At 39.6% G+C, this 234,663-nt stretch overlaps 6 protein-coding genes and 1 long non-coding RNA gene across 18 annotated transcripts; 5 read left to right on the top strand and 2 right to left on the bottom strand.

The window, feature by feature from the left end:
- Window positions 1-26,070: 26,070 nt before the first annotated feature.
- XRCC5 (X-ray repair cross complementing 5) lies at window positions 26,071-77,017 on the bottom strand. The gene is made up of 21 exons (XM_065070660.1): window positions 76,747-77,017; window positions 73,711-73,824; window positions 72,937-73,120; window positions 71,697-71,745; window positions 70,095-70,217; window positions 67,044-67,232; window positions 64,009-64,123; window positions 62,228-62,366; window positions 60,128-60,240; window positions 57,176-57,238; window positions 56,624-56,761; window positions 55,142-55,232; window positions 53,800-53,933; window positions 49,090-49,286; window positions 44,933-45,026; window positions 43,432-43,501; window positions 35,938-36,047; window positions 35,321-35,417; window positions 33,251-33,318; window positions 28,432-28,503; window positions 26,071-27,642 (listed from the first exon to the last, which is right to left on the bottom strand). The coding sequence occupies exons 1-21, from the start codon at window positions 76,951-76,953 to the stop codon at window positions 27,628-27,630; spliced, it is 2,382 nt and encodes a 793-aa protein (XP_064926732.1). The 5' UTR covers window positions 76,954-77,017; the 3' UTR covers window positions 26,071-27,627.
- LOC110360099 (uncharacterized) lies at window positions 76,909-91,542 on the top strand. The gene is made up of 2 exons (XR_002415750.2): window positions 76,909-77,066; window positions 90,849-91,542. It is a non-coding gene; the product is annotated as an uncharacterized LOC110360099 (long non-coding RNA).
- TMEM169 (transmembrane protein 169) lies at window positions 87,886-104,389 on the bottom strand. Of its 3 annotated transcripts, none has more exons than XM_065070669.1 (4): window positions 104,251-104,389; window positions 103,594-103,724; window positions 93,013-93,447; window positions 90,563-91,515 (listed from the first exon to the last, which is right to left on the bottom strand). In XM_065070669.1, exons 3-4 carry the CDS (start codon window positions 93,314-93,316, stop codon window positions 90,896-90,898), a joined length of 924 nt encoding a protein of 307 aa, XP_064926741.1. In that variant the 5' UTR covers window positions 93,317-93,447; window positions 103,594-103,724; window positions 104,251-104,389; the 3' UTR covers window positions 90,563-90,895. The 3 variants fall into 3 exon arrangements, with proteins under 3 accessions (XP_005498629.2, XP_064926741.1, XP_064926742.1); XM_065070670.1 differs by having other exon boundaries at window positions 103,594-103,693; window positions 104,251-104,375; XM_005498572.4 differs by lacking the exon at window positions 103,594-103,724 and having other exon boundaries at window positions 87,886-91,515.
- A 7-nt stretch (window positions 104,390-104,396) lies between these two features.
- PECR (peroxisomal trans-2-enoyl-CoA reductase) lies at window positions 104,397-122,020 on the top strand. The gene is made up of 8 exons (XM_065070672.1): window positions 104,397-104,554; window positions 107,535-107,668; window positions 115,358-115,523; window positions 116,181-116,262; window positions 118,518-118,614; window positions 119,746-119,856; window positions 120,455-120,566; window positions 120,689-122,020. Exons 1-8 carry the CDS (start codon window positions 104,443-104,445, stop codon window positions 120,775-120,777), a joined length of 903 nt encoding a protein of 300 aa, XP_064926744.1. The 5' UTR covers window positions 104,397-104,442; the 3' UTR covers window positions 120,778-122,020.
- A 6,483-nt stretch (window positions 122,021-128,503) lies between these two features.
- On the top strand, window positions 128,504-178,096 carry MAP3K2 (mitogen-activated protein kinase kinase kinase 2). Of its 3 annotated transcripts, none has more exons than XM_065070666.1 (17): window positions 128,504-128,721; window positions 148,469-148,538; window positions 150,959-151,077; window positions 152,508-152,548; window positions 154,953-155,052; window positions 157,167-157,280; window positions 157,864-157,963; window positions 158,912-159,042; window positions 161,820-161,899; window positions 163,584-163,651; window positions 166,466-166,558; window positions 169,329-169,535; window positions 170,273-170,421; window positions 171,854-171,985; window positions 173,142-173,271; window positions 174,339-174,516; window positions 176,272-178,096. In XM_065070666.1, the coding sequence occupies exons 2-17, from the start codon at window positions 148,535-148,537 to the stop codon at window positions 176,495-176,497; spliced, it is 1,872 nt and encodes a 623-aa protein (XP_064926738.1). In that variant the 5' UTR covers window positions 128,504-128,721; window positions 148,469-148,534; the 3' UTR covers window positions 176,498-178,096. The 3 variants fall into 3 exon arrangements, with proteins under 3 accessions (XP_064926738.1, XP_064926736.1, XP_064926737.1); XM_065070664.1 differs by having other exon boundaries at window positions 166,463-166,558; XM_065070665.1 differs by lacking the exon at window positions 128,504-128,721 and adding an exon at window positions 142,066-142,083 and having other exon boundaries at window positions 166,463-166,558.
- A 5,360-nt stretch (window positions 178,097-183,456) lies between these two features.
- ERCC3 (ERCC excision repair 3, TFIIH core complex helicase subunit) lies at window positions 183,457-204,806 on the top strand. 2 transcript variants are annotated; one of them, XM_065070661.1, is made up of 15 exons: window positions 183,457-183,613; window positions 183,813-184,018; window positions 185,096-185,332; window positions 185,982-186,031; window positions 187,389-187,524; window positions 187,728-187,892; window positions 188,826-189,030; window positions 189,970-190,284; window positions 191,459-191,643; window positions 194,725-194,927; window positions 197,449-197,545; window positions 197,728-197,845; window positions 198,990-199,108; window positions 203,066-203,218; window positions 204,042-204,806. In XM_065070661.1, the coding sequence occupies exons 1-15, from the start codon at window positions 183,595-183,597 to the stop codon at window positions 204,174-204,176; spliced, it is 2,343 nt and encodes a 780-aa protein (XP_064926733.1). In that variant the 5' UTR covers window positions 183,457-183,594; the 3' UTR covers window positions 204,177-204,806. The 2 variants fall into 2 exon arrangements, with proteins under 2 accessions (XP_064926733.1, XP_064926735.1); XM_065070663.1 differs by having other exon boundaries at window positions 183,562-183,613; window positions 185,838-186,031.
- A 7,489-nt stretch (window positions 204,807-212,295) lies between these two features.
- On the top strand, window positions 212,296-234,431 carry LOC102092786 (cytochrome P450 27C1). 7 transcript variants are annotated; one of them, XM_005511005.4, is made up of 9 exons: window positions 212,296-212,782; window positions 217,396-217,586; window positions 219,232-219,431; window positions 221,932-222,141; window positions 223,880-224,043; window positions 227,320-227,486; window positions 228,211-228,289; window positions 229,288-229,491; window positions 232,155-234,431. In XM_005511005.4, exons 1-9 carry the CDS (start codon window positions 212,462-212,464, stop codon window positions 232,269-232,271), a joined length of 1,653 nt encoding a protein of 550 aa, XP_005511062.2. In that variant the 5' UTR covers window positions 212,296-212,461; the 3' UTR covers window positions 232,272-234,431. The 7 variants fall into 7 exon arrangements, with proteins under 7 accessions (XP_005511062.2, XP_021154805.1, XP_021154807.1 ...); XM_021299130.2 differs by having other exon boundaries at window positions 212,308-212,782; window positions 217,450-217,586; XM_021299132.2 differs by having other exon boundaries at window positions 212,320-212,782; window positions 217,469-217,586; window positions 219,294-219,431; window positions 232,155-232,550.
- The last annotated feature ends 232 nt before the right edge of the window (window positions 234,432-234,663 follow it).

Below are 234,663 nucleotides of genomic sequence, written 5' to 3'. Positions count from 1 at the left end.
ATCTATCATGTTGGATACAAGGAGAACAGAATCTGACACTTCTGTGCTGTTTACACAAACATCAAAAACTATCTTAGTTCATTATTCAAATTACCTCCGGGTCAGTGGGTGAGTTTCTCCTTTGATGACAGAATCATGTTTTCTCTTCCAGAACTGGAATTGCAAGATAAAATATATGTACACATATACATATATATTTATAAATGTTATCCTGAAAACATACAGAAAAGAAAAACAAAAATAAATAAAGAATATGTAACTGTATTGAATAAGTTTTGACAGGAGCTAGAAAGTTGCTGTATGGAAAATATGGCATATGATTTTACTTCGGGCAAAGAGAAGACAGGAGAGGGAAATGCTTTTATATGACCTCTGGCCTGTCTCTGGTTCTTGCTCGTGATTGTATAGCATTTAATTAATGCAGAAGTATGTGAAAAACAGATGCTCAGTTCCAGCAGTGGGAAACAGACTGAAGACCCCTCAAACTTACCTGAGCCATACTCAGACAAGCACAATGATGCCAAAGCACAAACACCTACTATCACAACTGTTTGAGAAGAGACAGATTTCTGAACAGGGGCAAGGACTCAGAGAGAAATTCTTTTCCAAACCACATTGACAGTATTTTTAGCAGATTCTTTACTTCCTATTATTAACCCCATTTTTTTCCAAGCATCTTTGGGAAAATAAAAATTAAAAAAAAAAAAAAAATTAAAAAGGTGTCTGATATCCAGGACTTAAAGAATTAAATAACAGTAGGGAAGAGGTACTAGAGGAAGATGCTTCTTCGTATGTTTTGCATCAAGATGTGCTTTACCAAACAGAATTAGGACACCATATTCAGTTCCTTGCTTGCTCAAAGTCTCAGTGATTGAGTCTGCACATTACCAGGGACTACTCCTAGAGTGTAGCTTTCTGCAGGGGACCACAGCTTCCCTCTGATGGGATAGCCAGCACCAGGCAGAGATGTTTTGCCTCCAGTTCTGCCCCCGTGGCAGGGTGACAACCTATTGTTAGAAGGTTGTTAACAAGTCACTGTTGGGCAGTGAGAGCATCTATCAGCTTATATAAGTTTTTATACCAATAATCACAGGAATTGCATATGCCCAGTGTGTACCCGCAAGTGACCTATGTCATCCTTTCACACTTCAAGTTGGTGACAGAGCTACTCTGCCCTTTGCTCTTCATTACGAGACCACTTTCCTTTAAAATCCAGCCTGCCACACTTTGGAAGTTTTTCCACACCACATTACAGAAGTTCAGTTTAGCCGTTTTCCTGAAAGGATGAACAGACCTCTAACTAACCCATCTGATCTTCTTTCTCAGCTGGAGAGAAAAAATTTGATGTTCTCTGACATTATATTTCCTCTCCCCTTTTGCTCACTACTCCATAATCTTTGTTTTCCTTTGGAAAAGGGTGATTTGTTGCTACTAAATGGTAGAGCATCTCTCTGTGATAGGAGTTTAAACAGCCCTTCTACTCCTTGCTAACAGGCACACAAACCTTCCTTCCATCCCTCCAGACTAGTGTGGCCAGCAAATCCCTCTTTCATGGAGTTTAGTCTCTTGATCCAGAAGAGCAAATGCTGTCAAGCATCTCCTTCACTGCTGTAGAGCTGTGGGATAATGGCTTGGGGAATCTTTTGTTTCTTAGCCTCAGGGTAACTAGGGTGCATGATGTACCTGAGCCAAAAACACAGTGAGGACAAAGCACTTGCATTTTAGATGGCGGTAAAACTGGGTGAGGTCTGCCCTGATCACAGGGGACCAAGAATCTTTGTCAGATTTATGCAGTAGCAAAGCAAAATGGCCTTGTCCCTCTTGTTTTTAACTCATACACATCATCTCTCCATTATAAACAAACCCTCTATAGGCAACGCAGGCCAGGCTTGGGGAGGAAAACTTCCTCATTCCAGAAGCACAACCAGCCCATACCTATGCATCAACCCCTTCAGAATTTTTGCCCCTGAGAGGCTGACAGCAAGAAGGAAGGCAGCTAGTGGGAATGGCAAGAACACTTCCCTAGATCTTCATCCCCAGCTGGCAGAGTCCCCAGTAGGCTAATTCAGCAAAATCCCTTTGAAATCACTCCCAAGGACTATGGTCTGATCCTTCACTACTACAGGGTCTGCCCAGGAGAGGAAGCAGTGTCTCTGCATGGATCTCCAAGGTCTGTTGGTGGGGTCCTGAGTTGGGTCTGGAAGAAATCACTATGTTCACTGAGGGATGAGATGAATCAATGGTGTGCCCATGCAGAAATACTCTCTTTGAGACTTCTACAGAGATGTCTGTGGGGTTGGGAAGGGGGGGGTTGGTTTTGTTCAGGGCAGGAAGCACGGGGAAGGGAGGGCTGCAATGTCAAAAACAATCAGCCACAAGGGAGAGGTTGACCAAGAGGAATGACCATGTCAACTGTGTTACTGTCCCGTCATTCTCCTGAACCCAGAATGGAAACTTCCAAGTGCTCTTCATGAGCTTACGTTTATTAGAAAACTATTCCTGGGTGTTCAAGGTTGTTTTCTAATGAAAATATACATAATAAAAAAACAAATGAATGACTCTTGTTAATCTTTTCCTCTCCTCTGTTAACCTGTATCACACACTGTGAAACTTACCTCCTTCCTTGTTTGTTTACTGCCATTCCTGGTCAATAAAATCTCTTTCTTTCTGGTCACGATCCACACAGGGCCTTATACAGTAAGCTTTCAACTTCTGCCTACACGTCGGAAGTCAAAACTTCATGTAAAGGATTTGAACAATATGCCGTGGCTCAGCACACATAGCACAATGTGTTAGCACTTTGACTTATCATGTGTTTAGGACATTAAACTGCAAAAAGCTGTTTTTCAAACATCACTATAACGTTCACATGTAACACCTTCCCTATGAGCAAGGGAGAAGCTTCAGGCAACCGTGGTAAGTACAGGCAAGCACTGAAATACGCTGCCATTCTCAGAGTTCCACTCTGGTGTGCTACGGCCTTCGCAGGGACAACGCAAAGCTGCACTTGCCAATTAACATCTCCCATCTAAGCAGTTACTGGAGTCAGTCCTTACTCCAGGGCTTTATCTTCAACAAATAGCTGTGTAAACTTCAAGACACAGGGAATGCTTAGAGCAAGCACGCACAGGGAAGGTGAAGACGATGGAAGCAATCACCAGTTCCACAGTAGGTGGCAAAGACCTAAGCTAGATCCACAGCTCCTCTCTTGAACACTGGGCACATGACAGCAAGCTGTACCCCAGGACATCTTTTGAGGCTGCCCCTTGTTTCTGTAGTAACCACTGAATACCCAGAGCATCACTTCTCAAGGTCATGTGCCTTGAAACCCAGCGCAACCAGACACACAGTCATCCTGCTCAGGAAGAAAGCAGGGGCAGTGTTTTACCCATCAAACACAGAGTTCACAAAAGATGGTAACAAGTATCCCTGAAAACTCTTCTTCTGCCAAAGGGTCCCAGAACTTACCCACACTTGCACATGTGAGGATCCTGCCCTGGAGAGATAGGCAGAGTCTGTTCCTCATCCTTCCCCTGGAAACCAGATAAGTAATTTTCTTCTCTCTCTCTCTTTTTTTATTTTCTTTAATATAGATCTATTCCAATGTCTATTGAAATACACAGAGATACAGAGAGGGAGAAGCGAACACATGGAGAAAAGGAAAAGGGCAGGACAAGAAGCTGCTTGGAAAGAAACAGCTGTGCTAATGAGAAATGGAGAACAAAATCAGGAGGAAGGGATACAACAGTGGGAGCAGGAGCTGGGCGCAGCAGATAGAAAAGAGGGATGGGACTGCCAGAGAGAAGGGAGGCATGTGGTGCAAAGAGGCTGGTAGCAGCTACTGATTACTGCAGCCATAATGCTGGTGTTTTGGAGAAAAAAAGGCAAGAAAGGGCCTAGAAGATCCTCAGGGAAAGGAAGAAGGAGCCATGAAACATTGGCAGACCAGATTTCACAGGCTCCTCTCCGACCAGCCTTTCTGTGAGTCCAGAACCAAAACTGGATCTTTCACAGACTGCGGCCTGACAAACCACTCTCTTGTTAGATTATAACCCCCGAATGACAAAAAGCTGCATCACCCATGCTAGGCAAACACAAATGATTGCACACACCATCTTACCTGTAACTCAATTATTCTTCCCAAAACAGATTATTCTAATTCAAGGAGGCCTCCCAGGGCTTGTTTTATTCTCTACACACAGTTACATTGCTAAAAATCATAATATGCCCTGCACCTGCTCAGACCAGAAGTAACTTCCTACAGCAGCCAGCCAGGGCTCTGCTGAATTGTATCAGCTACAACACACTGAGGTTCTTCGCCAGCTCAGTGGATTTCAGTAGAACAAGGATGCTGAAACGCTGGGTTGCTCTGGAGAGATAGAAGGTTGTCTGTAAAATAAGGAGATTTGAGTGATATTGCAGCCTGGATTCCCTCGCACACAGAAGGGAGTGTTGCCAAAACATTGGGATCTGAGCTCAAGCTGCAAAATTCACAGCAGAATTGCAAAAAACCACAGGCTTGAGAGTAAAAAGAATTTCAAGCAAGGTGGTGGCACGAACAAGTTTTAACGACTGGGAACATGAAATTATTTTGGTTTAGAAATGGGTGAAAATTTCAAAACCTCACCTACAGTCGATCTAAGAGTATCTGCCTGGATAATATATTTACCTGAATCTTCAAGAGAAAATAATCTGGTTTGAAAATTTCAAACAGCAAACAAGTGTCCTCCATCCAGAAGTTGCTGTCTGCTTCCAGAAGTGACACAACAGCCATCTGCTCAATGGCCAGAGAATGCCAGTCCCCAAGAACATGGCCAACATCTGTCTGCAATTACAGTGATAAAATTCCCAAGGTAATATAGGTCTATCAGACAACCAGTTTATTAATTTTGAATGAGATCATCTAAGGGCCTGACATAAACCTGACTGAAATAAGCAGGATTCTTCCTCAAGCTGGAGTGGGCACATAGGATCAGGACTGTGCCCTTGGGGCGTTGGTGCTGCCATCACCTCAGCACTCACATCTTCTGATTTTACAATCCAGAAGCAAAAGGAGAGGACAGCAGTAAGTAGATCATCTCTGTGAGGCCAACTGAGTTGGTCTTACTGCAAGATTTGCAAAAGTCATTATTTTTGCAATCCACCACAAAAAGCCAGTGAGTTAATAGCCATTAATCTTAAAGCATCATCTTTGCAACAAAGTTTGCATAAATCTGCACACCTACATTGTGCCATGCTTGCGGGGGCAAGCGTGTGAGATGGCACTCACACTGATACAGGCACATACAGGGATGAGAAACAGCTACGCTGTGAGGACTCCTGACATGCATGGTCTTACTGCTTGATAAACTGGCATCAGCCAAAGTGGAAATGTCGTTAGTTACCTTGCATTTGCATTTGAAAAGAGCCTGTTTGCAGGCTGTTACAGTAGACTAGCTGAAACACTGTTAGTTCATTACCAAGATCAGTTACTTATACATCTGTAAACAAGGCCAAATATCCCTCAAACCAGACAACAGTAGCTCCATGAATACAGGCAAGACAAAGTCACAGACTTGCACATCTTACAAAGAATAATTAAAGTATTTCCCTCCTTCTCATTTTTAATTTAGCTGGGAGCAACAAGCACTGATTACTTAATGTAAACAATTACTTGGTTATTTAATGCAGTAAATAACAACTGACATCCATAAACTCACTTATTTTATACACTCTTTAAATACCCACAGCCTCCTCTAGTTCATGTACGCTGTAAAGTTGATTGCATCACTAAAGCCTTACTGAACTTTGGAGCAGTCTCAGGTCAGAGCTTAGTGGATCATTTTCAAGGCTACAAGCAGAGTAAAGGCAGGCTAAATCATTTCACTAGATTCTCACTTTCACATACACTCCATGTGTTTGTCCTTTCCATTCAGATGAGGTTTTGTGGTGGTCAAGGATGCCAGATCTGGAGTAATTTCTGTTCACACCACATAGAGTGACCCTGGAAGCTGTGTCTTGTCCTCAGTCTCCAGTAACCACCTCTATGAGTTGAGCAATGCTTAAGGCCATGTATTTCAACCTGCCTTTGTACATGTTTAATGTAGGCATCTACAGCTCACCCAACACCCAACTTTATACATCTAAAGGCCACTTGTCAAATTCTAAGCTGCCTTAGTAATCAACAGAAAAGAACAGTTACCTCCTAGGAATTATTCATCCCAATTGTATTCAGCACCAAACTGCCTACACAGCTGTCTAGTATGATTTGAGATGCTTGACTGGCCTCCAGTGTCTCAATTTTAAATTGACGCCCATCTCTAAAGTTAGAAAAAAATCACCCACCCCTCTTTTGCATGTGTAGGGTAGCCAGCAGTTGAATCAGTCATATTGCCCCTGACTTTATTAACAGAGGAAGTAAATTAGGCTGCCCAGGCTGAATACAAGATGTCACCCCCAAAACAGTAGTTTCCTCACTCATCTTACTGAAAAAGGGAGAAGGGTCCTAAGGGATTTGTGAAGTTCTCCTACCATCCACAGTATGAGACTCCAACCACCAAACATCTTAGCCCTGCAGTTAATTTTGCTAATGGTCCACAGCTCGTTATATCTGTTGCTTGCAACCTGTCTCCTCAGCTTTTGTTCTTTTTGCGAATAGGATTAAGTAATTCAGGTGATTTTTTTTTTAAGGTGGAATCCCAAAAGAATACTGTTCAGCTTTTCCTAGAATTAAGAAAAACACTTTCTAGGCAAATTTAGGGCCATGGAATTCCTGCTACCTCCTGAAAATTCAGGCCTGAATTTTTAAACTCTAAGGGAAAAAAGCAGCATTTTAAACAGCAAAGTGCAAGGGTGTGAAGGAAGCCTGGCAATACGCTGCTCTCTAAACAGGAAGGCAACTAGTCCTGCGACTGTCACCATTTGTGACTCAGGGTACTGCAGAGACCTCTCATCATTACAGCGCATCTTGTATCAGAAGCATCTTTTGAAGCTTTGGGGAATTGTTTGTTTTCTTGTTTAAAGACTGCAGTGGGGGAGGCGGAATCCTGAGAAAACAGAAAAAGGAAGGCAGAGAGAGGCCGAGTACCCAGGCAGAATGGGGCAAGTACAGCCACAACCCTCAACAAGCTGGCCTGATGGAAATATAGCCTTGAGCTAAAGGACAGTCCCTCGATTAGAAATCACCCCTGAAAACAGTTAAAGCATTTTCTTGGCAGTCAAAGCAAACAAGAAACAAGATACTGGGAAGCGTTCAGGCTTTAAAATGCCATTTGCAAGGCTGAAGGAGGTCAGGGGCTCAACAAACCAAAGCTGTTGGTGCCCATTATCTTTTCCAAAGTAGCAGATATATGAAAGGGAATCACTCATAACCCTACACAACAAGCAACTGATGGTTTACAGGGAGAGTTCCACACCCAGGAGACATTCCTTGGATTGCCTTTCTCAGCTACCCAAACAGCAGTGCTCCTCTCCCACCACTTGACCTGCAGCCTGTCTCAGTCTCCTCTTACAAAAAGCCAAGACTTGCTATTCTTCCACAGAGTAGAGGAAAATGTCTCTGGCTTCCCATCAGCACTCCATCCCCACCAGCAAGTGGGCCACTGGGCCTGAACTCACAAGCACCAGTAACTATGGTGAGATCACTCCTACACTTCATATGGACATCATCAAAGGCAACCAGCAACCTGTTCCTTGTCCTGGGCTTCATTTGAACCCATAATGTTACACTAAAACTACAGCCCAGGAGGCATTTGAAACATTCACAGTACATTTCAAAGCACACTGTTTCTGAACATGTGTAAAAAAATTCCATTACTTCACTTCTTCAGAAAAAATCCACTGTTGCCTTTGGCATCTGTCTCCACACTTCTATACTTTTCTCTGGGCTTATGATGGTATTTGCTGCTGTTACTGAGATGCACGAGATTATGCAACTGTCTAGCATTTTGATTTAATGAGTTAAGGGAAAAAAACCTGTTCCAAATTCTATTAATAACTTGCAGCCAGCTCCTTCCTTCCCTCCCTCCCCAAATTCCCACAGAAGGAGGATCACAGGCAGATCCCTGCAAGCAGACTAGCAGCCTGACTGGATCAATAACATCCATGGAGCCAGAGATTCACAATGAATTCTGGGTAATTAATCTGCCAGGGAAAGACAGTCTTAATTAAGAAAAGCCAATCTGTTCTTTTCCCAAACCTTTTGAGTAATAAAGCCACGGTATTGGTTTGGCTGAGGATTTTGGCATATATTTTAATGGATTTTGTGTTCTTACCAAATGTTTTGAAAGCAGCCATGCAGGCAGCAGCAGAGTCTTCAAGCAGCAGTCAGAAATGTAAACTCTTGACTTTGCCCTTTGACACTGCATTAAAGGTGAAAGATCTCATTATTTAGGATGCCCTCAGTGCTGTGGAGAAGCAGTGGTTTCACAGCTTGGATGGACAGTGCCATGGCGAGGTTGCTCCCATCCTCGCGTGAAGGAGCTACAGTTGACATAAGACTAAGACCCTCCTTCTGCTTCTTCTCAGGAAGATGATCCAGGACAAAAGGTTTCTTCAGAAAGCTAAAGCTCCTGCTTTCAAATCCCTTTCAGGCAATCCTGGAAATATAATTTGGAAGCAAAGGCAGCTTGCCAGCACCCATAGGAGGTTGTAAGCAGCCATTTGGATATGAACAGTTGTATAGGTCACTCCAAAGTTCCTGAAGCAGCTGTTGTCATGAGGCAATCATGAGTCTTCCCAGGCACCATGTCAGGATTTAGGAAGAGACATGGGATTTAAGTTATTTGTTCTTTTGCTTCTGGTTCTACTTCAAACTCCTAATTTCATGCATGATAAGTATCTATGGCAACGGTTACCCTAGTATGCTCAGTGTGCTCAGGACCTTTCTCTGGTGCTGATGCCAACTGGTATAGACTCAGCCAAGTCTCAACTCTTATTCCTCAGGGCAAAAAAGGCCAAAGGGTGGCAGCATCCAGACTGTCCATTGCTCCTGAACCATACTGGGTACTCTCATGGAGACAGCCTGGGCCAAAAGCTCATCAAAAGCTATGCTAACAACTTAGCAAGACAACTCCAGTCCCTGGGAGTGTTTCCTGGGCATTCATTCATGATGGAGGACATGTCTCAAGCTACGTGGGTAGGGCATATTCAGAAAGACCCAAGAAACCACCCCTAAAAGTGGCACTATTTTCCAGCAAGGACTTGGTCAGCTGTGAGTAAAGCCATCCTGCAGCAATTTGCAAGTCCAGTTTTAAGGGCCTATGAAGGTGTGTTCTTGTTACTTCCCCAAGGTAAGAAGGCTGTTTTGGTCTGTGACACATGTGACAGCTGATCACATTTCTGTCTTGATACAGCATGAAGAGCCAGGAGACCAGATGGGTCAGGACAGGATGTTCTTCAGTCACTGGGTGAGTTTCAAATAAATTCCAGAGACTTTCAAAGGCAGCTTCCATCTCACCAGCCCTGCTCGTCTTTGTAGGTCAAACTCCACTCATCTGTCTGAAGCCAACGAGGGCCTACATATTTACTGGCAAAAATTAGCGTTTTCTGTAATGGTATCCTGGATACTGGGTAATTATTGTAAAGACTGATGAAAATAATTTAACTCCTGCTATTGGGACAGCATGATGGCAGCTAGATTAAAAATGTCCTTTATAAACCATTGCAGAGCAAGAGAACATGATAATGAATGAGTTAATTACAGCAGTATTTGAGGTTGATACTACCCATCTGCCACTTTGATTAATTAAAACTCTGACAGACAACAATGAGGCCCTTCTCAGGTCTAAAAGTGATTAATTGCCAAAGTCCTCAATAAATCTAACAGCATCGCTGACTGAAGAGGCAGAAAAAACCTACTTCAAACAGCCCCAGAACAGAGGCAACAAAGCAAATTATGGAGTCTGAAGCATCCCAAATATGACGGATTAATCTTTGATGTAACACTGAGACCTGGGGTCTGGCTATTTTAACTTCTCACTTAATTTCCTTCCTCCCTACTCCCTCCCTTCCTCCCACCTCAAAATCAGAGGAAGGGGCAGCCTCAGTAAAGGACATGAACTGCTGAGGAAATTGTGGAGGAGACATTGTCCATTTTTGCTCTTTGTCCAGATTCTCCGACCTGTAATGAATGGGATATATTTTTGATCTTGCACGTGGGCTCTCCTCAGACCAGTTGTAACCAGTCCTGACAAGGTGGTATTTTGTAAATGCAAAGGGGAGCCAAGCTCTTCCAACGCCTTCCCTATTCATCACTGAAAGAATGACAAAAAGCAACAGCAGTTGCCCAAAAAGTGGTGGCAAATCAAATGCCCCTATGGGCAGGTCAAGGAAAGACTGAGAAACCAGACACAGACCATGGGGGTCAGGAGCAATGGGAGGGCATGAGGAACAGAAGATGAAGCTGATCAAAGGACTTTCTACTGTGAGAAATCCAGGTGTCCAGAACTGCTTTCCAAGGCAGGAGAAAGGGGAAATTGCAACCTAAGTCCAGATGTGGTGCAAAGGGATTTTGAGGAAGCACCACAAAACACCACTTCCTTTTTCAGCAAACAGGGCTAGAGGACACCAGACCATCTTCAAAGTCAGTGCAGCTCAGACATGTAGTTTGGAGACCTTGCACTACAAGGTGTTCCTATTTCAGACAGGTGGCAAAAAAAACCCACCACCTTTCCTTTCATTTTTATCCTACTTCTGCGTTGTTAAGCAGCTCTTGCATTTCACCTCGAACAGTTACAATTGAGGAACTAAAGCTTCTTCATACTACAGATCAAAGACAATGAATAATAACAATTATCAGCAGTGATTAGTTAATACGACCATAATACAACAATCCCACTGCCTGCCAGTCAACTGGAGGCATCAGCGCGTTGAAGCATGACAGCTGCTCCCATTAAACACTGCCTGCTCCTGGGGACAAGGGGAGAATCCTCTTTGAAGTGGCAGCTTCAGCGAGGGTGATGCAGGCTGTAACTTCCCATGCTGGAATGGGGCAGAAAACAATGAGTTTAGACATGTTGAAGTCAATACAGAGAACATTGCTCTGTAATCACATTAGAGTGAGGGTAGTTATGTCCTGAGTGCATGGCTCTTGCTTATTGCTAGATCTTTAGTTCAGTAATTGAAAAGGAACCACGTATGAAAGGGTAAAACAGAAGTAAGCAGAGGATAACAAAAAGGGTTTACTTACAGGGCTCCTGTTTCAAATTACAGAAGCTGGTTCTTCAAGTATTGCAAAAGAGTTCACTATGGAAAGGAACTTTTAATGTACAAGTATAGTAAACAACAGACCCTTTTCCAGTTACAGAAAAAGAAACTAGTCTAGCAAAGAAATGGACCTGAGAGGGGGGGTGGTAGGTCCAACAGATGAAGTGGCCATTTGCAAATGCTAATAACTCTTTGTCTCCATCTGAACAAAGGAGGGTGAGAGACAGATGCCACATACATACCTAGATTTCCCAGGAGAAGAAAGGATGAGAAATTAGGACAGACCAGATGTTCAAGAATTGAAATTTTTGAAGAGTAACCAAAACACACAAGAAGCTGTTATTGCTCAGGTAAGGGCCAGCTGCCTCAAGGTGTGCCTATATCGTGCAGTATGGAGGCACGCAGATATGCCCATGGCATCCCAAAAAAGCCAGCTCAGCCAGAGTCATGCAAGTATCTCTTCAGAGCATGGCGCTCCCCTGAGCCCAAAGGGCGAGAGGAGACTAATGTTCCGCCACTGCATTTTAAGCTGTCTTCAGGAAGCAGATAATGTGGTGCGTCTCTGCAGATCAGTTGACCTGACAGATACGTACAGACATGTGCATCCACTGTGGAGTGAATCCATCATGCAACCTCAGATTTGGGTCAGATATTCTGACTTCACCTGCAACTCAGTCTAAGACCACTCAAAAAAACCAGAGGAATAAGAACCGGGTGGAGGGTGTGTGTATTTTTTCACATGCTTTTGCTTTCTGTCACTTCCAAGTATCACACATTTAACTCGTCTTACTCTCCAGAAGTCCTTTCCCTGTTGCCCAGCATCAAAAGACTGCACATTCAGGAAGAGAACTGAGAAACCACTCTCCAAGGGTAGTCATTTTTTTTGGTCCCATTTCACATACTGACTTTTAATGTCAAAGCCATAGCTCCCTCCAAAAAATCAAGTTAGAAGAAACAACTTTTCTAAACAACATTAAAACCTTACAGGATACTGCAAGAAAAACCCCTGTTCCAAGTTCCCAGCAGTAACTGGCCATTGCAAGGTAAGAGGGGGATGTGGATATAACATTAGCTTTGAATTTCTTTCTTACCAGTATCAGTCAAGGCAAGCCCCAATGTTATTTTTATCCACCACACAGACCAGGTGCTACAGAAGTACTTGGTGTAACCTGTCACACTGCGAAACAAGTGTCATATTGAATTAGCAATTCTCAACTACACTTCTGCCCTGTTCCTCCACAGACACGTAATAGAAGTATCATCCAAAAAAACATAATCACTTTCTAACTCCTGTTTTATAAGCCAACTAATACCTCCACTTACATAGCATTATTGTCATGGACAGTCAAGAGAAGCACTAATTAGACTGGCACATTAGACACTTGTTAATTACTTTCTCAGTTCTCAGTGTCAGGAGAGTCTCCCGTTTGTACCTTCAGAAGCTGTGAGAGGAGGAAGAGTGGAAAACAAACAACTCTTCTCTGATGCTATGTAGTTCTTGAGTTGGTTAACCAGCTACTGCAGTGTAGCTGCCATATTTTTGTCACAGACTAATGTATGCATCTGGATATGGCAATGGACTGATTTTGTCTACAAGAATATACAAAACAAGCATCTGTCTGCTGAAGTCAATGAAACTGTATAGGTATGTAAACCAGCAAAAATAAAATCAAAATGCAATACATCATTTCCTAGCATTTTGATCAAGGTCTGAGATCTGCATTCACGGATGATGTTTAAAAGTATTCACACGTCTGGATTTTTGCATTCAGTTTGGCCCAGTTCAGCTGATAAGAATTCAGTTCAAGAGATGAAAACACAATTTAGGTTTGAGGAAACTAGATCTAATACTTTTGATACAGGCTCAACTCTGACTTGAACTGATTTTCCCTTCACCCATATATGTGGTGCATCTTTTAATATGTTTCTCTCCGATAAAATTATTACACTTTTCTCATGCCTCTCCATCTCGTGTACTTAACACTGCATTTTCACAGCTCTTTCTCAGGTGGCCCATGAGCCAAATATCTCTTCTGAAGCACAGAAAGGGGAAGGATGGCTGTCCAAGAAAGTGTCAAAGATGTGTTGTATGTACCAAAGGACTCAAGAACTGACCAGTAAGTTGCTCTCAAACAAAGGAGCACTGAAAGGAGGAAAAACAGGAAAAATCTAGGACTAGAGTCAACATCCCTCTTGCACAAAAACTGGACAAAGCAAAAGGTGTATCAGCAACAGCAGACAAGCTCATCTGCAGTTCAGTGCTGCTCCAAGTTCTGCTCACACAATTGACCTGAACCACTTGCCCCTGAGAGTAGAAAGAACTCGCAGCAAAACTAAAATTAGACCCCACAAGCCCTAATCACAAATATCACCAATTAACTACCAGCGCATAAAATATGGCTGCCAGCACATAAGATCTTCACTCTGATTTCACAGGCTTTGACTCACCAAGCAGGGAGCAACACCAACCCCAATGACAGATTCCTGCACTGCCTTCTCCATCAGCCAAGCTGCAGCAGACAGCGCAGGGCACACAAACAACTTCTTGCACCAAAATACTTGTGTCTGGAGGCCTCTTGTAGGCTGCCACAGAATTAAGTGTGAACGAGTTATTAGATTCCTTTAATAGTTTTGGAAATATTATTTTAGACGTTTAAGAAAGCATTGAAGGGAGCACGGGACTAGTTGAAGGGATTATATTTGTTCCCTTTGGAGCGAGAATCCTGGGCAGTTGCATGAGGCAGCAAACCCCAACATGCTGGGCTACAGCAGGGACCAGGGCACAGCCGCATAGTGAGATGTCCTGAATAGAGAGTGATACAGGCTTTCTGTGCCTCTTGCTTTTTAACTGCTGCATCTTTCCTAAGAGCAAAGGGCCACACACGCCTTGGATTCTGCTAACACAGCAATCTGCTTAAGATCAGTGAACCTACCTTGAACAAAAGTGAGATGCTTTTTCTTTCTCCATTGACAGTGTGCAGGAAAAGTTGCCCTTTCCCAAAGTTTGAGAGTTTGCACTAGCCTCAGCCAGTCCATGCCAGCAAAGGGGATGAAAGTTATGCCCTATCCTAAACAAGAGATCTGGGGCAAAAGAAATCACTTAACACCTCACATCCTGCGCCTTCCATGTTCTAGCATTCAAGCTGAAATTTGTGCAGAGTCATAGATTTCTAACCTCAGTAGCAACAGCTGGATCATTTGGCCTGACTTCTCCCACATCCCTTAGCTCCTTTGGCTAATCATGAAATTCCCAGAAAGCTATCCATAGCACTGATTGGAAGGCATCAGGACATGCGAAAATCCATCCATTTCCTCAGCATTTTGATCTAAACTGTCAGAGCAGGGAACTGGGTCTCTCCAGATCTGCTGCCATTGCTGCTTTTAATTATGAGACCTGGAGCACAACACTTAACTACACATTACAAACCTCAAAACCAGGGCAAAGAGGTGCACCAAAGTGTAGTGAGATCATCACAAGAAACACAGTGCTGATTAAAAGCAGATTGTCTGGAACTCAAGCACTGTCTACAAAGTGAATCAAAACTTAAAGGTGTTACTACAGACAAAATCAAGATTTCTCTGGCTGTGTCAACTGTCTCCCACAGTTACAGCCTATATTTAACAAGGGAGGCAGGAAGACATGCTTACTTTCAAAGTGCATTTCATGAGAATGTGCTGTGCCATCCCCATTATAGGTGCTCAGACAGCCACAACAGGATGAGTTGGTAGAAAAGTTTGGCTTATAGGCTCAATAAGATTAGATTGGAGAGTTATTGAAGGCTGGATTTTGACAGGAGATGACAGGACAGTGCTAATCTCAACCACGCACAGTTTGAACCCACAGAGACACGTTGTGCTACCAGGAACAGCAGGGGTATTTTTGGAGTAATTCAGAACTTGCCTTATAGCATGTCTTGTCATGCTTGTCTTCAGACTCCCACACTTTCTCCTCCTTTTCTCCAACCCTTGCTCATTGCTTGATCAACCAAGTGCAGGTGCTCTCTTAGTTGCACTACACAAATCCAGACACAGCTCCTTCCAGGTAACACAGTGACCCCAAAGCCCCAGTGGCATGGGCTCAGCTCAATGCCACCTCTTTTGCAGCGTAGGTGAGGCCAGCATCAGATCAGCCGGCTGGAACTTTTCCTTTAGGATCAAGATCCTAAGCTGACTTCTCTGCAGCCTGCACTAGCTCTGAGTAGCTGGTGGTCCAAGGGGGATGTTGTCTGCAAAGGAGGCTGAGAATGTCCCAGCAAAGGCAGGTCTAGATTGGTACTCAATTGTCGCCTGATAGATGTAGCTTCCAGCAGGTCACCCAGTGGACATTACACTTACACAAAAAGGCACATCTTCAGCAGTAAAGACTAAGAGTCAAGATTAACAACCAGGAGGAATCAGGCAGAGGAAGGATTTGAATTTGAGATTCCAATATTGCTAGAAAATGCTTTAACCTCTTGACTACAAGAAAAAATAAAGGGCTAAGGGAACAGCACAGTCAGCCTTCCTCCACTAGATCTTTTTCAGACCTAAGCTATTTTTGCAGACATCATTTGAGGCCACCCACCCTTAGGCCTGTGAGTGAAGAACACTTTCTTTGTTAATTCTGCAAGGAAAGCAATGCAGCCTTGAGACGCTGGAGCGTGCACACAGAATATACAGGCAGAGCACAGCCTCTGACACTGTGCCCCAGTCCAAAAGAGACATCCTCAAAATCCTCCACACAAATTATCTTGCCCTACTAAAATCTATATTTCTACCAATGCTGACCCACCCGTAGAAGCAATGTTCAATGTTCTTTTGACAACCTCAGGATGAAAGAAAGCTATTACAGCTCCCTGTGTGCCACCAAGTTACTCATAAACACACCAAGTCCTGAAATCTTTTTAGCAGATTCTCACTGGAAAAACAAACCAACCAACCAACCACAAAAAAAAAATCCAACCTGTACATGCTAGAAATTCAGCAGCACAGTAAAACTTGAATTGTTGGTTCATCAATCACAGAAATTTCTGGACATGAATTAAATACATATGCTTAACACCGGCAGTGCTCACATAGCAGCACCATGATGCAAGTACTTCTCACCTTATCAGCCAGAATGATTTTCAGGAACAAGTAGTCACAAGAAAATTCAGGAAGAGACAATTATAGATCACCAGGTTGATGCTGGCCCCAGAAAGCAGAGAGAGTTGTACAGCAGGAATAAGATGAAAACTATAAAGGAGCGTCCTAGCATAAACTGGCAAAACGTCTACCATACATCTCTGAGAAAAAGATATGCCCACAAGGAATGGTGGCTTGAAGCCTCCTTGGTGCTCTTCTGTAGAGGTAAATTTTGAAACGCAATTAAGTTAGAAGGGTTTGAGGGGTCTCATTCCAGCCCCAGGACTCAGAATCTGATGGCAATTTCCTGCAACCAGTGGTTTTGCCTCCCAACTCCAGAAGCACAGCAGACAGTGCTGATCTCAGCTGAAGGTAAGAGCTCAGAGTGATGAAGCACAGCAGCAAACCAGGCTGGAGGGAGCAGTCATATGGCCAGAGCTGGAAACTGCCAAAAGGCAAAAGTAAGATTGAGTGAGCAAAGCTGGATGGACACCCAAAAACCTGTAGCCAAGTTCAGGAGTGCTTTGTACATAGTGCATACAGCATGTGAAGGAGGCAGGGAAACACATGGAGAAGGTGAAGTGCATGGAAAGAGATGGAAAAAGAAAACTTACAGTACTCCTACGTGAGGTCACCTCCCCAGAAATCATCGTGTTTCTGTTTCCTGCTGCCCAGCAAGGTGGCGATGGTTACAGTGCCAGTCTCCCTGTACCCAGCCCATGGCAGCTATGAGCACTCATTGCTTCCTATCCCCAGTTACAGTTGTGGGTGTCTGCATTCTCAAACACATTTGCAAAAGCCATGTGACAGCAGCTGTACAAGGGGCCAGATGTGCTGACCGTAACAGACACATGGGAGACCCCTGGCAGTGGGAAGGGAGGAATTGCCAGAGAATCAGCAGATGGAGCCAGGCCAGCTCGCTCCCAACCCACCTCTGCTAGTTTGGAGTGAGGACATTTCCCCATTAAAGTCTGGAGCTGTTCAAACACCAACTAGTAAAGCCATTGTCACTCAACACATTGCCCTTCCTTTAGAATCTCACAGAAGTACCACCCAGGTGAAGGGGTTGCTTTGTGGCCTGTTCCGTGCACAAGAGGCAAAGTACATGAGCTCATTTTGTGCCCAAAGGCCTGATGAGCTTGAGATAAGTGAGACTGTATCTCTGAGTTCTGCTAGTAAATATAAAATATGCATTTCCTTCCAGGGTGTTAAGAGTAAGCTGGTCAACAAATGAGGCTGTTAATGATCTCAGGGCACCAGTAAAAGAATAAAAATCATACACTCCACCTATGGGACCTCATAAAGCACTCATTGCTTCTTACCCCATATAACAGCAGCATGGAAAGACAAAGAAAGGGTATAACCCATCTATTACATATTTTTAAAAATTAAATTTGGGGATTTCAGTGTTTCTGCTATGTGCTATGGAGCTCTGTGCTTGTATGGGAACATCTGTCCTGTATGCACGTGCACGCACATGTCCATAGACATCACCACCACAGAGGCAACCCTTCCCAAAGGAAATGAAGGAGAAACTGAGAACCTGATCCTGGGTCACCAAAAAGTTCCCACCCTATTCAACTCAGAAAAACAATTGCACAGGGAGCAAAGGCTGTTTACATCATCATTCTGATAAACCTTTTTCTATATGTTAGTCTTGTTGTGTTGTAGGTGCAGCTTCCCAAGGATGGCTGCACAGACAGGCAGAAGGACAGCCATGGCAGTGGCAGCGGGCCATCAGCTGTGACACAAAGCACAGGACTCCTCAGCTCTGATACTCCACCCAGAGAGGTCAGATGCACCTTTTAAGGCCTCTACAGCAATGCCAGCAGAAGTAACAAACTTGCCTTAAATTAGCCAGCTGAATAAATCCAAGAGAACAAAGCTGTCTGATCCAGAAAGCACAGCTGCTTTTGAAAAGTCCAATGTATTAAAGAAATTGTATAGCTCTATGTTGTGACTTCTCTTTTTTGGAAAATGCCCTCACTAAACAATGCAAACCTGGATGATCATTGTTAAAAGCATCCCACTAAAGGACTGCAGCTCTAGGACACATGGGTGTTATCTACAAACAGCTAATGTGCATTAATACAGATTAGTTTCAATATTACAAATATTGACAAGCTCCATGCATAGCAGCTACAAGAACTCTCTATCACCAAGTAGTATTTTGAGCTGATGACACACAGCTAAATCCCGAAAGCCATGCAAAGTCCAAGAAATAACAATTTTTTTCTGCAGTACTGCACTCCTTAGGGCCTGTGTGTGTCCATTTAAGTGAATCCTAAGGGAATTGGCTTGTTGATACGATTCGCTTACTTCTCATATTAAATGTTATGCTCTAATCTATTCAATTTCCTCCCGCCTTGTCTTGAAGCATTATTTTTTCAGCTAATTTCTAATCCTGAACTACATATACATGGCTTTGAGCTACTTTTCCCTTCTCCTCCTCTCTCAGTTCCCTTGCTGCCTTTAATTCATGCAATTCATTCAATTTGGGCTCCACAGACATGGCTGGCTTGCTGGGAACACAACAAAGCCCCAAATAAGTGTAGGGGAACAGTGTTCACAGCAAATTCACAAGTTTCCACGCACCTGAGCATCCTGAACCTGAGCAACTGGGCTGCCAGTTCTAGGCCTACCTGGTGATTTTGCCTTATCCTCTGTGCAGACATCACTATCTGGAGGAAAAACGATGGTAATTGCGTGGTAATGGAGGAAAACCAAGGTAATTGCAGTGCAATGAAGTCATCAACATCTGCTCCATCAGCTGGTTTCATGCTGGCTCTGAGGGCACACAGGAAATCTTCAGAAACTTAAGGAAATCTTTGTGTAACAACAGCTATAGAACTTCACTCGCTCTTCTAAGACTTGGGAAGTGCGGTTGATTGCCTCTCTAAAGCCAAACAAAACACAGAATTGCACCCCAACAATTCTGCTCATTCTGCAGCTATTGAGAGAATCACAATAGGTTATCTTCTTCTGTTCCACTCACCCTATGTTTTTCGTACCTGTCTCAAACCATTCACTGTCTGGCCTAGAGTAATTTTGAGGAACAGATACTGGCAACCTAAGGGCCTGATCCCATCACACAGAAATTTCTGCACAAAAATTCAGAGGTTAAACTTAAGAGAAAGAAACAATTTGCTTTCCATACCTAATGCATGCTTCTCCATGCACCTGGGATCTGCCTTTCAGTTCTCTTTACCTCAGGTTAAATCTCTGAAACTGCCCACAACTCAGAACTAGACTCTGCAGAGCAACCATCCCTCGAAGAACGTTCAGCTGTGCAGAAGGTGACGCTGGTCCTGCCTTCCAGCACACACTCTCTCTGTAACACATAGGTGAGGATTTGGTTCCCTTGATTTCCAGTGGTCCCCTGGGGTAAGTATCGCTCTTGTGTTTCAAGTTACAGTGACCTGCTGTAGGAAAAGGTCATTCCTGCATGTTTTTCTCCCTTCATATTTGTTCTTTTTCACACGTCCTCTGTCTCACTGAAGTTCTTACATCTGAGTCATCATCAGCTTTGGGTTAATGGGGATTATACACAATCTCATGCGTAAACCTTGAGATGTGAGTCATTTGAACGCTAAAGCCTCTATTGCTCCCATCTCCTGAGGATTGCAGAGAAATCTCTGCCAGACAAGCTACAAGCCCATTACGTATTGTCTTGCTGGACTAACCCTATTCCTTCTACATTGATTTTGTCGCTGCTGCCTGAAGGGAACTTTGTGACCATTTGCATTTTTAAATAGGTCAGTGTGCGTGTGTCTGGGAGGAGTAAGTAGATGTTCATTATGTAAAACAACTCAATTCTTTCTGATTGTGAAAGAGATACAGAAAGGCTGTTCTTTCCAATAATAGGCTTTGAAACCTCATCTGTTTCCCCTCCTTGCTTTTCAAAGTCATTAAGTGGAATAACTGATTGTCCGTTTCTCCAGAATGCCTCTGTCTTTGTCTGTTTAATGTCTGCTTCTCACATATTCCTGCTGCCTGTGAGACACTTAATGGAATTCCCACTGCTCCACTTCTCCTCAAGACTAATGATCATGTTCTTCTCATGTCCCAGGGAGCATCACAATAACTTGCTTTTTGTCTTCACTTATTTCTCCCCTCCCCCCAAATCTTTTGCCATAAAACTTTTGCACTTACATACGCTCTCTATATGAAGTCTCATCCAACAAAAGGCCCTCATAAGTCTTTCAGATGCCTTCTCTGCGAGACACCATGAGTAAACAACTTTCCCCAGTTGCAAAGGGAGGATAATCAAGAGGCAAAGAGATTGAATGAGTGGCCTCAAATGAATCTTGCTAGGAATAAAACACTACTGTTGCTGTCCTCCACCTCTCTTATTTTCTTATGAAATAAGACAATGAAAAAATTTTAATGAAGCTACAGAGGACACAGCCTGTTTCTCTGATCCTTTAACTTGCAGGTTGATTTAACATGAGTACATCACCAAGAGGTTCCACCTGTTATACAACATACTTCATCTAGGGTACCTTCTTCATCTCCCAAGAAGTCTGCCTACCAGATCTCACAGTTTTGAATCATCCCTTTTGACGAGCCACAAGCTCTTTACAAACAACTCACAACAAACCAAATCTGCTTAATAATACATATGGTCCTAGTAAGTGAAGATCTCCTCCAGTTTTGCTTGTTTGCTATCAAATGGTAAAGACTTAAGACAGAAACCCTCTTAGCTCTGTCCTTTCGAGGCCTTTCTGCAGTATGTGCATGCCTCTTAAAGTAACATTACTGCCTAAAAAGCACAAGCCATACCAGAGGAACAATGGCTTAATAAGCTATAGAACACACGGATAGTTCTCACACTTCAAGTGGTAGATCATAAGCCAGAAGTAAGTTCATCAATCACGTGCAGTTTCTAACTCACCATAAATTATTTCCTTCCCCAAACCCTTTGTCTCCTTTACTCCTTTTCCTCAGGGAGAATAATATACCTGCTGGCTGATGTTATCTTTGATAAATTCCTCCACAAGAAAATGAAGTGAATCAGCAAGTTTAGCTCTAGAATATAATCAGAATGTTAGTCAAAGGTGGGATATACAAATTTGTACACTACTCAGTTTTGTGAAAAGTGGATCAATATTGCTTATGCTGAGTTCTTGCTGGAGACCATACAGCTTTCTAAACCTTGGGGCCAAACTGAAACATCCTACCCATCCTATGGTGGGTAACTGCTGAAAGGTCACAAGGAGTACCAGAAGACTAGATCCCAAGTCACTAGACAAAGAGGGTGACATTGTTTCTCATCTCACCTTTGCTGCACCAGTAGTGACACTCCCTGAACATTCGGGAAGGTTGTCGACTAGAAGATGAAATTCCCACAGGATTCAAGCACAGGGTTAAGGGACCACAGGGAAAAGCTGTTGGGCGACTCTCTTACCTATTCAGATCAGGGCTTTCTATGCTGGCCTGCTGGGGATCAAATTAAAAAAACCTCTTTCCTCCCCTCCTTTCTAGTAAGTAAAGGGTCCCTACACATTCTGATACAGCTGCTATAACCCTTGTGAAAAGCAACACAGTGCAGGGAGCTATAATGCTCTTCCTTCACATTGTGGATGTACCTCACCCCATGGGGAGAGAATATTTGTCATCTGACCACTCACATTAGCAGGCTGGAGAAGGAATTCTCATACATCCAAGCCACAAAAAACTCTAACAATCAGGTACTACAGCAATTTTACCTTACTTTACCCAGCATTAGGTCTGATCGCGTGCTTCAGGCAAAAATATCTGCACCACAGTGGGTCTCCGCAGGGGCTTGTGCTCCCTTTATGTGCTGTCTCAGACAGCAGAAAATGTTTCTAGTTCTACCCTACATTGGAGATATTTATGTTTTCTGTTAATATCTTGAAAGCTGCAAGATTCGCTCCCTTCCAGAGGAAAAAGAAATGACAGCTATTACTGCCCATTATTGTACATCAAAATAGGAAGAAAGGCTGAGGCGGGGTTGGAATTCAGTAAAAATAAGAAAGAAAAACAATCCTTTGGTTTGATACATTGAAAGTAACATTAAATGCATTTCTGTGGTCAACCCACCAATTCCATCACAGGCTTCCCTAACTCTCACAGGAGTCCATACAGCTGGCTTGGTGAATACAGACAGGTTTTAAGAATTAGTATACCAGTAAATATACGTAAGACCAAATTTAAGCACTTCTAAGTGCTGTGAAATAATCCATGGTTTGGTAACAGCAAAAAGTACTGTGAATACTTCAGACTGCTGGTAGAAGACAAGCTTTTGAGGGTCAATAGCTGAGAACTGTACTGGTGAGGCACCCAAAGGAAGAAGATTCATTGCACTGTGTCTTAGTCACGCTGGCTTCGCAAAGTTATTGGGAAGAGGCAGCAGATTCATTTCTGTCCAACTTAAATCACTTAAGTACAATAAGCATGTGCAGGGAGAAAGGCAGATGAGTGAAGGGCCTATTTTAAAGCACTCTTAGCTCACAGATACACTAAAATTATGTCTGGTCTGTAAAAACTAGAGAAAGGGACAGGTTTGTAGTTCTTGTTTAGTTCTTTTATTTTCATAAATGCAAGTACTATTCCAAAACAGTAAAGGGCAGGGGGCACACTAATCTTTCCACTTATCAAAACTTGCTGCATAGAAAAATATGGTCAAATTTTAACATAAATTAAGTAAAGGTGTGTTCGAATGTTTTCCAAGTGATTTTCTTGTACAGTAAAGATTTTCTCTGCCTCTGTGCCAGATTTTTATGCAGAGTTCAATGTTGTTTTTCATCCTTTGGGAGAGGTAAGAGAAGTTAAAATCCACAGCCTTCTTTAATATATCTACTTTTCGTTCTTTGCATCAGATTATGAAAGCATTACAAAAGAAAACTTCACCTATTCTGGTTTCCTTTATTTTCCTTAGAATGTGGTAATCTATTCCTCTGAAGTTTTCAGGTTCAATAATTACAAGAAAAGAAAAGTCTGAACTGATGCAGAGCTTCTCTCAAAGGTGCCTTCAAAACAGTGCACAGAAACACTACCTAGAAGGACAAATAACCTCTTGCAGAAGTCAATGCTGCCTTCATTTGCCAGCACCTTTCCAGTGGTGGGGCTTACAAAGAAAACCGTTCATTTCTATGCAATAGTTCTTCAAAGAATTTACCAACACAGGCCTGGGTGAGCCTCCAGTTCCCTGCTAGTACTGGGAACATTTTTTTAAAAATAATCTTTGTAACTTGCATCTCAAAAGAGGGAGGAGAAAACTTGGAAGTTTCCTACATCCGCTACTTATTCTTGTTAATGCTGCCGCACTGTGCTCCACTATGTGCTTCATACTGTACTAGTACCAAGAGAAGAATGAAGACAGAAGGGAAAACGAAGCAAAGCTGAAAGTTTGGTGGAAATGAGTTTTGTCACAAAGGAACAGCTAAAATTAGCTGCTTATTTCACTGTGGGCAGGGGTGGAATAAAACCAAAACAATCCTATTGCTTATAAGCACAACAGGAATATCCACCAGTATATTTGCCAGCTTACAAAATACAAAACTCTTCTCCCTTCCAGATTGCCCCCAACCCAACGGGGTCACAAGGGAACTCACCCCTTACAGCATCTGACTTGTGGTAGCAGCCAACAAACATCCTAAGAGCAGGATCTGCTGTGCTAAGCAATGTGCAAATGCAGAATATAAAGATGGGTCTGTTTGTAGAATTCGTAGCCTAAATAACTTCTCCAGTCTTCCACAGATGACTAAGAATTTCCTTCCTCATTTTCTCATTCCAAAGACCCTGCCCCAACACCGCACAGACAATCCTCCCAAACCCAAAATATCAGGAAAGTTAGCAAGAAGAAAATCTACCCTGACAACTAAGAGAGCACGGTGCAGCAGAACAGATCTCCTTGCATTAGAAGTGCTTTGATAGTATGTGTCGTACTTCCACGTCACATTGTGAGGACAGAATTGGAGCCTTGCTTCCAGAACTTTCCAAACATATTGACTCCATACTGTTGACCTGATAACTCATTTCAAGCCAATCCGGTATCACGCAAATCACAAGCCTTCAAACATGTAACATTTTGGAAGTTATCTTCCACCACTTCTGCGACATTTTCACAACTGTCCAAGAGCACAAATTGGGTTTCTGAGTACAAAAATGAATGAGACAAGACTTGAGAACTGTGTTGGAGTCAGCAGATCCTACTACTCTGTGATGGAGCAACTCGCTTCATTAGCAGAATATACCCTGGTTGCCTAGGGATTCCCAGTACATCGTTACTGGAAGAGCCTCATTCTTCCTCTATGCCTCCCCAAAATAGTATTTTGTCCTTTCTGTGGAATATTTAGTTTCATGCTATGGCCCCAAATCCCGTATTAGTTAGACTTCCTGGTATAATAACTCTGGACACTTTCCACCTCCCGAAGTCCACGGTGCAAAGTATCTTTTCTAGTCCTCGATCCTTTTCTAATTGAAGAAGAGAAGAAGTAAGAGGACCTGTGGACTAGGCAACACATGATATTGCTGATGTGACATTATGATCAGCCTGCTGGCTTGTACTCTCAGCTGCCAGGCCAGCTGAAGAGGGAAAGAAGGCTGAACTCCTCCTTCCTTTCCCTTTCACCTCTTCCCAGTGTCAACTTTCATAAAAACCTTTTAAAACATAATGCTGAAATCACTGTCCCTCCACCAAAGCTGACTGATACTGCCCCATGAGATATGAGAGCAGCAGATTAATAGGAAAGACACAGACAACCACCATAAGCTTTGATCTCTCCACAAACAAGGCTAACCAAGGTTACTGTCCCATACTATTAGCACCCAAAGAGCTTTCCAGGGAGGCATTCCTTCCAGGGGAAAAAGAATTAAATCAGTAACATATAACAAAATCAGAGCCATTACCTTTTCTTAAGACACTTTGATAATTTCTCTGGCTATGAAGTATGGGACAGGGGATGTTCTGCTACTTGCAAGAAAACAAATTTGCATGGTGTTCCCTGCATGCCTGCTTTGATGTGAAAGACTAACTGCCCTAGTGCTTCTGAAGACTGGCCGGTATTGCAATTCAGAACAAGTACCTTCAATGGAATTAGTGAGTAACTAGATCAAACTTTAGAACTGGAAATGTGAGCTTCAACCAAGTGAAAGATCTCTTCAAGTCATTTAATAAGAACCTGAAAGCTGGCCCTTTGCCAAAGAACAAGTGTAAAGTCAGGCTGCTATCTGATAGACTCTCAGTAAGACATATCACAAGCTTCTGATAATGGATGGATAGCCAGAAGACTGGGCAGAATTAAAGGCACTTTGCTTGCCTTCTAAAAATTTGCTTTCACTTGTTTTAACTGTGAGTCACAAATTACCATTCCCCTTTTCAGTACTAGCAACTCAGTTACGATGCCGAGCCTAAATGTGCTGTACAGGTAACAAGATCTATGTAATAACACTCCACGAACTAAATGTGAATTGCTTGACAGAAGCTACACTCTCTTTAGACTGTGGTCAACTGGTTCAAAAGAAACAGAAAGCCCTAATCCTTATTTTGACTTGTGAAGGGATTCTGTATCCTGTCTGGTCTTGACCAAGACTTCTCATCATCTCTTCAAAATGTTAAAAACTATTTTATTAAGGTGTTGTGAATTTAGAGTTTGTAAAGAACAGAACAAGTCATTACACACGGCTTCCATACAGGGCTTTTGATATTCAGTGTCCGCATTTTATGTCCAGAAAAGGGGCTTTTGATAGTCCCTGTTAGGTATTGCATAGATAGTTAATAATTTGATTTTAGCAAACATGGTTCTGAAGAAGACAAAAGCATTTTAGAAATATTTTATTAATCAAACAAATTAATAAAATGTAAAAAAACCTCCAGTCACTGTTATACTCTATAGATTTGCCATAAAAGACATTTGAAAGAATGGACTGACCAAATATTTCTTATTTCCAGTTCAGAAAAATATCTTCTGGTGACACAAATGCTCTAAAGGTCTGGAAAGATCACTTACTCCCTGCCATCTGCATTTGAAAAGCCCTTTCACAGTCTGCACGATCTCAATCAAAACGGGATGTTAGACAGGACAGAGCAGGTCACTGCAGGGAGGAAGGGGCAAAAAGCAATTGCTGCTTCCCACACAGGAACTGTTGTCCAGTATAAAGTGCGGATGTTCCAAAACATTTTTTAACTACAGCTCATGATTTTTATCTTTTTTCTGAACTTAGTACCATTTTGCACAGTGCGTTTATACACTTGCACTAATGAAATGAACTTTTAAAAGGAATGAATCTGGTTGTACCAAACACATATCTGTGAAGGTGTCATTATCATCTCTCCAGATCTGTAATTTGAGTATCTTTTTCTAAGCAGTATTTGACTAGTTTGGATTGCTCTGTGTAGACAGTACTCCATCTTGGTTACTAATGTTAATTACTGTCAGTTATCTGTCACAGGTGTCAGTGCACAGCTTTCACGGATTCTTCTGCTCTGTGTTAGCAGTTATTCACAGCATATGGAATGAGGATATAACCGACTGATTCACCCTTTCGGCATCAGGAGTATCTACAGTAGTTAAAAGTCTAAGAATGAAGCAGGAAAGTCTATAAAAGAAGGAGACAGAGACTTTTGAGCTGCTGCTGAGCTGACAGGACAGAGAACCTGTAGTACAGAGATGCCCACAACTACTCATCCGGGTGCACTGTGGCAAAATCAGCACACACGGCTTTGCTGTGCACTTGAGATTCTGTTGTGTATTTCAAACTACTTTGTGACTCTCTGGCCTAGAATTTTTTCCCAGAAGCCTTTGTTGTTTGTATGGTTTTGGTTGTGGTTTTCTTTTTTTTTTTTTTTTTTCCTCTCTGTGGTGTTATTTTATTATTATTATTTTAATAGAAAAAAGGCATGAAAATAGATTTTTTTTTTTCCCCTTGTGTAACAATGCCATGTAGTTACCTCCACTAAAGATTCAACATTATCTGGTAACCTCACTGTGACATTTCTATCTTCCTTCCCAGGCAATGTACTATAACAAGAATTTCAGGTGCCAGCACAGATTCTCATTAAATTTAGTACTGTTTAGCTGAAAGCATTGCCAAGGATAAGCTAGATTCAGTGTGCTAAATGAAAAGGAAAAAAAAAGATATGCCCTAAAAGTATCATTACTTCACAAAACACTTCAGATTATTTCAATCTTCTGTTCTAGTTTTAAGAAGTCAGGTGACATTTATAACAACAGAAATGTCTCTGGGAGTTCTGCTCGCATTCGAGAAAATAAAGATGGATATACTGTCTTCTCATTAACATCCTGGTTTTGTGCTCCATCTCACAGAGGGTTCTCTTCCAAACCTTTGCTTGCACAGTCACCACATATCGCCCAGTCACATCATGTCCAGCTGCAAACAGAAGAAACAGAATTGGAAGAAGTAGCATTGAATTCAAGTTATTTTGTACGTGTGTTTAGCATTTAGAAAACAAAGCAAATTCGGAAATCCTTATCATAAAACACAAATGGACTGCATAGAACTTAACAGTTCAAAACCACACAGAAAAAAATCTCATCTTCACATAATCGTATGTTCAATTTATAGATTTTAAAAAGCACAGTCTAAAAGTAGAAATCTGCCTGCTATTGAAACTTCTTTAAAGCTGTCTATGTTATCAGCCTAAGCCTTGGAGAAATATTTGTAACAACTCGCCAGTAAAAGTGGCTAAAATATTTATTAAAAATGCATCTTGAAATCTTTGAATTTCAGCAAGCCTATATAAAGAGGGTTAATTGAGAAGATTAAAACATCTTTTAAAAATGATTTTCAGTTTTCAATGCACATAAATAGCTGTTCTAGATTGACAAGCTTTGTTCAATGCTATTATAGTAAATTATAACAATCTGCTATCAAATGAGCAGCCTCATGGGCTCTTTTGAAACACACTAGAGGACATGTTTAACCTATGTAAACACCTGTGTAACTACATAACAGTGTTTGCCATCATGAAATTACACATCTGGTTACATTTACAATAGCAAATAAGTAATTTCACATGGCTCTTTCTGACTCAATTCCTTAGGTGTTTGCTAAGCCATGCACTCCAATTTACTGCTTTAAGAAGCACTCGCTGTCTCTCACTGCTCCTTGCAGTTACAGTTAAATTCGAAAGCCACACCATGTCTTTATAGTACTCACCAAATCATCAACATCACCACCTTCATCTGTGGGAGGCAGGGTTTCATTTTTCTTTTCTTTTGGAGCCAAGAACTGAAAACACAAACGTATTTATATGATACCAACAAAACACAGACCTTACATGTTAAATTAACAGATTGTCTCCTTTGTATATCTAAACAAATCCACCTGTTATTAAAAATTATGAATGAAGTTTGTTTTGTTTTCCACCATCCAAAATCATCATGAAGTACAGGAAATTTCTTAAGAATTGCTTTTAAGGGATTTCACAGTGAAGTGTTTTGAATCACAGACAAAAGGATATGGTTCTTCACACAACACATGGTTAAGCTGTAGAACGCACTGTAATAAGGATGCTGCAAATATTAGTCCCTAATCTCAGGAGGAGATGGGGAAAGTTCACAGAGGAAAAAATCCTTTGAAGCCAAAGTCCAGAGAAGCAACCTCAAGCACAGGGAGCACCGGAGACACCAGTGCCTGGAGCCTCCACCTGTGCACTTCTCCCTACCCGTCTGTTATTGCCCACTGTCAAACATGGGATTCTGGGCTAGACGGAAATTTTTTCCATTACAACATGGGCACATACATGTTCTTAAAAAAGACAATTTAAAAAGTAGTATTGTGTGTAACTACAAAATGCTAAAGGACAGCAAAGCGTGCCCCCATTGATATGAATACATATGTGAGCTGACCAACGGCTTGTTTAGCCAATTTCTTCAGTGTGACATTCTAGTTCTGTGTGGAACTTTCCCATTTAATTCAATTAACATTTAACAAATGAACAAAGACGCGATTTTTTTTTTTTTAGAAAAAACAACCCTCAAACACACAAGATGGTTAGAATGCCAGCCTTTAAAAATAGAAAATTCATTATGTAAAATTCTATTGCCGTAGATGCTGATACAACTCCCCATATGCCCTTCACTTAAAGCATGGCATCCACAAACACAAGATAAAGGTAAGTTGCTCAGATACTATAACAACTGAAATCAAACATACAGACAATAGCTGGAGTACAGCCACCTCTGAATTATTTGTCTCTTAGTGAAAAAAATAATTTAGCTAGAACGGCAGAAAAAAAATACAAGTACTTGACTCTTACTTAAAAAGGGTCTAGTTGCTTACAAGTGTTAGTTATGGTCTCTTTACCAGTATCCTTTCTATCAAATAATACATTTTCTTTTTCATACTAAAATGCACCAGAACAAGTATACAGAGCTGGGAACCACCCTGCCCCAGATAAAAAGATGTCTGTGAAGCTGGGGAGGAAGAAAAGCCACATTCCATGACTTTGAGTTCCATTATCACTAAATCAGAAATAGCTTATTTATAACTCTAGATGATGAAAGAGAACAACTAGCTAGAAAATAACCACATTAAACAGGCTATAAATACCTGGTAACTCCCGTGCAAACAGCTGGCTCCTGAAAGCAAGCTACTGTTTACCCGAGGACTCAAACTATAACAGACATAAGGTTGTGTAAAAGGTCATGGGATCCCTACCCAAGCACCATGAGTCTCTGAGACAACACACTTGTACTGTAAAAAGCTTACACACTATTTTACATAAATAAAATATTCTGCTTCTCTAGAGCAATAGTAACAGCTCTAGACAAGGTGTAAAACATGGAGAACTTACCTGCTGCATCCCGTTTGTGGGGAAAGTACCAGGTACCATACCCACCAGGATGAAAAACAAATACGTTGCTTTTGGTTAACACCAAAGACAGAGGATGTAGAAAACCTCTGCCTGGTTGTCTCACCACCCAAAGGTCAGACCTTTCCTACAGCCTAAGCAGGAACATCCAAGAGGAATGTAGAAAGCTTACTCCACAGACCACACTCATGTTTTAATGTGCTGACTTCAACTTATCATATAGATTTTGCAGCTGCAAAAAAAATGAGAAGGTGCTGGGGCCAGAAGGAATTAGAATTTCAAGGTGCTGTATGTCTGTGTATCTTTTTTTGGAACTTTTTCAGCAAATCTAGTAGTAATGTAAAGCACATACCATGAAACTAAAAGCTAATTACATTGTCAGCTCTGAAAGGCTTTTTGTGCCAGATCAAATGTCTTTTTAAACAGTTAATTAAGAGTCAAACGGTATTTCTGAAAGTAGCACATTTTTCAAAGTTTTCCAAATTAGCTTTTCCACACTAAATTAGGTAAAGAAAGCTAAATAAATGTATAATGAAGATTTGCAATAAATTGAAACTTGAAGTTTCCAGCAAATGCTGAACATCCAAAGCTGTTTTTTCTTCCAAAACCTGTTTTAAATTTATGCAAAAGAAACTACATATAATAGTTGTGCTGAAATCCACTATCTTTCCCAAGGCAACCAGAAAAAGCACTTGACATTTCTGTTCTTTTACCCTATCATACTCATGCTCTATAAAGAGTATTTCCACTATCAGAGGGGAAAAACAACAACCACCACCACCAAACCACACAACACTTAAAGTCCTTTTTCTCAGTGACAGGAAAATACACATGGATAACGTAGCTCAACCAAAAAGAAAATAAAATTGTTATGTGTTACCTGTCTAACAAGCAAACCTTGTATGTCTTTCTTTCTCCTTCAAAGAGCAACACTATAAACATGAAAACTTATACCAAAGCAGTCCTGAAACAGCTGTCAGCTAGCGATCCGCACACAAGAGAAAAGGCTTTTGTGTCACATCGGTCCGCACTAACAGCCAGTGCCTTGACCTACACATTTGCATGTGACCTGTTGTAGGGGTAAAGAAAACTTGCACCTTGCTCTGTTGTGTGACATTTTAAAAGATCCAATATAACCCTTTTGTGAAGGGTAACACCTTCAGTATAGAAAACAAACCATTTTTGCAGTCTAGTCTAGACATAAGAAAACGCTGGCTTTGTATGACACAGGAAACCTGTGGCAGGGTTTAACTGGACCAAGGAGGGTGAGATTTTAGACCAGCCCCATAACCTCAAGATAACATTTCCTGTCTCAGATCCAACTCCAAGAATATGCAGTCTTCCAGTTTCTTAAGTAAAAAGTCATATAAACCCTCAACAGCCAATGACAAATCAAGGCTCTGGGTTTGGATCTGAAGAGTGTGTGGGGAGGTGGTTATCTAGTGAATTACTGGGATTGCCGACTGCTTTGTTAGCAAAAGGTTTTATTCTGAAAGCCAAGGTAACTGCCATGTTAGAGAACTCTGTTGCACAGCTGATTTCATGCAATCTCTTTTATTCCCCTATTTTAAAGGGAAGTTATGGCTGTTGTAGGACCTCCAATCAATCACAAAAGAAGTTCCTGTATTACAACACCTGGCTGACTGCAAGATGACATTAAAATGGAAATGTTATTTTGAAGTTGGTCTACCAATCCTTAGCTCCAGCTTAGCCTGGCAGCTGTAAATCTAGTTCTTGGTACTCTATAATTTGTGCTATGTTCCTATAAAGGTACAGTATTTTTTAGCCACCACACGCTCACAGTTAAGACAACAAGTAAGGTCTTCAGAGCTAGTAAAGATTTCCTTAAGGAATAGTGGCTATTTCACACAGCATTAGCACATTTTGAGCATCAATGGTAGTTCCAGACTAGGAAGTGAAGTGCTCAAGAAACATCCTGTCTTTGGAAGTTTCCAAGTAAATTCACAGCATTTGGAATATATAACAAAAACTGATATTCTTTAAAACCACCACCGGGGAAAAAACACTGTTCTATACAATTATGTGTGATGAGAAAAAGCCAGTAGGGCCTTCATGTCTAGAAAAAAACATCATATTCTGCCATTTCTACTCTGCACACCTGCTTAGCTTTCTTAGTTTGTTAGCTTTTCATTTTCATGACATTTCTGTGCCTTCTTCACCTTGAGGTAAATCCTTACAGATGAAAAAAGCAGTTTCTAAATGACAAACTTTTAACCGCTCATTAATTCACTCATGGAGGACCTACTTCTACCCCCTTCTGGTTATTGCTAATGTAAAGCCTGGAAGTTGCAAAAATCAATGTGGCATCTTAGAAAAGCTGCTTCTCTGCAAAGTACTTAGTTATTTTAGCCACAGGTTTACCTTGAAGGGTCTGTAATACAAGGACAATCTTCCTCCCAAACTATTTAAAATCATGGCTAGCAGTCTGATACTAGAATGCTCATCTTAGACTCTCCACACAAATACCATTTTGGACAGCAACTCTGCTTTCCTTCAAACAGAAGGCACCACTCTGCCTGTTAGAATTCACTCCTTTGTAAGTGTGACATCCTTCGTTCATCACTGCAGTTACTCAAGTGTTATATTTCTGCAGAAAGAATACCTGCAAATACTCCCAAACTTTTGTTTCCAAAAGGATCTAATATGATCACCAATAATAATACCAGCAACAGCTATGATGCCCACCAATCCACAAGAGCTGCGCAAAGTGGAAAATACCGATATTGTTGCATACGTGGTGAAAACTATCCATAACAATTTTACATTGCTAGAGTTCAACCGCCTTTAGACAAAAAAGAATCCTGACTTTCAAACTTGTATGCTGACAATATCAGAATTCTATCTATGAAGTTCAAATACTGATCTTGCATATATAAATAATTGATTATTTCTGTTCCACTACACTGAGTTCCTAAAGTTCTTTTTCTTTGTAGAGGATAATTTCAGCTAATGATGCCAATACATGCTACTTTCTAAAGACCAATTAAAGCAAAATGTTTTAGGGAATTATTTTTGCTCTGAATTGAGGCAATTTCATACGGATCCTATTTCATTCACCTAAAGATTTATCCACATAAGAAGGCATCTTCTGTTCTACAGCACAGGCTCTATACAAATAGATGCTCATTAAAAAAACGATACCTTTTCAGCCTCTTCACTAGTCACTGAACTTCCTTCTGCTTCATCTTTAGTGATCAAAGAAATTCTGTCTAAAAAAAAAAAGACAAGATATAAAAACATCACTAGAAGGCTTCCCAAAACCACACTTAATGTTAGAAATGAAAAATTCCAGCTTCTGAATGTGTCATCATCACCAGTAAAAATTAAAAAAAATATTGCTCAAAGGAAAACGTGACTTGCATAAATGAGTCAACTATGATATAAAAATAAATTAATGAGCATATTCATAAGCTTGTGGAAGTATCCATTTAGGAAACTGCTAATATTATGACAATCAAACTAATGAGACACCAAAATCACAGATCACAGATTAAATGCTGAAAATCTGCCAGAAATTACATTTTTAGTCACTCACAGCATGCTCTCAGGTCCTTAATAGCCTTCAAAAATTAACTCCTAACCTACAAGCACTTATGCTGGGATTACCTACTGTCTGACTACCAAAGTGCTCTTTGGTTTTGCCAGCACCACCATTCAGTGACCTCCCTAAAAAAAAACCCAACAACTCAAACCTCAATTACTTTTTACCCCAATAGTTTTTCCAGTCTGGCCTATCACCTGGCTACATGAATGGCTGTGCCTGTGGGTGTGAGAGTGAAAAACAGGAGATTTGTAAAGGCTTCAGCAGAGGCACAGGTGTGAAACCATCTTAACGTGCCCACAGAACTGCATGGCAGGGTTTCATGAGACAAATGAACTTGTCAAACAGACCTGTCTTGCTCCTGGGCCACTAACTCATTACCTCAGGCCTGTCCTCTTTTGGGGACTGCAGTCGCTCCTGACAAAGCCCAATGCCACATTTGGTAGAAAAGAAGGGATGGATCATGTGGCAAAAAGCAGGGAAAACAAGATTTCTGCTTTTGATAGCAGCAAGCAAAAACAATTTCAGCTAACTAGTGAGAGCAGATCGATTATGCATAAAGCACCATGATTTTTTCATCTTCTCACAAGAATATAATCTATTTTGTATGAAAATACCATCTGTTTGTATTTGTAATTTTTTTTCTAAGAAAATATACTCCAGTTTGTTAAAAACCCTGGTTTGTACCAACTAAACAATACTAAAACAGTATTCTAGTATGGCTTTGGAAGATCCTAGTTTCCTGGCTGCAAAATTTGTTGGGTTTTTTGTGGTTGTTGGTTTTGTGGCTTTTTTCCAAATTTCTTCAGAGAAGGCCCCCCCAATACTACTGAATATCATATTCTTTCAGTGTTGCCTTGTGCTGTTGTTTTGGGTTCCTAAACAAATTCCTACCTTATATTTTGAAAATGCTGGACAAAGTAGGCATTTGAGACTGTCTGGAGTTTGTCACTTTGAAAGCGCTGTACAAAAGCATATCATTGCATTTTACAGCATGCACCCTTAAGAGATACAGCTGGGCATTGAACAGATTTTCTTAGCGCTGGCTCCAATTAAAAATGAGAGTATGACGTAAAAGACTTTTTTAGTCCACCAGGTTTCATATTTGTGAAAATGTTCCTTCATTTATCACTTGCGTAGTCTCTGAATGTCTTTCGGAATCACACTGCCTCGTATCTCCCAGTTTAATCATAGGTAGGTGTCATATTACCGCATACTCTGTCCTTCACGTTGCTTAAACACAAAATGATCAGTGACATATTTCAATGCTATCTATGCTTTTTTGAAGTTTAATTTGGAAGATTCTTTTTATATCCCTGCTGCATGAGTTTTTTCAACTTATTTTGAAATTCAGCTGAAATCATATCTTCTGCTCCTTACCCTGTAACATTTAATTTGTCTCTCTTCTTCCACAATTAATTTACCATTTCAACAAGACTTGGCAAGGCATTATGAATATTGCTGATACAAAACTAATAGTGCAGAAAAGGAAAGTGCAACATGAAAGTCTTTTTTTATGTTTTCAAACAGGCTGCAGGAACGAACCATACCAAATACTGCTCTGAGCTTAGTTTAAGTGTCCCGTTGCTAACAAGGTTTGCTCTTACATAACATTACATAATGGATAATAGAACAAGAAATACTTTTTTATTTTTTAAACACCATTCTACCTTGTATTATGATCTCCCAGAAATCAGCTAAGGCTTTATCTTCCATCTTTGATTTCAGGGCCTGCAGAAAATCATTAAAGCACTGCACCTTGGAGAGCTGAAAAAAATAACAGCAATGATAACAGAGAAATATTAAAGGAGCTTAATACAGAGCACTGCAAACTTAATTCTTCATTAAGTCATCCAACACAGTGAACACAAAGGTCAGTACAGATTTTGGGGTTTATCCCTACTAAAACCAAGAGTTCCAAGGAAAGGTGAGGCACAAAAACTGCCTTTCAGAAGGCTAGAAAGACTTGCTTGCAACTAGATTTACTTAAGAAGAAATTGGTAGGATCATTTATTTTTCTTTTACAAGTATCAGGTTGAAGACCTTGTGGTTTTATGTTTAAAAGCAAACAAACAGCAACAAATAATACCAGAGATGATAATCCACATTCCAGTAATAAAGAAACATAAAATGTAAATATCTTTCTAAACTTTAATCTGTGTAGACTTTAAACTACAAATCCATTTTTTTTTGCTCTAGCAATAAATTACCAAGTTTCTAATATAGCAAATAGGTCTATCATGTCTTTAATTTGAAAGAGATGAGAGTTTTCACATATTAACATTACCTTAATGGCTTCCTCTCTGAAAACTCTGATACAATTGATCCCTTTCATGTAATACTGTGAACCTTTATTTTCCAGGAACTGATGAATGCGGTTTATCAACTGCTGACTCACTGAAAGACAAGGAGAAATAAATAAATCCAAGAATGTACATGTCTCTTTTTCTATTCCACAGGCATCAAAAGAGTTAATCATACCCATAACACCTCAAGCTACTCAAGCTGATAATTGTTATTTAAGCTACTGACAATTACTTCAGCCTCTCTGGAAAAGCTAGATATAGAGCAAGAAACCCAAGCACTGCCAAGGCAAAAGTCTTTCCCTTCCCTCAAGGCCAAGAAAAAACAGCACTGGCCTAGCTTGTTTGATACAAAGTAAAACCAGAGCACTGGGGATCCTAAAACTGAGGAGGTCATGTTTCACAACACAAACAGATGCCCTAAATGTCCTTTGAAATACACGCGTATTTCAATAAAAGCATTAAATTTACGATGAAGGTCTAATAATGTCAAAACAACAGCTGTAGGGTGATTGCAGTTAAAAGACTACCTTGTTGTTACTGACATTAGAATATTATCTTGTCTCTCTACAGGTAGTTTGATGATTTTTTTCATCAGGGCAATGCTGATTATGCAGATAAGCGTTATAAACTGTGCATGCTTGACAGAGAGAAGCAGAGGCAAACAATGAGACTTGTACCAACCAGAAGGGAAACACCAGTTTCACCCTCACTGTTGAGCTCCTAAAAGGTAGGCAGCCATAAACCCCTGCAAATGCAACAAGTGAAAACATCCCCAAAAGCTCTGCAAGGCCAATTCACACCTGCTGGATTTTAGTCCTTTATTTTCATAGAATAATAGAACACCAGGTTGGAAAGGACCACAATGATCATCTGGTTCAACCCTTCTTGGCAGAAGCACAGTGTAGACAAGATGGCCCAGCACCCTGTCCAGCTAGAAGTGTCCAATGCTGGGGAATCTACCCTTTCCCTGGGGAGATCATTCCGATTTTATTCACATTTACTTACAGGAGAGGAACTCTCCAATTTTACTTTCTGGCAGGCACCTCAGCCTGAGCAAAGAAAAGTGTGAGGAGTGTACGTACAACACTGATCCACAAACTCAGAAGCACTGTGAGAAGGTTGAGTAGGAACTGAGAGTCCACTGCCTCTCTCAAAAAAAAGATGATGTGGGTTAAGAACAAACAAACAAAAAAGTACATCTTCAAACAGAACCAGTTAACCCCTTTGCCACGGGCTGCTGTGGAATACTTGAAGTTTTAACAGCTTAAAAAAATGCTTGAACAAATTCTTGGAATTCTTAGAAAAGGAACCCTATCCAGGGAGATTGAAGATGATGTTGTCATTGAGGAAGAAAATGCAGGAAAGCATTCTGGACAAGTCACAGCATCTGCTTGTCCTGTTCTTGTACTGTTAAAGGAAGGTTACTGGATCGGTAGAACCTTTAGCCTGACCTATAGCCCTTATGTTCAGATGTTATGGGCATATATGTCACTGCAACTTGGAAACAACATGGAAAATAATCTGCTGGAGTGGTGGACGAAACCAGGATAAGTAAACACAGCAGGAAGCAAACATTGTTTAAATACTGTATTCCCCTCTGTCCACTCTAAGCATTCACAGCTCTAGCTGTTATATTTATGTTCTACAAAATGTCTAATTGAACTGAATCTGAAGGACAGAACCCTGAAAAGCGTGAAACAAGGGAAGTCTGATAATTCTCCCGCTAGCTTTTGACCCTACAGAGTGTCTAGAAAAGGAGGTGGCTGATGGTTCTGTGCAACAGTGAGCTCGAATGCCTGCTGCTTCAGGGGCCAGCAGCTCACTCTGCCTATTTATTTACCAGTAGCTGACAAACTATATTGAAGTCTCACTACTTAAGCTCCCCAAGTTAAGTCAGCCTATTTTTTTCATGGTTAACGATTTTGTCATTAAATGTTCTAATTTCTTATGAATTGCGCTAATAAAACCAAGTCCTGCTGGTATTTTCAGTGGTGGTGTTGTGGGTTTTTTTTCTTTTAGTGCTGCCTTTTCATTGATGTTTTAAATTAAAACCCCAGGCGCTATGAGGGTGCAATAAAAGTCTTTATTGTCAGAATGATTCCAGCATACTCTTTGAAATTATCAGACACTTTACTTCTTTTGCATTTATTTTTTTTTAAGTCTTTTTTCCATTTGATTGCACTGTCAGGCGTAAGAAGAAAAGACTTTTTCTTGCTACTGACTGTGAGCCGCCTCCTTTTGAAATCTGTTGTAAGGAACTAAAAAAGCTCTACAATGCTTTAGTAGGCACCAAAAGACCACAATATAGGCACGAAAGAGGTTACATGGCAACAATATTTTAAGTCAGATTCTTCAAACATCTTGAAACGGCTCAGCTAAAATTGTATCTGTCCATTTGGTCTCACTTAAGTGACAGGCCAATGATTGATGAATCTAACATAGATAAAATCCCCGTGTTATGATTAGACCACCAAATTACTTCAGGAGGGCAAAGACAACACCAGAGGTGGTAGGCAATGATTATAACTGGGAGTTCTCTGAAGTGAACTCTGTTCCTTTACACTTCTTGTCTGAGAACTTTATAGATGTCCTGATACCAGTCATCTGCCTTTCCATTAGTCCAAATCTTTGGGTTTGGGTGCTGCAAAAAGTAAATGTCCCTGTTTTTGGAGAAAGGCATAAAGATGTCTGTCTAACTAAGCTGTGCATTAACTCTGATGCGTCCCAGACAAATCTCAAGCATTGGGTTTTTGAAGAGCAGATCCCAGAGTTATAAACTGACAGTCTATTCAGGCTAACACTGTAGAATAATAACTTTTTTCCTTCTCTCCCAGCTTCCCCAATCCCCCACACAATGGTAAGGAAGTAAAAGAACAAACTGCTACATTTTGCATTAGCTGGAATTCCAGCACTCCTAATAACCATCACATTCAGCTGATCTCACAAGAAATCTTTATCTCCTGCTTCCTCCTTCTACTGTACCTGATTGGTAGGATAACAAATACAGTGATTTAAGACTGGATAACTACAGGTTAAAAAAATAAATAAATAAATCTTTGAATACAATATATTTTTTTTCTAACAGGATTTAATCCCTTCCCCACTGGCATCCAGACACATTCTCTACCCTAAAATACACTCACCAATGCTGTCACTTCTTGTGAAGCATGTCATGAACAATCATATTCACTTGTTATCTCTGAATAGTTACAGTACAAAAGTGTACTTGTATTTTCGTGTTTGTTCAGTCCGGTCCTTGGTCTTGATTACTATGCCAACCAGATTACAGAATAATAATAGATAAAACTGTATTATAGTCCCATTTCTATTCCTTGGGGATTTTTTTCCCCCCTAAAAAAAAAAATCACATTAAAGAACACAGTTCTTTCTGTAGATCAAAGACTCCTATTTTTACCAATCTTTTGATTTATCCACTGGTGGTGGTAATGATTTGTATTCATGGACGATACTTAAAGTAAGAGTCACTGACAAAGCAGCTAAATCACTTGATAATTAATTTTAACCTATTGCTCTCTAAGTATAATCTTTTTGTAACTGAAAAGAAGGAAGAGATTCAAAATTGAAAACTGTCCTAATTTTTAAGTACTTCCTTCATCTTTAAATCAAGAAACAACAACTTCAAGGTCAAGAGCTGTTGATACCTCCAGTATCCTATGAGGTGCTGTTCAGTTTTGAAATGGTCTCTCTAAGTAGCCTGTGGGTATCAAAATGAACGATTTAGGCTGGCATATTTGAAGGACGTGGCCCAAATCCCTACTCAAACCAGGGTCGCTGTGGATCAGGTGTTGACGTAGCTCCAGAGATGAAGAGTATTCAGGTTCTCTGGGCCCCTCTCTCGATGTTTAACTACCATCATTGTGATTTTTTTATTATTTTTTTCCTCATAACATCTAATTCAAATTCTGTTCGTTGCAAATCAGAGCTCACCCAATGACTATGCCCTTCAAAGACGAATCTGGCTTCATCTTCTCTGTGAAGCAGACATCCAGAAAACTTCAAAGTGATTTTATATACTCAAGTATTTGGTTTGCAAATACTTTTCTAATGACTGAATCATTTTCATCAAACCAGTCACTGCATTTGGCCTACCTAGCAGTAGAGCATGAATAGTCTCCGAAATACAGAAAAACATCCAGGAAGATAAAAATGCAGATGAACTGCAAAGACATACACCAACAAAAAGTGAAGTAAATACTATTTTTTTTTCTAAAATTATCTTAGGTCTAGAAAGGTAGTTAACTATACACATTTCTACAGAAAATCTCAGAATAAAATGTCATCCTTCTTGCAACTAATAAATCCCCATTGCAAATCTCTTATACCCAATGCTTTTATGCATACAAAGCATTCAGTGCAAAGCCAGTGTTTTACATTTTACTAAAGAAGCTATCTACAGCAAACGTGTGGCACCTTAGGCACAACAGAGTATTTGCTGAAATCTTCACATGCAATTACTGACTCTTAACTTTTTTTTCTAGGAATGCCTATGAATAAAAATATTAACAAACTTTCTATAAATATAAAAATGAGCATTTGGTACAATTTGTCTCTGGACATTTTTTCTGATGTCTGCAGTTGTCATTGCAGATTTCCCTCTTCACTGACAATCAGTAAAATAAAATAAGCTCTTTCAACTACAGGACTTCAGACATCAAGTTCTCAGATAGGAGTCCTGTAAAATGCAATGAAATCTGGCCTATAAACTTGCACAGAAAATTTACAAATCATAGAAAAAACTATGCATGTGTCAGTATCCTTTTTTTACCCTCCATTAAGCCATTCTATCTTCTACATAAGTGTATGAAAAGACAATAGCCTATAACAGGCACTTTCTGCTCTCCAGAAACACAGTCATGGATGGAAACCTGTAAACAGTCCAAGAGAATAAACTGGTTGCCATGTGGCTACTCCTTTGGCATTACAAAGATGGCACTCACTGCATTTGAGAATCTTTGTAGTGACAGCAATGAAGAAACTCATTGTCCACTATTGGGAGTAATGATTGGATCCTACTCACGGAAACTAATCTATTTTATTTGCACTCAGTGACAAAAATACCAGGAGATGTTACCAGAAGACTGTTCTTTGGAATGACTGTGTGCTTGTAACCTGCTCAAAATAAGACCTGCATTGAATGACATCTCTCTGGCCACAAATGCAAATAAGAAAATAAAGATGTCTGGAGGGGAAACACAACGCTAGCTACACGAGCAATCAACATAAACCAGTAAGTTGACACCATCACACACAACTCATCATCGAAGCTGTAAGTGGATCCCTACTGTAATAAACTGCACAGATGTGATTCTGTGAGATGTCAATTCAAAACAAAGTTGATTACTGTTTAGGAAATGAGTGGCCAGTCTCAGAAAACCTATCCCTAAGACCACTACCAATTTGAAACTCTCAGATTTTCTGAAAATATATATTTACACATGGATGACCCAGGTTCCACTAACAGCAGACATGTCGTTTCTCCTGGTCTGGTCTGCTCTGCTGCGGGACACGGCATCAGACACGGGCTGTCCAACCCGCACTGAGGCTTCTCCTGTGAGCAGCACAAACCCTGTAGGCTCTGTTCAGTTTGGAAGACTGCACTGGCTGCCCTTTTTACACAATAAAGAAGCAAACCAGGATGTAACCCAGTAGTTCTCCTGTCTGCATCCTTAAACATACAATGTGATTTTTTTTCCCCAACAAACTATTTTAACACCACAGACCATCCTTTTCTGTAAAGATATTTTACATTTCACATGTTCTAGCAGAGGAATAAATGCTTCCTCATTAAATACAATAGAAAATTATACTAAAAAAACCCCTTAGAACTACTGAATACTTTTAAGGCAGAATTTACTATTTACATAACCAGAATGCAATACAGCAAGACACTAAAAACATGCCTGGAATGTTTTATGTATTAAGCTACCTAAAAGGCTCCAAAGCAGAAAAAGGATTATACAGAAGAAAACAAATAGTATGCAGACCATGTTTTTATTTATAGTGGCTTCTACTTCTCCTTTAAATGGGTGACTGCACTACATTCTAACTAACTACACCTCATAATTACAGAGCAGATCACACATAAAATAGAAGCCAATTGCTCAAAATTTCAGAAGCCATCCAAACATGTACTGCAGTTATCTGCAGCACAGCTACCAAATGGATATACTTAAGCACTCTTTAGTTAAATCATTTTCAAGGGTAATCACCGTACTTATTTCTGCCTTAGAGCTTCCTGCCTGATAAAATTAATTACTGTAACAAACTAGTCAACTTTCAGCTTCTGTGTTCCAACACATTGCGCAGTGTTGTTTTACTGTATCTTAATATCTGAAATTTGAGAACACAATTCCAAATATTTTTTCAATAAACCATTTCTTTGAGAGCTAATGCAAAATCCATGTAAAACTAGCTGGCTTATAGGTCTGGAAATTCTGGAGAGAAATAGCTATGTAGGATTTAACAGACTGTATCACAAATCAATCTACTACTTAACACCCTCCTCAAACTATGTCCAAAAGGACCAAAGGCCTTGTTGAAATAACTAGCACCTCACGCCAGTTCCTCTGCAAATCTTTTTGGTTGAAAAGAAGCGCTATGTCAGTGGCTATTTGGCAGATGAGGTTTATCTTGCCACAACTTTCAAACACACTTTAAAAGAAAAAATGACCCCATCCATCTTGTGCATTCTAGCTTTGGATTGCCTATATCTCTATATAGCTATTCCAGCAGGGAAATACCATACAAGTGAATGATAATTCCATTGCATTTTCAGACTTAGGGAATGCAAGACAGGGGCTGACCTGTGCTTTGTATTCTTCCTCGCCTCTGTATCAAAACCCAGTTTTGCTGTACACTGAGAATGGGCTCAGTGCACACAGAGCCTCCTCTCAGCTTTAAGTCACATACTACCTGCTCATTACACTCTAAATACACCTGTGCTTTCTTCAGCTCACAACAAACACTAATAAACTATCTCTGCATGTAAAAATGTAAAACCCAGGCATCAGATTCCTATTTCTTCATAGAACAGAATAAGTAGGCAGCAGCAAACAGGTTTCTCACACCGCACACAGCCAACAGCCCTCCACTCTGAGCCAGAAAGATCCCTTGAAGCCAAATGAGAAGCTGGTGCCCAGTCTGAACGAGGCAGTCAGTCCGTAGCAAGGGATCTTCAGCTGGAAACACCTGAGGAGTCGCTCAGATGCCTCCATGCAGCTCTCTAGTGCCCCCTTACACAAACACGGGTATCTGAGACTTCCAAATGGGGAAGGCAAATACTGACATGGGAATTACAAGTGACACCTTTCTTTGCTGAGTGGCACTAGAAGCTAAGCAGTAAACTCCAGAGCATCTCGCGTAGCACTAGAAACTCATGTTTAGACAAATGGATTGCATTTACTGAACCCTGAAGATGCTACTAAATATAATTAATATAGATAAAAGTCATTTACCATCTTTGAAGTCGGTATTTTTCTGCCTCACCAGAATTCGGAAATCTTCTGCTGGATTAACACTGCCAACCTACAAAAGGTCCAAAAATGATACAATGATATGCCAATACCCATCTCTTCTTTCTTGCAAGGCAATAAGAGTCTTTAAATTTCTGTTTACTTTAATATGGAAACAGAAGCTCCACAATTCTCTGCATGCAGACTGATAAAACAAAAGAATGTCTTACAATGTGTGTTAATGCGCAGGACCCTTTGCAAAGGTTAGTTATGTCATGAGCAAGATGAATTTACACTTACTATGCTGCACTCTTATAAGGCAACCACATTCTCTGGGGTTTAGAGGTCAGAAGCGCAATCATTCAGGCTATCTGCTAGTTCAGCTTTGAGACTCTCTGCAGCACAGGCTTCTTACTAATCTTGACAGATGCTTAATGAGGAATGGGAGCTCCCAGGCACGTGGGTACAGAATCATTGGTTTGACACTCTGGTGCACTCAATTCATCTATCCTTTCTGGCCCAGTCTGACATCTTAAAGCTGAAGCTCTAAATGGGCCTACAAGTACAGAAACCTTACAAAGGAACTAAAACCAGGTCAAATATAAATAAATTTCTACTGAAAAATAGATGCAATAACTTTGGAAAAAAAAATACATTGCTTAATATTTCCTTTCAGGAATCAAAATTCTCCTAAGTTTATTTGAAAATGTTATGCTTTGCTGTCAAAATAATTCTTTGATCATTCGATAAGCTTTAAGCTTCCTTGGTGTCTTTCTGCTTCTTTTAAATCTGGCAATGCCACTTTTCAGGAAAAATCAGAAGTGTATATTAGGAGTACAAAACATTTAAATCCTTTCAGATTTAAAATATGTTTTAAAAATCTCAATCATTCATTTTAAAAAACAAACTTAAAGAATAGTTTGAAAATCAAGTTATCACCTTTTTCCTTGTAATTCGAAAAAAATCAAATAAACGTGCATAGTTATGACACTGGCTTCATCTACCCATGTACACAATATCTGGAATGAAGTTACACATTTAACCTACCAGCAAGATGAAGCCAGATTTGCGATTTAGAACCCCAACCAATGCAGAGAACAGTCTCTAAAACCACAGTAATACCTTTGATTAATTATACAGAGGGAACTTCTCTGTTGCAGATGATATGAAAGAGAACAAGAACAAAATTCAACCACTGAACCCCAAATCTGATATTCTGTTTTCCTCAGATCCTCAGACTTGCCCTTTAGATCTCTAGACAATGGGGGAGAATTCTGTCCTAAAATATCCCAGACTGATGGAAACTTGTACTAACAGACACCTAAGGGCAGAAAAATTTGTCTTTACAATCTCCAGCAGACTCTCAGATCCACAAGTAGACAATATTTCAGTCATGTTTCAGCTAGAAACTGTCCTTCTATCAGGAATACTGTATATTCACTATAATACGCTTAGAGAAATTAATCTTCCCATTTAATAATCAGATTTGTAAAAATATGCTTACAGAGGTGACGCTGCCTTCAGCAAGCTTCATGATGCTAAAGCTACCTTCCTCATCTTCAATTTTGGGTTTCTTAGGGTTGGGTCCATCTTCACTGCTGCAAATGAGGACAAAAATCAATATAAACACTTAAACTGAACTGTCCTGCCTACTAAGTAAGGAGTCAGTAAATTAATGAAATATAAGCTGAACACTGGACAAAATTTCATTTACAGCTATTCCCAAATGAACAGTACTCCATGCCTCATTTTCCCCCACTGGCTGCACAAAGCAGATAGCAGAAACAGAGATCAAACTTAATCTTAGTGTAAAGCAAAAGCACCACTGTTGAAGGTACGAGATTATTCACGCTTATTTCAAGAGTGAATTTACACATACACATCATCTCCACCTTTCTAAATACATAACATTTCCAGGTACTTTATTTGGAACCTGTATATTGAGTTAACCTTAATAATTTCAAGTGTATGATTTACAGTAGATTACATGACATTTGGCCTTCTCACCGGATCTTCTTAACATGAAATGGCAATGAAACTTAACATTTAAGTAAGAAATTCATTTACTCTTCAAAAATTACCTGCTAGTTCCTGCCTTGGAATTGATGATAGCTACTACAAATGAGTCTAATGACCTATATTCTCCATCAGCACACAAGAGCTTTATAAACTTCCACTTACAGCAGTCAAAACCTGGTAGGCAAGCCCCAATTAAGCATGTAAGAACACTCTTAGGACATTTTAAGCTACATCTCAAAATGCTTTCAAACTAGTCTTTGTAATTTCTAAAAAGCTAATTGTGATTTTAGGCTACTCTCTAGCTTTGCCTTCACAGGTAACATACACCAATGTGCGCATTCAAACCAGGAACTTAATTGTACCATCTAATGTGCCAAACTTGAGAGCATATCTTGGCACAAGAAGAAAAGCCAGCTAATCACAAAAGGGGAAAAAAGTCAGATGCTGTCTTTTGTGTCACTCAATGTGACAGGCTACTGACACAGAAGAATCAATTTCAATTGCAGAATGACTGAAAGCTACTCAATGATCTAAATCGCAGTATTTGTGTTCAACGAATCCCTAAACAAAGTAAGAAGCTTTCCTTAAAAATTCTGCTACTGCAGTGAAAAGAATAAAGTGCTTGACAATGCAGGGACAAAGCCAGAGATCCTAGGCTAGGTGTCATTTTGCATTTTACAATATTAAAACTGATTTTAAAAATCACATTGCATGTTACAGAAGCAATCAACACTAGAATTCTCTTGTACAGTCTTCCTTTTTACTTTCTATAGCACACTCCTCCCCTACTTTACAACCAGTGTCAATCTCACTTTGTTTCAGTAGTCTTCTCTGTCCTTTACTTAATTTTGTCACTACTGAAATGAAATTGCTTCTCCTCAGCAACTCCGGTCATCCAACATAACCTTACTTATCATTTTAGGAGAAGTTTGGTTATGCGACAGGACACCTTGCTTCTTTCTCAACTCTGCTGAGTTTCTGGCTGAGCTTGAACACGTTGCTTGATGGGTTTGCACAGTCGATATGTCTGTTTGTAAAATGCAGAAACTGATACTTATCTAACACCAGTGAGTTTGGAACTTCTACTTGAACCAAAACTCTTGTACATCAATGTGGTTTGATGAAAGGTGCAGAGAACAATGAAAAGCCTATTTTAGAATCCTTTTCTCCAAAGGTGTTTTCTACTCAATTGCAACATCTTTAAATCTTTTTCTTCCTGCCTTATTTTTACTGATTCATAATACTTTGGGATTGGAGGAAAGAGAAAAACATAAGTGATGCTGCTGCATTTAACTGCTTGGGACAAATTCTATAGCTGTCATTAATCAGTGCAGTACAGCAGAAACTAATGAATCCACATCCATTTATACCAGCCAAGGATCTGACATTTAGGATCTGTAATGCACTGATTAGCAGTATTTTTAAACCGTAAAACGTGCAACAACTGTTCAAGAAAAATTAATAAAATACACCCACTTCTACATTTATATAGAAGCCTCTCACATACTGCAGAGCTGGATGAAGTAACAGCCTCTCCAAAGCAAACCTAAGAAGGAAAAAGCAAACTGCTTTCTGTTTTATTGGATTTTTCAAACTACACAGAGCTTAGCAAAAGTGAAACAAAAAAATGTTGTACATTAAAATCAGTAATAAGACATCACGCCTACAGTTATGCTTCCTTAATCCCATTAGACCTTAAAAATTAAGCAGACATGAATCAGATCATTATGATGACAGGAGACACAAATCAGTTTCAGAAAACAAAAATAATGGTCAAGAGAGCTCCTAACCTACTTTTGAATAACTTTAGTGCAAATTACTAGATCTGATAGTGCTAATAAGTTGAATGTTATCTGGTGTTTAACATTTTCCTTAGTCATTGTTGCAATGAGCTACTTTTCTTTATCAAGTGATTTAATTTTATCACTCAGCTTTTCCTCAAACACAGACCAAAACCATAAAATTAACGCTTCTATTGTAGTACTGACAAGACTACTGTTCCCATTCATTACTACAGCAATACCACCTTTTTCATATTTTTTAATCCTATTACCATTCATTCTCCTTTGCATAGCTGAGCCTGTATCCTTTTGTCTTCCTTATGGATTTTTTAAAAATCATTTTAGTGCCCTACACTGACTTCTGTCGCAATTATTTTTATAGCTGCTTTCATCACCCCACTAAAGGAAACCAGTTTTTAAATGAAATAGCTTTATTTCTTGCTTGTCAAACTGATGCCTTTGGGGCTATATGTTTTTAAGCAACTACCAGTAATCAGTGACTGTTTTTTGTTTAAATTTTCTCCCTAGGTTGTTTGTACCCAAGTTTTGATTTTGTTTGTTTGTCTGGTTCTATGACTTTTTAAAATACACATATAAGTGTATGTATGTATACACACACAGAGAGAAACGGGGGCACAGAGCAAGGACAAGAGAATTATTTACGGTATGAATCCACAGACGCACCAAGGCAAGACAGGCACACGCAGCAATGAACTATTAATAAAGAAAAAGGTGCTTCCCAGTCTTTCTACAGCTAAGTGGTCGTTATTGCAGCTCAGTGATCTAAGAAGTCCTGTGTCGTGTCTTCCCAAAGACCACACGCTGAGGGGGCTCCAGCCAGCCCAAGGTCTACGACAGCTCAGCGAGGCCTCAAACTGGCTAAGAGATGCTGTTCCTACCACTGAAAACACTGAGCTAAAAATGACAAAAGGGAGAGAGAAGGAGCTAACTGAGAACTTCCCAACATCCCAGTGGACCCACTAGTTATATTATATGCATCCAATACATTAAGCTCTTAGAAGCAGATTTTGCTTGAGCAAATTGACTTGTGGCTGAGGTGACAGTAGCAATGCAGTAGCAATTAAGCATTTCTTCTTCATATTTGCGGTACAAACAAAGTAAACAGACTATATGTAATAACAAAAAAGACCAAACCAAACCAAAACTATTCAGACAATAGATGTTCCAGGAAGAGTCCATAAGTTTGATTTTTCAAGACATCCACATTTATTGCACAGCAGATAATAATTAAGCTGCTTTTCTTTTGACTTGGAATTAAAAATGAAAGCTACAGAACAAGATAAATCAAACATGCTGAAAAGGAAAACTCATCTCTACAGCTAATTTAAAGCTCCACAGAATTTATTCCAAACTAAATCAGACCCTCTGTTATTTTTATTTGAACTACAAACTGTTTGACCAGGAAATAGTAAGCAATACAACAGGTTGCCCAGAGAGGATGTGCAGCCTCCACTCCTGGATGTTTTCAAGACCAGACTGGATGAAGCTCTGAGTTACCTGTTCAGATTTCATAGGTGACCCTGCTTTGGAGCAGCAGGTTGAACAAGAAACCTCCTGAGGTCCCTTCCAACCTGACGGATTCTGTGACAACAAATACAGACCTGAGGAAGCTACAGACTGGCTCCTGGTCTGTCTTGCTCCATAACAGTATGACCACCAGTATTTACAAAATAGCCTACACATACTGTGGTAGCACAATATTCCCCCACTCATCACTATTTTTTCAGCATGTAACTCATTGATCTTATGTTCAAAAGATTCTGAGCCTGCTTCATCCAGCAAAAACAATTCGAAGTGTAAAAAAAAGTTTCAAAAAATACATAATACATCTCCAACTTACTTGTCTTTGAAGATGTCTTGAGCAGTCTTCTCTTCTTTTTTCTTGCTAACTTCCTTTAGGGGGAAAAGGGCTTTTACTTTTCCAAGAGGAGCCTGACACCTTTCTTTCACCACATGGGGCATCTCCAGCATCTCTAGAAGGTGCTGTTCAATTGGTGGCAACGGTTCATTGGGGTGAAATGCTTTATGCTGCAAACACTGCAAGAAACAATTTGAGTACAGAAAAGCTTTTAGTTGATATGCATTTAATGTAATGCTTGTATGCCTGACATCCTACAGTACATGCAAAATATTTTCCACATTAAAGAAACTACTTTCATATTGCAAACTAATATTCCAGTTCACAAGTGGGTTGGAAGTCATATCAACAGCTGTTTAAGAAGACTAATAATTATATGAAACAAGAATACTGATGCAGATGAGCATTCCCACACTCACTGGAATTAGTTCTATGAAAATTATTAGGAAAATCCCAGGAATGAAAGAGTCATCTGCATCTACTCAACTTTTTAACTTCGCTTTAGATTTAAAATACAATTCTATTAATAAAACAGTAATGTTGGAAAGATTTCTGTACATTCCAAAATTAGGCAACCAGATATATACCACAACCATGTATTCCAGTTATTGCCACATTTTCTTGTCCTTCAAAGAAAGTATTTCTTCTTGGTCAATAGAACTCAGTATGCATACAGGATAAATTTTCACCAGTTTAAAAACAAATGGAAAGAAAGAGGTTAAATGTGCACAGGTGATACACAATATAGGTATGTTTGCAAATTAGCTCTGGAAAGAGTGAGGGAACAGAGGGGCCTGACAGATGTATGTCAAGGTTCAAACAGATGGTAGGAACTACAGAGGACAAGGCTTTTTCACCAGAGTGTAAAGGCAGCACGCACAGCCAGGGAGCTGAGCAGAGAGAGAGAGATGAGGTTAATGAGGCAGGCTACAGAAATTCCACTGAAAATTTTAAAAACAAAGTAGGTATCTCCTAAATGTTTTGAAATGTAGGACAGCAGTAGAGATGTATGTGCAGATATACGTGGATACCAGTGCATAAACGCACATACATGAAAACACATGATGTACATGCAAGAATAACTTTTCCAAGCCCATTGTACCGGGTTAACTAGACCCAAGGGTAAAGGTAGCTACTCAGTAAACTATGAATAGAGCAGAGGTTTGCTCCCCTCTTGGCTGTCACACATGACATCAATTTCAAAAAACAAAATCAAAGCACACAACCCCCCCATTCATGCTGAAAAGCTGCCAGTAAAGAAAATCCAGACCATATGCTACACGTCAATACTGATGTGCTTTCATGCTGCCATTAAGATTCCAATCCATATTAGCGCATACTTTCAAAAGGAGGCAGTCATACAGGCAACTGATTTGGAAACATTTATAATGATTTAAGGCATAATTATTTTGAAAGAGAATAAAAATGTTGCTGGAAGCTGCAGTAACAGCTCTTGTGATACAAAAAAAAATATTAAAACATTAGGGGACTGAATTAAACTCACAAAGCGAAAAAGAAAAAAGCTCTCTGTTGTGAATGTGTTTTCGGGCTTTCACATCTGAAATCTCTATGTGTGCAGCTGCAAGAGCTGAGCAGATTGAGCAGCCACAGCCTCCACTTGTTCCTTTTTTGTTTTTTTACAGTAGATGATGGCCTCTGAATCCTGAGATTGCAGGTACCATCAAAACTCAGGTGCAAAATGGAAATGAAGTTGAACAGACTTAATCTGAAGTTTCTAATCCCAAACAATCCCTTTTAACCTCGCTTCCTCGCCCTTCTGTGCCCAGCAACAACCCCTTCAGTGGCTAGAAGGCAACCTACAACCACGACTATCATGTACTTAGGATCTCCAGAACAAGAAGGATCAATTAACTTCCCAGGGTTCTTTTTTCATGGATTATGGCATAGACTTGAACAACCCATTTTATGCTAGGTAGTTAGCTTTAGGGTGGTTAAAACTGTGTGAACTGAGTCCAACACACGTATCTTAGAGTTCAGTTTACACCTAGTTTGTGAGAATTTCAAACTGACCTTCCAACAGACCCATTACATTCAACCAAAGGTAAGATTATTTGTTGCCGAAAGCCCTTACAAACTTCTGTGAGCTACCTCCTGTCCCCCTGCTGCTCTGCTTTTTGAAAGAACATCACGGTACAGTCCAACCACTTACAAACGAGCTCAGCCCTCTACAGTTGCTTATATGTGGTCTAACAAGAGCCATTACAGCAGCGGTGTCAAACTCATTTTCACCCAATGTAATTTTAGGACCGAATAAATGTAGGAGTAGTTACATTCATACAGTCCTAAAATTACACTCAGCCCTTGAAGGCAACCACAAGACTGATGTGGCTCCCACTGAAAATGAGTTTGACACCCCTGCATTACAGCACATTTAGGTGCAGACTCTGCAGCTGGATCCCATGACCTACGCAATGCCACAGGCCACCGTGCCCACAAACCATCCCCTCAGGTCTGTCTCAGTACAGAACAATCACTGTTGAGCAATTTGTTTATTTGGCTACCAAATAAAATGCACTGCATTCCCCAAATGTCTTTTGGGCTTCAAATCCCTGTATTTCAGAGGAACAACTTAATGACATTGGAAGTATGCCACCACAAAAGCTCTGCAAGTTTGCTTAGGCTTTTCTGGAAGCAACAAATTAAAGTTGAAACTCTGGATATAGGATATTCCTCATCTTCCACTCCAGCAAGCATTAGCAATTCCTTTCCACCCACGCTGTCATTTCCTGATGCCTACCACTACTTCCAGAGATACAATTTAGTTTGATGTTTCTGTTTAAATTCTGGCTCATGTCACTTATAATTCCAAACATCTTCATGAAGCAACAAAGCAAGGAAATGAAGGGGGAGTTCATCCTTTCTTCAGAGTTATTCTTTCAAACCATCCACAGGTACAGGTCCTGTTTAGCCCAATCAATTTACTGACTACATTCAAAATATGTACAATTTTTCTTCATAGTTCTTAAGGAACCAGCAGTGTCACTTGGTCTAAGAACAAAATATTAAGCATCTGAAACACATTTGAAGCAAAGGAGAGAACAATATTTCTGTGATTTATACAGATTAATAGTAGTTTTGTAACCAAGACAAAAAAATGGTGCTGCGTGCAAGCAAAAGAAAGCACTAAAAGGACAGGTAATTTAGGGGTTTATGAACAGCAAGCACCATGGACAAGAACTGTATGCCACCCGGTACACTGAAACAGTCAATAACTACTTTTTCCACAGGTAGCATTCACCTTTATAAAATCCTATTATCCCCTAGGGAAACTGGAGAGTTACGCAGTTACTCTCTCCTAGCAGCACTTGACTCAGCTGCTGGGACACCACAATCATCCTGCTTCAGAAGACAACAGCGCACCTAAAGAAACATCTTTCATTGATAAGTGATACCCATTGAACCAAAAGAATGCAAAATTGTATCTAGTGATGCAATAGAGGAAACCCTATCCCATTTGTGTTTCATTTACAAGGAAAACCATGTTTTTTTGTTTTACCTGAGCTTTACAACCTTTCCCAAAAAAAGTCATGCAGAGGTCAATCCATCTTAAGCTCTTGCCCAGAAATAACCTTCTACTGACTAACTCTTGCATTCAGTTACACACTGTCTTGTCAATATGACTGGCAGAATTTGAAGGGAACACTGAGTTCTTCAGATGTCAATCAGAATAGGATTTGAAGACAGTGGGCTTACATGTGTTCCTGAAACATGCATACGACCTTCAGATCCTTTGCTGCTTCTGACAATACTGAAAAGCAGCATGGTTTCTGGAAGCTAGGGTTAGTTTTCTTAATTTAAAAAAGCATCTTCTTCCTACTTGTAAACTGAAAAAAAATCATTTGGAGTTGTTGAGATATGATGAACATGGTTGCTGTAATACCATTTCTGGTCAATTTTCAGAGTGGAGTCATGCACTCAATATATCTCCATGGCTCTGCATACAACACAATTCTGCAGCTGCATAAATTGCATTGCAATTTTCCTTATTTTTGAATTTGCTATGTCATTTGCTTGAACACTTGAATTCCAAATGTATAATTAAGTCTCTCATCCTCACAGCTGCAATGAAAATCTTCATGATATGAAAGGAATGTAAATCAAAACGTAGACAGCTTGATACAATAACTGCAAGAAGTGTGAACTGCTCTACTCACCCATAAAATGCATCAGCTCAGACACCCAAATGGAATATTTTAAATGTCAAGAATGTTAACCTCAGGCTGGTTTGGAACCACTGTGAGATGTAACAATGCACAAAGTGACTCTGCTCAAGATTTGATGGGACGCGGAACGAGGAGCTACAGAGATCCCAGATTTTCACTCAATTTCTCTCTTTGCACAGAAGCTTAAGACTGAGTGGCAATACCCTGTTGAGATACTCCAGCAAGTTTTAACTTGTCTAGTCTAGGTGCCTGTGAACACCACTGACGTTGCTGCAGACACATGAGCACAGGTATAATTTCCCTTGCTTCCTGGAAAATGAAAAGTTTAAGAGTAAAATCTGTGTCAGGGACAACATAGAGATCACTGGCTACCCCACACTTCAATGCGAAAGGATTTATATTCCCATCTTTACAATGCAGAACTTTCCAAGGTAAATCAGAGAAAGACAGAAGAGTGAAGAGTCTTAAGAAAAGACTTTTTCAAAAAACGCCATATAGATCATCTCACCTGATATAACCTCTGAAAATGAGGGTTTGGTATTTTGCTGGGCTTAAACAGGTCCTCAAAAGTTTCTCCATCATCATCTTCAGAAACCAAATTCATAGAATCAATCAACGAGTCAACAGCAGATAACTGATCCACTAAGGCAACAATTACATACAAAGAAAAATTAAATACACTTGCAGATGGATGAACTTCTTGAACAATTTACAAATGAAAATTCACTTCACAATGTGAGATTTTGACCAAGTCATTACATGCCACAGAATACACTGCAGATATAGATGTGCCAATAAAGAATATGGATAATGGACACAGTAATAAAACCCCTGCTTTTTTTAAGGACTACAATGTAAAGTCATAAAACCTTCCCCCTCACCCAAGACCTCAATTATTGCTGCCTTTCGGCTTCCATTTTTCAAGATGTTTTTATTTGCAACAGAAGGTGTATAGGCCACTTAGAAAATAAGGAGAACAGTTGGTTTGAAAAACCGAATGGCTTAATACAAATTTTTGAAGTTACGATTGCAAATTAACACCGTTCACAAGAATCCACTATTCCTTTGGTAAGACAGGTTTCGGATTTGTTCTCAAACTGCTGGTTACAGACAAGAACATAGAAAATGTTTCAGAAACAACACTGCATGCTTTAAACACTTTGATGTGCAGATGCCCATTCAACGGATCTCATAACAACTTAAAGAAGCAGAAGTGGATTTTAAATACATCCATTTACATTCATTGCTGTACAAAATCCTCGGAAGAGTGAGTCAAGCTTTGTATGGCTGCATGTGCTATGGCTCTCCAAAGACAACCTCCATCTGAATCTGTACACCAGTAAGTGCATGTTTTACGTGCCACAGAAAATGCAGGCTTTGCCTTTGTACAGGCCAAATTGCAGCTGGCTACAGGACCAGCTTTGTACAAACAGAGCTGATGCCTCTAATTCAGTTCTAGCTAATCACATATTGTAGCTCCCACAAGGTCTGGCCGTTTAGTCTAACAAGTGAGTTGAAATATCTGGAGGACTAAATCTCAGATGCCTATCACAAAGATCCTGTGAGACTGATAATCCAAACACCCAAGCCAGAAGACATTTTACAGGATAGTTAAAAGACTGTCTGCAAACCTCGAGTCTGCTCAGCTGGCAACTAAGCAGGCAAAGTTTTGCTACAGGCTTTACACTTCAGGATGACACCACCATAATGTATTCCCAATGGGCTTAAGCCAAAATAATGACAAAGCTTATGTTTTCATTGTGAAGCCAAATATTTTAGCTCTTTTAGAGTGTCTTAAAGGAAGACAAGTAGATTACTTTGTCCAGCTGCCCAGTGAAGGACTATCTTACCTGTTGGAGTGCATTTTTTATTGTTTTTCAAGGATGAAAATATGTATGGTCTTAAGTCTTCCATGTAGGGTAGCTGCACATAGATGAGACACTAAGCATGACAAAAGAAGAAAGAAAAAACTGAACCTGAAGTAAAACAAACAAACAAAAAGAAGTATCCCCAAGTGCCCTATCAGGGCAATCTAAACAATTGGAAAATCCAAAGACCTAGTATCTGTGTATATCAAAATACCTAAATTTTACAGAACAACATAGTTCTAAGCAGAATAAAACACAGCGTTATTTTATAATATAGCGATGGCCACATGCCTCATTTTTCTACAGGTAGAATAAAGACCTCCCAGATCATTCAATCCCTTTTTCTTGTGCAGAGTTCCAACCAGCCAAGCTTTAAATGCCCCATGCCTTGGCATTCTGCGAGGTTTTATCACAGCTTACTGTGTCTCAAAGTCTAAAGCTGGTTTTGTTTCTTTTTTAAAATTCTCAGTATCATTTTTTCATTATTCAAATACCTCCTCCAGTTCATACTACCCTAAATAATTCCTTTCCATCCTTTATGTTTATACTCTTCAAAAGTCTGAAGATTGTTATGTCCGCCCCCACCTTCGTCACTGCTTCGCCATGTTATACATATTTAGATCTTTCAATAGTCTCTCGTAAGTAAGATTGGTGGAAACATATGCTGCAAAAATTCTGACATACTGTGTTGCTTCTGGGTCTCTCAGAATTAAAAAAAAAATATTTCAAATATGATTCTGCTGTGTACAGAACTTTCTTTTTTATTTCCTAAGAAATAGACTGCATTTTTTCTCCTGTTTTTTAAAATAACCTTTTCAAGTAAATAAATATACTACTGTCTTCCTAATTCTCCATATACATTTAAACAACAGCTTTAAATGCTGTGAACTCCTCCCCACTGTTCCAGTTGACTTGGAAACCTAATGACAACAGCATAGTTGGACATGCTTGAAATACAATGCCAACTATCAAATTCAGATTTTGCACTACCAAGCAATCTGGAGATAAATCCAGTTTTAAACAATGAAAGAAACTAGTGCAGCTTTGGATTGTATGCTAAGAGGTAGGTAGTAACGCAGCAAGAAAGCAGTGGCAACTGATTACATAAGTATGTGATTACACCGTTTATAGATTAAAAAATAAAAGAGTTATTTCCAGGATAACAAAATGTTATCACTATGTTATTGACATAAAAGTCAGTATTATTTAAATCTGTAATATAGAGGATACTAATAGAAACATATGGCATTATTTTTCCATGTATTTTTCCTACAGAATGTTCTTAATACTATTTATTACTTCCTTGTCTTAAGACTTGGTACTATTTCCTAAAATCAGTCTGAAAAGTCACATTGGTTTCTTCTGGTATTATGTAACACTGCAAATTTATACAGTTCAAATATGACCATTTATTAATTGGTATTCATAAACCATCAATACAGAGAGTCTCTACAGAAAAATTACCTCGTATGCATCCTTAATATACGGAAAAGCTACCCCAATTTGCGGGTTACATCTCCTATCATAGGCATAACGCACTATAGCTACCACTTTCAGTTCATCCAGCGCATGAACAAGGGCAGAAAAAGCAACTGCTGCGTTCTGGAAAAAAAAAAAGAAAAAAAGTCAGACCGTAAAAGGAGCACAGGTCAGCACTACAGTGAAGTTTTTACCTCTAATATTCAAAATAATTTGGAGGTCTGTTCTAAATAACACAGTGACAGGGCACACTGTTGCTCTGCATGAGAATGTACTTAAGCACTAATTCCAGGTTCCCCACGCCCTTGCACAAACGTAACATTTACCACTTTCTCATTATTAATAAGAGATGGTACGCATTTGATGTTTAATCCAATTTCTTTTCAACCTAATGGGCAATGGAACAAGACTTCTGTAAGCTGCATTAAGAATATTTGTCTTATTAATACAGAAAGAAGGCACAATTCCAATTGCCACTACCATTCTTTTCTGTTCCACGGCAAAACACATTCAGCATTAAACTTCAGTCCACCCTACCTCATCATCTTTCGCTGCAAAGACCTTCAGAACCTGGTTGCCCATGTAGTATTGCCTCTGGATCTGGAGACACAAATGGTCAGGGGTTAGCCCGATCTAAACCAAATGTCATTAATGTGACCAGACTCATTAAATTATGAAACAACTAATATATTAACTCAAGTGAGAAACCACATAATTTAATTACTGTGCATAGAGATTAAAGGCCTGTAGATGTTTCATAGCTCCATTTATCACTCGACATGGATATTCAGTTGTATTTGGCAGGATATTCTCGTACCTTCCTATTGATGGGCAGGAATAGAAAACTATGGTATCTGCAGCTGTTACCAGTCTCAATAATACCGCAGTAATCCAAAAGTCAGTGTGGAAAACCACAGTAGTTAGCAAAAGAGCTAAACCTAACTGACACCACATCTATGCTATTAAATTTTCCTAGCAAAGACATGTCAAAAATGAGCTGGAAAAAGGCACATCTTTAATTAAGAAAGCTGCTTCAAGAGCAACCTGGAGTACATACGGCTGTGCTGGCAAAGACACTTCTGTTAGCAGAGCTGATGCTGTTCATGAATATGGCTGACCCCCCCCAAAAAAGCAACAAATGGTTTCATTAAGGGCCATTTCTGGAATAGCGAGAGCTACAGAGGCTGAGACACACCTAGAGACAACCATGGCAGAAAAAACGTCGTGAAAACTGCACACCACTATGAACACTGGTTAAAATGACCTTTCCCTGTTAAAGAAAAACATCATCAAATTACACTGTCTCCAAACTGACGTGGAGTTTCATTATTTAGCAAATTACCATAATGCTGTTGAAGTTGGTGACAACTTGCACCAGAGCAGATCTGTTTAATGTATTACAGCACAATTCTTCAACTCAGACTATTCTACCTGAAATTATTCTTTGCTGTTCTGTCTTTCAAAGCTCAGGAAATTTTATACTCACTATAGTATAAATATCTAGACATGAGTATCACTACACCTATTTTTTGTTTGAAAAAAAAAAAAGGTCCCTTTGTAATATTTTCAAGTATTATTTCTTGACTTACACAGCATTGCTTATAAATTAAAAATCAAAGTTTAAGCGGCCTCTGATCTTCTTTCCTGAGGGATGTGAATAAGTCAGAAAAATACTGTGAGGTAGCTCTATTCCTTCTTTAATTATGTATTTGGAGCTGTTCCAGTTTCTCTAGTTAATAATAAATTACCTTTTCTCCAAAATTTTTAAAATAAACAATTTAATATAAAACATACATTTGAATAGTGTCAGTATTATGATTCCAAACAATAAAATTGTTCAATTGTTCAAAATTGTTCAAGAGCTAAAACATAAGGAAAGTATCAGTCTTGAAAATTCCAGCCGTAGTTGAAAACTTCCTGATATCATTATCTATACAGTGTAATTTTAATCCTGCCACCACACCTGAATAATTTTGTTCTACTGAGGTCTATGCAACTACTATTGGGCATAATTACTCATGCTCCTAGTTAGAGGACCAGAATACACTTTATTTAAGGTGTAATTCTTATCCGTTATGAAATCCACAGACAAGAGAAGCACGTAACAAAAATTATCAAAAGCAATAAATATTTTTGCATTAAAAATATAAAGCATTTTTTTTTCTTTGGGGCATATTTATGTGAATCAAAAGTATTCCTAAAATTAATTATTAACTATGTATTTGAAGATATTATCACACTATCTGATTAATGGTGGCAAAAAAAATAAAAATCCATGTGAAATAACAGTTCACTTCCAGAAACACGATATTTCTCATCTGCTTTCCTCTTAATTTCCGTTTTCAGTAAGTCAGAAAAGAGGAGGCCAGCCTCCAGCATAAGAAAACACACGTGGTGAAATACATCTTACAGAACTAAACAAAGACAGTAACACTCAGCTGTAGGTTACTAACGTGTGAAAAGATGCAAGAAATTGTCTCATTGAAACACTGGGTTTAGACACAGCATTTCACTTGTTAGACTTGTTAGGTTTCGGGTACCGGATTTATTAGTCCCTACCACGTCTCTTCCCTGGCCAATTGAGGGCATATAAGCTCAAGCATGATAAGTTTCCTCAATCGATCACTTCCAGCACACAAGCTGCCATGTTACTTAACAACTTTAAGTTCTGAATGTCCTCAAGGAGCAATCAGGTTGCAGTGCCTATTGAGGCTGGCTTCTCATTTCAATAAATCACTGTAACTCCCTGGTTCCTCAGTTAATAATATGCTTTGACCCACCGCGCTGCAGTAGTCTAAGGGCACCTCTAGAAACATGCAAGGGTCTTTGTGCCACCTGTACGGTAAAGTAAAAATATGTTTAGCTACATCCATTTGGAAGTAAGCTTCCTACAGACACTTCCTATTTCATTAGCATCTTTCCTTCCTGGTATAGGGAATGATTCCTCAGCCTTTGCCAAGGATTCTGTTTTGTTCAGGCACCAAGACATGTCAAAGAAGAACGGGAGGGCTGGGAGCTTTCAGAACAGAAGGCACAGAGCTGCCCCACGATTTCTTTCAGTTTTGAGTGGTGAAGGGGACTGGGTGCAGGGAACTCCAAGAAGAGTAAAGTTTCCATCGCAATGGCAAAGTTAATACCACATGTACACACAAATACCAAGCATCTCATTGAAATATAGGAAATTTTTGAATTATGTTATCTTCATCTAAGTTCTATGAAGTCCTTGCTACACTCAGGTTTTGTTATAGTAGAAACAAGAGATCTGAGTTTAGTGGCTCCTGTTTCACTTGAGGGCCCAAGGGCCACATTTATGAGCTTCTCTCCCTCACAAGATTGCATAATGTTTGCTGATTCTAGTACGTGTAAATAAGTCAACCCTGTATACCTGACTGCAAATGCCCCATTTCCAGTACAACACCACAACTTTTGTGAATTCAAACTGAAATCGGTTGCCTCAAACAACACTTGAACAACAGTTTAGTACTGTACCTGAGAGGATCTGCTGAATCCCAAAACAGAAAAACATTTTGCTTCTGTTTTGTATTTCATTTGCTCTTCATCTTCCTTGGAAAAAGGAACTATATCACTCCCATAGCGAAACCCTGGAGAACAAGAGGAGAGCATCTGGTAAGCATATGGGCCTACAGTTACAACACCAAAATTAGGTCTCTGAATATTTTAACAATGCATGCATGCCTCACAGCTACACTCCACACACGCTCATCAAATTACTTTCTCTGTTAACAAAAAAACCACACACCCCATAGACACGTTTTGTACTTCACAAACAGCAGTTGCACTCCTTGTATGTTGTTTTCTATAGCAGCTAACCTCATAGAGAGCAAGAGAGAAAATAAGGGAATTGAACATCTTGCCCAGAGTTACACTCACAGAATAGATTTAAGCAAATCAGAACAGATTTCAGTAAATAGATTGCAGCACTCCCTGCAAATGTAATACAAAAAAAATCCAAACATACAGGAAATACAGGTAATGACACCAGCAAACAAAATGTGTTAACAGTGGAAATGAGGTTCATCCTCCCACGCAATGGAAAACCAAAACACTCCTGTATGCAGAAGTGACCTTTCTATATATCTGTGTTCTAATTCCTGTGCCTTACATTGCACAGGTATCTCCACAAAACATTAAGCTGTTTGTGTCTCAGGGGCATCATCTGTTCCAACTGCTTATTCCCTCACCTCAAGCCACAATATCCTCCCTGTAACATCATCACTTTCTTACACTGTCACAGACTAAGGAATATATCCTCAGGTGTGAAGAAAGCAGAAGGAACAGAGGTAAATCCCTGGATTAAAATAACAAACCTACATGTGGACACATTTTCCTGGAAACAAAAAAACAAACACATAGGGAGAATGAAAGAAATTTCAGTATCAAACGCAAAATATTGTCTAATTATGACATTTCTCAAAATGTCCACAGAAGTCCACAAGGCATCAGCAGCTCTTTAACTGTGAGAAATATGACACCACTAACAGAGAAGTGTTTGGTCACAGTTGTTCACATTGAACTGTTCATCACTTTTTACCAGCATCCTGCAACGACTCACCAACTCAGGCAGCCAGGACATCGGCAAAGAATGGTCACAAATGTTTCAAAATCTACTTACTATAAAAGTGAATTTTTAAAAATTGATTTTACTAAAAGTTTTGAAGTTATGAAACACAAACAGACCATTAGCTTAACTATCATTTCTGCTTAAAGAAAATCACTCTGTTGTTGGGACATTTTTATCTGCTACTGCTACAAAACACCTATGATTGCTACAACTGAAAGAAGTTAAATAAAAAAAATACAGTATTTATCTTCATTTTTCAATGTACTTTATTCGTTTGACGCACTTTCTATACTGTTACCTCTCTTTAGAGTTAATACACTTGCCCTACTTCTGTAGGATTGAAACGGCAAAGAAAAAATTGGTAACACAATATATAATAGTAAAAAATTAAACATCTTTGCTTAATTTTTAAAAAGTAGACTATTTAATTCTGTTTCTGGGGCATTTAGTCTTCTAAGGAATTTAATCCACTCGGAAAGAAGCTGAGGGTTATAAAAAGTATTCTGCATACCTCTACTTCAAACTGAACCTGCTATGGAATTTACATAGCAAAGTTAATAGACTCTTGAACATTAAACCTTCCTTTAATGGTTTCATCTTCCCAGCTGCAGAATATCTAGAGCAGTTGCTTATCTAGGAAAAAAAAAGCAGTTGTATGAAAGTATTCATGTTGTAAGTACAACCGAAGATTTAAAAACAGAATAGAGGTAGCAACTACTCGCTCCAGAACTGAGGTATGGTCCTCCACGGTGTACAGTTTAGGAAGCTGTAGTGCCTTCCACATTCTACCTGGTGGTATTATTATTATTCCTATTAGTGGCAAAAGTAAGGATTTTTAAAATATATGAAGACAAAGAGTCTCAACAGCCTCTATGTTCCATCAGCTCACAGGGCTTACATTCTAAGATCACATCTAGGCTTCAAAGGCACTTAGGTGATTCAGGAGTACAAGCATTCAGTTTGTCAATCTTCAGTTTGTCTTCAGGGTGCACATAAAGAAGTCATACCCTGAATAGTATCATCCTTCTGAACTTCTGTCTCGTCATCATCATTCAAGCAGTAAACAGTTTCTTTTTGAATATCTTCTTTTCTGAGGGTTTTAGCATCCACAACTGTCCAAAGTTTTTTCACTTTCTCTTCTATGACCTATGTATCAGAATTTGAATAAAAGGAATATTTAACATTTCAGTGGGATCCAAAGCGCCTACCAGAACATGCAAAAATTTCTTAGACGAAGTACTGCATTATTTTGCCAATAAGGGACTAATACTGACATCCCCAAATACGCATCTCTGACTGCTACCACAGTACCTTCAGCACAGTTTTCATCTGTATGAGACCTGGCACCTGAACCATGCTGACTGGGTACGTACTTGTCTTGGTTATTCATTTGTGGAAGTCTTTTAGTGCCAGGATAACATGTAACTTTCTTGCTGTGTACTTTACTTCCTCCACCTACATAAAGCCTTCAATAAAGCATTAAGATACCCGTTAAAGATACAAGAAGACTCAATGCTCATTCAGCTTGTTTGCCCAAGTTTGGCATCAGGGTTACTACACCACAGGATAAAAATACCCCAGCTCACTGCAACCTCCCCAAAAGGCAGAAAAAGATCCCAGCTGCATTATGGGACTAGGAAGGGAAAGGAGGAGAAAATATCTGTAATGAGTGAATGTTTCCCAACTACAGGGAAAGAAAAATGCTTCCTCTTCTTCCTACTTCAGTGAAATTTCTGGTATATTTAGTGAATGAGAAGCAAAATGAAGAACTGGGCAGAAAACAGAAGAGATAGAATAGATTATGTCAGTAGCTATCACAAGTTTACTCCTAGCTCTGATTCAACGGCTGTATGACCTCGGGCTGGTCACTCAGTTCATGTTGCTTACTCTTCCAAGCTCCATTTATTTTGCATGTAAATACCTTTGGGAGGGGACTCACTGCATATTTGTACAGGTCTGGAGCAATATCCTCATTAAAAAAAAAATATGCAAAAGTATAAACAGAAAGTTGGCAGCAGAGATCTCTTTCAAGGCTAGTATGCCTGGAACCTTGCAATACTGACCAGACTCTTAGTCTTGGGTTTAAACAACAAACCAATTAATCTCCACCTCACCAGATCCATCAGTGCTGCCACACTATATATTAATTATTCAATATCTGGAATTTTGCACACATTGTGTGCTGAAATACACTGACTTCTTCCCAGCACTGTGTGAAGGACCAATATAAACTGTAAGGGAAACACTGTGCACAAGCTCTGCCAAACAGTATAGAGCAAACAAGCAGAAAAAATATACCTTTTTTTCCAAGTCTGAAATAACAATAGATGTGATCCAAACCAATAGCTGGTAAAACATTTACACCCACCATTTTACACGCACATGTGCACAATTCCTCTCATGCCTAGGGCTTAAGAAATATATACTAAGGCTCATTGAGCTGCAGACACATCACTGATGCCGAATGGAAAACTTCACATAATCACAGAATTCTTAATCAGGTTCATTAACTTCAATACCATTAAGTGTCATGGCGTAGATGGCAATTACTTCTATTTCCGTACATCATGAATTTTAGTTATTTAACATATGTGTGCAATATGGTGAAGTTAAGAGTTGCTGTGGGAACCACAGTTTGAGATGTACTGCCTTCTACGCACGTAAAATCTCTACCGTAATTATTTTGGATGTTGTTTCCTTTTATTTTCTTAGCTTTAAGGGAAAAAACATGCAGCTGCATCTAACTTGCTGCCAAAATACACTAAAACATACAATTTTATGAACTTACTGATTTGTAGGCAACAATCCTTATAGACAAATTAGAACCAATAGTGAGCTGGCAGGGCCAAGGCAAAGATTTTCTTTCTATTTTCTTAAACATTGAAAGACGTTCCAGGCTCTCTCTAAATGAAAGAATCAGGAAAACAGAAATGAACTCTGGTGAACTGTAATAAAATATTACAGACAATACACTCTCTTCAAGGAGACGCAGGAGTCCAATTGTTTCAGCTTTGACTGCACGAAGCATTAGAAAATAAACTGTGTGAATAATGTGGTCATTAACTATTGTCAGAAAAGAGAATTGAAAGAAGAGGTGGTACAGTAGATTATTCCCATCTCAAACCTTTGTGATGATGTGACATTAGGGCTTGAAGACACTCAGTTAGGTCTTGTGATGAAACTACACAATTGCTTATTAAGCATTTCACATTTATCTGTGCTCACCCAGTTAGGGCATGTAGTTAGCTGAACATCCCAAATTAGAAAAGGCATCTTTAAGTGGCTGAATGTTTTCTGCAGCAGAGGTGAAGCAGTAAAGAACCCAGTTTCAATTAACAGGATTTTGTTTGTGTGGTAATTAACATTTGACACTTTTTCTCAATGCAGTACTAATGAACTCATTATTTTCAGGGCATTCAGGTAGAATGAAGTAAGTTACTTTGATTATTTCTAGCCTTAACATATACCAGTATGTTATGCCAGTTCACACAACACACACAAAAAATAACTGTAATGATTCGATACTATAGTGTTAATTCAACTGTACAACTTTAAGCAATGGAGTCCAAAAAATAGACAGCCAAACCAATTCAGAATATATTATTGTGAAATCAAATAGGCTTGCGCCCCAGAGCAGCTTTCAGCTAATACAAACTGAATCAGCTACAATATTTTGCTACAAAATTCCAGCATATAGAAAGCGCTCATTTTTTTTTTTTTAATTGCATGATGAAGCAAAGATAAAAGAGTGTTGACCTCACATTTATAACATGATGATGAAACCAGAGATCTATGTCTCTGACTAAAACACTTGCCTGGCAGAAATCAAGATCAACTCCTAAAAACATCAGTACAGAATTCAACTTTGTATTCTACTTTTCAACTCTCTTAGAATGAGCAGGGTTATTCTGAAAATTCTAACAGAAGCACAATGAAAGGACAAAATGCACTGGCATTTTTGTCATGAGATAAACATTGTATTTCTCTATTTTTTTTTAATTCCTTGCAGAAAGGAACAGAGGAAAAATTGCTTCCTCTGGCAAGAGAGATCAATACAGGATTTTTAAAAAGAAACTATTACTACATCATTAAAACTACTGCACCACATACATTCAAGAATGAATATGAAAATCAAATACCTAAATGTGAAATGCCTAAAAATGTCATCTAAACTCAGTTTATTAGCTCTATCTTTTAATTTCTTATATTTATTGAAGAAAAATGCTCCCTGATATCAAAGACAGCTCAGTCAATAAAACTCTAGTAAAAGCATGTTTCAACTTGTATTTTAAATACGTCTCTTCTCCTCTGCTCTCCAATCCCTTCCCCCAAAGCCAGAGGCAGCAGAAGTCCCTCCTATTCAATAATCAGAATATCAAAACCTAAAACAATACAACAAAATTTTCTGCACTTACTTTCCTGGCATGACTGATTTATTTTCACAAGAGATGAAATATCTTTACCAGCAGGAATAATTAATATAAGAAAGCAGAGAGTGTATCTAAGTTGGTAAATTATCATGACAGATTTGTAAGGCTAACTTCTTAAAGCTTGATAAGCAACTTAACTGCATCTAAAACCTCACACAATCTCTAAACAACTAAAGCTTTGATCTATTAGCCAAATGCCTATTTAACCAGATTTTGGATTTCCCTGAAAGCAAGGCATGAAGACAGCTTAGACAGTAGCAAAACCCTGCAATAAAAAAATATAAAGAAAGGACCAAGCCACATAGCAGCTTTATGCATATGGATCATCCTAAAGGATAAACGGGCTCAGAAAGATGTTGCTTTTCTGTGCAGTCTCTTGATGCAATGACAAAGCCTGCTTTTTGCTAGAGACTTAGACTGCTCTGTTGACTACTATGAAATACATACGCAGTGATACATGTTTCTTCACTAATCCACAGTAACGCTCAAGTAACAGTTTGGCTGCTGAGGTGCGAAGCAGATGGGCTGGGCAGGGGGAGGGAAGGAAATCCCACAAATAAAATTTAAAATTACGAATAACACGCAAATAGCATGCAAACCTACAGGTACGTACTAAGGTTCCTGAAAAACACATTGTCTAAAAGATCACATTTCATAATTGTAGAATAACACTACTAAGACAAAAAAAAATTTAAAAAAAAAAAAATCAGACTTTTATAAGGCACATAGATGTGTTTTGCTTGTTTCCCAACTCAGACAACACCTATGTGAAAAAGTCTTGGATATATCATGAGCTACAGTTTTTCAGAGACACACATAGATTTTTTTACTCTTTCATTAGGGAAACTATCTTTCAATTCTTGCACCAATAATGCTGCTAAAAAGGTATATTGTTTGGCACAATGGCATAGTCTTCTATGATTAAACAGCAGGATTAAACAAAACATTGCTCAAAACATTTGCAGGAGTTTGATAAACTAGTGAGCTAAAAGAAGTCTGAGACCAAGGAACCAAGGCTACTATTAAATGCAAATGTTTTAACTGCACCATGTTACAAATTCCAACTCTTTACAAAACATGCCTTTGAAATCTCCTTTAAAGAAACATTCCTCCAAAATCCACCAACACTAAAGATGGAAGAAAAATGATTATTTTTTTTCTTTAAATACAGATATAGAAAACTCATTTTCCCCTGAAATCTGTAAGCTTTTTTACCTATTCTACAGCAACAGAAGAAGCTATTTGAAAGGGACTGAGTGTACAGTAAGTTACAAAATTCACTGACTTCAGTGAAACTGGAGCCAAGTGACTGATTACTTAATTTATTTCATGTTTTGGGGAAGAAATCAGAAAGTAAATTTACAGTGTGATAAAGAGGATTAGCCAAGTTTACCTGAAAGTATAAATTTCTTCCAGCCCTCCTTCTTCATCCAAAGTATGCATCAGTTTCCTCACCACATCAATGCCTTCCTTCTGTTGCTCCGTTAAACCCTTTCTTGGAAAAGAGTTTCTGTGCATCTGAGAACAGACACTGGCACTTTTATCTCCACCTCCATCATCATCATCCACTGGAAACGGCAGACTAAGAACAAAAGCAGAAGTGGTTAGTTTGACTTTCTTAATAACCAACCAAAACAAAAATTGTATCAGGATCAACAATTTCTATCTAGCTGCAGTCAGATAAAGAGCTGCAGGACTTGTGAAACACATGAATTTCAGGTCTACCTGGCATTGGTAACATCTTGATCAGAGCACTGCACCAGTTCTGGGCATCACACATCAATATAGATGTCCACGTACAGGAAGGGATTAGGAAGTGAAGATAACAATGATTAGAAAACAAGATATATGAAAAAAGACTGAACAAAATAAAGCTTGTAGAGAAGGGAGTCAGAGGACAAGACAGTCTTAAATATAAAAGGCTGTTGCGGAGAGGAAGGGAACAATCAGTTCTTCATATTCAGCCTCTGCTCAAATTACATCATGGAGTCAGGTCAGATATTCAAAAACCTGATAAAGGCATTTCAAAGCATAATCTCTAAAACCAAGTGCCCAAGGAGACAGAAGTCTCCATCACCAGAAATCTTTACAAAAAGATTAGACAAACACTGCTCAGCAATGACACACATACAACTGAGCCAGTCTGAAGTAGAGGGTTGCTCTAGATGATTTGTTAAAGGCCATTCCAGGCCTGCGATTCTGTATCGGCTCTAAATGCCAGCAAATGGGACTTTCACTGCAGTGGGGCTATTGGGTATCTCTGGAATAAACGTTAGTCTTTGAGATTTTAATAGGCTACAACAATAGGTCAATTTCTGAGTGAAGATGAAACATTTTCCTGCACTTCAGGAATCAGATTTTAAAATTTAGCCAGGGGTTATAGACAAAATTATTTTGCCACTCTTCAAAATACAACAGAGTTAACTAAGTGTAATAACCACAGAAAAGAGAGATGTGTAAGATCCTTTTCTCTTGTGCCCTTGACAATGCCTGCAGATTTTTCAGATCTTTTGTCTGATCCAATTTTGAATGAACCGCATGATACCTTTTACCACATTTCCACAAAGTATTTTAGCATTGCATTATGTTTTCAAAAAAGCAGCCTACAGATCTCTACTTTACTTTCACCTCATTAGCCCTCACTAAACTTACATGTGGAGCAAAATACAATAAGTGCAGTTAACAATATGCACAATAATGTCACATACAGCAGAGTTAAAGATCAAACTTCAGCAAAGTGTTTGGTACTTTTTTAGTAAGCAGCATCTACTGTCAAAGAGAAACTGTGTTTTAAAGCTGTTATGAGAGCACAAAGCTTTAAACTTCCAAAAGTTACATAACTTTCACTATACAGTGCTTAGAGACTCCTGTGATGAGAACTGTGTCATACCCAAGGCTACACTGTGCTCAGCATGGGCTCGGTGCTTGGTAACAGGGAGGAAAACCAACTACCTGCCACAAGTTACAACCTAATCAATAAACAGGGCGTAAGAGATGGAAGCATGGGTTATAACAAAAGGACAAGGTTTAGCAAGAAATCACTTTTAAACCAGTATTTCGAATATTTTACATTTGTACATGTATTTCTCAATGCATCATTTGCTCACGTGGCTGGGAAACAGGGTGTAAATCTGAACTTGATGCTTTGTGAGCAACATCTCCCTAGCTATTCTACCAGCTCTGGGGCTTTTCCTTTGCTACATTATAAACAAAGAAAATGTAAAGATTTATCAGAAATCTCACAGAACAAAACCGCAATGTTAACCTGTGGTGGTAGCACCTGTCTGCACAGCCAAGTACAGGTATGGAGACAAGGTGGCAGGGGCTAAATACCAGGTCTCTGAAGGATGCACTCTGGCTGGCTGCACCTACTCAGGTTCCTGGTGTTGTGTCTCCAAAGTCTCCAGTGCCAACAATAGCTCACATAACCTAGACAGGGCATGTCAACGCATGTTGCAAGCATACAGGACCCGAGAACAGTCTGACATTTTTACATTCAGCCTGTCCAGAGCACAGGCAAACAAATGATTTTTCCATGGAGGATCAGCCCACGTTTTTCAGTCATGCTTTCCTACCTAACACCTCTGCTATCTTGCAGCAGGGTCCACAAATGCTTTAATAAATTTATCAAGTTCACAGCATTGTTCCTTACAGAACGCTGGATCCAGATGAAAGTAAGTATTAAAATGGTCAAAAGTAAAAATGCAGCTTTAACTTTCTCCTGTTAAATTGATTGTTACAAACAGCAAACATTAACATTCATGCCAAGATTTGCTTTTACATAAACTCCTACTAAACGGCCTATAGCTTCCTATGTTAACACCATGTGCAACAACTATTAATAACACAGATCTCAGCAGCACCACTGATTTTGCAGACCAATGCCTATACCTGTAGCAAAACAACCAAGAGATTCCTGTTATAACACTGAAGACATTCCTTCCATTTTCCAAGCCCATCACTGTGAATATACAACCCTTCTCCTCAGACTTCTTCTATAGACACCAGAATCAGGCTCTAAACATCTGCAACACTACCTCATTATTTCTTACCAGTAACTCCCTTACCTAAAAGGATCTGGGCTGTTGCTGTGAGAAAACCGCTGCTTCCGAGGCTATTTCTGTCTCACTGTTTCTGAATTCTCTGCTTACATAGATCTTTTATCTTTCATTTTAGGTTCTGGCTCTAAGCTACAAGAAGAATTGAAGAAGCAGCCATCATCTTAACATATATTTGCACATCACTTAGCCAAGGGGATTTTGTTCATAACCGGAATTCATGACGTGTAATTAAGTACTTAAAACAATCAGATTACACACTGGTACACCTCTATAGAAATCATATACCAACAGATTACCAGCTCTTTCAAGATTGTTATTGAGAAAGAATCATAATTCCCCTTTAAAAAAATGGCATGGTGCCTAACAGCTACTTCCATACTCACAAAAACTGAAGTGAAATTCCAGTTTTCTTCAAGTTAGCAATGATAATATCCAGCTGATCCTCACTGACAGGACTACTAAGGTCTGTAAACAGTTCAATGTGTCTCTTCTCGTACTTCTTTCCTCTTAAAATAGAAAAAAAAAGAAACATTATCTAAAGGCCTTTTCTAACACCTTCCTTACAAAATCCATTTTTTACCAAAGCAAATTGAAAAAGACCAACCAAACAAACCTACTTGGTAGAACTTGCTCTGTCATTACTCATATTATTTATGGTAAGTTTTTATCTTTATATGATTCCACCTACTCACTCCTACTCCCTAAAACTGAGGATTCTAGCCTTTTGACTATATAAATCACTAACCACATCCAAATGAATGGAATTCTGCCAATTTTTAACGATGTAGACTAAATGTTAATAAAACGTGAGGTTGTTTATTGATTTATACTTGATATTTCCTTTGCAGGTGTAAGTCTGTTCTTGTGAAAATTGAAAGTGTATTTTAAATTAGTGTTGCTGGCAGGGGTGCCATTTTAGTAAACTAATTCAGCAGATTCAGTGCATAAGATGGACTTCAAAGCCTACTTAACGCACTAAGAAGTAGCAACAATAAACATCAGAAAGTTTTGTCAGCCACGAAACAAACTTCAGTTAAACTGATAATAGTTTTTATCTGGATAGTCAAGCATAAGGCTGATTTTCTTGAATATTTACCTGATCGTATTTTATCAACTGAAGGGGAATTCCATAACAAAGAGTTTGTTGCATACAAGCAACTTACCCACAATACAATAAAAGCAGTTGCTCCATAGGCATTCAAGGTTATACTGCCACAAATACAGTGATTTTAATTCACAGCTCAGTTTTAAGCGTTTAATTGATACAGCTTTCCACACTGATTAGATCATACGATCATTCTAACAACACGTTCAATCTGTTTTGAGAGGAAGTAAGGCTATCTTCCTTTCCCTGGACCATCAGTCCACTGAGTCTGAGAAACACATCTCCGGTCTAAGTACATTCATCAACAACTGTCTAACACACACAACATTTTCTTTCAGCTTAAACAGGTTGCTTTTTCTTTCCTGTGTGTTTATCTTCCACAACCTGCATATTTACAAACAGCCACCTTATCTCAAACAGCCTTTGATTTCCTAGGCTGAACAAACTCACCTTTCTAGTTTTTTTTTCTTTAGAACATATGCCATCACCCTTATAAATTGGGTAGCTCTTTTCTATGCATTTTAACATCTGAATTAATGTTTTTTGAAAACAAATCATAAGAAACGTGATGCTAAGTGAAGCCTCTGTGCCTCGAATAATGGCATTAATATTCTCATGAATCTACCGCGAAGTTTCCAGTTGCATCAGAAAGCTCTTTGATTGCCTGGAGAAGCAAGATGTCTCCTGAGGATTCTTCAAGGACAGACTCCTGAAGTGTGTTTTTTGTTTGTTTGGTTTGGCTTGTTTGTTGGTTTGTTTTTTTCCAAATAAGCATTTTCCATATTTACACAATGCTGGAAATGTAACACTGACAAGAAATCAGATCAGCTTCAAAACACAAGGGCAGAACTCTATAAAAGGCTTTGGGTTACATACTCACATTGTTTCCTTCTGAAGCAAGTCCATACACACAATAATTGCATCGAGAACTAAGCAAATTTAAGAAAAATCTCATTTAGAACATGAATCATGACACACATTTGTTTTTTCTATGAATCTTCTGGTTTTGCCCCCTCCCAAACACTGACAAACAAGCATTTTAATTAACAAGCAAACAATTTTTTGAGACAAGTACTCTTCAAATATCGATGCTGCAAGAGGTTCCTATGTAACTTGTCTGTGTTGTGATCTTCTCTCTTATCCATTTATCTGATGGAACAGTAAAAAGACTGATTCAGGGCCCAATCTTTTAACTGTCAATGAGAAGGCTCAAGTCCAATGAAAGGGCAATCTAATCTTCATAACGACTCTTTGAATCCACAAACAAAATTTACTTGTACTTTCAAAACATGACACCATTTTCTCATGCAAGTTTTCCTTCAAAATATCTGCATCTAGCAACCTCTTGATAATTTCTTCCTCACCACAGTTTTCATTAGGAACACATTCTTACCACCACACACAAACCTGCCGACCGATAGAAGACAGAGGGTGACTCTGCTTCTGCTAAGATCCAGCTGACTGGCTGCACATTTCTGCAAAACAGCTCTGCCAGTCTGAGCAGAGTTCACTACTATCATTTTATGGCCAGAAAGAGAGAAGACAACGGGGAGGCTGAACAACATGTAAATGAAACACACAAAGGGACACTATATAGATTGCCTTCGTTTAGAACTCTTCACCTTACGCAACTAACAACAGAATACATTCAAACACGAACAACATTCAAACCAGCAAGAGACATCTGGCAATGTTAGAAATATTTTATATAGATACCAAGCTGATAAACCTCTATTCTGCTTTGTCTGGCTTCTGGTACTTCTGCTGACTTATTTCATGAACAGTATTTTTATTTGACGAAAAAGTTCTGCACTAACATTTTTTTTTTAAAAAAAGAACCTTATTTGACACCTAAAAATATATTATTGCTATATTTCTTCTCTCTAATTAATGAAATACTTCATAAAAACTATTCCCTATGGCCAAGGCTCCATCTGCTAACCTAAAAGAATGTCAAAAAGCAGCTAAACTGCTTTTGAACAAACTTACAACCACAAATAAGCTGAACTCTGATAGTAGCTAAAATTTCAGAAGAAAAACGGAGCCCATTTCACAACACTAATGTCCTGTCTCCTGTGTAACTGCCTCGGTTCAAGAAGAGCTCTACAACAGAAGGATACAGTCTGCTTGTTCCGAGCCTGGTTTAATCACATCTTGAATGTCTTCCAGCAGATCAAAATCTGGTAGCATAAGTGACCTATGCACAGTAATGTTTTGGTATTGATCCCTACTGGCAAGGGCATTCCTAGTACCATCTGTGCCAAACAAAACTACAGCCACTTCATCTTTTGTCTCAGCAAAAACCTGGAAACAGAGAAAATACAAAACCAGTATAAAACCACAGGTATGTTCATACACAACTATGTTAGGCAGACTCCAGCAAGCTGAACTAATTTTGAAACAATGTCAAGTACAGTGGATTTACTTTTTCTTTTGCAGTGCTATCCTACCAAAACATAGTCTCACATAGAGTTCACTAATTTAGATATAATTAGCAGACTGACATCAGGATATATGGGATAAAACAAGTAAAATTGGCTGACTCAGTCCTTGAAATGAGTCTTCAGCATGGTAATCTTACAAAGGTTGACACATTTTAGAGAAAGAGTACCTTTTTCCCCCTCATAATTTATACTGCCCTAAAGAAAAACAGTGACCAATCCAACCGCCACTTCTCCACAGAAGTAGAGCTGAAAAAAAGCAGTTACTCCCACATAAAAACAGATTCTTACGAATTTCTCATTTATATAAAATATTAGTAAATGAAAAAAATATTTCACAGATGTTGTTGCTTCCTCTCCCTTTTTAATGTCTTTTTATTAAATGTAAAGTGACACATACCTGTCGTCTCTCCCTTTTTAATGTCTTTTTATTACATGTAAAGTGACACATACCTGTCGCTGCACAAACTTTGTCATAACCTTCTTGGCTTGTTCAAGCGAAGACTCCTCACCAGAGGCTGAACTGCTCATTGCATACCCTACATCCAGGCACAGCACTATGGCTGCCTACAAAGGAAAGACAATACCAAATAAGAATGTAAATGGGCTAATATAAGCATAATTACTTAAAACGGTTAGTTCAGATCCTTGCACATACAAAACTGAGTAACCAAACTATGTTGCTATTGGTTTCTCTTACAGCAACTGCTAATATGAGACAATGGTGGAGGACAGAACCAGTCCAATTGCACTGAACTGAGAATTATTTAATCCTGTACCATGTTTCAGTGGGGAAAAAAAAAAAAAAAAAAATAAAAAAAATCCCCTGTTATACAATAATCTATCAGGAGAGAAAATTTCTGTTCAACCCTGTGAACATATTAGGGACCTAAAGGCTTTTCTACACTAGAAAACAAACTAGAAACATTTTAGCTGACAGTTACCAGCACAACACAGTTCAGTATAACTGCACAACACAAGGTGGATATACAAGCTTGTTCCCTAAATTCTGTAGCTACATCCACCCCCTGCAGCAACTTGTAATAGCTTCAGAGCCATGCTTGGTGTAGTTCATGAACATCAGGATGACTGCGCTCCTACGGCTTCCAGCCAGGGCCAGAGCAGTTGTTGCTGCTGGAGGTGTCTCTGCAGCGCACAGCGATGCTCTTAGCGCCTCAGAAGGAGAAACTCCAATTTCAACTTAAGGGCTTAAATCCCACAAGCTAGTATATGTGTTTGCATTGCTGATCGTTGCTTTAACTGATCTGTATATAACAGTGTCCAAGCCTTTCCCTTTTTGATTTATAAGCTGTCATAAGAATAAAGTAAAATTGCTTCTTGTGAGTTCTTTTGTTCAACATTTATTAATAATGAATACTACCCGCAATGTATTGCCCATTCAACCGGTTTTGATAAATTCATCTAAAGTTCTTCCACAGACTAATTACTTTGACTAACCTGAGTAATTTTACGATTCAGCTGAACAAAGCTACAAGGGGAATTCAGCAAAATTATGTCCTGCACCTCCAAGGACACTGACAAAAGGCCAAGTCAAATTTATTGTCACTGATTAAATCAAGGTTCTTGAAATATACATCAAAACCTTGCCTGGTGAATAGCCAGTAGCGGAAATTAAACTGTGTACAAAAAAATATTGTTTGCCAGAACACAAGAAAGTTAGGTATCATGTAGTTTGTAGCTGGTCACCTTGTTTTAAAATACAAAATATATCAATTCTCCAATAAGTGAAAGTGCCACAGTTATGTGGGACATAGATCAGAAGACTGAGAATCAAGCAACACAAAAGGCATAATCTGCTTTTGTAAAACAAATGGGATGAACAGTAAGGAAAGGTGTTGGTCTAAACTCTTTTGCATATGACCATGAAAACAACTCCAAGTACCTTTTTAAACATCAATCGAAAGAACCTTATTCTTTTTGTCACCCAAATAGATATGTCTTAATATCAAGCTTATAGCAATAATTTTCCCAAATTAGTTGTCTAATGTTCTGCATTAGCAGCTCTCACACCATTTTCTTACTCTCCTCCTTTCCCAAAACATATTGTACACCACCCCTGTCATTTTAACATGTACTAGTTTAACACCCTGCACCCTCCCAGGGCAGGACAAGAAGAAGAACAAACAAAAGAAGGCTGAGCAGCAGGACTCCACAAGACATCCAGTCTCAGTGCTCTGTCCCTCACTCTGCCTTTATTGGTGGCCTATCTGGGAGCCAGGAACTATCATCTTTGAGGCAGCAAGGTCTGCAGACTCTTAGAATAGAACAGAAGCAGTAACTGAGGCTGCACTAGGTTCTCACAAGAGGCGTGTTACTGCTCACCTGCCAGCCTGAGGAACTACTCTATCAGCAGCTACAGACCCTTGGCTTGTTGCTGTCCCTCCTCAAGACACACAGTTGCTGGCAGCTGAATTAATCCTGTTGTCCAAAACAGGTGACATGCTCTTCACAGCTGGGAGGATGACAGCAAAAACCCCAAATGACTGCAGGAGTGAAGAGCAGCTGTTTTGCTTAAGAAAAAATGATCAAGTGTCACATGCTACCATGCTCTTTTGGAAGGCAGCAAACTCCAAGCCTGATACCTATCCAGGTATGTGAAATCCTCCTTCAGGAAAATGGCAGGTCTGTCTTTAGATAACCCTCCTCTATATGCAACTTCATCTGTTATTAACAAATCTGCTTTGCTCAAGTACTGATAAGGATGAAAACAGAACAAGTCTGCTTTTATCTCTAACCCCAGAGTGCTGAAGCTACTTGTAACAAAGCTAAGAGCACTTCAGCCTGTGTTTCACAGATATTAAACCACCCTGGATCAGAAAAACACTTAATGCAGCTTTCACCAACAGGACTCCTTAAACATACCACAGAAACAAACTGTATTTTTAACAGGGCAAACCCATTTCTACTATTATATCAACAAGAGCAATAGCAATTACTGCTGTGGTAGCTGCAGTTTGCTCAAACCCGCAGCTGCCCTGAGCGAAGCCCCTTTGACTCAGGGAGTTCTGTAGCAGTCGCAGCTCAGAGGCCGCACAGGGAGGGTCACTCGGTTTCGGGGATGGGTTTTGCAGCCCCGGCTGTTGTGCCGGTTGCTCCTCACACCCAGCCCAGCTCGCTGGACCCGGGCCAGACCAGCCGCTTCCAGCAGGTGAGCACGGCCGGGCCGGCCACGTTCAGCTTCCAGAGTGGCACCACCGGAACGAGCCCCAGGTGTCGCCAGAACCGCCACAGCGAGCCCGGGGCCGCGCCAACACCCCCCGCCACAGGCGGCCCCCCCAGAGCCAAAACTCAAACACCGCCGTGTCACAGGCGGCAGCGGCGGCCCCGGCCCGCAAAGGAGGGACCCGCTGTCACGGCCCCCCAGCGCTCAGGGGCAGCGCTCGCTCCACTACCCCGCAGCCTTGAGGCACGTTCCCGTCGCACGAAGCCCGCAGTGCGGGAGGAGCCGGGGTACGGGCAGACCCTCACCTTGCCGCTGCGCGCCATCGCGCCGGTTTCAGGACGCGGTGCGTTTTGCTCAGCGCTCCGGCCGGGAACAAGGTGGCGGCGCCTCACGTTCCGCGGGGCGGGCAGCGCCACCCAGCGGCGGGCGGGAGTTGGGCTCGTCCCGGCTCTGCCCCATCCCCGGGCCCCAGCAGTGGGGAGGGAACAGGTCCCCGACCGCCTCTGCCCCATCCCCGGGCCCCAGCAGTGGGGCGGGGACAGGTCTCCGACCGCCTCTGCGGCGGCGAAGCGGGAGTGGCACTGCCTCGCCTAGTACCGAGGGCGGTGCGGGACAGCTGTGCCAGGTACGGCCCGGCCGGGTGAGAGGGAAGGGCGGTGTGAGGTACCCCCTCGTCTTTCTCCTCAAATCGTCACAGCAGCTCCCTGCAAAAAGCCGCGTCTCGCAGGCATGGCTGGATCTGCGGGGTTGGTCAGACGGCGTGCGGCGCATAGCCAAGGACAGGCCTGGTCTGGGGGGCTGGTTCCCTGAGGAGCGGCAGCGGCAGCGCCAGGGAGGCCTCTTGTCTCCTGCCGAGCCCCATCAGCCCCCGCCCCGCAGGGCTCCCCGGTGTCCTCCCAGCACCCGGGAGTCCCACAGGACACGTCTGCTGAGGGAGCCGTTCGTTCCCCTTCGCCCGGCCAGGGCTTTGGGCTGAATGGAACTGTCTGATAAATCATATTCTGCTCATGGATCACCAGTGGGACATGGTGTATTTATATATTTAGTGGCACAATACTAGCTTTCTCCCAACATTAACAACAGAGAGGATTTCTCAACCAAATTGCATCCAGGCTCTGTGATGGAACTGAAGCCTGCTGATTCTATAATTCATGAGATATCATCTGTATCTGGGCACCCATTGCACATTAAATCAACAGCAAAAATGTATAGAGAATGGCAAATATTTCATCATAAATATTGAGTACTTCTTGTTCTGCCTTACCTTCCCTGCACTGTTTGAGAATATCATTACCAGTGTTCTTTCTGTTCTCACTGTATCTCAAACCCCACATTATTATCTATAATTATTCTCAGAGTGCAAAGTGGTGATATTAGTATAGCTACAAAGGAGTAAATATCACATGAACACTTCAAAAACCTTGTTCTGGGAGGCTGACCCTGCAAACACAAGCATTTCCTTTTTATATTGGTATCTGAAGACAAAAATCCCCTTTCCCTCCTTACTACATCACCATGCTTTGGGAATATTGATAATTGAGGGACTCGCTCTTCAAAGCACTTTGCATATCAAAAGAACAGAGCAGCTTGGTGACGTGACAAACATTTTATGGGAAATCTGTAGAAAGAAAAAAACCCCAGAAACTGCAAGAAAAAGCTGTTCAATGTCTTCCTTAACATCTCTACAGAGATTTCAGATTAATCAGCCAAGGAAATCAGGTCTGCTTAATATTATTATTATTCCTGATGTTGTGTTAGTCCCTGGGAGTGCTCACTACAAGACCAAAAGCCCCCCTTTGGGCTAGCAATCAGGCAGTCCCTCACCCCAACTGATTTCTAACATAGCTTGCAGCCTACACATAATGCAAGACATGTGCAAACACACACACATAAATGGGAAGAACTGAGAGAGAAGAATTGATCAACTTCATCAACAATAGCTTTTCACAGGCCATCAGAAAAGCATTTTGCCAGGCACTGTAATCAGTCAATATTTTACTTTTATGCTAGGGCTGGGAAGTAAAACCCCAGCCCTGACAGCTGACATAAAATACTGACACAAAACACTTCATAGTCCACTTTGAATCCAAGATCTGACACAAAAGCTGAATCCCAGGCTTTGGTCCAAACTCTCATAGCTAGAGCAGTAATTGTAAACATCACCCAGAGAAATGTAATTGGGGTACATACTAGGAACCTCTGCTTTGCAGAAAGGTTGGTGTGCCCAGCCCAGCTACAGCACCCTATTCCCTTACAAAGCCTAATGACACCTGTAGCCATGAAACTCCATCTGTAATTTTCCAATCCATTACCTCTCAGTCTGGCATAAACAGGGTCTTATCACTCTCTTAGCAGAATAAACAATAAACCCAAACTTTCCCTGTTCGCACCTTCACGCTGCCAGATTTCCTCAGAGCAATTTCCACCATTTGAAGGAAAACTGGCTAATCCTTTCTGAAACAAACTTGAATCCCCATTTCCTTTTCAATTCTGCACGGAGCTTCCTTATAGGCAATCATCAGATCTGCATAACAAACTCCATCTGGGGGCACTGGGGCTTTCTTAGCCTGGATTAAGTCTTGAAGATCTTTGCTTGTAAACACTTGCCAAAAGATGCTTGTGATTAATTGTCCATTTCCATTTTACAGAATGTCAGTCTCAGGGTATAAATAATAAATACATGATGTCTCTCAGGACTCAGCATTCAGGGTGATCAGCTGTAATCTCGTTTGCAACAGAGTCAGACCTTAGTCTCAGTGAGGTTCTCACTCATTGCTCTGCTTTCTCCTTTTTTTGGTTACATTTCTTCACCCAGAAAGCTAAGCCTGGATTAAGTAAGCGTGCACTTGGGAAGTGCCAGTTAGGGGCCTGCCTTGTGTTTAACTTCACTCAATGCTTTTACAAGGCAGCACAGAAAATGGCTTCCCTGTTTTGTGACAGGAAGGAATGTGTTATCCAGAGAGATGCAGCTGGGACCCAGCTGCTTACGGCAGCTCTGACCAAACATGAATGGCTTTGACGTAGAAGCAGAAAGATGAATTGGCTTTTCTCCCTCTTGAAGCAATTGCCCACAGGATAAAACTTTGGATAAGTGCCTGTGGAAAGAGGAATAACATAGCCATCTGGGATCTAGCCCAGTAGTTTTGTTGAAATAGATGCACAAAGCAGAACTTTCCACAGAAGAATTAGCTTTGCAATCATTACCCATTCTTCGCCTGGGTTCATATGTAGAAGTGGACACTAACTGCAACATGAGGAATTATGAACTGAATTTCCTACAGAGATCAGTGAAGCATGGCAAGGACACTGTGGCACCAATCAGCTTTGTATTTCTACAGGTACAAACTTGGCAGCAGGCTGAAAGGCAATGTAGACAGGTAATTGGCATCTGAAGCAAAGCAGAACTTGGGAATGCCTGTTGCATCTTCCTGCATTGGGCTTCATGAGGTGTGTGTACACAGTTGTCTTCTCCCAAGAGGTCTTTCTAAACACCTGCTTGCAAGCACATGCCAAAACTGTGGTACAGACCAGCACTGGTATTTATTATGTCTGTTTAGTGATTCCTGATGGTCCTTCCCAAGAGGTACAAACCTAATACATGGTCTTTGCTTAGTTGCTTCTGTGGAACACACCTGCAGGGAAAAGAACTCAAACATGGGTTTCATTCTTTAAAGCAAAACTGGGCTTTGACATTGAGGATCATCTCTAAGTCCCCAGAGCTTGTGCTGAAAAATAATAGTAAAAAAATTCTTCCGGGGATTTAACAGCTCCCATCTGTTGGTCTGCCTTCTCTGTCCATTTTTTGTTTAGTTCATGCAATAGAAGAAAATGAGTCTACTAAGAAACATAAGGAAATTATTGTGGTAGAAAAACTAGAAAGCTAAATAGGAAGGATTATGCCACACCATCCAACCTTGCTTGAAAACACAGAAGAAAAACATAGTAAGGAGAACTAATGAGTTATGAAAGTATATTGACTTGGAGTGGGTCCTACCCGGCACATTCTAGCCCAGGGGCTCCCAAACTGTGGCAAATGGGTGGATCACAGCTGATACATAAACTACTTCAAAGCAGCTCACCTACAACTCATGATCTCACAACACGGCAGAGGAGACAGGGAACGCTTCTGAAATGGCTCCGCAAATTCTTCTGCATGAAGCTCTTACAGGTCATAGTTCTGCTTCCAAAAGACACCATCACTGTTGCTTTTCCGCTTCACAGCCCCAACTCCAGCTGCTGATTTACAACCTCCTGTTTCCCTCTGACCAGTCTGTTTCTCTTCTCCAGACTATCTGGTTAACAAACATTTCCCAGGCAGAAAAAAAACTTCCACTGGCTGTAATACACCCGCAAAGGCCTTATTAGGTCCAGAGAGCACAAAGTCACAAGCCAACTGTGTTTACAACCTTTTTTCCCAATTTACCTTTATCACACTATCATGGCTCACGTTGAGAACCACACTCTTCTGTAGCGTGCACGTACCATCCTGCAGAATTACTACCCATCCAGTAGTTCTTCCACCTGATGATCATCATTTCCAATGAACAGAATGGTACATTTACCTAGGAAATGGTGTCCTTTTTTTTTTTTTTAGTTTTTTAAGTTTTTGGTTGTTTGTTTTGTGTGTGTGGTTTTGTTTGTTTCAGAACATTTATGAAACTTGCAGTGACCTTTTTAAATTTCTGATCTTCTCAGCCACTGTACTTGCCATCCCTCTCAGTTTGGTGTCATTTCCAGTTTTCATAGGCACATTTTTTTCTCCAGCTAAGTCATGCTTAGCCTGAGATGGCTGCCTCTGGGAGTAACCATTAGACACAGCTCTGTATATAACATTCCAGCTGCTTTTGCAGTTATTTTGTCGTACATCAAAATATGCAACAGTTTCCAAGCCTGCTTTTGAGAATCTCACTCGAAACAGCATCAAAGAAATCATTTACCGTGATTTTAATAAGGCTATCTGAAAAGCCTGCTTCTCTCTCACAAAAAAAGATTGATTTGACATAATTTGTTCTTTTTTTAAAAAAAAACCCTTACTTTTTCTTTTACTTATTATCTTATAAGTACTTATAAATGATTTAATAATTTGTGTTGCTAGTTTCTAGTAACTGAAACATAAGTAGTACTTAACTCCCTACCATCTTTGCACTCCCCCATCCCCTTTTACAAGTAGATATTATATTTGTAACATCACTGATGCTTTCAAGGAAAATCATTATTTTTCCTGAGACCATTTTAGCCAGTTTTATATTTGCCTTGAATTAAATTCGCTTGACTCAGCTGATTTGAAAACATCTCCACTGTTTAAGCACACTCTTGGCTGTTCCTGTTTTACCTTGCATCACTTTTTGCTGCAGGTGACCTTTGTAAACGGACAGGCTTCCACAGCTGTCAGTTATTTAATTAGCTCAAAAGGCAGAAGCATATGCTGTGGGTTCAAAGGTTTTAGCCCAGCTGAAACCCATGTAACTATCAGGAGAAATCTATATAATAGAATTTAATTTTACTTCTTCAACATGTTTTCTTTAAGAAGTAAAGAGAACGTGAAAGGTGCAAATGTTCAGCTCCAAGATGTGAGGGAATTCTGGCTTTAAAGTTTCTTCTACAACCTTAACCAAGTACTTTGTGTCTGTATATTATGAAACAGACTCAACTACAGGAGCAGGTACTTTTTTTGTCCTGTCATAGCCTCTTTAAATACATATTGAGATAAAATCAGGGTTGTGCACCAGAGGAGTCGTAAGACTTTTGCCTCATGTGTTACAAAAACTGGGAGATATAGACTGAAAAAGGAAATTCTTATTATTATGATAATTTAATTCTTAAAATGTCATTTAGTTATCTGGTTTTGTCCAACAGGTTGCCTGTGTTCTGATTTACAGATCACTTGAACCCAAGTCACTCACCAGCAGGCACTGGTTATGTGAGTTACATTTGCTTAGTGCTCAGTTTGAGATGCAGCTGGATCTGCCTAAGTGCTGAGCATTCACAGGTGTTCATGAAAGGAGCTTCACTTTCAACACAGAAAATGCCTCACTATGTTAAATGTTTAAAAAAATCAGCTGCAAGGCATCTCAGAGGGGCACTGAGACTTCATAGGCATTTGTAGCTTTTAAAATCCTTGTGCCTTTGTTGCCATACAAGTTTATCAGCATTTATGTCACATACAATTGCAGGGGGAAAAAAGAAAAAGTATTTATGTAGAGTACTTACATGTGACAGTGGTATGTATTATTGAGAGATGGTTTTGCACGATCTGTGCAAACGAGTTTCAGCCACACTTTGAAATGTAAGGGCAAACCAAAATGCTGGATAGGCTTCTCATTAAATACTTTCCCATGCCCCTGCTATACAAGCCTGGCAAGCCAGAGAAAAATAGCGTGAACACCTGTGACTGAAGATTGCTTCAGTTTGCATACCTGTGAGGAACAGGGAAGGATTACTTTTCTATTAATATATTAAAAATTGGCATAGTGTAACTTCTTAGTATTCGCCATAGCGCTTTCGCGGCACGAAAATGCATTTCTAAGGCAGAAAAAAAATTCCGCAGTGGGCTTTTTCCCCTGATTTTCAATTCAGCCACTGGAGGGCAACATGATCCCAGTCTCCTAGGCAAAGGAAGCGCTGGAGCCTGCAGAATTAGGTACTGTGCACCCAGAAAGCATCACCAAACTGCAGAGGAATTTCTGCCTACAGGTGTGGCAGAAATCAGACAGTAACACCCTTCCCCCCCATGTTTTTAAAAAATATTTTTACATTGTAATTTTTTTGGAAGGTAGATCTATAATTTCTTCCTACACCTGAAATCTATTAAGCTGGGCTTCTGCTTAGGGTGATGTTCTCATGAGTTCTAAATCCATGGATTAGCCAAAGGATTTCTGAAAGAGGCGATGCGAGACCCGCTCAGCCTGGTATCACAAGAGCTGAAATATTTCCCCCTGCTAAGTGACTGGAAGCCTGACGTGTTTTTACTCTTGAGATAACTCTGGCAGACTTTTCTGAATTAGTTGTTAAATCCATTACAACATATGATATATTTATTACATTTTAGAGGACTATCAGCAGTGTAGGGTCTGATTTTCTTTAAAATTAATAGAAATAGTTTGGTGTGATTGAACTTCAGAGCACCTGGGTTCCTGGGGAGAACCAGGGAGTTCATGTCAGATGTTCTTACTTTGGGGAAAGCAACAGCCCAGCAAAATAGAATCAAATAGTATTTGAAAAATGTTAAAGCCGGTGTTTTAGGAAGAAATTATAAATACACACTAGGTGCCAATAAAATGAAACACCACCTTAGAAACTGGGGGAAAACACAGGCTGCATTATAGGACACAGCAAGACAACATTTTTCCCACAAGTCTTGTATTGGCTGCTGCTGTTTCAGATTGTGTTATTGCAGAAGCAGAATCTCATCCATTTTGTTCTCCACGTTCTCCTGATTTCAGAGTCTTTATCTCACCTTTCTCTGTGCAGTAAGTCTTCATTTGCAGCCGTTAGCAATCCAGCTGTGTTTTCAGCATCTCTAGAAAGCACCTTCCTGCAGCAGAGTTGTTCTGGACAGGCTAGCTGGGGTAACTCACTGAGTGAAGGATTTGCTTTGTGGATACACGAGGATAAGCCTTTAGTATCCTCCACGTTTCTTCCTTCCCCCACCAGCATCATGCATGTATGCACGCACACACGCTGGCTAATGGTCCAGTTTAAGCCCTGTAGCACAGGGATTTGTTCCTTATCCAGCCAGCCAGCCAGCAGGAGGGGATGGGGAGAGTCTTCAGCTCCGAAACAAGGCTCTTTCCGAGCTGGGAGAGAAGATCCCATTTTAAACCCCTATTTATTTGCCTGCACCTGAAAGCAGATTGAAAGGATGGAAGTTTGGATATTTGGAGAAATATCAGCCTTAATGCACTTTAAAAATGGAGCATTGCAAATATGGAGGATGGAATGTCACGTTTTAAGGCCTTTAATGATTGTGAGTTCCCAGCTTGTACAGCTTGGGAGGACAAAGCAGCAGTGTGAAGAAGGGAGCTGCTATTTGAGAGGAAAGGAGGAGGGATTAAGTTTGGGTTTTATTTGTGTAAATTGATGCTAATCCGTGATACTAGCAGATATGTGTCAGTGTCAGATGTAGAGGCAGTGGAAGAATAATTGCACGTTTTTCCTGTCAGTTATTTTTTGCAGGAATTCCTTGGAGGGAATGGAGTCATCAAGATGACAACTGCTTATTTCTGCAGTTTTTTTTGTACTAGACAAAGCAGACATTCAGATTTTTTTAACCTTCTGTTAAAATAAATGTCAAATTTAGCCATCAAAAGATGCTTGATTTTAGGGTGGAATTGGAGCCTCTGAGCAATCCTTCTGTAATGATGGGGCTGGGTGAAGTCCACCACCACATGAAACTCTTGCCTCAGAGTCTGTTTCAATACTAGAGTTCATCTCTTCAGCGGGTGTAATGGCATTGCAGAGGAGTCGGTATTATTACCTGCTCTGAGTCGCTAAAGGTAGCTCTACCAACACATTTGGTGAGAAGGGAGATGTCACACTACATGTGCCCTGGGATGATACTGCTTACTGTGTTAAACATTTAACTGCTTTTTTTTTACTACATGCAGATAGTACGAATTATTTCTGCTCGTTTCTGAAGTCACAAGGGAGCTCATTTGAATAAATTAATGAAGGTTAAAATTGCTTGTGTTTATTAATTCTGTGTGTAACTTTTACATGGTTAAAATGTTAAGGAAAATCTCCATTATGATGGAAGGATATTCTAGTAATTGCCTGTAATTATAAGGGCAGCTCGCTAGAAATACATTTAAATACGTCTTAGCAAAAGACATTAGAAGGTGACACTTCCATAGATTAGGGCAAGTAACGTATTTTAGGAAGAAAGACTGAATAAATGGAGTGCTCTCCTTAGGGCAGCTACCCCAGGAACTGTTGGATTCATGCCCAGCATTGATGCTAGAAAAGCCGCTCAGTTTACTTATGATATTTGGGGTTGTTATGATTGCAACTGCAGGTGATTCAGATAGCCAGGCTAGAATATATTGACATACATTGTGTTATATCACAATAAGCCAGTTTACTGTTATTTTGTAGTAGAAATAATTTATTAACTTGCAGTATCACTGTAGGAGCAGAAAGAATTTGGCATGCATATGAAGACAAAGGTATCTTGAAATATATTAGCCCTAATATACATTTCTGATGGAGGAACTTGCAATAAATGAAGCCCTGAGGGAACAGGTTGCTGGGAGGTGGGCTTGTATCTTGTTTGCCAGGTAGAACATACTATCAAATTCTCTAGTTATCTTTTTTAATCTTGTGAAGTTAAATTTCCAGCTTAAAGAAATGGTTGGAAAAAGAAGCCCTAAGACAGAGAGATCGCATCTGAGCAGAAATTTTGTATCTTAGAGGGCTCCAGGTCACATTCATCCATGGCATACCTGATTTCAGTGGATGCAAAGCACAACAGATTTTAGCTGCTCTGTTTTGGTGGGGAAGGTTTTATGTTTTAGCTCACTAAAAGCAAGGGCATTTTTTTAACACAGGCACAAATGCATTGTTGGCCTGGCTCAAGTGTTCTCTGTATTTTAATGCATTCTGACAGACTTCAGCTACTGTGTAATGACAAGAAATTAGGGAGACTAAAAGTTAAAGGAGCTGGGTAACCAGAGGAGATCCATGAGAGCCCCTCAAGCCTCTTTCCCTGAGCTGCCCGTTCAAATGCAGCCACATTTCACCCATTTATGTGAAAGGATGCTTAGGGGGCTTTTTGAACCCCATGGCAATTTACCCTGTTATCAAACACACAACCACAAGCCCTCCCTCATCATTAAGTGGCTGCCTGTTAGAAGAGAAATCATGCTTTAGTACTTAAGGCAAGCAGACATGATGTCCCTTCTAATTCACCAAATTAATTGAAAAGTCCTTTTTTGGATAGCAGTATTTGGAAAAGGTCTGTATTCGCTTCTCTCTTGTGAGTTCCCATTCCCATCCAGGGAATAGATTTAGAAGGACAAATCTACTCAGAAATGAATCCACATTAAGCTAACTGCCTCCACATCAACAAATCTGTCAGTTCTCAAAGAAACTGGGATGTGTAAGTCACCAGGCAGAATTAGCACCTTCCCTACCCCTGGTGGAAACACATGATGCAGTCATACAGGTGTGTTTTGCCTGGTGTAAAGGTCTTCAATAGGAGTCTCTCCCACTGCTAACCATTATCTTATAAAATTATCACCTTGTACCTCAAAGATGAGAACTGTAAAGACTAATAACCTAATTCTCTGGGCCCCCTACCTCCATCCCACCCTGCCACATCCAGGAAGCCAAGTGTCCTTCACCAGCTTCCTCACTGGAGGTGGGAAGTCCCACATGTACATCTCCCACATGCGGAATCCTGTTCCCCTGGCAATGTTTGCAGCAGGCAAGAGCCCCTTCCTGGTAGCTCCACCTGCTGCGTTGGATGTGGCACCAATAGTTTGAGGAAATGACCTGCAGGTAGCCTTTTGGCTCAAAGAGCTGTTACACTGAAGCTGTGCTAGCTCTCAGCTAGGAATTTCATTTGGTTTTTCCAAAGATCCACATCTCCTTCTTAGAAGAAAAAAAAAGTCAATTTTTTGCCTTGTGCTAGCAGGAGGGTAGGACTGTAGTAAGACTGTGTGGGAGAGCATCAAGGGTGCCAGTTAATATTTAGACACCTCAAGAACTGCATTGGTGGATTGTCCTTTGACTTATCATAATAGAGACATGTCTGGAATTCTTAGGGGTGGTAAGAAATCCTCCCAGCACAGCTGTAAATAGCAGCTCCAAGTCAGAGACACGCAGACCATATTTGTAGAGTTCAATGTACTTCCTATTTTGGTATGGAAGCGTGTCCCTCCCTACAGGTCCTTGGGGCTAAAACCAAGCAGATACTCAACAAGTGAAATTAAATCAAGAAGTTTTCATTCTTGTGCTGTGAAGTAAAAACATAGAAGAACCCAGAGTCCAGAGCTATGGCAGTTCTGGATACACACAGGTTAACAAGAGGTAAAACTGACACCCATTTCAGACACACTTTAAAGTGGGTCTTCAAAGATAGTGATTTGTAATCAATTATGAGCATAGAATGACTGTGTCCATCCACCATTCTGTTTTTAACACAAAGTCAAGCAGAAGCATGAGAGCAACACTCTTCTAAAGCCACATATATCTTTATTCTCCACCCAGGCCAGCAAGGATGGGAAAAGGGAATGCAATTAAAAACAACAATCAGCAAACACACACTATCTTAGCTTAAAAAAAATCCTTCCAGACTGAAGCAGTCAGAAACACACTCAATAATCAGAATAACTCTAATTCCCTGCACTTTGACAGTGGCACATATGCAGAAATTACTTGTGAGTTTCTGAAAGCAAGGGTAGACCAAGACAAAAATTTGTGCTTTCTTCTGTTACAACAAGTGATTATGATTATATATTTTGCAGCAGGCAAACGACTCTGGGGGACAACAGGCAAGAGAGAAAGCTATCCAGAGTTGTTTTGAGAAAAGTTTGAATAAAACTTTTACAAATAGCACCAGAACTAGCCCCAAGCTTGCACTAGCCCCCACCAAAATCAATGGCAGAACACCCTGACTTCGGCAGGAACAGAGTCAAGGTTGGTTAAGCATAAAGAAGTAGGAAACATACGATATTCCAGTGTATCCCCAGAAAGGTGGAATCCAAACCAGAAGCGTAGCTGCCATGGCAGAGAGAGGGTAGCATGACTTCTCTGATGCTCCTTTGTGTCTATATAGCAGTAAGAGGCACAGATTTAGGTTTGTCTCCATGCTGGCAGGCTGCTTGCAATCCTGAAAGCAAATCCTGCAGTTCAGCAGACATTTCACAGGGCTGTATTCTGTAATGAGCTTGTGTTTAGCACTCAAGGCCTCTGTAAGCTGAAGGCTCTTTGTGTTGCTGACCCCAGCCTTTCGTCTAGCCTTGAACAGCTGCTCTTTGGCAGTGACAGCTGAATTGGGTTTTCTCCCTCTCCAGCAATGCACACTTGCCAGCCGTCCTTCCCCCAAACCCACTTGTTTGCCTCATGCTGGGGCCAAGATACACAATCCACTCCTTTCACGCCAGCAGTGTCCCTCTAGGCAAAGCACGAGAACACTTGCCAGCAGGCCAGCCTTCCCATTGATGCTTGTTAAGCATTGCTTTTCCCACCCTCCAGCCATGTGGAAGCCTGTGATTTCCACGTGAAGGAGTATTAAGCAGAGTGGTTGCACTGGCTCAGTACAGACTGCCAGCACTGGCATGACTTATCCTCAGCTTCTCTATGAATTCAGAGGCATGTCAAGCTCCCTGATTGAAACAGCCCTGTGAAACACATTCCACTGCTTGAACGGGTCCCAGGCATATGTCAGTCTCTTTGAACCCCACTGAATTACCTGCCATTGCCTCACAGGTTGGGGTCTTTTTTTTTTTTTTTAATGTGGAAGTTGGTCATTTTCTTTAAAGACTTCACCAGTAAAAACTGAAAGCTGTGCATCAGGAAGCAGCCAACACAGCCTGGCTGCACCTGTACCTGTAAAGTGTAGGGCCAAGCCTGCTCTTGATATGTGGCTTGTGTGCTGTTCACACTGTTAGTCCTCAAGCCAGCACTAAGAGGCTGCTTTGGCTGGACTTCCCAGAAGGAGATGGACCCAGGGACTTAACAGCAGGAACTTAACTTATTTCTCAGTGTCAGGCCTAGAGCATCAATCAGACGGACTGCTTATACATCACAGGTTTCCAGATGTCCTAATCAGGACAGCCAGTCAGTGTAGTCTTGACCCTATCCTTGAAATGCAACACAAAGCACTAGTTCCTGTGAAATCCAGCTTCTGAATGCTTCTCTTTACCATCCTAAAACTAGAGCAGCTCCCCCTCTGGTAGGGAGACTGAGGAAGTGAAACACACAGACGAGTGTCTCTGCAGCCTGACTGCACGCTACCTATTACCTACCTACATGCATGCAAATGATGGGCTCCTCTGGGTTGGGGCTGAGCCAGACTTTCTAGCAGCACCAGCTGAACTAGAGCATTCAGAAAATTAATCATGTTTCAGATGTGTAACTCAGTTACCATTAGAGTCCGTTATACCTCTCTTTTATTTGTCTCATGTCCTCCTCAGGCCAAAACCCCAACAGCCAATCAAGAAAAAAAAACTTTTCTGCTAGTCATTTTTTAAAGAGACATTTAAAATTTCTCCAGGCTCTGGTGGACACCTCTGGTCTGGAAGCCCACTAAGATGCCATGCAAAGTCTCAAAAGGAGGGAAAACAATTATGAAAATGAGGGGAGGAGCATGTATAATCCATTGCTTTTCCATATAATTAACCAGGAAGTGTGTGGGGGATGCAGATTTCCAGAGCTGAGGCACTAATGCAGTTTGCACTGGCAGTAACAGACAGGTGCAGGGACACCCCTGTTCTGAAAGGGAAGGTCCAGCAGCTCTTCCATAAGAGCTACTTGAAAAACAGAATGGCCATTTCAGTGAGACCTTCCCATCCCAAGCACCTTCCACTTCCCTAAATAAAGGTGCTGGCAGTCCACACTTGCCTTGCAGTGCCATGCCAACTGATCGCCTTTCCTCAGAGCAGATGTTTCTTCCCTACAGTGCAACTGTTGGCACTGCACACTGCATACCACTCCCATAGCCCACTGCTTCTAAGCAGCTGTCAAGAGACCAAATGCAGGTGTGTCCTAAGCACCTATTTGTGCACCTCCAGTCTCCTGAGGGTGCTTGGTGACATTACAGAGCAAGCCCTACTCTTCCATCATGTGATGGGTGCATTTAAAGTCAGCGTAGAGCTCATGTGTCTTTGTCAGAGGCTGTGCTGCCCTCTCCCAGTGAAAGGCTGGACACAACTATTGTGGTGGTCTGTTTTTCAAATTCTGACAGTGTCTAAGTGGCTAGCCTACCTGGAAGGTTTGCTGCACTTGTCAGAAGGCCTGGAAATGGACCCTTTCTAGGAAAACTGCAGAAAAATCACATTTTGCAATTTAGCCTTTACCTCTGAATGATTTCCTAGCTCCTGAAGGTCATCCCCCAAACAGAGACTTCTTTTCACCGAGTTGACAGATCACTGTTATGCCCCATTCTGTAAAAGTGAAGTCTAACTTTACAGAAGTGGACTTTTCAGCATATATCTCTGCTACCCCACAAACAGACAAAGCCCCACAGACTGGGATTTTCTCATCATTCCCAGAAGTTGTAATTAGCTAAAACAGATGACAAATCCTTGGAGAGCCATGCACCTCCCCACCCAGACCATGTGAATCTAGCACACTTGCATTCTGTGACATTTAAAGAGCACTCCCAGCCTAATATTTTACTCATTAAGTTTGCGTTTAAATATATATATATATATATATAAAAAAAAATCTGTGTGTTATTTTCTAGGTGAAAACCACTCTCATATGACCAAAATAGTCATCCAGGACAAAAGCTCAGACTGCCGAGGTCTCAACCCCCTGTGCAGAACTCTTGCCAGAGAGACTACCTGAGATATTGTCAGAATCTAGCAGCTCGACAATGCTGTACGGAGAACAATCTTCCAAACCCAGCTTGCTGCAGAGCCAGCCACAGAAGCCCTTCTCCATATCCCTGACAGCACGCCACCAGTACCCAAAGGACCATGCTACCTGGGCCACAGCTGAGTACAGGCCTAAGGAAAAAGACACAACCATAATTATAATTGGGTAGAAGATGATCAAAAAAGGACAAAACGTGATTTTGTGCCAGAAGGTCCTCTCTTCATTGTACACCAAGAAGATGTTGTACCATGTAATGGTTCCATAGTAGAATGAAACCACAAAGGACACTACAAAAATTACGGGGAGGCAGATGATGGTCCAGAGGATGATGTGGGGTCCTCTGTCCAGCCCAACATCACATTTCTTCTTCTCGGGTACATCCTCTTTAGGCGGTTCCTTTGACTTAGCCAGTTCTTGCAGCTCTTTGTCCGTTAATGTGACATGGATGTCCACCATCTGACCCTTTTTCTTTCCCCTGGTGATTGTTCCAGTCAAGGTGACATATCGGCTGTCTAAAGGCATGTTCCAGACACCTATGAATACAGACAAACTCATCTATATCAGTTTTATTTTCTGTACAAAGTATTTTGTTTAAATCACCAATGACCCCAAAGACAATTAGATACTGCATATAGAGTTATAGTTAAATTAAAAAAAAAAAAAAAAAGATGGAACACAAAAAGCAATGCAGTATAAAGATTATCACAGAACAAAATGAAAGAGGAGCTAATCAGGATGAAGACAGGAATTCCAGGTGACAGAAATAACATGGGAGAAGACTCCAGCATCTGCACTGGGGCCAATATGTGAAGGGAAAGTGCTGCAGGAGTAGATGAGAAAGAGAATAGACAGAGTAAGTGCATAAAAAAAGGTATGCCTATTTTGTCAGGTACCCTCATAGATTTATTCCAGAACAGCATGGACGCTTGGGGTGAATTAGATAAATATGACTAAGGCTCTTGTTCTGGAATAAACATATTCACGCATGGAGTTATGCTTGAATAGCTAATATTTCACTTAAAAGTTGCACTGTGTCACAATCCAAATTAATTTTCAAAGTTTAGAAAATCCTTACAAACTCTCATGTAATTATATTTGCATTTTAAGGGATCAACAAAGGCACAAAATAGGAAAGTCTTGGTATGTGTGTTAAAGTCACAAACAGGCTGCCTTACCTTCCAAGTGACATTGGTTTAGCATGGTCCCTGGTGTGGTACTGGCCATTAACTCTTCTATGAGGCTAAAATATACTTTCTCCTGGTTTTAATTCTGACTAGCTTGGAAGGAGGTCTTCAGAAGCTCTTAAAAGGAGGCTGAGCAGTTTGAAGTGGCCCACAAAAATAAGAAGGCAGCAGATAAGCCATGAGAGTAGGAGTTGGGATCATGGGGGAATCCAGTGCGGCTGATGGACCAGGAGAATTCATTCACATTTAAGCCCCACTCAGCATGCACCATTGACCACAAGAGGATTAGCCATCGCACCTGCCTCCCACACATCTTCCCTGCAAGGTTATCCAGGGCAGACATCAGAAGTGAAAGTGTCTCCAAGATGCCCCACAATGACCTTGCCAAATAATCACTCTTAAAGAGGAAGCTGTGCTGAGAATATGCAAACAGAAGGCAACAGCAAATCCTAGATAATAAGTAAAACTCCCTATCACAGGTAAAGCCACTAAATCCATCTGCTTCCATCCTTTCACTGAACTGGCAGTTGTTTAAGACATGGACAGGGGAATTGATCATAGCATCACTGGCTTAAAACATGTTCAGCATTTTTCTCAATCAACTCGAACCAGCACATACATTTAAAACCAAGAGTGTGGCAACAACCAACCTCTGCAAAGAACTGCAGGAGACAGCCCAAAACAGCCTTTGATGCTTTTTATCAGTGTGTTTTCATGTATGAACTCAAGTTGTCCTTGCCTGCAGTCTTAGAAAGGGTTGGTCCCACAATCACTTCCATTTGATCTCAGTGCACAGTGGCATCAAAAATATGTTTACAGAAAGTGGGTGTTCCCAGGAATACATACCATCTGCCATGGACTGACCCAGGAACTTAGAGCCTTCTTCAGAGCTCCTCTCCCCTCCTTCTTCATCTGCTTGTTCTTCCTCCACCTTATTCTCATTCTCTGACCGATACACTATTATTGACTCGGGACGGGACTCTTTCTTCTTCTTTTTCCTCCGGTCCATAGTGGCTTCCCCGTCAAAGGTGACAGCGGTTGCCACAGCCCTTCTCAGGGAGCCACGGTGAGGGCTCTGGCCTCCAGACTTGCTCTCTTTCTGTACGGTCTCCTCCATCCCACTGCTGCTCTCAAGCACCTCACTTGGCATCTTTTAGCACTTTTTTCCAATCTAATAGCTCCTGCACTTACAAGTCATTGATTAGACAACAGTCCCGTGGATGCTTTGTTTTGGTAAGATGTCCCACTGCTGACATCCAAACTACGCACTCCATTCCCAGCCTAAAATAAGAGAGAAGTGTCTTTTTGTTACCAAGCACACAAAATTGCCAGAATTTTCCTACAGTTACTTCCAACTGGTTTAAATGTCATGTGAAGATCCTTACTACTGTCTTGAACATCAGTTTTACTACATACATACATGTTTTGTATATCACCTAATCCTAATTCTCAGGTTCCAATTTTAAATATAATAAAGCAAAGCTACTAGAAAAGGAAAGAGTATTAACATTATAAGAAGAGATTAAACAAGCATGGCTTACTGGGTGATTTTAACATTCCTCTGCAATGCTGGAAACAAACAGAAAACAATAGTTTTGGCCCACATGTGTGAGAATGAAGAAATGAAACCATACAAGAAAAATAAGTTGCCTGATTTAAGGGGCTGGCTGGATCAGAGGCAACTGCAGGAGGAACACTGCGCTCATCCTGCAGTTACAACAGCCCGATTGGTGCCGGCCTTTCTCATTTTGAGGGCCTTCTGATTTACTATTGCAAGGATGTTACAAAAAGTAATCAAATGATGTGGAAATGAACAATGTTTCAAATCTTACCAATTTAGCATTATGTAATGCTGTCAAACCTTAGAAATATAGTATATACAGTGAATTAAAGCAAAATTACTATTAAGATGACTTCACTTGGGAGGGAATTGGAAACCACAGCAAAGTCTTCTGATTGTGCAGGGAAAACAACCCAAATCTTCACCAAAATTTGTGACAAATATAAGGGCTCAGTTTTTCACTCCTCATTCAAGCAAAATTAACAGCAATATCAAGTGACACTGTTATCTATGGGAAAGGTGCCTAAGGAAAAACCATATAATTATACACACATTGGGGCAGACAAATCCTGTTCCATGAATGTGGAAGACGCAGGATTAATGGTTCTCAGATTTCATAGCACTTAAGAAACTGATTGTGCCAAGTATTCATGAAGTATTTAGGTACAAATCTGAAAACACTGAATAATGTTTTAACAGCTCTGAAGAGCTCTGTTACATTAACATTTAACATTTTTACATTAACATTATAAAGAATGCACATGACCAATACTTAAGCTTCAGCCTAGTATCTGAGTCATCTCTTTAGCAGAAAACTAAGAAATAATGTTATCATAATTTATAGCCCACACAATGCTGGGGAAATTGTTATTCTTGAACAGATGCTAGAAAAAAGTTGAGCATTTTTAGATTGGGCAATATGGTTCTGGTCTTTCCACAAATAGAGTATTTTGCTGGTTTGTTTTGAAATTTGTTGCAGAACTTTAGATCAACTATTTATGCCTCACACATTTACATACACACACATAAATTTCAATGTTACCACTTTAACAGCTAAGACTGTGGCCAGTTGTCTGTATGTGGCTTTAAAGAACTCAAACATTCATATTATTATTTAGAATAAACTCACTCGTTGTAGTAAATTCATCCAGGAGGTATAATACGCTCTAACATTTTTCTGTGAGGATCAACAATAAAACTTCATATTTTGCATCTATGAAATCCTAAAATCACTTTATTGAGCCCAATGAGCACCTGAGACAACAGTGAGATTCCCCTCCCAGAGGTGGTGAAAAGAAAGCAGGCCTGGAGCCAGAGAGAAGCCACAAGCATGGCTGCTGGGATGATCTACTAGAAGTGTGGATACACAAAAGTTGATTTGGGATTATATTCCTAAAGTTCCTGGCTGTAGTTCCACGCTCAGTCCCTACTGCCTTGAAAATGGGATGACTTGCCAGTAGCATCTAAAAATAACACAAAGTTACAGTCAAAGATTTGTGGTTGGTCTTTTTTTTCTTAGTTTCTCCAGCTGTGAACTTGGTTAAACCCACAGCAGATGATAAGCTTATGTCAGTTCTCAGTATAATGCCAAAGCCTACAGGACTCTCTCAACCTTGACCATGCAAGGAGGAGCGAGATGATGTTACTTTTGAATCTGGCACTGACAGGATCGCTGCTGGAAACCCACGTCCAGTGCTTGTGCTCACTGGACAGGCAGGATGCTGATTAATAACCAGAAGATACTGATGAATTATTTTGCTTTGTTTGACATCTCCATTCCCACTACGGGAGCTATTGCACTGTGAGTTACCTCCAAGACTACAAAGAAACACCTCAAAAACAGGGTTATCAAGTGGTGGCAGCTCAGTTTCTTCTTCTCATGCTCCTGAGCTGAGAGGATGGAATGGGCAATGGGGGACAAGCCCCTATGAAACGCCGTTACTGTGGCTGGGTCAGAGCCCTTGGGATAAGGAAATGAAGGAGTCCGGGTTATTCTGTTTAAAGTACAAGGAGGTAAAATCTGATGTCAGTCTGTCTACATCAGAAACAAAAACATGATGCAGAAGATCTCTGTTTCCAGTGGAGGAGGGGGATGCAGTAAGATAAAAGCTGAAAGATACAAGTACAGGGCAGACGTTAGGTGGGTGTTTTAACCAAGTGGGTAGGTATCACTTGATGTACATCATGGAGGGCTGTGGAGAGTTGTCCCATCACTGGAAACTTCCAAATCTGGACTCGGTATCTTGGCAGCAGTTTGGTGACCAGTACTTGATCAGAAAAGGTGTTAATGTGGAGAAGGCCTCTGGCTTCTATTAGGGAGCAATCAGACTGAAAAATCACAGAGATCCCTCCTGATCTTAAGCCTGTTTTCACAGTACACGTTCATTCTTTTCTCATCTGTTTTGGCTAATGGAGCAGCTGGGATACCTTCTGCCACCTGGTACACACCTTCTGAACACAGCAATTCGAAACACCACCATCAGCCCCACATCCCCCAGGGATGCAGGTGAATCATCCAGGATCATGCTCCAGTCCTGTTTTTCCTGGGAATATTTTCTCTCTAGTTGCAAACAAAACATGGGCTCTTGCAGAAATCACAGTAGTGTCCACAAAGCTTATTTTTTCTCTCTCCCTTTTCTTTACATCCTGTAAAAACAAGGCCAGCCCTCAGCACTGCACAGCTGTCCACAGCATCAACTCTTTTGGCCATACACCGAGATCTTAACCCCTTAGAAGCTTTGCTGTGGAGCTGAAGCATGACAACTGCTATGCATCTAATATTAGTGATGTCTCCAATGTGGGAGCACAGGGGCAGACAGGAACCTAGTAATTGTCCACAGGAGGGAAGAAAAAGAAATGGTCACATTTCAGAGATAGCAGGGAACAGTTTATTATCCAAACAATTTGTTATTAACTTCTGTGTGAAAACAGATGGAGAACCCTGGGGAGGCAGCTCTGTAAAAACACTGTAGAGGAATTTTTAGAAGCAGAGTCTTCTGTTACTATGCAGGAAAGCTACTGCTGCTTATGCTTCCCATGACAGTATTAGTCTTTTACACACAAAACAGGAGCCTAAAAACTTGGTCTTGCACCATTTAGGTCAAATGAAGTTTTCTTCCATTGGTTTTCAGGGCTTGATCCTGCTGCTAACAGAAGAGAAATTATCCAGTTTGAATGCAGACAGGTAGGAAGAGGCTTCCCGCAAGATAATAAAATCCTTGATCTTAAATCCCTGTTACAGCACAAGTAACCTTTTTATGGCTGCTCAGAACAGATATGAGAGGAAAAAATGTAGATGGTAAGCAGTGAGGAGCATAAATTTTTATTTTTATAGCCCTATAAAATGTACAACACGCAAGAAGAACTGGCACTGTGTCTTCACTCACATCATGTAGGCGTTATCTGCAGAAACAAAAAACAACCTGTGCTTTAGAAGCACTGAGAGTTGCCCAGGATGGGGAAGAGACAAGGGGAAATTTACCCCAGAGACATACCTGGAGAGAGAGTTCCCTGCCCACAGATCCTTCTTTGCCTGCTCCATTTACTCAATAGCTTTCCCATCCCCAGTCCCTCCTCCACCCAACCCCACCGCTGGTTTCGTGCATGTGTGTGTTTCTGAGGATGCATGTTACCCAAAGGATTATTTCCAATTCCTAGTATTTTTAAAGAGGTTATCTGCTGGCAGATCATACACATGAAAAATAGACGGTATCAGATGCATCCAGCTGTTCAGGACGTATCTGTCACCAGTCAATCATGTTAGGATAAAACACACTGGTCTGATGAAGGACATGCAGCCCCAGAACCTACAAAAACACGTGGCAAGATCTGTGTAAAAAAGCATATTTAATTCAGAACTTACATTGGTAGAGGATGAAACTGTAGGGCTCCCTCAACAGCTTTGGATCTGTTTTAAATACCTAAACAACTCCACATAATCTTTCACATATGCATCCTCACCATACCCTGCTGAAACTAGCTCAAACTAGACTACACAGTTACTTGAATCTAGCAAATACTCAAGGATGTGATGAATGACATGTTAGAAGACGAGGCAAAGACAGCCTGTCCCTATCAGTACTAGCGTCTCTGCAGCTTGTGGTGAGCTTGACAGGGGGATTTATCTCACTGAAAATAACTCTTTTGCATTTTAAAAGAAAATAAAATGTTATTTTTAGGACCATGCAGCTACCCCTAGAGGAAATAACATCTAAGGAAGGAGAGGAAAACTACCCTTTGTGGCAGTGGCCCATTACGCGGCTACATTGAGTTTCTGTATAACAAGAGGCGCAAAGAGAAACGTCCGCCTATGCCATCCCAGCAGGAAAAAGCAAACAGCAAAACTCATAGATCACACCCGTGTTTCCCTCTCTGCTTATTCCACAAGCTTCAAAATGTTTTCTGGAGAGAGACAAGAAAAACAACTGTGCTCTGGGGGTGCATCTGAGCAGGAGCAGGAGCAGAGCTCAGGCTGGACTGCCAAAAGCAAATGATGGCACCAGAGCAGAGCGGACAATGCAGTGAGATGACTCATGCCACCAAAAAACACTATTGGTGTTTGCTAATGGAGCCCCCTGCCTCATGCCTTCCCCTCAGCAGCAAAGGGTGCTAAAAGCAGAGGGAGGAGTGGGCAAGCAACACAATCTCTGCAGGCAAGCGCCAACAGACCCAAGCTTGCCCAGTTCTTGTGATGCATCACTGGCACACGGCTCCTGCCTGTCTGGCCCACACTAACAATGCTGAGCAGCTTCTGGACCAGTCCCATGGGCAGGATGAGTCGGACCTGCACTGGCCAGGGCAGGTTAACCACCATCAACGCTGCACCTACAGCAAGGCTAGGCTTGCTTGGGCATGGATTAAGGGCTCGCTGGCTCCTGGTGCCCTGCTGGGCAGCTCAGGCCCCTTGCTCTCCCCACCATCCTTCCATGAGACACCCAAATGCTGACAGTACTCTATAGATATAGTGAAAACAAAAAAACAAGTAGCGAAGAAAGGCGTTCCCAAGTATTATCACTAAATTTTTTCTGGATGACATTTTCAAGGGATTTTTTTAAAAGTCAAGGACATTTTACAGAGTATCTGGTTTATGAATCAGTTCTTTTTATTTTATTCTGCTGTTCCATAACTTTTCCAAATGTCACAGAATAATAACTGCTGTGTAGATCAGTATTACTCAAGGCTGGAAAACAGCATACAAGAACAGCTGTGCATTTTTATTTGATATTAAATGAAATGCCTAATCAATTTTCTTGCATGCCAACTTTTTTCAAAATCTGCAAACTGTACTATTTTTTTTTTTAGAATGAAAGTCTGAAGTGCTGTCTCTCCATTGTGGCCCCACTTCTTTGTCCAGACTTCTAGAAATAAAACTTGAAACAAAGGACTCAAAGCTTCCCACTGCCTCCACAGGGATGAGGACTGTTTCTTCATGTTTATTATACTATGCTAAAAATGTCAGTGAATGGCACATGCACATTAGCTTTTAGAGAGAACCAAGGCTTTAAAATAAGAATGACTTGGAAATGGAGGTTGGTTTTAAATCCTCAAAGTAATCTAAGTGGTTTAGATAAGAATCTTGAATAAACTTAACATATGTCCCTAAATACTGTAGGAACAAAACCTCAATGATAAAGTGGAGTCATGCTTTCTCTTTTCCCCTGCTTTACCCCTCACTTCTGCATTTGCCAAAGCAGTGCATCCTGCGCCTTGAAACAGCAGGTGCCCATTTTAATTCCAAACCCACTCACCAGGTCACTGTTGGATTACAAATTACCATAGGAACAACTGAACCAAGTGGCTCCCACCAACTCAGGCCCAGCATCCTGCTTCCACAGCAGGGCCCTTAAGCTGGGATCAGGTGTAGCATCTGTTTTTATTGGTATAAGACCTGATCCAACCTCAATTTGAAGCCTTTATATTAAACAGCATTGGAAGATGCACTAGAAGCTTGCTCCACACATCAAACGAGTGTTGCGCTTCCTCTAAGCATCCAAGCAGTTGTCCAGAAAAAAGCAACAACAGAGCAAGCATGTAGTACATGAAAACAGAGTTTTAAACCTCTCACCTCCCTTCCCAGAGTGCAGAGAAAACTCCTGCTACACAGCGTATATCCACACACATATGCAAGTGGAAACACTGGGAGTTGCTAAGTCTGAAGAACGCAGAGCCATGAAGCACGAGTGGTGGGTGAGAAGCACTTGTGCTGAGGTAAGACAGCCCAGTCCAAGCTAGCTAGAGACCTGGCTGGCAGGTAGTTATTGCAGCGAAAGACTGCAAGACCTCCAAATCCTTTTCTGTGGGAATCATGCAGTGCTCTTTGCCAGGAAGTTTTCATGCATGCTGGACTCCTGCCTGACCATAACTAAAAACTAGGATTTCTGTTAGCACCTCAGGCATTTTTTTCCCTCCTTTCCTAATCATAAGATCCCTGACCATCTCAGTCTCCTTTCCTGCCCTGCTCTGTGCTGGCATGATCAAGCACCCAAGTGCTTTGCTCAGACAAAATGAGGAGAGATCACACAGAAATACCTGCAAATAGAGAGCAAGAAGCTGCAGCTGTGCAGCCCAATGGAAAAACCTATAAATTGTAAATCCAGTCTGGAAAGGATTATCTGAAAAATATTGACACCAAACTACATGCTACAGTTTTTATTTGGGCAAGATATCTGGGGGCTTCAGATTGGAGCTTTCTCCGCATTACACCCAGCTACAGCCCAGGAATTGCCGAAGAGCCAAAATGCACAGAGAGAGAACTGGAAGATTCCCTTGGGAGTGATTCAGGGTTGCTTAATGCATTGCACAGTAAATATAATCTAAGATATTTAGACAGTATCTCCAGCAGCAGGAATTAGTTGGCTCAGGGGACTCTCAACTGGATACAAGTGCAGATACAGATCCATGATGCCAGGGTATTAAAAATGCAGGTCTTTCAATTGCAGACAAGTGAATGCATCAGGATCATTACTATAGTATTAGCAGGGTGTGTGATTATTTAGAAAACCTGCCTGTGTACCAGTTTCAAAGTGTTTGATGCTGATATTCTACATCTTGTACCACTACAAACTCTGCATTGAGTGGATTCTCCATCTTCAGTATCTCCGGTATGTTTTTAATTACTGGCGTGAAGTTCCTAGGGATAATGTTGAAAGGTTGTAAAATCCTGATTATCTCCTAATTAGTCTGAAATCCCCTGAGATACCACTGCAAGTAAAGTACCTTTCCGGAGGGGAAGTCCCTAAAGACATGAATCAAGAGCCTGCCCACCAGCTGGAGCTGACCAGGAGGTGTCCTGACATGACAAAAGTAAGGAAACAGAAAGGCTCTCACTTGCTGGTGAGAGATGACGAAAGTAAAAACAGCCACAGGAGAGAATGCACAGACAGGAAGTGAAAGTAGCAGGGATTTCCAAAAAGGTATTTTGTGTAATCCCACAGGAAGGTCCAGAGAGGTAAAAAAACAGAAACTCATACCAGTTTTCATCTGGTTTTGGCTCACTCCTGGCATTTCTTTTAATAGGTATGGGGGGGAAGAAATTAGAGTTGTTACACTTCATGCAACTTGGTATCCCAAGAGAAGAAGGATGTGAACCTGGAGCATCCATAAGAGTGGGGTTCTGGGAAAGCAGAGCCTGCTGGAGTGCAAGACTCATTCTTTCTAAGGGCTAACTAGCAGAAACCCTCTGACAGAAATTGTCTGCCCTTAAAGTTTTATTTCTGGCACTGAGATGCTTTTCATTAAATCTCCTCTGCTCTCACTGCCTTGTGAGACTGCTGGCCCCAGGGATTCCTCTCCCAGAGTTTGGATCCCACGCAGGTTTCTCTCCTGTTTGGAGCTGTTTTCTCACATCAGGTTGGTATTCAACAGCTCTGAGACCTTCCCACTTGCCAATGTGGATTACAAGCCATGGGAGGGCAGAGAGCCCCTGAAGGACAGCAGGCGATAAGGAATTATAAAGGCAGTACATAGCACTGTGAGGATTTTTAAAGCACAACAGCATACCGGACTGGCAGGTGTCATCAGCTGAATAGCTGAGCCACAGGCTGGCAAAGCACAAAACCGGCTTTTGACAAAAGTAGCCTTTTTTGAAAACACAGAATTTCCTGTTCATCTCAACAAATTGAACTAGTTCATTCAAAGCCAAGACACAATTTGGGAGCTGTAAAAACAGGAAATCTAGTTTTTGCCTCTTCAGTCTATAAATAAAAAACTATATGTTGAAGAATGACATGCTAATCATACAGCCCTGAAGGAGCTGACAACTAAAAAAACCTACTGATTAATTCTTTTTCCTAAATGTGTTATTTTGATTTTTGAATGGTTCATATTTTAAGTGATAGAGATACCAAGGAAAAAAATACAGATGGTTTTTAACTTCAAAAAATGAAGACTCCAAGGCTTTAAATGCAGATTTATTTTCTTCTAAATGCAAGCCAACACATACTAAATAAATAAATCAGCTGTCTAATCAGGCACTATTTCCTACTATATAAAAATTAAGAATCTGAACATTAAGTTTAGAGAATAACATAAATATGTAAGGAGAGCCTTCTGCTCACTGAATTTACCACTATGGCTGCTGCATGTATTAACAGACCAACATGTTTTAATGCTCCCAATAAAAGAAAATGAACATTCCTTTGTGAATAAGGAAGTACAACTGTAGGAGAAGATTAAAACTGATTTCAGTTAATAAGATTTTCTTCTTTTCAGCTTAAATAATTTTGAATTTCAACCACTGGAGTAAAATTGATTCATACAAAGGTACACTTTGAATCCTTGGTTCAAAGGCAATCCACACAACAGTGAATAGAAGCCACTGCCTCACTGAAAACATCTGTGAGCGTTGGTTATTTCAGCTCTGTTCTTTGTAGAAAGGTTTTGTACCAGAAGGGGTGACCCTCCATTGAATGCCAAGGAATGGATGTCTCCTTTTCTCACCTCCTTACTCTCCAGTCTTTATGCCCTTCCCCTTTCTCCTCCCACCCATCACTCACAGAACCTTAACTCATGTGTTCAGTCCCTTATTTATAGCATTTCTATGGCTATTGAGAAATGCCAAAACCCAAGTGATTTATTCTAATAGGAATAAAAATCATTTGATAATGCTCGCCAGGAAGAACATTGAAAACAGCCAAGTCATATGAGCAGGAAGGCCCACCGGATTTTCCTTTGTGGCTTGTGGCTCAGTTGGGATGGCAGGCAGGTTGGAATATGAAGATCTAGTTCACTAGCACAGATGAGTGCTTCTCCCTGGGATTAATTAATGGTCGCTCTGATACAGCCCGCCTAAATATGTAGGGCAGCCAGAGACAGTTAATGGGGATCTGTGGAGTCTCCAGATTGTGAAATATAATTAAAGGGGAAAAAAAAAAATCTTGCATTGTCACCCACAGTGATTCACGTTTTGCCTCCAGAAAGTAATACTGTGCTTTAAAATATTTAAGTATTCTGCAAACATTAACCCACCCAGAAGGCAACTTTGCCTAACAGTTGCCTCACTGGCCTAAGTCACCATGCAGAAGTCTATTCCTTTCTTGTCACCCTTTGTTGAATGAGTCTGGACACATCGTTAACTTCTCCGTGCCTCCCCTTCCCTACACTTAAAGCTAGGGCAGACAGCTTCCTTTGAAACACACTGCATTTCAGGATGAAGATGCTATCTTACAGTTGTCTCTGATTTAAAGTATTAAACCTTAGAACATGTTCAGGGACAAGTAAACAAATCCATTTAACAAATGAGAAAACCAAAACAGACTCGACAGTTCTCCCACTTTACTTATATGTGTCTTTTAAAAAAAATTCTCCGTCTCTTCTCAAATTAGCCATCTCCCCTAGGGTGAAAATAACAGGGCAAAATGGAGATGTACCTTCAAACATCTCTTCTATTGAAAAGGACAGAGGAGATGCCTGGAAAGATACTGAACATGCACACACGCTCTTGGGCACATCAGCACTGGTTAAAATCACCTGCAATCGACAATGATGCTCTGTCACTTCACTGTGGGATAGAAAGGAAAATAACGTTGCCTTTCCTCTGTGTCAACTGAGTAATTAATACTGAGGTTACTGATGGGCATTTTAAGAGAAAAAAAAACAAAAACAAAAAACATCATAAGGGCATTTTGGCACTAAAAGGCTACGTTAGGGACACCGCAGCCCTCACGGCCTCTTCCCGACAGAGTGCCCGTCAGGGGCGAGGACCCTCCGCCCGCGGGCCCGCGGCAGGACAGCACCGGCAGCTGCCTGTGCCGTTCGTGCCACCTCCACAGCATCACACCGGCTTCTCCGGGCTGGGGCTCCGCGCCCGCGCTCCCGAGGGCATCTCCCCGCGCCGCTGGGGAAGGTGACCCGAAACGGTACAGAAAAATATTCAACCCCCTCCCTTCACGGCAGACGAAACCGCGGATGGTGGGTTTGCTGCGAGGCTCCCGCGGGCAGGGGCGACCCCGAGGCAGCAGGACGCTGCCTGAGGAACCGATCCCTCCCCGGCGCCGGACCCGGGCATGGGTAACCGCCCCCCTTACCTGCCCCCCGCGGGCGCCCGGTGCCGCGCTATGCCACGCCGCAGGACTGCGGGATGACCCGGCCGAGGCCCCGGCACCGCTGCCAGTCCCGCCGCCTGCTCGCCGATTCCGGCGCTGAGCCCCGGCGCGGGCGGGGCTGCCCGTCACGTGGCGGCGCCGTTGTGCGAGCCGCGGGGTGTGTGTGGGGGGAAGATGGCGGCGCGCGGGTTGCTGGCGCCGGGGCTGTTCCGCGGGCGGGTGGCCATCGTCACCGGCGGTGGCACCGGCATCGGCAAGGCCATCGCCGCCGACTTGCTGGCGCTAGGTGGGCGGTGGATGTGGCTCCGCAGCAGGGTGGGGTGAGGGGAAGGCGGGGGATGGGGTCGGGGAGCTTCCGGACAGCGGGGCTGTGAGGGGTTTGTGGGTGGGACGTTGTGGCAGGAGTCGGTGAATAGCGATGGGGATGAGGTGGGCTTGATGTGGGGCTGTGTCGTTTGACCCGCTGGCACTTAAAAGATGCGGCACTTAATTTATAGTGGTCAAAGTGAAGTTATATTGAATCCAGACCCTTTCTCTTGTGTTCCCTCTTAAGTGGGTTTTCGTCTTGTTTAGGCGAAGGATTTATCTGGTTGTTGAGCTAAGTCTTGCAGAGCGGTAAGATTTTGAACTGTTGTCCACACAGCAAGCTTGGAGAAATGGTGCTTCTCTCTCAGTGCTTGTGACAGGACTGTCCTGAAGTTAAAGTATATCTTCAGTGTGCGCTCGGTGGGCTTTCTTTCAGTGTGGATTACAGAGAAATGGTAAAATCTGGAGTGAAAGGCAATCTTCAGGTCATCCACCTCGCACCACCTTTTCTGCAGGTTTCCACATAAGTGCTAGGGATCGTAGGCATCAGAATGCTTTTGGGTCATGTTTATTGTCATTATTGGGTGCCCCAGCACTATCATTGTGGCTCGCGGTGACACACTGCCTGTGGTTCACGCTGTCAAAACGTGCACCGCGCCATTCCGCTGCGTGGTAAAGAGCCTTCTTTGTTAACAGTGTGCTGGGAGACATCTCTGCGTCACCCCAGCTTTGCACTTGCTCTGTGGAACTGAAGGGAGGGCTGGTTCTGTCACCTTTGTATTACTGGAGAACTCAGCATTTTTTTTAAGGTGTCTTTACATGCACCCTTAAAGAGGTGCTTTTTAAGCATCATCACACTGTTGGTTGATGGTGTTACCCAGTTACCTTAAAATTGTACTTAATTTGATCTTCTCAAGCAAAATACAGATAACAAAAGTGTGTGTCCATAACATCCTAAATAGAAAACAAGGCTGCAAGTCTCTACAAAGCATATGTGAGAAAGTGAAGAAAGAGCTATGGCTTAAGTCTGAGTAACCTTCCTCACCTGGAGACTTAGTGGCTACTCCTGACAAGAAGATGACCAGTAACTCTTTCCATGTGTATCTTGTGCTTTAGGCTGTATTGTTTTTGAAGGGGGTACTGGCTGGACAGAGAATGCTTGAGGGAGCAGTGACAGATAATGCACGTTGTTGTTATAACCAGTCTCCTTTGATGCCTTCTTGGACAGATTTAAACCTTTCATCTGGAAACTTGTGACCTTTTCCCTCTGACCCTATCAGGAAGTGGTCTGGTCCTTCTTTGTGAAGAAAAATAAGTGAAGTAGTGTCAGCTTGTACAGTAGCTTTCAAGTGTTTTTCAGTAAGTTAGAATCTCCATCTCCCCCAGTTGGCATATTTAGCAAAAATACAGTCTCTTACTGGACCTTATTCTATCAATGTGGGTATTAATAAGCACCTCAGTTGATAAATATAATGGTGCTACTGTGATTTAGTATTTTGTGTTAATTGGTAATACTGTGTGCCATTTTATCTACTCTGTGTTAGTCAGGTGGTTGTGTAAGTGACTAGAGTTCTTAATTTAAAAATCAGGAGACCTCAGAGACTAATATCTACATGTGTTGTTATAAGATGGCCACTGATTAAAGGTGGAGCTCCCATTCCTGGGGATATGTAGTTGCAGCAATTTCTTCTGGAAGAATTCAGCTCCTCTGTTGTTTGTTTTGGTTTGGTTTTTTAAAATTTTATTTTTAGTTTTATGTATAGTTTCACAAGACAGTATGAGCCAAGTGAACAGCTTGCTGCTCTTTACTCTCACTAGTTATTTTGAGTTGATTCTGGTGTTTGTTTGATCACATGAGAGGCCAAATTCCACTCAGTAAAACATCAACAAAGAAAAAAAAAGCACCTGGCAAGCTGGTAAGTTTTTTTTTGGCTGGTTGAGAACGTTGAATTGGTTTATGTTAAAGCAGATGAGCACCAGAGCTGGTATGAGGAAGGGATGGCCTCTGCTGGGTGCTCAGATTATGGAAGGAGCGAACTGGGAGCAAGACCTCCTTGCCTGCATGGCAGTGGAAGCTAGTCATTTGTTTATCCATAATATGACATTGCATGCCTACTGGATTTGCATTAGGAATTTCTTTGGTGTGGTCTGTTTTAGTCTGTGTAGTAGCAATTGCTGAAGCTTTAAAGCTGTCCTCAGTCCACTGGTGTGACCGAAAAAGCTAGACTAGTCGTAGTGTCAGTGTTTGCCATTAAGTTGGCACCTGCCTTGTTTTTCTCTGTAGAACAAGTCCTTCTGCCTCTAGGTGCTGAAAAAAACCCAGAAAGTTTGAGCTGTTGCCTATTTTTTTCTTCTCCTTTCTGAGCGAGGGTTTTGCAGCGTGTGGCGGTGCCACAGAGAAGCCTCTGTTCCTGCTGTCTGTAGTCTGCAGATAAGAATTAATCTCATGAGGCTATCATCCTTTCCTTCAGCCTCTGTAGGGTTAAAAAGCAGAGGATTACATTTGCTCACCACTAATCAAAATTACAGCCAGACATATGGTAAGATTATTTTTGTGGTTTTAGGAGCAAGCATTTTTTTTGTAATCAAGACCTGCTGAAACATCTTTAAATCACATAATTGATAAATGGGGCAGCTGTGAGCAAAGGCAGCAAAAGTGATGTCTGAAAGCTACTTTGCTGACTCTGCAGCTCACAGGCTATCTTCCCTTCTGCAGGAAGGAGAGGGAACCTCGTGGACATTTTTTTAATTGCTTTTTTCTTGGCACAGTGGGATCTTGTTGCTAAGAAGCACCTGACATCAGTCATTTCTTTCTCTTGCAAGAACTTCAACGCTGTATCTTCTAGTCAGTGACTAATAAATGAACATCCTACAAGATATCTCTATGATGTTATTAAAAACCTAGCGTAACTGTAATTTTAACCATGTTAGCGGAAGGATGTTTCATTTTGTCTCTACAGGTTGCAGTGTTGTTATTGCCTCTCGTAAATTTGACCGATTAAAAGCTGCTGCAGAAGAACTGAATGCTACATTTTCTTCCATGAGTCCTGCCAAAGTGACTCCTGTACAGTGCAATATCCGCAAAGAAGATGAGGTAAAGACTAGTGATCTTGTTCTGGGGCTTAATGTGTCAAAAGCATATTGTGTACATAAATTCACAGATCTCCAGAGGTCTTTCCTGGCCCTCTCAGAAGTGGCTTAGATCTAGATAAAGATGTGCTTTCCAAGAGAAGACCATTTGTTAGCCACCCAAGCAAGAAAACATTTGGAATTGCAAATATTTTTCTGACCATGCATATGTATTTCAGATATTTCTGGGAGAAGCAGGTCTCTGAAACTGGCATATAGTACAGCTGAGCCGGAGCCCATTTAGCGTGGTTCTGTGTCACATTTCTGTGACTGCAGTAAGGGGGCGTTAATGTGTGAAGATGGAGACCTCAGAATAGTTCTTTCAGACAGGGAGTCGTAGAATGGAATCTCATCGCTTGTGGCTTGACACAATTGCCCTGCATTGTCAGTTTTGCTTGTATCAAAGCAAAAAAAAAAAAACCCACAGATATTTTTAGCCATGTTTCAGATTTTGTTTACAATTACAATTTGGTTACAATTACTCAGTTACTATCTCAGTTAAGCTTTTTCTTTTGTCTTCATATTACAACAAATGGAAGGTCAAGAGCAAAAGTACTTAATCCAGGTTCTTCAGAAATCTTCATTCACCTCCTATTTTTTTTAAATCCGTTTAATTAAACATTTACAAGTCCAGCATCAGGTTGGACTTTGAACCTATTGCAGACAGCTGGAAAGTATTCCAGTAACCACTGATTGCTACGTTTTTTTTAACTTTTCAAATTCTGTGTTAAATTCTAGCATAACCTGAAGGAATATTATCAACCTTCAGTAGCTATGTAGATTCTGGAAATATCCTAATATACAACCATAAAGCAAGTAAAAAATAAAATTCTTCCCTTATGGAACAGCTTGTGCCATAAAATATTTATAGTAATATACTTAGACTTTCTCTCCTGAAGGAGATGAACCCTGGGGCTGTGCAGTATGTCACTTCACCTACCAGTGAATTTTAGGTTTGTATATACTATCATCAGCAGTGCAACATAATAGGTTATGACAGATGTCAGAGGGCAATTTACAAGATTAAAGCTACAGGAAAGAAAAGAGGTAGAGAGAGAGAGGCTTAAGCCTTCTTTCACATCACTGTTCTTGCAGAAAATACTCTGCATGCTTAATAACCTTTTGCAGGTGAATCTTATTTCTGCATCAGTTTAAAAATGATTTAGGGGGAACTACAGTGTTCTGTGGGATGGTAGAAAGCTTGGATGGTGAAATGAGGTAATCTCCACTAAAAAAACTTACCATTCATTCTTTTCCTGTTTATTAAACGTGGCTAAATACGTGTTGGACAAAACAGTCTTAGATGGCTTTGGAATCTTTCCTGAAGTTGCTTTTAAAGCCATCTTTATGGAGCTGTGTGAAGTGTTCAGGCGTTATTCTGTGTTACTGGTAGCCATGCTGATATATGGAGAAACTTCTGTATTTAGTATTACCCTGCAGTATCATCATAGAATTGTCTTGTTTCCAAATTTAGTTTTAATACAGATACACCAGAACTTCCTTAGAACTTTTCATACAATATTGGAGAAGCCTCTATCAGGCACCTTCCGACAGTGGAAGTTCTCATAAACCATTGTCATTTCACAGCTCTATCTACTGAAGAGAGAGTGCAGAGGAATAAGGTTGATTAAACTCTAGTCTTGAATGTTTCACTCATTGACCCAGTCTCCTAGTTTGACTCACTTCAGTTCTCCAGCTGCTCTTGCTTCTTTCTGCTGAAGTCCTATTCAGAAAAAAAAACACTATGAAAATTTTGTAAGTCTTTTGTGGAAGTTTTGAATAAGGAATGCAATTTCTGTTGCATGTTAACATAAGAACTTAAGTGTACCCACTAAAAAATGTTTATCCATTCCAGATGTCCATCTCCAAGAATAGATATTTTTACTGGGTAGAGAGACCCTGTGATTTTTGGTTTTTAGCTCTTGTTTTTCTGGCTCTTTCCTCCTCTGTTAGTTCTTTAATGCTGAGATTCTCAAAGATTGCTAAATTCTGTCCAAATTTTACTTAATTTCTGAAATTACTAGTGGACTAGAAATGTGTCCAATAGTAATTTTCAGCTTTTAAATTTGTGTTGAGCATAGTACTTCCTTACACTTAGGTGTTTAGTGTTTGTAAGTTGAAGCTAAACTCTAACAATCGGTAACATATACTGCTAAAAACTGTTGGAACTTAGAACTGAGGGATGTGGCAGATTTTCCACAACCCACTGCTCACAATTCTTATTTATTGTATTTTCTAAGAGCAGCAATGGTGAATAGTTTATTTTAGTTTGCATTTGATTGTCTTGCAGAGACTAGAGGAAAAGTACCTTTGGGCTTCTACTTCTAGTGAAAGAACATTGTATATCCACTTTCAAAACCTACTCCATTCTTAACCTTAAATTTAGTGGCTGGGACTTTGAGTCTTAGTAGCATGGATTAGTAGAAGATGTAGTGAGGAATTTTTCTAGCCTTGGGGCTAAATCTTGAGTAGAGGCAACACAGCAATCTAACTCACTTCAGTATTTTTACAAATACAGGACTAGCTTCTTGTCTACAGTGGAATTTGAGGTGAGAAGGCATTTAAACTTTTGGTTTCCCTCCTGAAAGAAACAAGACTTGTACAGCTGTGTTGGCTCTGTAGGTACTCGTTAAGAGCTTTACAACTCATTGTCTAGTTTCAGCTTAGCGTGACCGAAGAGAAGGTACCTCAGAAATTCACAGAAGCGTGTTGTTGGGTAGAGAGCACAGCCTCTACAAGTATTCCCTGTGAGTCATTACATCCTCTTTCTCAGCTCTTATACCAGTTACGATAGAATGTGTGAAGAAGAAATACCTTATGAATGTTTCAACAAGGGAAAAAACTTGTGAGTTCAAGCTTCCTTAGATGTCAGAACTGATCCATCACTAGCGTTGAAGCCCAGAAAGCTTCTCGAAGAACTACATAATTGATTCGTTATATTCTTCTCTTTGACACTGACACCTTTCTAAAAGTAAATTTTTCTCTTAAAGGAAGCCACTGTGATCACCGGTAGCAATGAGCCATCTGTAGCATATGGGTTTTTTTTTTTTCAACCCTCCATTGCCATCAGTGGTTCTGCATTTCTCTAAAGGCCCCTGTGAACTTTGTCATGGTTTTAATTTTATAATCAGGCAAACTGGAGGGAGGAACTTTGAATAGAGATCTAAGAATGATGGAAGTGCTTTCAAAATTACCAAATGATTTTTTTTGCCTCCTGTTGCAAGTCTTAAAGTAACTGGCCTGCTTTGAAGGTGACACAGCTCATTCCTCTTGTGTGCCCTACTTTGGATCTGTGAAATTCAAGCATTAGAAGATTCATCCCTCGTCATATAGTGCAATATATCTGTTAAACTCTTTCTGGCCTCAGAAGAGTCAAAGAAGGTGCAGTGAATTAATTGCTGCAGAGCCTGATGCGATATATCATGGGAACAGCTTAATGAATTCACATTTTTAAGTCTCTTAAGCTTCATCCTCAGAAACCTTCTTGCTTTCTAGCAAAGCTTACTTTTTTGTTTAATGTGCAAGACGCAATCTTTCTTGACGGAGAATTTTCAGCCATTGCATAACCTGTCAGTTTGCTGCTGCTGCTGCTGTTGGCTAGTTTTCCATTGAATGTTTTGTAAAGGATAACAAACCCATTCAGTTATTTAAAATGGATGAGTAGAGGGTTCTGGAATTCCAGTAAGAGCACCTAAGGTTTCTATGTTTTGTGTTCATGGAACCTTATCCTGAAGCAGTGGTTGTGCACCTGTCCCTTATCCTGTGATCTGGAGTGTATGTAGTGATCAGTATAGATTCTTTTTGATTATGAAGCTGAAGTGATTTTAATTATTTGGATGTTTTCTAGGACTGCTCACATAATGTGTTGAATATAACAAAAGCAGATCACTTTGCTCTTGCTGAGATGCAGGACAGACAGCTGTGTGTGTATCTTTCCAAACCAAGCTCTTTTTTTGGAAGTTCAAGGATGTAATTGACTAATTCCAGTGCCTCAATGTAATGGTGGCTAGAGTGGAGGAGAAAGACCCCATCCTTTTTCCCTTGTGAAAAGAGCTTTCTGTTGGTCTTCGTAGGTGTTGGGAAGGAGAAGCACATGTTTGTGGTCTTAAATGTTGAGCTACAGCGTTATCTATTGACAGGGAAAGAAACAGATGAGGAACTTGTAAAGCCTTTGTGCTTTATGTGCTGGACAAACATTTCTTTACCTGCCATCTAGTTAAGTAGAAGACATATCTAGGTAAGTGGAAGATAAAACCTTGCACGTTTACTAGGCCACTGCTTTTCTTGCAACCAGCAATTCAGAATTCTGTGCAGTGTCCCCTTTCCATACTAGAGTTCCAGCAACAATAACTGCTGCTGGACCAGACCTCAAAGCTAAAACCTATCACTTGGACATCAGACAAACAGGGCTTCTCAAGGTGGACTCAATACAGTACTATGTAGCACTTGCCTTATGTCTGAGTTCACTAGTAACTTTTCTTTTCAATAAACCTTATAGCTTAGCATAGTCTCAATTGGTTTATAAATACTTAATACCTGTCTCTGTGAAGCCTATAGAAGAAGAGTGTGGCTTGGTGGGAAGCTGTGGATAAGAGATTCCTGTTGTCTTACTTTAAAATAACACAGCAATAACAAGAAGTAAAAATACCTGTTATCACTGTGCAAGAATGCCTACTAGTTCTAGTCCTCAAATAGCAGATCTCTAATATGCTGCAGTGGGTAGTTTGCCTGCTGAGTTTTACTCAAGTTCAAGGTGACCTGTGAATGCATGTGAAGAGTTCTCCCTTTTCTCTGTGTCAGCGAGTACTGTCACCTCAGTTATCTGTGAAAGTGTACTACTGTATAATACCTTTGAGTTGCAGTCACACATAAAAAGTCCTTATTGAAGACCTGTGTCTTCTGGTTATGTCTGAAGGGCCTGAGTTTGTTCTTTTCAGTCTTTTTCAGAAAACTGTCCTAAACTGCCCGATATAGTTTCTGCAGTTTTGCTTTACTTCCAGAGAGCGTCTTTAGTAGTTTTTTTTAATGAAGTTCTTTCTTGTGAATTGTGAATATTTAGGAAGAGAAAGGAATGTTCTTTAGTTTTCACTGCAATTTAAATGTGTTCTACCGCTCCCTCGTTCTCACTCTGCTGGTGACTGCTGTCACCGTGTTTACTGTAATTGGGAGAAGCACGGCAATGATGCTTTCTCTGCAACACAGAAGACGTTGTGAAGATTGCTGCAGTTGGAGCCATCTCAGCTGTCACTGGAGAGCCTGCCAGCCTTTGCTGGCTTTCGGAAAGCAGAACTGATATGTGTTTGTTTTTGGTTTTATTTTTGTTTTTTTATTACCCTGAGAACATGGTGTGACAAGTAGAAACAACAACAGAGTTTCTTAAGATAAAATGTGTGAACCATTTTGAATTGATGTCATCGCAGTTTTTGTCCACCTGCTGAAAACTTGCTTGTAATGTCTCTTCTCAGTGAATTTTTCTTCTATTAATTTATCTCTGTTTTTTTTTTCCTCTTTTCTATGTTTTGTTTTGTTTTTCCTGAGCCTGAATAGCCTTAGTCTGTTCAAATATTCCTTGTACTGAAACCATATCCCTTCCATAAATGAGCCCATACTTCAGTGACTTATGGGGACCAATATTCAAAGCAAGATTCTCAGACTGACAGGGAGTAGAGTTTGATATTGCTGAGCAACGCATAACTTTTTCTGCCTAATGAGACATAACTTACTCTTCTCTGGTTGTGAGCAAACTTAGAAGTCTTTATGGCAAGGTGGTTCTCATAAGTCCTGGGTTTGGGACTGCTGTCACAGATGTTTTGGTTTTTTGGTGTTTTTTTTTTTTTTCTCAGATCCCACAAGCTGCAATGATTGATGTGAGGAATACAATGTCATTCGGAACTTAAATATGGTGATTTGTCTATGAAAATTGTTTTCGTAAGGCATCTTTTTCTCAGCAGGCATTAGTTTTTCAATCAGGCTTCAGTCACCATATGCCTATTTAGGTTTTTTTATTCAGCAGGGTGCATCCTTGCTGAAGAAGCACTGGAACAGGCTGCCCAGAGAGGTTGTGGAGCCTCCTTCTCTGGAGACATTCAAAACCCACCTGGACACATTCCTGTGCAATCTGCTATGGGTGAACCTGCTTTAGCAGGTGGGTTGGACTAGATGATCTCCAGAGGTCCTTTCCAACCCTAACCATTCTGTGATTCTGTGATCCCTACAGGATCCATGCTATTCTGTTAAACCATCCTGAACTGTTAGCAGCAAAAGCTGTAAGGCAGCTGTTTATGAGACTGAGGTGGTGACACTCTTGGTGAGATACATGTCATGTACTGCTTGTTCTTTTATTTCTGATGTTTTCTACTGATAGCTCAATACAGAGGAAGGTTGATAGATATCCTTCCTCTAGTCAAATCTGTTTTAGCAGCAGCATTGCTCCTGCTGTTTGTTTTTTGTGGGTTTTTTGGTCTGTTTTTTCTTTGACCACAGATACTAGATTAACTTTTCACATATGCTTGAGTAGGAATACCTGATACATGGTATCTAGTTATGATAGGTAATGTACGCGGGAAGGTCATGTTGCCCCACTTCTCCTGTTTCTTAAGATAAAAGTTAAATTATTAAGTGGTTGCTATAGAGTTCTTATTGCTGTCTTGTAATAGGAAAAATATGATACATCAGCTTTGGTATCTGTAAAATCTTTGAACGCTTTGGAATACATTCCCTTCCAGAAGTTTTCTCACGTTTAGTGTGAGTGTGTGGCAAAGCTGCTGTACTTCCAAAACAAGACAATGCAAAAGGCTTTGCTTACAACCTGTAGCTCAGATTAGGTCAGTGTTAGAGCTAGGTTTAGATTCTCAAAATCTGTTTCCTTCCGTATGAACTTAAGCTACTCCTATTCTGCACTGACTGGTCTTTGAGTGAGTGAATAAAATGTTTATTGCTATTTGCTGTTAATACCTTCTCAGAGTACCCAAAGTTAAACAGTGCCAGACAGTGCTCTTAATCATAAGTATTCATCCTGCTTATAGACAGAAGGTATCTGCTTTACCAAATATTCACCTTTCTTTTGCTGAAGAAGGCAACTTGTAGTATTTCCAGCACTTGGTAGGAGTTCATGTTTTATAGGGTAATAAACTGACCTGCTTGGTCTGCATAAGAAGATGGGCTGTTGCCAGCTCATATGTCAGACCTTCAGTGACCGTACACAACTTCACAAGATGACTTATGTTTTCTATTTAAAATGCTAAGGTATATGGGTCAGATTAAAAAAACAGTAGCTACCTTATATGGAACTGTTCCAGTATCTGATGTGAAGACGCCCACCCTTGTGAAAAATGTTAGGAGATTCTTAGTAGGTCTTAAGTAGAAGGTTTTGTGTGTGCTTGTCTCTGCAAACCTTCAGCAGCATAGATAGTCTTCTTTCAGTGCTGATATTTTGTGTGGCACCTGCATTATACCAGGAAGATTTCGTAAGTAAACATGGACTCAGCCCAATCCTTCTTGGCTGACTAAGCCTGTCATACCGATCTTCCAGCCCCTCTGAAGGCTGGTGCCTCCTCTTTATGTGTGAAGATGATATGAGAGAGAAAATACTGTCTGAGAATGAAATTTGGTATATAGCTTAATCAGCATACCCCACCAACAAATATTGTTTCAGGTAGAAGCTTTGGTGAAGTTTACACTGAGTCTGCATGGGAAGATTGACTTCTTGGTGAATAATGGAGGGGGCCAATTTACAAGTCCTTCTGAAGCCATCCGTGCAAAAGGCTGGAATGCTGTGATAGACACAAATCTGACAGGCACTTTCTACTGCTGCAAAGCAGGTAAGGACTGAACGTTAAGCTTTTTTTTGTTTGTTTTGGGTTTTTTTATAGTGATACCAAAATACAAGACATGTAAAGTTTCCCTACTTTCTTTTTTCACACACTTCTCTGACAGTGGATATTTATTTTAATGAATCTCACCCAAAGCTTTACATTAAACTTTACATTACAGTTGTTCATATATACAAACAAACATTTAGGCAATTACGATCTTCTGGTTAAGGCCAGGTTTGAGGAGTCAGTTAGTTTGGATATTCAAAGGACTACAGGAAAACCACTTAACTTCTGTAGCCTGTATTCCCTGTGTGTAACACAGGGAAAGACTTCTCTCTCATCAGGGATGTAAATTTAGAGTTAAATTTAAGTACAATGCATGATTCTCAGACAGCATTAGGAATGTGGAAATGAAAATAATTTATGTGGAAGCATGAGATCTTGATTTCCACCAAAAGGCTTCTTGACAAACATTGAGCCTTACCCAGACCACACCTGTTTTCTCACCACTGTAGTGGTGAGGCTGTGATACAAAGAGCAGATTGTTTGTCTAGATCTGTGTAGTGTAATTGAAGTTAAAACTCCAGAATTGGCTCCCATTTGGCAAGTTCATTTGTATGCGTTTCTCCTGATATTTATAGAATATCTTCCTCCTTCATACAGTGTACAATGCCTGGATGCAGGACCATGGAGGAGTGATTGTCAACATTACTGCTGCTGTGAGAAATGGGCTTCCTGGAATGTCGTAATATATATTTTATTTCCTTTTTACATTTTCCTTTATTTTTCCCCTGGAAGTACTAATTGCTCCTAAATACTTTATATTGATATATAAATCCAGCATACAGTATAGAAATACAGTAGTTAGGTTAAGGCAGAGCAAGAGTATCCTTTGGCTGTATGTGTGGGGGCATCTTTTATTACTTCAGTAGAGACTACAGGAGTAAATAACATCTCTGGTCTCTGTCAACTTGTTTGTAAGAAACTATGAAGCAAGACTTGCCAGCGAAGCTTCCACTGGAAATGCTGTGATAGTGGGACTAGGTGCACTGAAATGTAGCATTTGCTTGTTTTCTCTCCACGTTTCTACAGGGTTTGCAAACACTTGGAACCTGTTGTTTTCCTCTTCTGCTGTCAGTTTACAGGTCTTGAGGGTGTAGTAATGAGTTATGGGAGTTGGACTGCTAGCAGGGGAGTAGGAGGAACATTTCTAGTATGTTACCAGGTTTTGCTTTATCCTTTGTGTCACATAATGCCTGCCTTTCCCATTTTCCTTTTTACCCTCACTTTGTAGCCATCTGTCTCAGAGAAGTTTCTTTGACACAGAGAATCAGTTCTATTTGCTCTTTTCCTTTCTTGACTGGGAAGAAGGCTCATGGGTACAAACATATTACCACATTTGTAGTTCTTTTATAGTGACACAAATGATCACAACTGTCTGCATGTAAATGCAGCATCCTCTCCATATTCATATGTGTATTATATTTGTTCAAATTTTTTTACCCTCAAAACAGAGGTGAGCAGGAGTCTTCTGATTTGAAACTTTTCCACCAAAAAAATTCCAATGTGTTGAAAGAGAAATAATGTTCAGAGAATGAATTGTTTCAGTTATTTATTTTAAAAGGAAATTTTGAAGTTATCAAAATGCTGCATTTTGACAGTTTCTTAATTGAAAAAAAATGAATTTCTTCTTTGAAACTACTTTTTTTAACTTTGAAAGTGAATTTCTGTTGAAGAAAACATGAAAATATAATTTGAGTAAATGTTACCTTACCTGTCTTTGTCCTGATTCAGGGTTGAAAGTTTTCAAAATTTCAAATTTTCAACCAACAGCAGGATATTTTCTCACTAGCTTGTGCTTGGCAGTACAAAATAAATTTAGAGATCCACAGGGTGGTGCTGGAACTACAGTTACTTGCTTTTCTCCACTCTGCTTACATTGTGGTGGTAAATAGGCTGAAGCTATATTTGACAGTTGAACCAAGAGATAGAAAACCTAGTTCCTAGTAACAGTGGAAAAAAGTTTCCAAAAAAACTGTTGTGTGTGGATGTAGGTGGATAGACAGAACTACTTTAAAATTAGATTCGTGCCGAATTGATACCTGTTTTGGAAAGAGACTATTGAAAAAGACTTGCCTTTACAAGTCCAGCCACTGCTCATGCCAGAAATCACTGGATATAGTTTTTGTAAGTATTAATTTTAAGCACAAAGCTAGTCAGGTTTGTGTGTTCATACTGTGTTTGGAGATGATTTATTTCTGGCCTAAACATAAGTCAGGCTTAAGAAGCAGAAGTCTGGTGTAAAACCTGAATGAGTCAGGTTTTCTTATGCCTTTCTTAAGTTTTTCTTACTCCTTTTCTGGTATTGGAGAAGCTATGTTATCTGTCTCCTCTCTTTTGCTAGGCTAAAGGAACTAAACTCTATTACTCTTTGAGTCCCACTGTCTGCTATTCATTACTGCAGTAATTTGGTCTGCATTTGTTCAAGCTGGTATTCATTTCAGACTAGTTTCCTACAGCAGCAAGGTGTGTGAGATCACTCTGGCTATGGTCATCTCTATCTCCATCTGCCTATAATAATTTCTGAACAGTGGCTGGTTTGAATCATGTTTGTCAGAAGATCTAAACCATTTTCCAGACCACCATCCTTTCAAGTGTTGCTTTACCTGTGCAGCCTATGTTTCATAGTGTTACACAGTTTGAACTTTGTCTCCTGTTGTTTTTCATTTTATAAGCCACTTCTGTAGTGGAATGTAGCTGACCTCACGTCACATTGGGGAACAAATGATAACTACTGCCAGAAATGACAGGAAATTGTAGCATAACTTGTTTAAACTGTGAATCTATGGTCAAACTTACAAACTGGAAAATCTCTATCTCAGGTGGTTGGTCCAACCATAGAAAGCAACTCTGACTACCCTAGTGAGGCTGTGGTAGGATTAATATTGGGCACTGTCAGCTGAGGGAACAGATACTTCTTTTGTTTTATTTTCTCAATAGGCACACAGGAGCTGCAAGAGCTGCTGTGGATAACCTAACCAAGACTTTAGCTTTAGAGTGGGCCCACAGTGGAGTAAGAATCAACAGCGTTGCTCCTGTAAGTAATGGCAAACAATCTGATTAAACTTAGCCATCATATGTGCTCATGGTTAGAATTCTCAGACCGAAACTTTCAGATTTTAACATCTATAGCCTGTAATTGTTTGTGCATTATTTATGTATATATTTATAATTCCCTCGTCTACATTCTTCAGGTCATTTGAAATTATTTTGTACTGTTAGGATGACAAGCCAGAGATGTGGGATAAAGTTGCTTCAGCTTTCTGCTTTGTCTTATTTTCTAGTATAATGAAATGAGATAATACCTTGGAGGAGATGGTAACTTGCCTTACAAACCCTTGACATAAAACTACTGAATGCTTTGTGTCTCAGTAATCATTACGTGATTTCTGAGTTCACACAACTTTTTTATTTGAGGTTCAGGTATGCTGATGGTTTCCATCTGTGTCCACAGAGTTATTTTGAAAATCTCTGTGTCATATACTGTCTTTTACTTTGTCTTCTATGTGTTAAGTTAGATTAGTTTTAGGCAGAAAAAGACTGTATTTGGAGCAGAACTTCTCTCAAAGAAACTGAATGTAAAAATGTGTGTTCTGATTTTTTTCTTATAAAATATATGCAGACAGGAAACCACTATGCAGGTCAGCTAAAATATGCCCGCCACATTTCTGAGGAAGTAGGTAGTGTGTGGCAGTTGTTTTAAATAACTGTATGGAAAGACCTGCTGTATTTTCTAGTGCATGGTGCTGCAGATACAGAGGTTATATAGAAGCCCTCCTATTGACATTAGAGATTGTACAAGAAAGTATCGAGAACTTGTTCTTGGGCCTTGATGATTTTCTTCTGTAAGGTAATATGAAATGCTTACAATTTCAAAATGGTCTTTTGAGTTTCTTCTTTATACTCTCCACTTGATAGTTATTGAAGTGACAGTGGAGAATTGGAATAATCTGAATTATTGTGCTTGAACAGAGATGTGGCTAGCGGCCAAATTACCTTCTTGTATAAATGATGCTATTCCATTAAATATAAAAACTTGCATTCAAGTGCCATTTAGATAGTTTAATCCCATAGAGAATCCCAGTAATTACAACTTCATAATTTTACAATGAACACAGTTTAAACATATACAAGGTAACTGAATTTCCACTATGCTGTTTTAAAATAGGGAATAGCATTTTCAGAAACTGCTGTTGCAAACTATGGAGAACAAGGTACAATGATGTGGTTAAGGAGCATACCAAAAGTTCCTGCCAAGAGATTAGCGGTTCCTGAGGAGGTAATGTATTTCAGAACATTTGTGATACTTCTCTTTCTCTATTTTGAAGCTACTTCATTATATTGAGAACAACAACAAAAAAGAAAGACTTAATTTTGCCCTGTGATTGAATATTAAAAAAGAAAAAAGCTTGTAGTAACGTATAGTAGTGCCAAGTGGGAGACTTAACCAGTAGTCACTGTGACACTAAAAATTTAACTTAGATGCCTCTTACAGCTGAAGTGCTACATAGTAGACATTAGTTCTGATCAGGTTGACTTCCAGCAGGGTGGACTAAAAGAATTAATATTAATGTGAAAAAAAAAGTGTTTCTTAAAATTGCTTAGCTCTTTTCCACCAAGAATGTGCATCTTTGATAAACTGGTCAACTTTTCTGTTTGATTTTCAGCATCTGATGCTGATCTTTGAGAACTTACTGTTTTTTATCTGTTACATGTTTGATGTTTGTGGCTGGAAAGATGACTTTAAGACTGTTATGGTTTTCATTACTGAGTAGAAAGTGTTGCTATGTCTTGCCTGTAAAAGTTTTTACAAATGTCTTTGACATGAACAATTCCCAGCAGCTTAAGAGAGATTAAAATTGTCTTTCTTTTGTTAGATCTCTCCTGCAGTGTGTTTCCTACTGTCTCCAGCTGCTTCTTACATAACTGGGATAACCATGGTTGTGGATGGTGGCAAAAGTTTGTATAGCTGTCTCCTAGAAATACCTGGTAAGAAATGGGCTCCAAAATAATGTCCTGTCAGTGGCTGAAGGTGGGCAATGGGAGGACACAAAAGTAAACTGCTTAGTTTCTCAATCACCTAAGTATGTTACTTTATTTGCTTTCCTCAGATCACGACAGATGGCCCCCACCACCAGAAGGAAAAAATTCTGAAATGCTTAAACAGCTGCTTTCTGACGAGTTCAAGGCAAAGCTGTAAAAGAATGAGATTTCATCTTATTTTCATTTGCACACTTGCTGATAATCTTGCCTTGTGATTTGGGTTTACTATTCTCAGTAATATAATTTTTTTTGCTCAAACATAACTACATTGAGTGTCTGGATTTTTGTTGGTTTATGTTTAAAACTTGAAGGGCTGTACATATATTATCTCTGAAAACACTTGCTGCCCTGAAAACATCCAGTCTCTTCGGAAGGGAAGATGTAAAAGACAAATTCTCCATCTGCACAAGCATTGACTAATGAATAATCTCAGTCAGAAGTGAATTTTAAAAAGACTTATTTTGAAGTGAAGGGGGTAGAGAGGGAATGTTTCAGAATCCATCTGTTCTGTATGAATTTTGAGATAAGGTAATTTAGATTTCTGTTACTATTAGTTGCATCAGTAAGATTTTAGGTAATTTTACACTAAATAAAACTCCTGAATAATCAAACTTCATCAGCTGTTAACTCTGCTTGGCCACACACTGAGTGTTCAACATTTATTTTAAAGACTAAGTAAAGTAGGTATTTCTCTGAAAATAATTAAAAATAAGGCAGAATATTGTTATTGATGTTTCAAACTAATATGGCATATCACATTAGTTTGTTGTGAATGTTGTGAATTGTTTGCAGATATAACAGCGTAATAGATTTAAGCTGATTGTAACTGAAATTTTATAATAGAATAATCAGATAATAAGCTTTAACATACAGAGATGGAAAACTGTATAGATTCAGCAATTTAACATACAAAATCTTGAAGGAAAAGCTGTGGTGTATATTGCAGTGCTTTCTGCAGCATGCTGTACTGTCAAAAGAAAACATGGAATCCTTAGTTTACCGGTTAAAACACTTTCTATCCATAACATGTTGTCTTACAATGGTAACACAATTTTGTTCACCAGTGTCTCTAAAATAGGTGTGATTCTTGTGATCAATGCAGAGATTCCATTTAAGAAACAGAAATCTTGCAATGTATCCCTTTGAGAGTCTATATTTGTCACTACTCAGTTTTTAAATTGACTATAAGGAAATATTCCCATGTCTGATAACTTTAATCAACATGTAAAAAATAAGTGATTTGTTCTAACAACTGGAATTTGTGGAATCAAGTTGCTGCTATAGAAGCAACCGTTTTAGTACTTCATTTAGTACTTGATTGTAAGAGTCTTTGCCAGTTTGTTCTCTGCAAAGATGTTTGACTTTTGTGTCTTTCATTAAAATATAGGAATTTACATAGATACATGAAAATAGTTTTTTCTTGGAAATCTGAATGCCAGTTTTGTGGGGGAAAAGGGATCTGAGCCAAAGCGCGTTCTCCTCCTGATATATCCTTTTTTCCGTAGAAACTGGGTGGTCATTTATGTCTTTGTGAGAAATTGGTACAGAGGTAAAAATCAGCTTTTTTCAAACCTGTTGTGCAAGATATATATTGATTATTGCAAATATTAGTTCAGGGTACACAGCAAGAGAATTCCTGGAAGAAAATGCACCTGTTAGGTGACTAACTCTAGAAGCCTAGCCCATTGCATTTAAGTGAAATTACTTAGTTTGTTAAGAGGTTATTTCTACATTCTTAACATCTTTCTGTGGGAGAAAGTTAAACATGAACAGGCTTGAGACTTGTGGAATTTACTTTATTTTCATGTTTGACTGTGAGCTTCTATGAAATGTATGGACTGTAGATTTGATGCGAAATGGAAGTAATTTGATAAAACTAAGTTACTTTTGTGATATCCCTGAGCTGTTCTCTACAGCATAAACTTGGTAATAATTATTTTGTACTGTTGCTATTTTATAATGTTACTATTTCCTCTTTGCTGGAGTCTGAATATTCATAAAGAGGGGAAGTTTATGCATAATGATGGTGAAATGTCTCACTCATCTCATTGAAATGGAACATTAGAAAGGTGAGCATTCTCCTGTGTGGGAGATGTGTTCAGTCTGCTATTAATAAACGCCTCCACAAGTCAGAATTATAACAAACCTTTCCACTTACAGAGAATACAAGGAACTTTTATTTGACCTTGTGTTCTTCAACTTCCAGCAAAGCAATGAATGTATTAAGGAGACCTAAGCCAGTTCTTCAGAAGAGGCGTTTTTCCCTGGCAGAAAGTTGAAACAGCCAGCATATGTGGAACCATAATGTGCTGCAGCTTAGTGCAGTGGGGGAGTATGCTCAGAATACTCTAGTGGTAAGTATGGTGTAAGAATACAGAAAATACATCCTCAAAAAGAGAAGGAAAAACATCAGTGTCTTCTGTTTTGTGTAGGGTTGGTTTGTTTATTTGTTTTCCCATTAATCATACTAATGTTCCCCATGTGTTGAGGCTTACTGTGCCCAATACTAAAATGTTTATCACATTATGTTAGATATTAGGATAGTAAATCCTTTACTGCAATAGTGCAATAGTTTTGCAATGATCACAGCCTCTCTTTATTTTTCTTTTTTTTTTTTTTCTCCTTCTTTTTATTTTTTTCCCTTCTTGCACTAGGGAGAACGTGAGGTTTAATACTCAGAACAGAGGGTTTATTTTGGTCTTTGCATCTTTGGTCCATTTTTATGCAGATTAAAATTACTGTTACAGCTCTGCAGCATTTTGCAGAAATGCAGTGTTATGTCATCTGGCAGCATGAATGTTTCTGTTTTCTGCTGTTAGTGTTGCAGATAGTATCAGCTGTAGCAAAGCTCTTCCTACGCTGTTTTAACAACTGCCCTCGATCAAAGGACATTGAGAGGTTAAAAAAAATGGGTGTGGTAACAAAACATCCTTGACCTGTGTAAGATTTAGGTATCTGAAGTTCAGAGAACAGGGCTTGATTTTTATTTTATTTATTTATTTTACAAGGGAGGTGAATGCAACCATGGGAAAAGGGCTGAGGAACCTTAGGTGGAATCAAGGAGATTTATTGATCAAACACTGAAACTTAAATGTTTGCTGCACTGTACAGTTGTAATAAGCAAAGAGAAGAATGTTAGAACAATGTTACATTTACCATTCTATTAGACATCTATTTTCAGGTGCTTTAACATTTACTTCTAGCTAAACCTGTACCTATTCTGCCTACTCCTTAGCAGATACTCAGTTGATTGATAAATAGGTGCTCATCAACTGCAACTTTGCTTTTTTGTCTGGTTTTATATCTGAATAGGTTGTAGAACTTTATGTTTGTGAAAGCTGTGTAGTTCCATGAAGAGGAATTTTTATCAACTGTACTTGCCTGATGTTTTACAGATACTCTTTGTGTTAAGCAGAATATTGATTATTTGGGGTATTTATTTAGTTTAAAATGAAGTTTGATTATTCAGGGGTTTTATTTAGTGTAAAATTACATCTGTTTTGTAAAAAAATCTTCATTCTTTAAAGGTCAACAGTCATCATGTTTGGTAGAGGGAATAGAGACTGTGCAGTGTCATTCTGCAGTCAGGTGCATTGCCTGCCTTAGGATGTAAATGAACAAATACAAGGCAACAGTTGCTTCTTACAAGCTTTTATGGCTATGTTTAGTCTTCTGAATGGTTGTATAGAATATCCTGTATAATCTTTAAGAAAGCATGCTATTTGCCAGGTAGTGTAATTTCATATACTTCTAATTAGTATCTCCTAGTTTACTCTTGCCATCTCAAATAGCAGACTTGTGTTAAATGGCTGAGTAATGTAGATATTAGGGGAATAATTTTATTAGTAAGGTCAACAGTGCCTGTGTTCTGTATTTCTGAATATGGCTGAGTCCTAACAGTTGCTTCATAAAGTTCAATGATGGGCTGGAGCAGACAAACCTACCAGTGCCCAGTTTCTTTTATAGTGTGCTTTTTTCTAGAGAAGCAGCTCCATACCTGAATGACTGCTGTATTTTTTCCCATACTTTGTTCTGTTTCAAGTATTCTAGACAAGTCAGTGGCTGGCTGCTCTTTATTATTTTGTTCTGGACCTGAACTTGAATGTCTTGGGTAGTGGGAATGCATCCTGAAATGCAAAATACTAAGTTATGATGGGAGATTCCAGTCTGGGTAAGAAGTACATTTGCTGTGAGGGAAGATGAAGTCTCTTATCAGAGAGATGAGCCTGTTTGAAATAGAATTACAAACAGGATTGTTGATTTTAGGGTTTTTTTTCTGTTTGTTGTTGTTGCTGTTTGTTTGTTTTTTACCCAAGTCTCTTAGTTTTAAAGTGTTTGTAGATAAAGGCTTACTTAGGTGTCATCTCTTAAAATTAAGTCCATTTGGCTTCTTTTCTCATATTCCTGTAGAAGTTTAGTTTTTTTCCTGCTTTGGGGTGATAAAGGAATTGGTTGCTGTAACTGCTAACCGTAGCTTTATGTACTCTGAACAATCTACTTTTTGCTTCAGATCTGTAAGTCTGGGGCTTTAGCTAGAAAGGTGTAGTGAATCTTCCAGCAGTGGTTTAGGGCTGTTCTCCCCCAGCTATTTGGTCTTCCTCGCTTTTGACATCAGCCTCGCAGTGATGGCACATTTATATCAGGAGAAACTGGAACTACTGAGATGCAGGCGCGTTTTTCCTTCTGTTGTGGAAAGGCAGAGGAGCATAGCAGAAGTAGCAAGGGCTTGAAATAAAACTGTTTGCTCAATGCATGTGACCTGGGTTTAAATTTATGAACAGAATATTGGCCCACCTGCTGGTGAGGAAGGACTCTTGATCATCTTATAGCATCCTTGCGTCACAAAATGTACTCTACTGCTCTTCCCAGAAGAAGCCATTTTGACTGCCCTTATCTGCTCTGTCTCCAGCAGCTTGTTCCTTTGCCAGTTAACCCCTCTTTTGATAAAAACACTTATTTAATCACTTATTTAACTATATCCTTTTCTGGATGTAGTTCAAAACATGGTAACATGGTAAAATGGTGCCAGCTATAGGGAAGAGTGGTGGGGAGGCAAAGGAACTTGGGGAGGAAAAAGAGGTTGATGGCATGGCCATGAAAAGGGGCTGGTTTGTTCACATTTGAAGCGTTTAGAAGCTGTGCCTTTAGTGTTAACTAATACAGGCACTTGTTTGCCTCAAGCAATAACATCTAGAAGGTGAGAACCTCTTACTGCAATGAGGTATTGATTCTGGAATCCAGGGAGAGCCATACTGCCAGATTTCAGTCAATTGCTTGAGTAGACTATCCTAAGATGTGCTTACCCTATCATTTCCACCCCTGCTCCTCCCAAGTTCCATTGCCTGTATAGGTCTCGTACTGAATGCATAAATAACTAATATGCTTTATTGCAACTTCTGTAATCTATTTTTATACTCCTCTATATCGGGAATTACACTTTTCCTATAAGCTTTATTTTGCTTCAGTAGTGTGATACATCATCTTGGAACCATGCCCCAGGGTTTGGGCTGAGCTTAGTGTAAGCCAGCGTTGTAAGTGCTGGTCCCTGGTGTTGATATTTTTTATCTCAAAGTCAATATTTAGCTGTTTATCCTGCTCCTGATTCTGAAGATGCTCTGTTTTAGGGATTATGGCTCAGTAACACTGATGCCTGTCAGAATGTACGTGACCTCTGCAAAGCACACTGGGGATGGTGCTCATAGTGCAGCAAGAGTGCTCGGTGCTGTGTGGGCTTTGTGCAGAAATACAAAGAGCCGCATGGGCAGAGGAATGTGGGATGATTTCCACAACCCTTCTAGCTTCTGTAGTGAGGGAACTCTAGCTTCAAAACCTGCTGTTCACTACCCCTACCGCCATCAGTGAAATCCATTTGCAGGATGCTAAAACTGACAAATGGCCATGAACTGGAACATTAAGGCAAGGGAAACACTGGATGTGTTTTCAAAGCTGTGTAAGCAGCTGTGGCTCATTGATCTTGCTTGATGGAGCAGGAGCATCACACAATGTCAGCATTTTTCTTGGCTCACTATCATTTAGTAGAAAAGGTCACCTTTTAAACTTTCTAGTTATAGACTTTTCCATGACAAGTGTCTCACGAACACGGCTGACAATCTTGCCAACTGTGGAACAAAGAGTCTCTGCTTTGAGGGACAACTACATCTCCTTCATGTCTGCTCTGGAGTTCTTATTAATCATTATGATTCAGAGCCTTGTAGCATTCTTGCATATGCTTCGTCAGTTGGTCTTCCTTTAGCACAGTCCTATTCCATCAATTTTAAAAAAAATATGACATATGTTCTGCAGTGTATTTCAGTGGATGATCTCAAAGTACTGAGGTTGTGGGCCTTGATGTGCAAATTTTTAGTTTCATATGTGGTTCCCAGTGGAATTTTACTTGCCCAGGTACGCAGATCAGGGTTTTGTCCCACTGAAGACTTGTCTGTTTGAAAGAGCTTACCAGCGTAATTATATATGCATATAATAACGATACAAGTCTTAAACTTCTGTTCAGGTAGGTTTTCCCCAGGTTTGTTTAGAGTGGCCAAAATAAACCCCCAACCCTTGCTTTGGATAGATTTTGAGGGCTTGTCCAGGCTTTACAAACCGCTGATTGTCTTAAAGATTAAATGCCTCTGACCACAGGGCCAGAAAACAGCACGTGAGCCGCAGCTCAGTTGGGGTTACCGTGCCGTGGAGTCTGGTGCAGCGGCACACGTCGCTGCTCCCTCGGTACGACTCTGAACATGTGTCACCTGTCAGCATGCCACAGGAGGGGCTTTGCTAAACACACACAGGCCATTTGTGAATCTTGTACACCACGGTTCCTGCCTGTAAACTTACTTTAAAATCTGTACAAAGCAGATTGCCATGCTAGTATTTACAATCATCTGCTACTTAGATTTTGAGGGCAGCAGTATCAGCTGTCCTGTTACATATTGGGGGGTGCTGCTTTGCTGATTGAAGGTGGTCCTGCAGAGAATGGTCAGCCTGGGCTGGGGAAATGTGCAACCTGAAGTCAGCAGAGTGCCATTTTGAAGTGTTCCAAAACGTGTGCGCCGCCTGCTCACTGTGGGGACAAGGTGGCTTGTCCTGCTGCAGGACTGTCGCTCTGGGCTTGGCAGGCCAAGGGGCTTTCTGAAGTAGTCAGCCGAGGAGACGTGATTGCAGCGAGCTGAGCGTTCCCATCCTGCCCTCGAGTAACCAGAGATAACACAAACGCAGAAAAGCGATGGGCTGGGCCACAACTGAAATCGCCTGACAAAAAATAGCGGCCGCTCCCCGCTGCGATGGCGCGCAGCACGGAACGGAACGCAGCGCTGGGCCGTTTGCCCGCGACGGCGCTGCACAGGTCCCGAGCGCGGGCAGCTACCGTGGTTCCGCCTGCGTCCCCCGGTACCGCAGCGCTTTTCCGCAGCTGCAGCGGGGAGGACGGGGCCGGCCCCCGTTCCAGGTCTGCTCGCGCCAGCCGGGCCGCCTAACGGCGGGCGCCTTTCCCGCCGCCGGGTCTCACAGCGCCGCTTCCCGGCCCCACACACCCGGCGCGCGCGGGGCGCCCTGCGCATGCGCCCCGCAGACCACTTTCCCCGTCCTGCTTTTGCGCGTGCGCAGAGGCGGGCTGTTGTTCTCGCACCGCCCGCGCGCCGTGACGTCGGGCCGCGGTGACGTTTCGCGCTCCCTCTCCCGCCGCCGGCGGCGGCGCGGGCGACGTCACGAGTTTCGGCGGAGGGGGAGGCGGAGCTTTCGGTTGGCAGCAGAAGCGGCGGCCGCCGGCGCCTCACGCCTGACGGGACCCGCAGCCCCGGCCCGGTCCGGCCCCGCCGCGGCGCCAGCGCTCCGGAGGCACCTTCCCCGCTCCCCTCCTCACGGGCCCGCCCCGGCGCGCGGCTCCCTCCGCGCCGGCCTCGGTGCCTCCTGTCACCCTCCCCGCCGTGCCCCGGCGCGGGCAGGCCCGGGCCCCTTCGCCCCCTCCTCCGGGGGGGTGGGCTCCTCTCCGGAATCCTGGCCGCTCCCTCCGCGCCGCCTGCCCAGCCGGGCCTGCGCCCGCCGCCGCCGGGCAGCGCGGGGGGTCCGTCGCGGCCGCCCGGCCTCCGCTGTGATACAGGTCTGCGCGGGCGGGGGGCTCTGGGGAAGCCGGGCGGGGGGCGGCCCTGGGCGGCCCGGATGCGCGCGTGTGTGGGGGGGGAGTGGGTTTGTCAGTGCACCTTGGAGGGCGCCGTCGGTATCGGGGGCGCTTGGGGCAGCTTCGGCATCCGGGGGTTGCCCGGGCTCGGGGGAGCGCGACCCGCGCTGCTGGGAGCCGCCGGGGCACTGGGCCCGTGCGGATGGAGCTGCGCGGCGGGATCCGTGTTTGAGGTGTTGGGAGGGGGAGACACACGTCGTCTTATTTGTGTTACAGCTGCATAATCTTAAGGTTTTTATGAGCTTTACAAATATTTATATGTCACTGTAAAGCTTCCTGTGATTGCAGTACTGATGCTGTAGTCCCTCGTCTCTAAATTGCTCTGCAGTGATGGCAGTGCCATGAATTGGGTATGTGGGTCAGATGCTGCGAGATATTTTTGTCGAGGGGGAAAAAGTGAATGTTAGATTATTTTTCCCCTTATTGCTTTTGAGGTGCATTGCAGCAACCCACGAGTTTGGTTTTTCTGGCTTCCTCTCTTGCTTCATAAATCTGGTTTGAGTTTTTGGCTGAGGAATTACCAAAGATCAAAGCATTAAATAAGCTGAACACTTCTAAGCGGTATTGTATCATGAAATGTCCTCCGAGAGGGTGGTAAAAGATAATAGAAGCCTGCTATCAAATAAAGGAGATTTCTAATCCATGCAGAAAATGTTTCTCAGCTACAACATTTATGTTCTTTAAACAATGCAGCACATTGCAGAATGTAAGAGGCCTTCAGAAATGTGTTGCTATGTATATTGCAAAGACATAGTATCTGCAGAATGAATGTCTACATGCTTGTCTTGCACAACGTCTTGGATTCTCTCGTGACGTAGCACTTATTAGCAGAATACCCTAGAAAGTGTTCTTTCCTATGGAGTTCCCTTATGGATAGCTTTACGGGAACGGGCAGCGATGAGTTAGTAGTTATGCTACACTGAAAAACCTTAGAAGAATTTTCTTGTGTTGGGTTTTTTTTTTTTCCCTGTACCCTATGACTAAACCTTTCACTGTCATTTGAAAATAACAGAAATACTGCATGAGGAAATTTTACTTTCATGTATGCCTTTGCATACTGCGGCTCTGTAAATAACTGCTTTCATCAGAAACATAGTCAAAAATGAGAACCTGCTATAATTCCTGTGTTCTTTACGTTGTGTCTTCCATCATGGTTGCCACTGAAATGTATTGAACCCAAACAGTGATTCAGATAACGAGGCTCTCTACAATTAATTAGATGATTTTTTTTCAAGGTTTTATTGTAAAGCAGAATAGCAAAGTAACGTTTGTCAAACTGGCTCGTTGCTGGAGAAGAATCTGTGTACAGTTTGTCTTGATGTACTCAGTGTCAGTGGTTTACCTGACATTAACAGAAGACTACGGTGAAGAAAACAGATATTTCTCAATTGCTTGTCTTGGCTTGCTGAGATTTCTAAACTGTCAGATGACACTTTTTCTAAGGTAGCTGTGGTGGTTGGTCATCTTCAGAGCTTTTATAGTGTATGTGAGTAGGCAGGTGTCTGTGAGAAGTAGAATTTATTAACAGAGTGTAACAAGAGCATTATCTTGTTGTTTAATATCATGGTAGGGTTTTGTTTATTTATGTTGATAAAACTCTAGATAATTTATGGTAAAGATAAATAACCTTTCAAATTTAGTCATAGACTCATCAGTCGTTCTTTGCTGCGGTTCTTAGGAAAGTCAGTCGATGAGCAGGCTGTGGAATTTACAGCCAGTTGAGGCTAAATGCAGAAGACTTAGTGTTTTATAATGAAGTTTTCTTCTAGAGAAAACAAGAATGTTGGTCATGCTCTAAATTCACGTTTATAGTTTTTACTTCACATTTTTTTCTTACAGTTGCCTAAAATACAGAGTTAATATTTTGGTACTTGTCAGAATTACTGTTTTTTAAAACCATATCATTAACAAGCATTTATGCAGAAGTTCTTGAAAAAAGCTCTGCATATTAGCAGTCTTAAGTTTAAAGTTTTTGTCTTTCATCTGTATCACTTTTAATGCAGGCTGACTTTTTACGTCAGCAAACTAAGTCAAAAGTAATGAATAACAGCTGATTTATGTTTGTGACATTGTGCAGTGGTTCTCAAACTGAGCGTTCTCTGAACTGAAATTAATGTTTTCTTATAAAATGCAATCTGAGAATGATAATAGAATGATTTCCTTAATTGATTCCCTCTCTCCTAGCAGACACAGGCAAAGGTGTGCTGATCTATTGAGAGGTACAAATCTGGTCTGGAGTAATTAACGTATTTTCTAATAATTCTCTTTTAGATCTCTGCTGTTAAGGTTATCCTCTGTTTAGACTACTATTTGGAGAAAAATAAATGAATGATGAAAATATGGCTGATCAATGTAATTAAGTACATGTTGTTACTTTTGCAGAGCTTATTTTCATATATATGACAAACTCATGTAAATAGTTATATTGACTAGTGACTCTACCTAGGTTTAGGCTTTAAAAATCCTGAAGTAGAACTGACATGGTATTAAATAAAAAAAAAAAAAAAGTTCTATTAAGCACACTAATTTTTCTGTAGGAGGGAATTTTTTTTTTAAAAAAATGAATCAATACAGCAATTGTTATTTTAATATTCTGGTATTTGTAGTGCTAAGGGATAGGTCAGAATAGATCATGTATGCTATAACTGCACATTTCTTTCAAAATAACGTTGTAAACATACAATTGGTTAGTGAGAACTTGTTCAAAATGTGGTGTGTTAGTCGTGATTCTCACTTCTGGATCTTAGCATGAGGTCTTGGTTTACTAATACAGTAATAGTAACAAATGCAGCTTATGGTCGTATGTTAACCTAATTTATTAGACTAGACATGCTTGTTTGCAGTTTGTTTGTTTATTTATTTATTTATTTATTTATAGTATATTAACCTTAAATGTGTTTTTTGAGAAGGTGCAGAGGGTTTGGTGGCAATAAGTGAAGATGGAGTTCTGTTAGGATATTGCACTGACTTCCCTCTGGGGGAACCACTGCTCTAGAGACACTTGACCCACAGATGCACATATGGCATAGTTTAGAGCCCAGCTTAATGAGGTCATCTGAAGTTGGACTTGAGCAGGGCCAAAGCAGCGGTATCTGCAGTGTGCTTGAAAAACAGAGTGGAGAATTGGTAGTCGAGGGAAGCCTGTAGAGATGTGACTTTTTCCTGTCCATTTGCAAAGTCTCTTACTTATGTTTACTTCTATATCTCGAATTATTACATATTTTTGAAATTATACCAGCAAACTGTAACTTAGTTTTTCACATGACAGGAAAATAATTTTCTTTAGGCAAAAGGTGTTTTTATTTGCTGTAGTTGTGTTTTCAGCCATTTTTCTTCTTTGAGTCTTCACTGTTTTTTCCTCAGTCAGTTCTCTTTCTGTATTTCAATTCAATATTTTATGAAGTTCTGGGGGTTATCTGCATTGGGAGAAGATGCTGCTTTTGTGTTCCTGAGATGTTTTGTGCTAAGTATGCTAACAGTCTGACAACAGCAATGTAATAAAATTCAAGTGTTTCAGATGTTTATATTGCAAAGACTGTACTTTTGAAGTTCAGGTATAACACAGTTCTCATTTGGATAAATGAAGAAATGATAGATATGTAAGAAGGGAAGGGACTTAATTAGGTCAGTCTCTACTCTGAGGCAGGAGCAAATACACTGAAGTCATGGCTGACAGACATTTGTCTGATCTGTTCTTAAAAAACTCAAAAGAGGGGAATACCACACCCCTTTACTGGTCTATTTATAGCTAGTACATAGCTATCATTATAGTTAGGAGGCTTTTCTTAATATTTAACTTAAGTCTCTGTTTTGGTGCTAGTCAAGCCAGTTAGTTCTTGTCCAACTATTATTACTCATGCAAGATTATGATTTCTGTAGTCTTTGTACCAACTGTTTGCATACATGAAGACTGTTCCTCTATCTCCTTTTATTTCAGACTTCTCCTTACTAAACTGTGCAAATAGGCCTCTTCTTCACAGATCATGTTTTCTCAAGACTTTTGGTGTCCTTAACTATCACTGGACTCTGTATGATTTGTCTGTATCTTTTTTCAAAGTTCCTCGAAGTCTTACAACAAACACATAATTAATTTACTCCGAGTTGCAGCAGAAGTGACATGACAGCCTTGTTAAAATGTTATTCTAGGGTGTGTATGTGAAGGTATGGTTGGTTCTTGTGTGGTGGCTTTTGGCTCCTGCATTTGTTAACACTGGAGTTTGTGCTAGTGTTTGTTAAATCAGGTATCTTTTCATATATATGAGTTTGAGTTATCTTTCTGAAGAATAGAACACTACACTATATTTATTTCAGGTTAGTTTCCTTATATTCAGGATTTCTAGATTTAACAGGATCGCTGTTCTACAAGTGATTCTGCAGCAAAATATGCAGTTTCTGCTCTTCCCAGCACATATAGTCCCTGTGGCTTTTGAACATGAGCCTGCTCTACAACAGGAAACTTGACTGAGAACAAGTTTTCCTAGGGTTAGATGCAGCTTCTATCAACAAAAATGTCTTTAGCAGTATATTTCATACATGTTCTGCCTTTGAAATAAGTAATATTGCTAAGATAACTTCTGTCAGTGTAACTGTACCTGAGCAAGCCTTTTGCCGTTTTGAGATGTCATACAGTTCAATTACATAGTAGAAGAAATTCTTATCCTATAGGCATGCTTTATTGGAAGAATTGCAGAGCCAGCTATGAAGCAGATGTGTTCAACATGTTCACTGGCTGTACTCCATTGTATTTGACTTATGTAAATTATTTTATCCATAATTTTTGTGGCTAGATCACAGATGTGACAAATTGTGTGATTCTTTCAGTAGTGCTGCCTTCACAAAAAAATGAAACAGACACCAATAATGATTATTAAAGAAGACTTTTAGTTTCTTGCATGAAGAATATAATAGAATACTGGGTTGGAAGGGGTCACAAGGATCATCTGGTCCAACCTTTCCTGGTAAAAGCATGGTCTAGACAAGATAGCCCAACACCCTGTCTAGCTGAATCTTGAAGGTGTCCAATGTTGGAGAATCCACTGCTTCCCTGGGGAGATTATTCCAATGGCTGACTGTTCCCATTGTGAAAAATTTTCCTCTTGTGTCCAATCGGAATCTCCCCAGGAGTGACTTGTACCCATTGCCTTGTGTCTTCTCCATGTGACTCCTTGTAAGAAGGGAATCTCCGTCTTCCTTGTAGCCACCCTTTAAATACTGGAACACTGTGATAAGGGCTCCCCTAGGCCTTCTTTTCTCAAGGCTGAACAAGCCCAGTTCTCTCAGAGTTTCCCCATACAGCAACTTCTCAGTCCTTTGATCATCTTTGTGGCCCTTCTCTGGACCCTCTCCAGCCTGTACACGTTGTTTTCATGTAGTGGAGACCAAAACTGAACACATGTGGCCTTACAAGTGCTGAGTGGGTTGATGACGTCTTCATCTCTGCTGGTGATGCCCTTGCTAATGCTGTCCAGCATACCTTTGGCTTTCTTTGCTGCAGCAGCACACTGGTCACTCACATTGAGCTTGTTGTCCATCAGGACCCCCAGGTCCCTTTCCACAGAGCTGCTCCCCAGCTGGGTAGATCCTAGCCTGTGCTGCTTTCCTGGATTATGTTTTCTGAGGTGCCAAGACCTTATACCTTGTCCTTGTTGAACTTCATAAAGTTCTTGTTAGCCCACTTTTCCAGTCTATTCAGGTCATCCTGCAGGATGGCTTTCCCTTTTGAAGTGTTCACTTCCTCACTCAGTTTGGTATCATCAGCAAATTTCATCAGGGTACGCTTCATTCCATCATCCAGATCACTTACGAAGATGTTAAAATGCCCCATATCAGTCCCTGGGGAACCCCACTCATGGCAGGCTGCCAGCTTGAAGAGGAGCTATTTACCACCACACTCTGGGTACAACCTTCATCCAGTTCCCTATCCACAAAATTATTTTAAAATAATTTAGACAAGAGAGTTGTGTAAATACCAGCAGTTTGAATGCCATGTTACCAAACTGATAACAATGGGAACTATAGTCTCACCTTTGAGAAGAGATTTGAAAACTGGAAATCATCTGGATCAAACTGTTGTTTGAATTAAAAAAAAAAAGATAACTCAAATACTGACACAAGCAGTAATTAAGCTTCTGAAGCTTTTGAAGAAGACATTCTATTGAAGAGCATGATAATTGTCACCCTGAATATTAACTGCTGAAATCTAATTGGTAAAGCTCAACCTGTATTTGATTGTTGTTTGTCACACTGACTGTGTATATTTTTAGCAGTGCCACAAATACTGTAACTTCAGCATGAGGATTCTTATAAAAAAATACAAGAAATGGCAAACCTTCAAACACTTTTTTTTTTCTCTTTTGTGTATGTGTTTGTGTAATGGCTTGATGATAACTGAATGGGTAGAAAGTAGAAAGAAAAGAGTTTATTGTGCTATTGGTGCCGGTAAGTGTAGTAACTTCTGGCAGGGATGAGGTGGATAGAGTAATGAATTACTTTTTAAGCTGCTGCAGCAAGTTCCTTTAGAGAATATCTATTAAGACTCTCTGTGATATTGATGCTATCATGAATACCAAATGAGACTTTCAAATGAAAATGGTTTTGGTGAAGTGGCTGACAAGTTTTAGGTAAAATCTTAATCTGTAATGAAATCAGACAAAACATAATCCAATATTCTTCCTCCAGTGGTGAGCATGAATGCTTACAGAAGAGTGAGAACAGGACTTGCATATATAATATGTAGCTTGAATATTCTTTCAATCCCTAACTATTTTCGGTAAAGTTGTGTTCTAAATCTGATGTAGTTTCTGTGTAGCTAGTAACATTTGGATTTTTATTCCTCCTTGTGCCAACACTAGCTATGTCTGTCATATGCTTTCTGTATTTTAACTGATTTATTCATGCAAAGGTCTCTTTTTTCCTCTGCTGTGTCTACAAGAAAGCCTTTGGCGAGACTTTTCCAGCACTGGAAATGAAAGTAGACCATGATACTGAGTTCAATTCTTATTACACATGCTCAGAATGTACCAAGAGATTTGAAAGTGAGGATCTCTTACTGGAACAGCCATATCTACAATTTCCTGCTCTGTCGTAATTGTCCATATGTCTGTTATTTCTAGTTTATTTGTTACAGGTCACCATTAACTGTTTACAGTTTCCTGGAATCCCTGCATTACACATGCCATATTTTAAAAAGATACAAATATGTGCAGTGGCCAAGAGGGTTTGTTCCAGCATGAGTTCTTGTTCCTTTCCTTGTGTTGGTGCAGTAGAAGTGTGAGATCAGTTAGATAGGCTGATGGTTAGTTAAAACATAAAATATTTTTTTTCAGCTGGATCATCTGTTTGCTCTCTATCTCCTGCTCGTCTTTGAGGTTCATCTGGAAAGCAGCAGTTACTGTGGACAAGCAGGACCACTCCCTTAATAGAAATGCAACCTTAGCAGTGGAACTGTGGTCTTAATGATGATGGTTAGCTGTGAGCATGTGCATAGTAATCTGTTCTCTGGAACTTTTGAGTCTGTAATTAGTTTACCTTATTAGCTGTATTTATGAGGATTCTTCCATTTTTATCACTTGAAGGAAAAGTATAATTGTATAGTGTTGTAGAATGTCACAGTGATGATTCAGTACCCAATGCTAAGGGATGTGCTATGGGAAATGCAAGAAGGAAACCTTATGAGGATACATGTGTTTGTGTCTTTGCATTTGATTCTTGAATGTTGTGACAAAGCTAGGTTTTTATTGTTGCATTTTGGATTAAATATTATTATGAGGGACTGATTTTTTTTTTTTTTCCTGCTTTGCAGAAAGCTTAAGGTTATTACCAAAACACAAAGTCAAAAAGAGCTTCTATACTTGGTAGCTTAGCAATATCATAATGTATTGGCCTATGTGTGTTATCCAGTTTAAAAACAGTGCCTATTGAATATGGATAACAACTTACAATTTTGTCTGTTTAGACCTGCTCAGTGACACCTGCTGCCTACAAAAATGATGCACAATCATATCATACACATGGTTAAAAAAAAATTTGGATTTTGTGTATCTTAAATATTCTGTGTTAGTGTATTATGAGATTCTTTTGCATTTTATGTTGCTATTATTTGGCATAGAAATAATGGAAGAAATGTCTGACTGAATGTACAGAGTTAATTTGAGTTACAATGGGGAGAGAGCACGTGGGGTTTTGAACTAGAAAGACTGGAGTGCAAGCCAGGAAAGGCATTTTAGGTAGAAGCTCCATGTGATGGTGTGTTAATGTGGTGAGAAAACTTGTTGGCAAGGTAGTGAAGAAGATGAGAAAAATCAGTTATATTGTACTCTGGATTTAATCGTTGTTGCGCTGCTTTATGTAGTGTACAGGAAGAACTGTGCTCTGTGCTTTGAGGAATGAATAAGATGACATATAGTGAAGGCTGTTAACTGAGGATTCCTCCTTGATTTGTTGCAAAATGTGGAAGATGTATAGCAAATGAGACTGAGATGTCTTCACAGTCAAGACATGAAAATGTCCTAAGAGAATTCAGTTCTGTCCTTGCTGGTGTCACAGCAAGATAGCAGGCAGATCATGTTAATCAGAAATGTTCATATGTGTTGTATTCATTTTTTTTAGTACTTGATTTGAAGTGATAGTAGTGTGATATGCAGCTGTGATTAAAACTCACAACTGTGAAATCGCTGAGTTTTGCTCTGAGTGGAAGATGTTGACAAATGTCATGGTTACATTGAAGAAAACACAGAGTTTCTCAGTTTCAGCACCTTAAGATAGACAGTGAAACTGGCTGTAGAAATGGAGAGTGGGTTTATTTCTCTGGCTTATTTTCCCAAATAGTTGTCTTTCAACCCCTCATGGTCATTGAACTGGAAGATGAACCGAAAGGAAAGAGCTAGTTACTGGAGTTTAAGGATGTGCTTTCTTCTGTACGTTCTCAAAAGCAGAATCTGACTGAGTTGTACGTAATTGCTCTCATACATTAAGTGAAATAAATGTTCCATTTGCTTACAGTAGTCAGTTACTGCTGGAAGCCTGCTTTTTGCTCATATACTTTATTTTTACGTAAAGATAAATGTGCATAGATTGTAAGTGGTTTGTGATAGGTTTACTTTTCTAGTGAATGGTTACTCCTAAAAATTCATTTATTTGTCACTGGTTGTGGCATGGTCTTCCATTCTTAAGGTTGTGATGATTACAGGAATCACCAATACCAGTAGTGCTGGTAAGAGTAAGATTGCTTACTGTGTACCATTAGTTCTTCGGTTTAACTGGTGATCTTGAATTCTGTCAAAAGGAAGAGAGAGATACTTCTAAGGTATATGCTATGGACTGTCTGTGATACAAAAAAAAAACCCCAAAAAACCAAAAAACTCCTCCTGTACCATCTTGGATAGGGGACATGCAGTTTTATTTGTAGTGGGGAATGGTTTTCATTGTAACACCTTTAGCTGATATTCACAAATATTTTGACTTGCCAGTTATAAGTTTGGAGTAAAACTTACATTGATGCCACTTGTAACAGCTTCAGAAGGGGCCTCCAGATGACAGCAGCAGGTGCTCACCTGGGAGCACTGCTGAAATCTTTAGGAGAAACAGAAAGACCTAAGTCCGATTATAACACTTGATGTAGTGCATGTTTCATCAGATTGTATGGATTAAAATTTCATACACCTGTTTTCTTTGGGAAGCCTTTTATGGGGCTACTCATTCCACGTAAGACAGTAAATTAGGAAAAAGTTAAGAGCATCACAGAAGTGTTTTACTCTGTGTGGTTGTGTGCACTATAATGTTGTCTTAATATACTGAGTAAGCCTTAAACGTTTTTATGATGTGAATAACATTCATCGGTTTGTGTAGCATATAACTTAGTTCATGGTAAGGAATTTGTTCTTCCTAGTGTTGTGATGCTCTAAGATGTTCCACCACGGTGGTGGTGATAAATTTCCAAGGCTCCAGAGTGATTTGGAGGCAGTGATGCAGTTATTTGTAGCCCAGTGAACTGTGTTTATTACTTTTTAACATACTTTTGTGAGAAAATCTGGTCTTGGATAAGAGTAGAGGAGTATGAGCAGTTGATTTCTGGCCAGTATGTTCTGTTGTAAAATTGGCAGCACTAATATATTTTGCAAGGTGTCACTGTGGCATCTGTCCACAAGTTTCAGATGTTGTGACCCTTCCTCAATTTAAAATGCATGTGTTTGTTTCATAATATATTTTTCTTGAAACCATGAACAGATCTTAAGAAAACATCAAGACTTTGAAGGCAGATTTGCTTGATGTATCGGCAAAGTCATTGTTCAGCTAGATCAAGCAATAGGCCGTCTGGAGTACTTTGGCTGCTGCTGAGGCAATAACAGATACAGGAAGTGGAGAGCTTCTGTAAAATGAATTAGCTGAACAAAGATCTTGTTGAGAAAAGTAGGTGCTTTTCTTTTTGAGGCCAGTTACAGTCTTTTCTATGTACTTGAAGTAGAGTGGTCTTATGGAGGGTTAGCCAGTAGAGGCTCTTGATGCCATTTGGAAAGAAGATGTTCATTCAAAGCAGGAAACTTGCATTTAAGTGCCTTAAAACTCTAAATATGCTTATCTCTTCCTATCAACTATAAAGGAAGTGTAGGGAGATTAGCTTTCCTAGACTACAGTTACTCTTTGTGAATATTGCTGTAAGTGTTAAGATATTTATCTCCAAAGCATAATTTTGCTATAAACTCTTCTTGAACTAAATTATCTGCTACTTTACATTTTTATTGCAACAGTCTTTAAAACCTGTTTCCTTGCATTCTCAAACTTACCAGCACATTTTATCTTTTTCAAGTCAAGATCATTGTTCATCAAGCTGATAAATGTTTTGTGAAAGTGTCAAATTACAGTTTATAGAACAGCAGGAACTAAAGATTTAATCTGAGTAGGGTGAAGTTTTACTTTTGTCACTGGTCATGTTGGATCCTTCCGTTCATTCCGAAATGTATTTCTCAAAGTACTTGGAGAGATAAGCTGCATTTATGGTGCTAGAGCTGACAGCACTGCTTTTCAAGGTTTTATCTTCCCTGTAAGTGGGAAGTCACCATCCATAATTAGACGTTGTATTTTATGCAAGCCTGGTGTGGTTGTTTTTTTGTTTTTGTCTTTAAACTCTGGAAGGAGTACAGCTAGTAACCATTCTTTTCAGAAAAACAGACAAATATCAAATAATGTCTGTAGCTATACAGATAAGGTAAAAAAAATCCATGTGGTCTTGTGTGCTAAATTAGACATAAATTAAGCTTTTTTGCTTGCCAGGAAGATTTTAGAAGTTTTCAGTGTAAGAAATTTCAAGTCTGCATGTTGTCAAGATACCTGATACATCTGTAACAACAACAAAGGTACTGATGCTTCAGCCAACCCACGCTTGCTGCCTGCAGTCTTTCTGGTATTCTGCACTGAACGCTGTATCTCTAGGTGGTGTACAGAAGCAAGATGGCTTCTGCATACACTGCATTTTCATACACGCAAGGATTTCGTTATCCTTCTTCAATCTTGTATTGCACTTATGTTAGATAATTACACATTGTGATTTAATAATTCTTCTGAATTGTCTCTTGCTAAGACTGTCTTGTCTTGCAGCTGCAACTTTTTGCCATTTTCCTAAATAATTGTGTTTATGTCCAAATGCATTCCATGCAGAAACATTATTGAATACATGTAATAAAACACAGTATTTAGACGTACATAAAGTACAACTTCTAATTATGGGTGGTGCAGTCTTGGTTGGAGAGAGGGTAAAAGTTCAAAAGGCAGTCCTGTCAGTCCTGTCACCATCAATGCAGCTCATCTCTTAAAAAAAACAATTATTAAACACAATAAAAATTAATATTAAATGGAGGAAAAAAATCACGATAGAAGGTGATACGTATTTAAAATATTTAACTGTGTTTAAATACATTTTGTTGGACTGTGACTGTATTTAAACGTGATTCAAGTCTTTTGCCTAAGCTGTAACTTGCGTATCTCATTATGCTTACCCGATCATTGCCGGTCTGTAGGGGGTTGCACTAGGAATCATGTTCATTAATGTTTTCTGTTAAATAGGAATATGGATCTCAAAAGATTTTATTTTAATCTATCAATTGAGTTTTCTGTTAGTTAATTGATATTTTAAAACAAACAATTAAAATGTCATGTGATATTTAGCAAGATACACTGGAAGAATTTAAGCAGGGTAATTTCTGTTCTGTTAACTAATCTGTAATTATTTCAAGAAGCCATATTTTGCTTGACAGTAATAATAATCTTTGAAATCAAGTTATTTACCATGTGTTTATTTTTAAGTCTGTGGTAGACACTGAGCTAAGCATCATATTATTTTAGTTTCAATTGATGTGGAGGTCAATAATCAACAGCTCTTTGACCCCTGCCTTTATCTTTCTTAGTTATTTATACAATAGTTAGAATCCACTAGAATCTTGTTTTCTAGGTATTCCCAAATATTTGCAAGAATGGTCCAGAAAATTGAACCACTAATTTTGTGAAGAGACTTACTTAGACTCTTATAAGGCCCTGGATCTTTAATTTAAAATGTTTGGTCTGAAGTATATTACAAATAGTATGCTGTATCTCTGTGTTGTTGTTGTGGATGGTGAAATTTCTATTCCAGTAACACTGTGCTGTGGTTTGGATACATCCTCTTGATTTTTTTCAAAACCAGAACAAAAAATGGATGCTGGCTATTTCTTCCTGTTTTTCATCACCACTTGCTATTTCATCATCTAAAGTCAGTAAAACACATGTATCAGAGTTCTCCCCCCCTGTCCCCCGCCATGTATTTTTATTAAAAATAATTTTTTTAATTAAAAAGTCTGATAGCCTTGAATGAACCATAGAATATTTTGGGTTGGATGGGACCTTCAAAGCTTATCCAGTCTAACCCCCTGCAATGAGCAAGGACATCTTCAACAAGATCAGGCTACTCAGAGCCCCGTCCAGCTGGGCCTTGAATGTTTCCATGGATGGGGCATTGACCACCTCTCTGGGCACCTGGGCCAGTGTTTCACCACCCTCATTGTAATAAATTTCCTCCCCATGTGTTGCCTGAATCTCCCCTTTTGTAGTTTAAAACCATCACCCCTTGTCCTCTCATAACAGGCCCTGCTAAAAAGTCTGTCCTCATCCTTCTTACAGACCCCTTGTAAGCACTGAAAGGCTGCAATAAGGTCTCTCCAGAGCCTTCTCTTCTCTAGGCTGAACAACCTGAGCTCTCTCAGCCTGTCCTCACAGGAGAGGTGTTCCAGCCCTCTGATCATCTTGGTGGCCTCCTCAGTGAGTTGGATGACATTGTTTTATGAAATTCATTGTGCTGATAGACATAGCTGTCAATAGCTCATGCTGTTATGTGTGTAAGGTTACTCGGTGTCTGTACAAGACAATAAAATAACTTGGGGTTCTGAATAAACTGGTTTAATTACAAGAGACTGAGAAACTCAGGGCAAAGTTTAGAAGTATATTGACCAAGCTACATAAAATCAGAACAAGCTTAAAACTTTTTGAAAAATAAACCCAGGAAATAAAACAGAAATGCTCTTTCTGCAAAGGAATATTTGATGTGTTTATGTTCCTTATCTGTCAAACACCCATTCTCGTGATCGAAGGCTGTAGTTCAGCTGTTCAGGATAGGATTGTTGAGAAGCAAGCAGTAAGGGGGAAACCAGAAGAGGACAGAGTGTCTGATGCTGGCTAAGTCCAGGACAGGTAGTCAGTCCTGAATTACTGCCCTGGTTGTGAGAGGCGCTGCTCCAGATTGTCTCTTTTCCTTGCTCTGGGGCATCAGCTGGCAGAGCTTGATGGGTTCTGCCAGTTTGCCAGTTTTTCCTAGCACAGCAGAATTAGGTGGACCCACTCCGTGGATCCTGTCCAGTGCAATTAATGTCCATAGCACAATACGTTAAGGGGAGAACAAAGTGCTTCAGAACAGAAGGGGGCACGTGGCAGAGGAAGAACCGAGGAGGAGAATATTAATGGTCTGTGGCTCATACCCTTACTGGTGTGCTGTTGATAGGCAAGGTCCCTCCTTGCCAAGTTTCAGACCTTAACATTCCTTGAGGTGTGCAAGAAGGCTGCAATCAAATGTTAAAACATCTTTTTTCTAAGAATCTTTCATCCATTCATTCCCCTCCAATATGTTTTAATTTCAAAAGATCCCTTAGTACTGTGACAGGAAGAATATTTGTTATTTTATTCGCCAGTTAAACTTAATTTGTAATGTTCCAGATAAGGACTCAGTGGGTCAATTTTTTTGTTTCTTTGTTTTACTAATGTTGCCTTCATTTATCAATGTGTCATTGGCTTTTAATTTGGACTGATTTAATCTCTCTCCTTCCTTCTTCTTCTTTGTGAATACCTTTTTTATGTATTATTACAATATGTTAAAGATCTGAATGTTTCTAAAACTGAACTCAAGTCTGCGTTTTTGTTAGACTCCAATTATTAACAGACCTTTCTGTTACCGTGTAAATATTTTTCTTGTTACCGCGCTTTCTTCTCTTTATTCTGTCTTTCGTGATCTTGTGTTACTGCTGCTGCTTTCATATTCTTTGAAAGGGGTGGTTTTTTGTCCAGTATTCATTTGTGCCTATGTCCATATGAATTCCTCTCTTTTATGCCTGTTTCTATGGAGTTACCTTATTTTAGGTCTCCTCTAATGTCTCATAACAATACTGAATTTTCTTCTATGCTTGCCACATTATGTTAAGTTCCTGTCATTTATGCCAACAATTGCTTTGAGCTTTGAAAAATTCTTCTATAGAAGTTCAGGTTTAGGTATTACTTTTTGCTGTCTTGTTCATAGACTCCATTTTTATTTCATTTTAAATAAAAGACATGACAAACACTGCTGCACGTTGTTTTGATTAAAGGTTAAGTAGATGTATTTGACTAGGTGATCACCAGAGGTCTCGTCAACGTTGCTTACTATGATTTGTAAGAGGTTGGCTGCATGAGACCAGGCATTTGATGGTTTAACAGTGACATTTTGGGGGTTAACCCATTTTGTCTGGCTCATTCTTCTTGCTATGAAACAAGTTTTTATAATCTTACTTTATATTCTCATTATCCATTCCACAGTCTGAAGGATTACCTTTGCCTGCTCACTTGTCATGTTTAACTGGCTCTTTGTTCCGTCTGTTTTTGTATAGACAACTATGTCTCTGAGTAGCAATGCTAGCAAATTTTGATTTCCTGTCATTTTGGTTTAACTTGCTTATGCCTAATATACTACAATCTCCAATTTAACCTTTGCCTGTAATTGGAATAATTATAGTGCATCTTTACTCTTTTGGGTTTGCACTGTGTCATTTTACTTTGGTGCAAGAATGAGGAACTATGTATCCTCAGACTGATTTGTTTTAGTGAAAATTTGTAGGGAATGAGTATCATTAAGATTCCTGTCCCACTGTTGGGACAAGTTTGGACTCCAGAAATGTAAGGCACCTTTCTGTGTAGGGGAAGTGTTGCTGTTTAAGTCTGGTTTCCTTATGAAAACAGGTTAAAACAGATTTTTTGCTTCACTGTCTTTTTTTGGTTGATTTTTAACATACCGCACAGCATGAAATCTGGCTGATGTTCTTGAGTGCTTAACTGTTCTCGTATGATTAGTTTATGCTCTCATTGTAGCCCTAGCTAATTTTACTCTTTAAGAATTGTACTTATGCTATGGAGTTGGCTGCTGTAGAAGCCATTTCATTTCTGCACGTTATATGTATTCGTATTCTACAGAACTAAACAACTCTTTCTAGCACACTTAAAAACATTCACCTCATATAGCATTTGCTTGCTTTCTTCCGTCTGCTGTGTGAGGGTAAAGCCAGCAAGTTTTTCAATGTGACCAAGTCAGTCATGAGAGACAATGTAATATGTGTGCTGGTGTTTGTGTACTGTTATCTCTTGGTAACTGAGAGGCAGCTTAACGTTGTTGAATTTATTATAGGAGAAGTGTGTGCATATGGACAACCAGCATGGTGTATTTGGACAGAGAGGTTATTGGCCATGTGACTTATTTGCCCTCAGGCTTTGTTTCATTTGTCAGGAGAAAGCCAAAAACAATTTCCAAGAATCACCTACATATTTTGTTCCTTCAGCAGCTTTCTCAGATCCTGAAAGACTCTGAGGATGGTGGCTGGTGGGAAGTGAATCATGAATATGAATCAGCATCTCTCCACCCTTATATCCAAAATGCTGTTGCTAGGATATATTTTTCTTTGTTTGCTACTCTTATCACGTCATCACCTTTTTGAAATTCAATCTCTGTCATCCTTTCTTTAATTACATTCAAATTGAAGCTGCTTGTGTTTCTCTGCAAGACCTTGACATAATCTCATTTTACCTTTGCCTCTGCTCTTGTGTTTTGCTGCCTTTGCTTCTCCCGAATCTTTGAGTTCCAGATTTCCCTGTTGTGCTTCGTTTTTTGTCCTGGATTGTCACTTTCTCTGTGTGTGTTTTGCTAACGCTACTTTGTAACTATGGATTCGGGTATGCATTTTTCCTTGTCCACTGAGTGTATTTTGTTTTGTTGCTTAAAAAATGTTGATTTTTGTCGTCTTTTTTACTCCCTCACCACCACCACCCTGTTATTATAGTCCACTGCAAAAACAAGCAGTTAAAACCAAAAGTTTTTTCTCAATTCACAAAGGTCAAATCTTAATGAAGTTTGATCTGGGTCACCTGTTTAACTGAAGTTTCAATGCTGTTAGCTTGGTTTTGAAGTCATACTAAATGCTAGCTAGAAGATTGTTAAAATGTTTTGTTTGTCATTATTTATACATTATACATGAGCAGAAAGAATTTTAGTCAAAAGGGATGATAAGGTGGGAAGTCCATAAGTTACTGAGAGGAATTTAATTTTTCTAGGTTTTTATTTTCTTTCTTCTAATGAATAAGGAGGACGTGGAAGAGGAGTGGTTGCTCACTCATTAGCTTATGTTCTTCTAATAAGAGATGCCATACTAAAGAATACTAAATAATGAATTCTTGTAGCTGGAGGAGCTTGCAGAAGATGTTTCCTAAGATATTTCATTTTTCTTCAGCTTGCCTGTCCTCTATCAGCTGTGTAGCTTAAATATCCTGAGCTTCCAAGTTCGGTTATTTCACCTAGGTTGAGGAAGAACATCTGGAGTATTTTTGTTTGGAGATATAACTTGTTCTTGTTCTTAGCGTGGCAGAAGACTTAAAAAGCCTCAGAACTTTTGTATTTATTTGAAATGCTTACAAGGAGGTATTGCAAAACTACTTTATCTAAAGTCATGAAACACATTTTTATGTTTAATGTATTAGACGGCTAGTTAAATCAGACATTTATGAAAATAACACTAGCTCTCATTTTAAGACAGTTGGATCAAATACAGAATTAAAATGTTTTGTGAACACTTCAGTGAATAATTCTTTGGAAGATCCTCCAAAACTACTGCTGATACAAAAAATATGTAGGAAATAGTGGAATATATATTCTGTTTAGCTTTTTTGACTTTTAAGGATGCAAAAGAGGCAAAGAATCAGAGGTGGGGGGAAAGTTAGTTGTGTTATTTAAGGCAATAAAACTAGACCCAGTTAACTAAGTAAACCAGATCTCCTGACTTCTTGTGTGAGAACAAGGCCCAAAGATTGTGTCCCTGCTTTGAGTGATCTTGGCTACTGTCATTTGGCAAATAAATGAAAATCCAGCCCCTGTTTTCATCTCCGAAGATTAGTACAAATCCGCTTATTTTGTATCTTCACAGTTTTCTGTTATGGAGCAACAGAAGCTTTTTCTTTTTCAATTTTTTTGAAACAGGTTTTTCTGTTTCTTCCTGGGCGGAGGTTGGTGGCATCGAAGGACTGGAGACGATGTTAGGAGGAAAAGTTCGGGTTGTGTCTTGAGACTGTGGGTGGCCCTGACCAGATGCACTTCTCACAGTTTTGCAGGCTTTAATACTTTTAAAAGCATTATACAGGATTTTTTTTTTCCCCACACTTGGAAACTGTTTCAGGTACTGTTTTGAGTCTGTCCATAGACTTGGGAGTATATAACACTGAGTACACTGGAGTCATATTTTCAGCTTTATTTTAGTTCTAAGGCACTCTCGACTGATTTCTGATTGCAGAGTAAGGAAGGGACCTCTGAATCTTCTTTAGAAGCCCGACCTCTGCTTGTTTGTTGTGGAGCTCGAACTAGACAAAAATACATGAGCCATCTGATATATAGCTAAAAAGCAGTGTACAGCAGAGCGCTTTATATGGCTCTCAAGTCCAAATTTCTTTCTGAAAAATGTGCCAGAAGAACTTGAAGCTTTCTGGTTCTACTGGTGAAGTGAATGCTGCTTGTAAGGTTACACATGATTCTAGAAACATATCCCTAACTGAAGATGCTCAGAAATCCTTTGTGAAATTGTAGTTTTTGTTAGCCAGAAAATTGGAAGAATATTCAAGCAAGGAAATCTGGCTGGTGCCAGAAGAGCTGGCTCAGCTCTCCTCTGTTCTTGGCCACGTGCTCCCATATGTGGACCTGTGCTGGCATCAGGGGTTATTTGACGTTGGTAAGGAACTAAACCATGAGAAAACAAATTCTGTTTAAAAAAAATGAAAAATAAAATGAGTGATATTCTGTTGGTGTAGCTCCTTGACTGAACTTGCAGAGAAATGGATCCATATTATCAGAATGGGGTGGATCTTTCAGCTCTGAGGCAGGAAGGTGGATGTTCTGCTGCAGCCAGGAGAAGGGAGGAAGAAACAGGCTCTCCCTGCTTGGTGGCGGTGACTGCTCAAGAAATTAGAGAGTTTTCTTCTATGATCTTGCATTAAAAAACTCTGAATTCTTCCTGTGGTAACCTGTATCACAACAAATCTCATTGTCTATTTAGGGATATGTCTTTAGTTTTTTGCTGTTAAGTTCCATAATAGCGTACTATAGAAAGGTTATTTCAATTGGTCCTTAATGATTGGTTTGTTTTTGTTTTTTTGTTTTGTTTTGTTTTGTTTTTCAATTTGCCTATGTTCAAGATATTGTGATAAGACAGGGTTTGTTCATAAATGTACCTGCTATATTTCTGCTTTTCTGGATAACTTATATGTAAGATATTAAAAGTTAACACCTGCTGTCTGCCACAGGTATTTGCTTTCAGAGGTGTTGGGGTATCTGTGTAACTGTCTTGAATTATGATGAAGAAAACTTATCAAATGAAGTTCTCTAATTTCTGTAATCAGTAGATATTGATTCCTCTTGATTTGTGCTGTGAGTATCATATATATTTATATATATATGAACTATATATACACAGTTCTGAACATGGAACTTTGAGTGCCAGATACAGGAACCTGTAGAAATAGAATCAATTCTTAATAATCTGATGCGAGTATCCCATGTAGTAGAGTGATATGGTTCATTAAGCAACTAATCATAATTTGGGAGTGTAGATAGAGACTAAAATCAGGTTAAATCTAGCAGAATATTTAATTTGGGCTTTTTGTCTTCTGAAAGTATATGTTGCTCAGAGCCTCGTGAGGCTTTGGGGACAATATCTGTTCATGTCATATCTGAATAAGCAATCTTATTTGTCATTTAAATGCATATTTTATATGTAGAATATTAGAAAAAAATGTCTGTGAATGAGGAAGAGTTGACTGTTTTGCATGCCTTTGACAACTTCAATAATTGTGTATTTTTTGTTTTGCGTTTTAGGAAATAAAATAATGCTAATGAAGCAACCATTCCCCTGAAGTTCAGGTTTTCAGGCTCACTGCCGTTATGGGTAAGTCTCGTGTGTAATGTGTATAAAAAATTTAATACAGTACTTTTCATTTCTACTGAATACCAAAACCATTAATGTAATAGCATTTCTAGGAAATGTGTGCTTTGGCTGTGTAACTTAATGTAACATCTACATGCATGGCAGTGTTCAGCTGCTTTGCTGCTATTCAAAATACTGCTGTTTTTTGCCATTGGAATATAACTTTTCTCTCCCTATGTGGTAGCTTAAAAATCCAAACATAGGAAATTGAGATTCATGGTATTAAGGTACTGAGCAATATTGACTGTGCTCTGCATGGTAGTGGCTATTGGGGAAAAAAAAAAAAACAAAATATATATTAAATAATTTCATCGTATCATCATGTGTCATTGCGGTACAAAACCAGGACTGTGTAGATTCTGTAACTGGTTGGGTTTGTTTGTTTGTTGGGGGGCAGGGTGCTCGTTGGTTTTGGTGTCTTTGTTTTTTTTGTTGTTTATTTTGGTTTTTCCTAAATACATAGCACATTTATTTTACTTGAAATTTGATGTTGGTTTTTCAAGTTGTACATGCTTTTTAATGAGCTGACCGTGTCATTGTTGTCATCTCTTACCACTTTCAAAAAAACTCAACAAACCAACCAACCAAAACTCTCACATACATTTTAACTTTTTTTTATCTTTTGTTGTTATACTATTTTTTTCCTAACCTCATGCCTAATAATAAAGTAGTTGAGTCTAGGAATACAGCACTGTTTGGATTTGTGATATTCTTCAGCATTTTGTGTAAAACAGGTGACTATTGGGCCATATTTTTACTAAAAAACAAAAACAAACAAAAAACCCCAACCAAACAAAGTCCCACAAACATTTTTTTTCCTCACTGAGCACTAGAATAGGCTATGGCACTATGAAATAGTTTAGCCTTTTTAATTGTGGCAAGTTATTAAGAATTCTGACATTAAATATTGCTGTGAAAACTCACTTCTATAGATTTGCATATCCCAGTAGAGTTATGAATGATGATAGCATGAGTTGTGATCAGAGATATTCTTTTCAGACCAACTTTCTCATCTGTTAGGAATCTGTTAAATGAGAACACCGAAATCACCCAATTTCCTGATTTGACAAATATATTTGGTTGCATTTGAATAGAGTGTGAAGGAATTCTCATAATTGCTGAATCCTGGGATGCTTGCTTGCTGATTTTAATACTGAATTTTTCTGAGGTCCATGTCTTAGAAATATTGTTCTTTGTAAATCGCAGCACTTAGCTATGAATTCTTCAACAAATATATCCATTGTGAAGTACCGTGAAGGCGTACAATCACCTTTGTAGATAAATTTTGTTGCCCAGTGTTCTAGATGCATGTTGAGCATAGTACTGTTGCTGTGGCAAGGAATTAATACAAGAGTGTTGGTGACAGATTTCCCTTAGTACAGGCTTTTGGGCTCCTAAGTGTTTCCTGTCTTAAGGAGCATCCCAGTTCCAGGCTGACATGGTCTAGCGTGGCCTGTGGCCATCGCTGCTGCAGCATATCACCAGGATTTAGGATTTTGTATGAGCTTGAAATCTAAGATGCGTAGCACTCCTACCCTAAGTTGTCCTCTGGGTTCAGTGGCCCTGTTGCTCCTTGTGAATTATACCTCTGAGCCCTAAAAGCCCCTATATTTGCAATCCTGGAAAAGCTCTGTGGTGGTACTTGGGTGTTTTTGTTTTTTGTTTTGTTTTAATTTCTTCTTTCTTTTTTTTTTTTCTTGTTTTAAATGACTCTGTGGGGCATCAGCAGGTGCTCTCACAGTTGATGTGGTCCTCTAGGACAGGGTGTAACTGCTCCCAAATTTATACAGTCCTAAAATTACATTCAGCCCTTTGAAGACAACTGCGAGGCTGATGTGGCCCCTGGTTAAAATCAGTTTGACACCCCTGCTCTAGGAGTTCGTGTGCGCTTCCGATGTGCATGACTGTACCTGTTTAGGACAGAGGAAAATTGATTCAAAAGTACTTGCTTTTATTTTTGTTTATTTTACAAATTGGGGAGGGAGGGTGTATGATTTCTGGTTAACATCTTATGCATCAACAGTATGATGTCGATGAAGTAGATAATGAAGTAGATAAACCTTTTTTTCCCCTTCCTTATTAATAAGGACTGCAGTTCTGCAGAGTTGTCAATCTTTGTAATGACTTCAGGTTTTTAAACCTGTCATTTAAGTGTGTTTACTGATGAAGTTTATTTCCTTAAGCACTGTTAATGATAAATAAAATAGAAATGTTTACAACCTGGTAGTAATCTTTTTTTAATTTGGCAATTATGTGTTGAAGTGTAATATGGGCTTTTAGATTTTAGAATAATGTCTGCCTAATTGTGAAATGAGACAGTAATGCCCTTCCAATGTAATGGTCATTTATACTTCTCTTATTTGGCCTTTTTCTCTGAGCAGATGAGCAGCAAGCTTTGAATTCAATCATGCAAGATTTGGCTGTGCTTCATAAGGCAAGTCGTCCTGTATTGCCTCAGCAAGAAACAGGAAAACCAAAGTCATCTTCGCCTAAAAAACAGGTAATTTTTAATATCCTTACTAACCCATGGAACACCAAATGTCCTGCTGTGACTTCTGTAATCATTTTTTTGCCAGACCAGTGAGCATACCAGAATGCGCTATTAGTCTCCACACGTGCTGCCATTTTCTTTGTTCATGTTCTTAAATTAGCAGCAGAATGAAATGGTGACATTTCAGACCATATCATAGTGTATGCTTAAATGACTTTGATCCTGATAAATTGAAGATCATAGGGGTGTCTGTACACTTTTTCAAAATTATTATTATTATTATTATTATTATTATTATTATTATTATTATTATTGATTGGTACTAGACTACTTTAAAATATCAAGGTGTGCAAATATTCTTTATTTGGAATGCTTCTTTAGAATGAATTTTATAGGTATATTAGATTGCCCAGTTGTCAGCTAGTGTCAGGATAGCAGGAGAAAGATACTTAAGCTCCTTTACTGCATCTTTGGCCTCAATTTTTTGTTTGTTTATGTGCTGGAATGTGAGTTCTTTTCATCTGGTGTTTTGTTTTCTGTTTGTTGTTCTTTTGTTGTTTTGTTCTGTGGACACTGAACATAGATGGAAAAGTAGTAAATACTTAGTTTGAACTGCCTTATGGAGAGGATGTGGATTGTTATCCAAATTGTTGTAATAGCCCTATTGAGTTAACAATATGTTTATTTGAATATAACAAGTGTTTAGATAGTTAGAAGAAAAATATTTAAGCCATTTCTGGGTTTTAATGTAATAGTGGTGAAGGGGAAATACATGTCTGTTATTCTGTTTAAATTTGTGAATTATGAAAGTAACCACTTGTGACTAGAGTAATTCTTTCGGAGGATATAACATTATTATTTGGCTATAATCTCTGGTGGAATGTATTTTTTTCCTGCAATACTTGCTAATACAATTTTATTATTAAGATGGTAATTCTGTGAAGCAATTTTATTTCCACATTGGATGAATGCTGCCATAATCACATGTGTAGGTTTCTATGGTAATGCTTATGAAACAATATGTTTCTTAAATCTGGAATGCTCAGCTCCAAGTGTCCATAAAAACCTGTTCTGGTAGCTAAGTCTATGTACCTGTTCATAATAAAGAAATCTTTGGTAACCAGTTCCACACTGAATTTGAAACCATGAATCTCTTAAAATATTAAAATATACTAATAGAAAAAAAAATAGTGTTTACTTACAGAAGCATTCATTGTACTTCAAAATATTTTTTGTTTTACATGCTTTAAGCCTCTCTCAGATACCTCAGCAAAAGTAGCTTGTTAAAATGCTGGGTATATCAGAAAGGACAGAAAATTAGTATGGACCACATAAGGATTTTACTTATAGTGTAGGATCATTGAGTGGGATTTCATGGCCTTCATTAAAGGGAGGTAGTAGCAAACTAATAGTGGTTCCTTTATCTCTTTTGTTTATAGAATGATGTTAGAGTCAAATTTGAACATCGAGGTGAAAAAAGGTAAGGTGACAACACAGGAAACAGTCTTGTCTTCTATTTATAGAATTTTGTTTGGCTCCTATTGTAAAGTTTCAAATAAACTGTTCCAAGTGTTTCAGATATCTGCATGTATTTGTTTTGAGCTTAAATTTAATTTCAATATGAACAGAATTTAAGGAGAATTAATCTGTTTAAAATGCCTGATAATATATTGTTACTGTAACACCCAGAGGAAGAAGCTGAGGTCTTACAGCTCAGTATTGGATTGTACTTTGGTGGAACATTATCAGAATTTATAATTGAATTGTTTTCGTTGTAATTTTGAATAAGTAGTTGAAATTTGCTTTCATTTTGTGTGTGAGGTAAATTATGTACATACTCAGAGTATACAACATTTATCTCTGTATCTCTGCTCTGATGGCTGCTCAGAAGCCTCTACAGAAGGCAGAACTAGTTTGTGGACAACTCATTTTGTCTGTTTGTCTCTGAAAGCATAAACCTCTGTTGTACCTACACAGACATAGTTATAGACTAAGATCTTTGAAAATACTTAATGCAAAAGTAAATAATATCCTGGTCATGTTATTTGTCAATAAAAGTGGTACATTCCCTAAGGAAGGATTGCTTCGGAATGGAAGCTGTGCTGCCCCTCGGCAGTGCTCAGTGAGCTGGGCAGTAGATCAGTGTGTGTCCGTGCTGTCCAGTCTGGGCCCTCTCCTTTCATGGGCTAGTGAAATAGCAGTAAGTGTGCTACCTATGAATATTTTCAGCTTCTTTCCATCGCTTTTCTGAACACCACTTGTAACAGTGCTTCAGTAGTGGTTAAGTGCTGTAAGTAATTTGGAGGAAATAAGTGTTTTCAAAAGCTTTGAAAATTGAGGACTTTTCTACCTAGCAATTTTTTGTGAAATAAGCAGAAGTGTGATTTTAAGACAGAACTGTTTACTTGCTGCTGGTCTGCAGGGACAGGGGTTTTTTTGGTTTTTGTAGTTTGTCTTAATTCACTTTCACAGTGAATTAACAATTTTAACAGTTTTAACAATTCAGAATGAATACAAGCCTAAAGTAAGCGTGTGGACAGACCCCTTTTGCAAGCTTTTATGCTGATGTGCCTCGCTCTGTTATGTGTTGTCCCAAGTAAGTTCAGCCCCCTATCCTGGGAAGACTGGGCAACTATGGCTCATTGCTCAGCATAAGTTATAATACTTCTGTTGCCTGAACACGTAGATCTAAAGATAAAATAATGAAATGGTGCAAGAAAAATAAGTTATGCAATGACTTTTTTCACTAGTGTTTGAAAAGGGAAGTGGAAAAGAGAAGTGAATGATTCCAGAGTTTTGTTCGGTAGCGAGTGTTGCTCTCTGTACCAAGGAGTGTGCGCTATCATGGGCAGAGCTCCAGGCTTGCTAAACAAATTGTTGACTGCAGTGGGAATTGGTGTTGGGGTTGTTGTGTGGGGGTTTTGTATTGTGGAGGTTTTTTTGTTTGTTGGGGGAGGGGTTGTTTTTTGGTGGCTGTGTTTGTTTCCTTTTTTGTTTGTTTAGGGTTGTTGTTGTGGTTGCTTTTGTTGTTGTTTTTAAAGTTTATTTAAAATAATTTTTATTGGAAGTGGCCTGGCTTCTAGCCTCGTTTCGGGGAGAAATATTGTTCCCTAACCAGTGTACCAATGATGAAAGGGACAGGTATCCTTTGATAATTTTTCTGCTTCACAAAATTTGAGTGCTCTTTCTTTTTTGGATGTGAACAGAACGTGCCTCACTGGCTCAATCGCTTCTAAAAATGTTCAGTGGTGTTCTGTCACAAATAATACAGTAGTTTTCTATTGTAAGGTCAGTTAACAGGCATTTTGGGCTATTAGGTTTGAGACGTTCAGATAAAGGAAAATGAGTTGTTGAGCTACAACTGCCTCATTCTTACAGGAGCACATGTAAAGCACAGTTAGTGATGACTCAGCAGTTTGAGCATGTAATTCATTGTGGTAAAGATGGTGACATTTAGTTACTTTCCTCAGCTGAGATAGTCTTGAGTTTCCAAAAAGTGGGGCCTGTAGGAGTAATTCTTTCCTGATGCTTATGTTTGTGAACCCGTGGTACTTCATTGTCTTGCTTAGTTTTCTAAAGGAGAAAACTTCAGAAGTTTTGCCTCTGGAATGGATGCATGCAAAGTATTAGGTTAAGAAAGAAGCCATGTGCAACCAAGTGAAGTAGTCATAATAAGATCTAATTTTAGGTGTGATTATCCCTTGTAACTTTTTCACTGCTTTTTTTCTTTTTTTTTTTTTTAATTAATCAAAACATGGAGGACAGGGAATAAAGAATAGCTTCTTATGGTCTTTTCAGTAATAAATTTAAGACTGTTCTTAAGTAATGAGTTGCCAGATTTTCATAATGGACAAAAATTCTTTATAACTTAAATTGTGTTTCAGGATCCTGCAATTACCAAGGCCTGTTAAACTTGAAGATCTTGCAGCTAAAGCTAAAGTTGCTTTTGGACAGACTATGGATTTACATTACAGCAATAATGAGGTAATATTCTATGTCTTCTAAATTCTCAGTGACTTGTACATTGATTATTTCAAGGCTGAAATTTGCTCTCATAAGGAGTGAGAACCACTCCTGTGACAACTCCAAATTTCTCATGTGTGTGTTCTCAAATATATAAGACTTGTGTAAGGTAGGGTAGGCAGATCCATGAAATGTGTTGTGAGGGGAGTCATATCTTAATGCATCTAATCTCATGCTTGACTGGGAATGGGTGAGTTCTGTTCCTGCTCTGCCACAGTCCTGCTGCGTGACTTTGGGAAAGTCTTTACATCTTTGAACTTCGTAATGTTTGTGAATTTAAAATAACATTTATCCTTTCTTGTACAGGGTTTTTTTTTTGGTCTTTAAAGGTTAATCTTGTTACATAATAGCTAGAATGCTGCATTTAGTGATGTTTAGATTGGAGAACTAGGCTTAGCTGTTGCTCCTCTGGAAGGGGATGGTTCAGAAAGATTTATTGGGAACAGCACTGGTGCTGTCAAGGTACTGATGATCAAGATTACTGGTCAGGAGTACTTCCTGATGGAGATTACTTCCAGCTTTCCTTTGAAAGTAGAGATGGAATTATTGAGAGGACGTGGTTTTTTCAGATGCAGGATCCATTCTTAGGAGTTACTTCTGGTTTTTGCCATGAGTCAGGAAAGCGTGTGGAGGATTATTTGTGTGTTTGGTTATGCACAACATAATTACTGTATCTATCTGCATCTTTGCAGAAGAAAATGCCTGTAATTGCTGTTTGTTGGTTACTCACTGCCTTACCAGGCACTTCTGTGAAACTGATGCTCAAAACTAAGATTGTTAAGATCACAGAATCACAGAATGTTAGGGATTGGAGTGGATGTTTAGTTTGTGATTAATTACACTTTATATGTGGACAGAAAGAATTTTGGTTTAAAGGGGTGATGATAAGGTGGGAAGTCCATAAGTTATTCAGAGAAATTCAGTTTTCCTAGGTTTTTATTTTCTTTCTTCTAATGAATAAGAAGGACGTGGAAGAGAAAAGGAGTGGTTGCTCACTCATTAGCTTATGTTTTTCTGATAAGAGAAGGCTTTTGGAGATTACGAAGGTCAGAAGAAATGGCCATTGGTGATGTTTTAGCCTCAGCTCCTTCCTCTGCTAGATTTTTAGGCATTTGAACAGGTTTTCTGCTTGTCTTCTGCACTAGTTGGCAAACCGTCCCGTCACCTTTCAGAAATGCGGTGGTAATAACCTGTCATTAGCATTAAAACTGCAACTTAAAATGGAGCACGTGCTCATGTATTATCAAGATCTTCCTCCCTCGTTCTCATTTCTTTTTTGTATAAAAGTACTGTATTTCATCGAATGTTGTGTTTGAGCATCACTGACTGATGTTTACAGGTAGAATAGATCTTTTTTTAAAGATCTGTGTTATGCTGTTCCTTTTTTACAAGAGTAGTTGTAATTTACACTCCTGAAACATAAGCTTGATTTTAATCGTTATAGAACTCAGATCTCAAGTACACTTTAATGGTATAATGTTTTCTGTTCTAAAGACACCCGAGTGCCAAGTTAATTCTAATTAATTACATCAAAGTAAGATTCTAGTGAGGACTACAGTTTTTCCATGTGGATCGCATCATACCTTATACACTTCCCTTAACAACTTCTGTTATTCAGTGGAGAAATTCTGTTAGTGATACAACTTCAAATAAATATAGTTGTAATATTGTGAGCTACAAAAATGTGCTTTATAATCTATAAACCAGTACTTATTTATTTTACAGGCTTGCATTCATTTAGGCAATGGCAAATACCTTGACACTGTTGCGTGTTTCTCTGAAACTTGCAGAATATTAAGTTGTTCATATGTAAAATGGTTCCTTCTTCATTGTGAGGACTTGTTCCACCACACTACACCTGTTGAAGTCATCTGAAGGAAGAGTTAAGGTTGAACTTCAGACATTTTGGTGGCAACTTGAGGCATCATTTAATTAATTTTATTTTCAAGTTGTTTGGAATGAAAGGAATTATAGGATCAGTTTGTTTCTCTGCACGTGACTTCCTCATTTCTGTCTTGTGTCCTGTTTAAGACTTTTTTTTTTTTTCTTTTTTTCTTTTTTTCCCCTTTTTGTAGCTTGTAATTCCATTAACCACACAGGATGACCTGGACAAAGCTGTTGAACTGCTTGACCGTAGTGTTCATATGAAGAGTCTCAAGATATTACTGGTAATACATGGAAATACACAGGTACGACTTGACACGCTAAATGTCTTTTTCCTCAGTTTTAATATTGAGGTATAATTTGTATATTTTCTTAAAGATTACATTTTTCCAATTGAAAATATTACTGGTTGCTTCTTCAGTTCACTTTAAGCATGTATTAAAATTTTAGTTTCACTTGGTCTTAACCTTTTCCTAGATGCTGTTCCTCTCTCTTTGTGTTCCTTCCCTACAGTGCTAGAAAAGGGTTCCTTAGTAGGATGATGGTGTGATACATATTTGAGAAGCATATGCTGGTGAAACTCCTTTGTTGCAAGTTAAATGTTGTAATAAACAGTAGCAGGGGGACTATAGGCTAAATATTTTGATATTATCTATCACGCCAAAGCCATAATGTTAATAGGATTTGCATACTAGTACATACTGAAAATTATTTTAAAACATTAAGAATGAGATACTAAAATAGATTAATTTTGATATAAATTGACAAGTTTATTTTTGACTGCTTGAAAAAGGGAATGTACACAAAAGTTTTTAAAGTTTGCAAAGTATTTTAATTGTCAGGAGTACAAAGTAATAACTGCAGTTTCTAATATGTATGCATTTTCAGTCACCCAGCGTAAATAATGTGGAACCCTTGCCTTCACTGGAAGATTTAGATAATACTGTGTTTGGTGTTGCAGACAGAAAAAGGCGGCTGTCTGTAATAGGTAAGCTACATATTTCAATAGCTTTAATTGTAAAAACTTCTGTAATATTCTCTTAAGGAATACCTAGTTCTCAACACAGACTGTTGGAATTTCTCTTACTCATCAATGACTCGCCTCACTGTTGAGTTCACCCTCGGGGGGGTGGATTTTGAATTTTAAGTCAAAGGTGGTTTAAAAAAAGAGAGAGAGTACAGAAAATTAACTAAAAAATGTATGTAAATAAATCTATGTAGTTATTTGATGTAACTGATGGGTATCCTAAAAAGTTGTTGTTAGTACTCCCCTTTATTTTCTGATATGGGAATGAGTTGCTGAAAAATCCGTTTATATGGCAATGAGTTTCTTTGCTCGGTTTAGGACTCCGATATTTTTTAATCTTAATGCGTGAACGTTTGTTTCAGATACTTAGTTTGGCATTGATATAACCTTTTTATCTGTTCATGTTTTAAAGTTGATGTGAAGTTAACTTCCAAATTTCATGATGAACTAGAGAGTTCAGTAGTTTTTCAGACAATTTAATTAATGTATTATACATTTATGGTAGATAGAGGTATTCGTGTTCTTGCAGACTTAATACACTACAGAGAGAAACTGAAATTCTCAAGAGTTGGAAAGGATTAGTTTATATGGGTGGAAGGGTTTGGATTTTTTTTTGTTTGTTTCAAAAGAAGTAATTTACCCACTTAGATGTGCAGGCAAATTACATTTCTGTTCCTATATAATGAAAGTTCTTCTTAGTGCCATTGAAGCAACCCTGCCCTGACTCTTTCATAATTCCTGGATTACAGATTTTGAATGCTGTATGTAAATCTTGTATTGCATAGGCATTTGGGAAATTTCTGAAGCACAAAGTGATCCAGACAGGCTCAGTGCTCAAGAAGTATTTGAATAAAGCCTCTGGATTCTGGGTTAGTGAAGAGACTCTGACTTGCCCTTTTCTTTCACAAGGTTCTAATACTCGTGACAGGAGTTCACCTCCCCCAGGTTACATTCCAGATGAGCTGCATCAGGTGGCCCGAAATGGCTCCTTCACCAGTATCAACAGTGAGGGAGAATTCATTCCAGAAAGTATGGATCAGGTACGTGTGTGATTTATTAAAACTAAAGCTTTTGTTAGATTCATTTATGAAATAGTCCAGTTCTAGAAGGATGTGGAATTGTTCAGACAGCTATGAAAACGATAACAATCCTAGAAAACATGATCTGTGAGAGAAGGTTAAAATAATTGTGGTTGTTCAGTCTTATAAAACCTGTTTTTATTGTCTGTAAGTCTCTTCAATTACTTAGATATATTGTTACAAGGAGAAAGTTGATAATATTAATTTCCATAATATCTGAGTGAGGTAGTGATAGATATAAATTACAGCAAGAGGTATGGCTATGTTAAAAAAGCACGAAAACCTTCATTTTAATTAGAAGGATATGTAAGCAAGACCAGTTTTATAACTTTCCCAGGTAATCAAACGAGATTTTAAATGGAAGTTTGGATCTGTCAGAATTATTTAGACTCAATTGATACTGTGTTGGGGTAGAGGCAAGAGGATGGCAATGGACCTGGTTTAAATAAGCTCGGAAATACTTTCCACGGTCACTTCTTTTGCGGGAGGGTCGCAACTATATTGTGTTCTCCATATTCACCTGCATTATTGGCGTGGGATATCAGCACACTTACCATGACTAAAAATCTGTGCTCGGAGTATCAAAATTGCCCTTAAAAACAGCAGGAAAAGCTGGAGGAATGTATGGCTCACAGCACTGGCAATGGAGAAGGATATTTCAGGGAGGAAAAAACAATCATGCTGCATACCCGAATCACTTCAAGTCCTTGTTGACATTGGCAATGTATGGCAAGAAGCACAAATGGCAAGAAGCAATGGTTTTTATGAGCTGACTAAATGAGAGACAGATGATAGAATAAAAATAGAGGCAAGGAGATTGTGCAATTTGTTGCACAATTTTAGTGACTGAGCTGGGAATAGAGACTGAATCTCCTAATTTCCAGCCCAGGGTGCTATTCATTATCATAGCCATGTGGTCAGATCCAGCCCAGGCCTGGATTCATTCAGTGCAATGGTTACTTTTGACCTGGGTAAAGGCATTTTTGGTCACAGTCTGGTCAAACAGACAGGTGGTTTCTGAGGCCCAGGGTGTCTTTTCACTCCAGAGTATTCAAGAAACATGTAACCTGTCATTGCTGCGTAAGCTGTCAGCAGGGTTTAAACACAGGAATTTTACTTCCATAGGAAGCCAGGTTAGTTCAATCTAAGCAGCCTCGAGGGCTAAATTGTAGCATTGAGAACTCACCACCTCTCACTCCCTTCCTTGAGTTCCTGCATCACTTTGGCAAGCGTTGGCCATCCTGCCTGTGTCTGTCACAGCCTGCCCCACAAAGACAAGAAGGGAATTTGGAAGTGGAGGGCTTTGCTTTCAGGACTCAATGTAAGAAAAGAGGAGGATAATTGCTGAACCTGTGGTAAATGTTGTCCTCCCTGATACAGAGTTAACCTAAGTGTCTGAGTTTGCAGAGTGTGAATTCACCTTCTGGACACTATTTCTGTGATAAGTCCTTGACTGGTGTTCGGCAAAGTGTGTGCTCAGGACCTTTAAGATGCAGCACAGACTGTAAAAATTGGAAGAGCAGCTGCTTAATTTACAGCGAAAGACTGGCATCCAATTCACAGAACTTTATCTTGGGTAGGAGCTCATTTTAAGACAACAGATGAGCTTTCCACTCTGTTTTTGAGAGGTAGACTGGTAAAATTCCCACATTCAGTAATTCAGAATTTAAATTAAGTTTCCACTTATTTTGAAAAATAAATCTGCAAAAGATTTCAGATTGCTTCACTGCAAAAGAGAGAGGAATCATGTTTGCATGTCATTAAACTTAGGACTTTGAGGGTGCTAGTGCAAGATAAATGAAATTAATGTCAGCCAACAGAAAGAGATGGTAGTCAGGAGGATGCTCTTTACTATCAATCCATGTCTTTTTCTCTGAATTAGAATTCAAGCAACAGAGGAAGTGTTGTTTGTTGTTTTCTTTATGTAATAGGTGTGGCTGAGGTAGTTTTGACTTCTTCAGACTCATGAGCATTGATTACTAGGTTGTCAGGAGTGTTTTAGGGAAAAAAAAATATGTCTTCGGTGTTTGTGTAAACTTCAGTGTCAGATGAAAGTTTATTTTATTTGAAATAGAATTTTGGGTTGGATGGAGAGTGCTTATAAATTTTCTGCATTTTCCCTTTTTTCTCCTTCCATTTTCTCTTCTACTCAAATTATTCTATTAATAGTTTTATTTAAAATTCTGTGTAACTTGGTTGGAGCCCTGACTAGAGATAAATGTTTAAAAGCTCTTTACAGTATTTCATTTTAGCTGTTTTCTGTAACTTCCAGTTGGTCACATTTAAACCATTACAGAGATTATGTAAATTGCATTCATCACAATCTCTGTCATGTTTGAGATTTTTTTTTATTTGACAACAAACCCCACATTTTTTAAACTGTCTCAGCTTTTTATCCTTTAGTTGCCTTATTTTTGGTATTAAGCTGTTAAGCTACTGATATACAATATTAAGAGACAGTGGAAGAAGACCGTAGCAGTACAACTTGTTAGGTACACAGCATGATGCAAGATTAAATACCTTAACTACATTCTAGTTAGATGTGAGAAAAATGACAGAATCATTTCAGGAAAAAGAACGTAATACAGGTTCAACTATGGCAGCTAACTTTTTTTCTAGTAAGTAATATTTCTGGTTTGGTTTTGGATTTTGTCAGGTGTTTCCTTCAAAGGAAGCCTTCAAGCATTTTAAAAACAAAAACTGAACTTGTTGGTCTTTATCTGCTCGTTATGTATTAGATGCTGGATCCATTGTCTTTGAGCAGTCCTGAAAACTCTGGCTCAGGAAGCTGTCCCTCACTTGACAGCCCTTTAGATGGGTAAGAATTATTTGCATTCGTTATTTATCTTTATTAGATTGCATAATGTATCAGTTGTAACATATCTCTCCTGCAACATCTATTACTGAACTTCTTCCAGAAATTCCTCTGTAAGTTATGGAACATTTATAAAAGCTTCTTGAAACTGAATTCCTTACTAATGCACAGAAAATAGAAGTAGCTTTTTTCTTTACAATTAGCATTTGAAACACAACTATTTAGATTTCAGATCCTACAAAAATGTACTGAAGATTTTTACAAAATTTTGCCAGTCTTACATATATGTGACATATATTCCCTGGCAGTGAGCAGCCCCACCAAATTTACATTTCTTAGGTACTACTGTATGAGTAAGCTTCCCCTTTCCAAGGCTGAGGGCACCCAATTCAAGAAAGAGGGTGGAATCATGTAAAAACTTGAACAGATAGTCCCTTCCTTTTCTCTGCAATTACTGTCCATCCCTCTCCCCTCAGGCAAATAACCTGGGGTCTTACATTGCTCAGATTGGCTGCTCATTTCTTTGGAACTGCTCTACAAATAATACTGCTAATTAAGTATTTAATTGGTAGAAAGGAAAAAGTTGAAATCATTTCCTGCGGTGGTTAATCAGTATTCCATAGTACCATTTCATTTGAAAAATATGTGATTGGAGGACACGAAGTCCGACAAATAATTTTTTGAGTTAAGTAATAAATCTCCATTTCACAAGCAAATAAACAATAGACATGAAAAACATTTTCTGTTTGGAGTGTGAGAGATTATACACACAGTGTTTAATATAGCTACAGAGGATAGAAATCCCACCAAATTTTTAGTTTTTTCTGGTGTAGGTATGAGTGGAAGAAGGGGAAACAAAGTGATCTTAATTTGACTCATGTTTCTTCTTCAAAACTTTTGGTTATTGTTTTTATTTATTTCATTTGTCACATCTACTTAGTTTGTTTTCCCTTTTTTTTAAACCCATTCACGTATTTCCTACAAAGATGTAGGTTTTGTGTCTCCATTTAGCTTCTGTTACCCATTAGAAACATTCTTACCAGAAAAAGGAGGACATTGTTTTGGTATGTTTTTGGTATGTTTGTGGCAATATACTGTAATCGGTTGCTCTGACTGGCGATCCCATTCATTCCTTTTGGTGGCTGGGAGTTACATACCAACTGTAGGTAAGAAACAATGTGATCATAAGAACCAAAAAATTCTTCATCATTCTATAACTTAAAAAAAATTACTCTCTTAATCCTATGACTTTAATGGAGAGAAGAGGAAATACTTTGAGATGTTAAAAGGTTCTGCATTTCTTTGGTTAAATTTCCTCAAGAGTTTTTGTAGGTTGTATAAGATAAGAGATTTTGCCAGTGTGTTTAGCCATAAAGGTGTTGAACATAATAGTGTTCCTTTGTGGCTGTACTTGTGATAATTCATGTTTTTACTGATGTCATTGCTCATTAACAGTCTGTTGCTTTCTCACCATGTTAAGCTCAGTAAGCAAGCTTTTCGTTGTTACTGATCTTGTTACTGGTGCCTATTAGACTTGATTTCCAAAATTGGGTTCCACATTTGTAAGCTGCAACTTGTACAGCAAGAACTTCTCATCAGTCATAAAGAATGGTGAGACAGTAAGATTAAGTGTTTAAGGGCTAGATTAACAGCAGTTTTTAGATTCTGTATGTTTTTACACTTCCAGAGACAACTATCCCAAGTCTCGGATGCCAAGAGCACAGAGCTATCCAGATAATCATCAGGAGTTCTCAGGTATGCAAAAATCGCTGGACATACTAGCTTTCTAAAACTTGTTCTGTTGCAAATAATAAGGCTTAGAAGGGAATTTCATATTGAGAGGTGTTCTATTACACAAACAATATAGTAGAAGAAAAAAAGTAACAAAATCTAATCCAAATGCACACAGTTAAAGACACAGTGAAGTATAAGATCTTCCAAATATTTTCTTCTGGGTTATTGTGTGTAACACCATTGTTAGTGTCCATAGTATAACTTATCTGCTTCTCTGAAAAGAGCAAATGATGCAGTGGACAGGGGCATGCAACAGTTTATTGAACTGGATTGCAATATCCGTCTCTAAGTTGGTCCATAACCTTGATTAATTTGTTTAATTTTGGAGTGTTGTGGTTTAACCTCCATAGCATCGTGCAGCTACCTGCTCACATGGGATGGGGGAGAGAATTGGAAGGGTGAAAGTGAGAAAACTCTTGAGCTGACATAAAGACAGTTTGATAGGTAAAGCAAAAGCTGTGCATGCAAGCAAAGCAAAATAAGGAATTCATGCACAGCTTCCTATCAGCGGGCAGATGTTTAGCCATTTCCAGGAAAGCAGCGCTCCATCACACCTAATGGTTACCTGAGAGGACAAACACTAACTCCAAACGCGTCCTCCCTTCCTCCTCCTTTCTCCCAGGGTTTGTTGCTGAGCACAACCTCATACTGTGTGGAACATCCCGTTGGTCAGCTGGGGTCAGCTGTGCTGGCCGTGTCCCTTCCCAGCTTCTTGTGCACCCCCAGTCCACTTGCTGCTGGGGCAGCGTGAGAAGTAAAAAAAACCTTGATGCTGTATAGACGCTGTTCAGCAATAACTAAATCATCCCTGCGTTTTTCAACACTGTGGTCACAAATCCAAAACATTAGCACCATAGGAGTTACTATGAAGAAAATTAACTCTGTCCCAGCCAAAACCAGTACATGGAGCCTTTGTTTTCTCCTATGTGAAATGAGGATCACTTTGAAGTGCTCATGACTTCTGTAATTGAAAGCTCTGCAAAGCAGACGGATGAGGAACCGTGTGCTGTGCCTATAAATTAATCATCACCACTGATGTTGTTTTCATATGATACTCTGGCTTGAAGCCAAGCTGTTGTGTGTGGTTCAGGATACAAAGTACAGTGGGCAACCTTGAAAGTACTTTGAAGTGTCTTTCGTGGATGTGCCTTGCTACAGGATTTTGCAGTTGAACACTAATTAGCTTCCAGTAAATTTGGGATGTTTTATGTTTTTTGGTCTGTTACATACTTTAAAGCTTCTTTCTATTTTGTTTATGAAGCTTTAACCAGATAACTGTGTGATGGTAGTTTTTTCTTTTAAGCATTCTAGAGTGCTTAACAGATTGCAAAATTTTTAAATGAAAATACAACTCAAGCTGTGTATAAGAAGCATTTAAGTGCCAGAAATAAATACAAAAAATGTTGGAAATGTCAGAAATCAGTTTACCTTTAGTAATCTTAATCTAGTTTACTTGTGTTTGTTTATTATGGTTACTTTTCCAAGATGATCTTGCAATATTTCTTTCTCTCTGTGGGATGCTGTGGTATTTTAACAATGGGATATTCAATATTTATTCTCATATTTAAGGTGTAACAAAAACAGAATAGTATATAGAGTCAGAAAAAATGTCCATATAGCCTAATATTTCTCCTGCCACAACCAGTAGCAGGCTTCTCTAGAGGAATGTATAATATTCCTTCTTCAGAATATATTCCTACTCATGTATGACTTGCAAATGCAAGATGCATGTCATGATGAGAAGTTCTGGAACTTACTGTGTTTTATGACAAAGTATGACCTTTGTGATTTTAATAGACTTGTTTGTCTCCCTTTCAGCTATTGCTTTTCTAGTCTAGAGGCCTACATTCTTTATGGAGAAGCAATTTTGTATCTTGGCTCATCTCTGTGCTTCAAAATCTTTTTCAGTTTTACTAAATCCTTTGAAATGGAGTGGACCAAACCTTTTTTCAGTATATCTTAATGACTTAGAGCATTTAATTTGCTTTTTAGCCAATACGTAGAGTTAAGCTGCTGCTTTATTGGAATTCTATCACAATCCTTCGCGCTGGCCTACACTGAATTTCATCTGCCATATTAACGTCCCATCACTTAGACTCTTAAGGGCTTTCTGTAATTCATCGGTTGGCTTCCTTTCTCCAGATGCATTTTGTCACCTCACTAGTCGTCATTCTGTCCATAGAATTCATGCAGAATTAAACTGCATGAGTTCTAGCCCAGGTTCCTGTGGAACTGTTGGCCATTTACTCCCATCTCTTGTATTTACCATCTAACCACTTATTGATGCATGAAGGGCTCTTCCCTTTATCTTGTGGATACTTTTCTCCTTTAACAGTTTTTTAAAAGGCCCTATTGAATGTGTTTGAGTAATTCAAGCTGTGTCAACTCATTTGCTGATTTTTCATATTCACCAATTTTATCCTTTGTAATAGTTTCTGCCAATTTTCCTGGTGAAATCTAATTTCCTAGAATTGCTCTATAAACTATTTTTAAAACTGGAGTAGGTGGACATGCTGCAGTCCTCTGACATTCTTTTAAACAAGAGGTTACAAACCCTTGAGCTATTGAATGCTTGATCCTTTGGAACTTTTGGCTGAATGTCCTTTAAATTGTGTGATTCGTTGGATGTGCAGCTTTAGTTCTATAATCTTTTATGCTCTGATGCTTCAACTGGAAGCATATCCTCTGATATGTTACCACATGTTTAAATTTGTAATACCAAACTGGTTTTGCCACATTTTAAATTTTTAAATGTATCTCTTTATTTTATAGTAGAGTATGATATCCCAATATTTGAGAAATTTGGAAAGGGGGGTACCTATCCCCGAAGATACCATATTTCCTATCATCAACAAGAGTACAATGACGGTAAGTGTGAATACTGCAAGAGTGCTACTTTAGTAATCTGGTTTTCTCTTCTTAGAAGTGAAGAAGAAAATTTAGATTGTAAAATCTTAATGATGGAAAATATTGAAGAAACTGAAAGCTCAACTTCTTTCCCCAAACTCACTTTCTAAACTTCTGATGATTGAAAGCACTGCAGAATAGTCTTGCCTCTGGTAAAGTTATGGATTACAGAGTACGTGACTCATGCACAGCTCTAAAAATGTTCTCTATCTTTAGCCATGCACGAGTCATCCAGCGTAAGCTTTTGACCTTTTTGACCCTTTTCTGTCCAGTGTGAGTATGTCAGTGACTTTGTCGTTTCTTGTTTTACTTAAGAAAAAAACAAAACCAAACCCATAAACAAAACAAAAACCAACCAAAACCTATCAAACAAAACCCACACACATAAAAGACCCACAAACAAAACAAACAAACAAAAACAAACAAAAATAAACAAACAAACCCAAAAAACAAAGACAGTGGTGTTCCTATTAACAGTTCCAGAAATTAAAAGAGTAAATAAAATTGAAGAGCAGTAGTTTAAACTGAGAGTTAACAATTAGCTGGTGGAATCAATTGTTGGAATGCAAGACAGTGCGTGCTGATGTAGTCACAAAACTGATTTGGACAGTAATAACATTAATGTAAATTCAACTAATGTTAAATTTCCAAAGGAAGGAAAGAGGAGCAGCTGAAGGGTTGTCTGACTTGTGTCAAGCACTAGTTGAGAAGTGCTAAGAAGAAACTTCTCCAAAGGCCAGATAGTTTCCTTTGCAGTATGGAATCAGCACAGCAATAAACAGAATTCTGTTACAGAAATCACAGAAATACCAAATTCAAGGACTGCACAGCAGCTTCAGTCCAGTCCCTCGCTCCAAGGCAAGATGGAAGAGGCAAAGATTTGTCACACTGACTTTTAAGTAAACTATAAATTGACTTTAACAGAAGAGATACTAATTTTCTTCAGGTGGCTAACTTCAAAGATAACGTATCTTACCACTTACCTTTCTCTGTCTTCTAAATCACTTTTCCTGCAAATGAAACTAGTAACTATTTACTCCATTTTGACACAGCGTAAAAGGGGTCACTGCCCATATATGACTCTACATCACACACACATCTGTTCTCTCCTTATTTTTCTTCTTTCAAGCCTTAAGTCTTAATGTCAGACACTTTTGCAAGCCTCGTTTTTTCCCCGGTCTCTTCTCTATTCTTGTAGTGGCCAAAACTCGATAGAGCGTTCTAGCTGAGGCTTTTCTCATATCCATTTTTTGTTTAACATAGGAAATAACCATGACTTGATATGTAATAGTCATGTTAATATGTTCCAGAAGGACACTTCATTTTTTTCACAGTCACCATACTGACTGCTGTTCAGTCTGTGGTCTCCTACTGTTCCTGTATCCTTTTCCACGTGACTGTTAGCCAACCAATTACTTGACATGTTGTAGTTTCTGCATCTGATTTCTCTTTAAATGTGGATATTGCACTTCCTTACTGAATTTAATCTTGTTGATTTCTGAATCCTCTCCAACTTACTAATATTGTGAATTTTTTTTTATCCTTAAATGGACTTTAAGCCATACTTTACCTAACATCATCTGCGATATTTCAGTGTATATACATTGTATATCCTATATACGTTGTCACTTAAAATAGTGTATGGAAGTGAACTGAAGGTAAACTACTGTTGATGTCCGCTCAAATTATCCTCCTCTTTGAGAAATCACTGATAACTGCTCTGAATCTTTCTTGGCCATACTCTGCATATTAAGTTGGTCCATGCAACACTTGACTAGTTACCTTATGAGAATGTCCCAATGAAATGGGGAAATTGCATTAGCTACATGTGACAAACTATTTATGGCTGGTTTATCACCTTGTTATCTTCTCAGTGGTTTATAAAACTGGTTAATAATTTGTTTGCATATCTTTCTTGGAATTGAAAGTGGCCAGACTAGTATATAAATCTGCATGTACTTTTACAAAAACATTTCAGCTGCCTTCTTAAGTCCCCTGGGAACTTGTTCTGCAGTGTAATACCTAATGAATTAGACTCCTTCAGCTGTTTTTACGAGTTCTCTAGGATGAAACTTCATCAAGCTATGCTGACTTAAATGTTCATGTTATCTGAATATATCAACATGAATTGTGTTAATCAGCTGGTTGTAATTAAACTTTTTGAAGATCAATGCCATTTTTATTCTAATGTTGTAGCTATCTCTGAATTATGCATTATTTGTGATTATTTTTTTATTTTTAACACTTTTTGTGGTCTTCTGTTGATTCCATATGTAGGTCTTTCTTTGCATTCAAATATTGTTAGTTTATAGGAAGAAGATACATTCCAGTGGTGCCCAGGCTGGTAAACATCTCTCTCATCCTATTTATGAGAAATTTGTTATTTGCACATTAGTAGAGCAATAAAAGTAGAGGCAGGGTATTTTCCTTCCTTATCTCACAGCCCTCCAGGTTTTTGAGGTATGTTGGTTACATTTCCGAACAGTTCCAGAATTCGGTCCCAATTTTGGTCACTTAAATGTAAACCAGTTTTAGATTTGGTCTAATTCTTACATACATCTGTGATGAATATTTTCTTCTTGTTGGAAAGTTCAGCCAGTGAGTTTCATCTTCCATGCTGTGGAAGATTTAAACTAAATTACGTGAAGTTCATAAAGTAATTGGCATGCACACATTGCATAGCACTACTATTTCTTAATGTAACGTTAGTGTTGTTTGTGCATCACTGAAGGTCGTAAAACTTTTCCAAGAGCCAGAAGGACTCAGGGGAACAGTTTCCGATCACCAGTTAGTTTCAGTCCCACCGATCACTCACTGAGCACCAGTAGTGGAAGCAGCGTCTTCACGCCGGAATACGAAGAAAACCGAATGAGGAGGAGGGGAAGTGACATCGACAATCCTACCTTGTCAGTCATGGACATCAGCCCACCCAGTCGCTGTAAGTGAAGCCACTTTGTGAACTCCATAGTAAAACTCTTACCTGTCAAACACATCATGTCAAAACTAAGCATCATCAAAGTACATGCAATTGAATAATATGTTTTTATCTCTCTGGTAGGAAAACATCAAGGCTGTATGCTCAGCAGTTTTCTCATTGCTTGCTGTGCCTACGTTGATGTAGATTTTCACATGGAATTTACATCTGTGATAACAAAACAATGTAAAATATTTTGATGATTTGTTAGACTCTCAAGGACCTGAGAAGGGTTATGTAGGTTGGGTTGCAGTTACTATTTATTTTTGCAGATGTTGGTCAAGTTTTGCGATAAATTGTAGGCCTTAAGTGGTACTGTTTTATATCTGTTGTGCCATTTCAGGAGCAAATATACTTTTGATTGACTTTGGTACATTTTAATCATGCCTTGATTATTTAAAAAAAATAATACTAAGTTTGCTTAACCTGCGTTGTCTGTTTTTCAGGTTAGCTATTACTAGTTGCTTTAAGTATGTGTGTGTCTACCAGAAATTATTTTGTCAATAAATATAAGTAGCTCATGTTTTCCATCTTACAAGAAGTTTTATTGATCATTGTAACTTATATGGGGAGGTTTAGGACACAGTCTCTGTTGTTGAAAAACGTAGTCTTTTAAAAAATTATTTTCTGTGTATTCCAGTTTTTCTCGATCAGCTGAATAACAAGCTCATTTGAAAACCAAAACATACTTATATTTTCAGCACCACGAGCTCCAACCAACTGGAGACTTGGTAAACTGCTGGGTCAAGGTGCATTTGGCAGAGTGTATCTGTGTTATGATGCTGATACCGGAAGAGAACTGGCTGTTAAACAAGTTCAGTTTGATCCTGATAGTCCAGAAACCAGCAAGGTAAGCGATGCCAAAGAGAGAGCTCGTAAAGGCCCCTGCTGAAGTGCTGTGTTCCAGGCTAGACTGGGGTTCCCTTCCTTGAACAGGATGATGTTGTAAAAGATATTGTGGCTTCATGTCCTTGTTAGGATTCTTGTTTTGTTAATACCTCGGAGAATTAGCTTGGTTACCCGACTTTAGTGTTATATCCCATTTTTTAATTTTCAGACTTAATTTGGCACAGTCTCAGCCTCTAAAATTAAATGATCCATTATGAAGTGTGCTCTGAAATGGATAATTGTTTACATTTAAACTAGTATAGGAATTAGAACAAGTTCCATTTATAAACAGAAAAATCTATACTATTAATAATTTAAGTGTTCCTGGAAATAAATTCTTGATGATATTTTGTTTGGGTATGAAGACAGTTTGAGATTCTTGTCTTTTTTTTTTTTTTTTTTTACCTTTTTTTAAAAAACATAACAAAAAGATACAACCAAGGAACCAGCAAACCAAACCAAACAAAAACACCAAACAAACAAACCGGCAACGTTTTGAACATCAGGGCTAGCTACTATTACTCACTTTGTTTCTCTCTGAAGAGCAAGTGTTTCATTGTCAGTTTATTCTCTCTCCAAAGTTGAACTCACCCTTCTGTATATACTGGACGCTTGAGGAGAGAAACTATTGAAGAGTAGCACTGATCTTCCATTTATTTTTTTCCCAAACTATACTGATCTTCCATTTATTTTTTCCCCAAACTATACTTGCCGCTTTTTACAGGGTGGAAAAAGAATCATTTTTCCTGCATTAGGACTGTGTTCTGCACTGTGGGGAGCAAAGCCGGGGAGACCAAGGGTGTAATTGTGATTGCGAATTGAGTGGCTGCCAGTTACAGCTGCTGCTACTAGTGATGTAAGGTCAAGGAAAAAGCCAAGAGTCATTTGTGCTGTAGAATTCTAGTGTAGTTGTTGTTGCTGCTTCTTGAAAATGTAACAAAACAACTGAATATGCTTTGAAAATGTTAAATTTAAAATACTGTAATGTCTCCTGTAGCAACAGCCTTGTGACCTCGCTTGCAAATGTGTGCCTCTCAGCATCAAAAAAACCTGTTTTCCCTCTAACCTCAGGAGTATAAGGGCATCAGTAATAGATTGTGATGGATAAAATGTAAGTTTTGGCAAAAGACTTCTTGGTGAAATTTGGAATCCAGAGAAACAATGAAATAACAGCAAACTCATCGCAAAATCAATTTTTTAGAAAAGCCATGGTGATATTTTCCTGTTATAAAAAGTGAGCTTTACATAAGCTTCAATAGTATTTTGTTACCCAGTTTACATGTCCCTTTAGTGTGTGCATACTGTCCTGCTTAAAAAAAAAAATCCAAATCCAAAACTTTATTGTTACTGCATCAAGCACGCTACTACATGGTGTCTGTTTTTTTGCCTTGTAGGAAGTAAATGCACTTGAATGTGAGATTCAGTTGCTGAAAAATCTGCTGCATGAAAGAATTGTTCAGTATTATGGCTTCTTGAGAGACTCACCAGAAAGAACACTTTCTATATTCATGGAATACATGCCTGGGGTAAGCAAGAGAGCCGGTCCACTTCAAGCATTGTTTCTACGCAATGTGATGAGCACCTGAGTAGGCAGCGTTTGCAGAAGTGCACTCAGATAGTAATGGCTTGTCCAGGTTGAAAGCAGTAGCCAAAGATGGCTGCTGGCAAGTGCTTACAGTAGCCCGTCTCCTCCATTATTTGTTTAGGTTTTCAAAATCACAGTAGTTTGTACAAAAGTTCTTTGTGTTTCATGTTGGCATAAGAAGTGCTTGGCAGTGCCTTTGAAAAGACAGTATTACCATTAGTAAACTCTTGAATCTCCCTGGTTTAGTTTTGTTTTTCTGTGGCCCAGCTTGTGCTGTTGTGTAATCACCATCTCAAGTGCTAAATTATTTTGGAAAAACAAAAAGTAGCTAAGATGGGCGTGGGAATAAGTGCACACAGAAAATAATCGTAGTGCTTGGATTTCTGTGTGGCATTTAGGTACATGCTGAACTGTCTTTCTGCTGTTTTGATAAGAAATATTATAAGGTCAGAAAACTGTAGATTTTAATTTTCTTACAAGTGGGGTGGCTGCAGGGAGTGCTGCTGGAATTTTTGTGAGATTTGGAGGACAGTGTCACAGAAGTCATCTTAGCAGTTTGTAACTGTGACAGAGTCAGCTTATACAGAAATAGTTAGAAAACCATGAATTTTTGATTTAATGTAATTTTAAGCCAAGACTTACCTATTAATTTTTACATAAAGCACCATCCTCCCACATGTGGTGTTTTTTTTTCTTGACAACCTTTATTTTTTCCAGAGTAGAAACTAACCAGGATAAATGGCATGTGTTTTGTCCAACTTAAGTATCACCATTTAACCATCAAAAGAGTTGAGAGTGGTGTTTGAGTAAAAATACTGCTGTTCTTTTCCTGTACGTCACACTGGAACTATTCAGCTGCTTGACAGTTTTAAAGTTAATAGCTTAACATTTCAGTACATGACTTCTCTCTGAAGCCTCTTTTTTTTTTGACAAAGTTCCTATTTTTCTCAGTGGAGGTAAAACTACACCTGTGCTTTTATGTTGATCTACAGAAGTATTGCAACTTCAAATGTCTACATTTCAGGCATAAATTTCATTGAAGTTCAACTTGTGATTATAGAAATGTTACAGTGTTTTATACTCCTTGTTTTCCATAGGGTTCCATCAAAGACCAACTGAAATCGTATGGAGCGCTCACAGAGAATGTGACTCGTAAATACACACGGCAGATTTTGGAAGGAGTTCACTATTTGCACAGTAATATGATTGTCCATCGAGACATTAAGGGTAATTATAAGTTCCGTGCACTGTTCAGTGCTCTTAACTACAGATTATTATCTAGTCTTGTGTGAAATGCTGAAATGTAATTAAGTTTGAAATGCCGAAATACTGGCTTAAAATCAGTGAGATTGCTTTCCATAATTGATTCTTGTCACTGTTGTAACCTGAGGTAGAAAAAAGAAGCATCTTTTTGATGTTCTAGCAGACTTCTGAAAATGTTTCCATAGTCTCTGTCTGCAAAACAATCATGATACATTTATTTCTGATTTAATTTTAGTATTAATAATTTTGAATATATCGAAGGATGATGTCATTACAAATAAATACATTATGCTGAGGAAAGCATCATTACTCTGAAGTTTGGTTTTATGGAGTTTTGTTTCATCAGTTATATAATTGCCCAGCACTTCACTGATACAAGGAATGACTGGCAGAGGTGACCAAATGACTCAGTTTTCTTCATTTTACTGCCAGGAAACTGAGGAAACAGCCCTGTTTATGTTTTGCAGATAGATATAGGTGACTTGCAAGTGCTGTGTAAGTTAGTTACAAATATGTGGGAAGCTGGTGATGAGCAAAGTAGATGTGTTGAACACAATGCTGTGGTATTTCTGAAAACTTTTACAATTTTCCTTTTGCTTTGTATCAGTAGGATTTTCTTGCAAAAAATGTTGAGATGTCAGAGTCAATTTGCACATGCTTGTGCAGATCAGTTTTTTAAACAAATCTGTAACACAGTTTGAGATTGTGCTTTAATATAGTTGTGGGGAAACTTCTCTCCCATGTATTTTTACTTCCCATGTACAGTACATCCCTTATTTTGTCAGGAAGGCTTTACAAAGTGACTGGCACTACCTGGAAAAGGCTGAGCATGCAAACCAATGTGTACAATTCATTATTTTCTGAACCCTGGAATAGGGTCATAGGAATGAGCAGAGAAAGTAAATCCTCTGGCTTGAAATCCTAGGCTGATCTTGCATTGTATGAATCAATCCACACTTTTCTTACCACTTTCCACACCAAAATGTTAATGGGCCTTTCACGAATGTAACGCTGTGTTTCTTTCCTTCCAGGAGCAAACATTCTGCGAGACTCAGCAGGCAACGTGAAGCTTGGTGACTTTGGTGCCAGCAAACGACTGCAGACGATCTGTCTCTCTGGTACCGGAATGAAATCTGTCACAGGAACCCCATACTGGATGAGTCCAGAAGTTATTAGTGGAGAGGGGTATGGCAGAAAAGCAGATATCTGGTATGTTAAAAAAGAACTCTACTGAAAGGTGTCATTTCAGAATGGGCTGGTTTTCGGAGTGTAGGTGTTCATTATGTGAAGTTGGAGTGTTTCATATTGGGGTTTAAGCCAAAGAAGGTGGTGGCTGTGAGCACTGACAGTCATATTTGGAAAGTTAAAAACTGCAATATGGGAGCGTTTCATTTGACAGCTCCTCAGCCCATTGATTTGGGCATCATAAGAGAATCCTTTGAACCAGCCTTGCATGAAGTCAGGATTACCAGACCATTTGTAAATCATGGAGAGGTACTGGGTGAAAGCAACATGTCAAACTTTGAAGCATCAGTTACGTCACTGTCCTGTAATGAAACTTCAGCACTACAATACCTTTGATGGAAGGCAGAAAATGAAATGGTAGTCCTTGAAAAAGTGAGCACACGAGAATGAATTAGCCAGATTAAAATGGGAGGTATCAAAAGTGATTTTAAGTTGTTACTAAATATTTTAAAATTAAGAGGGAAAAGTAAATTTCAAAAAGGAATGTGATCCAGTGTGTAATGTGACATAGCTCCAGCTCAAAGGACAGATGACTTTAGCGATTAGACTCCTTGCACTGCAGGTGATCTGTGAACACACAGAATCGTGGGTTAGCAGCAGTGGATATGCAGGAGCAGAAACGCTTCATGTGTTTAAAAAGGAACCACATTATAGCCAAACAATGGCAATATTTTTTAATGTCAGGGAAATTAATTTAGCCTGTTTTAGATTACTTAGTAATTTTTCTGCTATACTTGAATAACAGAACAGCCTTATAGATTTCAGGTAGTTGACTTGTTCAACTTTGAAGGATATGTATTGAGGTCAATACGTGTTTTTGATGGAGAAAACTGGTTAAAACTAAGAAAAAATACTGAAGTTGGACTGTCATTCAGTAAATCCTTATTGCATAAAGAAACATACCTCTATCTAACCATAAAACTTCTTTCAAGCATCTCGAGAAACTGTAAAACTTCCTGAAAATTGTGAAATTATTCCAGCCTATCCATTTTGCAGTATCATTTTCTTGTTACTGGAAGAGGCTGATCTCACAGGACTCATGGAATTAAGTTTTTCTAGCCATATGTGTGGCCTTTAGCCTTCCAAATTCTTTAAACATAGGCTTTGTATTCAAAGATTGTTTAGGATCGTAAAATTTTGTTTGGCAATCTAAGTCTATTTTCCTCTTTTAGTTAAGAACACTAAAAATACCACTGAAGCGTGGTTTTAAACTGATCAACTTCCATGTTTGCACATTATTAATCGGTGATAACTTGTGCGTTTCTAATGAGCTAGCAGAATACTTGGTATACTCTTACTCCAAAGCATTCCTGTTGCTTTGCATTTCTGTTTGGCCTTCATGAGCAAGAAGGTTTTCAGTTGCATTCAAATCCTGCAGGTCTCCCAAGAGCCAGGGACAAGGGTCATGCAGCACGGTCCCTGTGTCAACCCACTGGGTGCTGCACAGGGCAGGGACACAGCACAGCTGGTACCGCCCAGATAAACACCCCGGTGTTGCAGTAAGGTGAAGGTGTAGGCAGGGTGCGTGTAACTTTGAGTTAAAGTGTATAGCTATACGTGCAGTTTTTTTAAACACCTGTTTTCCACTGAAGTCGCTCTGTAGAGTTAAGCGGATTGGTACGTATTTGTGGTGTTTTAGTAGCTCTTTGCTGTTTCTTGTATTCCTAGAAGGGCACGACTCTGTTGTAACCTGCTGTTTCACTTCTGCCTCTGTTTCAGGAGCGTAGGTTGTACAGTGGTAGAAATGCTCACAGAGAAGCCCCCGTGGGCAGAGTTCGAAGCAATGGCTGCCATCTTTAAAATTGCCACTCAGCCAACCAACCCCCAGCTGCCACCTCACGTCTCCGACCATGCTCGGGATTTCTTGAAACGGATTTTTATCGAGGCCAAGCTGCGACCATTTGCAGATGAACTGCTAAGACACACGTTTGCACACTATCACTGACAGCCTGCCTCAACTCAGCTTGCATCTACTGCATTTATTTTCTATTTGACTGCACTTTTATTTTTTATTTTTTATGAAAAAAGGAGAAAAAAGACAAGAGAGAATATTCTCTTGAATCTTTGTTTCACTTAGATTGTAAACAGTCTAAAATTTTGTATCTAAAATGAGAATCTTCTCTCCCCCACTCCCACCAGGACTAGAACTTTTTGTTTCTATAATGTACTGATGTGGTTCATGTAGATAAAGCACTTTAGTACATATTTGTTCCTTATTTAAAGGGGAAAAAAAAAAAGACAAATGCTTGGACAGTCAGGAACTGTGTGACTTTTTCTGACACCGCTGACTGACTCAGGGTGCAGGGAAAAATAGACATGCAGCTAAAGGACAAGAAGGTTACTTCTCTGTGATTGTTCTTTACATTGTAGGTACTTGCGGCAGAGAGTTCTAAGTTCTTATTATATTTTAACGTTTTAATTGGTTTCTGGATTTTACAGTTTAATCTGGAACACGTGGGTCTGAGAGTTAATGATAGAGCTGGAAGAACTTGGAACTCTTTGTACAGCAGCGTGTCTAACCGGTACTTCTACGTGACCAAAAGAAATAACAGAAAAAAGAACTCAACACTGACGTACTTGTTAGAGGTTTTGGTGTAGATCTGTCACGTTATCTTAATAAGAAAACAGTTACAGGTAAGCAGATTACGGACCCAGACTCCTAGAAAGTACTATACTGCAAGGGAAAAACTTCCATAATAGACAAGGGTCAGCTGTGGGATGTAAATAGTGAGGAGAAAGCCTCCTGCTGTATCTGCCAAAGAGAACCTCTGTTGCATAAGCTCGGAGGGAGACGGTTATCTTAGATAAGTAAAAATAGTGACATTGGGAGTCAGTTCTCCTCCACGATCCCACGAATGGCTGGGGAGGGAAGAGGAGTGACTAATCCTTGTGCAGTATATGAGTTACTTGATTCAGAATGAGCTGTAAGAAATAATGTTTTCAAAGCTGTCGAGAGGCGCTGGGATGGAATGTATGTCAACATCAAGTGCCTGAATAATATAAACTCTTCCTATTATGCACTGAAAATATTGTTTTAGTAACGCAATTCAGTCATCTAGGATGTGTTGAAAATTCCTGAAGTACAGTTAAACATCTTTTAACACCAGGAATAAGTCACTGAGAAAGATAAGACTCCAGTTATATTTTTAATAAAGCAGCGATGATGAATCCACAGGAACAAGGAGGCACAGCACAAAAGATTGTATGAATAATGGGCAAAAAGCGCAAAGAGACCCAACAAATAAATAACATGAGTGTGATTACTCCAGACTGATAATCCTGATGACTGGTGTTTGTCAGATTTCCAACTGTCATAAAAAGTGTGTTAATCACTTTTTCCATTTCTTAAAGGGTATAATAAAAGAACAAAGGTAAAACTCTGAAATAGTGCTTCTCAGTCGAGAAGCCCAGGTACTGATCAGGTGTAGTGAATAAACTGACTTTTCACAACAGAAAAGTCAAACTATCATATTTTTGTAGAAGAACACGACATAAATAATTTAAAAGGGCATTTGGAAATAAACTATTGGACTACAGAACTGAAGTAACGTATATTGTTTTGGATGATTCATTGCTTGCTTTGTTGTTTTGTGAAGGCAGAGCGGGCTGGTACTGTGAGCCGTGTCCGCTCTGACAGGGCTCTGCCTCTTTTGCATCTTTAGAGGACTATCAGAGTCATGAAGTGCATGGAGATAGAACAGTAAGCTTACCCATTCCCATGGTAGTTCACTCATGAGATTTCTGAATTTGTGCTGCTAACTCGCAAATTTTGTACCAGAGCATAAGCAGGAGTATGGATCTGTCCTAATCACTTTACCTGTAGTGGAGTCAGAATGACTTTTTGGGGGGCGCGGGGAGGTGCATCTCTCCTTAAGACTGAGAGTGATGGCTTTTTTGATTTATGTGAGTATTTCACCCAGCCTATACTTTTCTGTCAGGGTAGCAACTGTGCAGCGTTTCCTGGGCATGGGAAGAATTAATCAGAGTAGGGAAGGGTCAGAAGACTGCAAGAAAAGTCGCCTTGGACTGACTTGGGTTTTTCTATGTCTCTGCCACTAGATTGAAGCTTAGGAACGCAGCCTTTGAGAAGAATTGGTATGTACTCTGCTGTAAAGGACCTTTGCTTTATAAACAAAATGTAGGGACAGCAGGGATGGGAAGCTTAATGTAGAGCCTAATAGTTTATTTAGGTAATTTAAAGATCGTATAGCTTAAATTACTGATTTCAAACAGTTTAAGAAGGTGCCAAAACCAAGGTGAAAGTAAGTATAAAACTCAGTAGTGGACAATGATAACCTGAAAAGGTAAGGAAACCTTATATTACCAAAAGAGGACATTAAAGGGAAGATGTAACCAGGTTTATCTGTAGTGTTCATAACATTTAAATATATTATTCTAAAAAGAAACTGCACTTCTCTGAAGCTTGAAAATTTTTGGAATCTAGTTTTCTTACAATGTGTCCTTTTTGTGAGACAGTGCTGGCTCATGTATATTGCAATATCACTTCCTCATTGTGATTTTTAATTACTGAATAATTGCTTTTGCTGCTTCTGTGCCTTTTCTAAAAAACGGCATTTAGTCATGACAACGGTAAGCATTTTCGTGCCAGGAAAAACGGAATTTGGAGAACGCATTTTCCTTAATTTCTTTGACATATCAGAAGGCTGCCAACGTAAAGATGGTACTTCTTAATTTTAAGATGAATTTGCCAGTTCAAATGATTCTAGTAAAGCTGTACTAATTTAACAAAGATTAGGCTTGAGCTGTTTTTTTTAGGGTTTTTTTTTCACCGTATGCAGAGTTTTTGTACTGACATAAGCAACTTACAATAAATTAGATGGTTATTAACATAAATGTTTTGAGGTAGAAATAAATGTGAAGGTAAATCAGACTTTTACCAAAAGGTTAGGTCATGTTTATCCCCTGTAGGATAATGTAGTAGAACAAGTTGCATTACGTAATTAGTACCTCTGTACACAGTGTCTGTAAAACACTTCAGTTGACTTCTGGCATAATAACGAGCAAACCTTATTTCTAGAATTTAAGAGGGTTCGTGGAATCGCATGTTTAAAGCTCTGTTGGAGGAGGGTTGCGGGGCCAAGCTCCCTGCTCGCAACTTCTTGTCTCTTACTAACAAAGACAGCAGTAGTTTAGAATCATGAATTATTCTTAATTGTTGAATCCAATGATTCAAAATTGGCAGTAAAAAAAAAACCCAAACAAAAAACCCCACACAACCAACTGCCACAGGATTGTTTTGTTTTTCTGTAAATGCCACAATGCAGAATGCTCCTGAAAAATAATGATCACCGTTCACAGTGAATATGCATATTTTCAAAGGACTTATCTGCTAATGCATTCATCACTCTGTCGTACGTATTAAGTAACAAAAGCTACTCCTGTAGTATGGTTTTAATGGTGTAACTAACAGGCCTGTCAGGGCATGACTGAAAGTTTCAGTTGTGTTAGAGCAAGTTGGTTAATTTGGGTCATGGGACTACCCATGCAAGGGCTTTAAAAAGTATTAATCTAAAAATTGCCAAGTTAAATCTACATAGACCTTTTTTTTTCTTGACAGTTTAAATAGTCTTAAAATTTTAACTTGATTTGCAATTTGATTTCGATATAACAAAATGAAAGGGTTTTCTTTATAGCTCGTGCCTTTTATCTGTATGCCTTAATTTTGTTCATATTTGAACACCATATTGAAATATGTCATACAATTCCATGTCACCAAAACGGTCTTAAGAGTAGGAGATTTTTCCAAGTGCCCAAACCAGAATTCCCCGAACCGCATTGAAAAGTGTACTTTTATCATCTGGCGCAGAGATTTAAATTGAGAATTTTAAGAAGTGATCTTTTGGACCACTTCTTGAGGGCTCCCTGTGCTAACACTGGGTTTGTGTTTGCGGTTTGGGGACGGTGTGCTGATGTGCATACCAGAAAAAGGACTTTTCTGCACACTCAGAAATCCTGTTAGAGTCGAGATGCAGCTCTGGGTACCGGACTCCGGGTTTCTGCAGAGACGGCAACAGAGTTCTTCATGGACTCCGAGTCAGAGTCATACATTTGTGAGCACGGCTCTGCATTAAAAGCTGTTTACTCACAGTACACCGGAGTTATGATGTGTCTAAGGAAATCAACAGATTTCTTAGTGAAATCGTGCCCGTTCAATTCTTTCCTGTGCCTTTTGGATGCTCCTAATCCTACCGTTGTCTTGACTGAAGGCCTCACAGCGCAGAGCAGCAAGTCGTTCCTTGGGACAGCACGGAGCAACGTCTGACTGCAGCTCCACAGACATGAGCAAACTGGTCAGATCTACAGTTATTTATAACTGATTTCTTTTTAAATCTTGGAAGTCTTAGTCACTCATATAGAGAAGCATAATATGTGTGCTTGAACGCAAGTCCCTATGATGTCTCTAGAGGAGCAAAAGTGTTAACTGCCAGTATAATTTCTTTTTGCTGGTAACTTGCTGTCTTGTGTTAATGACAAGTCTGCAGTGTAAAATCACATACAATTACCAAAGCTTTTCTGTGCCCATATACGTGTAGCCAAAAGTGATGTTTCATGGATTGGTACTGTTACTTATAGGTACATATATATCTGTCAGTAAGCTATTGCTAACTGGGTAAAGCAGGTACTAGTAAAAAGTGATAGACACAGCCCATATTTAAGAGATTTGGGTGTTTATAGTTGTTGTGTTGATGTGCAAAATTTATGCCAGCATTAAAATGAAGACTTTGTTTTTTAAAGCTCTTTTTAACTTGATCTTACTGTTGTCATTCTAAAATTAATGCATAAGCTTGGTGACTAGACCTGGTGACTTTTATAGCTAGGTTTGAGCTTTGAGACATTTAAGGAATGCCATGAAATAGATCTGTGAGCTGGGTTGCTGCGTGCTGTAGTAAGAACCCGTCAAAGCTGCTGGGAAGCAGCCAGCGTGACGTGACAGCCAAGTGTCACCCACAGTTACCAGGGTGTCCATCCTGCTCTCAGCAGAGGGGACGGGCAGAATCGCTGCCACCCCGGGGCTTCCGAATCAAAATTCTTTATCAGAAACGAAAGAGCTCCTTTCTCATTTTATTTCCCCCACTTGGCTCGCACAGTTTGTTTCTTTAGAGTTGGCGTAACTTAAATACTGCATAGGTGTTGGCCACAGATGGCTCCTGAATAAGATACGAGTTCATGTACAGCTTCATATCAGGGCCCCATCGCTTGAATCGGGACGCTGCAGCTCCCCGCTGGCTGGAGCAACCCTTGGGTTTTGTCTGGCAGTAAGTACATACAGGTACGGATTTGAGGGGTAGATGGGGTGGAGGAGACAAAATCTCTCATTTCAAAGCTCCAATGCTGGCAGTCACGCTTTGGCTAGGTCTTTGTATTCATAAACCTACTTTAAAGGGAGAGGAACTGGATTAAAACACGTTGAAATTGTTTCCGATGGTTCAGCCCTTACATTGAGTCCAGCAGTGAGGATTACTGGAGGTCAGGGTTTTCTGTCGAGACAGAAGGAAAAGGGCGCTCTAACTTCAGAGTGGGTTGTCGTGGGAAATATTTCAGAGGTTTTTCAAGTCTTTTAACCCAAGACTAGACAATCCTTTTCCCCAGAGGTTACAGAATGTGGAATTAAAACCAAGGATTGTATTTTCTTTTCTGAACAGGCATTAGACCGTTGGTTCCCTAGTGTTTGTTTCTTGTGGTTACCCGTATAAAAGGTGGTGTCATCCTAGAAGTGGAACGGTTTGTTACAGCGCAGGGACCTGGCAGGAGGCAGGTGACAGAATATCGCTGTAAATACGTGGAGGAGACTTAGGTGAGTTGGAGCGTAGGCTTTTGGTTTTCATGAAGCTATGGATAAAAATTTGTAAATTTACTCTTAATCTAATGTACATTTTTATGTAGCCATTAAATTCTCTATTTAATCTATCAGTTTCTCACTGTAAATGTTTTTACTCTCAGTTGGATGCTGGGCACAGTTTGTAATGTATGTACACAAAGGTGTTTTTTTTCTATCAACGTTGACTTTTTTGCACATTTTTGGAAATATTTAATTTGTACACTGATTTAATACTCTGACCAATTGTTGATGGATGTATGAGAATCACGTGTGTGTGCAATGTACTACTGTCTGGATGTATGGACTTTTTGATTACTTTTGAGATGTTGCTACCAGTAACTGCACTGCTGTTGCTGCTTTACATGGAATATCTTGTGTATAAAAAGATAAAAACCATTTTTAAAACTTAGCCTACGGTTATCTTGGTTGAGGAGCTCAGGAGTTGAGCGTGGCGTACTAGTTCCATTGGTCTGACAGCCTTACAAACCTAGACAAAAAAGAAGGAAGCATTAAAGAAAAAAGAGGCAAAACCCCCTTGTAATTCTGTGTATGCATCGAATGTGTGCGTGTGTATATATCCCAGTAATCTTATTCCACGATTTTGTTTCTACATTTTTATGAACTTGTTTTTTAAGGGTACTATGTTTAGTTAGAATAATTAAATATATAAAAGCTTTGAGAGATGATTTACTAGATAAATATATTTTCAGCTGGCTGATGTTCAAAATATTTTTTTAATTTTTGTTTTTAACCATTCGAAATGTATTTGTATTTCCAAAATCAGACACGAATTGTACTTAGAAATATATTAAAACACTCTGTAGGGACAACGGTGTGATTTCTCTTTTAAGAGTTTTGTATTTTAGAACAACGTGGACTGTCAGTCTCATACCGGGGGTTCCTACTGGCTTTTTTTTTTTAATTTAAAAGTACTTTTGCGGAAGCCTGTATTCTATTTTATTATTTTAACCGATTTCTCCGCCTCGGCCCTTTCTTTCCCCGCGGGCTGGCCCCGTTTCGGGCCGCTGCTGTCCGCTGCACCCGAGGCGCTGCTCCCCGCCCGCCCGCGCCTTGCGCCGCAGCGGGGGCGGCCCCTGGAACAGAAAATCGATGGCGCGCGGCGCTCCGTGCCGCCTCCTCTCCTGCGCGGCGGAAGTGACGCTCCTGCCGGCGCTGGCTGCGGCGGGCGCTGCGCGGCGGCCATGGGCAGGAAGGAGCGCGGTGAGCGGGGAGCGGAGCGGGGCGGGCGGGGGAGCGGAGCGGGTAGTGGAGCCCGGCGGGGGAGCGGAGTGGGGCGGGCGGGGGAGCCCGGCGGGGGAGCCGAGCGGGGCGGGCGGGGGAGCCCGGCGGGGCCCTGCGGGGTGTCGCGGGCTCGGGTGGCGGCCCCGCCGCCTCCTCACGGCTGCGGCTTCGCTCGCAGATAAGAAGAAGTCCAAGAAGCGCCATTACGATGAGGACGAGGAGGATGAAGACGAAGCTCCCGGCAAGGAGTCGCAGGAAGCGGTGCCGTCTGCGGCGGGGAAGCAGGTGGAGGACAGCGGCACCAAGGTGGACGAGTACGGGGCCAAGGACTACCGGCAGCAGATGCCCCTGAAGGCCGACCACGCCTCGCGGCCCCTCTGGGTGGTGAGTGCGGCCGCGGGGCTGCGCGGGGCGGGGCGGGGCTGCAGCTGCCCGGCTGCGGGACGCGCTGCGGGCCCGGGCGGCGGCCCGGCTGCTGCGCCCGGTCCGCACCGGCGGTGGGGAAGGGCTGACAGGGACGCCATCGCTTTGCGGGCTTTCCCCCGTGAAGAAGCCGGGACGCTGGTGCAGAGCGCCCGCTCCACTCTCCGGAGTCGAGTGCGGGTCCTGCAGCCCCGCGGGGACGCTGCCGGCCCTGCCTGGAGCCCTCGGGATGCCCGGCGGCGTCGCTCCCGTCCCGGCAGCCGCCTCCAGCCCCCGCTCCGTCGGGCACCCCTTGCTGTGGGTCTGCCGTGGAGCAGCCGGGGCGGTGGAGCACTATAGCTCTAACCCGGGTTAGGGAGGTAAAATCAGTTGTGGATGTGACACGAGCGGGATCTATTGTTGCGGTGACACAGTAACGGGCTTTGAGTGTTGGGATCGAGCAGCTTTAAACCAGGCTAGTCTCATCTTCTGGAGCTTGTACCGGTTGTTTTCTCTACCCTGAAAGGTACATCGATAACCCTGTGCAAGACACAGCCAGTAGCACAAGCGCATAGAAATGGTTGCCCTGCCAGTGTCTGCAGGGCATTTGCTACTGGGTGCTGTGACACACAAGTCTCATCTCTCCTCCTCCACTTGCTGTGCGTGACATGAGTGAGGAGTTCTGTTTTGTGTCAGGGAATAGGGCAGGAAGCTTGCTTCTGCTCGAGTAGCTTGCTTAGCATTAAAAAAGAAAAAATACTGTAACATGTTAGTCTGGAAAACCTTAATCGATCTGGGTGTGGTTTCTTCTTATTGCCATAGAAGGGACACGGACAAATCAATGCCTGGACCCTTTCAGAAGACAAAAGTTGTATGTTCCTGTGTCTTCTTTCTTTTCCTTATAACTTTATTGTTAGGGCAGATATTTTTTTGAAACCCTGTTACATGTTACTATCTAAACAGTGAACTGTCTATCACATAGTATCCGCTTTATAGGAAATTCCTTTTTTTTCTCAACTAACGCTGTTGTCCCTTCAACATTTCTTTTTCTTTCTATAGGCTCCTGATGGGCATATTTTTTTGGAAGCCTTTTCTCCAATTTACAAATATGCACAGGACTTTTTGGTTGCCATTGCTGAGCCTGTGTGCAGACCGACCCACATTCACGAGTACAAGCTGACCGCTTACTCGCTGTACGCTGCTGTTAGCGTGGGCTTACAAACAAGTGACATCACAGAGTATTTACAAAAACTGAGCAAGACTGGTGTCCCAGATGGAATAGTTCAGTTTATCAAGGTAAGACTATTTTGTCGGCATTGGAAATATATTTGCTACAACTAGTAAAAGCGTTCTTTGCTGCTTCTACTTAATTGATTTCTTTTTTAATCAGTAATTCATTGGTTTTGCTGTCTTATCCCGTTCTCTCACTGTTTCAAGAATACAGAGGATTTATTTTATTTTTTGTATTATTTTTCTATAGTGTATTACACAAATACTGTTTCCACAATGTATCTTGGGTGTAGTTTATAGCTTTTAAACAAAAATAAGTATACCACCATGTCTTTGTACACAGTTTCAGCCAGTAGAAATGGTGTGTGAGGAAAGTTTCCTCGGATTTGCTCTGGAAGACTGCGTGTGGGAGGCAGTCTGGAGTGGTCAGGCGCTATAAAATGTAGTTTACCATGTCCTGCGCGTATGTTCGTGCAGTCATGGAAGCAGATTGGAACTGGGTATGAAACCTGAATATCTATGACTGATCTGCTGTGTGAGATGTGTGTGTGTTCTACAAATACCTTTTCAGGTTAGTTCCATAAGCATAACAGTGTCGCAAGTAAATACTTTCTGATACCGTGCTTCTGAGACCCAAACTGCACCGCAGCCTTTGGTCCCAAATCTGGAATTGCAGTTTTGTGTATTCCTGATGACCGCTGTGGTTCGTTTGCAGCTCTGCACCGTCAGCTATGGGAAGGTGAAGCTGGTACTGAAACATAACAGGTAAGTGGCTTCTTCCTTAGCGAGGGGGCTGAGGGGGTTCTCTGGAGGCACAGCGGGGCACGGGGAAGCGCTCCCAGGAGCTGTTGGGTCTCACAGCTGAGTGTAGCATCTGTCAGGACACCATCACTTTTTCAGCTGTTGAAAATGTTTGATTCATTAGTCAGTGAACGCAGTTTGGCTGTGCTGAGCTACTACTGGTTATCATTACGTTTTTGAAAGGGGGTTGCAATTTGATATTCTCTCTTGTTTCTTTATTGCTTCAACTTGTAACATATCCTTAAGGTTTTTAGATGATTGTTTCATGTATTCATGCCTAATTTACATGAGCCTGGTCAGGCAATTTTTTTCTACAGCCATCCTTTAGTCATGTGTATTCTGCCCTGTATTTCATTATTCAGGAAGGGTAAGCAAATCCATTGGTAAGACGTGTGTGCTTTTTCCTGGGTTGAATCTGTTTTGTTTTAAAGATACAAGATAACATTGGAAGGGACCTTGAAGGGTCAGCAAGCTTAGAGCTGACCAGTTTTATCTAAACCTGTGATTCTGCAGTAGGGAGAGGGAAGAGAGAGACAGCAGAAACCTGAAGCCTGTGTCTGCACCTTGCCTGTGTTTTCTTTTCCTCCCTTTATTTCTTCTGCAACGTTCTCTGTTGTCTGACAGCCACAGATAAACCCAGGGACTATAGCCTGATGTTCCACTTGTGCTGCTGCCTTTCGGAACCTGCTGCTTTGGGTAAAACTAACACTAGTATTAGTATTACAAGCAGGTGTTTGCTTTATTCTTAGGTGTTTCTGAAAAAAAGATTTCTCTCTTCTCAGTTCAGACTGAAATCCGTCTAGGCTCACGTTTTAACTGTGATCTCCAACCAGTGTCATTATTGGTGGATCTTCAGGGAGAGAAACAATTTCAGGATGCATTAATTTAAAATTTTTAGATGGTTTTCAGTTTTTGTCTTTTAAGGTTTTTTGGTTCTGCGGCCAGGTCTTTAGAGCATCGTATACAGTGTTTTTATAGACTCGCCTTAATCCAATCTCAAAAAAATTCATTTATGTCACAAATAAGATATGTATGTGAGAGCTGTGTCAGCAGTTCCGCCGCACTTTTTCCACACGTGTTATGTTAGAGAACATTTGGGCAAGATGGATAGCTGTGAGGTATATGATACTTTTGGTATGAGGCATCTTTTAAAAATTTTGATTGCCATAATTTCTTTATTTTTAAGTTATCACCCTCAAGATGGGATACTTGAGAGTGCACCTGGGGTAGCCATATATATTTAAGTACCTATGCCACTCTTTCTGTAAGTTATTCAGGTGATTAATTCATAAAAATGTCTTTCTTTGCTCTTTAATGTTAGGTATTTTGTGGAAAGCACCCACCCTGATGTCATCCAGCAGCTTCTGCAAGACCATGTTATTAAAGACTGTCGGCTGCGAAACGCTGAGGGTGAAGAAACAGAGCTCATTACAGAGACGTTCACAAGTAAATCAGTGGTACGTTTGGGCAGGTTTTAGCGTGATTGCATGAACATGAGATAAACTGTTGTAGTTTGGACAGGTTATTGTTTGTTGTATCAGCAGTTGCTTTGAATTCTATCAGCAATGATCTGTGTCTCCTTAGTAAGCCCGAATTTGGGAGGGGTTGGTGTGTGTCTTTAATGAAACCTGGGGTGAAAATCCCTGTCCATCTATTCCAGATTTCCAAATCCAGTGAAGGTGGTGCAGGTCCTTCAACATCGCAGGGAACAGATGCTCAGAGTAAGCCAGATGTCCCAGCTGACTTATTTGAGTTTTATGAACAGATGGACAAAGATGAGGAGGAAGAGGAGGAGATGCAGACAGTGTCTTTTGAAGTCAAGCAGGTATGAGTATTTTAGTCTCTGCATTTGTTGCTTTGGGAGGATGTGCCCAGGACTTGCAAATAAGCGTGAGAACTTAATGTAAATTACTGTGGCTCTTTCTTTGATAGGGGAGGTCACTCAGAGTCATTAACATTCCTTTTGTCTTCCAAAATCTTAAGATTTTCCTCTTCAGTACAGAGGGTGGCAGATTGGGCCTTGTTCCTTGCCTGCCTGCAAGACATAGTTCTGTTTGGTTTTTGGTGGGGCTTTTTCCCGTGTTTTTGCTTTGTGATTCATATTTGCAGAAGAAACTCTTGATGTTTCTGATTCCATAGCTGGAGGTTGGAGCGCAGCCCTGGCTTGACCTTCAGAGAGCTTTTGTAAAATTCCTCAGGTTGTTTTTAGACTTGGTGATTCTAACCATGCCTTACTGGGGAAAATGGAAATTTTTAAAAAATGTAAGTTAGTAGCTATTTTGTTAATTAAAAAAAAATAATAAACTAAAAACTTGGTGGTGATTGAATCAACCTGTCATTGTGGTGAAATAACTGCATTGCCCACACATGGAGGTTTTCCAGATAAGAGATGTAGAGTTTTGGTAGGTCCTTCTGTGTAAGACAGAACCTTTTGTGTCTGTTATTGAGCTCTGTGCTGCAGTACTTCATGGTGTAATTTAGTCGCTGCCAGATAAACAAGATACGTGAGATAAACGCATCATGGTCTTCCATCTGTCGGAATAGCCCTCTCTATTATTGACTGTTACTTAAAATGTTTGAAGGAGGTGAGGGTCGTCACAAATAAAGATTTGTGGAACAAACTTTAATTCTTGCAGACTTCATGAACATAAAAGATAAATGTGACTTCACATGGTACTACATGATGTGTTTGTTTGGAAAAAAGAGAATTAATTCGTACGTGGAGAATTTACCATCCAAAGCTTTGTTTCTTCTTCAGGAGATGATTGAAGAGCTCCAGAAACGTTGTATCCACCTAGAGTACCCTTTGCTGGCAGAATATGATTTCAGAAATGATTCTGTGAATCCTGATATTAATATAGATCTGAAGCCTACAGCTGTTCTCAGGCCCTATCAGGAGAAGAGCCTAAGGAAGATGTTTGGGAATGGACGAGCCAGATCTGGTGTCATTGTCTTGCCATGTGGTAAGCTGCTGGGTTGATTTTTAGGGGTTTTGTTCTTTTATTTGCCTATAGTAAAGTAACTTCCAAATATGGCAGCTGCTTGGCTTTCAGACAGAAGTGGGGGTGTTCTGGGTACTGGGATGCAGAGTCCTGTTGATTTTTAGCAAGTGAGGGGTGAGGCTGTGGGGAGACCCCATCTGAGCAGCCGTCAGTGTCCCTGCAGTTACTGAAGAATTGGGCTGTGATAGCTTCAGGTTTGTGCTTCTACTGCTCCCTCTACATCACCTCTGCTGATCTTCCAGTGAAACGTAAAGCTGTTGGCATTGGAATCACTTGTTCCGTGGTTGGGAATAGGGAGAAGGGAGGGAACTAGGAATGCTAATGAGGAATGTGAAGATTGGGACAGCCTGTGGGAAGCAATGGAAAAGGGAGAGAACAGGAGGCGGCACAGCGCTGCCCTCGGTATTGGGGGTAGAGAGGGTGCATGGGAGATGCAACGAGGGCCTGAGAGAGCGTGTGAGGGGTGCTGGAAGGAGTGTGGAAGAGGAATAGAAAGACTGAAGGGCTTGCTGTGTAGGGGAAAGGACACAGCTGACAATGGCATCAGGACAGATCACATCTAGGGGAAGCTTTCTGTAGCCACCTGGAATTTAATGTGCTTTTAAGTGAAGAAAGCGTTAAAATGATAATTTCTAATTGACAAAGCCATTGTTTACAATGATTTTCTTGAGCAAATATATTTGTGTGTCCAGTAGACAATTCAGCTGTTTTTTCAGAAGTGAATACTGTGTTTCTTTAAACTACTGTTGTAAAGAACCAACAGAGAATTCGCCCATACAAGACTTAACACATCCTCTCATGGTTTTCCTTTTTTTCCTTTGCTCTTTTTTTTTCTTTTTTCCTCCTACTCCATTGATACCTGAGAGGTGACAAATGAATATCTCTGCTCTTCCTCTGCAGGTGCTGGCAAGTCTCTGGTTGGAGTGACGGCTGCATGTACTGTCCGCAAGCGGTGTCTGGTCCTTGGGAACTCTGCCGTGTCTGTAGAGCAGTGGAAGGCCCAGTTCAAGATGTGGTCCACCATTGATGACAGCCAGATATGTCGGTTCACTTCTGATGCCAAAGACAAGCCCATTGGCTGTTCTATTGCAATCAGCACATATTCCATGTTGGGACACACGACAAAAAGATCCTGGGAAGCAGAAAGAGTAATGGAGTGGCTTAAAAGTCAAGAGTGGGGCCTTATGATACTTGATGAAGTACATACTATCCCTGGTAAGGAAATGGTTTGCAAACCTTTCATGTTACGTGCATGTTAATGTTACTCTGCTCTTAGAAGTGGTGGAGGTTTGCTGTTCTTCTCATGTTTAATAGAGTGAGTAAACCCATGGCTTAGGGTTTTAAGACAAGTAAACTGCCTTGTTGTACTTTACAATTTTTTTTGCTGATGCTACAGAGTTTATCTGATCTTTAGTTTTCTGAAATCCTTCAAATCAGACTCTGTTTTCTATAGTGGCAGTATAAAATACAAGTGCCTTCTCCGTCTGTGTGGTCTGATAAAGTGCTCTTAAGATACCTGAATTACATCTGTATAATTTTGCTGTAGACAAATTTGAACAGGAGAGCAATTCCTCTGCCTTATTTTCTTTTGAAATGGAGTGGCACTGCAGACAGGCTTTTAACGTCTCTTTCTACTCGATAAAATATGAGTAACCATAGTGATTACTGTCTAGAAATAGCTGTATATTTGAAATTACTGTGTAATTGAGATCCATACTTTTGGAGAGCAATAATGTAGTATTAAAGTGTCTGTGGAATAATCCTGGCTAAAAATACCACCCAGGGTTCTCTTAGCAGCTCTACCTTGTTGTCATTATTCCATTTGAACAGTTTGGTGTCTACAGAATTGATGGATTTCAGAAGTAGACCTTGATGTTTAACTGCCATTTTATCAAGGCTGCATATTGCTGCCACTGCTCTTTCGCTTTTGATCTTTCTTGTTTTCATTAAAATTAAGGTAGAGAATCTCCTCCGTGATCTCTAGCACCACTAAAGAGGAGTAATTCTGTCATACACTAGAGGGCCTGAACATGGCAAAGTCAGCCAAGAGTCCTTGTGTCATAGTTCTTTCTGTGAAATGCTGTATGACCTAAAACAAGACATGTAACCTCTGAGTATATTAATTTTCTAACTTGGGAAATGGGAAATACAGATGCCAGAAGGTTTACTGGGATTTTCAGAGTACAATGAAGATGTAAAATAAAGCTGCAATCGGTGTGAAGTTTTGCTGTAGCATAAATTTGTTAGAAATGTGTGTGAAATGGGGTAAAATTTCCCAACACTGTGCTTGCTTTGTGTTCAGGAGTGGTTTTTTTTTTTTAAGTTGCAGCTGTTTGTCTTTTAAATCCCCTCAGGAAAGTAAACAGAACGTTTGTCTTGCATTTCTTAGCAAAAATGTTCAGACGTGTGCTCACTATTGTGCAAGCTCACTGTAAACTGGGGCTGACTGCTACCCTGGTCAGAGAAGATGATAAAATCGTTGACCTGAACTTCCTGATCGGACCAAAGCTCTATGAAGCCAACTGGATGGAGCTGCAGAACAGTGGCTACATTGCTAAAGTCCAGTGTGCTGAGGTGATGCTCTGCTTTTTGGTACTACCAGTGTTTATTTAGCATGCTTATAACTTTTAAGAATGATGTGTAAAATTTGAAGTATTAATATTTAACTGGGAAAAGAGGTGACATTAGGACTTTTAATTTACTTTATAGCTTAGGCAAGGCTGGTGTTGGTCAAACCCAGTAGCCACATGTTCTTCAGTGGGGCTTCAGCGCTCTTTCTCTTTTCGGGGATCATGGCGCTTGATCAGCTGTGTCTGAGTCACCGTTTGGAAATGTGAACAGTGGTTGCAGCACTGTAGACCTCGTTCGATGCAGTTGACATTTGTGTTGTCTGACATTGTACCTGAAAACTCAGTTCTCTGGTAGCGTCATATCGCCTTATGGTGAGTGTAACATGCTGGAAGCTGCTTTTTAGAGACTTCAGCTGGTAGATGGTCTGTGGTCATTTAAGGAAAATTCTTGTAACTCTTAAAGCAAAGAAGGATAGTAGAAAGTTTAAAAAACATAAGAAAACACCTGCTTATTTCAAATCTGAACGTACGAGGGTGAAAATTGAAAACATAAGACTGGATCTTACTATTTCTTTCCAATATATTGATGTGAGCTCTTTGCAGCATATGGATGAGAGAAAAATCTGGTATCAGAGAAGTGGAAACCTTTCACACAGGCACATTAGAACATTAAAGTAACCTTTCTGGGTCAGACTAAAGCTCTAGCTTGATAGATTGTCTCCAATAATTGTCAAGGAAGGTACGTAGGGAAGAGCATAAAACCAGGGCAAGCAAGTTGCTTCTCCTGATGCTTCTCTAAGCGCTCAGTCATTTATGAGCTTTATGTGGTTCCTGTGTAACCATCAATTGGTTTAGTTTTTCATTAACTTCCCATTGAAAGGAAGTAAAATGTAAGCAGCTACAACTTGCTATGGTAGAGTTTCATAACCTAATGCAGAAAAAACCCAAGAGACAGTTGTTTGGGTTTGTGGGTGTGTGTTGTTTGGGGTTTTTTGTTTGTTTGTGTTGGTTTGGGGTTGGGGGGGGGCGCATTTCGTTGTTCTTTGGGTGTTGAGTTTTTTTTTAAACCTGTCTTGCTAGTTTCATGGGCTTGTTCCTGGCTCTGGTACTGGAATAAAAGATGCAGATACAGGTCAGCAGCTGTTCTCCTTTTGAACTTTGTGCAGACTGGAGGTTGTATAAGGAAAGAAAACCAACACAACTATTTTTAAGTAACAGAATGCAAGTGAACAGCATCTAAAAAATAACTAGGTTGAAGGGAGAGTAACCAGTCTGCAAATTCAAATTTGACTTTTCAGGCACTCAGGTTAATTCTGTCTTAGGAGCATGATTCTTGCAGTCCCTGAACTGCCCTCTAGACATTGAATAGTGAAGCATGGGCGGCTTTCTTCTGAATGATGTGAAAATTCTGCACGTTTATAATTCTTTAGGCCAGTGTTTTGAAATAACATTCCATGGGCCTACCAAAAGCAAAGAAGCATAACCAGCAATGCTGATGGCTGGTAAATAACAATCTAATACACGTACAACTACGTTGCACATTAGTTTGGATTTTCTTGCCGGGTTGTTGGGAAGTAGCATGTTTGATCCCCTTGCCGTATTGTCCCGGTTTGCCCGTTGGCTGCGGTTCTTCGCAGGTGGCCAGAGGGCAGCGCTGCTGCCGGCCAGGGCGGGTCATGGGCACCGCAGGGACTCCAAACAGAACAGGCAGCACAGCTCAAAGAAGTTTTAAGGAAAGAGAACAAGCCTGTTCTCAATTTTCAGAGTTTTGTAATTTACAAGTTATGTTTTTATTGCCGGCTGCAAAGTTTTGGGCTTGGAGTGCGTGTCTTGCAAAATGTAAAAATGGGAAGATCATTGGGGTGAGAAGTAGATTTTATCCATTTCCAAATCCAGAAGAGAATGCAAATGCAAATCAAAATACATCAAGTTTCCCATGTAGTCAGAGGCACTGAGCAATAGAAGAGTTATTTTACTACAATCAAATGTTCAATATTCATATCTCATTCTCACTTTGAAATATTATCTTCTGATTTACAAATTTTACATCTTTCCTATAGACAGTGTGCAATAACAAAGCAGCTTATTCAATGCATTAATTTACTGTTACTGTAGACAAGGGACAAAAAAAGCCTCACATGGCATTTAACTCACTGGAAAAAATGCTTTTAAACACAAAATTAGTTCTTAACAGTACAAAACAATTCAGGTTGCTTGAATAAAGTCATAAGTTGTCACATAACTTCCTTAGCTGAACAGTGATTATGAAAGAGACTTTTCTTCCCAGTGTTCCGTTAATCTGTACTGTGCAACGGATACGGGGGAATCACCCATGTACAGCAGAATGAATGTCTTCTAGATTATATACACTATAGATAGTGTCATTGCATTGGCATAAACTTTTAAACTTCATAATACATTCTTTTTTATGCTACAGTAGAAAAAATATCTCAGTGAGCGTAGCCTGTGCAGTGCTGCGATGTGTATTCACATAAGAATATCATTGCTTAGGGAAACCTAGGGAAAACTTCTAAGCAGTCCTAGTCTTCTGAAAGCTGTAGACTCAATAGCTCTTAAAATAAAGGTCACCATGAGTATATGAAAAAAAGACTAGGAGATTTGTTCTGCCATGAAGACTAAATGTGTTTTTGAACTTTCAGAATGTGGATGAAAATTAGTTTTTATGGAAAAAACTTTGCTGTGACAGGGCAACTACACAATTCATTCTATTAATTATTCTCTGTAAAAAGTAACATTCAGTAAAATTATTAAGTATGAAACATAAAGGTAATATCTTCCAATCCTGTTCCAATCTGTCCGCTTATTTCTGTCGTGGATCTCGCTGCCAAAGCATTTTGAAAGGGCAGAATATTAATGAAGTGACACAGAGCTGGGCAGTGCCAGAGACTACACCCACCTGTAGCTTTCATTTTAGTATAGAAGTTACTGTGTTTAATTTTGTAGCCTGTGCTATACAGAAGGTTACAATGTGTCATCATCCCCCCAATGTCTTTTCAGTTCCTATGGGAATAAAATAAATAATGGAGCATTAATTTTTTGTGTGTGTGATATTTTTTAATTTTAGGTTTGGTGCCCAATGTCACCTGAATTTTATAGAGAATACATAGCTATCAAAACAAAGAAACGGATACTGCTGTACACCATGAACCCAAATAAATTCAGAGCCTGCCAATTCCTGATTAAGTTTCACGAGCGACGGAATGATAAAATCATCGTCTTTGCTGACAATGTGTTTGCCCTGAAGGAGTACGCAATCAGACTCGGGAAGTAAGTGTTCACAACCAGCGATGGCGCTGCTGTTTTCCTCCTTCCTGCAATCCTGCCTTGTAATCTCACAGCTTTCAGTTGTCTTTAGATATTTCTTGTAATACTTTGATTTATCTGTAGTCCTCCTGTATAAAAAGGAGCTCGGGAGGGTGTTTTTTTGGATGGGTTTTGCTGGCACTACAACACTATTTTGGTGTAGAAGCGGTTAAAAAGAACCTTTGTTCAGCACTTGCCTCCAGGATTTCTATGAAAGACTGTTAGCATTTCTCCATCCCTTTTATTATTATTAAAAGCCAGTGGAAAAATGAGGGGCTTTTAAAGAACTATTTCCGCAATGGACGGTAGCTATTTTGAGTCCTGGTGGATATTTTGAGACCCAGGGCCTTCCGTTTCAGGTTCTCAGAAGGTCTTAACCTAGTCTGAAAACCTAAGGCAAACTTTTTGGGCATCTGTGCTGTACCAGTGCATTGCCTAGAACTACTGTAATCATTTAATAAATGAAAGCATATTGCTCCCATGAGCTCCTCAGCTACCTTAAATGACTCTAAAATGAGTGTAGCTATGGCAGGTGGTACAAACGGAGTTTCATGAGGAATTTAGCATCAGTGTGTTTGTAGGATTAGGGGAGGGATCATCAGGAAGAGCGTTTGCCAGGATCAGGCATAGAGAATTGTGCAGAATAAGCGCAGAAGCTGGCCTCATCCTTTCTTTGACAAGCCCAAATAGTGCCTTGCTTGCTGCAAGCTGCGGTTCGTTTGGACTGCGCGCAATTTCACATCAAGGAATTTCAGCCGTGCTTCTTAGCAAAACCACAAACGAGCCCTATGCTGTGCAAAACTCGTGACCAGTTTTGACTGTAGTTTAACAGCCACGTTGCGCTGGCGCGCTGTGACATCAAGTAGTAAACAGAGCTAATGGTGCTGGATGAATTCCAGCACCCATGATCTATTTCATCTTTTTTTTTTTAATCTGTCTGGACAGAGATTAGCTGTAATGATGCCTCTGGAATGGCTCTAGCGGTGTTCAGTGCACCACAGAAAAAGCCTTTAGCAAAGGCGGTGCTGGGAGGGGGTGCTTGCTAAGTAGGAAGTTCTAGGTTATTCTGTTCTTAATAAAAAATGTGTTCGAACCCCTTCTTGATGGGTTTAAGAAACGGAAGGCTCACAAATGCTTTAGTTTCAGTTTAAATCTTCCTTGGGGATTAAAACTGTCACAACTTAAATATTAAAAGAAATTCCAAATAAGGCTTAAATATACTACTGAATGCTACTAATTGAATAATAATGGTATTGTTTCAGAGTTGACTCATTTGCCACTTTCATTTTTAGCTGTGTTTTTTCTAAAACTCTGGTTAAATACACTAAACAGAATTAGATTAGAGGTGACTAGGATTGTTTGGTAAATGAAAAACTACAATAAAGTTTGTAGTGAAGAAAGCAAGAGGACCCAATGCACAGGAATCAGTTCAGTAAGAATAGCAAACCTTAGTACTGTGCCATGCATGTTTGTGCTCTACCTGCTACCTACACATGTGCAATATTAAAAGTTAAATGAAACATTTGAGGTTGGTTCCTTGTGTTAGAAATAATGTATGGAAGTGTGAACCAAATAGAAATTTTACTTGGAGAAGCTTGTTAACGAGCATTTGGAAAAGTAGTGCAACAGATGGAAAAGCAGTGGCTGTGCGCTCCTCTCAATTTTCCTGTGGGCTTTGCCATTTCTAGCTGGTTTGCTGGGGTTTTGTTTTGGTTTGGTGCTTTTGTGTTTTGTTTTTGTTTTGTTTTAATCTGCTTAGATGGGAGGAAAACGGGCAGACTCTAGGGAGCATCTTGGAAAATCCTTAGTAGCCCATGAAGTCTTAGTTACCTATGAAGTCTGTGGATGATTGAGAGTTTAAATGTTCCAGGTGATTCATTGTCAAACATTAGAAACCTTGGGTGAAATGCCACTGGGAGCTGCTCGTAGCCATGGAACGTTTGGGACCTTGTTCTCATTTCAGAAGGCCCAGAAGGTGTTAGGAGGGGCAAGAGTTCAGCTGCAAAAGCCAAAATAATTTTCCCAGAACATCCAGCAGCCAGTTTGTGACACTTACGGCACCATGGCTAGAGAAGCCTGGCTTTTCGAGTGTTTAAATAGGAAGCAAAGGTTGCAGCTGTCGATGTGCTAACTCAGTGGATTTGAGGGAAAAACATCTCTTAACAGCTGCTTTCAGTCTTTTCATGTAGGCTTAGCAGATGGATTCAGTCTTTTGATCTACAGCTTCATGGCTGAACGTAATTGCAAAACATTTATAACTGTCGGAATTTCTGACGGACTGGTTTGCTGCAGAGGGTTCCACAAACAACTGGGTAGCTGCCATAAAGAGCCAAACAAGTTAAAAGGAAAATGTAAGCCGTACCAAAATGTGTTGGGTTTTTATCAATTCAAATATGTACTGTGCTCCCCGCCATGGTGAATTAGTACCTCTTAAGAAATGACTGAGAAATCTTGAAATAATTTAATTTGTGTATTTTCTTTTCAGACCCTATATATATGGTCCTACTGCACAGGGAGAGAGAATGCAAATTCTACAAAACTTCAAGCACAATCCAAAAATCAACACTATTTTCATTTCCAAGGTGAGGACATTCAGTGTGTCATTGTACCCATCTTCAGAGTGAACTTTATTTAAGAGCGAGCTATATGTGTATGTTATGTATCTGATGTCTATATATGGCAGCTTACAAAGGTTTACTTTGTATTAAGTCAGTCTTTATGATAGATGGAGATAAGACGCTGCTCAGAGGCTGCTGTGTTGCAGGTTGGTGACACGTCCTTCGATCTGCCGGAAGCCAACGTTCTCATTCAGATCTCATCCCATGGTGGGTCTCGAAGGCAGGAGGCTCAGAGACTGGGACGAGTGCTGAGGGCCAAAAAAGGTAAATGTGGTGGTTGTTGGGCTCTGGGCCTTGGGTCATGGTATCGCATTACTGCGGAGAAACTGGATGTTTGTTATATTTCTTGATCCTGTCCTTGGACTGTGTTTTAGTCAAAGAGAAAACACGTATATACCAGTGAATGAAAATGAAGCATGTTCTGGGTCAGTAAAGCTTTGTATAGGGGAAACTTCCAAAGGGCAAAAAAAGCTGAAGGAAAATGAACTTTTTGTTCCTTGTTGGTTTCTTCGCTTTTTAATTCCTTGATAATTTCCTCAACTTTAAGTAGTTTTACTCTAAACAGCTCTAGAAAGCACATTTTTGATACTGCAGATTACTTTCTTTTAAAAATAAGACTTGGTTTCCAACTAGTTTTGTTTTTGCAAAACATAACCAGGGATATTTTGTTTAGAAAAATGATTCCTAAAACACTTTCCGATTGCACTTAACATCTGCACACACTTATTTTCTGTGCAGTTTGTGCTTGCTGCAACTGAGGCTTCATTTGAGAATGCATAGAAGCCACATGTTATTAAGAAAGTGTTGATGAAACCTTGGGTTTTAGAACAGATGTTTGGGTAATAGATCTTTGAGATTTTAAGTTTAAAAAAAATAAGTTATATGCAGCCTTGTATATCCTGGGCTTCAAATAGCCCTATGAATTCTTGGCTGAATATCTTTGTCTCACCTTTTTTTAATGTGAAAACACTGCAAACTCTGGTTTACATTGACAAAACTTTTTCTTTGTCTTTTTATTGAACTTCTCTGACATGTGTTGCAATCCTTGCTCCTGATTTTTTACATCTTCTTCACATAATAGGCTTTAAACAGTTTTATCTTTCACCTTGCCTAGCATAATAAAGCAGCAGATTGTTCTCAGCGCACCGGTGTAATTGTGTTAGTCTGCATTGCTTTTCCATTTTTTTTTTTCCTTTTCACCCATTCTCAAGTTATTACAAATGAGTAGAAATTTCCATGCTGTGTGCTTTGTCAGTCAGTTTATGTACGGTCTGGGTGCAACTAAACTTTGCACATTGTTTTTGCGGAGAGACAACTTATTTAAACCCCTGTTTTCAGTGTGCAGTCTTTTTGTTCTAGGTTGCAGTATTCCAGGGGGAACTAATCACTCAGTGTCTTTGTCTCCTAGGCACGGTTGCAGAGGAATACAATGCCTTTTTTTATTCTCTTGTGTCCCAAGACACTCAGGAAATGGCATATTCAACAAAGCGACAACGGTTTCTTGTGGATCAAGGTTATAGTTTCAAGGTAAATTGTCCCTTCTGTTCATAATACTTGTGGCCTAAGAATGTAACTTTGATATTCTTTCATGTTAGTATTAGGTCAAATACTTGAGAATTGTATAATGTATTAATTAAGGTTTTGCTTGCAAGCAGGAACTGTTCTGGTGTTGTTTTATCATCTGTGTTACTGTGAGGGTAGATACAAGTAGCTTACTAGAGCTTTTAGGAAGGTAAGGATTCTAACTTCTAACCAAGCACTCGCTGGGGAGTGAAGCAGCACTGTACTGGTGTGGTTGGGTTATATTCCTGCTCTTCAGTTGTCCATCCAAGCAGGGCTCCTGTTGTATGTGATCATACTGGTTGCACATGAAGCATTGCTGGTGGGTGTTCGTGTTGCAGTGGCAGCAGCAATTCAGAAAACTTCCAAAGCATCACAAATCACAAATAATTTCCAAGGAACTCCAGTCTCAGACCAGTATTTCACTATAGGGAGAAGATATTTTTCCTTGTGGCTAAAGACAACATACAACAAGCAGGATTCATCTGTCCTGCATTCATCCATATGACTCTGGGCATCATCAGGTTAGGGGTCTGGAGTGTCCAGCAACCCCTTCCAAAACAAATACCTTTCAGAGATCTTTGTCCACACGGTAATCTTGTGGACCATTTCCACAACACTGCCCAAAGCCTGCAGTGGTACAGAAAACCCGTCAGGTTGACCCAGTGGCTCTGTGTTAGCAGATGGAGGTGTTCAGACTGTGCTTACTTAGCCTTCACCAACAGTTTGACCTTCCTCTTGGAATTTTCTCTGCACAGAAGAAAGTATATCACCAAAATCACTGGGGTGAATGTTAATTGATTAAGAAATGACAGAATTTACTGCAGGAAAAGACTGTTACTGCAGAGTAGAAATCTTCTTTACCTACAACATGCTCCTCAAAATACAGACCATTTTCAGTGTTGACAATGTAACAGTGCCATGACTTGAGAGTCAGAAGTCTCCCTTTTGTAAAGGACTTAATGCTTCCTAATTTCTCCAGACATACTTGAAAATTGATCACGCCTTGTACTTCAGTCTATTTTATATCTCTGTGTGTCATCTTCTTCCAAATATAAAATCTCATTCTACCAAAGCTCCTCTATTTTATAGATTTTGTGGTGTATTTAATTTATTTTTCTTTTAATCCGTGCGCTGCCCCATATGCTCATCTGTTTGGTTGTTGAAGGCAACAGAAGTCATGACAGCTCTTGCTTTTTAGGTAGATAATTCCTTTACAAAACTTGAGTTTACTGCTCTGATTAGAAGCCTTCTCAGTAAGTAACATCGCAGAGAAGAATAATAACAGATACGGCTCCCATACCCGCCGTCAGGGAACAAGCTCAAGCTGATGTTGTTGACAGACTCAGGCAAGGCCTGGGAGAGGCACAAGGGCAAGCGGCTCCTCTGGGTTGCGTTTGGGCCGTTTAGTTCAGAGCTTTTCTTCCTGAGGCACATGGGCCCTGGGGGTAAAACCTCTCTGAACTGCGGCTGTGCTGAAGTTAATAATTGCTCTGTAATCACTGGCCTATTAAAGAGAGCTTCAAGGGAGTCCTTACACCCTGACATGTCAGAGTCTTTATAGTTAAAAACCTTGTTTTGCTTTCTAGTGAATGTATTTTGACAAAATTGTAGATCAGTACTAAGCTGCAGCTAATTGCAGCAAAGGCATCTATGTGGCTATAGCCAAGAAGATTAGAGAAATCCCTTTACTTATATTTGAGTGCCTTGGACTTTAAAATTAATAAAGAGGTTAAAATAGAGGGATTTTATTTTGCAAGGAAGACCAAGTCCTAGGAGCTTTGGTATAGTACAGCAAAATAGCAGAGCAAGTGGCAGCTGAGATTCTGGAGTGACATAGCTGACCACTACCAGAATGTTCTTTATTTGCAATTTAAGAATAAAATATTAGAATGTCTATTTTCTTCTGTTTGCCAACCTTTAAGTTTTAGCCATAGCTGCCAGCAAAGAAAAATAGGGCTGGAAGAAACTTCCAAGAAACCATCTATTGTTTCTTTATTTCGAGCCAGGATCAAAAGTGTAGGTCAGTCTCTGCAGATGTTTGCCACCTTATTCTTCAAAATGTGGAGACTCTACCTCATCTTTAGGTGATTATTTCAGTGCCGATGTCCCCTCCTTATGAATTTTTGTTCCTAAAATACTAAAAATTCATTACAGTTTTCATTTTTTTTTTTTCCTTAAGACTTAACTTTTTTACCCATTTCTCAATTCTATGCCTTTCATGAAAGAGAACTGAAATAGTACTTATTTGTTAAATCACATATTTTGTCTTTGCTTCTTAAAAAGGAGCCTTGTCGTCATAATTCACTGCTTGGAGTCTAATTATCTACTGCTTTTTTTTAAATAGTTATTTACTATATTGCATTTTTATTTAGAGGCTGAATGTAGGATATATTAAATTTTAAACCAATAGCGGAAGAACTCACTATATAAAAGAGTTGGGAATAACTTTAAATTTGCCATCTGTTGAACAGCTTAGAAAACCGATGATGCGGTGGGAATTCTTTCTGTTCTATGAATCACATTAGCACTGTTATGCAACCACAGCTAGAAACTGGCTAATGTCAATTTTAATTTTTTTCTTTTTCCTTCTTTTATTTTATTTTTGAGATGATCATAGCGCATGTGCTTCTAAATAAACTCAAAAATAAGGGTGACTATAGTGTTCCTCTAGCCATATAGGTTGCTTTCCTGAGTGGATTCCTAGAGCAAGGACATGTCAGAAGCACGACCGTTTTCCAGCTAGACATTGCCATTGACAGCAGCCCACAACTCTGATTATTCGTTCTAGTGTTTTATTACCTGATTTTCCAAAAAGCGTACTTCGTGTTTAATGTGGATTTACCTTCAGCTGTATTTATATTTATATTGTCTTATCAGACTTGTGATCAGATCTAGCCCGCTTTACTGGTGCAATTAGTTTCTAATTGTATTGACTCAAAATGAGCTGACAAGGGCAGATGAGGAGGGGAAACGCGACATAATCAAGGGAAGTGGCTGAATTAGATCAAAACTTCTTTGAGTTGGAAGCATAGTGGGAAAACTGAGGTTCTTATGTACAAACATGTTTAACAGAATGCATCTAACTGCAGGAAAAATACTTGTGCAATTTTCAAAATACCTCTACTTGAGAAAGCAAGCTGCCAGTTGTGAGGCTTTATAACAGAAGCTGAAGAGCTTTTCGGTTCTTCAGAAGAGGTTTTTCAGCGAGTGGGGTTTATGGCACTGTATTGCCAGTAGATGGCATGTGCCCTGCATCTGGGGTTGTCAGATGAGCTACTAAGAATTTCAAAAAGAGCAAACGGAATAGCAAAGTTCTCTTGTGTCTAAGTACACAGACATGGAAGGAATCCTTTTGCTCTGCTCCTGGTGCTTTGTTGCAGGTTGCTGCACTGTCTCTCAACAACTGATCATACATCTCATTTTTTTAGTTTTTTTCCCCATGTTCCTCAATATTTATTGCCAGAATTCTCAGTGTCTGGAAAGCTACTGGGTTGTTTTTGTTAAATATAAAGTACTGATTCTTAAACTAGGCAAATCTAGAGCCCACAGCGTGAAGTTAATTTTGCAGTAAGTTGAATATGTGTTCTGAGCTATGTGTGCTTTGGCCATGTTCTTGGTCAAGCTGGTACAGATAGTGTTTGGCTGACATTCTCTGTCCAGAGCTGCTTTCTTCTTTTCTTTTTCTAAAGGTTTGTATTTTGCATTTCCAACTATACTATAACAAGGGATGTGTATATATATGTACACAACTTTGCAACCTTTTATATGCATCTTTGCTATCTGTAGTGTTAAACTGTTCAGACCATTAATAAAAGTGGAAGGCAGTTCCAACAGGACATGGAATTAGAAACACTTGTCTTGGTTTTGAATAGCTAACACTGAGCAGGAAGAGCCCTCATCTTGTTCTGTGCTGTTTCTTAGGTAATAACAAAGCTTGCAGGCATGGAAGAAGAAGAACTTTCATTTTCGTCCAAAGAAGAACAGCAGCAGCTTCTCCAGAAAGTCCTGCAGGCATCTGACCTGGATGCTGAGGAGGAAGTAGTTGCTGGAGAGTATGGTTCAAAGTCAGCTCAGGTAATGAAGAATGCTTTGAAAAGGATGACCACAAATGTGACAGAACTGGACCATTCCATTTTAATTCTAAATGTGATGCCATCATTGATGCCTTTGCATCTTCGTGAAACACTGAGGAACAGATCTATTTTTGTAAGCTGCATTAGCACTTAGCTATTTGAGTGATACAGTTGTTTGGCACTAGAAAGAAGTTAGACGTGGAATTCATGTCCCCCATCATTTTTGTGGGAGATGATGACACATCTATTGTTACAGATTTTGGAGTACATTTTCTAAGTCACAAGCAATGAAAATATTTTAAAACATTTTTATGATGCACGTATGTCACAGCACAGGCTCCTTTGTGGTGGCACTGTGCTGCTGGAGTTGTGCCCAGAAGACAGAAGCATAAGGGCCTATTCTGTTAATTTTCAAGAGAAGTTCTGTTATTGTACATTGCAGTTTGACATTTTCAGCAACCGATATGAGAAAGATAAACAGCCTGAAACATTTATTGATATGTAAGTTAAAATCAATCAACAACGTGGTCATTAATTTTTGTGGTTAATTTTTAGCTAAATGGCACTGCACTGAAATGCATTAGGAAATCCCACTCTAAGGTATCTTTCCATATTAAACCTCACATGTTTGTGTACTTACGGTGAGTGGCTGGCAGCAACTTTCTTTGTGGAAATTCTAAAGAAAAAAAAGCAATTTGGAAGGCTGTTTGGCATTAAGATGATTAAATGCAGAGTGCTGCCCAGCAGCCAGTGGGCATCAGCAGCTTAGACTTGGTCTGTCTGATCACACACTAAGCTCGTGGGTTTTCTCTCCTTACTTGCAGGTGTCACGTCGTACGGGCACAATGAGCTCCATGTCAGGAGCAGATGACATGGCTTACATGGAATACCACTCTGCACGGAGTAAAACATCTTCAAACAAACACATCCATCCGCTATTTAAACGCTTCCGGAAATGATGTCCCTCACCTGTGCATTTTGTTAAAACTGTGGATCCGTGCACCTGTTTCCATAAAAAAAAATATGGAGTTGATTTTTGGACACGTCCTTTAAAAGACTTTTTTTTATATGCATCTATATAGCCACGTGTTTACTTAGTGATATATGTGCTCTCATGGGTGAATGCGAAAGGAAAAAAGGAACTAAATCTTACCACAGGGAAGACATTATCCAGTAACTGGATCCTCTTCATACCTGTCTGGTTTTCAGGGTAATGAATAGATTTTATTTTTGTCAGCTGAAAGACCCTTTTTCAGAAGAATTCTGGAAATATTTTGTAAATGCAGTTTGTACTGATGTTTGAAGTATTATTTATCTGATGATAGTGTCTCCTCAACAAAATATTGTTTTTTGAAATGCTTAAAAATCATTCATTGAGCTGAACAAATCCTAATAGGAGCACTTTACATAATATTTTTTAAACTGGGAGCTAATTTATACTTAATCTGTCTTTAAATCGTTTGGAAATATTTTGAAGTTCGAAGACAAGGAGAAAGGAGGGACTCAGTTGCTGAAATAAAAGCTGTTTCCCTTGTCATTTGTATTCTATTTATTAACCATGCAATAAAACCATCATAACTGCTAAACAATGCAATGTCACTACAGAAGTTATTATTGCATCAACAAGCGTTTTGACCTGTCGTAAGGTGAGCTGGAAGCAGAGGTGTGAACGGAGGATTCCCGAGTCTGACACTTTTTTTCTTTATGAAGACTGAAGCACATTTCTAGAAAATTTGAGGAAAACTGGTGGTGGTTTGTGGTAGAAAAATGCTTTTAAAATAATATGCTTAATATTGTAACTTTTGTGCTTCTTGGTATTATGACATGGGATTTTTTTGCTGAGGGTTTGTAGAGCTTAAGGAACTACCTATGAACTAAAATTGATCTTGATCTTTTGATTCACAATAGGTTATTATAAATCTTTACCATACTGGAAGGAGTATGTATGGTAGAGGCATCCTGGTTATATGACAAATGTGCTTCAGCAAAATACTGATTCTGTTTCTTACTAACATAAATTCACAAAACGGGACTATAGAAATATTGGAAGCATAATTCAGAACACATGGTGCTTGCTCTCGGTCTCTATCAGAGTGAGGTCATTTTGAAAATGGAACTGATCTGGTTCAGTTTAAACTTGTTTAGTCTCTGAGCCCTACCCCGTAACACACGGTTCTTCCTCTTCTGCAGTGTCATCTGCCTCACAAACTGGTACCAGTTGTGACAGTGCTCGAGTGGCTTACATGGAAGAGATTAATATGCAGTACTCTGGTGCCACTTTCCTCTCCCAGTGTTAAAGCATTATCAACTTCTAATAGTGGTTTGTACCAGCTCCTGTGGCAAGTTAGTGAAAAAATGGTCATTTAATATAATGGGAGAGGTCTGTGATACTGGGACAGCTGAGCAAGTCAGGAAGCGTCCCTCTGTATAATTCTTTCTAACACACTTTAATAATTGCTTTGGAATTGTTCTCCACTCTTCATAAACTTGTTAAAAAATAACCTATTAAATGTGGAAATTACACAGTAGTAATACTAATTGTTGTAATTGTTGCACTTATAGTAGCTGGATTGAGGACAGTGCTCTAGTTCTCATGTAGTAAATCTTGGCTATGATGACTAATGATCTTATCTGTTAAGTAATGTGTCTCTAGAATGTAGTACTTTCAGCATCAAGTAAAGCATAATAATTTATGAGGCGAGAATGACTCTGTGCTTCAGTAATAGTATGTTGGTATTCAAACTTTAGATTTAATTACTCTGATATGATTACTGCAGTAATTACTGCCTGCTACTACTGCAGACTGTAGCTGTGAGCGGCAGACGGGTATGCATTTAGTCACTACAGAACAGTTGCTGCTGCACATGGTGTAGCACCTGCACTGGAATATGCTCGGTCAGTTCTGCTTTCCAGGCAGAACTGCTGCTTCAGCCGCTGAGAAACGCTCCTGGTGCCTGGGGCTGTTGTGCTGGCCCCTCGCTGCTCCTGCAGTGCTGCAGGTAGGACTCCTCATCCAGCCATCGCAACAGGCTGCTCCACAATCGGTCCGTAATCCCAGCCATCTAGGAAAATAAGTTGCCTTGTTGAGCCACACAGCTCAGCACTGGGTTTTGTCAGGAGGGTGTCTTCATTTGGAGCCGTACTGTAGACAGCAACTGTGACGTTCCACCGTGAGCAGACGGTGCATGGTGGGCTCTCGCTGCCTGGCAGCCTGAATCCAGGGAACCTGGGCCCTGGCTCTCCTGGAGCGCAGTCAGATCCTCACATGCTTTATCAGATGCTCTTGTTGGCCAGTCCTCTGTACAAATGGATAGTGAGATCCCTGCTAAATAGGCCGTGTAAGCAACATGGCTGAGAGCTCCGGGTTTGCCTTGAAAAAGTTGCACAAGAGGCAAATCTTGCTTTCTGCCGTTGCATTGCTGCACACACACCTTCACCTTTCTGAGACGCTGCCTTTCTCCCTGTGGGAGCATCCTTGTGCAGCACCGCGGCATTCCCGCGGCAGCAGCAAGGTGCCATACGGGTCATGGGTTCACATGATTTGCAAATGAACAGTGATCGCTACGTGATTACCCAGACGGGACTTGTTTGCTGTCGGACTCTCACTTAAACTGGGGGCAAAATCACATAGACTGGTGTGCAGAACTGTGTTTCACCCCAAGAGTGATGGCAGAGGCAGGTGAACTTTGGGGTAGCTACGTTATTTCTGGGAAGTGTGTTTACAGAGGAGTTGTGATTTTCTTGGATGTAATTCACGTTTCCTTGCTGAAATAAAAGCTTTTACTCTGCTCCCTGGCCACCTTGTAGTTAGGCTGAATTCTATAATGAAGAAACTTAAGCTTCTTTAGGAATTGCAATTTTTTAATAGCTCTTTTCTTTGTTTTTGTTTCCAATAGGCTGCAATACTGAAACTTATATTTCCGTGCTCTTCATCCTCATGGCAAATCAGCAAGTGGCTGTTCACAAAAGGATTAGTTCTCTGGTTCCTTATGCCCTCCTGATGGGCATAGGTTTTAGTAGTGCCTTCCTTTTTTTCCTAGTGTGTTTAAAAACTTGGGACTTCAAGGCTGCTAAGTCTCAGGATAACTTGATGTGGTACGCAATAAGAAGCATGGGATAAGGATCTAAACCTGCTACAAAAGCTCTGCCAGTAGAGCAGAATTTTTTATTTGTTGCAGTCGATTCATGGGGTTTTTTGTTAGGGACTAAACAGTAAATCATGCACAGTGCTATCAACACCTGGGATTGGCTAGTTTGCTCTGATTTAAATATTTTTTTGGTACAATATTCAAATAAGATTTTAATTGTTGTCACAGGATAAAGCTCCTCCAGTAGTACATTAACTCTTAAGCTCTGTTCTCACCTCATTGCCTGGTAAGTTCAAATTTGTCCCCTTTTCAGGGAAAAGCCACGGGAATTTAGAAAACATTTAAAATTCCGAAGTAGTAAATTCACAACTTGAAAAAGACGGGTTTGAGGTCAGTCAGAAGAGGCAAAAATCATTACTAGCTGTATGGCCTTTTCAGCGAAGACATGTTTCAAACTACACTCAAAATTTTTGCTTTCAACTCTGGTTTTCAGCTTTTCTTCCTTGCAAATGTTCTGAAGAGCCTATTTGTACAGTCTCAGCTGAAGGTGTTAACTGAGCAAAGTTAAATGCCTCTGATCAGTCTCTTTCACTTCCATACATTATATTTGTAGATGCATTAGGTATTTATACAGTTATGTAAAGCATACAGTACAATATTTATTATGTTGTGGATCATAAAATCATGTTGAAATAATGATGAGACAGATATAACTAGGACTGTATAAAAGTTAGAACAGTTCTAAGAATGCAGAATTCCTGGTAAGATGATAATGTAACCATTGACTCTGAATACTGATGTTATTAGGGCACAAAGAAAGCTTCAGCTGAACTTTGTCAGAGTTCACGCAAAGAGGAGGGCATGTTTAAATTGGATTTAGAAATAACTAAGTGAAGGTAACAAAGTACAATTAATGTGACCCCACTAGGGTCTCTAGATTGAAACAAGAGTATGACTGTGGATTTGGAGATAAATTACCATTCAAAAAAACCCCATAATATAAATTATTAATAGTTAAGTTTGGTTTTATACTGTGATCCCGTTACATATAAAAAGATAACTAAAATTGAAGCACTTTTATGAAGAGGCATGTGCTCCAACTTGTTTGAAATAACAAAAGTCCAAACGGACTAGTTACATAAAACAATTTTTTCAAACTCAGCAGACTGACAGGTTGGGACAAACGTCATTGTTTGAAGAACTGTGAGCATGTTTTTGTGTCACTGTTAAGACATCTGATAAATATTCATGCTGGCAGATTGTAGGAGAAAGGATTCATCTTCCAAGTCACACAAATGTGTTTTGGTTGGCTGGTGCTGATGGTGTAACTTCTCCCTTCTTTACAGTTTAGTGGGTTTGTGTGGGTTGGAATGAGGTTTTGTATCGTGGCTGCTACAATCACCATTATTTCTGGGATTTCTATGCTGATACTACTGATCTTCTGTTACTTGAAACAAGTTTGTGATGGTAATTGGGAGGAAAATGGGATCAGGCAACACCGATCCCTCCACCAGTCTCGGTTACACCTTTAAACTTTCACTGTGTAAAACCCTCTGCTGCTCTTTCAAATGTTTGTTGGTGTCTTTCCATCACTCTTCCGTTCTCTTTTTCAGGTCTAGGAAACTGTTATTCAGCTTAATCTATCTTGTGTAGCATAAATTTTGGGTTTTACTCAAAGTTAGTAAAGCAGCAAACTTAGTGGCACATACATTCATCAGTAACTCTAATTTGAAAGTCAAACAGAACCACATAATTACGATCTGGCACAGCAAAGAGAAACAAATAGCTTAATTACACATTCCGTGTTGTGGTAGCCCACAGGTATTCATTCACGTTCATAAATGTTCCCTTCCCGTATTTGGCTATTTAGACATCATACAATTTGGCTATTCTTATTGGGAGTATTCTTTTTCTATAGTTTACGTAGAAAAACCAACTTGTATCAGCACTGATGTGTTACTATATTTTTTCAATATGCTGTAATAGCATATCTGAAGCCTTCATCTGTTAGTGGCTCTGCACTTCTATTCCATCTAACAAAGCTCCTAGAAATACCTATTATTTATAAATATTTTTGAATATTAAAACAAGATTACTTGATAACCTATTTTGTGATCCTTCTGTAATCCGTTATTCACTTCTGATAAACTACAGTATGGCAGCCTTTTAGTCCCACTGGTCCTCAGACCTACTACTGGTCCATCACCCGCACTACATAAAAATTACATTTCTGTGGAGCCAATCCACTAAAAATCTCCTTTTGTACAAGGAGCTCTCTATACAGATGTGCAGAACAGCATCCTTATTCCCTTTTAAATCCTCCTTATGTTGCACTCAAGAAATTTGGCAACTTTCATCATTAATGCATTGCTACTTCGTGCTTTATTCTCTCTTTCAGACCATTTTAGTGCAAACTAGCAAAACAAAAATCTAACAACAAGTAAACTGCCTAGAAGACTGAGCAAAAGTGGGTTATACAACAGTTCCTGTGCTGGGACTCCTGCCACCTCCAGAAATTCCTCAGAGGAAAAACAGGTACTATTCTGGTTAAGTACTTACAAGGCAAAACTTCTGAAACTCTTCTCAAGTAGCTTGGCTAGAAATGCTCTCTCCTACAATGATTTTCTTGGAAAAGAAGTAATGGTGGGGAAAAAAGTGAATGCCCAAATAGAGAATGAACTGCAAAAATGTACAACCACAGAAGTTACTGCCACTTGCAAAACTGTAGCCTTTACCGCGTAATGTATCTGAGTTAATCTCACCAGCATATTAATAGAAGCAGATATTTTACACTATCTTAATGGTGTATGACTTTAAAATAATTTTTAAAAACCTACCATAGTAATAGCTGCAAGCAGCAGATTTGAGGAAGGGTGCATATATTCCTTCCATCAGTCTAGAAATTACAATATGAATATAATTTTTAAAGCTGGAGAATTGCATAATTTTTTGGGAAAAAAAACCAAATTATTAGTACTGAGATTAAGGTGTTTTTTTTCAAATGCTGATATTCCATTTAGTAGGTATAGCTAGGGGATTATATTGGCGTTCATTACAAAGTGAATTCATATTCTTTCTATTCTATTTGCGGATTTACAATCTAGGGACACTTGTTGTTCAAAAGCTTTAAAATTTGGGGGTTATTGTTCTTAGAATGTGGCAAATGTAACTTAGTGTGGATAATTTAGGTAGCCTGGATTGTTCTTTGCATGTTCTAGGACTTCTGTCCATCTTTCCTGTCAAATAAATAAAGGTTCTGTTTTTAAATCCATTTGCGGACATCTCATAGTGTATCTGCTTGCTCTGGAAGATATTCCTTGTTGTTCTTGCCCTTGAGACAAGGAATTAGCCTTTCATTTACTTATGATGATAAACTTGTTCTGAATTTCACACTTACCAGCTGTTTTTAATATTTTTCCCTGTATTTATTTTCTGAATAACTGTGTCTCTCAAAGCTTCTTTAGATTAACATTAAAGAAATAATGTAGCTACACCATGTAGAAATGTAGGAGGAAAAGGGAAACTCCAGAGGTAACCCAGACCATGATATACCCAGATGTGCCTGACAGATGTTTCTCAAACCTGTTCTTACAAAGTTCAGTGACATCAAATACATACGTTCCGAGACACCTTGGCTATCTGAAATATCTGAGATATCCCAAAAATATCTGCGATAGCAAGGCTCCTTGGAAATCTAACCGAGAAATCTGTAGCTGCAAACTAAGTCCGTTATCTTCTGTCTTCTCTCTCTGATGTGCATATTTTTTTTTAACCAAATATGTACACACCTGTAGGCTGTTGTCATGCTCCTGGTAGTCATCTTTCCCTGATGAAATAATTCTCTCAATCTCCTCCTTATGTCATTTGTTAAAAACGTCTGATTTTTTCTGTTGCTGTTCTCTTGACTTGACTTTCAAGTATGATGAAGCCTATTTTTAAGACACTATTTTACCTTAAACCAGTATGTACTTCACAGATTTTAAGACTGTTTACCATCTGCTGCTTATTCCTGTAACATTTACTGCTGTATCTACAAAGACTGATGCACGTGTCTAACTTCAGAGGCAGACATTTCAGTGGAGTTATTTGTGGTAAAATTAAGCATGTACACAAATCTTAATTGGACTGCAGCCTCAAAAATATAAATGTAGAAAAATAAATAGAAGGAAAACAAAAGCAAATAACTTTGAAGCTCACCAGACTTGCTTTTCCAGCAGCTTCTTCATAACTAAGTTCTAGAATGTGGATCTTCCTTGAGACTTTCCTCTGTCCTCTAGTTTTGCCTGAGCTTCCGATTCAGTTAAAACCATGGTCATCTCCTCTGCATAATTTCTGAAATTAATCAACATTTTACATGTTATTACTAACACCTTCAGAATTGTATAGAAATAGGTATGAAGACAGCACAAACACTTCTGAAATTGTGCAAACCAAACGGATACACAGGTTAGACGGAGCTCAAGTTTTCTGTGTGTGATTACAGATCCATGCAGCCAAATTGAGGAAAATCTGCAGTTACAGGGCACTGGTTATTTTCTACAAACATTGACCCCAGCTGCTTATGGAGTCTATCCCATCCAAAAGATAAACCATTCTGTAATACAAACAATATGGGTGGATGTTGTGATTTACAGGAACTGTTTGTAAGGTTACTGTGCAAAACCATTGCAATTCGTATGTGGATGCACAAACGTTTCCATATATGTTACAGGATGCTGAATGGCACTAGGAGTTCTGGCAGAAAATACAGCATTTTCTGACATAGAGAAATTAATTAATGCCACAGGAAAAAATGGCCCTAAACCCACGTTTTTAATGAAGGAGAAAGATGGGATAATCCTTATGTGAGATTTTTGCCAAGCCAATGGGGAAGGAGGGGAAAAGTAAACTTTGGCTGCATGTAGGCATGGGTAAATTTATCTGATTTGAATTACACAAAATAATAGGTTCGTTCTATTCAAGTCTCATCCCAGACCCACCCCCCTTTTCCAGCCCTAGGGGAGGGAGTGTTAAATAATGGTCTGTGTAAACTGATGCTCGTGCAGTAAGAGTTTGGAGAAGTGCTGCTTGTACAAGTTAAAGCAGGCAGCGAAGGAAAGAGCCACCAGATAAAAAGCAGCTGCGGGAGCAAAGTGGACCTTTCCGAAATTAAGACAATGTCTTTCTTCACGAGAGTTTTGACAATGGAATGCAAGCGGGCGCTCGAATCTGAGAGGACTTACTTTTACCATGCGGTTTTTGCCAGCAGGTTTCACCAGCTGCCCAAACTCGCCGGCAGCCAGACGCTGGAGATGCAGAACGACTCGGCGGCAGCGGCGGCGAACAAAGGCGAGGAGCCGGGGGCAGAGCCGGGGCTGCGCACCCCGCGCCGGCGGAGCAGGGTGAAGAGCCTGCACGAAATGCCCGGACCCAACACCCTCTATAACCTCTACGAGTTCTTCTGGAAGGACGGCTTCGGCCGCATCCATGAAATCCAGGTACAGCTTACTCGGCTTCGTAACCTTGTGCTCACGCCGGGGTTACCCAGCGCTTTCCTTTTCGCCCCTCGCACACGCCGCTCAGTCACCGGGTGACCGGCCCCGCCGCGCTCCCGCTGCGGGAAGAGCCGGGATTCGGAGGGTCCCCGCCACTCAGTCTCCCTCTCCTATAGCACTTGGAGGTTTTAGCATTTTTGTTTCGGCGAGGAGCCCAGGAGGTGGTGGTTTGCGAGCCGTGCCGACCCCCTGCTCCCGCCTTGCCATCCTCCGTGCGGTGCCTGCCCCGCCGGCACCCCCGGGCTCCCAGCGAGTCCCCTTTTCATGTGTATGCGCATTTTTGACTTTTAGATAGGTGCCTTGGACTGGAAAAAAAAAATAATCTAATCTCTTTTGAACTGGTTTGTTTCACAAACTGATTTTTTGGCGGGCAGAGGTGGGAAATGCGGGATACCCCGCGGTGAGGCCGTGCCAGCCCCGGGGCTGTTCGCCCCTGGGCCGCCTCCGCCGTAGGGACTCCCGCCGCTTTCCTCCCTTCAGCTCAGCCCGGGGCTGCTCCGCTGTGGCCAGAGACCATTTTGTGCCTCCAGCCCTCACTCCTACCCTGGCCTCCCCTTACATAAATATACTTCGCATATATAGGTCCCCTGAGGGGGCTGTAGATGCGCCTGGCCCCTCTGCCGTCAGCGCCGGCCGGCCCCCCGCCGCCACGGCTGGGCTGTCCGCACGACCCCTCCCCTCAGCGGGAGGCGGGCGGTTTGAAACCTTCCCGGGGGAGGGAGCGGGGGGAGCGGTGGCGGCTGGCGCTGCTCGGCGCTGCCCGCCCGAGGCTGCCGGCCCTGCCGCCCCCTCCCCTGGCGGCCCCATTGGCTCTCCAGGGCGGCGAGGGGGAGGGGAGGCGGGAAGCGGGGCCCGATGGCGGCGTGAGGGGAGGGAGAGCGGCTCCTGTCACCCGATGTGTGGCAGCTCAGGGGTACGCGGTGGGGCGGGAGTCGGTAAAATAAATCTGACTCCGGTTGGGCTTTGAAACTGGCCTCTGTGGTTTGGGCTCCCCCCGTGCTGTGGTGGGTCCGTCCCCCGGCTCAGCCCCCGGCGGAGGGGACAGCGGCTGGTCCGGGCTTGGGGCGGCAGGAGCAGGGAAAGTGCCCCCGTCTTCTGAACCGTGCTCCTTGCGTGCTGGCATGGGCAGTTGTCTTGCCGTAAGGCTGTTTCTATCCGAAGATGATTTTTTTTGTTTGCTTGGCCAAACATGTGGGTTTCATTCCTAAAAAGTCACCGTGCATGTCCAGGGGCCCTTTCCGCATGTAGCCAGAGTGGTTCTGAAGTGAGCACTTGTGTTTGGGAGTAAAGCAGCTGTTGTCACCGCTCCTCAGTTGTGGATCCTGTGCATCCGTAGCACTTATCACTGGCAGTACAGATCTCTTTAGGAATGCCTCAAATGTGGCATTTTGCTCTTTGTAGTGGCCCTTTTGAGACCGTTTGGACAGGATTTGCAGACAACCCTAAGAGGTTCACTGCCTGAAAAATCACCAAAATAAAAAAACAGTTAGAAAAGGGAAACCCATGGGAACAGGACAAAACTTTGAATGGTTAGAGGATCAAAACTTGAAAGTTGGGATTTACAAAGGGCCTAAAAACACCAGAAAGAGGCAGGAAACAGAAAATCAAAATAAACCTAATTAAAACATGCAGCTTGCTTGGTTTTGTCTGATTTTGTTGTATTTAGATTTCTAGAAAGAAGTGTTTGGCTCCTCAGCATGTGCTGTATTTGATGGCAGCCAAACTAGATTGCTAATGATGAATTGCTCAACTTAACTGCTTGTTAACAAGATACATGCAGATGAAATGTCATGATAGCTAAAGCTGTTTATTACATTGTATTTCTTCCTTTCTCTACCTTTATGGTAGTGCACAAGATTTGACTCACCGTAGTTTCATAACACTAGAAGAATGTGACCATTGAATTCAGGTTCTTTTGCTGCCAAAACAGTGAAAATTGTTCAAAGTATTGAAAGGAATATAAAAAAACCTAAATAATATATGCTTTTCACTACCATTAGCTGATATGGATATTTTCTTCTTTAATGAATGTAATTCCTAGAAAGGAAAGTGGGAGGAAGGATAAGCAAAAGTTGTAATATGATACTAGTTTTTATTCTGGTTTGAGTCTCAAAAATCACTTCACAGATCATGGATGCCCTGCTTGCATACACGCTGGATGCATATAGGCATTAACCGGATTAATAACAGTCTGTTAAATTTAACAATACAGTGAACATCAGGAATGAATTAATCTAAAACCCTTTGGTAACAGGCACAGCTACTTAAACGATGTCCTTCGGTGCACACAAATATTCGTACGCTATATGCAGAAGGGGTGGGGAAGCTGAGCACTTTTTCACAAAGGAGCTTCTGTTCTCAGTAACATGATTCCGGTTAGTCCTGGCCAAAGCAGTAATGCCTACAGCAATTATGACAAAGAGAAAGTATTTTTAATTTGATGGGCTTGGCTCTCTTGTGTCTCATCAATGCTATGCAAGTATAAAGAAAAGAAAGGTGAGGGTAAAGGTTTTGGATGCTGGCAGATTGAGTTTATGATGTGTGAAAAAATGTCTGGTGTGAGAATGGTATGTGAGACATGAAAGTGCAATATTTTTAAGGTTTGGAGCAAGGGAAAGAAAATCTATGTTGTGATAGAAAATATAGGAAAGAAATTCTGGGCATTTCTTTAAACATGAGTTTGACACACTGGACACCACCATTCTGTTCAAAGCAAGAGATGTCCAAATATCTTGTCCTTGTCTATTTCTGGTTTAAAACTAGTATTTAGTTTCATTTCATGGCTTGACACTTCCTTTATTGGAGTGTATTCTCCCATGTAAACCTCAGGATCAGTGGAAAAAAGCAAGCTGATGCATAAACAGCAAAATTTGTTGAAGTTGTTTTCCTGTGACTGGTGACCTGCATCCGTCACTCCACCACTTTCTCCTTTCAGCACTTCATCTCCCAACTCATCTGTTCCTTTGAAGACTCATGCTCTCAATTCTCTCCAAGTTCAGTTTCAATACCCCTAAAATAACCTCTGGAGCAAGAGGTACTTTGGGTTTAGGGAGTGCTTGGTCATACATGGGTCTGCATGTGGTGTTTGGTTAGCAGCAGACCAAGCAGAAATGATTGCAGTTGAGTTCCTACTGTAGCATTTCCTTCATCAGGTTGACTAATACATGTGTCTCGTTTGAATCCAGGTGCTGATTTTTGAAAATGTTAAGAATATAGTTGTAGGAGACATTCAACTGTCTGTTAAACTTGACTGAAATTGGTCATTGTGTTCCAAAAGTAGTTAAGAGGAGCCTGACAGAGGCCACAATTGCACAACTCTTGTTTTATTTGGAAACCAGGCAAAAAGAGTTAAATTTTTTATAAGCACTTGGTGCCATATGCTGAAGAACGATTCGTATGTCTTAAACGTGCTGTTGGCAATTAAACAATCATATAACCAAGACTGATTAAAAAAATCTTTCTCATGAGTTAGTTGTAGGTCACCACTAGACTTTCACTAGTGTAACTGTATCAAACATCTTTGATTTATAATCAGTGTAAGTCTGCAAGCAGATGTCTTTAGATGCAGGTAATGTGCCAAAGTTAAACTTCGGTCAGCTTAACTTGTTTTGCTCTTTTAACCTGAAATAAAGGTTTTAAAAATTAAAGATTTCTTAAATCTGAAGTCCTGGTAACGTATCTTTAACAACTCCTTTGCAGGCTTTTTTCTTCCCTAAAATGATGATGTACCTCTACTCTAAGTTAATTCCCTGTGAGCTGGCTCTTTAATTTCAGAATGAGATTTGTTTGAAATAATCAGTAAGATCTCATGGGACAGTGGTAGCGCAATCTTACTGGAAATCTTTTGGGTTTCTTTTTATACATAATTCAGTGTTTTCTGGTCCTCGATCACCTGTTCCTTGCCTCCAGCTTGGATCACACAGCTTGTGGATCAGCCACTAAATATAGCTCACTGCAGGAATAAGACCTCAAATTTTCCTTCCTTTTGCAGAATTAGCGTATACCTTTCTAAAGTTCTCTGCTGATGAAGCTGTCCCAAAATGCTTTTTTTCCACTAGGGGCTGTGCTGTCATCTTCCTCGATTAGATGTGAGAAACTTACAAGTAGATTTTTGTAAAGAATAAAATGGTAAAGTCCTTATTTACGAAAGACATTGAAAATAATTATAGATTTGTATGATACTGTTAATTTTACCTTATTTATCTCCATGTTTTTAATTTTTCCAGATATTCTTTCTAACCTCTTTGATCTGAAAAGATGTGTTTTTAAGTGCCCCAGGTCCTTTCATCTTCTGAGTATTTGGTTTCATTCACACTTTGTGCCTTAGAGCTTTGGATCTTTTCAGTCAGAGGTCCTGAACAGTGTGACCTCTCTGTTTTCCTTGGGAATATTTCACAGCAATGCTTAGATGCTTTCTCCTGACACTTCAAGCCATCCTTGACTGAAAGGCCGGGGATCAAGATTGATGTACTTTATGACAAACTGATGGTTTCCTTTTGTGTTATTTTTCCTTAGTAATGCTTTACTTCTGTTTCTCTTTGTTGGTGATGTTGTAGCAAAAACACACTCGGGAATATGGAAAGATCTTCAAGTCTCACTTTGGTCCCCAGTTTGTTGTGTCCATTGCAGATCGAGATATGGTTGCTCAGGTCCTCCGGGCAGAAGGTAGAGCACCACAAAGAGCTAACATGGAATCCTGGCAGGAATACAGAGACTTACGAGGGAGAGCCACGGGACTTATTTCTGCGTAAGTGTTGTTATTTCTTAATTTTCTAAGTTTTCTTGTAAAAGCTTAGTGATTTTTCTGAAGGACTGTACAGGACATCTGGGAATTCAGGCTTTCCTGTGTGGGAAAATTTGTGTATCTAGTTGGGGAAGAGGGTAGGAATTTATGATGAATTGTCTGTTCCGCTGTAAATTTTCAAAGCGATGGTAATGATGCGTAGTTTGAATGTGGAGTGAGCTACCTCGCATAAAAACATTCTTGAGGAATGTGTGTCAGTTAGACTTGTCTGAGCTGACTCACTGATCTGGAAGTAGTATTGCAGAACAGGGCTTACTAACTTTGGCACAGCACGGTGCAAATGTGATTTAATTACTTCAGATCTGGACTGTTGCATCCAGTTGCCAGTGTGCTGTGTGGGTTGGCTCAGGTTGACTCTAGATTTGTTGTTCACCGAAGTGTCCCCCTAAGTAGATGAATGCAGAAAAGTCACTGTATGGTAAATTCACTCTGTAGTGCATCTCTATGCAGGTATTTTTGTACATGTCTGATTCTAAATTAGATACCTGTCTTTAAAGCTTGCGTAAACTGGCAGTGCATGCAAGGGTGGTTAATTGTGACTGGGAACTACTCACAGTCCTCACTGACATAGAATGTTTATTTAGAGGGAAGCTATTTCCTGAGTTATGAACAGTCTGTTTCTTTCATGGTGGCAAAAGGTGTTTTGTATTGCACTGCAGACTCAAATCTTCAGCTGCATTTCAGAGTCAAACTATAAGTTCCTTGAGATCTTGTGCAATGAGATCGTAAATCAAATAACAGTCAGAAACTATCTGCTAAAGAGACTTAATTCTTTTGCTGGCCAATAGCTTTCTGTAGTTTGCAGCAACATTCCTCGAGGTGAAAGAATTTAGTGGGAAATAGTTACATAGCAATTTAAAATAAACTTGTAACAGCAATTGCCTGTCTTCATAAGGAGTTGAAAGATATCCCAGCAACTGGTGTTCCCAAGTACTCCGCTCATAGGAAGCATGCAGGTGCTACAATTCAGATTTTTAGTTTTCAGCACAAGATTTCAATACATAGCTCAGCTAAAGGATAATCTAGCTGTAAATTGTTTCTCTATATCCAGGTCCGGTATCCCGTTCCTTTTGAGGTTTAGAATTACGGTAACTGAAAGTGATGTATCAGTAATGGCATTTCTAGTACTGGCTCAAATTGTTGATCTGTCAGTTCTGGATGTGATACTTTTGGTGTAAGTACCAATCCTAGGTAAAAGCAATTTTGCAGACTATCTATTCAGATATTTATTTAAAGTAATTTTAATCAGAAAAATTTGAGATTTTTTTTGTGTTAGCTACTACTAAAATACTAATACAGAGACACTTGGCAAATTCAGAACACTGAGTGGACAAGTTCAGTCACTCAGACCAGAGATCGACTTACAGATGTACATCAGAATTGCGACACTGAAATTTAATGAGGATGTGCAATAAATACAGTTTAAAATGTAAGAGCATAATACCAAATATACATTATCATCATTTTCATGTCACCACTTGCTTTTATTTGACACGAAAAATCATAAACAGTTTCATTGTGGAACCCTTACCCAGCTAATGATTGTTAAGGAGAATTGTGTATAGATGTTATTAATAATTTCTTCTAGGGAGGGGGAACAATGGCTAAAAATGAGAAGTGTACTGAGGCAAAAAATTCTTAAACCCAAAGATGTGGCTATTTACTCTGATGGAGTCAATGAAGTTATCGCAGACTTAATTAAAAGAATCCACACCCTCAGAACTCAAGAAGATGATGGGGAAACAGTGACCAATGTTAACAACCTTTTCTTCAAGTATTCAATGGAAGGTAAGCACAGATTGTATAACATCTGTAAAGAAAATGGATGTATAGCAGGGTGCTTGTGGTTGGGCATTTCTGTCAAATGACTGGTGCCCCATTGTGATGAATCTGAAAGGGGAAGCTTGATATTCTGCATTCGGGTGTCTTCCTACCTAGTGCAGTAGATATCAGTAGAGTTCCGTTATAGAGTCTAAAGAGATGGTACCTTGCAGTAAAGGGCAGTTTCTGCGGAAATGCTGGTGTATGGGTAAAATGTACAACCAAAGCCCTGAGCAGTTTCAGTACTCCATATTTCTGTATTAATTTCTCAAGAAGTAGGGTGTTGACCTTCTAAGAGTGTGACTTCTAAAACATGTTAATTTAACAACATACTGGCCAAATTCCAGGTGGGGAATCACTGTGTAATGGACCTAAATTGTGTTCATAGCTTAATGTGGGGAAAGATGCTGCTTTCACCTCCCTGCACATGGCAAGCGTGGGATTGTTACACTTGCCTTAAAACCATCTGCCACTGGCTGCCATTAATAAGGGAACGCTGAATGGAACTCCAGCAGAGCTAGCACGGTGTTTCCTGTCTTTTTATAGACAGTGATTCATATTTCATGCATTCCTTGAACTGGCTGCATACAACCTGACCTTGTTAAAAACATTGGTACTCTTTGCTGACAGGCAGCTGAATCATTTGAGATTTGGAAGAACTTCCAAATTGCTCACCTATGAAGATGCCGTATCAAATGGCTGTCTGGCTGTTTGGTAAACTAACCTGAGCCTGTTCTACATTAATAATGTCTAAAAATAGCATTCACCTAAGAGTTACCAATTTTATGGAATTTTAAACTCTGAGCTTACAGATTCACTTGAACTGATAGGTTAGTTTAAATTCTTCACATTCTTGTAGCTTTTTGTTTTTAACTTGTGCCTGGCACACACTTATTTCCTTTATGAATTGCGATTTTAATTAACTTACACTGTCAGCTCTTCAGGGAACCAAAGTGTAAGATTTTTTTGAAAAGACCACGTAAAGAGCAAAGGAATGCAATAAGAACTAGCAGTTGCTGAAAGAGGCACAAGAGAAATAAAAGGCACAGAAAAACCTCTCCCCAGGGAGGAAAATTAGGGAAGGAAGAATGAGATGAAAATAGCTAGATTTTTAAATTATTTTTGTCAAAAAAGAAGAAAAATGAAGCAAAGAACAGGGAAAAAGAAAAGTTTCTTAAAATGTATGTATATATATATATACACACACACTTGAGAATTTATGGAGATCACGGTTAAATGTCATATCTATGAACCTGTTTTTAATAGGCAAAACAGAGAAAAAAGAGACTAGAGTGCTATTAGACCAGTTACTCTAATTATCTAGTTAATGTTTTTTTCTAATATTTCTAATAATATTCTAATATGATTCGTGGAAAGATGTGGACAAACTATTAACTAACGATTTAAAAGCACAACATTTATTTAAAGTAATTTCATTTGATGCAAATGCCTTTGAGAAATTATCTGAATGCCTTTTAAAATTACCTGATAGCTCCACTGTATTTTAGAAAAATCATTAAATAAGATTATTTTGATAATAGAAATGCTTTTTGTAGCATACTATGTGATATTTCGATAAATAAACTGGGTAATATGATCTGGATTTTGCAAGCTGGGAGGAAAAATTGCTAGAAAGCTGCATTCAGAATAAATGAAAAATGGTTTGCTGTCAAGCAGAGAACGTTTGGCTCACTCCAGTAGGGCAGTTTCTGGCTGAGTTCTGTCTAATATTTAATGATTTGGGTATGTTTATAAAAACTGAGCTGAGAAATTGCAGGTGCACTAATGGATAAGTAAGAATTAACTTGATAAATGGAAGAAACGGTCCTTAGTTGAGAAGAAGAAAATGTAAGAAAAATATATAGAAGGGGGGAATAGTATTTCCAGTGGGGATTGCTGCAATATTGCAGTCAAAATATCTGAGGAAATTTTAGCAAGGCAGGAACAAGACAGGGGTCAATATTGTAATTTTCAACAGTGTCACACACTGTTTTTCAGGGCCACATAGAGTATATTGTGTGCAGCGAAATCACTGTCTAGTGTGCAAGCTCTATAGCCGTTTATGCACACTCATTATTCATTTACTACCAGCTTGTCGTGACAAAGAAAGGTACAGTGACTGCTAGAAAGCCCTGCCTTATCACTGGTTATCAGACATGTCTTTGGATGTGTCCTGCTGTGTTCTGAGGCCAGCAGGGCAGGCTCGGGGTTTGGGGCGCAGTGCAGAGCCCCCCCAGATGCGCTGCAGGGTGCTGGGCACTGTTGACATAATAGCCACTGTCTCACTACAATATTGAGTTGGGATTTTTTGCTGTGTTTTAAATTTCTGTTTTACCTGCTCTCAACCACAGCGGTAATAACCAAACAGTTTGGAGAGTAGTTGCATTATGTTAGCGTATTAATTCCTTAAATTATTAATATGTATATATGCATGTGTCTAGCAAATTCTTTGATTTCGTGTGTGCAGGTGTGGCAACTGTTCTGTATGAATGCCGGTTGGGCTGCCTGGAAAACAACGTCCCACAGCAGACTGTTGAATATATTGAGGCTCTGGAGTTGATGTTTAGTATGTTTAAGACCACTATGTATGCAGGTGCTATTCCCAAATGGCTTCGTCCACTTATTCCAAAACCCTGGAGAGAGTTCTGCAGATCCTGGGACGGACTCTTCAAATTTAGTAAGATTTAGTAGTAGAAAAGTTCAGCTGTATTTCTGCAGGTTCTGTGTGTGTTTGAACAGGACTTCCTGCATTTCTCTTCTAAAAATATGACAACACATTGTGGCAGAAGTAAGTTTCATATTAAATGCAAACTGGCCAAGGGAACTGTTTTAAAAAATACTCTATTGAAAAATAATTTTACTAGTACACTTTAAATATTCCCCTATTTTATGGTGCTGATTCTTTATTTATCTTCATCTGTCTCAGCACCCAGTTCTCACTCCAGGTCCGAGTTCTTTGCCAAAGCTTTGTCTTAAGCCACTCAGATTTTAATGAGGGTACTTTTGTTGACTTCAGCAAGTTTCAGTGAGACACTCTGACAAATAATCAGCACTAAAACTGACTAGAAAGCTTAATAATGAGACTTTACCAAATAATTAAACTCTCCGTGAAGTTTATATATACACATACAAGCATGCAAGTTGACACAGAAGTAGGCTGCTGTATGGGGCTTTTTTGTGAAATAAAGCATTCCAGGCTAATGTATTGATCAGCTTTCATGCAAGTAAGAAGTTGTCTTTGACATATATATATATATATATATATATATATAAAATATTCCAGAGTGTTTAAAAAACCGGAACCCTCTTTTTCTGTCTAATGTTAGAACGGTGCATTCATTTTTAAGTTTATTAGCACTGTTTGTTGAGGTAGGTCTGTATACATCTTGTTGAAAGTAGATTCTTTAGTTCCTTAACTTTTAATATGCTTAATTTTTAATACGTATTGATCTGTACCTACATCAGGCATTAGGGAATCTATTTAATGCCAATACAGGTGTGTGTTCTGTGAAACACACACTTTTTTACACTGCCACTTTTAAATTATTTCCCATGAGAAGGCATTCTTGTTCCCTTTTGTGGGTTAAAAGCAATAACAGACTTCAACTTTATCCGAACAGCAGCTGCAAAACTGTTCTTGAGGAATTTGTTCCATTTGAAACTTGTTGTTATGCTGCTTCCTTGTTTAATCCCTTTGTGGAAAAGGAATTAAATGGCGAAAATTACTGTATGTGATGGGTGTGTTTGTGTAGGTTTCGTAAAGGAACATGTTGCTTCTAGTTCTTTTGTGTTTTTTTTAAGCTCCTTCTGTGAGGTATTAACTTTCTGAAGAATTTTCCTCTTTTTCAAGCCCTGTTTCACTGAAGATGCAGTCTGTAGTCACTAAAGTATAAATGAGACTGTGGGTGAAATTGCTCAAAATATCATTAACTGAATTTCTCAGTTTTTGTTATTACTTGATGCTCGTCATCTTTGTCTTCAGTGTGATTCAGTTCTGTGGCTTTGACCTTCCGGTTGCTGCCAACGTCTTGTGGCAGCTGCCGTGTGCTGACTTTCAGCAGGCTCTGCAGAGTTCCCACTTCTTGCAGAGTCACCAGAAAACAAGCCAGGTGGGCGTAAAAACTTGACCTTGAGCTTCCTTCACTCCCAGTCAGAAACTATAGTCTCTCATGTCCTTTCTTCATGCTCAGCATCCTCATGCTGTGAGCTACCGAGCTTCCTGTTAGCTCTGTCTCTCCTTACCATGAGTACCCAAGGACCTCCACAACTCTTTTATCTTTTCCCTGAAAAAACAGATTAAAATATTTTATCTTTTTATGGCCGTGTAGTATAGTGTAAGGGAGGAATGCCGTTATTGAATGGAACCAGCAGAACAATAAAAATGGAGGCTTAACAATTTTTTTTGAATCCCAAAGGTCAAATCCATGTTGACAACAGATTGAAGGCTATTCAGTCTCAACTGGATCAAGGAGAAGTGGTGAATGGTGGGCTGCTTACATACCTCCTAGTGAGTAAGGAACTTACGTTGGAAGAGATCTATGCCAATATGACTGAAATGCTTCTGGCAGGAGTGGACACAGTAAGCCTTTTATAATTTTTCTTGTGCACAGTTGTTATTGTAAACCAGTACCATTTGCATCTATCTTTGGGGGCGGGTATGTTATTTATAAGGACATAATTTCTGCTACATTTAAGTCATGACCTCTTTAAAACAGTAGAAAATACAGCACTGTGTAATCTGTCTTCTAGACTGAAGTTGGTGTTGTTCAGTTCTAGCTGTGGTTTGCAGGAACCTGTCATTTGAAAGTCAGTTCCACACTTTATTGAACAGATAAAACAGCAATTGTCTTTACATTCAGCTGGAATTTCATACATTTTCTTTTCATAGTTTGACTATCAGGTTGGTATTTGTGCTTCTTTAGGTAAACCACAATAGGAAAGGCTGCTGAAAGTTATTGTGAAGAAATTGATCAATAAACTTGTATCTATAATTTGATGAAGGATTTTTACATATGGATAATTGAATCAACTGAGACACACATTATGGATCAGATACCTGGTTTCTGCTCCTCTATTAGGAGGGGGTGTTGGGCCAGCACTATTGTGGGTAAGCCGTAAGTTCACTACCCTGCTTGTGCTGACAACAGTCAGGTCAGTCTGAGGCAAAGAGCTGTGGTGATGGGGCTCAGCATCAACGAGGGATGGTAACACCCGCTGAAACATTTTCAGTGGCCATCTTTCCTTGTTCTTCTGTTCTTTCATCTAGAGCATTTGAAGAAACATTGAAGTCATGTATATATCTTCCCCTTCTCTCTTCCTATCATAAGAAATCAGTGTAGCTTAGTATGACAGTCTGCAGTATGACGGTCAGAATAAGAAGAAAAGATAAAAATGAGTTATTATGCTGTATATACAATGTGTATGGAGTTATTTAGATTATCAGTGAACACTTGTATTGTAAATGATTGTAACTGAGCAATTAAAAAAAAAAACTATATGAATTTGATAAAGAAGGTCCTATGTAGGACTGTGTTTAATAGTCTTACAGTAGAAAAGATTAAAATGAGTGAAAAAGTAGAGTAGCCTTAAAGTAAAAAACCCTCTCTGGATAATTGAATTCAGATTTTTTTTCTTCAAAAGAGTTTGTAAGGTCTCTAAAGAAAACCAAAAAAAACCCCAACATTAATGCTTTTGAATTCCAAAATAAGGAGCCTATGTAAAACTTATTTATGTGCTAAAGATTATTCCATTGGTTAAATATCTCAAGGGCTTACAAGTTTGGAGAGTGTTTTGATGTTTGGTTCTTAGGTAAAGCACAGTTATTCATCCCGTTCATTTTCTAATCTTTCAGACCACTAACTTGCCATTTTTAGTGTGTGACAGAGTTTTAATCAGACTAAAAGGACCTTATTCAAGTTCATGCCAACAAGAGTTTCTCTTTCTGTTTGACTCAGCTTTCTCAGGTGGCAACAATAATTTTGTGAGAGGACAGTACTTCTGATTTCCTCATTTCCAAGTACAAGACAGAAATTGAGGGAACCTTTTTTCCCCTTACTGCTGTCACTTCAGATCTCATTTTATCATAGAAATGGAAAGAGGTTTAAAGGATTGTAAAAGCTTTCAACAAAATTGTAAGGCAGGTTTTGGCTACAAAGCATTTTGGCTGTTCCTGGAACTGTGCCAGTGTTTAAGAGGTTATGAAGGAGCTGGGAACCTGGGAAGAAGTTCTGTGTGCAGCTGGCACAGTTGCCGGCTCCTCTGTGCTCTGAGGGCAGCGCTGCATTTTGGCAAGGGACAGCCACTCCACGTTACAAGAAAAGAAAGGTGTTCTGAGAATGATACTTCTAGCATTATACCCAAGTTTGAAGACAAGACATAAAAGGTCACCATCATGATGAATTTGCATTCTAACTTGATCTTAAATGTAAGCCCAAAATAAGACATTTCTTGAAGTTGTGTTTTTTTGCCCATACATTGTTTATAACTATAAGCTTTGTTGTGCCAGTAATGAGAAGCTGAAAATAAAACTGTTTCCTGCCTAGAAAGTGAAACTGGTTGTCTGTCTTCATTAAATAAGTTAAAAAAACCCCCACATTTAAAAAGAATTCAAGAAAATTAGGGTAGAGGTTACAATTTTTCTCTCAAAATTCTGTAAGATACTGAGAACAACACAGGTAAGGAACAAAATTATTACATTGTCACTTCCTCTGCCGTATTTACCCAGAAACACTGCAAATACTTTTTTCATTGTAAACTTTCTGTCTTCAGTGATGGTTGTGAGGGCAGCAGGCTCAAGTAAGGCCATTTGCTTGACCTTAATGTCTTGGGTGCAACTGATAGTAGAAGCAAAATGTCCTGATTCTGTCTAGTATTTGAATAAGACAGTCCCCGAAATCCAGGTAGCTTAAACACAGGGGCTCGTGGTTAAGTGACTGGTAAATATTACATCACAAAAATTTAAAGAGTTGAAATACTCAGTTCCATGTTAGTACAGATAGAGCGAGTCCATGCTCTCAGAATGTATTCTAAACCACAAATGTCTGTTGAAGTGCAATTTTTCTAGCTGAGGTGAAAGAGGATTAGATGATGGGTTCAAATTGAACTGTCTCCTTCCTTCATACAAAATATTTAAAAATTATTTTTCATACAGTACCTTTTTTTCTGGAGCCTCGATGATTATTAGAATCATAAATTCTGGGAGGTGTGTGGTATTTGAACATTTTGGGGCCACTTCAAAAGTATAAGCCTCTCTTCGAGCTTCCTTAAGAAATGTTTCAATAGGATGCTGAATGACAGTCAAGTGGGAATTTTCAAGAGGTAGAAAGTGCCTGTTGTAGTGTAGTATTGCTTACCAAAGGGTGAAGTGTGATCTTAGCAGTGATAGTATCAATTCTATTGTGTGGATGCTATGAGGAGACTACCATATGCTTAAAAGTGGCCGGTAGTGTTCTGAGTTCTCGTATCTTGTTTCCTGTGAAATGTTTTTGTTGGGAAGAAAGGTAAAACATATGGAAAACTAACACTCAATTTGTTGCTGGTTAGAGTGTTTATATTTCAGTCTTGTTTCTGTAGTTTTGTTTGCATTTGTTTTTTTCTGTTGCTTTTTAATATTTCACTGGGAAAACATCAGTATGGCTTGTTTTGATACATGGGAGATTTTTAGATGGAAAAGGAATGAAGGAAGGGATGGTAAAGTGTGAGAACGTCCCATGAGTCCAGATATGAATCATTACCCGTCTGTTTTATAACGCTTTATAAAACACGCAGTTGAAAACTGATTGTTTTTCTTGGCTTGAAGTTATTTTTAATCTAATCTTGTTGGACTTGATGATGATGGTTGTGGTTTCTTCCTTAGACTTCTTTTACGTTGTCCTGGGCAACATACTTGTTGGCAAAGCACCCTGAGGTTCAACAGCGTGTTTATGAGGAAATAGCCAGTAAGCTGGGGAAAGAAAAAGTTCCTGTTGCTCGCGATGTCCGCAAATTGCCTTTGATTAGAGCTGTGCTGAAAGAAACCTTGAGGTGAGTAACAGACAACTGTAATCATTAATTAAAAAAAAAATAATTCCACTTATTGTAGCTGCATTATGTCCAAAGATGCCCAAGCAATGAAATATGACCGTTGATATAAAGTTTAATGTTTTAAATATGGTAGAAGTAGTGTCGTACATGTAGGACTTGTCTGTTAAGGTAGGTAACTGAGAGCTTGATTTTTGCCTTTTAAGTATTAGTCTGTATGATGGGCTGTAGCAACCTCCTCCCCCACACACTGCTGCAAAGTGGTACTTTGCAGTGCCACTACAATCATTTTAAGCTTCTTGACTTAAATTGAAGGCATGTGACATGCTTTTTTTATATGTTTATACCAAATGTTCATAGTGAGGTGAGGGGAGTAAGAGGATTGTAGAGAAGGCATCAACAGGGCTTTTTCAGCTCCCAGTAGTGCTAAAACGTCTCCAGCTTGACCAATTCATTGCATGTTTGCTCATGCATAAAGCAAATAAATATGTAGACCGAATAGCTCAACCTCCACTTACTGGTAAATAACTTTTCTCAGATATTAATCTTAGTCTCACAGATGATTGTAGGCCTTTGAATCTCCAAGATGTTCTGTACTTCTGAAAAACCTTTTCACTGTGAATGCATATTGCATTCGTATAGCTTATTTGTGATTGCAAATCGGGATCTAAACTGTTAAGTTGTATTAGCTGTTACTGTTGAACTTCTCATAAATATTTGTCTCTAGGTTATATCCAGTATTGCCAGGAAATGGAAGGGTGACCCAAAAGGACTTGATTGTTGGAGGTTACTTGATACCTAAAGGGGTAGGTTCTGTTGCAGTCCTCTGCAGAGAACACAGTTTAATTTTTGTGTATGAAATGGGATCTGTTACATATATACACTTAATTGATTTCAAAAGATTTCACCAAGCTAGAGTATGAAGAGGAAAGTATTCCAATGATATACATTTATATGACAAAAATGGATTTTATAATTGACTTGTTGCTCTTTGTTTTTTTTTTTTTTTTTTTAGATTTGGGTCCTCATCCACTAATCAAATTTACTATCGTGACTTGTTCTTAATATTATTGAGGGTGGAGTCTATTATTAACATATCTGTGCAATGCTACAATTTGATTAAAAAAGCATGGATATCATTATTCTTCCAGTTTTCTAATTCTTTGCCTTTTAATTTGTTTTGTAGAAAGAGTTTAATTTCCTTTTTAAATTGTGAATATTTCCCTTATACTATTCAGAGATTACACAGGAATCATGGTAGAGCTGTATGGCTCTGTTTTAAATGATAGCACTTCTGTGTTAGAGCAACATGGCTTTAGAACAGTCAGGATTCTTTATTCTTAATATACGTATTCAAATATTATTCCACACACATCCCCTCCCCGGATTTATTTGGAAACTTTATCACATCAGTTAGTGCTGGTTTGTTTTCCTGAGATGTTGGGATTTATTTCCTTCCCATCCTCCATTTTTTCCTTTTCTGTTGTCTTGGATCTCTTTTCCCTTTCTCTCATACTAACTTTTTGAGACAATTCCCAATACTTGTGACTTTTATTCTCATCTCCTTCCCCACTGCACCATCTTTAAGATATCCAGCAGCATTTAAAACAATGAAAAGATTATTTCATTTGACCATTTGAGAAAGGGATCTGGGTTTCTAGGTATCATTTTTTCACCTAGAATTGTTCAAAGGTGCTTAATTTTTATCACCTTGTATTGCAGTAATTGCAATAATTACAAATGCTTTTTTAATTTGTTATGTGTATTGGAGTCAACTAAATGTAACCATTATTTATTTCCTCAGACGCAGCTGGCGCTCTGTCACTACACCACTTCATACAGCGAAGAAAATTTCTCCATGGCAAATGAGTTCCGACCCGAGCGCTGGCTGAGGAAAGATAATTTGGACAGAGTAGACAATTTTGGTTCCATCCCCTTTGGTTATGGCATTCGAAGTTGTATAGGAAGAAGAGTTGCAGAGCTGGAAATTCATCTTGCACTGATTCAGGTTAGAACTATGTGACAGCATTACAAGAGGAAAAATATATTGGTATGATTCTTTCCTATGTACACTGTTTCTGGATATCTGACATTGCTCAATAACTTTGTTTTAGAGTGTTGTCTAGCCTGCAAAGGCTTAAAAAAATTGAAAATAATCATGCTTGAAATGTAGCAATCTAGTTAAACTACATTGCAGAAGAAAAAATCTTTAGAGTACGAATGAAGTAAAACTAAAGGTAAGATTGTTAAAGAAATATATGGAGTTAGTACAGAAGTGTTTTGTAAGCAAATGGGAAGTCTTTCTTAAGTGCAATAGCTACCTGCTCAGTTTCAGTATTTCAGTTTGAAGAATTCATTACTTACAAAGACATAATATAGTTTTTATATCCTTGTTCTGACCACAGCGTTACGACAAATAGAGTTTTTCTGTGTTCTATGGTCTTCTGTCCCTTCTTGTTCTTTCTTCTAACATTATTATCATTTTAGATACACATAATTTATGCATAGTAGTTAGTACATAGTGATATATATTGTTTTCCATTGCTTCATATCGTAAAGAAAGCTTTCCCAACAGCAGCTACATTTTTTGTCATTTACAAGACAAACTTTAACTCAAATACTGAGATCAGATTGTGCAATCAAAACTCAAAGATTTGGAAACTGTAGTTACTTACCTATAAAAATGCTTAGACCCTTATATCTATTCAAAGCAAAGCTTGATTGAATTTGCCTTAGAATTTCCTTAAGTAAACTCCTAGAGCAATCTCTGACAATTAGCATCTGTCTTTCGGAACTCAGAGTGAGATAGCTTTCAGGGGGCTGGATAAAACAAACATACTTGCATCTTTGTGAAAAGGAGGATCAAGGAAGTAACAGAGCCTGCTTGTCTGTTCTGGAAAGAAACTGGAACAAAATAGCACACAACCTATTTACAAGCATCAAGATGATATTTAAGTGATTTAAAAACAGAAACACGTGAAGTATGGAGCTGATCAATGAGAAATGGTGTCAGACCAGTCTGATTTATTTCTTTGACTTGATCACGTACCTGATGAAGTGGATATGAAACAAATAATGTATTCTGACTTCAGCAAGTGTTTTCACATGTTCTATAGATTGTTCTCACAATTAAATTAATAAAATTTGTTCCAGATGGAAAGTTACTTATAAAATGCATACACAACTGGTTGGAAAAAAGAAATAGCTGGAGGCAGTAGCTGTCAAATATTTGCTGTTGAACTGGGAAAATGTTTAAGTAAAATTCTGTGAGAGTCTGTCCTGCATTTGATTTAGGTTAGTATTTTCATTAACAGTGTAAATGGTGGATTAGAGAATACTTTTAGAGTTTACATAGGATACCAAGCTGAAGTGAATTAGGTTAAAATCAGAGGATGTGAATATAGAATTAAAAAAAATGGAGAAATGTTCCAGAATCAACACGAAATTGTTCACTAAGAGCAGTTGCAAGTTACTGATCTCAACAAGAAGTCACATGCATAAATACAGATTACTGACCAACTTGTCTAGGTGATTAGTACTGTAGAAAGAGACTGGAAGGTTTCAGTAAAAAAATCAGTTGACAATAATGATGCTAATTCTGACAAGGCTGTGTAATTCTTGGGTATATTGACAGTATTAACAAGTTTGTCAGAAAGAGGAGCTCAATTACTCAGTCTTACCAAACAATGGCAAATTCTCAGATAGACAGTGATAGGCAAACAACCCTGTGTGCTGCGTTTTGGGGACAATATCATTAAATTGGAGGAAATTTGGAAGACAGGGAAAATAACAAAAATGAGAGGTTTGAAAGAGAGAAGAACGAGATGAAAATTTCATTAAACATCTAACACTGAAAAGGTACTTATGTGTCATAAAATAATGCATTGTTCACCATGCTTTGAAGGAGAAGGATAAAGGGAAGATTGCTTAGTTTATGAGATTTAATATTAGGAAAAGTTGAGGATGTTGTGGTATTTCTTCTTTAAAGTTTAAAAATAGGTAGCTGAGGTATTCTGTGCTCAGCTTTGAAACGGGTAAAAGTTTGAAGTTTGTGTTAGCCTACAATTTCTGTGATTTATGTTTGCAACGGATTCAGTTAAAACGTATGTAAGTAGAAGTTTAATGTAGAGAGAACCTGTGTGATTGAATTACAGTGATTCTGTTCAGGAGAGGTTTCTAATATTCGACTCCTTGAATTATGATGGTTTAACTTGGTGCACTGGACAGTTGCTGCCTCACGTTTCTTTTGTTTCCTTCTGCCCAGAGAAATGTGTGTAATGGGATTGGGACTCTTTTCTTGCTTTGTTTTATAACTGTACGTATGAATTTATATTAAAGGCAGTGAAACATAAAAAAACATGAGAAGGAAGCTCATGAGCTTTGAAAGAGACCTGAGTTTCTTTGATAGCTCAGACTATCTAATGTAGTTGTGTGGAATTCTTCAGAAAGGACCAGCTCAATCCTCCCTCTGTTGGGGGATGAAGACTTTTAAACTGTAATCTCCACCTTGTAATGATTATTTTTTCTTCCTGAGTGGGAATCGTGGCTCCACAGAATTGGCAACAGAATTATTGTTTTTTGGTGACAGCCTCTTACATTCTCTTTTCCAAAGTCTAATCTTCATCTGTAATTTTGCAGCTTTTCTAATACTTTTCCTGTTTATCTTCACAGTTGCTTCAGAATTTTGAGATCAAAATTTCTCCCAAAACTGTACCAGTTCGTGCCAAAACCCATGGACTTTTGGCTCCTGGAAGCTCCATCAATGTGAGGTTTTCTGACAGAAAGTGAGACTCAAACGTTTTGGAAATACCTGTGAGATTTTCATGGGAACAGACTTGCATCTTATGGATGTTTAATCATGCTTGTTCTGTGGTTTGTAGGTATTTGGCGAAATGATCAAGTATGTTCTGCCTTAGTTCTAGCAGTACAGAAGAGAAATTACCTCTCCTGTAATAGATAATTACATATATGAAAATATATACTGAAAAAATTTCCTTCTTGCGTTGGGAATCTCCCTTTACCTGGAAAGATTTCTAGTAAAACACATGCATTGGAAAAAAGAAAAAATCAGACATGTCGGTATTCAGTGGTTTTGTTACACCGATTTGTCACAAAAGTCAACTACTTAGTGAGTCTGTTTAAGTGCAAGAGGATTACTATATACTATGTGAAAATTAGCTGCATTTATGAATTAGTGTTTTCCTGCTTCTTGTCCTCCAGTGGTTTTTAAAAGGTTTCACCTAACATTGAAATTATGAGATCATTTTTCTCTGGTCTGTGAAAAAAATTACGTGTATTAAAAAATGAATACAGTAATTGAAAAGTAAAGGTAGAAAAAATCCAATTTACGTCACTTTGGTTAGACTCAAAATCCAGAACAATTAAAAATTTATCCAAACATAATCCCCATAAAATGTTTCTATATATATTTTTAATTAAAAATATTAAAATAAAAGTTTAAATGTCACATTTTAGAGCTATGAACCCAGACACAGTCCTCATCACCAAAGCATAAACTGAGTGGAATAGCACAAGCCACTTTCACTGTTCTAGTTAACGTTATGCCAAAAAAACAAATGTAGCAACTACTTCATTTTTATTTACATTTTTGTAACTTAATTACAATACTACTATTAACTATCTTCACAGTTCTTCAACAGTAAGAGCTGCAAAGTTCCCTCTTTAACATGCTGAACCCACAGGCAGGTGCACAGTTGCCTTCTGTAGCATGGAAATGGGACTACTGAAGTATTTGGAGATTTTTTACTCTCTGGTGTCTAATACAAAGAGTGGACACCTGAAAGGTTGGGGGTTTTTAATTATTATTTTATTTTTCCTTTAACAAGTAACAGAAAAGTCTCTCTTGGTGATACTTCAGTCTTTACACAACTTTAGTATCACTGCACTAACCTCACGTTCTCATTTTAGAGAGAAATCTTATACCTTGGGACCATATTATGCCTTGAACGACGCTCAAACCTGCCTATCAAACATGAAATGAACTATGTATAGTTGACCGTTTACATGTCAGGTTCTGACTGTTGTTTGTGAGGTAGTTTACAAACTGGTAATTGTAAACTTTCCAGACATGTGCAGAGTTAGAAAAAAGTTGTGCAACTCAGTTTTTAAAATGACAGTATTTTTCTTTGCTCATCTAGCTATAAATAGTCAGAGATGGGTTACAAATTCAATAACTCACTGTAGTTTTAATGGTGTACATGAAATTCCACATTGCAGTCACATTGTTGTGGTATTTTGGTTACTTTTTGTAGTGCCTTTTCAAGATCTTGACAAAAGAAATAAAATTCTCCTTTGTATGGATCTTGAGTATAAGATAACACTAAACAAAAATTATGTGGTCTGTGAGAAGATTAAATGTTTACATGATGACTTTAAAATATTCATCCTGTATTGAGTGTATGTATAAGAAAAACAGGTAATCTGTGGAGGGCTCTTGCCTTGAATGAGCTTGTCTTCTCATGCTTACTTCCACGGCTTCACATTATTCCCTTTTCTTTCCCATTGTCATTTCCATTTGTCCCCATCTTAAACAGAATGAAGAGTTGTATTTGCCGGAGCCAGCTCACATCCCAAAGATGTTTTGCGCAGGTCGGTTTCAAAGTCTGTGGGTTGAGTATTTGACTCTGTAACTCTGCCTGTTTTTGTAGACTTGGGGACCAAAGAGCCCAATCCTTGAGTCTAGACTTGGATTCTGTATGGTGCCCTCCTTTTGAATCCCCATTACGTTAGAAACACCAGCCATTGCTGTGTTGCAGGACATTTGCTACTTGTTACCAGTCCCTAAGGAACACATCCCTGTAGAACAGGGAACAGGCTCTTTAAGGCATTTGAATCTTTTTCATGAAAACAGAAAGCCTGTGGTTTGTTTTAGTAGACCATCTATCCGTGTAAGTTGTCTTTTGTACGTAATAAAATATTTATACAGAATTTACAAGTCCTGGTTCTCATTTTAATTGCTATTTATAATTACATTTTTCTTCAGCATCTTAAAGTTTTTAACTGGGTCGATAGCACTGGAAGATTCACTGCTGCATGGAAAATTACTAGTTCAGATAAAAAAGATGGGGATCCATACGAAAATTTAAGGTGTTTAATGGCCTAGATGAAGGAGTGATAATATTATATTAAAAGTACTGTCTATTCTGGAGGAAAGTTACTG

Source organism: Columba livia, chromosome 7 (assembly GCF_036013475.1).
Source record: "Columba livia isolate bColLiv1 breed racing homer chromosome 7, bColLiv1.pat.W.v2, whole genome shotgun sequence".
NCBI lineage: Eukaryota > Metazoa > Chordata > Aves > Columbiformes > Columbidae > Columba > Columba livia.
This window is presented reverse-complemented; position numbering and strand designations above follow the sequence as displayed.

Bases quoted from the DNA above. Each gene is read 5' to 3' on its own strand.
- XRCC5 (XM_065070660.1), bottom strand. From the start codon at position 76,953: ATGGGGCAGAGGCGGTCGGGGACCTGTTCCCTCCCCACTGCTGGGGCC. The intron at 62,367-64,008 runs GTAAGTTCATAA...TCTGATACATAG, and splicing joins GGATTGTTGCCTACAAATCA to GTCATAGAAGAGAAAGTGAA. The intron at 28,504-33,250 runs GTATCGTTTTTT...TTGTGTTTTCAG, and splicing joins CTAGTGAAGAGGCTGAAAAG to TTCTTGGCTCCAAAAGAAAA.
- TMEM169 (XM_005498572.4), bottom strand. From the start codon at position 93,316: ATGCCAAGTGAGGTGCTTGAGAGCAGCAGTGGGATGGAGGAGACCGTA. The intron at 91,516-93,012 runs GTATGTATTCCT...CTGTATTCATAG, and splicing joins GGGTCAGTCCATGGCAGATG to GTGTCTGGAACATGCCTTTA.
- PECR (XM_065070672.1), top strand. From the start codon at position 104,443: ATGGCGGCGCGCGGGTTGCTGGCGCCGGGGCTGTTCCGCGGGCGGGTG. The intron at 104,555-107,534 runs GTGGGCGGTGGA...TTGTCTCTACAG, and splicing joins CGCCGACTTGCTGGCGCTAG to GTTGCAGTGTTGTTATTGCC. The intron at 118,615-119,745 runs GTAAGTAATGGC...GTTTTAAAATAG, and splicing joins GAATCAACAGCGTTGCTCCT to GGAATAGCATTTTCAGAAAC.
- MAP3K2 (XM_065070664.1), top strand. The intron at 161,900-163,583 runs GTAAGAATTATT...TTACACTTCCAG, and splicing joins CTTGACAGCCCTTTAGATGG to AGACAACTATCCCAAGTCTC. The intron at 166,559-169,328 runs GTAAGTGTGAAT...GCATCACTGAAG, and splicing joins TCAACAAGAGTACAATGACG to GTCGTAAAACTTTTCCAAGA.
- ERCC3 (XM_065070661.1), top strand. The intron at 187,525-187,727 runs GTACGTTTGGGC...CATCTATTCCAG, and splicing joins CGTTCACAAGTAAATCAGTG to ATTTCCAAATCCAGTGAAGG. The intron at 199,109-203,065 runs GTAAATTGTCCC...GCTGTTTCTTAG, and splicing joins ATCAAGGTTATAGTTTCAAG to GTAATAACAAAGCTTGCAGG.
- LOC102092786 (XM_005511005.4), top strand. From the start codon at position 212,462: ATGTCTTTCTTCACGAGAGTTTTGACAATGGAATGCAAGCGGGCGCTC. The intron at 217,587-219,231 runs GTAAGTGTTGTT...AATTTCTTCTAG, and splicing joins GCCACGGGACTTATTTCTGC to GGAGGGGGAACAATGGCTAA. The intron at 222,142-223,879 runs GTAAGATTTAGT...TGAATCCCAAAG, and splicing joins GGACGGACTCTTCAAATTTA to GTCAAATCCATGTTGACAAC.